This window comes from Anas platyrhynchos, chromosome 2 (genome assembly GCF_047663525.1).
Source record: "Anas platyrhynchos isolate ZD024472 breed Pekin duck chromosome 2, IASCAAS_PekinDuck_T2T, whole genome shotgun sequence".
Classification (NCBI taxonomy): Eukaryota; Metazoa; Chordata; class Aves; order Anseriformes; family Anatidae; genus Anas; species Anas platyrhynchos.
In genome coordinates, this window is record NC_092588.1 from 51,340,710 (window position 1) to 51,629,067 (window position 288,358).

The following is a 288,358-nucleotide window of genomic DNA, read 5'->3' on the forward strand; positions in this document are numbered from 1 at the left end:
AGCTCAGGCAGGGGTCGGGACAGGGGGTTGTGGAAGACGTGGAGGCCTTTGTCCATTGGGTTCCACGCAATGCGGGGCAGCCTGCGCAGCAGGTAGAGGTCATCTGGAAGAGTCTGTATGGAATTGTAATCTACATTTAGTAGCTCCAGAGCCATGATGAAGCAGAGAGACCGCGGCAGAGTGCGTATGTTATTATTCTCTACTATAAAGATTTGCAAATTGGCTAGATACTGAACACTCTCTGCAATGCTTTCAAGCCTGTTGGACCCCAGGTGCAAGAATTCTAGGCTCCTCAGTGCAAAAATGCAGAGGGGAATCTGCACGAAGTGATTGTTACTGAGATTCAGTTTCTTTAAATTTGTCAGGTCGGTGAAGCTTGAAGGTAGTTGTGAGATGCAGTTGTGCGAGAGGCTCAAAACTTCCAGCTTTCTGCACAAGCTGAGCTCTGCTGGCACTTCTGTCAGGCAGTTCATATTAACAAACAAGACCTTCAGGTTCCTCAGCAGCCCGATCTCCTTTGGCAGACACTTGAGGCAGTTGCCACCCAAGTTGAGCACTACGAGCCGGTCCAGTTTTCCCAGTGAAGGAGGAATTACCACCAGCTGGTTGCGTGAGAGGTTCAGTTTCTGCACCTCAGGCAGTCCCCACAAGAAGTCAGGAGCACTGGTCATCCCTTTCATTATAAGGCTCAAGCTGACATAACGCAATCCCCGTTTCAGCAATGACTTGGGGTCTTTCCCTGCGAGAAGAGCATCTTCCCATGCAGGCAACTTTGGACCTTTCCTCAGAAAAAACATTCTTCTTCGCCTCTCGCTTTTTGAGTGCTCGGTTCCCATAACACCTTGGATTGCTCCTGATAAATCAAGCGAGGTTTTCTTCCCGTGCAAGTACTACACCAACATGCAAATGCCACCAGAGGTTGACAGCTTGCAGGAAAGTCAAAGCAAGGAGATAAGGAGGAGCCTGTGAAGTGCATCTCAGTCCACCAGGGTAGTTTCCATAGCTGCTGAGGGAAAGTTTCACTTTTGGGTGCTTATGTTGTTCTTGGTGCACAGTCTGTAATGAAATACTTGCTCCAGACTTGTGAGCAAACCTGTTCAATTCAAACTGAATGCCACGAGGCAGCTGTCACTGTCATTTGGCCTGGGCTTTATTGGACAGATATGTATCTTCACTCCAAAAAGGTCACAAGGATGCTGTATATAACTTCCCCATGTCAGCTTTCTTGGCTATCTGGTACATACCATGGCTGCAGGACAGTTAACAAGAGTGACTTCAAAAAAATAAACAAGTAAGCTATAGGAGAAAACAAACAAACAAACAAGACATCAATTCAATTCAGATTAAAGGCCATTTTCAAATTAGTTTTAATTTTGATTCTCCTCATTTCACTGAAATAATTATCAATCCACCAGAAAACTTTGTATGATGCAAAAACGCTGGTAAAGAATCTTCCTGCAAGTCCCCTCCCACCCACCCCCCCTTTTTTTTCCTCTTTAGTTAAAAAAAAAAAAAAAAAGAAAAAGTTAATTATTGTAAAAAATGTTTAAGCTTTTATATTACCTTTGAAGTGGGGACAGGCCTCTTTCTTTGCAGAAAGGGCACCACCTTCACTACAACAGTGACATTTTCCAGTGGTATCTGCGCCCACTTGGATGATTGCTCACTACCCACGTTGCTGAGTGTGAGCAGTCACATTGCACAGTTCTGCCCAAATTACTCTGTCCTAAATGTCCTGTGCTACTTCGGATCTATCATTGAGGTTTTGGGTCTCTGTTTCTTCTGTGCTGCAGAAAATGCAGCCACTTGATGTCCCCATTTTTCACAATGAACTTTCCTGTCTTTCTGGGATATCCTGGGGTACAGGGGGCCTAGCAGTCAATAGCTCAAACTATATATGACATTTAACTCCAGAATAGGAAGACTGATGGGAGAGGAAGGAAGCAGCAAGGTATAATAATAATACCCGACAACAGCTGAAGCCAGTGATGCTGATGAGAGGAAATTCTATTGCTACAGAAATATGCAGTGAGTTTAAACTCGAAAGGATATCCAAAGACTTCAGGCACTATTTAAACAGAAATGTTTAAATGAAAAGTGCAGTAAATAGGACATGCCTTCCCATAGTTTTCTTCTCTGGTGGACCCAACATGGCTTCGGTAAGGGCAGATCATGCCTGACAAATCTGGTGGCATCTATAATGGTGTTACAGCATTGGTGGATAGGGGAAAAGAAGCCGACATCATCTACCTGGACTTGTGCATTTGACACTGTCCCCCATGATAGCCTTGTATCTAAATTGGAGAGACATGGATCTGATGGAAGGACAACAAAGTGGTTAAGAAATTGGCTGGATGGTCTCACTGAAAGAGTTGTGATCAATGGATCAATGTCCAAGTGGAGATGAGTGGTGTTCCTCAGGGGTCACTGTTGGGACCACCACTGTTTAACATCTTTGTCAGTGACATGGACAATGGGATTGAATGTACCTTCAGCAGTTTTGCTGATGACACCAAGTTGCATGGTGTGGTCAACACACTGGAGGGAAGGGATGCCATCCATGAGGAGCTGGACAGGCTTGAGAGGTGGGCCTGTGTGAGCCTCATGAGGTTCAACAAGGCCAAGTGCAAGGTCCTGCATGTGGGCCAAGGCAATTCGTTTCCCAGCACAAATACAAGTTGGGTGGAGAATGGATTGGAAGCAGCCCTGAGGAGGACCTGGAGGTGTTGGCAGATGAGAAGCTCAACATGAGCCAAACATTTCCTGGGCTGCATCAAAAGCAGCATGGCCAGCAGGGTGAGAGGGCTGATTCTCCCTCTCTACTCTGCTCTACTCTACCCCACCTGGAGCACTGCTTTCAGCTCTGGGGCCCCCAGCACAAGAAGGACATGGGCCTAGTAGAGCAAGTCAAGAGTTGGGTCATGAGGATGATCAAGGGACTGGAGCACCACTCCTACAAAGACAGACTGAACGAGTTGGGGTTGTTCAGCCTGGGGAAGAGAAGGTCTCTCTGGAGCCTTATACATGTAGTAGCCTTCTAGTACCTAAAGGGGGTCTACAGGAAAACAGGGAGGGACTCTGTCAGGGAATGTAGTGATAGGACAAGGGTTAATGGCTTTAAAGTAAAATACAGTAGTTTTAGATTAGATATAAGGAAGAAATTCTTTACTATGAAGGTGGTGAGGAACTGGAATAGGTTGCCCAGAGAAGCTGTGGATACCCCATCTCTGAAGGTGTTCAAGGCCAGGCTGGATGGAGCTATGGGCAACCTGTTCTGGTGGGAGGTGTCCCTGCCTGTGGCAGGGGGGCTGGAACTGGGTGATCTTTAAGGTGCCTTCCAACACAAACCACTCTGTGATTCTATGATTCTGTGCCTCATGATGAAGAAGACACTGCCTCTTCCTGTAAGATCTGGTAATGGATGCATTCCCCACCACCTCATCTCAGAGATCCTCACCTTAAAATCACATAACAGTTCCAACACTGTAGGACTCTGCAAAGCGCTGCCACTGGGAGTTACAGCCTTCTGGCAACTTCTTTGGAGTCAGTACCCAGAGGCCCTTCTTACTGCCAAGCACCTCTCAGTCCCTGCTCAGTTTTGGGCCCCCCTTAGCACTGCGCCTGACTGGGAGGAGAGGGGAGAGCAGGAGCATCCATCCATGTGTCTGGAGAACTGGGTCCTGCAACAGGAGAGCAGCCAGGGCCGTGGTGAGAAGCATGAGGTGGTGGTGAGACGAGCCAGACTCACACTTAAAGCATGCAAATTTAGAACAGCTTAAAAACTGCCGGTCCTTTCAGAGGTGGGAGGTGAAATATTACATTCCCTGGATGAGCCTGCAAAGGACAGAGGCCAGTTGTTGCTGTTTGGTCAGGGCAGGCTGGCAGCCTGACTGACAGCCACAGATCCCTCCCTCACAAGTTCCCTCTGCCAATTTGTCAGTTTACAAACAAACACTATATTACATCCCATCACAGCCACAACTCTGACTCAGTGCTCATGTTAATCATTGCCCAGTTCACGTTACTGCCTGAAGTGGCAGGGGTGGCCCTGCCATCAGGGACAGAGAGGAAGCCCAGCCGCAAGCCACACTCAGGCCTTGCACGATGCGGTGGGCAGCTAAGGCTAAAACATGGCCCTGCAGCCCAAGTGAGGGGACATGCAAAGACAAGAGTCCCTCACAAACCCTGGCTCAGGGCTTTCTGCCTGACTGCTGTTAGGAACGTGCTAATTTTCAGATCTGAACCAGCGGTTCCTTTCTGTTGTGGCAAAGGCAAAAGGAAGAAAAGAAGGCCCATAAAAGGGGGGATTGCACGAAGTTACACATTTCCCTGCTTGTGATCATAGGGCTGGAAGGAACAACCTGCTGCTCTCTTGCACAGCCGCCCAGTAGCCACAGTCCCCCTCATGTCTGGCCAGATATTTTTGGATGAGAGCATCGTCCTTGTCTCACTCTCCACTGTGCACTAGCATTCACTGCCTGGGGGCTTGGCAGGGGCTGACCCAGCCTCTCACCGCAGAAATCCAGATTTCCTGACAGCCTGACTCAGCCAAAGCACTCACTACCCTTTCCTGGTTTTGCACCACGGTCTATTGGAAACTCAGCCTCTGCTACAGCTCGGTACAGGCTGGGGCTGGCTGTTACTGGAAAGCTTCACCAGATCCTCTATAAAACAGAAATGCTTGCTGTGCTTGTCTAGCAGCAGTTTCTGCTCTTCCATTGCCCTATCTCTGCTGCCTGCGAGGCAGCAGCAGCTGAGGGGATTTGAAAAAATACCTCCACATCTGCAGCTTCCATTGTCCAGCTCTCTTCCTGCCTTTGCGGGTATTGTAACCAGTGTGTGTGTGTTTGGGGAAAATAGCCATTTCCTTTCCTTTGTTCTCCAACAGAAAAACAGGCTCGCTAGAGCACACTTTCAGTTGTGGAGATGGGGAAACTCTGAGGTAACCAAGTTAAATTCCTTTCTTGCAATCAGGAGAATAAAACCACAGTGGCCTCATCTGGACATTGCAGGAACTAAATCTGTGAATAAAATAGTCCCGGACTCTTTTTTGTTCACTTTTCATTTCCCTTTTCTTTGAGTTGCTGTGGATTTTTAGGCCAGCATTTGGGAGAAAAAAAAAAAAAAAAAAAGAAAAAGAAAAAAAAAAAGTTGTTATATCTTCTGAAAAGACATTTTGGGGAAATATCAAGATCCTGTTCTTGTCAAAAGAATGAAGAACTAAGTCAAATTTCATTCATATTTCGTTCATCTTGTCTTTTGGCAGCCATGCTCTGGTGAACATAGCTACCAGAAAAGCCACCCTGGACAAGAAAGAAACCCATCTAAGGCAAAATTCAGCTTGTAAGTGTTGGCTACATTCTCCAAATTCTCTGAATGTCTTTTCACCTGAACAAGACCTGGTGGTCATCTAGCACCCCTCCTCACTGGCAGTCCTGACAGCATCACTGCTGCCTGCTGCTCTGTGCTCTGAGTGCAGATTGAGCTGTTTGGTCCTTTCTTAGATATCCTGGCCAGCAAAACACATCAACAGGCTGTGTCAATGAAGCCTCTCAGAAAGTAGAAATGAATTTAATACGTGCAGGTTTGAAGGTATTGGGGGGGACACAAATTGGTGGGATTTGGGATTTGCATGGTGCAGTGTAATTGATAATTGTTTCATGGATTTAACAAAAACTTTAGTGTGAAGGGGAGAAAAAAATGTCCCAAATCTTGCTGAACAACTGTACAGCCTAACCAATACAATAAAAGAAGCTACATGACTAACAATGATAAAAAAAAATGGTAAATTGACAAAAATGACAAGCTATATTTTTGAAGTTCTTTGACAATGCAAATGATTAGAATTTTTATGAAGGAAGCAGGATTGTCAGCCCTGAAAAAACTGCAAGACAAGTTCACAAAGACATGGAATTTTAAAGTCTATTATCTACTGGCTTTTTTTATTTGCCTTCGGATTTGGAATCTCTACAATATGGTTGGGAAACATTTTCAAGCTTTTCTCTGCAGCCAGTGGTGGGTTGGACAAGTACATTGTTTTTAAATGAAATAAAAGTTGACATCATCACATAATTTCTTTCCATAGGACTTGAGCTTTTAACAAAACATCCAATAGCATCAGACTTTTAATGAAACAATAGGCATCTTGACACAATGAATTTGAAATTTTGATAATCCGTGCTTTCTTGCAAAAACAAATTCTGTCATTGTCTTTTGCATTGGTCAACATACAATTGATATCTATAATTTCATCAGCATATACCTATATCTTTGTAATTGATTTTGAAGCAAATTTCATGTTCTCTGTGGATTCAAAATCTTATACAGTTCCTCTGGCTCAGTTTACTGAAATGTATTAATTTACTAAAAATATATTAATATAACAAGGAATAGGTTAAATCTTTAAGCACAGCCTTTTCTAAAATTATGGGAAGTTCAACCCACGCTCTTTCTGAAGAAATTTTCATTTACATTCATTATCTCAGTGTTATAATAAACACTCCGTTAAATGAGACTGCAGAAACTACATAACCCTTTCTGTGACAAGAAGGATGCTTTGTCTAAAAAAAGTTCATTTGTTTCCAGTTCAGCAGAAAGCAACAGTCATGTGGGAGAAATATTCATTACCAATACAACTGCAGCTACTGAACCGTTTTCTTTGTGCTGTCCCTTTCCTCTAAAGGAAGATTTTTATAAGTTTCAGTGCCAAGCAAACTGTCAAAGATAACCTCTGGTCTTAGGAACAAGAAAGCAAATTTTGTAAGTTTTCACTATTTTGTAGTGCTTTGTTGATCTTGTAGCTATTCTGAAATAGGAAGCCAAATTTCAAAGGTAATTTGAGATTTATGAGATATTACACAAGGCAAGAACAATTCTTAAAGCAGTTTCAGATTTTCTGTTAATTTGTTTTTTATTATGGTGTTGTAAGCAGCCTTTAACACTTGTGTGTCCATGGAGCTTTCCGGGAATGCTTTATTAAAATCCCATGCGGAGATGCTGGATCATCTGACCCATGAAGAACTGGATCTAGAGGTGAATGACTCTTCACAGGGGCTCATTTAACAAGAGCTTTGGCAGACAGACTCTTTCTGAAGACCTTCTGACAGAAGACAAACTCAAACTATCCATGGTATGAAATAAAAAGAGAGAAAATTTGTTTGTTTGTGTGTGTAGACTAGAAATGACAGGCACAATTCCTCCTGCTAGTCAGTTGCCATCAGCAACTCTCACATTCCATGGAATTAGAGGAAGTTTTCTTTCTTTTCTGCAAACTTACTGAAATTACTTCTGCAGTAATATTTTGAAATTTCAGAAAATGCGTAAACGACTGGTTGGCCAGCTCCCACATCTGCCACAGTTTCCCCATGTGTACACAAGCCAAATAGCTAGTCTGTCTGGCTATGTCTGTACAAGCCAATTGCACAGAGGCAGCCCATGCTCCTGTGCGGTTCTGTCACCTGTGTGCTCTGACTTGTCCTGTGCCCACGAGTGCTGTCCCAGACAGCACCAGGAATCAATGGATACACTTGCCATAAGTGCGTGCCCACTCCACTGCAGGGAAAGGAAAGTTCAGAACATGGACATGAGCTAGGGCCCACCACCACCCTGCAGAAGGACACCAAAACCGTCCTGCCCTGAGTAAACTGTACACAGCTTCTGTGTCTCAACCTTCGACTCTTTTTATGGCCAATGTGATAAACTTGACCCTACTTATCAGCATATTTGAAGTCACATAAATCACTCACTGTTCTATTATTCATCACTACATTTATGAACATTCACATCTACATTCATAAACACCCATGTAATAACCTGTACGTGCCTGTTAGCAATATAGACAAGTGGTACTTCTTGTGGTCAGTGGCTTTCATAACTGATGAGTTAATGCCATCACACTGAAAGGAAAGTTGGAACTGATTTTTCAGACCGGATGAAGTAGCTTCTAATGTAACTATTGCCACATAACCTCTGCCACAGGTTTTTCATACAGCTTTTGATGGGCATTGTTTTACATTTTGAATACGTCACAAGAAATAAAACAGCAGCTCTTTAAAAGTAGGAGGGCCTGAATTCTCCTTGCCTATATCAAATCTGACCTAAGAAGGCGTCTATCTGGATTCTGATCATGTAAATGTCCATCACATATCTACTAGTTCAGCCTTCATGCAAAGTGCATCGATACATTCCGGTTTTTGTTGCTGCCTTTCTTTTGGACTGTGATTCCTCCCGGGCTTCTTTCAGTGCCTGGAGCAGATTCAGTTTGGCTGCCTTTGATGTACAGCTTCCAGCTCTATGAGGCATGTGGCAACCAGGGGATACACATCACTCCGGGGAGAGGTACTCTCGCCACCTCTCCTAAAGCTGTTACTCAAGTTTGCAGGGTTTTCTTGAACATCCGTGGGTGCAGAGAGAGTCCAAAAATAAGCATGACTCTGTGGTCTGCTGGCAGAACTCCCAGTCCCTCCAACAGAGACTGTTTAAGTATTTTACATTTGACAGGTCACTGTAGTTACCTACTTTTTGGCATTTGAAAATCTATGCTCTGCTCTTGAAATAAAAGGCAGAGACAAACCTGTGGGTCCCAAAGAAACATTTCCATGGGGTTCTAAGTATAATGCCTATAATTAGAGAGAGATGGGATTTAAGCTACACCATTAATTTAACATTATCTAGTAAGAGTCTTACAGACTTTCCATGCTCAATCTGCCGATATGCTGATTTTGATAGACTGTTTTTAAAATAAGTAATTATCTCCAGGCATTGTTAATGTCAATGTGTATGTGTTCTGGCTCCACAGGGTTCTGCATGCCACAGTAAAGGCCAGGAGTCTGAATGTTATGCATTGCAAAGTTCATTGCTGCCGTGCCAATATCCCCCCCACCCTTTTTTTTTTTTTTCCTCTAATCACTTAAGTGTATTTGAAAATGCTGTATCATAAAACCTTAAAGGGCAAATCCAGATGTAAGTTGTAAAGTTATTTGAGAAATAAAATCAGACACCAAAGAATCCAGTTTTTCATGACTGATTTTGTGTTTAAAATGAATGCATTCTTCTCCAGTTGAAAGCACAAGCCCTTTTTATCTTAGTCCTCATGAAATCTGGCAAATCAGTACTGTAAATCAATGTGACCCAGTGTGAAGGGGTTTTGGTAGTTCCATCTGAGTCCATTACAATAATGAATGCAAAAAAGAACTTAGGAAATAATTTAATCAAAGCCGCTGTGGAGCCTTAATCCCAGATCCATGACTCTTACACAAATTTTACTGATATAAGAAGAAACTCTGCATTTACCTTCATATGCCTGATAGATGATAAAACAGAATCTAATTAAAACTCCCTAAAACACATACCAGTGTCTCAGTTTGGGATTTATCAGAGACATTATCAAATGAAAGGGCAGGCATCCCTCTAGACATTTGAAGACTCAATACTGACAATTAATAGCTTGACTTTTAAATTTCTGAGCTCTAACTTAAGGAAACATATTGAATGCTTAGCTTCAAAGGGCTTGAATGAACAAATAAAACTTCTAAAGCAATCAGTAAAGCAATGCATCTTGGTATTATGAGTATGACAGTGATATTTGAAATCCTATGAAATAATATGGGTCACTGTATGGTCAGACAAAGACTGGTGAGATCTGAGTCAAGCTGCACTTAAGGGGAGCTAAGGGCACCATAGAGAGCACAGCCTGGAGACAGAAGATATAGCCCAGTAGGTGAAAAAAAGCACATGAAAAGCAACTTGCATAAAAAATGACCTTAAAAGTTATAAAACGGAGCAAATCAAAGGGCAAATAAGATCTTCAAGCTCAAGTACAGGCAAAAGAAAAAAGAAAAAAGAAGGAAGAAGAAAGGCCCACCCATAATGGTCATCTCTCTTATTTTACAGCCTCTAATGAGCAACTTCCCAATAAAGAGAATCAAACATGAGTCTGTTCTGTATCCGAACATCACAAAAGATTAATTGTGGTGTACAACCACAGGGTTTCAGCATTTATTGGACTGTAGGAAGATGGGATATTGTAGATAATGATTCCACCAGAGGTGGAAGAAGAACATGTTAAACAGCCATAGAGGTGAGGGCACAGTGAGCACCAATGCTCTGATGTGTGACCAGGTCAGCTAACAACAAGGTGAGATTTTTTTTTTTTGAGATTTTTTTTTTTTTTTGAGAAGGTGGAAAATAATGTGTGGCTTGAAAGGAATGCAAATGACAACACAGAAATTTAAGAATGAAATTAAAACAGAAGGTTAGGCTGGAGGGAGCTGGGGAAAGAATTGGAGTATTTTATTTTTAATTTTATTTTTCTGGACCAAAGATGATCACAAGCAATATTTGCACAGCAATTGAAACAGAAGTGCAAGACTGTGCTTTTTTCATGAAAATTTTGTACAAGCAGAGCTCCATAAACTGATGAAAGGCATTCTGTGGTATAGTTGCCTGTGATATGTGGAGACTGGACCTAGTGACCTGTATTGTCTCTTCCCACGCAATGGTTTTAAATCTGACCCTCTGTCTTCAACTCCCCTACATGTGCAAAATTCAGGAGCTTCAGTTCACAGGCCACTGCATTCACATTATCTTTGGTGCTGATCTACACGTTTTCTGCCTCACTGCATTTCACTTTTAGTTTATTGAATTTGAACAAATGTAGGCAATCAAAGGAAAATGCAATTATAACAGAGTTGTACTCGGTTGTTTTCCAAGTGATAAGAAATCTTATTTGCAGCCAGGGCTGGGTGCAGACAGCTTAGGCTGGGGGCTCAGAGCAACATACTGGCAGATGCTGGCAGAGGGTTACAGTCTGTTTCCCTCTCGCATCCACTCTGGAAGTTCTGCATTTTTCACAAGAGGATTCAGGTTTTCCAAGGTTAATGAACTTTGCAGAGCCATTTCATGAGCTCAGACTGAATGTACAATGCATTACAAATGTCTTAATTAAGTCAACTTGGCAATCCAAAAATGAGTATACATGCACAGTCTTTGTGACCTCAGTTAACTATCAGCTTGGAAACCACCAGTGCTCGATGGGCTTAGACAGGTCACATTTCAGGACAACAGATTTTAGCAGCTTTGCTTTAAAAGGTACTGGTGGAATGGGCCAGCAAGAAAAATATTTCTTAGCCTTCTGTTTTTCCTGCCCCTTCAGTGACAGTGTCATAATGCTGGAGTAATATTTGGTAATGTAAGGTGACAAAAGAAGGCAGAGCGAACATTCGTCTGCAGACACCTGCTCTTGAACTTCTCTAACTGCACTTTTTCAATGTCTTGCTGTGGAACGAACTATGTGTAATACCAGCAGAGAAGAGCTAACTGTTCTTCCTTGGATAGAAATCCTAATATACAAATACCAACCATTACCTGCTATCTGGCACAAATACTGATCTAAAAATACACCTTCCCCCCAAACCCACACTTTACATCATATATGAAGCATAAGCAGACAATAGGAAGAGTGGAGCAGAATGTCTACCAAATTTATGATTAATAAGCATGTCAAGATTTATAAGAGCATCCTTATGTGGACCCAGCTAATGGCCTTAACATTGCTTCCAGAATCAAAATTGAATGATTGAGCAGACTTAGCCTCAGGAAGGCCCACGGTGATAAGGGAACCATCAGAGTAAATAGGTGTATGCATTTTTCATCCTGTCAAGTGAAAAAATCTCCGATGATGATAAGTCAAGGATATGCCCTCTCATCTGAGTTGTACGAATGTTTGTGCTGAACAAGGCCACTTCCAAAATAAGAGGGAAGAGGTGAATGTGAGCAACAGAAAGCTGCATCATTATCCCATAAATTACATCATCCCAGGAGCAACAGTAATTCTGAATCAGCACTTATACAGGGAAAAGTTTTCGTTTGCATTTCAAAACTGTTGTACATGGTGAACACTGTAAGAAGCATGGGAAGAGAGAAACACAAAGGTAGAAGCTGCAAAAAAAAAGGGGGGGGGGGGGGGGGGGGAATTGGGTAGAGGCTCACACAGACTTACATAGAGTTTCTAGGAGGATTTCACTAGCCAGTGCCATAGGGACTGAGCCAGGCTATAGCTGCTGAGGATTAAGAATCTATCAGATGGAGGACAGCCTAAGGACCTGCCAATCTGAAGGTTTGCTGGCCTTTCTCCAGGGCATCTGTTGCAATCTTGCTGCTGAAGAAGGCACTTGAAAGGGCTATGTGCCAGCCAGGTCTCATACAGAAAGACTCAGGTGCAATTATTTTTTTCTTATTAGCAAAATGATGTGTACAAGTATGGACATGTATAAGCTGGAAAACACTGGATGTGGTGCTGTTGTCTTTTAATATTGATAATCACTGATGTTTTCCTGGATCAGTCATCTGGGAAGGACAATAATCTGCTTGTTAGACATGTTATTTCTGTCAGCCCAAACTCTCCCCAATAAATCTCATAAATGAATTTAAGCTATTACTATAATGCTTACATGCTTTATTAGTTTTCAAATAAATGCTTTGAATAATAATAATAATAAAAATGCTGGAAAGGTAGAAGTCATAAATTAAGAGGAAGTCTCCATTAGGAATGGCATACGACCATAACATGTCCTTGCAGAAGTGGTTATCTGGATAACTTATTGAACTATTCAGACAGTCATTGAAAAGCATTGGAAGATGGACTGTCATTTGAATCGTCTACATGCAGCATATAACATCTGCTGCAAAAATGGAAACTAATTTTGTAGGGGATTTTGTTGCTATGTAATAAGCAGAGCTCTGCACCACTGATTTGTGAGACTGTCAGCCAAGATAGTCTAACAGCCTCTTTCTGTTTCACACCCAGGCAAACATTTTTTTTCCCACTTTGCTCTTATTAGGGAAGCCTCACAGATTCTCTCTGTTTTTAACACAGGGCAGAGCCTGCAGCATCAGACAGTGGCTACAAAGAGCATGTAGTCTCTTCCTAACTAGCTTTTGAAAGGTTGCTGTGCTGTCCAATGCAAATAAACCTATGCAATACACCTATGCTTCTTCCATAACCATAGGCACACCTTGTAGGAAGTTTTAATCTTTAATATTACAGCTTAAATAAAATATAAAATAAAATAAAATAAAATAAAATAAAATAAAATAAAATAAAATAAAATAAAATAAAATAAAATAAAATAAAATAAAATAAAATAAAATAAAATAGTCAAGACACCACAGAAACAAATCCCAGCCCATTCCTCTTGTGCCCTGTGGCAAGTGCTTCTCCAATGCGTGTTGCCACAATTTCCGTCACACAGCTCAACAGAGATGTAAGTGTTGGCAGCACTGTGTTTGCAAAGGCAGAGTTCAAGTTCATGTTCTGGGATGGCTTGAAGGCAAGCATGTCCCCTGATGAAGCCTGGCTTCCTCAGGCATTGAGGCAATCTAGGGGCTTCCAACACAAATGCTCACAGGTGAGCTTTGTCTCAGACATAAGGGAAACAAGCGATACAGTAAATAAATAAATATATTTTTAAAAATATTTTTTTTCCTAAGCATCCATGTAACATCTGGTGATATCTCATTGTAGCTGGCCACTACAGAAGTCAGCTACACTGTACATTTCCAGCAGGATTATTAAAATGATCATTCTGTTCTAGATTTTTTTTTTGTATAATCCATTGCATTTAGATAATCCAAGAGCACCTGGGACTGTGGGAAGGTATTCTGTATTCTGTGGCATTAAACAAACAAAAATATTTTCTAAACAGGCCAAACTCAGAATTGATGTCAGCCAGCATTGTTTATTTTGAAAGTTGCACCTGTTAATTCTCAGTTAGAATGTAGCCCCCTGGCTTTACATCTTAAACGTCCCTATGTATCTCAGAAATGGGGGAGCTTCTGGACAGACCATTACCGTCACATCATTACATCCCTTCTGATGATAGAAAACTATGCCTGAATAGCTAATTCCCCTTTTATTTAAGCACTATGCTGACTTTTCAGTGGGAAGTAGCTGTACAGCTTCTATTTCATTCGTTCTGTTTTTGTGGCAGTAAAGACATAAATGTGTGCACATATTTCTGCTGAAGTTATTGCACTCACTGCTGATGTTATTGAACACATATGATCTAATTTATTAATGAAAAACCCATTATTTCCTGACAAAAGGTGGGAAGAGGAGTCTCAGGATAAATATTTAAGCTATTAATTCAAAGACTTTTAAGGAACATGCAGATGATGCTGGAGTGTAGGAGCCAGGCTTTGTGTAAGGCTTGCTACTGTGGATGTTTGTGAAATTTCTCTGCTCTAAACCACTGAGCATCCTAACAGACAATAAGGGGGGTATTGAAATACATCATCAATTATATAAGAACATGTACCTAAATATACAGACACATATGTACCATTCAGTACATGTGATTTTATTTACTGTCTTAAATGATTATATGTTTAAAATACTCCAGTGATGTGCATTTTCTGCAAATACTGAAATTCTGCTTGCATCCAGGTTAGAAAAAATGAGACTTCAATCCAATTACAATACTTCAATGTGTTGTCAGAATATGTTTCATTCAGAAACATATTGAAACTAGGATCTTCAACACTGCTTGGCAGCTTTGGGCATTGCCCGTCTGGTTCTGACCGTACTCCTCGCTCTTCCAGACAGACTGGGGCTGCCTCAGCAGCAGAGCTGCACACATATTTTATTTCTTTTTTTAATGTATTTTTTGAAAATTAAAAAAAAAAAAAAAAGCCATGGCATGTGGTGACTTCACTGTTTGCAAAGCAAGTGATGCCATTTGGAAATATACTCAGAAATAAAATGCTCAGCTCTCTGCAAATGAAAGATGTTGAGCAGGTGGGTGCACTCTGGCCAGAGGGCATTCAGCTCCACAGGTGATCTCGGGACTGCATTTAAATCATTTTCCTGTTACATCTGCCTCTTCCTTCTCTGCCTCTGGAGGTGAGGAAGGCACAGGTTGGGCAGAAAGAGAGCAGGCAGCATGGATGGCACTGCTTGTGGCATGGGCATGGTTGGAAACCTAGTAGGTGGAAGCATGGCTATTGGGGGACTTGATGTGACCTGGAGCCTTTATTTCAGAGGTGTTACTTTTCTTGTAGCTGTACAACTGGCTTGTGTGCCCTGCATCCATGACACACTGGTGGATATTGCTTAGGTTTCAAATGGGGTGCATTTATGCGAGGGGAGTTTATTTGCTGCATGACTCCCACCACCCTGTACACTAACCTTCGTCAAGTCACTGGCTATTTTCTGCTTCTGCTCTGTGAATTTTCATCCAAAAAGTGGAAATTTGGGGAGTTCTTCATTCGCAGAACAGGTTGAATCATGATAGCAGAAATATAAGTGCTCTAAAACCATTTATTCATAGTGCCTCAGTCCTGATCACTTTTAGAGATAAAAGGATAATTCAATCATCATTTAGTTTCTCTTCCTCTGAGACTCCCAGCCAGGGATGATTTATTGAAAATTGTCATGATAGCTGTTATGTTTCAGACATTCTTGGAAAGGCTCTTTCAGAAGGCGTAGCCAATTCACATGGGCAAGAAAATGAACTTTATTTTAAAGACAGGTGTTTTAAAATATGTATTAGAGGAAAAAAAAAAAAGACATTTAAATTGAACAGCTGTTAGCTTCCGTCCTTTTTTTTTATTTCTTTCTTTTTAGTAATGATTGACTATCAATTATTTATTTCTAGCAAAAAAATTTGCTCTCAAGCAAAATTCTTCTGATTTCATTGCCCTTACTCCAATCACTGCTGCAAATCTGTCATGCATTAATTCCAAATTCCAGGCTCAGTGATTTTTTTTTTTTTCTCCTGGGGTAAGGTTCAAACTGACCTTAATGAGAGTTTTGCTTCAGGAAGGGATGTGGAATTTATTTTTTTGCCAATATTACGCAAAAGTTATAACAGTAAAACCTGTTACTTTGACAAAGCAATTAAACCCATGAACTTAGAAGGCATCCGGCTTGTTAAATGCTAATAAGTGAGTTCAGCATGGGTACCGGAATGAACCAAGTATCACAGAATCACAGAACTGAAGAGGTTGGAAGGGTATCAGAAATTTTCAGGGAATAAGAGGTGCTATAAAAGTTGTTCTTTATTTTTCAAAGAGGTGAGGCAAACGTGGCATCTAAGAGAAGGAAAAGAAAAATATTATTTTCTTGAATGTGAAGAAATGCTATGAACAAGAAGTATTTATTGCACTCACATTGATTTTCAATCAGCTTGCTTATTAGCTGCTGTGCCTCCTGTACCCCTCTTCTACCCAGAGCTCTGCAGCCTTCTCTGGATGCTGTTTCAGATGAACAGCACGTGAAACAAGCCTGCAGCTGTGGCTCTTCAGGCATTGTATGCACAACGAGGACATTCATGCAGCCGGTAAGTTACATTAGGGAGGTGAAAAATAAACTCACAAAGCTCGAGCTTTATGAAATAAGCTAACGCTTAACTCTTCAGGAGCAGAAAAACTCCCCTACAGACAGCCGGTCTCATCATTTTTTCCATGAGAGTGACTGTTTTGTCTGCCTGAAGCATCCTGAGCTGGCCAGCCTCCTGCCAGGCACAGCCAGCGGGATGCTTCTCCGTGCAGCAGCCAGCAGCGGGGGATGAGCACAACCGATCCTGATTTTTCAGACTTGCATGGTGACAGATGTGAAAAATACAAAAAGGCCACAGCAAAAAGCAGCCGGTGGGCTCTGCTTTGCAAGTACAGGTTGAGCTGGTTCCATTAGCGCAGTTGAAGAGGGTGCTGGGAGGAAAGGAGTTAAAGGTTTCAACTTGCAGGTTTGCACTGCCATCCAGTGGGTGTTTTCAATCACTGCAGAACGAAATCTGGAAACGGCACGCTGAAGCAGGAAGATTTCAGGTTCGCTAGAGGTAGGTAGCTAAGATTTACAGATTTGAATTAGACAGAACAGAGGTCCACAAATACTTAATTGTAGTTCTTTATTTCTGTGTGATTTTTTATTTTTTTTATTTTATTTTTTTTTTAGCAATTAAGACCTTTTCATTACAAGTTTTTACTCTACTATTCTTTAAGTATCTATAAAACAAAAATGTATTACTTCTATTAGTATCGAGCAAGTAATTAAAAATCAAATTAAAAAATACTGTAATATAACAAAATACACCAAAACACAGCATCATCACAAATACCATAGCAATACTTGAAAACTGAAGTAGTGCTACTATTTTTCATCAGGAAACAACCTACATGCTAGTGCTCTGGTTTGGATTTGAAGGGCTTTTGTTTTATTTTCTATAGTCTTGTGCTTGTGGTTTCATTGTTGTGCCAATTAATTGAGCCATACCTATTGTTAGTGTCATCATCTTGTAGAGTTTATAGAATGCTTTGGAAATTATGTCATATAAAATATTCACCAAAAATCACTGCATAAACTCCATGCTGACTTGTTTATTTTGTAACTGGCTTATTTTCAATTTTCAATGGAGCAACTTCCAGTATTCTTTAGTTCCTGACATTTTACCAAAAATCCTATTGCAATAATAGTTATTTTTCCTGTCCTCTGTTAGCATTTATAAAAGAGTCTTCCAAGCAAAAGTAAAATATTTGCCTGGTTACATTGTGCGTGTGATACAAGCCAGGGCTTTTTTTTTTTTTTTTTTTTTTTTTTTTTCCCTGACTTTTACAAATTAGAAAAAATGGAAAAGAGAAAAAGCAATGGTTTCATTGGCACCTTCAGATGAGCTACAAATATTATCGTCAGGCTGGTTGGTGATGCCTCTCCCCAGAAAGATACAGGCAGGCTCCTGGGAGCACCTGTGGTGGGGTCACCTCAGGCTGCAGGGTGATGGAAGGAGAAGGGACTTTGTGTAGATGGGGAAGAATTTTAATTGCCACTTGCAGGATAGCACCTCTGTCTGCTCCCTGGAGACAACCAGAAACGTGCAGGAAGGAATTCAGGGATGGTAAATGCAGTGCTGAAATGTCTCTGCAGATAAGGACTGACTACAACTTGATAATGTTTTCATTTGTTCAAACGAAGGCATTTCTTGATTGAAGTCAAAGACGAGCTAGAGAGCTCACCTCCTAAGCTCTCCCCTCATCAAACTGATTGGCTTTGTGTCTCTTTCTTCAAAACAAACCTCTAATTAGCAACTGTGTTTACATAGAAACAGTACCTTAGTAAATACAGCCTGACAATCTATCCATCATGTGGATAATATTTATGTAGACACAGTTGTCTCTTCCTGCTAAGCAATTCAGATTCTAAACATTTCCAGTATCTCATGAATTTTTAATTATCATTCTTTTTCAAGTGGAGCTGATACCTTGCTAGATATTAAAAAGTGTTAAACTGCTTCTTCACTGATGAGAGTTTATTTTATACCGCATGAAAGAGACTGAAAATGCTAGCAGGACTCAGTGGCATTTAACACTGAGTTTGCACTACATTATTAAAAAAAAGAATCAGAAAATAAGTTCTAGTCGGTGCAATTTAACTTGTCAGTAATTAAGATATCCCCACAAACTTTGTCCTTTTGCCTGCTACTCTTTAGTTCTTTATGAGTTAAAGGGGTTTCTCTGTTCTCCGATTTTCCAGCTCAGGCAAAGAACTTAAAACACAACACAAACAGTGATTTCATCACTTCCTGTATTTAATTCAATGTATATGTATTTAATTCAAAATCAGGCACTTCAAAGAGTGCAGAGTTAAGTTTAAAGATAAAGTGTAAGCCTTAGCTCTGCTTCCATTCTGTATGTTAATGCCAATGTTTGGGTAGCAGAGGGTATCTCTAAGTACCATTAGAAAGGTGAAGCACAGAGATTTTCAGACCGCATCATCAATTTTTTCTCCACTTACAAAAATTTGGTTGAAATACAGATAAAGGTACCCATCAGGCAGTAGGAAGACAAGTTCACCTGCTGCATAGAGAGGAAGAGCTAGTGCTGGCTTTGAAATGATGCTCCTTGAAACTTCACAGTAGGACACTTCTATTGTACCTTATATTATTAGGAAGCCAACATAGTTTTCCGAATTACTATTTTTTCAGTGGTCTGACTCTTAAGCAGGTATAATTTCTTGAAAATTGGAAGTCATAAATTATTCAGTTTGATAATAATGACTTTCCAGATAGGTGTAAAGCACTTTCTTGCAATAGCAGGGATGGCACTTAAGATTAAATAATAGCATTATGTGCGTATTTCCTCCCACATTAATGAAGTTACATTGCCTCTTCATGTTGATTCTATGGCAAATTTCTGTAACAGAAGCTTAAAGCTGACATTAAATTCATGTTTAGGTGTATAAATACATGACTTCACTTTAAAAGCTATGAAAGACAACCACAGATATTTATTGTTCTAAAATTTGGAAAAAGAGGTCACATATTTAAACTCTTGTCTTTCATTTTCTGCTTTCTAGAAGTTGGGTTTCTTGCATGATCTCCAGATACTCTACAGAAAAGGTGATGTAAATCTTGCTAATCTCAAATCAAGATGATTTTTTTAACACAGATTTTGCATAGACAGGTATATGTCTCTGGGCAGCAAAATCTTGGCACTTGCTGTTAAAAGCTCAAGCACCGGAACAATACTGACATCCTACAGATCTTTTCCCAGCTGCATACCTAACTACACTTGAGAAGAAATCCAAACTCAACAAAGAAATGATCAGACTGTGTGATTAACTGATTAACTCCTATTTAATATATTTTGCAAAACAGTATGGAAGCAAAAAAAAAAAATCACAAACTTTAATCTTCTTTCATAAGTCAGTTGTGGTTGAGCTAAATAATTTATAAATTCTATATTCACTCAGAACTATCTTAGAGGTTAGGGGCACAAATTAAAAGCCATTCATCTTGCACATCTCTAAGAAGGCCACGCTATATTCTTTCCCCTTCCTAACACAAATTTGGAAGTGGTGGGTTTGTATCTTTCAAGTCCCACAAGCTCTTCCTACAGATCCAGGATCAGGTTGAAGATGATCAGTATGAGTTAAAAATTTTTCTGCTTTTAAGCTGAGTCCTTCATTATAGATGCCTGTCATGAACTTACCTGGGGCCATTCCTTTGCCTACATGGGTTACTGGAGCCTTCAAGCTCTTGCAAACAGTTTAATCAAAATGCAAGGAGGGGTTCCATGCCCAGACTGGAAAGAGCATTATTGCTGTTGCCGATCACCAGCGGTGATGGTATTGCCTTCTGTATAATCTGTAAGTCCCATTTTTCCAACAGAACAAAAATGTATCTGATTTTACTGTGATTTTCAGGGAGAATATATTTACCATAATACAATATAGCATCCAATCATTCCCCTTGGACGGTAAACACAACTTCCAGCCTGTAAGCTATTCACAGAAGACATGCTGAGTCTGCCTTTGACATCTTTCACAGCCAATGCTTCCGTCCCTTCTGGTGGGAAAAGAACAGAAATCAATCAACAGGAAAACATCAGCAGGTATTTTGCATCGCAGAACCAGTGCAGGTCTATTAACCCATTTCCAAATCATACCACGCGAGACAGGCACGGTTCCCTGGTACCAAGTATCTCTTGCTACCTGCAACTCCTTCTTTGGTCGTCATGAAGGGCCAGGAGTTACACAAAGTGTCCTCACGGTCAGGTAGGTGTCTTGGTGTGATCCAGGCATGCAATATATTTACCATAACATAATGAGATATTTTTCTCCTTCAGTTCAAAACAGGGAGTCTGGGGCAACTATATGGCTTGCATAAGGTCTACCTTGTGCTGCATGAAAGGACGAGTGAAGAGAATGAAGAAAAATAAGAATTGCTTGCTATCAATAGTCTTTGTCTTATTTGCATCCTATTATAAAATCACTTTTATTATGTTATTTGGTATTGTGCCTATCTTACTGAGATCAGGAAGAATCCAGCCCCTCCCTGGTGCAGAGCAGCCAGTAATGACACTTCTGTCTTGTGCTGGCTCCTGCCCACATCTCCTCCTCGGCACAGCTTTTGGCCTCTTTGCTGGAGCTCCTGGTGCCTTCTTCACAGCAGAAAGCACCAGGTGCTTTCTCCCCAGATGCCTATAGCACCTGGGCAAAAATCACAGCTGGTAATAGGAGGGGGGCACAGGGTGTCCACGGCCCCTTGAGAGCCTGGAGGGCAGGGTACCACTAAACCTACGTGTGGTCAGGGTGAGGCAGAGGCATGTACCTGGTATATCAGGTAGCCCAGGAATTAAAAATCCTCTGTGTTATATGAGTGTTCTGGGAGCAGAGTAGGAATTTACACCGAATTTCCCATTTTCTTTCCTCCATTCCCCCCTCTTGGCATCCAGACCATCCTAAAGCGCTTGCTTCTCTCTAAAGCTAGCCCTCCTCTCTGGCAGACACTTAAGTCCAGGCAGCCCCTGGGGTCAACAAAGCCCACAGCATGAAGTAGGCAAGCCTTTGGGTGACTGCATCTGCAGGGCAGCCCACGCTGTGCCTTTTCTGGCCAGGCTGGAGGCGCTCAATCCACTCGCACCTTGTCCTCTTGCCTGTGACAGCTCCGTGCAGTCTGCTGGAGCAGCTGTTTCCCAGCTTCCTCCAAAACAGCAGATTTTCTTTAATCCTCCTGGAAGCCTTTGTCATCTCGGAGCCAAATTATCATAACACAGATTTCGAGTTATGGCTTGAAATAATTTTCAGGAATAGGAAGGGCAAAATATTTTGCAGAGAGCCGGGCTACCAGCAGAGGAACATCGGCAGGGAATGGGGATCTGCCCCAGCCCACACCTTGTTCCTTGAATCATACTTCCCACATGCCAAGCTGTAAAGGTGGCTTTCTCTGATGAGAGGAAGTTGTGGGCAGGGTGTGCTGTGAAGGGCCTTTTGCTTTGAATTTACCCCTCTCTTTGGTCTGTCACAGCTCAGATTTATTAACCTCCGGACGGACTTTTCTGAGGGAGAAAAACACTTGAAGAGTTCTGGGGAAAATAACAAGTTATCTAACCCGGCTTTTAGTAGCGAGTGAATGTTTATTAGAGGCAGACAGGCAGTTTACTGAACTTTTTTTTCCTCTGATGATAAGTGATAATTATTTCCAGAGTACTTTTTCAGAACACTTGGGTGGTGCTTCTGAGCTAAGGAGACAAAGACAGAATGGATAACAAGTGTGTGCAAAAAAAGCCCAACCAAAAAAAAAAAAAAAGAAGCAGCTAAAAATTAGAAAGACCCTTTGTAGTACAGTACAGCTATTAATAAGAAGCTTACTTAGCTGTCAGATGTAGTTCTGGGTGGGATTATTGACTGGTTTGATTAGCATACTTCCTTTGAGAAGCTATTCCAAATTCCCCACCGCACTTCCAGCAAATACTGCATCAAAGGTGTTTGTAGCGTAGAAATGAATTGATTTGCAGTGGAGAAAAAAGGATCACTAGAAGTGGGGTAGGTAGCAAGGTGGGATGCTGGGATGTGCAAGTTATTATATGCTATGGATGAGGAGAATCACAGCACCGCTGACAGCTGTGAGTGCCCCCACTGCCCTCGGGGTCAGGAGGTGACTTCGTGCTCCTGAGGGGGCTGGAGGGAACCTGCCACCAACACAATAGTTCTGCTTTAAGCACAGCAGCCCAGACAAAAGCTGAAAAAACATATTTGGTGTTCATTGGGCATTTACTTAGGTGCAGGATAGCAGAGAGGTTCCATTCAGACTTTGTGTATTTGGTCTTTCTCCAGTTTAATTCTCCCAAACTTCTGTTTTTGCCGAAGGCAATGTTTTTATCAATAGGCTGTTACCCACAGATGGCTAGTTTAACGTATTCACTTTGTGCTACATAATCCCAAATATTAGTATTTTCCATTTCTTTGCAACTGAAACACTTAGTCGTTAAGGCAATTCTAATTCATGAAAGTTGTGGTGAGAGAAAATAAAATTTTAAGAAGTTCCCTGTAATCACACCTCTTAGTATTTTCTGGGTATTTACAGGTAACTTTTTTTTTTCTTTCTTTGCATAGCAAGCTTGTTTTGTTTATTTTGGAGCTAATTTTAATTAGTAAAACAAATAACTGTGAGGTATTCAGAATTCATCCTTCCTAAAGTTTGTGCTATCTCTGCCCTTATTTCATGGAAAGTTTTAGCAGTAGCAAGTTAATCATTTTGTAATATAAAAGTCTCATCTGCCATTTTATTTTGTAGTGTTACTATTTACATTAAGCATATATAGCATAATAGTGCTCATAGTTTCAGTTGATGGATATGGGCTATGAGGACTGTATAAATGTGCATGAAAGAGTACAGTGCTCTGAAATGTTTTCATTCTTGTACACTTCTTCACACCGTCAGGATCTTACCTGTACTATGACATTCCATTTTCTCATTGGATTGGTTTGGTAAAGACTAAGAAATTTCTAATCTTCCACAAATGGTACCTGATGCGCTCAGTGTAAACCTGCATTATAGTTACACTCGCTTAAGAAGCTGAGATTCTCATCTAAAGGCATAATCATTCAAAGCTCATTAGAAACTGAGGTCAGGAAAGAATTATATTAGCAGTGGTATGTCTTGAAGCAGGGATCAGTCTGATTGTCCGGTAGTTTGTACCAACAGCAGTGAACTGTGGAAGCAGGAGTGAGAGGAAACACAATAATCCTCCTAGACGAGGTATGTCCTCACATGAAGTTGGAGGAGAGTTGGCTTTTGCAGGGAATGGACACAACAACAGAGATGTGGTCCTGCAGACAAATGCAATGTATACTTTTCAGTTACAACTTGTATACAGATGTTTAGTTAAGGTATAATAATTGAGGCTGATGACATAGTCCAGGGCTGGATCTCGATACACATACTCTAGCCCTAGTAGAATATTTTGACGAGGATTAATGCATGTAATAAAGAACTGGCACTTGCTCATTGCATGGATGTAAAGAAAGTACTCTTCAACCTGTTGGAATTTGATGAAATGGTTAAACTAATTAAAAAGCTGCAAACTGGTGGGATTTTATGTTGCACAGATGCTCGTCTTTCCCATTCCTTTGTACTTGGCTTCCAACTGGTACTTGTGATCCTGCACAGAGGATTCCTTAACCTGACCTCTGTGATTTCAGAACAAACGACACTTGGGCTCTTGAAATTTGTTGACTTTTCTCTCCACAGATGTTTTGCTTTCCTCCTTCTTGCCTGTCCTGAAATTTAAGAAGTTCCTGGTGTGAGCAAAGGACAGATCTTTTGGAAGGGACAGATGTGGAGTGTTATTCATTTGTAGGCTTGAATGTCTTTGATACCATTTTGTGGCAGAACATTTTCATTTTTATCTCCTTGACCTGGGGATTCTTCCTTTTTGCGCGTGTTTGGAGAATAAACAATGTTATGCATTCTCGAGTACAACTGATAACTCTTCAGTTACAGGATAAAAAATAGCTTTATTATTTTACGAAATATACAAATTACTGTTCTTTTCCTGAATTTCTTTACCCTGATCAATAAAAACCACCAGACAAGCAAGCTGCAGCCTGAAAGCTATAAGCAGTTCCCCACGACTTGAAGAATGCACTTGCAGCCTAACTTTGCTCATGCAGCTCACAGATGGCAGTGCATTTTGGAATGTGGTTTCTGAAGCTGAGCAAACTTAGGTTTTCCTAGAAAGTAACCAGGATGTGTTCTCAGGTATGAGACAGTGTGTCTTGACTGAAATTCCCCTGCTCCAACCACACTGCTCTTTGTTTCGGAAAGTGTGGTACCTTGCTGCAACTCGCTTGGGATAGTTGTTAAGGAGTAGCTGTGCGTATGAGCTGTGTGACTGACGACCCTTAAAACAGGGAAGCCAAACGTGAATGAAATCTGAGTGAAACATGTAGAAACGATCCTGAGGAATCCCCACAGCCGGTTTTCTGGTCCAGGTCGGACCAGGGACGAGCCCCCCGGTGCACAAACATGGCTGCACGGCCACGCAGCGGAGGAGGCTCAGGAGGGCTCCACGCAGCCGGGGGGGGGGTGACACCTCACGACGCCCTTTTGGGGTTTCTCAGGCGCCCCCCTCGGGCCTCCCCAAACGGGACGCTCCGACGGGGGGGGGTCGTGGGTGGGCGTGGGTGCGGGTGCGGGGCGGGCCGGGGGCGGCGGTGGGGAGGGGGGCGGCTATAAGGCGGGCAGCTCGGCGGGGCGGGCGGCAGGCAGTCCCTCCCGGCGGCGGGGTGATGATGAGGATGATGGTGGGCAGCAGCGGGTGGCGGCTGCTGCTGGCTCTGGCCTCGCTCCTCTGGGCGCCGGGGCACGGCCAGCCCCGAGGTGAGGGTCGCGGAGGAGTGGGCGTGGGGTGCGCGGATCCAGCTTGTCCCCATCCCCATCCCCATCCCCATCGGGGGTTATGGGGTGCCCCCTGCCCGTGCTGGGCACAGCGGGTACGGGGGTGTGGGGGGCTCTTTTCCCCCTCGCTCCTCCATCTCTGTGGCTGCCGCAGCCCTTTCTTCTCCCGAAGCGGCGGCGGTGGGGGCCACTCCGCCCGGCCGCCTCCTCCGGGCCGCCCACTCCCTTTGTGGGGGACGGGGAACGCCGAAAAGGGGCCGGGGGAGGGAAGGGGGCACGGGAGCTGCCCGCTTCCCCGGGGCCGACGGGGGCAGCCCGGTCCCCGAGGGAGATGGGGGGCCCGCAGCCTCGGGTGCCCCCCTGCTGGGGAAGCGCCGTCGCTGATGCAAACCGGCTTCAGCCCCTCTTCTTTGGGGTGAAAGGGGATAAAAAGCCCTCTCCGGGCGTGAGGGAGAGGCGGCGTGAGGATGTAACGGAGCCGATTTACCAAAGTTTTCCCTCCTCGCACGTGGTACCGCCGCGGACGGCTCGGGGCGGCCGCTTTGTTCCAGGAGCAGCGCCCGGGGAGTTTGGCTGGCGAGCAGGAGCCGAGCCCGGCTCTGCAGGGGTCTGCTCGGATGTGCTGGGCTGCCAGGTACAGCGCTGGAGCCACCAGGTGCTCCTGCTCGGTGTGCTTCTCCTCCTGCTGGAGCCAGCAGCAAGACCTGTGCAGAGCGCTGCTGCCGGCACGGCACGACACGCCAGTCCCCAGCCGCCTCGGGTCTCAGTTAAAACCAAAAGCCGAGGGCGGAAAATGGTTGGAAGGCATATGTTGTGCAGATGCATGACTTGGTTTTGTTTAAGGTGAAGTGTGGCGTTCAAGATGGACGTGAGATTAGCATCTGGCTGTTTGCACGCTGCAGGAAAAGCAAGTGTGCTTATTAATGTTACGTGTACAAAACCTCCTCCTCAACAGCAAGGTGACAAAATCAAACCCAAGTTGCTGAGTCCGTATATTTCAGCCTGTAATTAAATACACCTTGCCTTGGCTGTGAGAACTTACTCTTAGAAACAAACGAAAAGCGGCACAAAACTTGTACTTCACTGTTGTTTTTCATAAGGTACCATTTGTCCATCAAACAACCCTAATTCACTAATTTAAATATTCATGCTAGCACACAGTTTAAAAAGGTAACAATTCTCCTAAAGCTAGTCAAGTATAGCTGAGAGAGCCCATGCCTTTTCTTCTCACACAGAAATTTGCAATGATCACGTTGCAGTAATCTGCTGCAACTTTAGTAACGAGTTTAGTGCTGGCATTCCAGCTCTTATGTAGCAGCTCACATGGTCAGTCGTCTTGATAAAATGCATATTTTTATCTCACTGATTGAAGATAGCAGTATATTTGAACGTACCTAAGCCCCCCTTCCTGGGGCTATTTAAATTAATTACCCTATATTTTTCTAGTTGAAAGATTAGGTCAGGAGACCATTCCTCCTATTAGATTAAGTTGATAGATTTTTCTTTTTTTTTTCTCAGCATGAGAGCACAGATCATCAGAGGAAGCAGTTGGTATTAAACCCCCCAGTGGATAACTGCCTTACAAAAAAACACAGAATTCAAGATAACTGAACCTAAAACAATGCGAAGAATGTGATGCAGATTAGAATAGCCATGCTGCTTTTGCAGAAAGTAAACAACTGAAGTTTAAACTTTAAGCATCGTAATGATGTAAAAAACATTGTTTTGTTAACAGAAAGATTTCTTGGACACTGCAGGAGCATTTGAAAGTTTTGGGGAAAAGGTATCTTGGCTTGTTTGTGGAGAGTACCTTGGTAGAACCCTTTCAGCATTTCCTGTTTTTCTGTTGGTGCCCGCTTTTGTCCTGTCAGCAGATGAGGAAACGTGCATACAATAGTTGCGGGGGTCTGTCAGAAAGTGCTGAAGTCCAATCTAAGAAAAAGCAACGTGGAATAGTGAAGTTAGTGCAGCAACCAGCTTTAAAGGTTAATGATTGGTTCTTTCAGCCTGAAGATTAATATCTACATACCTATAAAATTTACTTGGCATTTTAATTGCAGGTGTGTTGTTGAAGTATTACCATCATGTTGAAAAGCTGGGTCTGTATTTTCAACTGAGTCTTTTGTATTTAATAATGGGAGTTATTCTTTGTGAAGCACGTATCTCTAGTGTCCAGATCCAGACAAGAGCTGTTGTGCTACCTCAGAAGCAAATAACCGTTTCAGAGGCTTTTGTAGCAGCTTTGCTCCACTGGAATGCATTCTTCATTATTCTGAGAGTAAGAGTGATACAGGTCTCTAAAGTGGAAAGAAAAAGCAAGTTGTGCAGCATTGCCTGTATTTCATAAACTTGATTCTGCCACTGTCAGATGATTTTTCTACAATTAAAAAAAATCTTGCTACAGTAAATGTCTTTCAACGATAACTCAAATGTGTACTAGACAAAATCTCCTTGGCTGCATCTCATCTTAGTCTGTTCTGTGAGCTGGTGTGCTGTGGCAGCCTGTTCTGTTCCTGCCTGGGGTTTCAGAATCAAAAGGCTTTTAAGTGTTGGTGCTCAGGAGACTGAATGAGTCCAGGGAGGTGCCTTGGGTGCCTCCTCTGGGCAGAACTTAGCAAAGGTATTTCCCTTGCTTATCACCATTTGGGTTTCAAACCTACCTTGCTTTAAGAATCTGGTTTAGAAAGTATGTGTAAATTATGACTATAATACACAAATCATAACGTTATGTTCAGCAAACACATTTCTTTTATGAAACATAAGTGATGAGGTTTACTTATGAATCAGATTATTAGAGCACTTGCTCAGGAAGCGGGAGATTTAGGTTAATCTCCTTAGCTTGAGATGGTCTGAACCCATGTCTCCAATTTCTGAATAAAGTGCCTTATTACCAGTTTGCTATGGCAGGTAGTGGAGGGGGAGGCATGTACCAAATCCCTCCAAACTTCTGTTTGAAACCAAGCTACTGTGTATCCAAGTTTAAAGGGTGAAAAAGGATAATGGGCAAGAGAAAAAGCTGATGCTCTATTTTGGTCAGCACTCAAAGATGGAAGGAGAATCAAAATGCTGGCCTTCTCTTTTTTATCTATTTCTGTTGCAAGCAACAATCAGACATTTAAATACAGTATGGAAAGTTTTTTTTTTTGTGGTTTGTTTGTTTGTTTTTCAATATCCTTGTCCACCAGCTTTTACTGGGTCACTTGGTGGGATCCACTGTGCATTCCACTTAGTGCTGATAGATTTCCTGGTGCTCTTGTTCAGGATGGTGAGGTCCACCTTGGTGCTGGTGTGCTTGAACTCTAGGTGTGTCTTCAGTTGTTAGAAAAATACTTGGGTCTTTTTTTTTTTTTTTTAAGATCTGGCCTTCAGTCTACAAGCCTAGATACGTAAATCTAGGTGTAGTTTTAGTTGTCTCACCGCATCCTCATGTTTTATGGGATTATATACAGTTTCCTCACACCCTTCTGAAACTGAGAGCCAAACTCCTAGGATGTATTAGGATAACAATAAAACTTTGAAGAAAGTCTTCTTAAGCTGAGAAGATGAGCTGGTCACTTCCTGTATGAAATGAAACATTATTTCATAGGGAGTTTAGAACTGCCATGTGGTATCTTAGCAAGTAAAGCTTGTTTCTTATAAAAACCTATGTGTCCCTCATGTTCCTTCATGTGGGTTAAGTAGCAGGGCCATGAGGTACTTATCAACTGTCCAAGCTCTATTTACCTTGTCAAGCTATGTGATAAGTCTCCTCTTCACACACACAAAGGAATAAGGTGGGGCAACCCCAGTACAAAACTCAGTCCCTCTCAGGGCTGTCCCATGATAACCATCAGCCCGTGGGGCCAGGACTGTGACACCCATCACTGTGAGGGAGCTTTGGAGCTATGGGAGAAGTTCTCCAGGTAGTGACTGCTTATGGGGGGCTGTGGGACTCCTTATGCAATGCAGCGGAAGAACATTTTGCAACTGGACAAAACTTATTATGGGGAAGAGCCTCAAAGGGGAAAAGCCAAAGACAGGGAACGGGGAAAAGTGAAGGCAGTGAAGGCAGAGAAAGGAGCAGAGGATCCAGGAGTTCTGAGAAAGAACAAGTATGGAGTGAAAAAGAGGGATAAGAGGATAAACATGTTGGCTGTAAGCAGGTTGCCAGTCAGCAGGCTTGTCTTGCTGTACCCTGTACCTCATCAGTACAGTCTATCCTGTCTTTATTAAACTGTTTCTAACTGTTGTCCTGGGTGGAGGGGTCTCTATGCTCAGAGTGTGGAGGTGAAAGTGTCAGTCCCTGGAGAGGGGACCACAAGTCACAGGGACCTGTGTGTCTTGGGTGGCTATGGCTGGACAGACCAGAGAAGGTGTTTGTTGTTTGATCACACTGACATATAGAACCACACCAGGCCAGCCAGCAAGTAGGATGAGAGGCTTGGGAGCAGGTATCAAAGCAGCTATAGTTCTAGGATGGATTCTGAAGAGACCAGAGAGTCTACAGTTCAGCAGCTAGAGGGACCAGGAGGACCAGTGTTACTGGGGAGACCATCTAGGGGTTGACCTGGAGACCCATCTTCGTAAATGTGCTTCTGTGCATGAGTCAAAAAGAGATGAGAAGAGTCAGGGCCAGCTTCTAGGTAGGCTGAAAGTCCAGGCTAGTTACTGGAGGGATCCACAGTGTGCCTGCACATAGGCAACAGCCCGTAGGGCTGTTGGCTTCAGAGGCTCGCATGCCCAGGAACCAGTAAAGGGGGAGACCTGGGATCAGGGGCCAGTTACTAGATAGATTGAATGTCCAATTTTGTAGAAATCCACGTTGCATATATATGAATATATATTTTCCACTTTTACTTTGTTCTGTACAGTGCTCTAACCAAATTCAATTTTAGGTAACTTATCTGCCAAGTCACCTCAAACAGAGACCACATTGCATGTGCCCAGGAATGCTGCCTTTGCAGGTACTATTACATTAAAATGATAATGCTAAATTCCTAATAGGGAATACAAATATATTTTGAAAATTATTAACAAGAAATGGGGCTTGATAATACTCAAAGAATTTGCAATGTAAAAAGAATAATGTAAAAGATAATGGATCTCAGTGGCGTAAGAATTTTGATGATTGAGGTCTGACTGGAAGATGGGATAGAAGAAAATGATGAGAAATTTCATTTTTTCTGATGGTATGCAAGGAATATTTTGGACATTCTGTGAAGAAAACATGCTTGGCATTGATTGGAGACTCCTAGATCCCAACTTTGCTTTCCTTTTCTTTTCGCCCACGTCTTTTAAAACAAAGTTAGCACCAACAAGCCACAGACTATTTCTTCTTTTCTCAGAGTGCAAAGGTATGTGACAAAGAAAAATCCTATGAAAGCATGCTAAATAGACTGAAGATTAAGATAAAAAAACATTTGTCTGTCATAAATATTTCCCCTATTCCCTAAGGGCTTAGAAAAATGCATCTCTGGAAATTCAGGACTATCAGTGTGTTGATTAGTTGTTGGTATTTACAGCACTCTCACACAGGATCTTCAGATGGAGTATGCTTTCTTTTTTCTATGTCTTTATTTTTTTCTAAAGGGGTTAGACAGCTGCCATCCTCAAGGCATCCCTTTCTGACCAGAGAAATTGCATGTCGGAGAAGTTTTGCAAGGTGAGATTGGTTAGGTTGCAAGAATTGTAATTTCTTAGTTGGTATAAACCTTAGGTGCACATCAATCAAACCTCCCATTTACATATGTTTTTGGATAAGTGAGTGATATCCTAGAGGCTGATCCTAATGCACAGGGGCACTGTGTGGTGAGTATAGCACTCTGGCTTAGTGTTTTGATACGAACACTTCATCTGCTGGAGTTGCAAGCAAAAAAGGTTAGGAGGTATGTTTGTGTTCATTCCTTTGTAGTTAAAGTATCTCTGTAAGAATCACGATTGTTTTAACAGCCATGTGAGTTCATAGGGCAGCTGGAAGGGGGGGATGCATGGCAGTCACTCACCTGCTGCCTGGCCAGAGCTCTTGCCTTTCTGCAAGCAACCCAACCTTGCAGGCTCTGTGAAGCAGTGGCTAATTTGAGGTAATGGCCTCAGCAGTTTTGTCTTCTCTTTTCTGCAATTTTCCTACCAGTCAGCCCCATGAAGATCTGCCACCACTTTGTGTAAACCAAGTAGATTTGAGCAAAGCCGATAAAACAGGAGGAATTAACTTGTTAGCTTTTGACTTTTTTTTTAAACCATCATTTAATACAGTAATGGCTATATCAGAGGTATTCCCTGACCAGTTCATTGTAGATTAAAGTCTCAGATTTGAAATTGTTTTGCCAGCATACAGTAATTCCTTTTCCTGAACTTATTTATTGTGCTGCGAGTTCCAATCCCCCTCTTGATTCCCGCATGAGAATAAAGGTTAAAAAGCTGTTTAAGAAACGGTCTGCTTTAAGTGGAAACTTTATTTTCTCCTTGGCTTTGCTTGCATTTTTGCTGTTCTGTTTCGCTGTAAAATGACCTTGAAGATAGGCCCGTGTCCACTGCTTCCTTTATCATTTTTGTTAGTATAAGGTTTTATTTGCAGAAAGGCTGCAGGAACAGTGCAGAACCCATACAGGTAATTTGAAACAACTTCTATAGCCTTGATTTGATTATTGAATGTTTTTCTTTTGTAGATTTGATTAAGTGGATAAACTGTGCTGCTCCTCCACTGCCTCTTCTCCAGACAGAGCCACTGCCTGGGGTGTGGGAGGGTAGAATCTGTCTTTACCAACTTCTCTGTTATTCTGAACCCATCCCAGAGTATCCAGACAAAAAGCATTTGAGTGAATTGATGAGCATCCAGCTCCAGTAAAATGCCTGGGCTTGGAAAGCCAATTAATCAACTCTCCCCTTCCCTGGTTCTGCGATGCTGAAGGGAGGAAACCAGTTCCTGAAGGCACTGCTAACACGCTGCTGAAGAGCCCCCTATTATTTTTTTTCCTAATGTTTCCTTACAAACTTTTCTCATTCAAATGCATGAATTGTAATGCATGTTTTGTAATCCTCCATGCTACACCATTCATATATTTTACTTGCCTTTCTAGTAGTCTCTTGTTCATATCTTGCACTGTTGTAAGAGAGGAGGCAAAATAGGGTTGTAACTGTCTGCTAATGCCTCTAATGATTAGGTTGTTTCAACTTTATTGGCTCAGAGGGGCTAGATAGCAGAAATTTTCAGTGAAGGTTCTTTGAATTATAAGGGTCTGTGGAAACCCTGGTTTGAATTGGGGTTGTGAAATCCGTGCTGTTGAAATTTCTAGGATTCCATCCATTTGCTCTAGCCTGTGGAGCCTCTAAAACACATGCTAAGTGACTTCTACCAGAAAATACCCTTTAAAATATGCCAGAATTCAACTTTTTGATGGGAATAGGAGAGATCAAATTAACTCCACTGACTCTGGGAGAATAGCTGTGAATTCACATTTATCTACAGACAATTGTTCATTTATTCCTTCAGTAGTTGCTAACTAATGCAATGGTTCAGTAAGGCATTTAAATTATGTTCATTTTAAATTGTATGAGTTGTCCGATTTGCATTTACAGGATAATATATCTCATTTACAAGATGAAAAACATTGTAAATGTTTTAACTTGTAAATCTCAGTAAAAGTTGATCACATTTTAGAAAGCATATTTTTTGCTTTGCAAAATGGTCATTTAAAAGTAAACATGAATTTGAAGCTGAAACTGACAAGTATCAAGTCCTATGACAATTTATCTTCCTTTAAGTAGGTTTACAGCATGTCTGCCAACATCCACCAGAAGTTTATCATTGCTAAAGGCATGCAGAAATACTAGGGTCAACTAGATGACCTCTCTCCACTTCACAGTGGTCACACAAGGGACAGCTTAATTTCTTTTGTATTTCATAATACTGGGAAGGGGGCATTTCTAATGGGAGAAATGACTGCAAAGTGCAGTGTAGGCTTTCTGTGAAGTGGAGGAAGCTGTTCTTTGCAAGCAGTGAGAAAGATGTATGGGGCTGGGCAGGGAGCTTCAAGCTGAATTGCATGTTGACTAGAGGAGAGAAGACCTGTCTGTAATGATAACAGATAGCATATGACCTGAAGGCACCAATGAAGTAGTAGGTAGAAGCTGTGATTGCTGGTGGATAGCTGAATTCAGTGTGTCTTGGTGTAGATCAGAGGTTGCCACACTGATGTTTACTCCAGCAATCAGTAAGGTTGCTCAGAAACTTTATTGCAGGCACTTGGTGTAAGGATCTGCTGTTGCTGTGCTGCCACTGCCACAACTAATACCAGTAACTGAAAAACCTTGGCTTGGTTATGGCTGGTAGGCCAAAAATCCTGTGGAGGTAATGGGAAAAGAGGGTAAGAAGGGGCTTCTCAGTGGTGTCAGGATGTTGCCCCAAAAAAAGAAAAATCCTTGTATATACCATATAATACTAACTGATGATACAGGCTATTTCTTTAAAACTTGAGCAGCCCTCTTCATCTTGTCTATTCTTGAGGACAATGAGAAATACATGCATTCTGCTCTGCACCTCTTCCCAGATAATTGTCTCACTTCCCACAGTAAATCAACAGAAATGTTTGGGGGTGTTTCAGGGTAGGATCCAAAATGTGCTTTGCAACTTGTAATGTCACAGTAGCATTGCTGAATTTTAAATTAAAGGACTTCAGCTCTCAAGCCTGGTCTTCAGACTGTTTGAATTTTCTTTAAAAATCACCCTTTAGGCTGAGATGTATCATTCTTGTTTTCAGGCCAAAGGCAAAATACTTTTAGGACACTTGATTAAAATTCCATGTGGCTGAGTTATTGAGCATTGATGGTAATACAGAAGAGAACTTTTTTTCTTCTGCAATGTTGTTTTTCCCCCCTCTTTAATTTTGTGTCCTTAAAATTAAGCTTTCTAGAATTTATCCAGTGTGACACAAATGCCTTTGGTTTTATAAGGATGTTTACTGTAAAATAAGGAGGGTTTGAAAGTGGTGAGGGCTTGAAACACAGCAAACGTGGAATAGGTGATTTGCTACTAATATTTTTAAATTAGAGACACAAGATATGCCCTGTGTATTTGTTAACCTGTGAGTAAAGACAGGCAAGTGGAAGTAAATTAATGTAGTTTGCAATTTTACTTTGTTGCCTGGAGTAAAAAGCCTAGGGAAAAAAAGTAGCAGGGTATGTTTTACTTCTTGCAAAAAGCAGACCACCACCTCTATAGCATATTAAACAGTTGGTTTTAACAGAAAAAAGTCCTGCTGAGGATATTTCCCAATTAACCATTTAAATTGAAGATGAGAAGATGCCTCTTAGTAGAGGTGAGGGAATGATTGACTCTTGCATGTCCTAAGTGTTGCACCAGTTGCAAATCATACCAGCTCCATCTGAGTTAGAGGAAAGGTGCTCCCTTCCACCCAGGAGTATCTGGCAGTGATACAAGGCTGTATGTGCTCTGATAATGGCTTTGTGCCTGCTTGAGTGAAAACATTTTTTTTTTCTGTGTTTGGAGAAACACGTGGCTTTGTAAAAACAGGAGAGCTGGTAGTTCTGAGGTGCCAAAAACTCTTCAACTTGAAATAGCTTTTGTTAATTAATGGAAGAAGTCCATTTATTTTAAACAAGCATTTAATTTCATATAATGTAGCTATACACAGTAAAATTAAGATAGTGTGTTCATATTAGGAAAGCAAAGAAAGCCATATATATAATTTATTTTGACATATGGCTGGTGAATGACAAGCGTAAATGAACTAAGTGAAAAATAAATTTCAGAGTTAGCCTGTAGTGCTACTAGTTGCTATAAGACTTGGTTTATGATCATAAGGAGGTGCCAATAGCCTCAAAGGCTTCTTTATGTTTATATGGGAAAAGACATAGTAACATTTTATAATGTTGTGATACTGGGTCACCATATAGAAATGGCTGGGTCTACTATACCTTTAACTTTTTTTTTTTTCCACTCTCAGGCCTCTTAAAATTTGCAAGTAATAAATATAAATTTAGCATCATGAGAGAGCTAATAGATACTTGGGTCATAACTTCTAATTTATTATATTCAATATGAAGCCTAATGCTGCACATTTATGCATGCAAATTTAATTAGGGTCAAACCCAGGCATGATTTTCATTTACAAGGGAGACTGTTGCCTCAGGTTAAAAAATGATTATAGAAAAGAAGCACATGATGAGCTGTAATTTGTTGAGGTAGTTGTAGTAAAAGACAGGAAAAAAGGCTAGCTTACATCTAACATCAATAGGAACAAAAATGTTCTGCATCTTTGAAATTAAGACAAATCATAAATGGTGTATGACTGAGTTCCCTAATCTTTGGCATGCTGATCACAATCCCAGTACTACTGTCATATTCATCTCAGCTAATATCTTTTAGGCTGCATGTAAACTAATCTGGCAAGACACTAAAATATTTAATAGTTGTATTTTATTTAGCTTTGAGTGAAAATTGTTTCCAAGATTAAGGTGACTTCAGGAAAAAGAAATAATGTAGTGCTTAAAAAAATCAAAACAAAACCGGAACAGCCCCCAAACCAATAAACACAATGATGCAGACTCCTCAACATGTGGAAAAAGCTTTTGGTGAACAAGAAAGAACTAATTTCATGGTCTAGCAGGTTTGTTGTTCCTTGGCAGCCTGCCCATCTGTCAACTTTTGGCTCTTTTACTTTGGTATAAATACTGTGGCAAATACTAGGCAGATTCTTGAACAGGCCAGCATGATAGGAAAAAAATATATATATATACATACAAGACAGGACTGAAGAAATATAAGTTATAGTTTAAAAATGCATGATATATGTAGAAAGTACTCACAAATTTCTCAACTTTTTATATTCAGTCATACCGTTCAATGCACGAACTAGCATGAAAGCTAGTTTTCTTCTTCCTGTCTCTTAGTTTGTTCTGGATGAAAGAAAGCAGATAGTTAATGCTACGTTATTTAGAAATTTCTGTTTACAGTTTTTGATTATCTTTTTATTCCCAAGAATGGAAAAGTCAATTTTTTGCCTCTGATGTGTGAAATTTGTGGCAGACCAAGCCACGAAGCGATAAAACCTATTGAGGGCTGTGATTTAAGCTATTAAAGCTATTATATTTCCCAATATTTTTTATTCCCTCAAAATGTTGAGTATTTTCAGCCTTAGACCAACAACTGTTGTGACATACGCTCCTTTGGGCAGCAAGGTAGCCGGTTTGTAGGAATCTGAATGCTTGCTCAAACTCCTTCAGTGTTACACAGTTGCATGCTGACCCATGTCTTTGCATCCTATTAACTCTCTACATCCAATTTGAGCACATGCTCATTGTGACAGAGTTTCTATACGATTTAAGTATGTGTTTGCAAGCTCAGAGCATGAGGGATTTGTAAGACAAGATGAGCTGTTGTAAAGTTTGCATTAGCTATCTTGTTAGCACTTGACTTTGTAATGCAAAGGATATTATTCTAATGTTGGTGTTCAGTCTAAACTTGTGTCTAACCCATCTATGGTGTTTAAAACCATGCCTTGTGTATAATAGTGTTAGTTACTGTGTAACAGAGGTGACAAAATTCAATCTCTGTGGAGATGTGTGTTAATATTGTTTATCTGCGCTTTTTTTTTTTTTTTTTTTTTTTTAGCATTTAATTTGGAAGTCTGGGTTTTCTTTCATTGTAGGACTTTTCCAGGGAGTGTAGTAACTTCCTAATTTTAACTCACCATCCTCTGATGCTACATATAGGGAAACTTAACAACTTGCAATTAAGACTTAGTGTCAAATGCTTTCTTCTCTCTTCCTTTACCATTAGTTTTCCATTGTCTTTTATATTTACCATACTCCTTACGCTTTGAAATGTAGTATTTTATTAGAGTTAAGGCATTACTTTTTGGGGGCAAATTTTCTTCCTTATTCAAATTACCTACTATGTTTTGGCCATCAACCTGGCTATCTGCTGTGCTGAGTATTTGAAGGAAACCATACAAGTTGTGTAAGACTTGCTTTTAATCTTCACAAACTCTAGAGAGAAAACTAAGGTGTGTGAGGGAATAGTACAGCTGATGTTCATTCGTTATATAGCAAACTTTTGCCTCCTGTGTTTCCAGTCTGAATTTGCAAGCATGCATCTTTATTAATTTGCAGTGTTATACTTTTTTTCCCAATACTTTTCTGAGCCATTGGTTGTTAATTAGCACATCATCTAGCCCAGGGAGACCTCAGTAGTCAAATGCTTGTTGCTGCTAGTGCTCTCAAATTAAGGCTCTTGTTAATAATGCTGAATGCACATAAGCAACATCAGAAAGTGTTTGGCAGAGAAGCTCTGTTATTTGGGCAGAGAAAAGCACAGTTTGGTCTTCCTCAGCTTATTTGTGCCCTGGCAGCTTGCAGGGTTCAAACAGAATATTGTTTACTGGTCCCATTAACCATTGTAGTGTTCTTTTGTTGGTGTTTCTTCTAGTGTTTCTGTTGAATTGTTCAATTGTGATTTGCAGAAGCTTTATGGAATCAGAACTATAAAATAATCAACAGATTTTTCTGAAATCAGGGGCTTATGAGCATTCAGCAAATGGCTGTAAAGTAATCTGTTTCCTAGATAACCTGAACTCATCTCATGGGCTGGTGTAGAGTATTTGTCTCTATTGTGACTGAGTAGGAAGCAGTACAACAGAAAAAGATCTTTATCATAGCATACAACACAAACTGAATTGTAGTGCCTTGCAAAGAAACAAAAGTTATTCTGGGGTGTGTTGATGACACTGTGAAGAATTCTAGATTTTTTTTTTACTTCAGTTGGTGCTGATGAGATCTTAAGAGTCACACTGGAGAGATGCAAACTGCCAAGAATTCGGAAAGAGGTTTAGAAAATTGACTGTGGAAAGACTGAAAGGCTTGTTTCTTTAGTCTGGAAAAGAGAAAATTATGTGTGTGATAACAGCCTTTCAGGTAATCAAAAGCTGTAATCAAGATCATGACAGATCATGAATGGAGCAGTGATGACTAAAAATCAGTAACTTTGCAAGTGATAGAGCACACAAGTTGAGGAATACCTCTCACTTGCTCTTGAACAGAGTAGACAAATTTAGTACATTATTGTATTCAAAATGGAAGTAAATAAACTTAGTCTCACCGAGTAGTATTTCTGTGAATGACATATTAGTCAGCTTTGCTTTACAGCATGAGGAAACAAAGAAAACAGGTTCTAGGAGAATGTCTGTCATGGCACTGAGGATTAATTCTTAATCTGAAATAATCTTATCTAAATACTACAAATTAAAGTTTGTAGAGATGCTGCTAATGAAATTATACTCCTTGGTTGGCTCATGTATAATTTATGTTGTACTAGCAGAAATTCTGGTCTCTGTTGAGCTACAGAAAAATGAGTGGTCAGTTTTCCGAATGATTTCTTAGTGGCTTGCTATGTAAACCCTGTGTGAAACTTGTAGTGAAACTTTCAGCTTTTCCTATCGGTTGATGCTGCTGCTAATGCATATTTTCAGGTAGTGTCTCTGCAAAATGGTTATAAGGCAGGTTGGGTGTTGCACAACAAATTTCCTGCTTACCATAGGAACAGAGAATTAGTGCCTTAAATCCAGCAGTTAGAAATTAGGGATTTAAGCCCATTTATGTTAGGGAAATCAGCTCAGATTTTCATTGTGATTACAGGATAGGATTCTGATGAAAGTATGTAGAAAAGGTTAAGCTAGGGACATTTGCTGGTGAAATAAAATGAGAGTCCATCTATTAAGAAGGCAAAGAATCTGAACCCAAGCATGACAGTTCCAGGGTTTTTATTTAGTAAACTCACTTAGTCCAAAACTTTAATAGGACAGAATAACTAAAACAAAAATCTGTGCCATTGAAAACTGGCTGAGAATGTTATAAAGAATGTGACCTCAACTTCTGCAGTGTAATACTACCACATCTTATACATTCTAATCTTCTGTGACATTTTATTACATTTTGTCCCTAGTCCTTTGTGTTTTCCTGGAGTGCATCAAACTATTCAGAACAACTATCACTACATCCTCTGTAAATATTTTCCATAAATGAATCTATTGCTAGTGAGCAAATTTCAACATTGCCTGCTTTTTATGAACCATTCATTGCCTTACATTTTATTTTAAACACTAACTTGCAAATGAGATTAGACCCCTTCAAGTATCTTTGCTTCTGAGAAAAGACAAAATCAAAAGCTCATTGTTACTATATGCATCAGCCCTTATGTTCAAGTTGCATTTACTCTGTTCACTTGGAATTACTTCTTTATTACCCAGTTGGCACAAAAACAGCCAAAATTCTTGGAGAAAATCAAGCTGTTACTTTGCTGAATGTCTCAGAACTGTTCACTGAAGTCTGATTGGAAGTCTTCATTTTATACACTGATGAACAATGCAGAAAACGCTGTCATCTATTGGACTCAGTGCTTGGTTTGCTTCAGATTGTCTTGCATTCATTTCCCATCAGTTCTGTTTTCTGATTTCAAACAAACAAAAACACCGTCTGGGTTCATTCAGTTTATTGGGATAGCATACAGATTAGTTAATCCAGATTCAGTGGAAATCTGTTTTAAATGGGGCCTTCTTGTGAGAAGTTTTGCTGTCCTTGCTGTGTTTATCAGGTAACAAAAAGTAGTATAATCTTTATTGCGCTTACTGAACATATTTGCTGACATAGTGAAGCCTATGGAAAGCAGAACTGCCATATGTATCTTTCTGTTTGTACAACTGTGTTTGTAAAAGAAACATTTAATCAGCTATGCCTCTGCTAGGAAAACAGCTATTCTGAGGAATCCCACAGTTTCTCCACATGCCATCTGTAAAAAGGGAAGAGGTACAGCCTGTCAGTCACATTATGAAATCCATACACATCAAATATGTTCAAACCCACAGACAACGCAAGGATTTTGCCAGAACACCCAACCCCAGTCCCCCTGCACATGTTATAGAACAGTGATGAAAGACTTAATTTCCTGGGTAAAAAATGCAATAATCAGGGCTGGTGTTGGGATTTCATTCAGATCTAGCTATACAACATGCAGACAATGGCTCTAAAGTGAGAGTATTTTTTAAAGATAAGTGAGAGAACAAATATATCTAAAAAGCCCTTGTTCAGTGGCAGAGAAGGCTTACACTTGCATGTTTTTATGTGCTGTCACCTGCATGCAGACTAAGTCTAATGTCTTTAAAGTATAGTGATGTTTCTGTACATGGGCAGGCTATACGAGCCTGCTTATTTGAGAATGTTCAACAAATCCAGCATGTATCAGATCTGTCTAAATAATATGGAACTGATTTGCTCATGTGCAGTAAATCAGGTGTATCCAGAGTGTGTTGACAGATATGCATTGTTCATATACAGGGTTTTTCACTCCTAGTAGGAGTTACCAGAAACACAGAACTGTGGAAACATGTCCCAGATACTTGAGATTCAGGAAAAAAATCAGGGGTGCTTGTACCTTTAAAACAAACAAACAGGCAAACAAACAAAAAAACTCAGATGAGGAAAACTTATAAAACCACTCAGAATTAAGAATCCAGGAAAAATGATGGTAATCATTTCTGTAACAGAGCTTGCCAAGTCTTCTGTAGATACTGGTTTCAAGTAGGGTAATTCCCAAAGAAATCTAGGCCATATGTCCATCCATAACCTTTACAATGGAGACATGGATATGTGTCCTGTGTGCAAACATCCACTACTCACACAATGATATATCTCAATCCATAATGACTTTGTGTGAATTGTCATACCTTTGGATGTGCCCCAAAAAACTGCATGCTCCAAATGTCTCATTCATTTGAAGGATTAGCATAGATAGGCACATGGAAGCACATAAAATAGATGTTGACTGCCTCATCTACCTAAAAGCTCCTTGTCTGTCTTTCTTTTCCCTGCCACTCTGACCACCTGTTCATTACAACTGACTTCTTTATGAGCAAGCCTTTTCTCTGACATTTAGTAAAATATTAACGTTATGTCCTTCATCACAAGGTCTGCCTACTGAGCTATACCTACAGCAAATTTGTCTAACCTTTAGATTCTTCCTTGCCACTCTAAGAGTCAAACATTGTAGAGTGTTAATGTGACAAATTCTGCCACATCCACATTGCAGACCACATTAAGGATTTGATTCCCTCTGCTTTCTCTGAGCTTGGGGCTTTCTGCCTCTGTTCCTGTAGGAAAGCTCTGAATGGTGTATTTCCGGGAGCATGCACCCAGGTATGCAGATTTTCAGCTTTTCTGTAGTTTTAGTTATGTATCTGGGTAAAACCAAGTCCTTACAAATGAGAGCAACTTCCCTGAGTATTCAATGAAATCACACTCAATTTCTGTGCTGAATTAGTGAACCAATTGTTATTCTTTCTTAAGGTCAAACTAGCATGTACACACACAATTCATTTTCTGGTATCGGGTGGTGTGTCAATCTCTGGTTCAGGGCAAATGGGCTGCTTAGTAGATGGGAAGAATCAAGTTGAAGAGTTTACCTTACCATGAAAAGAGTTGGCCAGCACTCAGAATTAAATGCATTTACTTGAAAAATTCTTATTTTCTTGGGACTGCCAGTCTTTTTGCAAAATGATGGATGGTAACTCCCAAACAAAAATGGTCTCAATGGTAGAAAAGTGAAGTAGCAAGTGCTTACATGCAAAATTGTCTATAAGGTATTTTAATAATCAGAATATAGTCAACCAGACCAGATTAGCCAGCTGAGAAGTCGCTGCTGAACTCTACAGATTGTGGCCATCTGTATGGAGGTCTCTAAAGGCTCTTTCTAAGCCTATTTGGTACGATTGCATAATGAGAGAGGTGCAGGATATCTTAGCAGTGAAGTTGTGAAGATTTTTTAATGTAGCACTTACCTTCTTTTCTAGTGAGAAATAAGTATGATAAATCTAATTCAATCAATCATTTGTGCTGGACTTCAGATAGCAAACTGTAAAAGTTACATTAATGCCTTTAAGAATGCAAATGTCACTTGCTGTAAATTCAGTTTAATGATACGTGGTATCTTCCGGCAGAGCTTTATGTCAGTTACAACCACTTTAATTTTAAAGCAGGATATGATCACAGTCACTCATTTATCTGTAATTGGCTCATTTAAGTGACTGATTCTGTGGTTATTCATCTTTATCATACCTACCTTCTCCCTAAGAAAAGTGAAAATGTATTTCACCAGATGGTTATAGTCTTCTTTTTGTGGCAGAAGAGCATCTGGAGTTCATCTCGCCATTATGAGTACTCAGCTTTTCTTAAAATTTTCTTAAGAACATGCTGAATGACTGAAGAGGAGCAATGTAATGTAAAGATGTAATTAATTTATTTTAAATTTGCCCTTTTTTTCATGTTGTTTATTCCAGATACTTACTGTTTCTTTATAAATCAGATCATAGGCTATTCAGTCTCCACTGAAATCAGTGGCTACACCTCTGAAAATTGCCTTAAAACTTGATTGCATTAAAGAGAAACAGAAATTAATGTAATTACCTAGCATTTGAAGAGATGCATCATGTTCCAGGATAAAGCTAACAACCTCTTGTTTTTTGTTCAATTCTGGGACAAAAACACTACAAGTGGATTGAAATGCCCTATTTCTTATCTCTTTGAGACAAGAAAACTCATTATGAGACCTTCATGGCATCATACCAGCATTTCATTTTATTATCAGTCAGTGCATTTGATAAAGTTGGTGAGATGCTTGATGACAAGCAGTCAAAAGGGCTCAGTCCAGAGTGACAGCTACAATGTCTGAACCTGACCTGAACTTTGGATTTTGGAATGAAACATTTCCAAGACAGCACTAACCATCAGCACTTTTTCTTCAGAGCTTTTCTATTCCCATGGCACAAATTTGTTGACTCATGGTTATTGTAGGTAAATTATGTCACTCTAACAAATGACCCTGGAAACGAATGGCAGGGCTACTGTGTAACATGAGTGAAGGGTAATGAATGACCTGGAAAGTTAATTGGTAGATCTTGAAGGCTGGCCGATGGATGCCATTGTGAACAGTAGTGAATAGTGAATACAGAAGATTTTTTTTAATCATTAGGGAGTAATGTAAAACAAGGTACCCTCTTCCATCAGTGAGCTTTCTTGTCTGGTAAGAAAATGTAGGCTGCATTTTTGCTTTGCCTACAGCTGTGAGTCTGGAGCAGTACTGCACCAACACTACAGTAAACATGAGATAAGTGTGCCGAAGGCATGTTAATGGAAGAAGAGGCTCACCATATGGTCAATAGTACATCCTCTATGTCATCGCCTGCTTCAGATTTAGGTATGATGAGAACAAGGTGTATGCTCTGGTATAGATTTAACTTAAATGAGGTAAGGATTAAAACAAACAAACAAAAAAGAACCCACCTCCATCTTCCTCTTTGAGTATGGCACAATTCAGCACAATGAAAAACACAGTTTATTACTCATACTGTGGTGAAGAAGGTTAGGATTTAACCATGTAATCAAAGGAATATTGAATTCTGCCTTGCTGAGGTGGACAGCTAAGAAATACAAAGTATTAATATTGCAATGTATATTGTAGATTAATGAAGAAAAATAATTTTTGTAGTTGTACTCGAAGAAAGGCATGTTTTCACAAATACGCTTAAATATGTCTGGATTTTTTTTTAATTCCTTAGAAGAAAAATTACAACAAAAAAAAACTTTCAGAAATGTGATTTTAATACCTCACTATTGCAACAGTAGCAATTCTTGCAGCACTCTTAATATGCTATTCCAAGGCTCCAACTTTGATTTCAACCCATCATGTTTAATCTCTTCACACAGATCAGTTTTTTCCAAATTGGTTCTCTTTTTCAGAGTTGTTTCTGTATAGAAGTGGAATATTTGTGTTGTGAAATGGAGTATCTGTGTTGTTTTGATAGATGCAAACTTAACCATGCAAGAAGCAAGAGATTTTTAACCTGGGAGGGAAGGCTGGAAAATTGTAACAAAGCTCCTGAGAAGTTGTGCTTACTTAACTTCTTCCTGTCATGGGAAGTATTCCTTAAATGTTATGAGTAGACTTCAAGCTCAAGTAAAACATCCCTCCTTTTAGAAAATATTAAGAGTTCTGAAGCTGGTAACAGTGGTCTTTCATTACTCCTGTGCACAAGAGCATTACCGTTTGAAAGTACTGTAAAGTGTGTAAAGATTAATAAGCGGCAAGCCAAGTTTTCCTTAGACTTTACACAGGCTTCAGAAAATCCCAGAGTAAAGGTCTAAAATGCAGCTCTTAAAATGTGCAAGCAGGGAGTGTGTCACTGAGGGCAGTGGTGTTTTTGCCCTGGGGAGCTTGGGTTAAATGCTTTGTTCTGCATGGGCAGAGGGCTTGCTGTACGGCTCCTCATCCATTCTGGCAGAGGGCCAATTTTCCCCCTGGTTTTGATTATTTCACAATGTGGCAAGAAGGTTTAGTAACTGGAACAGAGTTAGTTTACTAGCTCTTATGTTCTTCAGGAGAGCTGGGGACTCCCCTGGGTCCATCAGAGCAGGGCATGACACCCAAGACCCATCCCTCCATCTCAGCCAGGAGCAGGGCAACCCGGGATTGCCTCCCTGGTGACAGGACCAGGATGTAGGGCCATGGTGTGCCTGGCTCAGTGAGGTCAATGGCTGGGCATGGTTTGTCTCTGGGGAATATCACTGGGTGGGGAGAGAAATGGGGATCCTTGGCTCTGGGCAGGGTCTTCTAGAGAGGGTGCCCCCTAGGAGCCCTTGGGGGTGGATTAGGGAATGTCAGGACCAGTGGTGCCTCAGGGACATAATGGGTGATGTGCTGTTGTCAGTTTGGTATGATGATGTTTTCACAAAATAATCTGTTTTCATTGCATTTTTCTGCATCTCTGTCTCCAGGCTAGAAGCTTGTCACAAAACAATGCATATTCAGAGATCTATCTCATAATGATGACTGAATTTTGCTTGCTTTTTACACTGTGACTGATAATTGTTTTTTATTTCAAGGCCTGTTCCCTGCCATTTTGAACCTAGCCAGCAATGCTCACATCTCCACCAATGCCACTTGTGGGGAAAAGGGACCAGAGATGTTCTGCAAACTTGTTGAGCATGTCCCAGGCCGACCGCTGCGCAACGCCCAGTGCCGGGTCTGTGACCGTCACAGTGCCAATCCCAAAGGCAAGTTTCTCTTTTTTGTTGTTGTCATCTTTTTTGTTTTTGTTTTCCATTGTTTTGTCTTGTTCTCTTTGACCCTTTACCATAAATACAGAGTGCATTGGGGTCAAATACTTTTTGCTTTTAGTGTCTCAACTACATGAGTGAAGCTGCCTTTAAGCAAAAGGACTGACAGAAAGCACAAACACCTTAAATCACCGTTAAGCACTGCAGAGTCCAATGACAGCCTTTTTGTCTGGAGGCAAATTTTAGCTTTTACTTTGTGGCAGAAGAAAATTATACTCTGCATGAAGTAAATGTACTGGGTCAGAGAAAATAGCTTTAGATGTATTTTCAATAGATGTTTAATTTTTTTCTCTTTAATACAGAGCAGCACCCAATTTCTAGTGCAATTGATGGTACCAATAATTGGTGGCAAAGTCCCAGCATTCAGAATGGGAGGCAGTACCACTGGGTCACCATCACCTTGGATTTAAGGCAGGTGAGTAACATTTACCTGAGTGTCTGTCACTTATTGAATGTACAGTATAAGTCTATGCAATTTATTGTAGTTCTTCAGTGTTTAGATGGTTGGATATTTATCAGTTAGAAATTTAACAGCACATAATTAAAGCTGGACAGTTAAACGTTATACAAACTGTTTTTAAACAGATGTGTTTTTCAATTATAATTAAGGAACTTCTTAGAGATTTTATTCCTATCAGCCTGGAATGGAAGTGACTTTGTTTTCAAGCAATATAGGTCATGAAGTGTTACTATAATTCAAGACACAGCAACAGTTGTATATGTGTGAACAAGAGAGTTTACACCAGTGTTCGCTTTGTCTTGATAACCTTCCTTTGTCTGTCCTTGGTATCTTTCCCCTGACAGTCCTCTGCTATTGTTTTTCTCTGCTTTTGATTTCATGCAAGTTGCTTGAATTCTGGGTTACTGAAGATATTTTAAAGCAGAAAACAGTGTTTTCAAGGTGTAACTCTCATAGGCACAAATTTTATATATGAGGATGCATCTTTTTTTTTTTTTTTTTTTTAAGCTGTATCTATCGGCTTTTCACCTGATCACTGTACAGTTTTGTAGTAAAAGAGTAATGATTTGGAGTAGAACATAGCAGAAACATCTAACATTTAATACAAGAAAAAACACACAATACACCAATACACTTACAAATATGAACTCTTCCAATCCATAAGCATTGTAACCCTGATACTGAGTTTAGGAGAAAGAAAGAAAAGTTAGTGACAGGAATAAATGTACTCACATCACTTACCTGATTGTAGATCTCAAGTTATATGGAAACCTGTTAGTGGAATGCAATGATCAAACTGAAGTGTAAAATGTCAGAACATTCAGCTGCAGGATCTCCAGAACCCTGGAAATGCAGGCTTTCCTTTATCATATCATATTGATATGATAAGGACTTGACCACATAAAATAGAGCAAAGCGTTGCTGAAAGAGAAGTTGATTTGCCACTTTCTGTGCTTCCCTTCTGACTGGTTCTGATCTCTTTTTTTTTTTTTTTTTTTTTTTTTTTGTTAGAAGGAACATCAGAAAGAAATGTTCTATATTCCTTCTGTGGACATTTAATGCTAGTTGTTCTGCAGAGTTAGAGGTCTGAATCAGAGATTTTTGCCCCTGGGAAGGATGGAACTGCCTGTACAGAGATTGATTCTTTTGCTTTGGCATTTAATGACAAAAAAATACCCCCAGAAGCTTAGAGGTATTTGTCCCTTCTTGTAGCTGGTAAAATTCTTACATGGGAAGCTGCCAGACTGCACAGATGATTCCCTAATTTGTTGGTGTGTCTGTTAGGCATGGAAGAATCAAGTCTCCTACCCTGCCCCGAATAAAGACAAAGTCATTTCTGAAGAAAATGTTTTTTTCCTTTGATTCTTCTTTTTCTTTGAACAGATCTAAGCTATTTGAAAATCATAGGTCAGCAATTCACAGATTATTGATATTAATTTGCAGCTTCATTTAATATGAATTCCAATATGAATTGAAATTAATACTTCTGAACTCTTAGATTTGTTACTAGCTAAGAAATGCATACTTTGTGCACAGATGATAACAAGCTTTTGCAAGATTGTTAAACTCTGACTGAAGGTTATTTTTAATGTTTAAACAGAAGATTTAACTTTGTTTTAAAAGAAGTATGCTTTAAAATGAAGCATAGGTTAAACAAATGTGTAGTTTCTTCTTTAATTAGAAAGCTGAGCTATTAGGAAAATAAGCACACAGTATCTTTTGTCGTAAGATTGAATAGGACTTCCTTGTTTGGATAGTTGATTTTGTGTTTGGTTTATAAATGGACAAACAGGAAGGAAAAATGAAGGAGGGAGTGAGGCTTTCATTTTTTTCCTCCTAGAACATTTTTACTTTGGAAACAGACCAACTGAACTGCCCTCTAAATCTTAGCCCTGTTGATGTTTCTTCAAATAAGTATCTTTCCTCTCTTGTCCCACACTGTTTCACTGATTTGATTTGAAAAGTTTCCCCTGAGGGGTCTTTTTTCTGTGTTTTCCTCAGACAGTTTGAGAGAGAGAAGGCATCTAGGGCTATGCAACATGAATGTAAATTGCTGCTCTGCAAGGAAGGATTTGGTTAATAAAGAATGCTTGAAGTCAATAAGTTATTAGAGCTGACTTGTTGTCCCTACTTTAACCGAGCCAGCACAAGTAAAAAATAACAAAGAAAAAACATATGAAGGGGCCCTAGTGATTTTAGTAACTTTTTACTTCACAAGTTTTCTTTTGAATGAGTTTAAATACTCTTCTAGAACCTTTAAAGGTATTCCTGAAATTCAGTATCTCTAACTATATGCATTACTTTGCCTCTTTAGCATTGATACTTTCTTTTAAATTTCAAGCTTTGCGCATTAAATATGTTGAATAGCACATTGAAGTTTTTAACTTTTCTTGGCGGAATATAGAATATACTAATACCCCTTTGTGATGTGAATATTTCTTATTATTTTTGAAAAAATACTAGAAGTTATAACAATATGGTTTTTTTTTTTTTTTTTTTTTTGCTAATGTACGGCATTGAGATACAACCCAGGAATGGGGTTGGTGAGTGCTGGAATGCAGGCTTAGCTGGTAAATATGGGGAAGATTCTGGTGGAATTTATGGTTCCACTCAGCTTATCCTAGGTATATATATTCTGGCCACAGTCTCTGTCTGTTGGCTGTATTCATCTCTGCTCAAATTTGAAGGGAGCAGAGAATATTCCTTCGGCTAATATTCTAGCTTGCAGTTAGTTTATTTAGTTTAAAAATGTTTGGACTGAAAAGTAGCTTGGTGGAATCTCAGTAAGAAAAGAGAGTTGACTAATCCATTCAAGATCAAAATTGCTGTTTAGATCTTTCTCCTTCAAAATTTCTGTGCTATTATAACTAATGCTAAGCATTTTGTAAGGATAGCTGATGGCTACATCACAGTTCTGTAGCTCATATGGATCATGAGAACCAGGTACATATATTCTGTCATGCATTTTCGTGTTCCCAGGACCAAATACATGTATATGATAGTTGGGAAGACTTTCTTTTTTTTTTTCCCCATTAAAATGTATGCCAAAGTTCCAGAGCTGGAGAAAGAGTAGTTTAGTACTATGATGTAGATGTAGTATTGGTGTACAAGATACCAACGTTTAATTTATGATCTTATGCTTTCTACACTGGCAGTTCTACAGAAATAAATACACAGCTGTTCTCTGGACAGCTATTTTGCAAAATGATAATGAATTAAAATAAATGCCGACTATTACAAATTCCAGTTGTGTGCTTGTGCCAACTGTAAAATATTTCTCCATCACAACATTAAACGAATATTTTCCTTAGTATTATTAATATGTTTCAGACTTTCAAAGGTATTTAAGGGTGCTTAGTGCTAGGCAGTAACAGAATGGCACAAATTTGTATCCCACAAAGTTCTTGAATTGTAAAGCAAGATCAGTTGTTCTTGTAAGAACTCAAGTATGAAGTTGTGAAAACATCTCCACTTTGATAAAGTCATAGCTCATGAATATTTCATGAATACTGGATTACAACTCAGAGACTGTGAAAGAATAATTTTCAGTTTCTGCTATTAGAAAGTCAAATATAATGTAAATAATGTTATGATATGATATGTGCTGAACTTTCATCTTGAAATCACTTGGCAAGAAGAAGTTACTGTCAGGACAAACGCTTTGCTGATATAAAAAGTACAGTTCTCTTGACTAGATCAATGCTAATTTACTTTATGTGGCAAGTTAAAGCCTTGTTGCTATAAAACTGATGATGAAAAATTCAGGGTGCTCGTTCATCTGTACTTTCTTATAATACACTGATTGAATAATATTAACTTCTATTTCAAAACAATGGTTGCATCAGAGCAAAATGTAGCAAACAATTGCTAGCTTGGTCTCAGAATTTTACTATTTATATGAACAATACAGACTGATACTCAGAATATCCCTTCATATAGTCTTGTACTCTGAGAGTTTGCAAAAATATCATTCATTTTAGGCTTTTTGGATTCAGAAAGGAAAATGAAATCAGAGAAAAAGTACCAGCTCTATATGTATTGACACCATTAAGCAGAAAGGTTTTTTCAGGTTTACTTAAAATACAGAGTAATGTTAGTTGTTGCAAGCATTTTAACCACAGCATGTCATGCCATTTTGAAAGCAGGTTTGGCTGTTTTTTACATTTCCTTCCTGCACTCATCCTGAAGGAAAGATTTAGTTGAATTTATAAAATTAGAAGGAACTGATCTGTTAAACTAATCTGAGATTTAGAAAAAAAAAAAAACATTTTGGGACTTATCCTTCCCTTTAACTTTTCACTTTTGGAGACTGGGGCTCAAATAGTTATGGATAGACAGCACATCTTCCCTTACTATTCTGTCAACCTAAGTAAATTGAAAAATGTAACTGGCAGTCTTTATCCAAAAAGACTACTGGAAAAATTGTACTTGCGAGGACCTGTGTAGGTTTTAGAGTGCTGACCATGCCTGTGGAAATACGAACATTTGGCTAGCATCTACTGCGTGGTCACTGCTAGCAGTGTCTTGAGCAAAAGAGTTTGTAAAATTGCCTGATGAATGGGGAAAAGGATTTATCTGCCAACCTTTTACAAGAACAGAGTACCTGATGTTGCTTGATCTGCATTCAGGGAAACAAGGTCATTAGAAAAGCTAAAGAAAGTAAAAGTGATGTGTTATGTTGGTATTGCTGCTACAAAGAAGGGGTTCTTCAGTACAGGTTTATTTGGCTGATCTTTACAGTCAGGATTGAAATGCCTGTAAAATGACACTTCTAATCTATGGCTGCTTGGGAATTGCTAACTTGCTTTGGCTTGCCCTTTTTACCCTTGCAGCTCAATAAGGAAATGAGTCCTGGGAAAGCTATACAGTCAGATTAAAGCATACAAATCATTAGCTCTTGCCACACAGCTCAAGTTTATCACATGGCCAGTTTGTGGACAATGAATGAACATGTAGAGTGGGAAGAAACTGCCCTCAGTGATGTTCGAATGTGGAGACCTCATTAAAGTAAAAATCTTTAAGGAAATACTCTGAGGATGTTGGAGTCAGTTTGCCTTATATGGAATCCTGGTTCAGATCCATTCTAGGTTGCATAGGCTATGGGATATGAGGTCTCCCAAGCCAAAATTGACATTCCTTAACATGTCTTCATATGAACGCACCGGGGACACCTGAATCCCTCTGTTAGCTTTGTTCTCTTGTTTGGGAACATAATTCCTGAGAATATAACTTCTACTGGTAGGTTGGCTTGTGATTTCTTGATAGCAGGAGCATTTATGCAATATCCTTTCATTTATATATTTAACCTATATAATTTCAGGGACTGACATATTCTAGAGTTTGCTGACATTCAGTATCATGTGAATTTACCTATGAAGTATTTTCAGGTACTTATGGGCTATATGTGGAAGAGACCTGAGAAAATCCACAGGGAAAAGAGGCTGGCAGTGTTTTTTTACACATGCTGACTATGCATACTTCAACAGTTACAGACCATTCATTATTTTTTGAATGCCTCTTTTGGGTTCTTAGTTTCAAATATATTCAATTCAGCTTTTGGAGAACTGGGTACATGGAGGAAAAATCAGTCACTAGAAGACTTGAGAACCAGACTGGGCTACTTTTCTGAAAAAAAAAAAAAAACAACACATTGGCTTTAAAGGATACAACATTAAAATGAACTGCTCTGGAAGTTGCTCTGAGAAATTTTATCTTTATATAGCTTTTCCCCTCACCAAGAAACTTGATATTTAAAATAAATTTCATCTACATGCTCTTGTATGAAAGTATCTTCCGGTTTTATTTCTGCCTGCAGTTAGTTTGTGATGAAGGATAACTCATTGTTACTGGTTGGAACTGGATTTAAAACTAGCCACATCAGCTGCAGAACATAATCGGTCTTGAAAAATCTCAGTGTAATCAGAAGTAGATCATTTGTTGTTCAGCCAACTGTGTAATAAGTAGGGAAGTAGTTTAGTTGATGAGAGCAAGCACAGAGAAAAATAAATAAATAAAAATAAAATCAGACCAGCTGACTATCACATTTTATGTCTGATTTTTAATCGAAACCAAGATTGTTTGACTTTTTTAGATATTAAATCCAAAAAGTCAGAATTTAAAGATGAGATGGAGAAAAATATATCACACGTGTCTGCGGAGTTCCTAAGCAAAGCTTTGTTCACTTGTGCATACAATGTAATTACTCTGTTTCTGTATGTTTATTTCTCCATTTGATGGAACTGAAATTTGCTTTTTCATGGCAAGTGTTATTCTTACTCTGTCTTTCATCAGTATAGTGAAACAAATACAACAACAAGTTACAAAACAAACAAACAAACAACCCCAAAACATGTTTAAAAATGTCTGAAAGAAATTATAGGAGTTACAATAATTATACCAGCTAACCAAGTGGTCCACATTAGTGAGAATATAGACCTCTGTGATGGTAAAATAGCACGGTGTTTTTCTTTTTCCAAACGTGGCTTGATAATATGCTGCACGTAAAACATTAAACTCTTATAAGGAGTCTTATCTATTTGCAAAGAGCCTTTTGTAAGGCAATGGGGGCATTAGTTAAGGAAAAAGGTAGTAGTTTTGGAGTAAGATCATTTCAGTGTTCGTGGCTGATGCTGTAGCTAGTTGCAGGCCAGCACAGGTTACCTAGCTGCCACAACAAGGTCACTGGAAAGGTGATATAAACTTAATTACTGTCCTGCCTACTCAGAGAAGAGAGCAGAACAATGCTGTTGTGGGAATAGAGTTTTCACTTTGGACACAGAAGAGTTTAAAAACAAAAACAACAAAAACAAAAAAACACCTCAAGGTTATGCACATAGCTGAGAGATTCCATATCTTAAAAGAACTATTTAATTAACATTATCATATTTATATTTGTCATATTCACTTTATCTATGTACATTTTCAGCAGTGTCTGTAAGTAGCCTTATGCTTAAATAACTTCAACGCAGAATGAAAATGGAATGCATGGAGATTTTTAATATAGGATGTAAAAAGCTTATCATAAATGCTATTAGCACGAGGATTAAACTCCAAGCTAAAATGAATGTGTGTGAAACAAAGAATTGTTTTGGCTGCAGCTGTTTTTGGAAGAAAAAAAAAAAAGAACCCACTTTGCTGAAGCCTTCAGTGGTCCAAAAAAGCTAAATAGCACACGTCCCTTAGAAAGACTGTTATTCCCAAGTAATCCGGAAATCAACTTTGTGTGTAAATATACAAGTATATATATTTCAGTTTGTTTTGTTGTAATGTTCAGAGTTTTGACAAAAAATGATACATATTTCCATTAGTATCATAAAAGATTAATCTAGCCTTTGGTCAAAAGATTATGCAAAAATTTTATCTAGGGCCAGTCTACCAAATTTTACCCTCTCTCCAGGCAAATTGCATACTGCCTTTAACATTTTAGTTAATTTTAGCAGCTGGCCTCTTGTGGTCTTTTACAGCAGAATGAAGTGTTAAAATTTTATTCTTGCATTTTTTTTTAGGTCTTTCAAGTTGCATATGTCATCATCAAATCTGCTAATGCTCCACGACCTGGAAACTGGATTTTGGAACGCTCCATAGATGGCACAGAGTTCAGACCATGGCAATACTATGCAATTAGCGACACAGAATGTTTAACTCGTTATAATATCACACCAAGAATTGGGCCACCAACGTACAAGAGAGATGATGAAGTGATCTGCACCTCCTATTATTCCAGACTCGTTCCCCTGGAACATGGAGAGGTACGTTTGTTTTTGCACTTGTGGTTTGCGAGTGTGAACATGGACTGATTGCAACTTGAAAACACTTGAATTCCAATTACAGAGTTCATCGCCCTCAGCACTACCAGATGATCTGTTATTCTTCTTTAATGATACTATCTTTACATCATGTACAAGTATAGAAAACTTTTAAAAGTTGGGATAAAACCTGTCTTTAGCTCTACACATTCCTATTACAAAACTCTTTGTTCTCTCTCTATACACATAATTTGATGGTGGCTATTAACTGTGAATTATTAGTTGCTTTATCCTATGAAAGACTACAACAGAGGCTCTATGTTCTGCCAGGTTTTTCATTTAATAAAGAAAATCCCTGTGTTAGGAACACCTGGTCGTGAGATAAAGCTGCAAACACTGTTGAAGTGCTCGGCACAGCTGGAACTCCTAAACTAGCCTTGGCATTGTTTCAGGGATGAAGCATAATTAAAAGAGCTATGAGTTGTGCAGCCTCACTGTTGATTGTTCGTTCTTTTAGCAAACTCTATTCATGGTATTTGTGTAATTTATTTCATAGAGGCAGCCACATAATGAAACGATACATTAAAACCAGTGGTTATTCTATTGTGAATGCTATCATGCAAGAGTATGATAATAAATGCAGTGTTATCCTATGGAGAATGCTACTAACTCTTAGCTTCATAGGAGCCAACATGTATTTATTGCTTAAAAAAAGAGTGGAGTGTGTTGCAGTAAAGGGCTGAAGTTTGTCAAGCTTTTTCACATAAAATTATGTTTCAGCAAGACAAAAACGATGAAATTCAGGTGACATCAAGTCCCATTTGTTTTAATCAAATTTTTGTTTCAGTGATGTAAACATATCCCCTACAGATCAAATGGAACAGACAAAGAAACTTAACCTGGCTTTCACCACAATTAATCAGAAAGCCCTTAGGCTGACTGTGTACAAACAGTGCCTCTTGTAATGAATGTCTGATAGGCTGTCCAGCTCCAACCCAGAAATGATAGAGATTCAGATTAGTGACTTTTCTCCTTTTAATCAACAGCCCTATCCAGAACATTGTTGTTGTTTGTTTGTTTGTTTTTTCTACATGTAATAGCATAAAAACAGTAGAAGAATATAAAAAAATGACAGAATTAAGTTTCTGTGTGCTACATAAATAAATGTTGTTGCTAACAAAGAACAGACTGCTCCATTGTAGCTGGAACAGCAGACAAGAATATTCCTGGACAGAGAATGTCATAATGAACTTTGGCACTCTTTAAAAATGTATATGTATTTAATGCTTTGTAATTGGTTCCGGACAATATATTGAACCTAAGTATGGGGCTCTACAAAGTTCCACGCATCAGTTGATGTCTGCAGATACCTGCTTTGTATCTTTATCCAGCATTTGTTAGCAAGCCACTGCTGTGCACTTTACTTGTAGTGCCTTGATCTGAAAGAACAAGGTTAAATGACCATGTGTCTCAACGTGTCTTAACAACATTTAGCTAAATCAGACATTTTGCCAGTTTGGCTGCTAGATTTTTTGCAGGTTTAAAGAGGTATAACTGCACTGTTGTATAATCTGTTGTTAACTTGATTAATACTGCTTGAAGATGTGCTCATAGATCTTCATAACACTCTGCTTCCAGAAATTTACGTAATGGAGTCAGGGCTTATGATGAATTCCAAGGCTCAGACTACAACTGCTGAGAAATGATCTTCAATTAGGGAAGACAAATAAGACAAAAATATACAATTCAAATATATCAGCATACGTAAGGCGTATATAAACAAAATGCAAGCAGTATATTAGCCAAATACAGCAGTGTACATGGAGAATCTTTATTTTCATAGAATCATAGAATCATAGAATATCCTGAGTTGGAAGGGACCCTTAAGGATCATCAAGTCCAACTCTTGACACCGCACAGGTCTACCCAAAAGTTCAGACCATGTGACTAAGTGCACAGTCCAATCTCTTCTTAAATTCAGACAGGCTCGGTGCAGTGACCACTTCCCTGGGGAGCCTGTTCCAGTGTGCAACCACTCTCTCTGTGAAGAACCCCTTCCTGATGTCCAGCCTAAACTTCCCCTGCCTCAGCTTAACCCCGTTCCCGCGGGTCCTGTCGCTGGTGTTAATGGAGAAAAGGTCTCCTGCCTCTCGACACCCCCTTACGAGGAAGTTGTAGACTGCGATGAGGTCTCCCCTCAGCCTCCTCTTCTCCAGGCTGAACAGGCCCAGTGCCCTCAGCCGTTCCTCGTACGTCTTCCCCTCCAGGCCTTTCACCATCTTCGTAGCCCTCCTCTGGACACTCTCCAACAGTTTCATGTCCTTTTTATACTGTGGTGCCCAGAAATGCACACAGTACTCGAGGTGAGGCCGCACCAGCGCAGAGTAGAGCGGGACAATCACCTCCCTCGACCTGCTAGCGATGCCGTGCTTGATGCACCCCAGGACACGGTTGGCCCTCCTGGCTGCCAGGGCACACTGCTGGCTCATTTTCAACTTGCTGTCTACCACGACCCCCAGATCCCTCTCTTCTAGGCTGCTCTCCAGCGTCTCATCGCCCAGTCTGTACGTGCAGCCAGGGTTTCCCCGTCCCAGGTGCAGGACCCGGCACTTGCTCTTATTGAACTTCATGCGGTTGGCGATCGCCCAGCTCTCCAACCTATCCAGATCCCTCTGCAAGGCCTTTCCACCCTCAACAGAGTCCACAACTCCTCCAAGTTTGGTGTCATCGGCAAACTTGCTCAAAATGCCTTCTATTCCTACATCCAGATCGTTTATAAAAATATTGAAAAGTACCGGCCCTAAAATGGAGCCTTGAGGGACCCCACTGGTGACCGCCCGCCAGCCTGACGCAGCCCCATTTACCATAACCCTTTGGGCCCTGCCCGTTAGCCAATTGCTCACCCATCGTATGATGTTTTTATTTAGCTGTATGGTGGACATTTTGTCCAGTAGGATCCTATGGGAAACCGTGTCAAAAGCCTTGCTGAAGTCCAAAAAAATCACATCAGCTGGTTTCCCTTGGTCCACCATACGGGTGATCTTATCATAAAAGGAAATCAGGTTAGTTAGGCAGGACCTACCCTTCACAAACCCATGCTGGCTGGGACCAATGACTGCTTTGTCCCCCCGGTGCGCCTCAATACGTTCGAGAACCATCTTCTCCATGATTTTACCAGGCACTGACGTGAGACTGACAGGCCTGTAATTGCTAGGGTCTTCTTTCTGACCCTTCTTGAAAATCGGCACAACATTTGCCAGCTTCCAGTCTACCGGGACCTCTCCAGACTCCCAGGATCGTTGAAAAATAATTGAGAGAGGTTCCGCAATGACGTCCGCCAGCTCCTTCAGCACCCGGGGATGAATCCCATCCGGACCCATGGACTTGTAGGGATCCAGGTGGAGTAGCAGATCCCGCACACGTTCAGGGTCGGTTGGGAGTTTGTCATCCCCACCGTCCCGGTCCTCCAGCTCGGGGCACCCTGGGTCCCGAAGCCCATCATCGGCATTGAAGACAGAGGCAAAGAAGGTGTTAAGCGTCTCTGCTTTGCCTATGTCATCGTCTGTGAGAAGACCTTCCCTGTCAAGGAGCGGCCCTATGTATTCTTTAGTTCTCCTTTTTCCATTCACATATCTAAAAAAACCCTTTTTATTTTCTCTCACAGACACAGCCAGCTTCAACTCTAGGTGTGCTTTAGCCACACGAATTTTCTTCCTACAGACACGAACAGCATCCCTGTATTCTTTCCATGTCACCTGGCCCTCCTTCCAGTAGCGAAACACTCTCTGTTTCCACCTAATCTCCATCAGAATGTTCCTGGTCAGCCACGCCGGCCTCCTGCCACGCCTGCCTGACTTGCGATATTTAGGAATTGCCTGATCTTGTGCTTCTAGGAGGCATCGCTTAAAGAGTGACCAGCACTGGTGGACATCAAGGCCTTCAAGAGCAGCTTCCCAGGGGACCTTGCTGATTAGTTCCCCGAGCAGCCTGAAGTCCGCCTTCCCCATATCTAGGGATGAGGTTTTGGTGGCACTTTTCCTTCTGTCACCGTAAATTTTGAACTCAACCACTTCATGGTCACTATGACCGAGGCGGCCACCAATCACCACATCTCCCACCAGGCCCTCTCTGTTTTCTAGCAACAGGTCTAGGAGGGCACCTTTCCTAGTTGGCTCCGTTAGCACCTGCACCAAGAAGTTATCATCTAGGTGCTTCATGAACCTCCTGGACTTGCTCGTGTCAGCCGTGTGGCACTCCCAGTTAACGTCTGGCAAGTTGAAGTCCCCCATAAGGACAAGGGGAGTTAATCTCGAGGCCTCTCTTAGTTCTGTAAAGAATAAGTTATCGGCGCTATCGTCCTGGCCAGGCGGTCTGTAATAGACTCCCACAACGACATCCCCTTTTCTTCCTTCATGTATCTGTCCCTACTATTTCTTCCTTTTCCTAGTAGGAAAGATTCCCCTATTGTCTCTGTGTAAATTACAATGTATTATTACAGATTTTCTACTGGTCTAGCCAGTAGATAAGTTTAGAATTAAAATGTGAATAAGGTTAAACTTTTCATCATTTGAAAACGCTATTCATGAACAGAGATAATATGTATTCCCAGAGAACTGGAGCTTGAGGCAGGAGAAATTATCTAAAATGAAATGGCTTGTGTTGTGCAGGAGGTAAGGCCAGTTGGCTGTAAAAGACCTTTTTAGGTCTTCAGACCTTTAGAGCCTAAATGGTAAGAAGAAAACACAGCATGCTAGAACTAACACCATGGTTGGATCCTTCTCTCATTATGAAAATCAAAGGATTGCAATGAGCTCAGCAAATTCTACATCTGTAATTAATGCCAAATGAGTAGGATATGATCCACAATGCTACAGTTGGGCTTATGTATAGTGAGTTTACCTGTATATATTTTTTTTTCAGTGGAAGCAATGCAATGTTATTTGAATATTTGGCCAACAGTTCTGTCTTGTAAATGCCATCAAAAAATATGACTTCTGAATGAATATATTGCAACAGTTTACCTAGAGAAAACAGACTGAGATGGGTGGGCATGTTCTGTTTTCATTTGCATACAACATGGATAATCGGAGGAGCAGTCTGTTCTTTATGTCTGTGAGAGATGATGAAAGAAGTAATCTGAAACTGCAAGAAGTAAAATATGCTTCAGAGATAAGGAGAATTTCTAACAATAGAGCAAGGAAAGGACAGTAGTACGTTGTCTTGGAAGACTGCAGAGTTACCATCAACAATGGTCTTCAAGAACAGATTGGTCAAACATCTGACACAAGTTCAGTTAATCCTGTTTTGGGATTGTCTAGATGTTCTAGAGGAATTCTCTGCTTCCATGAGAGCTGAATATTATATAAGGTGATTCTAATTTGCAGGATCTGACCTGGAAAAAGGTCAGATAACTGTTGTTCTGCAGTTGGAAAATCATGATTAGTTTCTAAATAGGCTATTTGAAAAGTGAAATTATTCAAACATGTTATATTAGACTATTTAGAAATAAGGGTGATAGACCATAAATGGCAAAAGCATATAGTAGAGAGTATGAACTCCATTACCAGACTCCGTATATTTTTGAAATAACACAATTGCTGTCTGTGAAGTCCCTAGTTGTACAGAACTAAACTACTTCTTTATTATTATTTTAAATTTTTAGTAATATTTTCAGGAGAAATATTTGACAATACTGGCAAAGGTCATACTATAAATCCAAGAGTAGTATATGAGACAAAATTGCTCTGCATAAATGAGGATGTGCCTTGCACTCTAAAATGTATCTGATGAGCCTAGTGCATAACCCTTTACTAGTTGAGGCGGACATCAGGTTTACTGTTTCTACCTCAAAATGTAGCACAAACTGTCATCTATGAATCCATGATCACATGAAACTATATCTTTGTGTGCTTTTAAGTTGCTTTGGAAAGGAGCAGGAAGCTGTTTCTGGAATAAGTTGCACTGCTTGATAACAAAAGCCATATTACTGGGGCTAACTTGGGATTGTGTGAGATGGAGAGATGGAGACCAGATGGGTTGTTTCGTGGTGGCAGCCTCCTGCTTTCAATTATCTGCATTGTGACTTCCCACTGTGCTGTCATATCACTGAGTATTCTTTGCTGACTGGGCAGCCCTGTCCCAACAGGATATGGAATTAATGACTTCACATTGAGCACATGCACAATATTATATTTTGCAATAAGATCTCTACAAATTGTTTAGGAAAAATCTGTAAGGACAAAACCATGCTTATGGCCAGAGTTGCATGTTCCATGTCAATAAGGGAGAAGAAGGAAGACCAGGTAACTAAGGACTAGCTTGTGGTACTGCACTTCTCCATATGTTAACTCCACAAATATCCAGGAGCCATGAGACTTTATGATAAACCAAGACTGGTGGTTTCAGAACTGTGTTATTCAGGAAGTGGGAGTTATACCTGCAGGTGGAAAGTGGGAAATAAAAAATAATTCCAGGTGAGTCAACATCTCACCATCCTCAGTTGCTAGAAAACAAGCTTAATTTCTATGTTTTTAATTCTCACACTAAGATGTTTGTTGTTGCAAATAGATCATAATTATGTTTATGATTAAGTCATTCCCTCTTCCTAGATTCACACGTCACTGATCAACGGTAGGCCTAGTGCTGATGATCCTTCGGAAAAGCTTTTGGAATTTACTTCTGCACGATACATTCGCTTACGACTGCAGCGTATTAGAACCCTTAATGCTGACCTCATGACTCTCAGCCATCATGATCCTAAAGAACTAGACCCCATTGTTACCAGAAGGGTAAGATGATTGTTCAGAAACACTTCTCAGTGTGGCAGAATGGGAAAGCCTTTTCTGATCTCTTTGATGAAGTACTTGATCATTGCCATTCACAGAGTTGTTTTATCAAGTTGTTAACTAATTTCTGCCTTCCCTATGAGTTTATTAGCAATAATACCTTGCCAGATACAACTTCAAGAAATAATTTTAAAGATTATTTTTTGTTTCCTTTTATTTATTTGTTTGCTCAAATGATTTAAGCTAGGAATGTCATTTCTAATTCTCTATCAAAAAAGAAAAAATAGGGTCTGGCTAAATGAAAGTGTCACTTGAGGTTGCTCTTGATGCAATTTCAGTACATTTTCCCGTGTGTTAAGTTTTCAGTGCTCTGATCCATAAAAAGAATTATTTGTAAACCTTGCTACGGTGAATTTTGTTGTCTGATAAGAGTTTTCTTCTTTTCTTTACACCATTTTAATTTACTGTGTTCAAGCACAGAAATAATAATGCAAAACATCTAGAATTTTAACAATTTTCTTAAAGTAATCTTTACACACTTGGTATTGAAACTGGATTGGGTAGCTGTGTATAGAAGAGAAAAAGGAGCCTGGTTCTTAGCGGGCCTTGGTGGGCACTTTCAAGGCAGCCCCACCCTCATCTCCATTGGAGGTGCCTGTTCAGCTGCAGCATTTCAGAAGCACAAGATCTGGATGTTCCATTCATTCCACCTACCCCATGGGGGAGTTGCTAGCACAGGGACTGCATGCATGAGGATTAGGCGTCTGTTCCAGCTGTGCTTTGCTGGACGTAGGATAGTAGTTAACACAAAAACTGAACAGGTGAGATATATTCATATGGAACAGGCTGGTAGATATTTAAGCCTTTCCATAATACTGTAATATCAAGAAATACACCCCAAAAAGGAAGGCTTGAGATACAAACATGCAGTTTACTTGGGAAACAAGGGTTCTGAGGATAAGCATACCCATTGCCTTCATAATGTACACTGCTGTATAATCCAGGACTTAGTATTGGTTTACCCAGCAAGATTTAGTGCAGCTCTGCATGAACAGCTACACATCTTCATCTCCATAAGACATGGGTTTTACTGGGCCAGGGTTCTCGTGTCCTGATGTCTCACTTTGTGTCTCATCCATTGTGTGACCAATGACAACCAAGATAGTCATTTCCAGCTTTCTGTATTCCATTTTTGTTTTTGAAGACTTTACATCCAGCTGTTGATACCAATTTTATTGGTGTCTTGTATACAATCTTGCAAAAGGGCTGATGCAGAACTTTTCCAAGTGTTCAACAGCAGGTTTGTTTCTGTGTTTTGCTTCTTTTATTTATTTCTCTCTGTAGCATTTGGTTAGCATTAATCTGTTGTTCAACTTCAAGCTGCACACAGCTGCTGTGAGCCATATAGAGTTTAAGCTTTAAGAAAACAAGACAAAGGGGATGAAGAAGTGAATGCAACGAGCTTTTTCTGTACTAACAAATACAGCTCTGCTTTCTGGTCATCCTCCTACTTTTCCCAGCCTGGACCTCTACTCTGTAATTAAGGGCTTATTGTTCTCTCTCTTTTCTGTAATGTTATAATAAAAAAAATAAACACTTAAAAATTAAGTATTCAATCAAAGAGGCTAGTTTGCTCTGGCTCCAATATCCTTCCATGAAATAACAGTCCATGGAGTCAGCAGGTCTGACCACCCAAGGCCGCCACCTCATCCTGAAGCAGATGACCCTAGGGCTGTTAGATCTGGGAGTCTTGAACTTTTACCTAGAAGTGTGGTCAAAAAATATTTTTTTTCATTCCCCTCTAGTACTAGTACATACTTCCCAAGATACAAACAAGCCAACCATGTTGATACTGCAGCTGTAACTGAACCCAGATGGTCATTTCCTGCCTCTTCCTTGCCTTGAAAATTAAATCTTTTCCTTATGTATGCGCTTTTGCTCACCACATCTCAACATTAATGGATTCTATTGTGCTGCATCACCAATTTTAAGCTAAAAGTTTGGATAGCCTAGTACACTGCGTCACACTAGTAGCAGACTTAGTCTAGAAGGAGGTGCACAAAGTGATTTTAAGGGAGGGCATAGTTCCCATTTTAAGAAAGCACACGTTTACTTCACAAACTGGAATTCAAATATAGCATTTTGTTATGCTACATGGCTTTTATGGTGGAAAAAAGTTTCTTTTACAAGCAAATTTTGGTTACAGTTGCTGGTCTTTCCTGAAACTTAGGAATGGTGCATTATTTAAAGTTAAAACTTAGTTGCTGTTTTGTACCACTGAGTTAAAACATAGGAAAAAAAAAATAAATCCCAAATGGAAGGCTTCCCCTCGCTCAATGATCTGGACGAGGGGATCGAGTGCACCCTCAGTAAGTTTGCAGATGACACCAAATTGGGCTCAAGTGTTGATCTGCTTGAGGGTAGGAAGGCTCTGCAGAGGGATCTGGATGGGCTGGAACAGTGGCCCAAGGCCAACTGTATGAGGCTCAAAAAGGCCAAGTGACAGGTCCTGCACTTCGGTCACAACAACCCCATGCAACACTACAGGCTGGGAGATGAGTGGCTGGAAAGCCGCCTGGCAGAAAGGGACCTAGGGGTATTGGTTGACAGCCAGCTGAATGAGCCAGCAGTGTGCCCAGGTGGCCAAGAAAGCCCACAGCATCCTGGCTTGTACGAGAAATACTGTAGCCAGCGGGACTAAGGAAGTAATTGTCCCACTGGACTCAGCTCTAGTGAGGCCATACCTCAAATATTGTTTCTAGTTTTGGACCTCTCACTGCAAAGAGGACATTGAGGTGATGGATCATGTCCAAAGAAGAGGAACAAAGCTGGTGAATGGCCTAGAGAACAAGTCTTATGAGAAGAGGCTGAGGGAGCAAGGGTTATTTAGGCTGGAGAACAGGAAGTTCAGGGGAGACCTTATTGTGCTCTATTGTTACCTTAAAGGAGGCTATAGCAAGGTGGGGATTGGGCTCTTTTCCCAAGCACCAAGCAATAAGATAAGGAAATGGTCTTAAGTTGTGCCAGGGGAGGTTTAGGAATATTAGGATTTTTTTTTTTTTTTTTTTTTTCCCACTAAAAGGGTTGTGAAGCATTGGAACAGGCTGCCCAGGGAAGCAGTTGAGTCACCGTCCCTGGAGGTCTTCAAAAAAACACGTAGATGTAGAGCTTAGTGACATGGTTTAATGGTGGACCTGGCAGGGCTAGGTGAAGGGTTGGACCAGATGATCTTAGAGGACTTTTCTAACATGAATGACTGTGATGCTATTCTACTTTTCTAAGTGACAGAAATTCATACTATTTTCCTGACATGTTTTAAGTCACAAAATAATAGAATGCTGGCATTTTATTATGTAGGAGGGAATATATATGTGTGTATATATATATATGTAATGTCTTTTAATCATTCTTTTTTCAACTTTAATTTTTGTAGTACTACTACTCAATAAAGGACATCTCTGTTGGTGGCATGTGTATTTGTTATGGCCACGCTCGAAGCTGTCCTCTGGATGAAATCACAAAGGTATTTTTTGATCTCATTGATCTATTTTTACAAAACAACTTGTCCGATTTAAAAAGGTCTTTGCCTAAGAATGGGAAAGAGAAGGCTAAAATACTACATAATGCATACAAATTATTTGCTATAATTTTCTTCCTTTTCTTTGTAAGCATATCTGGGTCTCTGGTAATTTAACTTTTTTGAAGGGAATTTTTACGTTGGCATTAAAATTAAACAACTTGAAAGGCATTACAAGAAATAGTCTGAGTTGCAAAAGGAGGAGTTTCCCTGTTGTAGAAATGCTACTCCCCAGTAGTTGATACAATGTGGTTGAATAGTTTAATGCTAATTGATTAGTATTTGTGAGCATTGACATTTTTGGGGGAATAAATCAGATATTAGGCAAACTTATGAGAACATTGAATAAGTTTTCTGTTTAAAAATATTTAAAGAAAATGATGTGTTTTCTTCTTTTTCCTAGAAATTGCAGTGCCAGTGTGAGCACAACACATGTGGAGAGAGCTGTAACAAATGCTGTCCTGGGTATCATCAGAAACCATGGAGACCAGGAACCATTTCTGCTGGGAACAAATGTGAGAGTAAGTATTCACAAAGGTTTAGATAATTTCATAAAGGCTTACTATGCTCTTGTTTGAGGTTGCTTTTCATACAGATCTACACTGATTCCCCCAAATATCCTAAAAACTGTCTTCATGGAGTAGAGAGCCTACTTCTAATCTTAACTGTTTAGATGATTTTGAATACTCTATCTAATGTGACTGCCTGGCTAATGGAAGTGGCATGCAGTAAAACTTTCAGAAAGGATGAGACAAAAAAGGCTCAGGGATTTATTATACTGTAAAAACTAGCAGATTTGCATCAATCCCTTTGTTAGCTACTTGAAATGCAAACTTCTTACTTGATCATAAATTTTGTCAGGTAAAAAACAAAAATCACCTTTGTTCTGATAACAAATCTTTTGAAAGAAAGTCCTTACTGGCCAATTACATTTCAGATTAGTTGATAGATTGACTTAGGCTGTGACAGTAGTTCAGTACAGATGAGTGTCTCTAGGGCTAGCTAGTGTATTTTTCCTCCTCACATCACAAATGCCTGGCACAAGCTGCAGACAATTAAAAACATACTAGATAAAATTTACAGTTGCTAATGGAAAAGTATTTTTTAGTAGAAGTTTTTACATAAATTTCAATGTCACTGTTTGGAAAATAAGTGCTTGTTTAGACTGAAAAGTATGTTCTAACCTAAATCAAATATATACTTATCTACTGGCACTGTTGAGTTCTTAGACTTTTGTCTACAATACAAATAAGAGATGAATCAGGCAGATTTTCTTCTATAATACAGAAGACAGAAGATGTAACAGCAGCTAAAAGTAATAGCACACATCGCTATTGACATCACTCCTGAAAGGAGTGTGATCTGTGGAATACTGTTAAGAAGGGTGCTATTAAAGTGGTGACAGTGTTTTTGAAATGTGCTTACTTACTAAGAAATTGAGTGTATTTGAGACTACTGATGCATACAGCATGGTTAATGGGAAAAAAAAAAAATCACACATTTGAGATGAATTGATATGTTCTTTGACTTACAATTTTCTCTTTGAAAAACGTGTGGTAGAAACTGTAATGTAATGTACATTTTTTAAAAAAGTGGATTTCTTTTCTATTTCTTCTTAGAGTGCAACTGTCATAACAAAGCAGAAGATTGTTATTACAATCAGAGTATTGCAGATCAGAAAAGGAGCATGGATATTCACGGCCAGTATATAGGAGGTGGTGTCTGTTTAAACTGTACTCAACATACTGCTGGGATCAACTGTGAAACGTGTGCTGATGGATACTTTAGACCACACAAAGTAAGATCTGGAATATACCATTTTAATGTTCTTTTACATTCATACATGTGCTGTTATCCATTGTAGAATAAATAAAAACTATACAGGATTTTATTTTATTTTTTAATAAATCATGTACCACCATAACTTTCAGAGAAAAGCATAAAGTGCTTGTCCAGTTGTGTGGAATGGCAGGTCTAATTGCTCTAAAAGAAACTGTTAGAGAAGAAATGAGTAAATAAATATGTTTTCCTAGTGCAGAAATGTAGATGTTGTGAAAGGAAACCCATTTCTCCTGTGGATAAAGCTCAAAAAGTGCCAGCACTGAAGATCTGATGTCTTCAGAAGTGCCAAAATTATGTACTGTCCTATATCAGCCCATGTCAATCAGTGTTTAAAAAGACCATCACATGGTTCTAAAGTTTCTACCCCACAAGTTCTTGCTTCAGCAGGTTTATGCATATTTTCAAAAGCCCATGCTTTAGAAATCCAGCATAAATAGGTGCAGAGAGCAAGAGTGAGTCGTAGGAGTCCTAGATTCTCTAATTCACTTGTTTTAAAAAGCACTGAAGTATTCAGTGGATTTGTGGCCACTATATATGTATACAGAGGTCATTACTGATTTGCTTTACATCCAAAGTACTCAAAGGAAAACTTCAGGTTTCCCTATAAAAAAAAAAAAATCCTTTCCATGAGAGTTACATTGCCTTGTATTACAAAGCTGTATAGAACTTGAAGTTAGAATGAATTTTCATGAATAATCTGTCCACCCATTGAATACAGAGCCAAGGATTTTTTTCATTTCCTTCTTCATTGAACTAGAGTACCTTTGCAAAAAACATCTATTCTTGTCTTAAACATTTCCATAATCTTTGGCAAACCACCGCAGTGGCTAACAGCTGTCATTCAAAAAAAAAAAAAAAAAAAAAAAAAGTGTATTTAGAGGCTGGATGTGTCAAGATGTGTCAAGTTTCAACTTCCAGCCATTAGAGTTACTGTACCTTTGCCTGTGCTACTGAAGACCAAATTTTGTTCCCGCATTTAAGGTTGTTTTTTTTTTTTTGTTCTAGACTGCAATCCCCCCATTTTCTGCTTGCTAAAATTAAAAAGATTGAGTCCCTTGATCTATTGTTGTATACCAGTTATTCTAGCCCTCATTTGTGCTAGTTCCAGTGATCCCAGACAAGAAACAGAAGTAACTTTTTAATTTTCCAGTTAATTATTTGAGAATTTGACAGTGAACATTTGTCTCGTAGGTTTCTCCCTATGATGATCACCCCTGCTATCCCTGTGGCTGTGACCCATTTGGATCCTTGAGTTCTGACTGTGTTAAAGACGAGCACCATTCTGACTCACAGCGCGGTAAGGGAACAGGAAATAGCTTCTCTCTAAACTTAAAATCTGGGTAATGTGTCTGGGATGTAAACTATGAGGGAACAGTTTCTTTTTGTGAATGGCTGCCAGTTAGGTACCATTTCAAAACAATGGTGAATATTTAGAAAAGTGAGGTGAAAGATGTCTCAGGTTCCTGAATATGGTCTTGTTGTGTGGGAGATGGAAGGCTCTGACTTTGTGAAACAATATGAAGGATTGAGATCTAACACTGTTGTTCATGAATGCTGTTATAGCTGTCATAAAATCCATTCTGCTGCAGTCTCTGCATCTGGTACTCTGAACACGAAAAATAGATGGTGAGACTGACATTATGTCAAGTGTCCATGGACTAATTAAGATGGAATAAATAAATGAAATAAATAAATGGAATTAACATAGAATAAATAAAAAAAAGGGATGTTAAGTTACTTGCGTTCTCTGAGACATCTTGAATCCAGTTTACTGCCTGTTCTTATTTATTTATTTATCAATTTTTGCTTTTCAAGGGATGTGGCCAGGTCAATGTCAATGCAGAGAAGGTTACACAGGAGAAAAATGCGACCGTTGTGCATTTGGGTATCGAGGCTATCCAAACTGCCTTCGTTGTAACTGCAGCCTAATTGGCAGCATTAACGAAGATCCATGCACAGAACCTTGTATTTGCAAAGTAAGTATTAAACTGATTATTTTTGTTTAAAAGGGAATCCGTGGATTGAATTTGTAAATTTTTATTATTATTATTATTATTTTTTTTTATTTTTATTTTTTTATTTTTTTACTAAGGGGAAGTTATTCATTAACTTGAGATCACTTCTTTTATAACAAGTGACTTGGGGTCACAACTAGAACTAAAAATGACTAACTATTCTCTGAACTGAAAATATTGCAAATTAAGTTGCATGGTTCTGTATGATATTTAGTATTCTGTATGTTGCTCTATAAGAAAGGGCGAGACTGACATTAAAATCAAACGTGAGTGTGAGAGAATCACAGGGAGAATGACAGTGTGCCAAGCTGGGTTTGGTTTTAGGGATGAGCTGATGTTTCTCTTAAAAGCCACTGGTGACACATAAAGAAAGGATGTGTTTATAAAATCTGCTTTGTGTAAAGTAACAACATGAATTTGGAAGGAATAATTATTGGAACAGTTAAATTAGATTTATGTATGAAATATGAGTTAATTATTTTATTCTGAAATATGAACCATCAACAATTTTAACAAAAAAACAGATTTCTACCACCTCTTTCATTTTTGGTAAATACCCAATCCTCTTGAAATATCTTGCAGCTGTAGATTCTGCTGAACTTCATTACCAAGCTGTGCGTCAATATTTAAAGAAGTTACACATAATTTTCTGAACCGAATGTTAGCTAGTAGCTTATGTATTTGTTGCCAAATATGACAGTTAACAGGAGCCAAAAAACACATGGTTTGTTTGACAGTTTTTCTGAAACTGCTTAGTTCTCTTGCATGAGTTATCTGATCCAAAATATCAAGTGCATAAATAACCAGAGTCTGGAAGAAAGAAATAATTCCAATGGCCAATTTAAATAAGAAAAAAGATATACAACCATTTTGCCTGATTCCGAGCTACAGTAACACTGTTTTAGCTGATGCAGCTAACTGGTTAAAATTTTGTTATAAACTGGATGAGAAACTGTCCCCTTTCAGTGCTGTCATGGGCACGAATCTGGCATACTTAATTTTTATGCCAGATCACTGAGAGTGTCACTAGCTATCAGCCCACTTATATTGGGGAAGGTAGTTGTATGCTCCAAATTTTAAATGAAGGAGACAGAATTTCTAATTTCTAAGCCTGTGTCATTTCTGTGAACACAGTAATGCAAGCTTGCCCTTTATACTTTGAATTTCATGTTTGATCATTTGTGAAATACAGCTGTAGGTTTCTAATACTCCGATCAAATTCGTTTAGATATTCCACATGTGGAGGGGGAAATGTTTCATATCCAAATCAAATTTAAAAGATCTGATGTTGCATTTGCTCTTGATTTACAGGAGCAATGTACTAAATTTACTATACAAGGGCAATACAGCAATTGTAGTATACAGTTGGATCATAGTAGAAATGTGATTCCCATTACTGGTCTTTATATACTCACCATCACAGCATTGGGTGTCCCCACTTGCCAGGTTTGAAGCCAGCTCAGGCCTGTTGCTCTCTTCAAAATTCTTTTGCTGTTTTTTTTTTTTTTTTTTTTTTTTTTTTTTTTTAATACTTTGAGCAACATATTCACACCTAAATCCACACACCATGCTCATCTGGAGAACTCAGGGAGACATTAACACTTTTAAAATGAACACAGAAATAAACATTTTCATCAGTAGTTGATCCATTTAACTGCTGATAGCTGTTTATCTAAAACAAAGGCCACTCTCCAATCCCTTTGCGTTGAGATAGTCAGCTTCTTTGCAACAGCTGTAGTCAGTAACACCCTTCATTATTCTCTGAGTTTCATGGGCACATTGCCCTTGACCATGCTCACTCGAGTCTTCCATTATAGGGTTTTAATCATAGTCACATCCCATCCCTACGGTTTTCTCTTTAGTCACAACAGCTCTTGAGGTCCAGTCGTTGGGTATGACAATATGTTTTCACGAAGAAATAATGGTAATTTCTTCCAGTGTTACAGAGATAAAATGAAAAGTGTGATCCAAGTATATTCTGAAGAAATGAAGAAGCATACAATAATTATTTCTGTAAAAACAAAATTTTAAAATCTCATTATCTCAGTAGGCCCTTTAGGTGGGATTATCTGTAAATTTAAATATTAACAAATAACATCCTCAGCCTTTGAATAAAAGAGGGGAGGATCAGCTAGATTTTTCGTAAGATTTGCAGAAATGGTCTGTATTTTATGTACAGAAATGCATGATCTACCTGTTTCGAAAGGTCTTCAATAAACTTGATATGCCAAACTCAGGTTGACAAGAGGAGACTGTTGATAGTGTTTACTGGTAAGCCTGAAATTAGCTCCATTGAACCAAATCTAAGGCTGGAATTGGGAGTGGTTCTCCAGGTGAAGTGGAAGGATGTTAGCCAGGTAACAGCTTCCCAAAGCAGAACTTGGTCCGCAAGCTTTGTATTTCAAATTACACTGCAGAGCTCATACAGGCCTTCTCAAAACAGCAAGACAGAAATGCTTCACTGTATGCCCTACATTCCTGGTGTCCTAATCGTGGGTATTGGGGAACTTGGTGGGGTGCTCTGTAAAGTCCTCTTTCTCTTTGCAGTGAGGTTTTCTCTCAGTGGAAACCAAAGGCTGAGGTGGAGGAGTGATGTGTATCCAGGTCTTGTCCTGATACATCAGGACATGGTCAGAGACTTGTGCCTGGCAGCGGGAAGTGTTCTGAATCTTACTGTGTAGAAATACCCACTGAGATCTACTTATACAACTTTGTGGGTATTTACTGAATATTTTCTTTACTTATTTGCATCTCAGCAACATTTGTTTAAACTTTTGGAATAACTGAATAAATAGTGCCTGTACAGATTTTGGAAGAAAATAGTTGGATGCCCCCCTACACTGAAAGAGGTATGTAGCAGTGTGCTGTGAACTACCTAGCTTGCTTAGTAAGGAGGCAGCAGGCCAGTAGGAGCTAAAGGAGCAGCACAAATGTATGTAGAATTCCTCCAGGAAGAGGTGGCAGTGGTGGTTGAGGAACTGGCTGTGGTAGGGACAAGCTGTGCTGTAGGCCATCTTGATTTGGTAAAGACGGGAGCTTTTCTCCAGAGAAAGTTAGAAATTCAAACTACCAGAGTAGCAGACTGGCAAACTGGCAGAAGTTTTTCAAACCCTTCCCATGTGCTGAAGTTTCACTGCAATAGAACCTTTACCAGGGTATATTTTGATTTTGATGAACTGGCAAATTCTAATGATTTTTTCCAATCAGTTTTCATTTTAAGCTCTGAGTCTTATTCAATAAGCCCGCTGGGCTGAAATCTGTTTTCTTTTAGAACTGTCTGAATGCTGTTATGCTTAAATCCCATCTAATCCACTGTATTTGTTGCCATAATAATACTGATGTGAAACAAATGTTATATGCCACTGACAGGAAAATGTAGAAGGTGAGAACTGTGACCTCTGTAAACCTGGATTCTACAACCTGCAAGAAAGAAATCCTCAGGGCTGCACAGAGTGCTTCTGCTTTGGAGTTTCTGATGTCTGTGACAGCCTAACATGGCCCATCAGTCAGGTATTATATGCTACCTCCATGACCTAATATTCTTTCATCAGGCAGCTGCAAAACATACTGTATTTCTCTTTGACATGCACCCAAGTTAATTCTAAATTCTGGCATGTGTTTTCTTACAGAGGAATAGACTTTCAATATCATTTGGCAGCTCTAAGGTGGTCAACATACCTTTTCAGTCAGGCTTTGACCCCACCAGTTTGCAGTAATACCAGAAGCTGGCTAGCAGAGTCTGTGATTAAAAATATATATATATATTTGCTTTCTGACCTCGTGCTGTTAAAATTTCTTTGTATATTGAAGAGCTGATGCTAATTTTGCTGGGAGGATGAAAATCAAATTTGCTGTATTAGTGTTCCTGTCTCTTACAGGGACAGAGACAGTCCTAGTCTTATCAAGTACCCCATTTGTGTGTATTGGACTGTGTTAATAAAAGTGTTATAGAAACACCAGTTCAAATGAATATCTAGGGATCAGTTAAGTTTAATGACTGCTTTTTCAGTGACGCTAAGCCTGACTGTTAATTTCTTGCAGATATCACACATGACTGGATGGCTTGTTACTGATCTGTATAACACAAGGGGTGTGCAACCTCAGCAAAGCCAATTGGATGGACCCCACCAAATAAGCATCAACAACTCTGAGGCTGTGAAAGTGCTGAAACATACTTACTACTGGTCAGCGCCTGAGCCATATTTAGGCAATAAAGTGAGTTCTTAGAAAGAGCCAGAACAATCCATTTCCCTATTTTAATCATACTGTATTGGTCTAACAACATTCTTGTATGTGAACAGTACATATATTTCTGCTTACCAAAATGTTTTATTTACTGGGATGTTAATAATTTAAATTCACCTTTGTTAAATTCATCTCTGTGCCCCTAGAACTTTATTTGTACATCTTTCCTGTATGACATAAAGTTTTGTCTTTCAGTTTAATGCTTTCTTACTTACTCAGCACTGAAACCTTTGGAGTTGCCTTGTTTGTTCTTCGTTTAGCTTATGAAAAGTAATTAGAATTTGAGTACATTTGGAATATATGCACAACATAATATATCCATAATTACGAAGTACGTATAAAACCTAGTATTACCAGACTTCTCAACCTGTCTCTGTTCTTCTAATTGTAGTGTTCCTGGCTAGATGACCCCAGTTTTTGCCACTCTTTCTCTCTCTTAGAGCTCACTCATCTCCCCACATTCTTCTTGGCCTGTCTTTGATGAAACTAATCTCCCTCCTTCTCTTGACTGTTACTAGCTTTCTTGCTCACATTCCCTGTACTAATGGTTCCCAACCCAAAGCTGATGTCCTTCATACCTCATTCAATACAGTTGACAGGACGTTGCTCATCTTTCATTTCAGATTTATTAGTTTCCAAATGACGGGTCTTAATTTTTGCCCTGGTCTTAATTTTTGAGAGCTCTGGGTACCCTTCCTCTCTCTCCACCCCCCTCCCCCAAGAATCATGGAATAATTAAGAAGAGATCTCTAGAGGTCATCTTGTCCAATCTCCCATCTCAAGCAGGGTCACACAGAGCAGTTTGCCAAGGAACCATGTCTAGATGGCTTTTGAGTACTTCCAAGGAGGGATACTCCACCAACTCTAGGCAACCTGTGCCAGTGGTTAGTCAACTGCACCATAAAGGGCACAGGAACCTCCTGTGTTCCAGCGTGTATCCACTGCCTCTTGTCCTGTCACAGCACTTACTGAAAAGAGCCTGGCTCAGATTTTCTTTGTACCCTCCCTTTAGATATTTATACGTATTGAGATCCCATGACAAGGCTAAACACTCAGTATCTTTCCTCATATGAAAGGTGCTCTAGTCCCTTCATTATCTTCAGGGCCCTTTACTGGACTCTCTCTGGTATGTCCATGTCTCTCTTGTACTGGCAAGCCCCAAACTGGACACAGTACTCCAGGTGTTGCCTCACCAGTTCTGAGCAGAGGTGACCTTGCAACCTCACTTTATTTTTTTTCAGTCCAGCCTCTTTGCTCATGCAGCCCCTGTTCTTAGTACAGTGGCAGGCTAAATGAACACAAGATTTGGAAGTGTAACTTTAGGGAGTAGTTTTTGCACAGGGGAACATTCACTCAAATTCTGATTTCTCTTCCATTTAAAGTAGGTCTAGCTGTTGATGCAATTCTTTCATTTGCTTTGAAGTAGTCAGCAGCAGATGTGGGGCTAAGGAGCCTGGAAGGTGGGAGATGGAACGTGAATAACTCCCACGTGCTCTGCCTCTTGGCTAGGATGGTAGCGTAAACCCTGCTGTTGTTGAAAGTCCTGTGGGTGTTCCACTGAATGAGGGCACTTATCTGAATCATCTGTAGAGCCTTCAGCTAGCTTTCCCCACCTGCACAGTAACAAGTCAGCACTTGTGCCTGTGCTGATAGGCACAGCATGTTAAATTTTCCCTGGAAAGTGGTGTTTGTAAGCCCATGTATTCCTTTAATTTGGGACAAGTACATAATATTTTCTCATGCCTCTTCTTTGTGTTGATTGGAGGTTATTTTGTTGTTAAGGCTTTCTTTTTTACTATTTCAGCTCACGGCTTTTGGTGGAGACTTGAAGTATACAGTGTCTTATGATATTCCAATGGAGAGTGTGGACAGTGATATAGTATCTAGCGTGGATGTCATCATTCAGGTAGATTGTTTTCAGCTGGCTACTACTCAGACATTATTAGGAATCTATGGATAGGTTAAAAAAGATGGAAAGTGAAATAGTATTTCTATCTTAATTGTTTTAAATCCCTAGTTAAATCTCAGTTTTAAATCCCTTCTTAAAAGTCAGCACCGATATTTTCTTGCTAATCAATTATCTAATTTTCTGTTCTGTTTCTCTGAAATTGTAGGTATACTATACTATTTTTAATTAATAAAGAACTAAATACTATCCTTTGTGAAAACATGTGAGGTGATAATTACTAAATGAATGAACCAAGCTGTGTTTACAAAAGTAACTACAATAAGCAGGAATAATTTATATTTATGAAATGGATGAATATTCTTGCTGATTACTTTTATTTTTTTAAGAGTTATATTGCAGTTAAAAAGTAAGACTATATGAAATCTAGACATCTCCAAAAAGCATGATTTTGTAATACATACTTAGCAATAGAACCAAAGCAGAAAAGAGATTGTTTTGCACAGTTGATTTCAATTTTAATGTAGTTCTTTTTCCAAAAGAAAATCAAGTGTTTCTGAAGTCTCTAAATCAAAAGAGAATGGGATTGCAATCTTCCTGAATACATGGAAAATTCAGACCTTTAATTTTTTTATTTTTTCATAGAGCAAGAAATCTGTTTTGTTTCTTTTCTACGTTATCTGGATGAGTATCTAACGCTAAATGTAATAGATAAGTAAAATTTCCATGCAAAATTGAAAAATATTTTCTCTGTCTTTCACATTCAGGGCAATGGGCAGATTTTGAGCACAAGAGCAGCAGGCTTGTCATTGCAGCCGTATGAGGAGTACTCTAATTCAGTGAGATTCGTGTCGGAGAATTTTATAGACTTCAATACAAAAAAAGCTATAGACCGAGAAAGACTGATGACTGTTCTAGTAAATGTGACTCATCTTCTCATTAGGGCCAGCTACAACATTGCCAAAAGAGCTGTGTACAGGTGAGGGAGAGAAAATACTCAAATTAATCTATATACTTTTACTACTTTTTGTGCATGTGAAGCACTGTTTGTACTGCCAGTATTCCTAAAGTGTTGCATTAATAATTTCTAGAAGAAAATGATTGATTTTTTTTTTCTTTTTTCAAGAGTGTTGTTGTCTCCAAAATACATCCGTGTGGAATGTGCAGAAAAGGGCATTTGGTTGTGAAGCAGGATTGTTGTTTTCTGCTTTAAAAGAATACTGCCTAAAAGCCTTATTACAATGACAGCTTTGTTAGAAGGAAATATCTCTTAAACTCTCAGCGGTATGCTTATTTTGGTGTGTGGCAAGTTAATCCATCATTGATTATTGATATTTACCTGCCAGTAAAGATGCTAGCTTTAATTTCTTTAATTGTTACCAAAGATGTTATTGATGCTCCTCCAAAAGGAGTGTTGAATAGGAAATTTGGGCTGGGATGGAGTAACTGGTCATTCATAGTCTCAGGTCAGCAGTAGCAGCGTCTTCATCAGTCATTACAGATCTGTTTATTCTGTTCTCCAAGTTATACAGGAACAAAGTCTTACTGATCTCAAGGGAATCTGTTCAGTGATTCATCATTTATTTAATTACTTCCCTTAGCCTTTCTTCCTCATTCCCTACTTTGGTAGCATTTTATATCAACAACATTGGACTTCATAGTTAGAACAAATTTGCTTTGTGCTCTTGAAGAGTGATGATATTTATGTCCATTTAGGACACAATATTCATCTTCCTGGAATGATTATAAAGATTCATTTAAATAACTTTATCTGTGGCTGAGAAGATTGCTCCTGCTGCAAAATGCCATTTCACTGTGTTGTTTTGCTTTGTTATGTTGTGTGCACCAGCATTGAACTGGTGCTGTTTCTCATCGTTTACCCTCCTGCAATATATGTCTAGTTTAGACATGATGCAGTAAAGCTGTCTTATCACAGGACTTCAAGAGAAGACTGCACCACCAATATGCCTCTAGTATAATGACAGGGGGGAAGTTTTTAATTAAACCTCACCACAGGAGAAGTCGCCAAGACAATGGGAGTAACAATAATGATAACAGAATGAGGGTATATCTACTTCCAGCTGAGAATTGCAAATGCAGTGATAAAACCACCATCACAATATTTTATAACTGAGATTTTTTTTTGCCTTTTCCTCAGCTGTTGCTTCCAGGGAGCATTACTCTGTGGCATGACTCCCATAGAACCAGTTAAAAATCAAATTTTAGGAAATAAATGATAAGATGTTTTCATGCTTAATTCTAGGCTGGACTCTGTAACCCTGGATACTGCAAGTGCGAATGTTATAGATCTTTCTTCAGCACCAGATGTGGAATTCTGTGAATGTCCTCAAGGTTACACAGGAATATCCTGTGAGGTAACCTCTTGAAATGTTTTGTGTATGTAAAATGATCTTTCTGAAAGGGTCTAGGTTTTAAAGAAGCTGTCTTTAATTACACTGCCATAAGACTATACATTCTGCGATTAGATTCTGTGTACTGTACTGTATACAATGCTGTTGATGTTTTCTTTCAGATATATTAGATGAAGTTTTAAACTTATTTCTTGAGTTCTGTTTGATGGCACTAAAAGATGATGATAGACTTTACAGCATTATTGTTAGGGAAGGAGTAGCTGTAAAAGCTTTGTGAATCTGTTTTAAGTGTACTTTACTCATGAATAGCACTGTTCCTAGATCTGACTTGTGCAGTTTATTTCTCTTTTATGTCATTAGCTTTACGGAGGCAATAAGGAATCTTTGCAGGGAAAAATGCTAGTCTTTGGAAGATCCTACAAGGATCAGATATGTAAGGCAAGGTGGTATCTGAATAGAAGATTATGGAGGCAGAGCACCACCTGCAGAATAGTAGGAATTATTTTGACAAATAATTTCAATATGAAGCCATGTGCCATAGCATCATTCATGATTCTGCAGAGAAGGTACACCATCTGTTTTTTATTGTCCCATAATAAATAACTTCACATATTCAAGTTCAGAAAACTTATGTGCCTCTGGGGTACAAAGGGCTGAATCAAAGTTTCATGGAGTTAATACTTATCCCCTTCATCCAGTGCAAGCAAAAAACAACCACCAGAAAAGAGTTGCAGTGACATCAATAGACTTCAAAGAGTATTCAGTTTACCACAATGTGAACAAGTTGGTGGGTGGTCAGAAGTGGGCTCTTTGAAAATGATTTGGAGTGTAATTTTAACACATGTAATGCTGTTGCTTTTTCCCCCTGTTTCTTTTCAGTCCTGTCTCCCTGGGTACTACCGTGTGGATGGAATATTATTCGGGGGTATTTGTCAACCCTGCAAATGCAATGGGCATGCAACTGAATGTGATATTCAAGGTGTTTGCTTTGTAAGTCATCCTTCTAAGTGTCAGTAGAAATTAGGATAGCATTTTAGCTGTGGGAGACAAGTTTATGATGTACGTAAATTTAAAGCTATGGGTACAAATTGTTTATTTTTCTTGCTTTTCATTGTTTACTTCAATATGTGTTTGGAGGCTCCATTAAAGCATTCTCCAATAGTTTGTTTCAGTTTACCATTTCAAGTGTGGAATAATCAGAACTAAAGAAAAAATGTTGATATATACTGGATGATAAAAATCTTAACTTTGCTTGCTCAAATTGACAGTAATACTTTCCCTGAAAGGAACAAAATTAAACAGTGTTTTGTGTGAATATATATGTATATGTGTGAATCTTCCATGACCGACATCAGTGGAAGTTACACACTCCTTTCTGAGAAGATGATTTAGCTATCAGATCTCTTCTGAAATTCAAAAATCACAGGAATACAATAGCTAAATACCAGTTAGAAATATATAAGATTTTTTTTTCTGTGTTTGCAATTCACAAAATATGTTCAAGATTGTGTTTAAGTGAGGTTCTATCATGTAAAATACATTCTAAAATGAAGGAAAGAAACAGTTATGAATTGTTATTATAACTTGGGGGAAAAAAAGCATAAATCCAATAATTCATTTTAAAAGCTCTTCATGGTTGTTTCCTTGAATTTTAATATTGTACTGCATGCAGATTCCTGCAGAGATCCCACAAGGGATTAAAACCCATCAAAAGTAAATATAAGAATTTTTTTGCCATGTCTCACAGGATTGCCAACACAACACGACAGGACCTTTTTGTGATCAGTGCTTGCCTGGCTTCTATGGAAATGCATCCCAAGGAACTCCTGAGGACTGCCAGCCCTGTGCCTGTCCTCTGAGCTCTGCTGCAAATAAGTAAGCTTCTTGAGATTTTTTTTTTTTTTTTTTTGCATTTTCAGCCAAATCAGAATGTGATATAAAGAAAAATGTTATGAAATCTGAAGGAGAAAGACAAGAACTTTTCTTTCCCTGTTCATCTGAGCCTGTATCATAGAAACATTTTTATTTTTATTTTTTTCCAGGTAGATAAATAAGTAAGCTAAGACAGGACAAGTGAACTGGTGTAATTTGTATACAAAGTACACAGAGAAATATTTAGACCTATCCTTGAACTTGGCAGCAACATCACAGTTATCTTTCATGTTGTTGCAGAAAACAACAGAAGGACAGAAGTGTTACATCTGAAAAAGAGGCACTTAGTACAGAGATTTGACAAATTTGCTAGAAGGAGAGACAGCTTTTTAGGAAGCATTATAAAATCTTTCTTTTGAATGAAATAAAAATCAAGAAGAATTTCTGAAAGTGATAATTCTGTTTTGACGTACTGCGATGTGTAAAATTGATGTTAATCTGGAAAAACTAGAAATTATGTGGTTATATGGACAGGTGCATGGATTTTAAGAACTGGGTATTAAATGTTTATATAAGTCTTGTGTTTTCATGCAGTAATACTAACTGTCACAAATACTGTTGATAGTTTCAGTCCTACTTGCCAGCTGAGGGAAGGAGGTGGAATTGTCTGTGATAAATGTCTCCCAGGCCACACTGGTTTCCAGTGTGAAAGGTATGTGTAGTAGCTTTGGTATAGTATGATTGTTGTTACTAACTATTCATCATGCTACCTACTTTGAATTGTTTATACCACATGTACAAAATATTCCTAATAACATTTTCCTCATTTTGTCTTTGCTTGTGAGAGACTCATTAGATAAAAATCTAATAGGAAGTACCCTCTTGGGGTGGGAGAGTATTTGACATGATTGCATTCAAGACACAATTGGTCAGGGTGCTAGATAATCACATCTAGGTGCCCTTTCCATGAAAAGTTGGACTAGATAATCTTTGAAGGTCCCTCCCAACCTGGATTGTTCTATGATTCTGTGATTTTTTTGATAGTTTTTAATTTCTGGTACAGGTGTGCTAACGGGTACTATGGAAATCCACTTGTGCCTGGGCAATCGTGTGCTCCTTGTGAATGCAATGGCAATGTAGACCCTCAAGAAGATGGTCACTGTGATACTGTCACAGGACAGTGCTTGAAATGTGTGGGGAACACAGCAGGTGACCACTGTGAGAAGTGCGCTGATGGGTATTACGGGGATGCAGTGGCTGAGAAAAGTTGTCGTGGTAAGCTGTTTTTATTATTCTCAGAACATCTGGAATGGAAAAAAACATGGTGTGTATGTAGCAGAATGGGTGGGGAGATGCACACTTTTTCCAAAAGTGCTAACCTTTAAGTTGTGAGTTGACAAGTGCAACGTGAAACCTATGGGGTTGGTTTAGCCTAGGGAAGGAATGTATTATGCTAGGGTCTGACACCTCATATTCCTGAAACTTGCTGACTTGCTTAATACTACCCCTCCAATGACTTGCTGTAGACATTTCTTACTTCTGAATGATACAAATAAGGCTGTAAGAAACAAACTTCTTAACCTGTATCTCTTCACAGAAATGTTTGTTTTTTTTTCTTCTTCTTTTTTCTTTTAGCTCAAATGTGTAGTATGGGTCTTGCTGTAGTATATTAACATTTATAGGATATAAACAGGTGAAACATACACAATGTAACAAATCTGGAATCCTGTCATAATGAAAGCATATATTAATGAATATTTTGTTGCTTTCATTTTTTTTCCTAAACATAAGCCTGTGAGTGCCACGTGAATGGTTCTCTTTCCAGTACTTGTCATCATGAGACAGGCATCTGTCACTGCAAGTCAAACGTGATTGGACAAAGATGTGATAAGTGCCTGGTAAGCAAATATTTTTATCTGCTCCTAATATCTGTGTTTTCTTGTATTGTGGTCTGCCTGTTTCTCTGCAGATAACAGCATCAATGTGACATGACACGAAAGGAAAGTTTTGGCTGTTTGAAAGCATGGAATATCTCTCATTCTCCAAAATTTTCTGGGAATTCAAACTTGTGTTTGCTGCATAGGAAACCAAATGCTTTTGATCAGTCGTTTTGACTAAGACCTGGAGGGATCTTAACACTGTGCTTCTGCAAAATGAATTCTGGGAATATCTGAAGAATGTGCTTGGTGATAATAAATACATCATGGTTGAACACCAGAAAGGGATTCAGCTAAAAGACAGGCCTTTTGCAAGAACAAATAGGTATTCACTGGTGAGACAAAACAGCAGTTTTCAGCCTTTGATAAGTATGGAACTGACTCAGAGACCAGAGCAGGAAGTCTGTGCCCAGTTACTGCCCCTGTGCCAACCAAGATGAATGCTTTTCAATCCACATGTACCATAGGTCACTGACATGCTCTGTTTTGCTCTTCAATACGCATTCACAGGAGTCTGTGCCTGGCCAGCACAGCCCTCTTTTGTCCTCATAGAAGTCTTCAAATTAAAATAAACTCAGAGTTTAAAACATAAAGTCTCACTAATGAGATTAGAGGACTTAGATGAGATTAGAGCATTTCAGTGTTGAGTTTTTCATCCAAATGCACACTTGCAAATGGCTGGGAACAGGGAATAGACAAGGCCAGGGAGTCCTCCCACTTCAGTCAAACAGAGCTGATCAATATTCATGCAGGTCAGGCAGCTGGGAAAGTAACTAACAGAAAATAAGCGCAGACTTGATGTTCTCAAACATATCTACTTCTTGTTCAACAGAATGGCTATTATGGATTGCTTACTGGACTTGGCTGTATTCCCTGCAACTGCAGTCAATTTGGCTCAGTCTCCGAGGTCTGCAACCATCAGGGGCAGTGTCACTGTTTACCAGGCGTGGCTGGAGAAAAGTGTGATCACTGTGCTCACGGCTTTCATTCGTTCCAGAATGGGGGCTGTACACGTAAGTTATAATCCATGAGTTTTCTAGGGTTGGCGTGGAATTTCTTTCAACGGTGTGTTTTATCTTATACTGCAGCAAAGTTCTGTTGTTCTGATAAAAATTCAAAAAAAAAAAAAAAAAAAGAGAGAATGGTTTCCCAGTATTTTGGTTAACGTAGGGAAGATAAGTTAAAAACTACTGCTATTACAGACTTTTATCTTTTTTTTTTCTTGTTTTATTCTTAAAAACGTGATTTCTGAATTGATAAGACATGCCATTGACTGTATTTTCCCATTATCTCTAAAATCTGTACATACCCAACTGCAAAATGTTAATCCAAACTGAGAACATACCAACAAAAAACCCACAAATTTATCAGGTCAATAAGATAACCTTTCAACACAATATAGCCAAAGGAATGCCTACCTTTTCTCCAATCTGACTATTTTTTTTTTTTCTTCATAGTATAGTAATGTGAATTCTGCAGTGAGATTATGTGGTAGGATTGTGTTTCTGAAAATACATACTGTGTCTTTACTAAGAATAAAATATCTCCTAGGTACCTTTTACCATTTCAGTTTTGAAAACTTTGTAAATTTTATTAAAATAATTAAAAACCCACTTAACTGAATTTCTTCTTTTTAGCAAGAACAGTGTTGCACTTCTTAAATAGACAAGTGCTTCCTACAGTAATGTCAGTTGATATAAATAAAATCACTATTTTCTCATTAATTAATAAGAGATTCTTGAAAAGTATGAATCCCTGAGATTAATTGTTTCACCTCTTTAAGAATATTATTGAATCTCTGATGAGAGATTCATCCTCTATAATAACGTTTTTCCCTACAAATTTACTTTTCTCCACAATAATTTTAATAGGCTTTGTTGACTCCCCTGTGGAAAAGCAGCACTGCTTCTTAAACCACCAATCAGGCTATATCAAGCAGAAATAACAGACTTTTAATAAAAAAGTGAAATGCCAGCCTGGTCATAATTTGTTTCACAATGGTTGGGGACAGCAAGGGGTTCCTAGTGGAATGGATAAACCATACTGAATAGTTATGAGAAGTAAGATTATCAGTAGTCATGCAGTTTCTTCTACATAGCCAAAGCAAATAAAGTTAATCATTTGGTCCTATTTCTCTTGCAGCCTGTGACTGTGCTCATACTCAGAACAACTGTAACGCAGATTCTGGTCAGTGCATTTGTCCCCCTCACACTCGGGGACCAAAATGTGAATTCTGTGAAGAAAATCACTGGGGACTCTCTCCTAAACTCGGCTGCAAGGTATAGTAGGCTGACTGAAAAGTCGTGGCTGTTCAAAGCAGTTTGCCATATGCTAATGCAAGGATTGGGCTCTTGTTACAAGGACCTCAAACTTTATTCTATGTCTCAAGGTGTTAGTGCTAGATACTCACATTAAAAATGGGAACACACACAAAAAAAAAAACAAACAAACCACAAAAGCAGACTAAAAAGTATTTCTTGAGGAACATTCTAAGAAGTATGTCTTTGAAAACATTTGTCTAGAGTGTCTGTTCCAAGTAGGTTCATAGATCATATAAAAATTGTGAAGTGTGTATTCTAGCTCTTAGTTGCATGAACAGTGATACTAGAGCAGATTTATAGCAACAATTGGTAGCAAGAAACATGCTTCTCTGTTAATTACAGCTTTAAGAACAATGAACTCTAGCTTGTTTTGAAAGTCACTATAGACTTTTTTCTGAGTATTTAAAATTAAAACAGTGTAAGTTTCCTGAGTGGAGAAATAGTAACTCCTGTTATCTCAGTTTAATGTTTGTTTAATCATTAAAACACAAACAGTGCAGGTCTAAGGAGTAGCAATCATTTACGCAACTAGGTTCACACAGTAAATTCCTATCAGATATGGCATTGGGCCAATCTTTATTTTATAAGTGCTGAGATTTTAAAAAGCCTCAGAATTACATGAATATAATGAGTAATTTTAATGCAGAAACCACAAATGTAATCAATTTGACAAGGTCTGTCATTATATGTGATAAGTACCTGACAAGCATAATCATCAGCCAATTATTTTTTTTCCTCTTTCCTTCTTTAGAGTAAGGATGATAAAATTGTCCTATAAACTTGGAAGAAGGTTTGCCATCTTAGCGATTTATAGAAACTTGGCAGCCAATCTTTAAACCATTAATTTGTCAGCTACCAGCTACTGCTATTCTTTACGTAAATGTTTTGCAAATACAACATGCTAGTTCCTGTGCATTTCATGTAAGGATGTGGTGGTGATAAGCTAACACCCCTTTAAGTGTTCCTTTCATAGGGTGATTCCACAGCACTTGCCACTGATCAAGTTAAATTAAAGGTGTGACTGCTCACCTTTGGTAATTTGCTAGCATTCCTTTATCTTCACAGTAAATAATATGGAATTACTTCAAGGTATTTTAGTTACTTTCATGATGCAACAATACTGAGATCTGCAAATAAGAGTCTCATCTCAACAGAGGCTCCAATGAGTTGGAATAGACAACATTGGCAATGGTTTAGGTGTGGTACAAAGTCTACTGGCAAACACGGTAGAGTCTCCTTCATGTTCTTGAGATGTATGAAATGGAGAAAGAAATCCCAACAGTCTGCTTTTAAAATGTAGACTGCATGAGTGGGGTACTTCATGTTTCTTGCAGTTTTCTCAGTATTCAGCATCCATTCCTGGGTGCAGTGATTGAGCAGAACTTCAGTCATGTTCTGCTTACGACCCGTTTCAAGTCAGGTGCTGCACACATTTAATTGTACCTCAGAATCCTTATTTATCCTTACCACATATAGATAGTAAATATTTTTATTATGATGATGCTTAAAATAGGGTGTAGCATTCAGAATTGTTGACCTTTACAACTTTGGCTCCTAAGTACCATTAAACCTGTTTGGTTGTAAAGTGTATTAGACTATGTACCTAGTGCTGATAGAGTAAAAACTCTGCTTAATATAAATAGAGTGATCAAGAAATGTGAAGAACTCTAGAGAATACACAGAGATGCTAATAGATCTTGTGGGCCTTTGTGCAGAGTGCTTTTACAAGGTAAGGCTTTTCATCTCAAAGAAATTATGAGAAAAAGAGTTGAGGAAAATGCTTATAGTCTGGTGAGGATAGATGGAAAGAAATTTTTGTTTGCACTGTTAGAAACAACCACAGAGGAAAATTGGACTTCAGTAACCACAGATGGGAAATTAAGACTAAAGATAACAGCCAGTCTGCCTCAAAAAAAAAGGACAACAAATTTTAAGTACAACCACTTTGCAAATTTGTTAAAACAAGTTCAAATTGCTGATTGAAATGTGGACTCTGCCAGGGATAAGTGTTCCTCTGGCACTGAACTGCATCTTTGGATTTTGAAAGATTCTCGGTTCCTGATTAATTAACAAATGAAGCTTGAGCAAGATGGAAACTCTATTAATGCTCCCTGAAATCTTCTAAGAACGTTAGTATTAAGATTTGTCTATTCTATTTTAAAATGATTCTACTCATATGTATTTCCTTCATCTAATATTTATATCACATTGTTGTAATTTATTTGCTAAACACAGTACTTTAAATAAGGTCTTTTGTAATTTTATCTTCTGGAACTGTTTCCTTCAACTCTTGGTTCCCACGTCTGGGAATCAACAAATTTTCTTACTTTTTACAATTCACTGTTTACTAGCAATACAATTCTTTGTTCAAATACAAATTAAGCAATCCTATGTTTATATGGAAGTTCTTCCCTTTTATATTATGTAGTAGTAATTGTTGACAAACATTGAGTTTTAATGGCCACTCTAAATTTATAGTCCTGTTTCTGCTGTAACAAAATTGTTTTTAAAGACTATTTATTATTTTTTCCCTCTAAGGCTTGCAACTGTAGTGACACTGGTTCAATCAATCTCCAGTGTGATGTATTGACTGGTCAATGCCAGTGCAAAGCTGAATTTGGAGGACAAGACTGTTCCAGATGTGCATTAGGCTACAGGGACTACCCAGACTGTGTTGCCTGTGACTGCGACTTAAGTGGAACCACAGCAGAGATGTGTGATGATACTGAAGGACTTTGTGGGTGTGAAGAAGAAACTGGCATCTGTACCTGCAAGGTACTGAAATATTCAGACTTTTTAATATATTTTTATATTTTTTAATATTTTTTATATTTTATATAATATATATAATATATCTTAGGAAATCATTTATTTCCTAAAGCTCATGGAAGCTCTAGGGCTGAAAGGGACTTAGTCTGCGTCCTTCCTTTGAGATATTTCTGAGTACACCGAAATCACTCCTAATGGATTTTCTGTGCCAGTGCTAAACAGGTCTTATGATTAGTCAGCTGGGTTAAAAACTGTTGGATGAGGTTCTCAGTTAGGGCAGACACTGCTGCAGGGAGCAGCACCAGCATTACCAACATGCGATTGTTACTTCTCTTCTCAGAAATTCCTGTGATAATAATAGACAGTTTGCCTCTCCTACCTCCCTCTGTTCGGTTTTAAGTATCCAGGTAATTTTATTTCCCATTTGTGGTCATAAAATTATTGCAGAACATTACTGTAGTTCTCTTTTAGACAAAACTCAGGGAATTGAGGTGGATGTGTGTTAAGAAGTCAGGATCAAATCTGTTGTATCCTTAATCATGAGAAATCATTTCTAACTTACTAATGCTGAATCCTTCCTAACTTTACAAAACAACTGTACATTTGATAGAACACTGCTGTCTTTCAAGTTTTTTACAGGAGTTGGCATATTTCACAACAGTCTCACTGAACTCCTAAATTCAAATTGATTGCATTTGCTAAATGTAAAATCCATGTGTTTTTTCTGTGTTAAGTGAATGTCTATAACCACATCACTCTTACAGTACATTCAGAATCCTATTTTTCATGAATCATTTCTGTAAGATGGAAATGAATGAGGGCTGTGGATGCATTCGTTCTACTTTTGCTGTAAGATTTCTTTCTGCCGCACAAAAGGCAAGTACACCTTTTCTGAACAGGACAAAGCATTAGCTATGAGTTCTGGGATAAAATTTTTGCAAACCTTATTCAATATATGAGATTAGTGCTAGAGACTTCAGTGTCACTATATTTCTTTGTATGATGTTAATGCCTTCTGATACAAAAACTATGCCATCTGAACTGTTTTTAATGACACAGTTTTTATGTTTTATTTATGGAACCTCCTTTTTGCCTTGCAAATAGTGCCAATAACAGCTCATAACTCATGGATTATTTTGGGGTTGCTATTTGAAAGGGTATTTTTCCAATACACATAGAGGATTGAAGACGGATATTCTGATTCAACGAGCAAAGAAAATGTTTCTACCTCAAGCCAGGGAAATTCTATTCCTTCATACCATAGAGTCTAAGAATACTCTGTAGTCAGTTACATTTTGAGTGTAGGTCACATTGACTGGTATCATCTTGAGTTTTCTAAGACAAACTCTGAGTTTAAGACAGTATCTTATTAAAAAGTTTGTTTCTTTCTTAATTTAAATGTGTAAATTCCTTACTGTTTTAACAGAGAATCATTTCACTCTCTGTGTATAGTTAGCATGTCTACAGCTTCTTTCATTCTGGATTTGAAAGCATTTTAAAAAGCTAATTAAATGTTAGAAAGCTCCAGTGGAAAAGCCATTTTATTGTTATCCTCATTATGTAAATAGAAAAAAAAAGGGGTACAGAGAAGTTTTTTCTGCTCATACAGACGTGGTTTTATTACACGTAGGAACAGCGTATTAATTCAGATGTTAAGAGTCTGCATTTGAAAATCCAAATTATATGATAGCAAGAAGCCAATACATGCAAAATGGAGAATTTCAACATTTTGCTTAATTTGATTATGTTGCAAGTTCAAATGTATGTTTCCTATGCTATAAACAAAAGCAGTGGTTAAGAATAACTGTGGTATTATTGCTAATAATGTAGCCTGAATGGACATTGTTGTATTAAAACAGAGGAAACATTAACTACAGAAATATAATAGAATGTTTTTTGTTTGATTGTTTGTTTGTTTTTTGCATCTGTTCTTGAAAGACACGGTGATAGAAAACTTACTTCAATGCAACAAATGTATGCTGACATAGGCCTCTCTCCAATCTTCTTATTAAGGATGGGATCAACACAGACACTAGTTTTTCTAGTGTTTGTTCAAGTTGGATTTACTAGTGGAGAACTGAGCATACAAACACACGGAACTAGGTCCCCTGATTTTTATTCATCCTGAACAGCTTCTTTGGCTTTGAGCCTGTTTTTCAGATGGGGATGGGGGGTAGGGAGACACTTTTCTGTCTTTAATGGAAAATACATAATTGGTAATTTTAGTTAGAAATTTGAATGCGTGAGTTTTGTTTGAATGTTCCATATTTTTGGTAAAACAGCATTACGTAGTAACAATAATAAAATCTCTTGCATAGTAAACCAGAAGAGATACAATAAATGACCAGCTGTTATATAGTTTATATACCCACTATTTTTTCTTCTAATAAGAGCCATCTTTCATTAAGCTAGCAAAGTAACATGAGTGTGTTGCTGTGCTTTTTTTTATTTCCTCCAGGAAAATGTATTTGGGCTGCAGTGCAGTGAGTGTAAACCTGGAACTTTTGCTCTGTCTGCTAACAATTCCCTGGGTTGTACTCCATGTTTCTGCTTCGGTCTGTCCTCATTTTGTTGGGAAGTAGAAGATCACGTGAGAATTCCTGTAAGTAAAGTGACATAAATGTATGGATGCTGTTTGTTATCCTCATGGTACCACTCTAGCATGCTGAAGGCTGTATACGTTTCATGAATCAGACTGAATACAATAGGTTAGCTCACAGAGTCAGAATAAAAAAGAAAGCAGTCTTCTTTCTGAAAACGAATCTTTCACTCTTCACTTTTTGTTTTTAATAGATATTAAAAATGTTTCCCAATTTTTTGGCTTGGGATGTTATTACTATAAAATAGACTGCTGACTATCTCAAAGAAGATGTGAACAGTATATTACACTAGGATAGAATATTTTCATTAAATTAATCTATTGCTCTTCATGTTGTAGATAACCCTAACTTCTGACCAGTCCATTCTGCATGTAGTAGCTCCAAGTAACCTGACTGGAACAGTGGAAGGAGTATTTTCACAATTTTCTGACATTTTACTGGATGCTACCATTGTCAGAAAATACTTAAATACAGAAACATTTTACTGGAGGTTACCAGAGCAGTTTCAGGGAGACCAGGTAAGACAATTAATTAATTGGAATGCTTTGTTGATCATTCTTTGTTGTATAAATGTCACTCCTTTATTGTATAATAGTCACTTTTTGAATGAACTTATTTACGGCAAGCACAAATAATATGTTTACATTTTCTAATGAGATTTTTCTTGACCCTGTAACTGGTAGCACCCATATTTAATTACTGTGTTACTCTTCGGAGATTGTATGTGATATATTCAATTTTAGTTTAGAAACTGAAAAGAGCTTTCAGCCTTGACAGTAGATTCAGAATATAGATCATGGAATGGTCTGCTTAGGAATTAAGTGAAAGTTACACACCTTGAAAGAATAAAAGAAGAAACTGTGCCTGCTATTTAGAAATACACATTTGACCTTGGTACAAAAACTGCTGAGTTTAAGTCATTTTTCATGTTTTATTGCTAATTCATCAAGGAACTGTCAGTTTTCAAATCTTCTGATGACTTTAAAATATTTTCAACTAGCAGCTATAACCTTGGAATAAATAAAATAATAACTTTATATCCAAACAGCTCATGGCATATGGAGGCAAGCTGAGATATACTGTTGCTTTTTATGCTTTGGATGGCTTTGGAACCTCAAATTTTGAGCCCCAGATTCTAATGAAAGGGGGTCGTACCAGCAAATTGGTCATCTATGTAGACATCCCTTCCCCAGAAAATGGAGTAAGAAGTGACAAGGAAGTGGAAATGAAGGAGGTAAGCTGAAACATTGGTGTGGAAATGGGGATGTTTATATTCTCTGAGCTTTTATAGAGAAGCCCCATGTATATAAGTAAATAAAAAATGCATACTTGGTTTCAACTAGGCTGAGTAAAAATAGAGTACTTGGATTAAAATGCATCTATTTTATAACAAAAATGTCTGGAAAAATCTTGTTATAGAAGCAGATAACATTTTGACATTGTTTCCTCTTTTGGAAGTGCTGAAGGCGTGTTTGTGCTTTTCAAAGACAGACACAGATTTCAATGGTAAATGACATACTGCCAGGTATTGTCACCATCAGTCAGTCTCACAGTTTTGTAGCCTGTCTGTTATACTCTCAGCCCAGGATTATCACATGGGACTTGAATGTTAGTCTAGCGGGAGCATTAAGTTTCACTAGTGCTCACAGGACAGTTTCAGAAGAGAGAAAAATGACATTATTTGGTCCTAAGACTCTCTGCTGCATGGGGCTGAGGTTAGGTCTAATCTCTCTTCTTGACAGGAGGCACGACACAGTTAAAGCAGATGTCTTTCTAACTACATGTAGGAAGAGTGGTGTGAAGTCCCCTTTCTTTGTCTATCCAGGTTCTCTAGATCGAGGAGGAAAAAACAAACAAACAAACAAAAATAAAAACAAACATGCAGATCTGGATTGCTGTCCTGTAGAAACTGGGTGTGGAGGCTGGAGGCAGAGAAAGAAAGGAGAGGCAAATGTTATAAAATTAGTCTTGTTCTAACATGCAGCTAGAAGTTGGATTTTCTGGGACCAAGGGTATAGACATAGTCACTGACTGTATTTCTGAAAGAGAGTGTGAAGAAGAGACCATTACCTTTAAGTGAGCTTGAACACTCATGGTTTTAATAATGTGTCATGTTCCCCTAGGATTCTTGGAAGTATTTTAATTCTGTATCTGAAAAGCCTGTCTCACGTTCTGACTTCATGTCTGTGCTAAGCAATATTGAATACATCCTTATCAAGGCAGCCTATGGCCAAGGATTACAGCAAAGCAGGTAAAGTAATCTCTGACTGCATTTACTATAATGTAACTTAGAAATAGTCCCAGATGAACCATACAGTAAAGATTTAACTCAAATTAGACATATTTCCAATTTCCTATTTATGACTTTTATTGTTCTTCATCTGATAAGAAAACATTTATTACCTTTAATGTGAAGCAGAATCTCTCTTTAATTCTTTCTGTAAAACACTAAATGTCTCTGCTGTTTATTTTGATAGAAAAGCCCATAAAGAAGCATAAAGCCTTACAGGCTGATGCAGTGGTCTGCAGGTTGGGCAATATAGTTAGAAGATTTCTAAATTATTTCTTCCCCATCTTATTTTTATAGGTATTGAAATTTTTGTTTGTTTTTCATTTTCTGGTGGAAGAAATGAAACACCTGATCCTCTGAGTTCATTTGTTTGTACAAATCTAGGTCAATCCTGTAGCTTCATGTACTATGGACAGTGGTAGCAAAGTATTCCCACCTCAGAATTGTAACATTTGACTGCAGTTTTGAACAGAACTAAGTTACTAATGAAAGGAAGGAGATGGTATATGATCATCCCATCTGTTTGTTTAGAAACAAGACAAGCAGAGATGCTTCCAGTGAAAATTCTTACATCTTTACAGCTGTGAAGTAGAGCAGATCCACCTCCAGATTTGGGATTATATTTGATTCACAGGCTGTCAACTATATTTTTGCTAGCTCTGTCAAAACATCTGTGGAACAGAGCTGTTGTATTTCTTTTTAGTATATCTGAGGCCATACTTCATTGTCTTGCATGGAGGATTTGTCAGCTTTAGTGGACCCATGGAAATCAACCCATATTACTTGAAAGTACTTCTGATTTGTTTGCTGTAGGTCCTGAAATCCCATACCTAGGTAAAAACAAACAAATAGATTTTATTGAGATGTTTCCACAGACTCATAGAATAGTTTGGGTTGGAAAAGACATTAAAGATCAACTAGTTCCAAACACCCTGACATGGGCAGGGGATATCTTTGATGTGGAAAATGGGATCACAGAAAAGCGTGTATGTGTGTATGTATATTTATATATGTGTGTATATGTGTGTATATATATATATATATATATATATATATATATATATATATATATACACATACACATCTTGAAATATTAAAAAAGTTTGTATAGTTCTGCTGCTAGGACTTTTCTAAATGTTCATGCTGTCTTCTGCATGTATCTTGTAGAATTGCAAATATCTCAATGGAAATTGCAGTGAAGTTTGAAGAGATGCATCGAGGCAGATCTAGAGCTCACCTTATAGAGCAATGTAGATGTCCTGCTGGTTATACTGGATTCTCCTGTCAGGTACTAAATCCTCAAATCCTTTCTTAGTTAGATAACAAAAAGGTCACATAAATGTTTTTTGTTCAAAACTGTTGGCAGACATGTTTTTTTGTTTGTTTTAATTGTGCTCCCCTTACACACAGAGCTGTGCTCCAGGATACTACAGGGAGAAGCCTACAGAACTTGGTGCAAGAGAGTCTCATACTATGATAGCACGTTGTTTGCCATGTCAGTGCAACAATCACAGTGAAACCTGTGATCCTGAAACTGGAAAGTGCTTGGTATGTACACTTTATGCATTTTTGCATTGGTTTCACCTGGGCATATAATGGCTGTAACCTGTGAAAGGAGTTTTTGGGAGAAGTATGTGTATGTACTGTTTGGAAAAAGTATAACTTCCCCTCCATCTCTACAAAAAAATAGAAAATCTGAGTGCTAATTTCCTTAGGGGTCCATTCAGTAAAATTCTCAAGCTTTTTGAGCATTGATGTCTTCAAAATCATGAATTATTTTAGGTTTAATTTCATTTTAAAAACAAGTTCTGTGTATCAGTTCAATATATCTGTTTGTTTTATTATTTTTTTCTATTTTATTTTTTATTTTATTATTTATTTATTTATTTATTTTTATTTTTACCTGTGTAAAATGTTTACCTGTGTGTTTTATTTTTACCTTGGCCTGGCCAAGGTCTGCTTAATCACACAAAAAGGTATGAAGTAAAAGGAGTAAGGCACACCATACCACAGACTAGGTCAAAGTCAAATTCTGTGTCTCTACTGAAGAGAATATATTTCAATTTTCTTTAAATAAGTTTTTTAGTCTTTTTTTTTTTTTTTTTTTTTTTTTTTGAGACTTCCAGAGAATAAAGTAGGGTAGGGATATGTTTCAGCTAAGTTAATTTTTTCACTTCCCTCAGTTTGTTCCAAAGGTTGCAAAGAGGGTCCACTTATGACTAACACATTGCCTCTTGTCTTGTCAGCTAACCAAATACAACATGCTGTCAGTTCTCTGCTACAGTTTAATGAGCAGATATTATTTCCTAAATTTTTTTTCCTAACTTTTTTTTTTTCAGTTGCTTTGCTTTTTTCCAGTAGTGAGTTGGTTAGTTCAAAGTCTTCTGCTGATTTTATTTTTGAAGCCATTTTTTAAATTAAGTTTCCTCAGTCCCTCAGGCTTTTTGTAAACTATTATTTCGCCTAAAATATGAATCTCATGAGTAAGAATGATGGTTCTCATTGCTATGAGGCCAAAACACATGGGCCTTTCACACTAAAGAATAATAGTCATTCATCCTCTCAGACTCTCATTGGAGGGTAGCAAGTCACCCACATGTTACAATTGCTCAGAGATTTCCATCTGAGTAGTGTAGGCAAAAGAAATGGTTTTCACCTCTGACTTCTGCTCCCATACAGTAATAGACTGCATTGTTACTGCTTACTGTACTCAGCTAACCTCTGAAATCTATACACTCACAAGTAGAAGAATCATAGAAAAAAAAGGAGAAAAGAAAGAAAGAAATTGAATTTTATTCACTTAGGAGACGAGTCAATTAAATTATGTTTATATCACTGATTTAGTGTTTTAACATTAATAGCACTGGCTACTGATCAGTACTCAAATTAAGTATAGTGTCTGTGAGTCCTAACGGTGATTGTTGTTTGGCTTATAGCAGTGAAATGCTTTTGCTGAAACACTGATTTTTTTTTTTTCCTTTTTGGTCCAGGTATCCTATTTAATTTTTCCATCATTTGCTTTTTTTTTTTTTTTTTTTTTTTTTTTGCTTTGTACTGTGATTCCCTAGCCGGAATTGGATTAATAGAAGCAGAAATATATGAACCTTAATGGAAGTTGAGAACAGATATTAGGTCAGCCTGTCTGCTAGGGCATTCACATAATGGAAAATATGCTGGCATTCTGCTTATTTTTGCATAAAAAGTCCCTCTACCCAGAGAATGCTGACCAATGGGTGGTGGCATTTAGAGGCGATTGTCAAAGACCTTAGGCATTTATGGATTGGGGAGAAGATAAAATTCCTCTTGTTTGTTGTTGTTTTAAACCGTCTGAATTCCTTTTCTTTTGTGTATCAGAACTGCAGAGATAATACAGTTGGTGATTACTGCAATGCTTGTGCCCCAGGATACTATGGTAAAGTAATTGGATCTGTCAACGACTGCTCTCTTTGTGCCTGTCCCAGAGCCAACCCTGTTAGGTAACCAGAACTTATTAAATCCAATATATATTTTAGCATTTCATTTGCCTTGTGGTGTATGTCCCATCTCCTACTCCCCCTACTCTATGGCAACAGGAGATTTTTATTGTTACATGTTCTTAATCTTTAGTCATCTGAAAGCTATCTATTTTAGTAAGTAGAACTTGCATTCTGAGTTTTTCACATCTAGTGATAACTTTGTGAAGTTTTAAAATAAAAAGATTAACTAATAGATACATCGCTCTATTCTCTAAGAATAGATCAGTCACACAGAAGATTTTATGGATAATGGAGTAAGATGCTCTGACATATTTTAGTTTCAAATGTGGTTCCCTTTCACTCAGCTCTCTTGCCTTTTCTCATCTGTAAAATGGTGATGAAACAATAGCTATAAATCAAGATGCTGATTTCTTTGGAGTATTTTTGGCAGCGGGCTCTACTAGTACAGAAAATCTGAGACCTCCTCTGTGCTCAGGGTGCTGATCATTGGCCATGCAGAGGGCTATACAGAGGTAGGAAACAGTTCACACAGACAAGGTTTACTTGAAATTGGCTGCATCCTTAAGGTGGTCACCAGAACTTTCCTACTGCAACAGGACATAGCTGACAGCCTCCATTCTGGCACACAAGAGGCATAACTTCTCTGCTGCTCTGGGGAGGGTGAAGTGGGAGAGGTCACTAGTATTAAATGACTCATGAAAAGTCTCTTTCAATTTGTTTATGCAACATCTGTTTTTCATTGTCTTATCTTTCAAACTGAAGGTCATAAGATGCTTTAGCATAGTATACAGTAATGGATTTGCATCAGGAATGCAAACTTTTAAATTCAAAGCACTCATTTTAGCCCATTGCATCATATTGAGCAAATGATGCTGTTGCTTACAAAATTTGACCTGTGGCTGAAAGAGTTCTCTGTCATTGTATGTTTTCTTATTTATGTGCTAGCAGGTATTTGTTTTTCCTTCCTCCAGTTTTAGTCCCACTTGTGTTCTAAAAGGTGTCCAAGATTACCACTGTGATGCTTGTCTCCCAGGATATGAAGGACAATATTGTGAAAAGTGAGTTGTACACATTGTTCCCACTTATCCCCAAACTTCAAGGACAGTTTTGATTAATAAAAGCTGTATATAGTTGTTTATAGCTGTATATAGCTGTTTATAGTTGGAATTGATCATTCAGTGTTTATAAATAGGCATATGAAAATGTGCTCAAGGATTTAGAGTGACTTGTTAGTTACTGTTTGGAAACTATTAATTAAAAGTCTATCAGTGACTCAAATATAACGTCTGATTTTATGATGATCCCCTCTGATGTTGATGTCCCATTCTTCCCATTGTAGGTGTTCCCTCGGGTATTACGGTGATCCTCAGCTGCCTGGAGGCAGCTGCCATCCATGTCAATGCAATCCAAGTGGCTCTGTTCATGTTAATTGTGATCATGCCACTGGCAAGTGCCTCTGTAAGCAGGGAGTGACAGGACAGCTCTGTGAGGAGTGTGAAGCAAGACATCTTCTTGTGGAAGGAGAGTGTGTTTGTAGGTGAACGTGTTTACTTTTTCAGTGGGCTTTAGTTTGTTCCAGTGATACTTATATGCACATTATTATTACTTGAGTGTTTTTATGTCGAGTCCTATTCTTTCTATGAAAGAAAGGAATATTAAGAGCTTAATATCTCTGTAAAGCAGGGGGGTTAAGCTACATAGACAACATGTAGAGGCCCCTTCAAACCTCAGCCATTCTGTGATTCTGTGAACACAGAGGATACTGCAGTACAAACCATAATATCAGACAAGCAGTTAATCCTTAAATTGGCTGAGGTAGTACTACAAACAAATTTAAGTTCTGTATGAGACAGTGGATAGCAGGATTATCCAGCAAGTGTGGTAATCTGATTTTATAATGAACTGGGAATAATGAACTGGAAGAACTCAGGTTTTGCTTTATACAAGTGAACAAGAAACAGGGTATAAATGTAATTTTACCACATGGGCTTGGATTCCCTGTCTTTAGAACCTGTTTGGTGAATGTTAATGGCATCACCCTGTATTTACAGCAATACTGTTAATAGATGCAATATCCATATTATATATATAACAAGCAGCTTGGTAGCCAGCAGGATCAATGTGGCTTGAATGTGTGCTAACATAAGGAGAGTGTGTTTGGAATAGATCCACTTCTGGGGCAAGTGTGGAAGAGCAATAGTACAAACCTGCGTATTCAAAATTATTGAATTCTATCGGTTTTAACACAAAAAGTACACATACATATTTTTTTGTTGTTTACACATAATGTGTAAACAACAAAAATAATCACACCAGTTTGTTTTTTTAACACTAATATTGCTTCCCTTTTCTGAAATTGTTTCTCTAGCTTGTGATGACAACTGCACAGGAGTTTTGCTAAGTAATTTAGATAATATCAACCAAGCCATACTTTCAGTGAACCTCACTGGTATTGCCCATGTGCCCTATGGGATATTGTCAGAGCTGGAGAATGCAACAAAACATCTGAAGGTAATACAATCACACAAATAATAGAAATATTTAGTCACACCTTTAAAGCGAAACTTGTAAGTGACGTACCAGATTAAGATCTTTACATTTGTTATAGAAATACATCTTAAGCCGCTTAGATCCCTGTATTTCTTTCTTTGTATTTGTTGTACAAGCATTTAAATAAATGCCTGAATATAATTTTCAATCATCTCTGATTGTTGAATGTGCTACATGTGCATGTTACACCTGGATTATTTGGATCCTTAGTATTGGCCCAGATTTACTGAAAGTCAGCAGCATAATTTTCAGCAATGAAATAAACACCTGGCCAGGTCCCTTTTTGGTCCCTTGGCTAAAGAGCTGTCAAGGCTGTTCCCTCAGATTCCCAGGGAAGAAAGATTCTGGCAGGCTGCTTCCCCGTTATGCAAGGCTCCTTGGATGCAGCCATTTGCTTTCCTTATAGTTATGTGGCAGTCCAAGTGTCTTCCTCTGTACTGTCACGAGACAAAAGTCAGGCAGAATATTTATGTTGGACCCTTTCAGACTGCTCGTTGCACATTTTACCTCCCAGTTTCCTGCTGCCTTAAAGCATGAAATACCACGTTCTGTGGTCTTAGAGGTTCAGTTATTGTAGGTGAATGTGGACTCTGCACAAAGTCAGAGGTAAACAGAACTATTCCCTTCTTCATGACTACTAAAATAAGCATATTTATCAATAAGAATCTGCTGAGCAGTAACTTTAGCAAGGGAAGCGCTAAAACAGAAGAAAAAATAGCCTCTTTCTATTCCACTCTATCACAACAAAATCAGAATAATATAAGCCTTCTTGTACTGATAGATTTTGCAAATTAAGAGTTTTAATTAAAATTTCATTATTTAAAATGTGAGGTAGGCTGAATTCTGATCATTGTGCTTTGAACTATTAATAATTACAATATCTGAAGGCAAGCTGGGTTAAATAACATGTATCTGTGTCAGCAGAGGCAGTCTTATCCTTTAGTTTTAGATGCTAACATTTTAGTTATAAAAATTCAGTTATGCTTCCCTTCCTGTATGCCATGAAGGCACAAACATACCAAATTATTGTAATACTTTAAGGATACAGTTGACTTGCTTCCTCTAACTGTTTTGCATTTGTGTAGGAGCATCATCTTCTGGGAGCATAAATATTAATCAATATGTAACATCTGTTTAGCACTTCAGTTATAAAACACTCAAATCATATGTAAAACCAAAAAAAAGTTCAAATTTCTGGTTTAATACATACCTTTTTTGTATTAAAATCAAATCAGCTGTCACTCTCTTGTAAGTGCACTATTTAAGGGATCTAAAACTGATAATAAACCTCTTGTGACTTAGTTTATTCTGTTTGTGTAAGGCCACAATGTTCTTTGAGCAATTTAGTCTTGAGGATAAGTTGGTAGTCTCATAATTCTTCTGTTTTGGAAGCAAGTATTCCCATCCTTCGGGTTAGTGAAATATTTCCTTTACTGTTTGACTTGTACAAAAGTAACTGTACCTGGAAGCTGGAAAATCCCTAGTTTTATTTATGTGAATTACAGGTACTCTCTGAAGGGCTCTCCCCTCCGTTGTATTGAATCTTTACCTCAAGCTGGTTGCTCAGGGACTCATATTCCTTCTTTTCTGGGTGTGGATTTTCAGTAAAGAGAAAGTTATCAGACTGTCTACTCCTTATTGTGTCTGCACCTCTAATCCATCTGAGTACATCAGTAATTCTGTTTTTCTCATTAAAGCCCCCTGCTTTACTCCTCATGACATGCCTGGGCATATTTGCTATCCAATTCTGGGTTTCTGAACTCAGCTTTAAAAAAAAATATTACTGTGCCTTGTCCCGGGAGCCTCAAGAACTTCAGCTTCTACTGCAATTTATCTCACTTATTTTTTCCTCAACCTGAGAAGACTCTGAAATTTTCATTTGACACAAGGCTGTGTGGTAATCCTGCATATTCCTTTAAAAAGCTGGGCAAAATGATACTTGTTGTGATGTTTATAATGGTTCGTTCTGAAAGATCTGAAATCTAAACCCAACTTTTTCCCAGACATGCCCTTCTTGTAAGAGATTCCTTATATTGCTTTGCATCTGTAGAGAAGCGGTATTCTGTTGCAGGCCTTGACTGTATCAAATATGATAAAATTGGGTACAATGGCCTATTTATTGCTATATAGAGCAGTTTTGAGGTGGCCTTGAAGTCATATACAGACTATTATTGATGAGAGGATCCACAGGGCAGGGTTGCTTGTGTTATTGGAGTGCCAAAAATCTTGAACTTCTGAGTGCTGTGCACTGGATTTGACCTTGAAACAGCTCCAAGGCCATCCTCACAGATGTACACTAAATACAGCTGTTTTGACAAGCTGCTGAAACTGTAGCAGCTGTGGGACTGGATGGAAACATTTAATTTGATGGGCCTTTGAACTTCTCAAAGTAGCTTATTTGGAGAGCTCAGACTGGTGAAATGGAGAATCAGGAAAGCAGAACATTATGCTTCCCTCTTATTACTTGATTAAAAGTGAGACAGCTGGATCTAGAAATTTGTTTCCTTATCTAAAGAAATGACACACTTTGTTGCATCAACTCCTATGTATGTCTCAAGTGTCTTGCAAATCAGTCATTTAAAGAATATAAAAATGGTGTAAATAGTGTGCATAGTTATTTTCGTCCCATACATTTTCTGGACACACAATGAAGTCTTTAAATTAGTGTGTTGTTTCTTATAGGGGTCTGTTATTTCTAGAGAAGATCCAGCTTACTCATTAGCTACAGCAGAAGAAAGTCTTCTGAGTTTATCAGGAGGTTTTGCTCAGTTGCCTGAAGAGGTAGGTACTGACGACTTTATCCTTAGCCTTTGTGGAGAGATCTTTTGAGTCTTCATAGCATTGTATATAAATGCCAGAGTGTTGTTTAGACATATATATATATATATATATATAAGTTGAAGAACTGAGTGACAGAATTCTGTCGATTCTGTAGTCTTTATGGGGAAAGAAATTAATTGACCTTTGGAAATCTTCAGCAGACTACAGTGTTTTATGATATTGTACAGGAGATTTACATTGTTTCTGTTGAAGCTCAGTAGCTTTTTAATTATTTTAAACACAATGCTATAAATATTCAGCAGTGACATAATTTTAAATTAGCTCCACATGCTAGAACCAGCGAAAAGAAAAGTTCTTCGGTTTTAGGGCCTTAAATAATTTCTGAGAAAAAAAAAAATCTGCTGAAAACCCTACATTTATGTTTTTTGATGTTTTTTTGTTTGTTTGTTTGTTTTTTGTTTTTGTTTTAACACCAGAAAAGCTTTACGTAGGAAATTGTCACTAGTTCTTTGTCCATTAGTTCTCATTTGATCACCACGTGTACCTATAGTTTGCCGACCATGTGTGACTAATACAACTAGGCGCTTGCACTAGCAATATTGTTGTTGCTAAGAGTGATTGTCTTTAAAAGTACGTGGTGTCTATTATATTAAAAGAAACAGCTTTGGTAATTACCTAAATTATATGTAAAAAGTAATTGATAAAAAAAAAATCACTGATATCAGGGGCTGGAACTTTCAAAATAATGAAGTTGCAGGCATCTGAAAGCATGGAACTGTAATTTTTTTGACTCAGCGAGATGTGCCTTATTAAAAAAATACTGTTTCCTCTCAGAAAGCATTCTCAATGTTGGGAATAAATGTAAAAATTGTAAAAAATTGTCATTAAAATTGATAGTATTTTAACAGAACTGTCAAAGATTGTCTCTGATTTTATTCCAGTCATCTAGAATTTTGAAAAAAGCTTGGCAGCTTAACACAATGACTCATGAAACCAGGAATAAAAGTAAAGAACTGATTGGGTTTATTGACACGGTACATACAGCCATCAAAGGTATTCTGCTTTTAAGATATCACCATTTCTTTGCACAATTTACAAAGGTATCTCCTTTGTAACTTTTTAAAGAACTATTTATTTGCACAGAAATGCTGCAATTTTTTACAGGAGTTTCACATACTCTTTTATTAGTGCTATGACTAAGTCGTTTATTCTCTTATTTAGTACTTGCTGAAGTTGCAGTGTCACTAAATGAAACACTGGATCTCCCACTGCCAAATGCTACATCTCAGAGCCTTCAGGATGATATTTCTGCCCAGCTAGATGCATTGCGCAAGAAAGATTTTGGTCAACAGCACTACAATGCTACCAGTCTCCTGAAGTAAGCCTAGTCTACTGGAAACTTTGTTTCACGTATGTTTGTACTATGCAATACTGCTTCTTTGGGAGAGATATGGAGAAATTTTGTGCCTTAATAATAGGCTGTGCTGTTATAACTAGCCCTGCTGAAGCCATATGAACTCTGAATTTGTGGTTACCTTATTTGAAGATACTTCTGCATCTGATATGATACTAATATAGCCAAAGGCCGTTCATTCGGGTGTGATACAAAGATGTATCACAGTAAGTGAAAAGAATCACTGATTTCAGTTGTAATCAGATGTGAATTTGATTCAGATCTGGCCCTAATACATATGGCTAGGAGATATGGTAGAACAGTTTGTCAGCTGCAAGCCCAAGAGTTGTCAGATCTACTTAAGGACATGATAATAGATAGTCGATGGAATATGTATTGACTAGATTTGCAAATGAAATGAAGCCAAACCAAACGTCAGCATTATGAGACACTGTTTAAAATTTGTATTTATTATCTTGATTTGCCTGCAATTAAAGGCTATTTTAAAATGGCTTTTGAATTCATTATTTATTGGTGCTTGTTGCCAGACTTGGCAATATAAAACATTAGCTATTCCCACAGTCAGCATAACTTTGGAAGTGGAAGGCTAGCTTCCACTGACACTGTGAGAGTAGTAGTGCTGGCTTCAAGGGACAGAGGTTTAGATCAGGAATATTTCTGAAAAATTGCTTTTTCTTTATTAAATCCTTTAGATTAGGCAGAACAGTTTTTTTTTTTTTTTTTTTTTCAGGTAGGATATCTGATTTTTTTTGACAGACTCCTGTGCTTTTCTTTGTACTGAATATTAAGCTGTACAGCAGCTAAACGGACGTGAAAATGGCATGGGAACGTACTGTTTATTCTTATAATTATTAGGAACTTGAAATAGCTTTTTTTCACTTGGTAAAATGTCTAATGTCCTGTCCCATATTAAGAGAATGTTCTGACTTTCAGCATCAGCTTGAGCTGTTATACAAGGCATTCATAAATTAAGTTTTTCAATTACATACTCTATTGAAATTCCTGAAAGTTCTCTGGTAAGTCCTTTGACAGAATGAAGGAGAGAGTTAATAAGATTTATTAGATAGTCAGCTCTGCAGAATTTATCATGCAGTGCAGCTGTAAATTCAAAACTGACTTAAATAAGCAGCATTTTTCGGAATGCAGAAGTTACCACATGGCTTATAGTGGATTGAACTTGTGGCGACATACTGTTAAGCATCACTCATAACTTAAGTCTCCTCACGTTTGCCATGTACGGTAGAATTTCCAAGCCATTTGGAATATATAATCTTTTTACTGTATACTGAAATAGAAGTCACCACTGTCTTGTAAAATATGTTAATTCTTGTAACTTTTTAAGTTCATAGTTTCTGAGTTTGAGGACTCTGAATTATTAGTTTGAAGCAATAAATGCAAAAGCACATCTGCTATTCAATATGAAAGATAGAATGTATCGTGATATAAACTATGCTGCTTCTACTTTGGCTAAAGATCAATATGATTTGAAATCAGATTAATAGGGACAAAGTACATAAATAAAATGTCACTTACAGGAGTTAATGTGTGCAGCATATGTGCATAAACAAAGAGAAACAGAGGAATAGACTTTCAGGATCATTTTCAGTTCAACTTCTTCAGTATTAGAAAGTGTTCAAATGGATATGCAAATATTCCCAAATAAACTAGTTGAAGAGATTAACAACTGTCTAGATCTGGGAAGATTACCCAGGTAATATCTCTAACTGATTTCAAAGTATAAGTACAGAGATGGTTTCTTTCAAGAGTCATTCTAATTATGCCGTTTATTTTTATTTGATATTTAAAACTTTCAGGATTCTTGCACATGTATCTTACAGTTCTGGTTACTTGCTTCTTTCCAGTGTCATTGCTCTTAATTGATGATTTGATTCCCACTTTGCCAGAGCTGCAGAAAATTTGTTGCTCCGGGTTCAAAAGGAGTATCTTAGACCCCAGCAGGACCTTGCTGAGCTGAAAAAGAATGCAAGTCAGCTCTTATCGAAGCACAGCAGCAGACTGCAAGATGCCCAGGATCTGGTGAAGGAGGCACTGGCTAACATCAATGAGACCAATCGCTTGTTTCCTCTTATCTCTAGCAACCTGGGAGAATTAAATGTAAGACTGGACAATCTGCATTGTTATGCAAGAAATATCAAATGTGAAATTGTGTTTATAAGTTTCTTTTTTGACTTTCGTAAAAATGTACACATTTAAACATGTTGATCTGTGTAATATCTTAAAAACTCAAAACAAACCAGGTCCTTGTTTGAAAGCAAACAAAAAGATTATATAATGTATGAACTTATCTACACTAATTAACTTACAAACTACTATAAAACAATTGTTCTATGCTATAGGAAAAAAAGCTGAATATAAAGGAAGGTAAAGAAGCTTCAACCATGCTTATTAAAGAAGGAAGGATCCTAGTGAATGTTGCTGCTTCTGTTGTCCAAGACGTAAAGAACTCTACATCTGTAAGTTCTTAACATCCTTTTTGACATTATCAAGTGGATTTTGTTATTGGAAAACAAAAAAGAGGAAAACATTTTGTTCGACAGAACCTGGAGGTCCACCAGGATGGGCTAGTTCTATGGAGTACCAACTTGCGACACCATGTGGATGAGCTGGTGATGCAGATGTCCGTGAGAGGAGTGCTCGACCTGGTATACAGAGCTGAAGATCATGCTGCCCAGTTTCAAAGACTTGTAGATGCACTGGAGAGGTAACAAACTCAGAGAAGATGAAATTGTGAGAGGCTTTATTTACATTATAGTCAGATTTAATTTAAATAGGTAGTAGTAGCTTAATCCTAGTAGCTTAAAGGGAACAAAATCAGTTTTTATCCCCCATTTCATTTCAGTTGCTTTTCACCTCTAAGGTAGTGAGTGCACAGTGTCTTTATGAAATGATACAGAGGGGGTTGACAAGACTTGAATTTCATGTGGCTGACTTACACAGTAACGAGTGAGTTATTAAGTGCCCAGTGAATATATCAAGGCATGACTTGAAAAGCTTGTGGTCTGTGTATGAATACTTCTTTGACAATATATCACTGAATCTCATCAAGAAGCTATTCTTGCTATGCCTGCATTATTGTTGCTATCAAAGCATCTTGCAGAAATGAGTGGGTTGCAATCCCAAATGGACTCAAATGCACTCTTAGAATTTTCAAGTTGGGAAGTTATTTGAGTTATTTCAATGGAAATACTTTGTCCCAGGAATACTTCTAGGACTCTTGCTGCTTTGTCTTATAAAATCAGCAGACATGTGTTTAAAACTTAACTCTTAGAAGAATGGAAAATTGACACGTATTTTAAGTTCAGGAACAGAAGACTGTACTTTGATTAACACTGAGCAAGTCTGCTGATTTTGCTGTGGCCAGACAAATCCAATAAAGCAAAATTTGATATGGAATAGCTTTCAGATGTTCATATTTCTTCCTTGATTCTGTATTTTGCTTTGCTTTTGAGTTCCAGCTAGGAATGTGTTTCTGTTATGTTATGTTTAGGCAATGTGATTTGTTTGTTCTTCATGTAAAATGTCTATGTCTAAGTGGCTTTATAAATTGAAAAACTCACCATAAACAACAAGGAATAAAATATAAAAATGAATTGCTTTAGGTTTTCAGGTGATTTGGAACTGATTTTTTGGTTCAAAATAATTAACTGTAATGAAAGCCCTTGTGTCACTTTTGGGTACATTAAATTTTTAGAGTACATCTTTACTTTAGAGTATTCTAGAAAGATGTGCATGTTGTAAATGAAGACATAGAACTTGTTGTTTATGTTTCTTGATTCATAAAAAGAGAATTATTTGTTAATCTCCTGTTTAGTGGCCTCTCTAAAATAAGGAATGTGACTCTAAATGCAACTGCTGCTGTCTACACCCACTCCAATGTTAAAAGTGTGATTGAAAGAACAGAGAGTCTGGCAGATGATGCATCTAGAGTTGTGAATGGCCCCGTGGATCTGGTAAGTACTGATACTAGTATCTTAATTAACTTCCCTACCATTTTGGAGAATTGGTTCTTGTTTCTTGCACTTGCTGGAATCTGGGTCTTTTTGATGATGGCAGCCTTTTCTGCTGGCTAGAGTATACTCCATCCTGAATCTATTCTCCAAGGTGGTAATGGTACCAGATTTCAGTTCTTTTTACTTTGCTTTCCTCTTTGCCAAAGTACTATTTTTACTGTGATTTTTACATCTAATGCATATTTAGCTGGACTAGATTTTGTTCTATGTGTTTATCATCAGTCATCTAACATGCATACCTGTAGGATTTAAGTTGCCAGTCCTCTGGTGCTCCCTTTCTCTTTCAGAATTATTTAGCCATCTTCTTGCTTGACCTATCCCTATTCCACTTGGATCTGGATATTCCCAACCACAGTTGTTTTGCCTAGTTGAGGACATTTCATATTTTTGTCTTATCTGTCATTCCTCTGCCTTGCAAAAATATCAGGTTGTTATTAAAACAGTAGTTTAGTAAATCCTGACCAGTTATTATTATTGTTATATTGTTCTGTTTTTCCCCTTTTATCTCTTTGCATGTTTCACGATTGTAAACCCAAGGAAAGAATGAGCTACATTTTACATGTGTCATGCATATTATTCCTGCAAACATAACAAATGTATATAATGCATATAATGTGATAGTGATCAAAACGTAATTGCTTTGTGAGCTTGTTTGTTATTTTATATTAGTCTGTCTTATTAAAACTTCACACAACATGAGTATTTTTCCAGATTTTCTAGATGGAGAAATGGGTTAAAAGAACACTTTAAAGACTGGAATTTTCAAATATTTCACTTAAAGGGCTCAGTGCTGAAAATTTTGACTTAGAACTGGTACTAAAATTACTGTTGTTCCAAAAGGCAACAATGAATCAGTAGCACTGTTCAAACTAGAATTTAATAGCTTTTTTTTCAATCTTTTTTTTTTTTTTTTTAAGTGACCCACAAAGAGATTATTGCATCACACTCACGGACAAAAGGTTACAGCTTGGATTGTTTTTATTTATACTTTATAAAATAATAAATAGAATGTCACCTAAATAGTGAGAATAATCAGTAACTTTCAGTAGACATCCAAAGATACTTAAATGTTTTCAATTGGACTGATTTCTATTATTTTTCTTTCTTCCTTAGCCAGAGGAGTCTCTCAGTCTTCTTGGAAAAGAAGCTCTACTGCTTAGCTCCAAATTTCAAAATGAAGCAAAAAATCTGAAGAAAAAAAGTAATGGTCAGTTCTTTAGATTTCACATTTCTGCTTCTATTTCTTTTTTTGTATCCTGCTTATGATGGATTTATTTTACCTTATTTTATGTTTTTAAATGAGCATAAGGTAAGTTACAACATTGCATATGAATATACATGCATTTTTATACTACTGAGATTATTTTTGTGTTCAGGATTCAAGTATTGTTTTACTTTTTTGGTAAGAATGTACTTAAATAAACACTTTAAAATTAACCTTTACTATATCTCATTTCATAAAGCATTCAAAGTAATATTTTCTTTAAATCACTGTTTTTCCGAATGCTATGAATCATTAGGGTCTGTAAATAATATTAAATAATAAATAAATTATAATAATTTATAATTAAATAAATAATATTGTAAATAATATCGTTTTTCTTGATCCTTTTACACAGTTGAAATACAATAATAAGATGAATACAATAACAAGATGAATTTTTTTTTTGACTGTAAAAAGTGCCTTTTGGCTTAGCGTCCTGTTATAAATTCCAAAATCCTTTTAGCTTGTTGTTACTCCAGAAAGATCAGCAAAACTTTTTAGTTTGCACCACAGAAGTTCAAAACCATTTTGAACACGACTGTTTAGGAGCATCACCTGGCCCTGTGGAAGCTGTGGACAAAACTGGGCAGAAGATGCATGTTTCACAAAGAAAAACAGTAACTGTAAAACGGTCTTTGCTTTGAGTATCAATGGCTTTTAGAAATGTATAATTTTTTTGTAATTTGGATGGACAGAATGCACACCTTGTTGTTCATTCTGTTCTACATATTTTCGTTATTAGTGAAAGTATTCTGCAAACAACTCACAAACAAGAAAAAAGAAAGACGCTCCTCCTTTCAGTCTCTACTGTCATATATCCAAAAAAAAAAAAGTCAAGAACATCATAAAAATTATAAGGGTTTGCCATCTTGGAAACATTATAATTGATAGCTTTCTCCCTGACTATGTTTCTACGATTTCAATCTGACGGAATTGTCCAAAAAGGATAGCTTTGCATGGAACAGCACCCACAGGAGTTTATCTGGACATACTGCATTAATTTTAGGTTAATGTTTTTAAAACACTCTTTCTGTTGAGGAAAACAAAGTTTTATTTGATTAAATAACCAAATGCTTATTATCCTTGTATGTAGGTTTTGTGTGGACTATATGGTATTTGTTTATGCACAGAAAAATCACAATTATTTTTTCCAACAGGCCTTGTATTTGAATTGAATGGATTGAACAAAAAGGTAGAAAAGATTCGTGAAAGTGCTATTAAAATTGTCAACCAGCTTAATGATTCCCTGTTGACACTAAAAGCGTTGCCTAATGGTAAGTGAAATCGGTATTGACGTTCTTCTTATTACAGAACAGTCTAGTACAATCATAATAAAATCCTGCCTATCATCTGACGGGAGAAACCTAGCAACAAACTAGACTGGAGACTCATTTAGCTTCCTGCCTTACAAGGAATATTTTCCATTTTTAGTAACCATAAAACATAATTTGATTATTATATGGGGTCTGTAGTCTGATTCCCATTTCACACTGTGGTAAATCAGGAGGGGATCTGAAAGCAATGGAATTACACTAGTATGAGAAGAGAATGAAGTCCTAGAATATTTGATCCCACATGGAGAGAAATTTTATATGACGTGATGTTTTGCTTTCTTTTGATATCTTGTTTCAAAATCATTTCTTCTCTGCTACCTGTCTTATCATGTGCATCTAAATATTTTCTAGTTGTAAATGCTGAATTCATTTAGCTGATTAAATGTTCTTTTCGTGTTTTTCCAAAGCAAAACCAAAAAATCCCTTTTTAAAAAAAAAAGTCATTATTTTGGATAAAGAGGAGTCCTAGAGCTTCACTGAAGCTAGTAAAGAAAATGTCTTTCATGTTGTGAAGAGTAGGGTCTGAAATACTTTACCAACTTTTATTTTTTTATTTTTTTTTAAGGTAAATGAACACTCCTAAAGGAGTGCATGGGTTGTTGGGTTTTACTGTATCTCCAGATTAGAACACTAAGTCCAGAGCTTTAAAATACCCTTTTTATTGCTCAGGCTCTTAACTCACACTAAAGGGTGATATTAGTGACAACGTTACAGTGGACATTAATTGCAGGATGCTATCTGACATTAAGGTACACGTTAAAAATGAAGGCATCATTAAAATCATGGAACAGCCCTCCTTAACTCATAGCTTAATGATGTCTGATTTTAATTTGTTGTTTTATTTCTTGAAGTTTTCTGTTTTTTATCTGGACAGAGATTAATGATGGTATTGCCCTCTGCCTAGGTTAGTGGCAATGAGGAAGGATCCCTGCAGACCTAAATTGGGCATTTTGTGCCAGACGCAGCATCTTCCCTCTATTCCTGGCACAGGGACTGTAAAGGGGCAGGTTGAGAATTGGAGCAGTATGCTCACTTTACAAGTGCTCATATCCAAAAACAAAGGGTGTAATAGGCCTTCTGCCTTGCCAGCTTTCTGCAGGATGCAAAAAGTGAGTTTCAGACTAGTGACTTGGGGTGCCAGCATTTGTTCAAGGAACTTAAAAGCTGTGACCTTGATGTATTCAGATAACCTCCCTGTCGGAACAGACAGAATGAAGTTCTCCATCACATCATTCTCTGTCTACATTGTTTTCAGAGCTGGTCACAAAAAATGAAACTTCTTTTTTACCCCAGAATTCAAACTTGGTTTAATCAATCTTTTTATCAAAAGACTTGAAAATCTAAAGTGACTAGACTTAATTGAAATTGCAGTATAGTCTATTATGTATATATATTTGAGGAATATAGTATTATATATGTGCGTATATGTGTATGAGTAGACATTTACATCTATAGCTATATCCATATCTATATCACCAGCATGGGAGCATTTACCATGTTTTTAGTTCAGGGCCATAGCCATGGCCATTTTCCACCTTACTAGCTGGGCAAGAGGAGTTTGCACCAGCCTACTCTGGCCCTCCAGTTTCACAGGAGGTAAAGTTCTCACTCTGTAAGCCACGGGGCATTCAATGGCTACGCAAAATTAAGTATCAATATCAATAGGTCTTGGTTTGGAGCTCCTCTTATAACCTGAAGTAAACAAAGAGATAAAAATATAACTCTTACTATAAAAAGCCTATAACTGACAGCATTTCTAATGTTTTGATTATGGCTATAACTGTGTTGTTATGAAACAGGCCAGGTATTTATTGCTCTCAAAAGTATTCATGAAAGCTGTGATTTTATTTTTTAATCTGTGAACTGCCACTGTCTTTCAGGTACAAGGAAATATGTGCTTGAGGTGAAAGAGCTGGCCGTGTCTGCAAACACCAGCACCGTGGTGGGTTTAAGCCACTTTGGGGACTTCAGTCAAAAGCTCCTGAATACTTCATCTACATTGTCCCGAGTTAATGACACATTGAGGAAAACTAGTGAACTTATAACTGATTCATCGAAAGCTGGTAAGTTTGCTGCTTCATTACTCTGTAGAAATGTCACTGCTTGCAGAAACAGTACTAATATTAAAGTTTAATAGGCATTAAATATGTCTGATGGACTGAAAGTTTCATCCCAGTTCAATAAAACTGGGCTAACTTTTTAAAAGACCTCTAGAGGAGTCTCATAGGATGCCTTTAAGTATGCACATTCCTTACTGATATTTAACATTGCTGAAAACAAAATGGTCAGAAATAAGTTAACTATTTTAGCAATTAAATATTTCATCATTTCTCTTAACCTGCTTCAACGTTTCATTTACATTTTGCCAGCAATCACAGCTGAAAAACAAGTTAAAGAGGTCAAAGCACAAGCAAGTCTTTTACTTAATAAGCTGAAACCTCTGAAAATGCTAGAAGAGAACCTCAGCAGAAATTTGTCTGAAATTAAAGAGCTCATCAGCCAAGCCCGCAAGCAGGCAGCATCTGTAAGTACCATCACTGCAGACTTAACTGGCTTCACTTTCATGTTTAACACAGAATTTTTTTGAGAATTTCTTTGAGGATTTCTGTATCTTTATTTTCTGAAATCATTAAATTGGCTTTTTTTTTGATATATGAACTTTTGACCAAAGATTTATTGTTATTTTCTGAGGTATTTGAATAGTTTGATCTATTGGCTTCAAATCTCATAACTGGATGAGTGAATTATGACACTTTTCTTTCTTCTCTATCTGGGAATCTCTTTTTTTAGCGATACCTAGGAGACTGATAAGATCTAACCCCAGTAGCAATACTAAAGTCACATGAAAATATCTCAACAAATTGCTTTTATTGGTTGGTCAGAAGCTAAGTACATATTTCAGAAATATATGCTGTGTACACTGAAGCTTGTTTGGATTCCATTTCCTCTTTTCCCCACAGATTAAAGTTGCGGTGTCAGCAGACAGAGATTGCATTCGTGCCTACCAACCCCAGATTTCATCTACAAATTACAATACTCTGACCCTTAATGTGAAAACTGCTGAACCAGATAACCTCCTTTTCTACCTGGGTAGCAATGGAAAGGTAAGTTTCTGATGTACGTTCATTGGAGGTGATATTAATCAAATACTTTAAATGGCCATATATATAGTTTTTTCCTACTTGAATTCAAACTAAGAACCTAAATGTGGCTTCTTGCAGACAAAAGTGGTCTCTAGGGGTGGAAATATTTTTATGCCTTTGACTGATTCCATGGAGATCCTCAAAGGCAGAGAATAAAAGCACTTGATTTGTTAGCATTGCTTCTTGTCCGTGTCATGAATCTCCATCTTTTCCCGTTCTGTGTATTAACCTCACAGAGTGTGACACTCTGTGTGATGTTTTCATATAGTATGCTGAAGTACATCAAGCATTTTGTTATCACAGAGAGGACTGAATTTGGCCCTCATAAGCACAGCACATCTACCCAGTTGAAAAGGAGCATGACAGCTTAGTGTCACATTGCCTTTCTCTTCCTTCCCTCTCTAATTCTAATAAATGCACAGCTGTTACTCCACTGTGGCACACTATCATGTGATAATACTTTTTCATAGACTGGTTCGTCACTTTACATATACTCAGAAAGAAGTTCGTATTTGTATGTGTGTATGTAAACAGTATCACGTCTTTATTTAAAAAAAGACTCAACTGCTTGTCTGTAAGCTGAATTTCTTTGTTTCATTAAAGGTTTTGCTTTCACTGGGCTTGATTTCACTAAAAGTAAACTCTAAGGATGTAGGGACATGAATCTGGAAAGATTTTCTCAATGTTACATGTTAAAATTAAATATATAGAATAGAAACAGCATGCTCAATATGAAGTATTTAAAATAAGCACTGCTGTTTTTCAGACAGACTTCCTTGCAGTAGAGATGCGACGTGGTAAGGTAGCTCTTCTTTGGGATTTGGGCTCTGGATCAACAAGAGTGGAATACCCTGATCTTCAAATTGACAACAACAAATGGCACAGAATACACGCAACCAGGTAGTTAAAGTGTGAATGACATTATTATTGGACGTCTAAAAAGACAATCAGAAATAAGTTCGGTGGAAACTGAGATAAGGATTTTTTGTTTTGTTTATTAAATGTGATTGCTGTATTATAAAAATGTCCATCTACTTAGTGAACTCACCAGAAAACACACAAACCATCTGCTGAGTTTTCTAGTGACAAGATGCTTCTTATCCTTAAAGAGAGAAGTTGATAGCATGTGCTGATTAAGCTTGGTGTTTTCTAAAACTGTTTATTATTATTTTTGAATTGGCAGGTTTGGAAAAACAGGTACACTCAGCATAGAGGAAATGAACTCCAATCAGAAGTCTTCATCTAAATCTGCAACCTCTCCTGGGACAGCCAGCATACTAGATGTTAACAAATCAACACTGATGTTTATCGGAGGACTTGGGGGGCAAATCAAGGTTCAGTTCTGAAATCAATATTCTGTTATATGTTATTTTTGTGATGTTTGAGATACACCTTTGACTTAGCAATAATTGCATGAGTTAGTTATTTCATCAAGAAATGCCAGGTACTTTGAACCTAAAGTAAAGATGCTGTAAGGAAGTTCTTCAGTATTCTGAATTTAGTTTTGCCTGGAAAATTCAGCATAAATTGTTCACCAGGATAGGCTCTGTGTGCGTGTATAAAGCATAGATATTACATGTTGAACTCCTTTTTTTTTTTTTTTGGTTTGTTCTTCCGTGGCTTCTTTTGGCTTGCCATTGTTCATGCAATTAGAAATGTGAGTAGGTCAAGGACATAGTTATCTCACTTTTTTACTTGCTGCAAATCTAATCTATTATGATTTAAATGGTAATTGTTAATAGTTATGCTAAGCCATGTTCTTTTATTATGACCTAAATATAACTAAAATTTTAGAGTTCAAGAAAAATAAGCAAGCAGAAATTTGTCTGTATAAATTTCAGAATACTTAACATTAATTGTATTCACAAAGTATTTTTCTTACAGAAATCACCTGCTGTTAAGGTGACACATTTTAAAGGGTGCATGGGAGAAGCATCCCTGAATGGCAAATCTATTGGTCTTTGGAACTACATGGAAAGAGAGGGCATATGCAATGGGTGTTTTGGAAGGTATTTTGTCTTACTCTTTTGAAATAAATTTAGAGTCATGTAGAAAACATATTTCTGTTGCAGCCAAAAATAACAAATTCAGGCAAATTGCAGTGCTTCATTGATCATTAACTTACAGTTCTGAATATGTTAATCTGAATGTGCTAGTGGTGTCAAATAACTTAATTGTGCATAATTTTATCACTTATTAATACTTTTTTAATAGAGTTCTGTGGCTGTGATCTGTTTTGTGCTCTGAGTGGGGACTGTCAGTAAATCAATATATTTTGGAATGTTTGCCTTTCAGTAATTTGTAGCAAGATACATTTATTCTTTCCAAGCATCAGAAACACTGTAAAGCACTCTTACTAAGAAGTCCAAAACTGTAGCCACTGAGCTTGCTACCCATTCCTGTGTGTGACAGAGTGAAAGATGATTGCAGACTGTGCTATTTTTGTTTAAGGAATGGAAAAGAAAGTTGATTGTTTTCCCTTTTGCAGAACATTTCGTGTAGAAACAGCAGAGGGTGCTGCTTGATTGGATGAGATATTTTTACAAAATCTTATATTACAGAAAAAGAGGCTAGTAGAAAATGTATTGTAAATGCTCTTAGGCAAATCATTTTGATAAATGTATCACAAGTTTAAAGTAAGAGGGTGTATGTTGTAGCAATTATTTTATCTTCTATATATCCTTCCCTGAGGCTAAAATATGCATTGTGAGATTCTATAATGAAAGTGGCCTTTGGCTGGAATCCTTTAGTTATTTGTAACATCAAGATTCAAGCTTCTTTCTGCACTTTCTAATCATACTGCCTAGGGCCTGCACCAACTGATCTAACTTTTCTTATATTTTATATAAAAATGACTGGAAAAACACAAATCTTCAGTTAACATTTTAGTTCTCTTTTCAACTTCCATAGCCCACAGGATGAAGACACTTCATTCCATTTTGATGGCAGTGGATACTCAGTTGTGGAGAAGGCTCTTCGCTCAACAGTGACTCAGATAATAATATTTTTCAGCACCTTTTCACCTAATGGGCTTCTTCTATATCTTACTTCAAATGGCACTGTAAGATTTGGATTCCTAAACTATCAAAATTTGTGTTTAGATCACTTGATAATTCCTCGCTTCAATTTATCTGTGTTAAAACAAGTTATTATCTTTGTATATATTATCATCTGTGATTGATATAATGAGACAAAGGAACAAGAGAACATGAACATGAGACAAGAACTCTAGAGATAACTCTTTAGAGCAAATGTTCATATATACTAAGGCCAGAATTAAGCAATGAAAAGAATTATCCATCCATTATCCATTTTAATTCTGAGAGAAAAATTAATGGTTAATTAACTAAAGACAAGAACAAGAAGTAGGGATGATGAACTAGTGGTGTTTTTTGTTGTTGTTTGTTTGTTTTATTTTTTTTTCCTCTATTGGAGGAATCTTGCCAGGATGTAAAATCTTTTGGAATTGAGCTTGCAGGAGGAGAGGAAAATATATTATTGAATAGAAATATTAAATACAAGCCATGAGATTTGGATTCAGTAAACTGAAATAAATTAAATAAAACCTAGCCTTCGAGAGCAGCATAACCTAGACCCATCTCTAGACCTTCATTGTTATGTCATACAGTTTACCACGTACTTTGGTGATTTTCCTTTTCCTGAAGGAGAACAAAGCTTTGTTTAGATGCAAATTGTTCTAGAGGCACTACATGATTCATTTGATTTATGTACTCACTGCTTGAATGTGTTACACAATGATATGTGACTTAAATTTTACAATGTACAGGGAGGCAGTTTCAATATGATACAGAAAGACTCTTGCTTCTGTTGGTCTAAATAGATGAGTAGAAGCTTTTTCCATCTTGCAGAAAGAACACTATTGTTTGATCTTTATGATAACAGTCAAATCAAATTACTCTCAATCAAAATATAAGAAAGCAAATGTGACATTTGTTGTTTAAACTTCTGTCTGCTGAATAATCAAGCTTGCTGATTAATTTAAGTAAGAACAACAACAAAACAAAGGAAAGACATCCTGATGAAGTACAAAGAATTTAATTTTCCTAAATATAGCAAAGATAAATGTCTTCTGCCCAACAAATAGCCTAGGTACAAGAGATATTAACCCTTCTTCACACAGTAGGTCAAACCTGCCAAGTATGCATCCTTTTGGAAGATTTTATTTCCACTAATTTATTTATTTTTTCTTTTCTTTTTCTCCCAGAGAGATTTCTTGTCCCTTGAGCTTATTGATGGCAAAGTGAGACTGACTGTTGATCTAGGTTCAGGACCTCTTGCTCTTACAACAGAAAATCGTTACAATAATGGAACCTGGTATAAAATTTCATTCAGTCGGAACAAGAAACAAGGTAGGCTTCAGGCTGAAAAAACAGGAGTCTGCACACATACAAATGTTCCCCGCAGGGGAACATCACTGCAACCAAATCTGGACACTTCCAATGCAGAGATTCTTTAGCAGCCATTCCTATATTACTTTGCTAAAATAAGACAGCAGAAATACAATGCAAATCTGATTCTTAATTTGGCACATCTTATAAAGAGCAGGCAGTGCAGAAGCTGCCAGAAAACATATCAATAGTCCTTAAATGAGAGGTCTTTGTCCAAGCCTGTATTTTAGGGAACATATTTTCTGATGGGCATTTTCTTAGTAAATCGTACAACAGAGTTTTGGGGCCTGTGCTTGGGACGTAATACATTATGATGGAAGTAATGCATTACAAATGATATGTGTTAATAGTTTGTATTCTCATATATGTATTTTCCTGTAGACTTCCCCAGATTTGATTTTGACAGAGAAGAATGAATGAGATTAAAAGAACAGCTGGAAGTACAATAAATGACTCACTCAAGAAATAAGAAGATTGTCCATACAAGTTTGACTAAAAGCATATGTTTTCCTTTACTAGAAGCGAGATTGCCAAAATAGAAGAATCAGTATTGGTGTCCTCCTCTAGATCTTTACTCTCTTTGCTTTTCAGGAATGCTGGCAGTTATGGATGCATATAACTTTAATTATAAAGAAACCAAGCAAGGAGAATCTCCCGGGGTTGCCTCAGACCTGAACCGCTCTGATAAGGACCCAATCTTCATTGGTGGGCTGCCGAGATCAAGGGCTATGAGGTAAAGTGTGGTCCAACTTCTTCCCCTTTGCTAAGAATAAGCAGAGAGGAAGACATTAAACTCTGATATTCCACTGACGTTAGTGGAAATCAGTGAAGTCTGACATCTTGCTGAAGAATTATCTGTCTTCCACCTTTAGCTCTTAATACGGTGCTTCTCACTACTACGTCTGATCAGTTCAGATCAGGGACAACCTATTTTTCTCCTCTGTGGGTGATTTCCACAGCAGCCACCTGCTCTTTGTGTCGTGCTGCAGCAGGCGTTGCCTGCAGTGATGCTACTCTGATCTGTGAGACTCATGCTTTCCAGCTGGCATTTATGGTCAAAACTGCACTTTAGGATAAAAGTTCTACTTCACAAAGGAATTGCTGTAATTCAGTTTTGAACTTTTGAAAATTCACTTTTGAACAAATACAAGAGAACTAAATGTAAACAGACCAACAAAAATCACTACAAATATACATGTATATTTTATGCAGGACTCTAGTTTTTACTTTTTGTATTGTACATCCCTGCTGAACTTGTAAAGCCACAGTTGTTCCAGTGGATTCACTTTGAAAAGATAAATATGACTAAAAGAAAACTTATTTGAACTGTCTCCTTCCTCTCAACAATAAGGTAAACTCTAGGGCAGTATTTATCTCTGTATAGTTATTGCTCTCAGCTGCAGTCTTGCTAATTTTAAATGGCATAGGAGCCTGGAAGGGATTATGGCAGGACAGTCTTAGATTTCTCTGACTTAAGTGTCCTCCAGTCTTATGAAATGAAATGAAATGAAATTGAATTACTTGGTAGTATAGAGCTACAATTACCCTCCCATACAAGAGCCATCACATTTCAGCTGAAGGTTCAGCTGAAAGTTTTGGAAAATGAGCTCACCTGTGAACACAGCACTACGCACTTACGTGTTTCTATTTGGGTACAGTCCTATCTGGCTCTTTTTCAGAAGTAATATCTGTATAAGGGTAAAATACAAATTACCCCTCTTTTTGCCTACACTGACCTGACTGAATTCTTTAAAACAGATTCTCTCTTTTTCATATTGAAAAGAGCTTAATATTTTATCCCAGAATGTTCCAAGTACTACTTCTTGGAAAAAAAAAGACTCTTTTTGTCTTTCAGGAAAGGTCTGAATAGTAGAACATATGTGGGATGCATCAAGAATCTGGAAATATCCCGTTCAACCTTTGACTTGCTTAGAAATTCATATGGAGTAAGAAAGGGCTGTGTATTGGAGGTAGGAGACCCTTGGGTTTTGTGATCTGAATTAATGTTATTGAACAACGAATAGTAATGCTTGTGAAAGAATATACTGAGTTGAAATGGTGTGATCTTGAAAAATTCTAAGCTAATTAATCTATGTGTGAAATTATTTTTTCTCACTGGGGTCTACAACAGGACAAAGCCAGTAATTATTTCTCTTGCTCATAAAATAGCCTATTCGTACTGTGAACATCTTGAACAATGGATATATTGAGTTGGAACCTAAGTCTTTAAGTCCAGAATCAGAACTGATGGCAACTTTTGCTACAAAGAACAGCAATGGCATCATCCTTGCTGGACTCAGTAGAAGAATGGAGAAGCGACAACGCAGACAAGCACATTTGGCAAGTACTGAAAACAAATATGGTTTTTGGTTCTGTTTTTGCCATTTGTATTTTAAAATATCAAATTTATATGAAAGTAATTTGCAAAAGATGAGAAATAAATATCTGATCAGATAATTCTGATGGCTGTATGGCTGCATACAGAGAGTTGCAGTCAACAGCTCTGTGCCAATGTTGAGTGGTGTCTCTCAGGAGTCTGTCTTGCGACTGAAAGTGTTAAATATCTTTATCTTTAATGACATAGACAGTGGGATCAAGTGCGCCCTCAGCAAGTTTGCAGATGACACCAAGCTGAGTGGTGCAGTTGATACATCAGAAGGAAGGGATGCCATCCAAAGATACCTAGACAAGCTAGAGAAGTGGGCCCACATGAACTGAACTGAAGCTCAACAAGTCCAAGTGCAAGGTACTGCACCTGGGTCAGGGCAATCCCAGGCATGAGCACAGACTGGGAGAAGAACTCACTGAGAACAGCCCCGAGGAGAAGTACTTGGGGCTTCTAGTGGAAGAAAGGCTTGACATGAGCCAGCAGTGCATACTTGAAGGCCAACTGCATCCTGGGCTGCATCACCAGAGGAGTGGCCAGCGGGGTGAGGGGAGGTGATTGTCCTCCTCTGCTCCACCCTTGTGAGACCCCACTTGGAGCCCTGCATCCAGGTGTGGGGCCCCCAGCACAAGAAGGATGTGGGGCTGTTAGAGCGGGTCCAGAGGAGGGCCACAGGGATGATCAGAGGGCTGGAGCACCTCCTATGAAGAATGGCGGAGAGAGCTGGGGATGTTCAGCCTGAAGAAGAGATGGCTCTGGGAAGACCACATTGCAGCCTTTCAATACTTTAATGGGGCTTGTAAAAAAGATGGAGAGTTACCTGGGCAGATAATGAATGATAGGACAAGGGGGAATGTTTTTAAAGTAAAAGAAGGGAGATTTAGATTAGGGGTCAGAATGAAATTCTTCACTCACAGGGTGATGAGATACTGGCACAGGTTGCCCAGAGAAGCTGTGGATGCCCCATGCCTGCAGGTGTTCAAGGTCAGGTTGGATGAGGTCCTGGGCAACCTGATCTAGTGGGTGGCAACCCTGCCCAGGACAGGGGGGTTGGAACTAGGTGATCAGTTAGCAGAGACCTGTTGTAAAGATCCAGAATACCTCTGGAACAAAAAAGCTGCACATGAACTACACACTGTGTATTACTTTCCACTTCTGATAGTCAGAAGTCAGTTAGTGAAGCATTTGAGATGAACAATGAGCTCATACCTGGTGGACTGTTTTGGAGCTCCTAGAATCCAAGGATGAAGTGTTAGTAGGAATACCTGTCCCATTCTATTTCCTTCTTCTAAGCTGGGATGTGTGTATATACAAACAAAAACCTTTTTTTTTTTACCTGATTTTTTTATTGTGACCAGAGACATTTTCAGCTTTCTTGTCTACTGTTAGAAGGCTTTGCATTCTGTGAGGTACCAATATATACCTTTGGTACAATATATATATTTGAGTTTCGTTAATGTTTGTTTACAGCAAAGTTGGAGGTAAATTTGTCCAAACTATGTTCTATTAAAACATTGAATGAGTGACAGGAAATGGAGTTGCATTTTAAAAAAATAATCTTCTGGTTAAATCCACAGCCCTTCTTTTCCATCATGCTGGTTGATGGTCATCTTGCAGTGCATATTAATGCTGGAGATAGAACAAGTACTAGAAAAGTAATTCTTCAGTCTGCTAATGGAACGTACAGTGATGGACAAGAACACTCTCTTATCCTAATTCGGAATAAGAGGTACATGTGACTGTGAACAGCTCTACCTGTTTAATTATTGTATGCCATTGTCAGTTCACTGCACTCTCTGAGGAACTGCCTTTGCTGAACATTAGGTGAAATAATCAAAGTTGTGTTTTTTCTGCTGTTAATGGAGGTGTTCTGATTGATATGGTAATTATATACAGCACACAGCCACGGATTAAATTGTATTTAAAAGCACTCAAAATCTCCAGACAGATTGGGCCACTTGAGTGAAGATGCTAAATAATATTAGAAAAAATACAGCTATCGAAATAATTTAGAAACATATCTATCAAAATAGCTTGGAAAGATACTCAACAAATCTCTACATGTTAAAAATTATCTACAGAAGGTCGTCTATTTTTTTGTTATAGACATTGAAAGGATTACCAAAGTTATGAAATCTTAATTCCTTAGAACAGGATATTTCTGAGGATAAAAGGAATATTGTTGATTTGAATAAGAATGTCTGAGGCCCTTGTTGAATGTTTTTCTACTTTATCTTTTTAGGATCATAACTGTACAAGTGGATGAAAGTTCCCCTTCAGAACTGAGGCTTGGTTCATCAGCAGAAATGAGTCCCATGAATATTTCCAACTTCTATGCTGGTGGCATTCCAGCAGGAGAGAGCTTCTTAGGGCTAAAAATGACTGGCTCCTTTCGTGGCTGTATCAGCAATCTTATTTTTAACAAGGAGTAAGTCAGAGTGGTAATTTCCATGTTTTGGAAAACTGTACAGTAATTAGTAATTGTAGTTTGTAATTGTTTTCATAAAATTACCCACTTGGTTTTTAACATGATACAAGCCTTATGCTAATGATCTGTTATCAAAACATGCAGAAAATTAATACTGAGTATTACTAGTTACATTTCTAAATAACATTAATAATGTCTTTAACGTGTATATAGATGCTGCACAAAATGCAACCCTCTGCTGTAGTCTCATCTGCATACATAAATAAAATAGTCTTCAACAAATATTTTGTATTAACATTGTTCTATGGACAGATTATTTAACTCTTTTCAATCTTCTTGTGCCAGTATGCTGCTGATTTTTTTTCTCCTGTTACCAGTGAAAAACCTTGTAAAATACTCTCCCTGCCTGTGCTTGTAAAATGTAGGGATTTGGGATTTCACCTTTTAATGTATTACTTTTTAAAACACAGACTTTTGGATTTCACCACTTCCATGAAGTATGAATATGTGGATATGGACAGCTGCTTTTTGTCAGAGAAGCCTAAACCAGCCATACAGCTAGAAGACTTTGAGATTCAACCTGAACTTCAGGCTTTACCGGCTCCCATGAGGCCTCTTACAGATTCAAAAAAAGTATGTATTACAACAAGTCTCTATTGCCTCTTCTAGGAAAGAACTCAGGAGAAAGCTGCATTTCAGCTTTGTGGAGAATCTTCAGAATATGGGCTGTATATATTTGTTTCTTCTATGATATGTAGGTGGTCAACAAATGTGGATTTTAATTGATTATTTCCTATGAAAAATTGAGATAGAAATCTGTGTAGCAGGTCTTTTGAAAGGGAAATGTAGTTAGGTTTATCATTGTTCAGGCAGCAACACTAAAAAGAAAAGTGGAGTGATAATCCCTCAGCAGAAGGACTTGACAGTAACTATTATCTTTAGTGTGTTCCTGCCAAAGTGACACCATGCTGAGGTTTGCATTAGCTGTGCAATTTAGCATTCACATTTTCTTGGTCACACACATATAGTCTCTGGTCTGTGTCAAGGACAAGGCACAAACCATTATAGAGACACAGTGCCTGAATACAGCTTGCTTGGCACCTGTTTCCTCTCACACAGTCCCTGCTCCCAAGAGAGAAGGCAGCATTTCATCTCTCCTTCTGCAGCTGCACATCTTTATGATGAAGTGTTTCCAAAGCATCTTGAAATCATTTTTCTGTGGCAAAAGAAAGTAGAATTTTATGCATTTCATACAACTGTGGCTATAAAAAGAAACAAGCTGTCCTTAGAGCTAAAGTATAGCTTTGACTCATGCTCTGTTACTCAGCTTTTTATTCCCTAAATCATAACAAAAATGTGCATCCTCACTAAGTGGTAAAATATTTTTACTAAGTCCATAAGATTTTCACTGAAATTCTACTCCATCTTCCAGCATTCATTATCAAAAGGACTATCAATTAAGAGAAATGTGAATGAATACATCTCAAACTATAAACATTTCTCGATAGAGAAGGCCAGTGTTATTCGTGAGACATAGCTTAATCATTACAATTAATTCTCTCTGAGACTAATGCTAGCTTGAAAGTATTAGGAGTTTAGCTTACTGATGTTACTCTCTGCTTTGTGGCTATCATGTGGCTCTGGTTTTTTTCTTACAAAGTTCAGCATGGGTGCATTGTCATTCAGCATTGCTGACAAGCAGCCGATACTGTTCTTAATGAAGTCCTTTCATTAACAGGTAGTATGTGCAAAAGATGAGCTGCCTGATCATGTTCAAGGTGCCCATCAGTTTGGACTTGCCAAAGGCAGCCACTTGACACTGCTCTTCAATCAGTCTACTGTCAGGAAGAAGTGAGTATCTCCTGAATCACGCATGCACACCTATGTTATCTTGTATTGAGCTACTAGAAGTGGGATGATGGTTTTCATGCAGAATTATGAGTTTTGAACATGGACCTTGCCTCAATTTCTGTGAGTTCCTCATGGAAGAAGGTATCATAACCACTGGATCATGATTAGCATGTCCCTAACACGTTTGTGGTTGTGAATTTATCAGAGTTCTGCATTATTTTTTTTCCTTCATAATTAAGAGCCCTATTGAACCTCCTGTAAGCATTTTGGATTTCTGTTTTCCATATTCAGACCTCAGCTGTTTCCTGCTTCTTTGGGTAATGCAGATAACACCTTGCCCTCTCCTCTGGATTTTCTGCAATTGTACCTTCTATGTCTGCTTTACTCCCCAGGTCACCAAAGGAGATAAGACTACTGGGAAGAGTCGCTCTTTTCTTCTTAGTTACCAAATATAAGAACATTACAGGGGTTGATGCTCTACAGGTCTAACCTAGTGTCTCCATAATAAATTACTGCTCCATAAATAGCTTTTGGGGACCAAAAGACTAGAAGCAGCTCCTCTACCTTTAAGCTTCTCTCTGTTCTCACTCTACCCATTTATATTCCAGCAAGTCTGGCCAGCAGTAATGGAATTTGTTCCTTCCTTGGGGCAATGGGCAAGCCTGCAGTTGCAAACAGCCAAGCCCATCCCTCTTAAAACCTAGTTCAGTGTGTGACAAGTTCTTTTTGCATTTCTAAGAGGTACAGCACTGATTTGTATTATGAAATACATTATAGGTCATGCTTTCATAGAATACAATGCAAATTCTACTTTTATGTCCTTTGTAATAAAAAATGTCCTTTCTTAAAATTAAATTGGTTGAGGCTGTTCTCTGCCTCCAGAGAAGCTTTTTACCAATGCAGAAAAAAGTATCCATCAGTAACACTGAATTTTTGTTGTCTAGACTTTCTGTCCAGCTGAATCTCAGAACCTTTGCCTCCAGTGGTCTGATTTACTACATGGCTCACCAGAACCAGGTTGATTATGCAGCCCTACAGCTTCATGGGGGACAGCTCTATTTCTCATTTGATCTAGGCCGAGGAAAAGCAGTAGCATTTCACCCTGCTGTTGTCAATGATGGAAAATGGCATACGGTAGGTAGTCACTGATCTTGTACTCCATTTTCTCTTCCCTGGTGTTACTTGGATGGCTTTTCACTTCCTTTCCTGTGCAATTTCTGTGTTGAAGGGCAAACAGGGTTTAACCCACTCATTAAACCATACAGATAACTGTATTCAACTATAATTACTTCCTTTTAAAATTCTCATTATGCATCGATTCCAGTAGCCAATTACTGTCAAGTATCTCAGATTATTTAGGAATAAAATAGTTCACCCATTATGGAATTAGCACAGTCGTTATCTTCACTGGAGAAGAAACCAACAGAAAGGTCTAGAAACTCTGATCTCTTCCAGAGAGCTTTCCATGCACTGTGCTACCAAAAACCTACAATTCACTGTGGGACAGAATGAAAAGGATTTGTGGGTGCACAGTTTCTCCTTTCTCCCACTTATCACTTTAGTATTCGAGCACATCGTAGGAGCTCATTTCATGAGCAGTTGAGCACATGGATAGTGCAAACAGGGAAGCACTCTCCTTCTTTACCTTGGTTGATGCAACAAGAGAAAGCTAGATATTTGGAATGAACGGAAGTTGGAGGGAGAGAACTTGGCCATAAGAAGAGTTTGGGGAGAAAATTATAGCTGTAGATTTCAGGTAATATGTAACATGCATGACCTTCTGTACAGAGGCTCTGCATCAGCCAGTTCCTCTGCACAACCCCACTGACTGTTGGTTCTGGCTTTCTTTGCAAGAAATGTCTGTGATATCTGCATCAGCTTTAAAAGCAGCTCTCACCACATGAGTTTTCCTTAGGGCAGATGAGGATGACGATATTCATCCTTCTAAGCTTCCCTTTGCTTTTCCATATGTGGTGCCTTAACCCCAGGAAGTGGCTTCTCTGGGACAAGGTGATTGATGACACAGGATTGCCACCTTTCCCAAATGCCTAGGGAATCAGCAGAATTACTTTTTTTTTTTTTTTTTTTTTTTTTTTTTAATATAAGCAGTCGAATAACAAACAGCAAAAACTACCATAAAGAAAGCAAACATGAACTTCTGTCAGAGATATCACAGATAAGCTCTGCTGCCTACCCTGAAGGGAAAAACATTCCAGGATTTACAGTTGCTTGTTTAAAATTAAATATACCTACATAAAACCTCATACTCATATCATCTCCTTTATAAGAGATGAACAGGTTCTGTATGAGAGGTCTGCTGACCTACCTTTACTACAAATAGCATAAAAAAATGTGCTTGAACCTTTTTCTGAGATTAAGGCTGTCACACCATTTCAAAGCTGAGGATGATTATTGAAGTAGTTGTACAATCAATTTAAGCTAGCATGCATTGCTGCCAAAAGAAGTACTTCTTGTTCTGTCATGTGCTCATATTACCCTGCTACCACTTTATCCCCTTACCAACACAAATGTTCATGAAACCTCACGTTGAACCTGATTAGGATTCTGAGTTTGGCTACAAGCAACTAGGGAAGAATAAATGGTTATCTGACTACAAATCAATTACCTCATCTGCATGTGAGTAACTGTTTTAGTGCAAGGAAGGCATAGGTGCATGAATGAACAAGATGGACAGGACTGGACATCTTTTTGGTTGTAGCAAATTCATCACTGCCCATCATAAAACTGCAGCATAGGCCTGTGCACTTCAGAGAGCTAAGATGGTACAGACTAGCACAGAACTCCACTTTTCAAACTCTGTTATGTACTCATATCCTAAAGCAATAAACCAGTCATTTTAAATATTAATTGTTAAGACATTGAAAAACTTGTGCAGACCAACACACAATCAGTGTAGGCCCTTGGGGAGGCAAGAAAGCAGTTTAGCCTGCTTAGTTGCATTTTGAAGTGCAACTCTACCTCTGCGAATTTCAGGAGGACACCTCAGTATAGTGCATCAAAGCAAACTAACCTTTAAAAATTGTCTTTCTTGCTTTTTTGGCAAACGATGATTAGGTGACTGATTCAGCTTACTGTTTTCATGCTCTTTTTTTTTTTTTCAGATAAAGACAGAATACGCTAAAAGAAAAGGTATCATCATTGTGGATGGACATGAATTGGTAGCAGTCAGTGCCCTGGGAGATGGCAGCACTTTGGATGTGGAGGGGAAACTCTATGTGGGAGGACTCCCCTTGGACTATGTGGCGAAGAATCTTGGGAATGTAAGAAGGTTTGAGGAGGGGCAAGGGCTGTTGTTGTCTGACAATGTGTGATATTAGAATGGGTGTACTGCATCAAACTCATCTGATTCAGTATCCTGTCTCTGAGGGGAAAAAAAAAAAAAAAGAAACAAACAACAAAGTTATGACCATTTACCAAATATAAATCTTTCCAGCTTTCTATGGCTTAGTGATTCTAGGATTCTAGCTAGAGGTTCTTGTCTTGTGTTTTATTAATAGTTCTTAATGGATTTCTTCTTCTATCAATCTCTTTGTTGAAAACAGATGAAGAAAGTAAGTTATGTTTAACAGTAGAAGAGAAAAATATAACCTAGAACCTCAAAAACTTTAGTACCTAAATCCTTTGGATTTAGAACTAGGACTTACATATTTGAAAGGCTGGTGTCTGAGAGTAAAACATACGTGCTTTTAAAATGTATTTTTTTTGGTCATCTTCTTCCTTGTGCAAGCCGTTATCTTAGGGAGGAGTCTGGCATCAGTAGCGGTGTTTCTCAATTCCTGCATGTAATTTCTTCACCCTTGCTTTCTAATTGCATTGTAGGAATAACAAATATTTTAATACTTTGAGTCTGCAATTGCTAAAAACAGTGATAGAGAGAAATGTGAATAAATCTTACTGCTGGATAGAACTCTGGTGATATGTACTTGCACAGTGTCTTAGAAAATCTTGATTTACATGTTAATTTGTTGAGGCATGTGTGAAATGTCTTTAACCATAGGGTTTATCCCTGCTCAAATTCAAGCAAATGCAGTTCTTTCTTACATTATAAAGAGTATATACTGTGTTCCTATACAATGCTTTTTTTTGCTTCCATAAGGCATCGTGTACATTTGCAACCTTATATAAATAAATATAATAACTAGAAATGCAATTATGTAAATATTTTAGATCTTGATGTGTTTTGAGAGAATTTTTAATTTACGGTAACATCATGTAAATCACTGAAAGACCATAGCAGGAATTTTTATTATGCATTAACTCTTGTGTTTCAATATGCCTAGGTGACTCACAGTATTCCTGCCTGCATTGGCAGTATGACCATTAACAGCAAGCAACTGGATAAGGAGAGCCCCGTCTCCATCTTTGCTGTGAATAAATGCTATGTAACAGTGCAGGAAGGGACTTTCTTTGATGGAAGTGGTTTTGCTGCTCTTTGTAAGTATCATTAAATGGAACTAGTACCTCGCTGAATTAATGGTAATGAAAACAAACTGCTTTTAGGCCTTGCTGAAACTATGTGTAATTAATATGCCCTGCATATGTATTTCTAACTGAATTGCTTCAATCCCTATGTCCACAAGTGGCCTTTTTTTCAAAGGAGGATCTTCCACAAGTGAAGGACCTAATCATAGAGTCCTAAAATGGCTCAGGTTGGATGAGGAGATGCCGCAGCCCTCTGACCATCTTTGTGTTCCTCCTCTGGGGCCCACCCTAACAGATCCACATCTTTCTGGTTCTGAGTGCCCCAGACCTGGATGCAGCACTCCAATGCTAATGATTTGGGGAAAAGAAACAAACTATCTCTTTCTTCAGCAGCTAAGAATACCTATGATCATGATATTACATGTATGTTGAGGTCTATAAAGTGAATTGAGACAAAAATGATGCAGGGCAATTGTCAAATAATATGAAGCATTATATTAATTTACACTCTTTACTGTTTCTGCAGCAAATGAGATAGGATATATTAAATCTATATGAATCAAATAAAAATATTTGGAAATTTTTCTTTTCCAATATAAAATGTGAATTTTGACTTTGGACAAATTACTTGGAAAAACTTGACAGAGTTTCTACAAAGTCATATCCCAACAAACTAATTTACATACTTTGTAGGCATTTTAGTGAACATGTATGAATGCTACGTTGTACTGTGGTTTACAAATCTTTTATTAGAAGCTTAAAACTCTTTTTCAGATAGAGAAGGTTACAAAGTCCGGTCTGATGTGAACATCACACTTGAGTTTCGTACAACAGGCTTGAATGGTGTTCTCCTTGGGGTCAGCAGTGCTAAGGTTGATGCCATTGGACTGGAGATTGTAAATGGCAAGGTAGGCTACCCTGTGCTGGCATACTCATTTCATGAGGCTTTCTTAAATGTGAGAGGCTTGAACTGCTGGGCTGTTGGGTAGCACTAAATAGACACCAGTGAAATGTGATGGAGGCAAAATGTCAGAACCAAATCCCCAGAGGTCAATCTCCACATTTCTTATCGTCATCATACGATAAAATGTGAGATTAACAGAATTCTCTGGAACTTTTTCCTTTTTAATTTTAATTTATGTTAACCTGCAGCCACTGTGACCTCCTGTACTAGATAATTTGTATGGTAGACTGAATATATTCCTGTCTTGCAGTTTAATACATTTTCTGCCACAGAGCTAAACTTGTCCTTATTAAGCATATTCTTGCATGTACAAAACACCCTGTTTTGTAATCTCTTCTTCAATATTCGTGAGCAATACTCAGAGCAATTAACTGTAAATCCACTGGCCGTTATGTTCCATAAACCTTTTAACAATCAATATGTAGTACACCACTCATCTCCTGCAGTAAAAAATACATATTTGATTGCTCTTAAGTATTGTCGTTTCTCAGAAATAGCTCATTTTTTATTCAATGCTTCCTAGCTAGAGACAGCATTATATATAACTGTTTTTGTGGGATATACTTTCTCTGTTAATATTTACATATTAATCCTTACCACAGAGTTGAGGAAACATCTACTGCTTTGAAAAATAAAAGACATGAAAATAAATCAAATATTGGCAATGATAAGTGCTTTTAGTTCATTCTCTTTCCCTTTAACTAGATACAGTGGATCTTCTTTCAGATCTTAAGTGTCAGCTTTTCTGAGAAAAGGATTTGGTTGTATTTGTAAGAAACATTGAAATCTCAAGTATACAAAGCTAAGCAACAGATCGCTGCATGGATGGATCTAAGTCTATTAGGTTTTAAAAATACTTCAGTAAGGACTCACACTCTATCTATCAAAGTAAACATTAGCTTTGCATAATTACTGAGCGTTTATTAAAATGAAAATCTCTGCACCAGCATGATTTTACTTTTATCTAGAGAAATTAGTTCTTCTATTACTTTATATCTTTCTTGGAATCTGGCTGTTTATACAGGTTTTATTCCATGTCAACAATGGAGCTGGCAGAATAACAGCTGCGTATGAACCAGGAGTCACAAATGGTTTATGTGATGGAAAATGGCACAAGCTTCAAGCAAACAAAAGCAAACATCGTATTTCACTGATAATTGATGGGAATTTGGTACAAACTGATAATCCCTACATTCAGTCAACATCTGCAGACACAAACAATCCCATTTATGTTGGAGGTTATCCTGGTAGGTACAATAATATTTCTTTTTCCTACTCTCCCTCCTGTGTGCTCACTCTGTCATAAGAACTGGCTCCCCCAACCCTTCTCACTCAGTCATGAAGTTCATGATTGAGTTATAAAACATACTTACCATTTTTCGCATTGTCACCGAGGTCACAGCATATTAATATTTGTGTGTTCTGTCTTTGTGGAGGAATGCATTTTAGCCGTTGTGTGAGTTGGCAAGATCAACTGAATCATTTTATTTCCTACATAAACCTACTCCTTAGTTCATGAGAAGGATTTCCTACATGTGGCTTGTCTTTCACAGTCTGTCTCAGGATTCACAGCATCCTGCCTGTGTACGTTCGTGTTTGGTTCTCTTACAGCCAAATTCATATTAAGGCTTCCTTTTACATTCATCTAAGTAAAGCTTTTACAGTGCTTTTATCTGCTTTATTTTTTGCTAGTGTTCAATGTCAGGGACTGTGCAGGCAGAAGCCAAATTGAAGCAGATGCATATATGTCTCCCTCGCTCTGTGTGTGTTTCCTTCTGAATTAACTGCTTGTCAGTCATAGTATAATGGTAACATAAATAGATAGTAACACAAAAAATATATAATTGAATTGTTTGAATAGTGTAACTCATTAGCTGATAATTTGAACCAGGAGAAGTTGTTCATTAAGAGGGTTGAATTTGGATGATCATGAGCTTAGCCTTCTTGTAGGCATATAGAAATATGTTTATTTATTATGGTTTAAGAATCACATCATTACTGTGTAGGCTTTGTATCATTTTTAATATTCTGTACCTTTAAACATAGCATCAAATGCCCATCAAAACAGCTGTTTCACTTTGTCAGTTCAGATATTTCCATTTGTGTGAAAACAGAGTGATGAAATCTCAAGGGCAAATTCAGCTTTTAAATATTTGGAAAGCTTTAGGGATAATAGCTTAAAATGTTACAGAGCATTCAGTTGGACAAGGTTTTGGTTCTTTATGAAAAATGAATTAATGGTAATTAACTGGATCTTAATTAGTATAGGTCTTATAGAATGAACAGAGCATAGAGTGAAATTTTTCACAGGTTATATAGAAAAAAGAGTTGAATTCTGTACCACCTTTTTTTTGTAAATGCAATCTATGACTGTGTATAGCTCAGCTGTTGCTTCATATTCTGTCAGATACAATTTTTATTTGGAAGACACATGTAAAATGGCTTTCTCCTCTCTTTTCCCAACTCTAATCTCCCATTGTCCCCTGGGGCAATTTATTCCTGCATACATGTAAGTTGTCCCAGTGCATGGCTAATGCTTGAAGGCAACAATGCCCATCCATGGTGGAATGTCCAAGATCATGAATGGAACTTGGTGCTGCTCTGTTTTTTCTTTTTTCTGTCTCTTTTGTGACGGATGGGAAGCTATGAAATAGTAACCTGGATCTTCGTGTTGTTTCATTTCATTGGAGATATATTCTACATATTTCATATTTGGTTTCAGGTGACGTGAAGCAAAACTGTCTCACGAGTAAGAGCTCATTCCATGGCTGTTTGAGGAACCTTGTGCTGAACAAGGGCCAACAGGCAGAATTGTTTGACTTCAGCAAAGCTTTTGACCTGCGTGGAGTCTTTCCTCATTCCTGCCCGGGGGCTGAGCACTGAACAGCAGTAAAGCCTGTCTGGATTAGAGAGTGTTAATTTTTTGTTTGTTTGTTGATCTGTTATTTTTCATTCTCATTTTGTAATGAAAAGAAGGTTTTGGTGAGAACCTGCATCTCTTTGATTTTATTTTTTTTCTGGTTGTTTCCAACTCAGGTCATCTTTTTTAGTAAGAAGCTCTATGTCTGAATTTTAACTAGAATTTTTCTAAACAACAAATACCTCTACTACAATGTTAATGGCATTAATTGGGTATTTTTCTTTTGGGAATTTTTATTAATCAGTGTTTACAATATGTGTTCTCTTGATTACTTGACAGTATTTCATTTTATTGTGTCTTGGTCATTTTATAAACCGGCAATAATGTTGGATCATGTAATAAAACTACAATAAACTGCATTATTTCATGTAGCTCAGCAATCCATATATTTCAATTGGAAGAAAAATAGCTGTAAGGTTATGAAGTGAAAAGTACAAAGTGAAAAGTACAAGTGCCAGCAGGGGGAGCAGCAGACTAATAGCATAACTTTGAAGGTATCGAATTCAGAGTCTAAAGAATAGAATTTTCTTGTTTACAGTTTATATGGTAACTCTGATCCCCATTCCTTCTGCTTAATATCCAGTCCTGGCCCCTGTGAGCCACATTATCTTAGGCAGGACAAGAAGCAACTCCCCAGCACAAAGAAGCATGTGAAATACAGTGTTGGTGAAGAAACCATTGGGGTTTGCTTTGGCAACAACTGTGTATTTTTGCAAAGAGAACTAATGCATCTTTCTTGGGAAAACGGTATTTCTTACAGGATGAAAGGGAACACCTTCCATGTCCTCATTAGCAGGCCAGACAGCAGTTCTCTCTCTCTTTTCTTATTATGCCTGCCTCTCTTTCTAAAATGACGCTTCAATTCCATACACTTCCCGAAGTGTAGCTTGGGGGCTACACGCTGAATCTGACTCGAGTAAGAATGTGTACTCATCAATTGACTGGATCACTGACCAGTGGTGAAACGTGTCTGGTACTTACAGATGAGTCTATACTAAATGTAGTTCTTTATAAGTCACTTCCCTCTCCTTTTTGTCTTTGAACCAGCAGAGTTTTTGTCTGTGCCTCATAATTTTGTTTTTCTTTTTCCATGCATGTTTACAATTCCTTCCAATGTCAATATCGTTCTACTTATTTTACGATAGTTTTAGAAAATACCATCTCCAATGAAACCTAAAGTACTTTGTTGTTGATTTAAGTGAGGCAGGATTATAAGTACTGTCATTTTGTTTTGTGCATTGGAGTAGTCCAAGAGAAAAGCTCCTGAAGCAAAAGTGCTCCACTTAAGCAAATGTGGCAGAATGTGATCTTTTATCTTTCTGTGTACTTGTTCAGGTGGTGTACCAACAGAATTGCCTTTGAAACAGATTCACCACACCTTTTTGCAATTTTTGTCACCTACTTCCATCAGAAAACCACGTGTTTCACTTTGAAGATATTTTTGTTGTTATTGCTTTTATTTTTGACATGAATACAATACAATGGACACATTCTGCTGTACAAATACACTAATACATGGGTTTATTTCAACAAAACACTTAACATTATAATGAGGAGTTTAAGGGAAACGTACATGCAAACATTTTGCTTTGATTAGTGGCATTGTATTATTTTCCAGAGAAGATACACATTACTGGAAAGCAATTGAAAATAAAAACTGAAACAATGTTTGTTGTGTGTTAACCCAACATATGTGATCAAATAAGGTTCACATTACAAACAGTAATTGAGGCAACATGGTTTGGATGAAGTTTTATCCATATCCTCAAATATGTCTTTTAATGTATATTTTAGATAATTTCCAAATACTGCCCCTTATAAGGAGAAGCATTTTATCTCTGTAAAAGAGTAATGGAGAGGTGAAATTAATATTAGAAAGTTTTGGAATATTGAACTTCTAAACCATTTTTTTTACTGGAAAATGGAGAGTGAGGTAGTTTTTATTATACACAGACACAGACACATTTGCACACACGCACACATTATAATGACATTAGCTGAATAAACAGGTTAGAACATTCTACTCTGTTTCTGATGCCTACTTCTTCTGTATGTGTTGATATGCAAAATGTTGTCTTTGTAGAACCACAGAATATATAAATTGGAGTATATAAATGCTTCAGGCATCTTTGGAGATTTTTGAACAAGTCTCTTCCTCCTTGCTACCACTTTCTTATTAATGGCTTTCAACATAACTTTGTTTTTACTTCAACTGCTGTCAAGAGGAGCAAAATTCCAGATACCTCTGCTAGCATTTTGAAATCTAATGCCTTAGGTTGAAATCTCACATTTATAAATTTTGGCGAGATTGTTCACTTTGTCTGCTGCGTATTAATTCAAGTTAGTGTACCACAACAACACAAAACAACTTAATGTGTAACAGTATTAACCACAGTACACATGGGTCATTAGGTCCATTTGTATTAAAAAAAATAATAATAATAATTACCATTCTGTTTCAGAGACAGCAGGTATTTGGCCACATTGTAGTAGTCTGGGCACTGTTCATCTGCTAACATGCATGTCTGACAAAGTTATAGGCAACTTTAGTGTGAAACAACTGTTCATGGAATGGATTTCACTACATCATATTTGGCTTTTCTAAGTTGCAAAGTGGTAAAAGGTGAAAGTCTTTTGATAACCCCTTCTATCCCATGCAGAGTACAATAAGATTGAAGAAAGCATTTTGATGGAGTCCTCAATTCAGGGTCCAGAACATGCTAAGTAAGTTACAGCCTGAACACAGGTGCTCTGTACCTTTCTTTCCCTTGCATAGCTATTGAGAACAGATTGAAGGGAGTGGGCAAGACGGTGAAAGTGAAAGTCAGTGTGTTTGAAAGTACTGTAGAAGGAGTTATCTTGTTCGCTATGACATTTCAGATTCTCTAGTTAATGTTCAGGCTTTCTGTATAGTCATAAAAGCTCTTTCGTTGGATATAAATAAAATGATGCTTAGCATTTCTATTATGCATTTCGTATTCAAAGCACTTTCCACTTAAAGTCCCTTTGCTGAGTTTGTCCTTCCTAAATGGATGTTTATAACTCCTGCTCTGCTCATGGAGTTTGGCTGGGTACAGCATTTAACTCCAACTAATTCTCACATTACCTTTACAAGGAAAGTACTAGTCCTGTTTTACAGCTAAAAAAGGAGGGCAGCATAGCAGAAGGAATTCTCCATGGCCACAGAGGGAGCTAAAGGGAATCAAGAATGAAGCACATGACAAAACGTTAATGCTGAGTTCTATAAGCAAACCACAGATCTCTTCTCTCTCATATATTTAAAATAAATAGTTGTCAAAATAAGCAGTGCATGTTATAATACAATGGTCCTGGTCTTAGCCTGGCTGCAACTATGCACCCATTAGTGTTATGAAAAACAAATTAGAAATATAAAAATTACACTGTTCTAAAGTAAACAAAAAAATAATGTTGCTAAATTTTATCATTTTTAATCTCAAGAAAGAAAAACAGGCACGATCTGCACTCTGTAGACGTTATTGTTGCTGGTAAAATTACAGATTAGATGTTGACTTCTTTCACTGAACACTGACAAAGAAAGTTAACTATGGGAGAATACAATTAAATTTGAACCAGGAGTAGGGTTTCTTAAGTGTGAAAATCATCATCACAGAGCTTCAGCAGACCATCACAAGGTGCAGGCTTTCTCTGTAGGACAATGTACTTTATGTTCTCATGGAAAACCTGGTTCAGAAGGCTTTTGCATTGGTACCTGGTAACTGGAGCACCAGCTGTTGTTTCATCTGTCTATCCAGATGATGAACAAGACCCACTGATCACACTGTGGGTGAACTCATTGTGCAATACATTAATTAATGTAATGACAAGGACATTGTGGTGTCCCTGAAGGTGTTGAAAGCGTTAGTTCCCACTTTTTTTCTAAGACAAAGATGAAAAATACTTTCTGTTTGATGGAGACTTGTGATTTTCCTACTTAACAAACATGCTTTGATTATATAAAGTGTAGCCCAGAGCAAGATGATTAGGTGAGGAAGGATGCTCACCCTTGTGACTGGCTGCCAACTAGACATCCTGTCTTATTTTGCTGTGCTGAACTTCTAAGGCAGTTGCAGCCCCCTGTTCTCTTGTCATCCTATGTACTTTCATAGACTGCATGCAACCTGTAAAAGTAGCTGCAGTTTGCTACGTATTTGTAAAAACCCTAGCACGACTGGGCCTAGTCTGGCTGTGGTCTTAAGGGCCTAGTATGCCAATGTTAAACAAGTATTAAATCCCTCTGCTCATCGGAAGCTCTTTTTCTTCTCCATGCTGTGTTATACAAGGTCTGGACAAAGATCTTTCTTCTCAATGTAGCTGAATAGTACAAAAATTGCTTACACATCGAAGCTAAAATAAACAAAAGAAAATAATTAGATTACAAATTAAGACACTATAATATTTAACAAAAAATGGTGTCTGTAAGTGGCAGCATTAACACATAACACATAGTGTGGCATTACACTCATTTACTTGAGTGTATCAAGTAAAAGATGGAGCCAGGAGATGTGCCCCTTCTCACTTAGTATTCGTCTCCTGAAGCTTGTGTGTCTGACAGAGGAAGGACGGAGAAAATGTTTTGTGGCACTACAAATGCATGCAGTAATGAGGTCCAGACAGATGATTTCAGAAGACTGATAGTTATATATACAGTGGTACAAACACAAAGCAGTATAGCTGTCTACACAGTAGTTCCCCCCCTTGCCTCCTTCCCTCCCTCCCCCAGCACCAAGTACTCATGAGGAGTGATTGAGAGATGTAAATATTGCAGTAATGCACACTGCACAGGTTTACTTTCAGCAGAAAGGTTTGATTTTATCACACAGCTATGTCTTGGCACTGCTGCAGGTCAGGCACCTCTGTTCCATGCTTGACAGATACCTTCTTGAATGTCTCTGTGATGCTTCTGTGTTATGCTGTGGTCGGTAGTGTTTCATGCATCCTCAGATGCCACTGGATTATTTCCTTTCCAAAGATCAATTTCTGATGCCAGGTCAGGAAACGAACAACTCCCTACGCAACAGGTTGTTGTCAGTGCCTCCGTACCTTGGTCTGTCTACCTCAACTTCTGGGCCAACTGTCACAAGCACAATCCATACGAAAGCTTAACTGATGTGTTATTGTCAAATTGGCCAGAAACTGGAGTGACGATTCTTATACCGAAAGTAGTATATGATCAACATCAGTTGGACAGTATGGTAGGAAGGAATAACATCCTGTAGATAGCTACCATTTTGTTTTCATCTCTGGCAAAAGGCAAGAGCTTCTGAAAATGACAGACATCACAGTTGTCCATTTGGCCTTTGTCCAGTATGCTGCAGCTTTGTGCTTCAGCTTGCTTTTGGTTTTATCACCCATTCTGCCTGAGGATTTGCACGGTAAACATCTAACATGTATGCGTCTGGATCCAAACAGTGCTGACCTGAAACAAAAATTGACAGCTGTGAATCGTATCATGCTTTGAGCGCATTTAGTGAATGGGAGAGGGCTATGTTAAAATGTCTTTGAATGCATTTCTGATGTGCACATAGTGAGTTTTGTGTGTCAAGCTAATGTCTTCTGGCTACAGATAGGGGCCTTGGTAAATGTGCCAGTGATTTTCTCAGTGAGATTCATAATTCAATTCCTCTTCCAGGCAGGATGCCTTTCATTACGCAGACTTATGGATGAGGCATTTAGTCAAATGTTAAACAAATATTATGGTTTCTCTATAACTATTAACAACACTATTACAGCAAGTGACACAGTATATATATATTTTTTATTTCTTTCAATTTACTGGACTGGAATTATACCTCTGTAACTTTTTTTCTGTGCTATTTTTAAATGCTGAAACAGCAACTCTGTAAATCATGTTCCCATCCATGTAGGAACTCACAAAGACGAATACAGACTATATAAAGGTTTCTGGCAGTTGCTGTTTTTCCAGTTTAAAAAAAAAAAAAAAAAAGGTCTCAAGTCTGGCAGTTTGAGGGTTTCATTGGCTGGTGGTGACTGGAAATGAGCATTGGCTGGCTGGGAAGTCCCTGCTGCCTTTGCCACAATTTGCCTTTCGCACTAAAAGAGGCATTTGGTGTTTGCTAATTGAATAATAAGGCAATAAATGCTTGAGTTAAGTTGATTTGTTGGATTACATTGGGTTTATGTTGGGTTATGAAGCAATTAAACTGGTGAGGTTATGCTGCTGTGACACAAACGATGATAGTAAAATTTTTGTCCAGTTACTTATGTCACTAGGGTCCTGATGATTTTATTCAAGTGAAAGCAATATAAATGAATTGATGGAACAAGGCACCCTGGAACATCTAGGATTATATTAAAAACAAAACACACCACCAGCAACAAAAATGTATACAAAGTAAATGTCTGGATTTTTTTTTTCGAGAACATGTTGGAACACTTGGGATTGTTTCAAAAAGTCTTTAGGATCATCTCCTGTGTTAGCATCTCTTGGCCATCCTGTTTAGCCAGGCAAAACAAACCAGTAGTCAAATTAAGCTTTGTATGAGCACAGCAATAAAAAAGACTTTGGTTCTTGACTACTATTCAAATAAGTCTGTGGTGTTCTGTAATAATTTTACAGAAACTGTTTAGAGCTGAACCTAGAAGTAATGAGTCTCATCAGACAACTGATAAGACTCCGATCAATCAGAATTTCAGGATGAATAGAGAAAGGAGAGGGTAAGGATTTGCAGTATCAAATTAAAATCTGGTTTTTGACCTTTTTTTTTTTTTTTTGGTGGCAAACCACTGTTTTTATTACAAAAATGTCACTGCATGGAACATAGAAGAAAAAGAAATCATTACTGCAAGGAATTCATAATATAAATAAAGTACACGTATTAATACAAATATATTACACCCATATAGGCAGGGGCTGAATTCTCCATTCTGTGTTTATATTTTGGGAGGTTAACACTTACACACAGTGAGGAAGAAACAGAAATGTGTTTTAGGAAAAGATGTAATAGTGAGGTAGAATGTGTTCACAAGAGGAAGACCAAGGATCTCTTAACCATGGAAAAATGCCCAATTGTAAGTGCAAGAGAGGTAAGTGAAAGGTCAGATGAATTTGGCAGGACGACAGCGATCATAAGGAGTCCTGCTGAGATCTTGCAGTCAGGTCACTCTATCCTGCAGGGTGCTCCTCCAGTCATGCTGGAGTCAGCAGGCATCTTTGGATTGATTTTAACAACTGTAGATCAGACACCTTTCCTGCAGATGGACTGGAGTGCAGGAAAGACCCAGCTGTGTGAAAACAGTACTGACCTGTGATGTTTTAGGAGGCTAAGGACATTCGGAGTTCAATTTTCAAATAGGAGACCTACCTATGTTTCCTCCAACTTCATGTAAACTTTGGATCTGGCCTCTCATGTTCTGTGAAGATCCATGGCTAGGAGAGAAGAAAAGGTTCAGTTTGCTTTTTGTGTTATAACTTCTGCCCTATCAACCGTCATCTATATTAAGCAGAAAATTGGTATTCTTTTCCCTTCTCTGATGAATTTACTAATCAAAAGGACTTCTACCAAACAGAGCAGAATATATCTGCTGCAGAGGCAGTTTACTATGTCACAGTTAACTAAGCTTTCTATTATACTGTTTATTATTTATTTAAAGAATAGAATTATGTGTTAACATTGGAAGATTCTGCAGGAAAGGCTTTCAAATGCAATTTGCCATTTCCCATAGCTGTTAACAATTATTACTTTACAGAAATAAAATCATCAACGTTTTACGGACAGATGTAAGACAATCTCTGTATTCTTTATGTGGCAAGCCTATATAATATATGTTTCTGGTAGTGGCAAAACAGAGGGCAGATTGATTCTGTGTGGGAGCCAATTATTAAGTAAACTTTAAAGAATAAAATCAGTGGTTAAATTTTCTTTGACGGATGTAACCATGAATTAGCAATTTTAGAATATAAAAAGAATTCTTGTAACACAATGAGTCTCTGAAAAGGGGACAATCTATTCGTTAATGGTTCTGGCATTACTGTTCAGGAAAAACAAAATGTTCTGTTTTACCCACCTGTTTTCACAGTGGAATCGAGCCAGGATGTCTTTGGCTTTTGTTTGGCTGTTGAGTTGAATTGCCATAGAGACTTTTGAATGCAGTGGAGCATAAACTCTTATCACCCCCTCGGGTATGTCAGACTGTAGGTATGGGGGAAAAGTGACAGCTCCCTAAAGTGAATATTCAGTAGAGTAAGTCTAAGGCACATGTTACTGTAACTCTGATTAGAAGCAGTTCTGCAACTCTTTTGAGGTTGCTTGCAAAAATCACAGGCATAGATTCATTTAATTATCCAAAAAACAATTTTATAATCATATAATTGCACATTTATAGATACTGTATGGTAAGATACAACACAAAGACAAAAGTTCCTTGGCAAACATCACAGAAATACGTGCAGAATAAATTACAGCCCTTGAATTTTAATTGCTTGCAATAATAGTTTGAGTCAAGTTGTTATCTGAGATTTTTAAAGTTATTCTCTTAACATTGTTCAGTGGACCAACAGCTTATTTAAAAACACATAAAAATGAATTTAGGAATGCCTGCTCTTCCCTTAAAAGATGAAACTCTCTCAATGCATGAAGATCCAGTTCTGTTTCCACATTCTAGAGCTTCAGCTATATCGAAGCTTACGTACAGTAAAATATTGACGTACCATATGGTTTCCATTAATTTGCAATTTGACCTTGTGTAGGGTTCAAACAATCATCTATGAAGTTTATGCACTCTTCCATGATTAATGGAAGATAAATCAATTAGCAAGGTTTGCATTCCAGTGCTAATCCAGTTAATACCATGCTGAGCAGAGCACAATAGTCTCTCCAGTCTCTGCCGCTGTGTAATTTAGGACATCTGAGACCTGGGGTTTGTGTTAAGTGCTCTCAAAATTCAACTCAGTTATCCAAACAGAGTTTGCTTCCAATTTACCCTTCATATTTCAGCTACCTGCCAAGGTTAGTTTCCTTTTTACTAGATGCAAAACCAATTACTACGATCAATGAACTTGTCTTTCCAAAGGTGCGGGGCTACAGTAATGCACTCTCCTTAGAAGCTTTCACTGTGCTCCCTCCAGAGTGAGGACAGTTTTGGCACAGAGTAACCTAGACCTCTTTTTTAAACAAATACTTATGTCTGTGTCTGCATTATAAACGTATATCCTCCCCAAAGCATATTTCAGGCAGTGCAAGCAAATGAATTCTCCAAAAAGCTGAATTAGCATGTATTCACCATTCATACATATCTTCTATTTCTATTTTTTTTCCAAATGCTCCCTTTGCAATTTCTCTGTTGTCTGTGTTGGGTGGTTTATTCTCTATTTCTCACAATCTCTTAATACCACTCCTTCCTACTTTGTCTTCTCCTTTTTCCTTCCAGCCTATTCTCTGATATCTGTAGGGGCCTCAACCAGTTCCCTGATTACTCTTGTAATTCACCAATCTCCATTCTTTTAGATCACCATGAAAGAATGTAAAGGCCCTCTAGTTTGGTTGCCAAAGGTAGTTACTACATGGTGGTACCACATGAAATCTGCTATAGGGACTGCATATGTTGCACAGATGTGCACAACTTGCCGTGTTGCCTGGTTTATATGTTACACTTAACACGTATGTTCATCTGAGGTGTCTGCTGAAGTAGTGTTCCTCAAGTAAGTTCTTAAATGCTACATCCAGTTGGTGGAGAAAAGCTGGTGGCTTTAGGACAACCAGAGGGAGATCATTGTATCAGACTTTCCTAAGCCTGAACTGGACCTGGAGCTCTCGAAGTCGTCCAAGGTATCCACCTCTCTCCTCTGACTATTTGGTGAACAGAGACCTGAGAACTACTTCATCAGATGCTTAAAATTTAGACCAAGTTTTGGTGTCTATGCAGGGCCAACTGGAATTTCTTTCTGCTTAGGAAGTTAGTGCAAAGCTGTAAAACCAAAACTTGCAAGGAGAATATCGAGTGTTCTGGGCCAGAGCATGGGTAAGTGCAACTACTAATATGGACCATCATATTACCCAACTACAGATCCATGCATTTATAGAATATCTATAGGTCTGTAAAGGACCATCTACATATGATCATTTTCTTACAAAATGTATAAAAGCATCACGTGTGTAACAGTTTATAACTTGGAAATTTCAAAAATCATTCTGCATGTATCGCCTTTTCTCAATCAATCCCCAGTGCTTTGTCTTATCAGAATATTGGGACGGGAAGCACATCTTTCAAGATAACTCCCAAATCATAGAATCACAGAATGTTATGAATTGGAATCAGCTTATTTGTATGGCAAAATATACAAGCTGTTGTCTGACTGGAAAGTTAAGGGACTTTTATTTTAAATGTTTGTATAAAATCCACTATTCTAATACCTTCACTCATACTGTTTTTCTCTATTAAAATATACTTGATTTACATACAGTTAAAGAATTCATCTACTATATTGATCATAATTTGTTAAGAGAAAGTTCCTTGATGTATGGGGAACTGCATAGGCAAACAATTATGTTGACAATCACTACTGTGGTGAAGAGGGCATATATGGCAAATGAGATAAGCAAACTTAAGTCAGCCACTTAGAAAGGACAAAGGGGTGGATTACGTAGCAGATTCAGTAGAGTTAAGGAGAAAAGCAGAATGAAGGTCTGATATTGGTCTAACTCACCCCAGATGGGAGCACTTAGAATAGAAATAAAATTTGAAGACATATTTAAAGAAGCAGTAGCTTTATAACACTTCTATAGGAATTTCCTCCCCACACTCCAGAAGCTTTTATGAGATAACAGAGGAGGGATGTTAGTTAAAGCTGACATTTTAATATGGTATATTTTTATCACACCTCTGGTCTTTCAGGTCTCTCCCGCTCCATGGTCTTTCTCCTCAGGAGTTTTCTCACTCCTTTGTCAAACATCAGCTGCCTCTTGCTGTTGTTTATTGCTGCCTCATTCATTTTTCTCACTTGGGAAATCAGGAAGGATGGCACCTAAAGGGAGGAAAACAGAGCTTAGAATAAACATTTGATTTTTCCCCCTCATAAAATTGGTGTTTGGTCTTCAAAAAATTACCAAATTTCATGCATCAGAAGCTCTATTTATTACTGCAAGATACATGGGTTTAGCATTTCCCTCCAACAACACACCATTGGTAATTCATCTTTCATTCCATTTCAATCTTTTTAGTGGTTTGCCATGGTAGGAATTTTATTAGGAAACTGCCTTTGCAATCCACATCATAGCTTCCCTTTTTCACGAGGAAAAGAGTTAAGACTGTCTTCATCTTCACACCAACTTTCAGAAGTCTAGCAAGTAGTATATACTCTAGGCCCATATTTTGATGGACTAGACTTCAAACAGTCATTTCATTTGATTCAAGTGTAGATATCTCACCTAGGCATCTAGATTAAATCGTTCTCCTATAAATTCTCCAATATAATAATTGCTGTGGGATAGGTACCTCTACAGGGCAATTCATGCAAAGGGAATGTCTTAGATAGGCAAGGTAAATCTCCTCCCAGGGGTACCTGACACTTTATTTCATTCTAGATATGTAAAATAGTTAAATCTTCCTCAGAAAGAAGCTCAGTTTAGTCTGTTTTCTACAGTTCTGCTGTATATAGCAAAATCCTTCCCTGTACCGGAACCATAAAGAGGGAACCAGCATCACTCACTGTCCACAGGATGTCCTGGTACCGAATTAAAAGCCGCACAATATGTGCTGTGGTGGCAGCTGCTTGCATTTCTTGTTGGTTTGCACGTTTCCCTTTGTAGATGAAGAGGTTTGGTGCAACAATCATAGAAACATTCCACAAATTCATTTTATTCTTCCCTTCATTAGCAACCACCTTCTTCAGGAACTGTAAAAAGGCCTGGAAAAACAACACTTAATTATGCTCAGACAAATTATTTTACTCAAATGAGCATTTTCAGATGCACGACCTATATGGCTAGAAAGCTGCGATGTTTGCACTTGGAAGTGAAATTTAGGGGCTTTTGTATTCTGTTTTGGATTTCTTGCTGTCACAGTTACAACATCAACCACAGAGAAGTAGTTCAGCAAAATATACTTTAATAAATTATGTACCACTTAGAGCATAATCCCAAATCCCAAAGTCAAGTACAGTATCTGTGGTAAGGCTCTGAACCCTGTAGTAGAGGAAAGATAGAAAGGTGTTGCAATGGAATAATTAATTTCTTAATAGGTTTCCAAGTGTCCATTTTGATCTATCTGGTCAAGACTTTATATGTTACCATAATCAGGGTGATCAGCCTCTCTTCAAATGTGATATAATCTGAGGCACTTCTGCAAGCAACCCCCAGACTTTTGTTCTGGGATAATGAATGCAAGAAGCATTCAGTGGTTATTCTCTGACGTCCCTTCTGCACATGCATGGCAGACTCAAAAGAAACTCGTTTCCCTTTTGGGCAGTTTATTCGAATTTTACTTGTGTGACTGAGTAGGATGGATTGTAGCTGTGGTTAGAGTTGGGGTCTCCCAGTGAGTCCTTTTGCAACACAACAACATTAAAACCACTATCTTTGTACCCTGACATTGTTATTGAAACATCTTTACAAACCAAGGGATTACAAAACAGAAAATGTGTTGGAGACATTTCTAAAATCTCATTACAGATTGCAAGTAGAAACACACACAGTTTTGTCATCATTTCTATTTTAGTATAAAAGCCTAGTAATAATTAAAGCCACTCTTCTAGCATGTTTTACATATAGTGTTCCATGTCTGTATGGACTTTTTAACAAGAAATAATTCTCGTTGTTCACAGATGACTGGCAAGACCTTCAAACATTTAGAAGGTGGTTCTTATTCACGTTCTACACCTATGAATAAATACAAGAAAGTACCTCGTTTCATAGAATCATAGAATCATAGAATCATAGAGTTGTTTGGGGTGGAAGGGCACTTCCAACTCCCGTACTTTGGTCATCAAGGGACATCTCTCACTAGACCAGGTTGCTTAAGGCCCAGCTAACATGGTCTTGAACATTTCCATGGATGGGGCATCCACAGTTTCTCTAGGCAACCTGCTTCAATGCCTCACCATCCTCAAAGTAAAGATTTTTTTCCTAATATCTAATCTAAATCTACCTTTATTTAGTTTAAAGCCATTACCCCTTGTCCTGTCACTACACTCCCTGACAAATAATCCTTCTCCAGGTTTCCTGGAGGTCCCCTTTAGGTCCTATATTTAAAACTAACCAACAACTAACTATACTATACAACCAACAACTATACTATATAACCAACTATTATATAACCAACAACTAGATTTAAACTAACCAACAACTAGATTTAAACTAACCAACAGGAGTTCTTCCTGAGTTGTGAACCTGCGGGGTCTTGATGAGCAGGGAACCTGATGAAACATCTGTGGCTCCCTGGCAACTCATTCACCCAGGTTTTCTTTAAGTGGAAACAAGTCCAAAGACCCAGACCGTGTCTCTTAGAGTCAGGGCACAGCTCCAACCAGATCTGGCAGCTCCCCCCATGCCACATGTTTGTAGTCACAGTGTTTGTATCAAGGAATGGTACAGGGATGTGGGCATGGGTTTGTGAAGCAAAACAGCTAAGGCTGAGGCCCTGACATCCATGCTGTAGATATATACATGTATTTCAAGAGTTTTTACTTTGGATTACCTCCTTCAGTCTGGTCCTGTGAACTGGAACACCTTCAGCCCTCAGGGTGCATTAAGCAAACTCCTTAGGGACAGCTTCTCTTTTAATTTCAACCTAGAGAATTCCAATCATACAGAACCCCCAGGAACTGAACCTTCTTTTCCCAAACTATCAAAGGAACATGCCTCTTTTAAAAGGACGTTTCAAAATAAATGATGTCTGGGAGCCATTTACTAACATATGGAGTTGGATACCTTCTGTAACTATTTCTAATTGCTTGTAAAAGAAATGACAGCTAGGGAGTTTGATCACCATTTCAAGGAAATTATAAGAAACATAGATGAATACTTTCATGGTGCAATATCTGATCATTGACTGTTAAGAGAAAAAAAACAACAACACACACACACACACAAAAACAACAAACAAAACTGTCTCTCATTTAGAAGTCAAAGGCACCACAGATGGCAGGTGATAGCAAACAAAGAACTTACCTTGGCCGTGTCCCTATTGGCTTCAGGCAGTAGCATGATCAACAGATGCAAAGCTTGGAGCTGTAACTTGATCTTGGAGATTTCTAAGAACATGAATAATTACATTTTTCAAATCCCAGTTACAGATTTTGTTCTAAAAAACTGGTTGGTCAGCAGTTCTAGAAACACAGCAATGACTGGACAGTTCAGATTAGCATGTTTAGCTATTGATTGACAACAACTTTTTTCCCAAATATAAATTTGGTTTAATGAGTGGGTTTTTCCTTAACATCTGGGATCTTTGTCACAGACAGAGATAAGGCTATATAAAATTCTGTCTGAATAACAAGGACTCAATATTTTTCAGTGTTAATCAGATTCCCTCTGATATCTGGGTCAGAATGTGTTGTACAGGGATCAAATACTTTCCACCTTTTCAAACTGAAATAGATATTTGTTTTCAGAAAATTTTCATACTAATATTGTTGAGTATTTTGCTGAATGCTCGTGTCATTAGAGTGGAGATTGATTATTTATAACTTAAAAAGTATTTGTTCCAAATCTAGCACTCTAGCTAAATGTCAGTTACAAAATACCATAATGATTTGGTGTGAAGAAAAGAGGAAGGGAATACTAACTTACATCCACTTCCATTCTGGGAAGATGAGTTGGGGGAAAAACAAAGGTGTGATGTGGATAGTTTGTCTATTATTGAGAAAAATAGTCACTTTATTTTGCACAGTTCTCCTGTTCAGTCTTCACTACACTGGAAAGTGATTGTCACTGCATGAAGTCTGGGACTTATAAGGAGCATACTCAATTATGTGAAGGATGCAACAAGGGGTCACCTCTCTGTGCCCTTTAAACTACCTCATGGAGACATAGAAATTTGGCTGCAGCCTTGTATAAAGGTTCTAACTTTTCTGTACCAGTCTGCCTAATAAATTCACCATCCTGATAGTCTCACTCTGTCCTAGCTCAAGTGAAATTACAATAAAGTCAATAGGTATTGCAAGGTACTATAGCATTCTTCCTGGAATAGAAAAGAACGAAATGTACTCCAAATGAGACAGCGTGTGTACACTGAAAACAAAAACAGATGGCCTGAAGCCATCTGTGATCACATATATCTTGTATGAATATTCTGACCTCAGCATAAACTTTAATAAAAATTATAGATCTAACAGAATATTAACGAAAAGGAAGTGACTTGAACACACCTTGCAGAAATGTTAATTTATAAAATCAATGATTTGTGTGAATTAGCCTACATATGAAAGGTATTGCTCAACTATTGTTTGTTCAAAGGGTTCAAATCTCACAATAATCAGTTGTGTCACTCACACGAATCTATACTGTAAGCTAAATACACATATATATTTTTTTTCAATTTTAAAAGGAACAGTTGCAGAAAAATGAAATGCTTATGCCACTCAGTAGATCTCTTTTTTTTTTCTTTCTTTCTACTTCTGTACTGCTGCAATTTATCAACATCAGTTCATGCAAACTCCTTTTCTACCTACTTTCCACTAAAGTGATGAAAGCAGGCAGATATTCCACTGTGAAGAGCGGACTTGGGAGTTCTCTAATAAACATTTTCAGCAGTCCTGCTGCATCATTGTTTCGCACTTGGTCCCAGTCAAAAGTGTCTTCATAAAATTTTGCCTCCAGTTCTTGATGAAGATTCTGAAAGATAAGAGGAACATCTGACCTTCAGTCCTTGCTTCTGACCTGGCAATCTGAGATAGTTCAGAAATCTTTTTACAAACAACAGGCATGTTTACACCACTGCTGAATTAAAGTAGCCCTAAACCAGTAGTGGTTCTGGTACAGCCGTGTGTTCAGAGCACGTTAACACAACCAATTCCTGGGATATTTTTCAACGCAGGCTAAATTTTTTTACTATAGCTAGATATCTGCCAGTGACATATTTGACATATTAAAATACTCATACAGAAGTTTTGACCCTTAAATCACAAAGAAATTGCATGTTCTTCCTCACTGCCAGTGAAATTGCTAGACAATCTAGTCCAGGGGCCTTGAGCAAGTAGTTTGAACTTCTTGACTTCCTGTTTTTAGAAGGATATTTTCTGTTAGGTTAGTGATAATTAAATTTGATCACTTTGTAGGAAAATGAAGGCACCAAATCATCATCAAATTATCAGAAAAACTACACTTGATGCATGCTAAAAAAAACAAACACACAACAACTCAACAACAACAACAACAACAACAAACACTCAAAAGCCCAAGAGAGAGTTCAGACAGAATTGATTATACTGTTTGGGGTGCTTATTTAATCCTGTTCTCCATTTGAGCATCTTGCTCTATAACAAAGATATATTTGGCTCTGGAGGGTAACAAATCAATATTTCATAAGTGTGTGAATGGGAAATATTCAGTAAAGCTCCTATTAGGAGCAGAATTTGGCTTCAAACCCAGATCACTGTTTGGAAAATGCAAGCTCTGTCAAAAAATTTTTGGCTAAATAAGATTGAAGGAGATTATTGTAATATAAGGATATCCATAAATAATGCAGCTTTCACAATTATTACTGGCCAAACACTGCCTTATCCATAAGAAGCCGTTTTTTTTTTTTTTTTTTTTTTTTTGTGAGACTGTTTTTGACAAAATACATCTGTAGTTGATATTCAGGTTTCAGATCATGCTTTTGTCAAATGTACATTACTACTACAAAAAACAAACAAATAAACAAACAAACAAAAAAAAACACACCAACAACAACAAAATAAAACAAAAAAAAACAAAACAAACAAACAAAAAAAGTCCATTTGGACAGAAAAGCTTTCAAAAATGAATTTTGTTTACCATGCCTTACTTGAATGGAAGGAAATTACATATCAAATATGGTCACACATAATGAAGTGAAATGGCTGGCACAAAAGGAAATAGAGACTCATTCAGGATTTTGTATATAATGTTACAATCTCATTTTTACTAGCACATTTTACTTCTTGTAATCTAGGCTATCACAGCTTCCTCTGTTCACATCCTTTGCTCATAAACCATATAAACACCTGGATTAAATTTTCTCTTGGTAACTGACTGGGAAATGTGGAACAGAACTCCTCTCCTCACCTTATCAAAATCACAAGAGAAGAGAAGAACTACTCTCCATTTTTCTGCTGAGAAAGCAGTAGAAATACAAAGCAAAATTTTTGAAACGTACACATATGTGTACATATATCTACACAAGCAAGAATATATAGAGATATTTATACATAGAAACATACACACACACACAGACACATGCATCTAAGTGCTTTCAAAAACTTTTTGGCCACTTTTTTAGCATGGCTGATCCCACAGTAGATTATTGTGCATTTTTGGTTCACTGGAGCTTTCGTTACAAACTAGATTAGAGACTAGATTAGAGAGGAAAAGTTGTATTTATTTCTTCTATTCTTTGTTTTACAGAAGAGTAACCTTTAATTGCTTCCATATGCCTTTTCTTTCTCCAAACAAGACTGAAATAAAATTGGAATGCCCTCAAATCATAATGTCATAATAACATATGAAGGCTTTGAAGGATGAAATCTGGATCTACTTTGAAAAAAAAAACAACAACCTCTCTCTTTCTGGTTGGGTTGTTGGACAGACTTAAATGAAGCCAAGACTCAAATAATTTAAAACATTTATGTGGGCAGTTTGACTTACCACCCAGTACAAGAAAGTTACAGATAAACTCATATCTCATAGAATCTCCCTGGGTAAAGGCTGTGAATAAGGAGTGAACAAGACACAGCACTGTATATGCAAAGAATAAGAAAGTCATTTAATTAGGCAGAGCACAGCCCTGCTGTGTAATCTCCCCAGAGACATCAGAGAAATTTGAGATTGTGTGAAATAATACTCTAAGTATTTGTATGAAAAAATGAGGAATCTGACAAGTACAGGACAAATTAGGAGTTCTCTTCTTCAAGATGTGGCACTTTGCAAGGTACTGAATACTTTTATCAATCCAGAAAGACAAAGGGAGTTGGGATGCCACTGCCTATCTTTGGTGTATTTCACATGATGTTGCTTTTTCTTGTACAGTCATTTTTGATGATACCCAGCCCATCGGTGTTTAGTAATCCCCAACATTAGTCTTCGTGCATGTGCCACCACACTGAGCCTTCCTGCTTCAGAAAGCAAGAATGGTCACACTGCCACACTCAATAAGAATTGAGTTAGTCTGCAGAAACATTTCCAAGTGTTACTGCACTGTAGTGGTAGAGCCAAGGTTATTGGCTACCAGCTAGCCTGTGTTCATGGCCTGCAAATAGCCTGTGAAAATACAGCATTCTAGGCTGCCAAACAATGAATACAGGCCAAAACTCTCTCACTTGGAACATGAAATTGTAAGATCACAGAAGACAAATGAGAAACAAAATGACAAAAAGGTTAAAATGACATAGAATAAGATCTTTATCTTAAGTCAGCGCAACTTGACAACGCTGGATTTCTGAAATAAATTAAAAAAGAGATAAGATCACAGCAATTTTGGATGACAGAGATAAACTGAAAGTATCGCTCAATGTTTAGTTCAATTCAACATCAAGTCTATGCTTTATATAGAACATTAACAAATGCAAAGCAATAGACCACGTGCTCTGTGATTTATTGGTTCCCAGGAACTAATCTGCCCTTTCACTGGTAGGACTGGAAATGCTGATCTACATACATCAGTATTTATGCGCAGTGAGTATTTCTGTGTACTGTGTTATTTGACACAGAAGCTGTGGTCCGGGAGACAGAAAACTGGCACAAACGTCTACCTTAACCCTGGAGGCAGATCCGGGCACTCGAAGAATTCCTTCAGTTTCTAAACCAGTTTCCTCAAGCTTGAGCAGCAACTGAAAATAAAGAAAAATCCAGGAAAATTCTCAGAAGTATTTAAAAATACTTTTTTTTTTTTTTTTTTCAACCTAGGTCTCATTGAAACTAACTTGAAAAAGATACATTTCTAAATAATTTGCTAATGAAAACAAGCCAGATCATGTAAGTATGCCTTCCTAATTTGATTTCTATATTCCTGACCCTGAAATCCGCCATATGGAGAGTACGGAAAGCTGATAACACAATAGGCCCCTCTGTCCTTGATTTGGGACTTGGCACTGCTATAGAACAAGCAACACATAAATGTATTAATAAAAGGGCAGATACACTGGGTTAAACACAATGGTGTTTTGAAGGAAAATTAACCTCAGAGAAATGTTTAAGTCTCTCCATGAAGAGCACAATGGAATGGATTATAGATAACATATGTTTCTGGGACCTGAGAACTCAGATTAGAAAATGATCACAGGATATTTTATTTTGAAATTTCTGTGAATAGAGCAATAGGCTTTATACTCTAATTTTTTATTAAAAAAAAAAAAAAGTTTTGATTTAACAGAAATTAGAATGAACAAGAACAAAAAATCCTTTCTTAGTATTTATTCATATAGCTCTGAAGTTTTGCTACCAGCTCTACTTTCTGTTCTCACTGTTGGATCCTTCTAATTTTCAATAGTAACTTGACAGAGGACACAGAATCACAGAATCACAGAATTGACCCATGAAGCTGTTTGCAAAGTCATGCAAATATTCAAGATCTGTCAGTCTTTCCCCTGACATTCCTTGCCACTTCCCCTTTCCTAAGTATTTACATTGAAATTTGTTGTAATGTCAACTTCTTGTAAATCTGTGTAAATGTATGTGTGCTTGTGTCTGTGTACCTGTCTCCAAGCCATCTGCTGGATGTCAATGTATTGTCCAAAGACTTACATGAATGATATGTATCTTGTCATAAAAACCTCAAGGAGAAGATAACACATCCACTCTGGAAATAATAGCTAAGTAATTCCTGCAGTTTGAATTCACATGAAATTAAAACTTCTGAGAGAAGTCACTTGTGCTACTTCTGCACACACACACACAATTTTGCCTGCCTCTCTAATTTAAAGAGAAAGGGAAACAGAAAGCCTGACATTTGTTTTGCAAGGTTTACTGTATGGTGCCACACAACTGAAAAATGGAAAGAGGTCCCCACCATAGCAAAAATGCAAAAGAAGCAATTATTGTCTCTTTGTCATGAGGTGTTCAAAACACAACATACATACAGAAACCTGTAGAAGACACCTTGAAAACTGCAAAGCTCGCATCTCTTCTTATCTGATGTGTGTTCTGTGTGTCAGTGCAAATGATGGAAATGCCCATCTTAGTGGCTTAGACGGTCACATTATACTCACTTTTTGGAAGATGAGGGGAACTTTTATTCCAGGAACCTTCTTTTGATCATTCTCCAGCAGCACTGTGAGAGGGACTCCAAAAAGACCATTTTCTTGAAAATAACAAGAATAAATATGAAAGAGAGCAAACACAGACTTGTACATATCTTTTTAGTAATGCTGAGCAGTGCCCAAGTGCCTGCCACACAGATGCCATGGAACAGTACCTCGTCCCCGCACCCTCTCTGCACGGTTCCTCTTCAGCTCCACTCCCAGGGCATCATAGAAGGCTGTTAGCTCAATCAAGGAGAGGTAGCGGATCTTCTTCATGTCTTCAGGAGAGAGATCTCCAACCTCTGTCAGTCCAAACCGGCTTTTCCGAACAATGAATTTCTACAGTAGAGATGGGTTACATCTTTATTTGTACTAGAATTAGCATGTGAATTTTTATTTTGAAAGAAATGCTCATATTTAAAAGGAAGTCAGGGTAGATGGATAACACCAAAGAGCTGAACTGCAACCCTATATATTAGCCTGGTATGTTGATATAACTTCCATCCACCTGAAACAGAACTTAGCTTCTTGCTTACCATGTTCACTTGCAGTTCAACTGGTGTCACTGGAGCAGAGATGTTAACCTCAGTGCTCTGCCAGTACTCTAGGCTGGAAGAACGAGCTACATGTTAACTAAACTTCGCCAGTTTTAGCAGTATATTACACTTCGCTTTGCTTCTTCCTCCCCCAGAGTGTCTTTGATTGTTGTTAAAGTAACTGACACATTTCATCATGGATATAGTTGTGTATCTATTGGTGGTGGGAGGGATGAGTACCTGTCTGCTTTGCATAATACTACTCGTTTATGAGGTCTTACAGGAGAATTCAGAGTAAAGATCTGAAAAAAGTCCAGCAGTAAAATCAGCTAGTCCTGATGCCAACCTGACTCTTTACTGGTACTTTTTATTGCTCAAGAAGCATTTAGGCATAGAAATGACTCCCAGCAGCTAAGAAATGATTTATTCAAGTAGGCTTGAACTAAATGATACTTAGTAATATTGGGCATGTGAAGATGTCTATATATTTTAGAAGCTGCAGTGTCATGGACGTGAGCCAGGAGTATTGCATCATACCATAACAATTTCTACAAATGTCAGAAAGAACAAATACCCAACAGCTTTTGACACAATTTCCAGAAATAATAACAAAGTATGGTATAAATCATGCTTTCCAAAGCTTTGTGTAACTTTGGTGTTATATATATATATATTTAATTTAGTTGTAATTCAGACTGTAATTCAGATTGTTAGTCAGAGGTACAAATAAACACCGTTGCAAACAATCTCTTCCCTTCAGGGAATTGTGTGGAAACCCATCTTTTTAGAGTGTTTTGCTTCTGGAGATTTCTTCCCAGTCCTCCCATTTTAAACAAATTTGAACTCAATATATTTAACCCAACCCAGCCAAACATGCTAAGAAAAAGACAGGGAAAAAATAAATAAAAATTTACACCAGATTTCAAAAGTAGGAGAAGAGAAAGGACATGTAGATCATGTAGGCTGAGTCTTCCTGAACTGCACTGCAAATAGCTTTTCAATAGGGGTTAACCATAACTGGGGAGCGCAGGGAATAGAATAAGTAATGTATTTGCATGATGTTTAGGGCATTTTAGTCCACAATCTTTACTCCCCAAAATGCAGCAACCCTACTGTTACTCTTATGCTGAGACTTAATAATACAACAAGATCTATATGGATCATGGCCTTCTGAAGATAAACAAAAATAATTTCTATTTCTTTTCAGCCCCATTGATGTACAATGTCCAAAAGCACTGTAAGTCATCTTCGGGAAAAAAATTACATGGTATATATATGTTTCCTGAGGGGATGGAGAATAAAACAGAGAATGAAATAGTCTGTTTGCAAGTACTAAGCGCACCAAGACAAAATGACAAACTCTCCAAAACTGATTACAAAGGGTAGCTACAATGATTTTTCATATTGGCTGGTTGACTTCTAGGGTCACAATAATGTGATACAATGTTAACATGAGGTTTGGGGCTATGCTTCTTTGTCATGTCTTCTGTCATTATTTTCCAGTGATTTTTCTTACAAACAGTGGAGTCACGCTATGTAGCATCAAAGATGGCTGTAGTATTCTGAAAACTAAAGAACTAGTACTTTGATTAAGAATCATGTCTGATATTGTTTGACACGTTTTCTCTGTATATATGGTTTACTATATGATTTACTATATGGTTTACTTAGATAGGCCTGAAATGCTTACAGACTTTAATTTTGAGAAATCTTTGGCTAAGTCACATTAATTATGTTTCCATGTTGGGGAAATTCCATGTAACCCTATGGGGCAAGTGATGTTGAGTTGGCTCCTCTGGAAGCTGCAGAGGACATGGTATTTTATGACATAATTTCTCTACATTTAGCTCAGTATATGCCATCCATGATGCTGATTATACTAGCATGCAAGAAAGCTACCAGAAAAAGTATGATGTGTGGACTTTTTTCCTTTTTTTTTGTCCTTTTTGGCCCACCTTGAGGATGTTGGGACAGTCCTTAAGAGCATGGGTGACTGATCTGCATAACAGACCAAGAGGTGATTTTTTGCTGGGTCCCATTACAGTCTGAGCCATTATGGGAAAAAACAAATACCATGAGTGGCAACACATGAACTAAGAAAAATGCCAACACCAACAGCTACAATTATGATTACAATTACAGTTAGAGTATCTCTGTCTCCGATGACCTGAAATATTTCTTGTGTAAACTTCCAAGCACACAGAAAGCTGTCCTGCATGCAGGATAGTTCACCTCAAGTACAAAACTAGCCTTTTCTAAAACTAATCAATTATGCATCCATGGGTCCAAAATAATCAAAGTGGTACATTCTCTTCCCTGTTTGTCACCAGTTTCCCTGATCTGTCAACTGGAAAGTTAGTGTCAGAGTGCTTGCAGAGAACAATTTGTGTGTGTGTGTGTAGTAGCAAAGGCTGGGGTCTGAGGTTTGCTATTACAAGGAGCAAGGAGGAACTCTTGGTTTGTGAGAGTCATGACGAATGCAGAGATAACCTTATTCTCCACAGGATGCCAAGTTAACCATACCACAGAAAAACAAAAACAAAACAAACCAACCAAACAAAAAAACAAAACACAGGGATTTCATAACAGTTGCAATCAATTTGGTATCTTATCCCTCTTTTCAACAAGGAAGCTTAATTCTGCATCTAAAGTTCTGCTTCCTTGTTGGTGCCTGAGATAGACAAATGGATAATTCTCAGACAATTCTATGTCTGTGTGGATAGCAACAATTTCGGATTAGTTCAGGACCTCAGGATGCCATAACATTCAGGAAATGCTTCCAAATAATTTACAGCTATTTCAGACATCTCAGTAAAGAGGTGATATCTGAAGCATGAGCCTAATGTTCCAGCTGTTAGTAATGGAAGCTGTGAAGGCTGATGGAAATAGAAAGCTATCTACTGAATACAAGGAATAATTCCAGAAAATGGCATGACTGCTCACTGTAGGTCTTGTTGGATGATACGATATGGTTAACTTTCCTTTAGCCATTCATGCAGTGTCTCCCATAGTGTAATTGCATAGAATATTGATTGGAGGCAATCAGCACTGCTGCAGGACTAAGGCTTGCTTTCCCCTCCTTCATCTGTGGAGCAATTTTAAATCTATGCATTAACAAAGGCAGATAATCTGTGCGGGAATAAAGTAGGAAAGCAGACCAATAATGAAAATGATTGCTGGTATTAGTGCCAGTAACAACTTCATTTCAATGTGAAAAATGTGCAGGTAATACAATATTTGTGGATTGAGTTACATATATTCATTTGTGATGGGTACATCTGAAAATCAGGCTTGAATATCCAGTTTATCTTTGGTACCTCTCTGGGAATCGGTCATAAACTGTAGGCAAGCATGGCAGGATGCATAAAGAACTCATGCGGATTCGCCATGAAGAACACATAGCAAAGAACAGCTTAACAGCCTCCAATGTGTTGGGCATATAAAGCAGGAAATTAATGGGTAAAAAAGATAATACACAAAACTAAACCAAAACAAAAAGAAAACAACAGCCACAAACATTGAGGAAATATATAGAGAACAAACTTACAGGCAAAGCAGAGTCTTCCTTTCTGAACCTCTGGTTTTTCGTCCACTCTTGGGTTTTTGGAAGGACTGTAATGGATTCTGAGAAAGAGACCTCATAGGAGAGCTCTTCTGTTATGGATGGGCTGCCTTTATCTAGTCCACAGTCTAGACAGCTATTAGCTGAAAATAAGGGATACAGCATATGAACACCAAATGTATGCTTGCATTCAGGACATTAAAAAATTGAACCAAGATGACAAAAATCTTGAGAAAGTAATAAAGGAAGTGCTTCAAAGAGGAATTTCAGTGTAAAACACAGCATGTTCCTGTTTTGACTGGAGGAAATAACCCCTTAGAAATAAAATCCTTATTTTCATTTTAGATTATTTAACTTGTTGCTTTTCGTGAGAAAGATAGTCAAGTTGGAACTTCCTGTTTATCACAAATTATGAAGTTTTTGTACTCTGTCCTTGTCTATCCAGGCTAGCAAACAGTGTTGGCACTTGTGTGATGAGCAATTGAGAAAAAAAAAAAAGTATCAGATAGAAAAATGTTGACACATTTTCACGTCACTCTTGACTTATTTACAATCAAAAGACATTGTGCATAAATTTTATATGCATTGCGCATACATTTTGTATGCTCACACACATATGCACTCATATTTCTCATGGTTGCTAGTCTAGGTGCGTAGCACCAAAACAGGACTCAATGTACAATCTTAGTTTGCAAAAACACTACTTTTACTGTAATTTCTGACAGATACAGAAATGACTTACTGTACAACTCTGAAATTTGGTTGCCTCCTGAAATTAGTGGATATCAAAGGAAAATTTTTGAGATCAGTACAGTCAAGTACAGAAATACCCTATTGTCATGGAGTCCAAAGTGTGAGAATATACATGAGTTCCAGTGTTGCCAACTTTCATGACTGATCTCTCACATTTCCGGACAATTTTACATTTTCCATTAAAGTCCAGCTCCTAGACTCATGCAATTGGAACAAGATCACAGTTTCCATTGAAAGTGATATAAAATTTCAGCCCCCAGGACTGCAGAGATGAGTTTACTAATGTGACCCAAATACATTCAAAACCCACGGAAATCAGAAGGTGAATTAAAAAGTATTATATATTTTATAAGCATTTGCACGCCCCATGATTTTTGAATCATTTAATTTACAGATATTACTTTTTTTTTCCAACACATGTTGTAGCAACATTTGTTTTGAAATTCTGGTATTAAAAAGGTAAGCTTGGCTTCTGAACTTTGGCCTCAGATGTTATCCAATGGCCAAAGAATTTTAAGATGCTTTCCATCTCTCTTTCCATCCTTAGATCTGGTATCACAGACTCACTGTGGTGGCCCTGGCCATTTGCTACTAAATCTGTTCTAATACAACTGCTTGAGGGGCAGAGGTATCAGTAGAACAGTGAAATGAACAGCTTTTGCAACCAAGGAAAATGTCTGTGGCACTATATCCAAAGTTAAGCATCTAAGTGACTAGTTTAGACACTCCATATATGTGAAAGTTAATAAATTAATAATAAAAAAATACTTCTTAATAACCCTTTAGGTAAGCCCTGAACAGTAGTGATGGAAAGAGCTTTCAAAATAAAAGATGGACATTCCCTGGAAGGCTACTGACAGCTATCTGGACACCGAGTAGAGCAGAGCTATCTTTTTCATTAGCACTGCCAATAACTGCCAGGACAAAATGTTTAATGGGTGTCCAAACTGACACCATTAGTATAGCAGAATAATAGGGGAGAACCAGAAAGACAATAAATTTATAACAGTACAATTTCTGCAGTACTGGAAAAGAAATATGGAGGACATATGCATCTTTCTTTTTATGATTTGCCACGAGAAAATATACAGCTGAGAGACATATTTTTGGCAACTTCTGCTCCATACTGTTTGGAGGTTACTTTCACATTCCAAGCCTTGTAATATTCAGTACATTTTAGACATCGATGCCTCAGAGACATCAGTCTGTGTCCTTAAAAAAACAATCTTGAATGGGAAACTTTGGGTCCTACATGACAATAAGCTGACAATGATATTAAGAAAATATATGTAGCACAGCCCCAACACAAAAGAGGGGACTAACCTCAGAACCACAAAAGGATCTTTCTGTCTACCATTTTTCTAGGAGGAAGTGAACACTGGTTACACGTTGGCATACTCACAGCTAACTGATTTCCAAACTGGCTTCTGCCCAGGAAGCTGGATACCATTAGAAGGAACTGGTGACACTGGAACTGTCTCAAATGTGGGCTGATAGGCAAGGAAAAATGATCAGACTGCAGTGAAAGTCAACTTCTATGGACAGAAACTGCTACAGTTAAGCAACAGCAAATCATTCTCAGCTTACACCCTTTGCCAAGTTTAAACAACCTGTTGTGATTTGCCAGAGTACATTTTTCATAGCTGAGCTTGAGAATTAATCTTCCCCAGGCTGCACAGATTTGGATCATGTTGAGGTCAGTGATATTGCAGCTCACTGTAGCTAATGAGTCCTGCCCTGTATAATGACTGAAATTAGCTAAATAAATTGCTGTACGTAATTGTACTAAGCGAAAGGTCCTTGTCAAATTGTAATCCATCCTGCTTTTAATCACTTTGGTCACAAATCTTTCTGGGGACTCTCTGACACACGCTGAACATCCCAAGCACCTGGCAGACACCAGGCTATTCACTACCTTTCAGGATATTTGGGCACTTGCGAATTGTTAATTGATGGATGTCCTCCAATAGGCTATATACTAACACTTTAGCAGAGAACTGAAAATGCAGTTTTTGGGAAAAAAAAAAAAAAAAGATCTATTTTTTTATAATCAACTTCATTTCTTTCTGCTCCATAAATCATTCCGTGCTGTGTGAAAGTGGGGGAAAGGGCTCTGAGCATAGTGGATGACTTCCAGGCAGAATCACCTCTCTCTGGCTGCTGGGTTTTGCCCTTATGCTCAGCAATTTGGGGACTGATAAAAACTAATCTGAGTGTGCATGTGTGTGTGTGTGGATGGTATTGCAGCTCACCTGCACATTTGGGGATGAAAAAAGGCTGTAATTTAAAAATGCTCTGAATTGTACTCAGTGAAAATGACTACAATGCCCTCAACCAGCCTTGTATTCTTTTTGGCTGTCCTTTATTATCCTGCTTGGAGCCCACCAATCTGCTGCCTCACCCCCCTGAGCCTTAAGGAGCAGCCCCCAGCTTGCTGAACATGCAGCTGAGAGCCCCGATGAGCCTCCAGCAACAGCTCTTCAAATTGCTCTCTGAATTGTTAAATTGGCAGTTTATCAACAAGCAGTGATGCCTCAGGGCAGTATTTGTTGTCTTCCCCTGATAAAAATGTGTCAGATGTTTAAGAGGCAGGCAGCTCTTCCAATTGAAAACCTGAAATAACACTGCAGTTGTTTTATTCAGTTTTATCCTCTGAGCTATTTGGGTAATGAAGTCAAATGTAACATGAATAAGATCTCTCCTGAGAGAGTCCATTTAATGGGCTACAAACTTGACAGCAAACAGGATTTGAGTCACATGGACTTCCTTTGCCAGCAGACTGTACAAACCACTGACTTTTATTTTATTTATTTATTTATTTATTTTAATGGAGAACTGTAGGACGCTGTTAGCACAAAATCCCATAACATCTTTACAAACATTTTTAAGACATAAAAAAGTAAGAGCATTTCAGGTGGGAGTATGGAAGTGGAAGGGTTGGTTAAACTTGCATCTGCAATTTTGGAAAATCAAACATTGCTTAAAATCTGCTTGAGATCCAGATAGAGGTATTAATGGTAAATGTTCTATGATTAGCAACTGGCTCACTTTCACTGTGCAGAATGTCTGACCCTACAAACGGTATTCAGAATAGATTTACAGTGAGTCAAGTTTATTAAGGAAAAAATCCTTGCAGCCTTGATATCCAGGTGAAATCAATAATGAAGATGCTGAAGCAAGCAGCTTCTGCTAAGCACAGGGGAGCTGGAAGAGGGGAACTGAGAGCACAGCTCTGTTTCCCACCCAGCAGTGCTTGCAAGAGCCTGCAGGCTGCTTGAGATTGTGGCAGATGGATGTCATGATCCATGTACAATATCAGGGTAACTAAAAGCATCACATTCTTGCTTTCATTTTTCAGCCTTCACGGGGGAACTACATGTATAAGAAAAACCTTTGTGCCTTTTGTGGAACTCTCTTCTAGATGAAATCAACAGGAGGTTTTTTTTTTTTTTTTTTTTTTTTTGCAAAGAGAGGGTAGGCTGGGAGTATGGGAGTAAAACCTTTATATTGCATTAATTTTGAAGTTCCACGTTGTTTCTTTAGTAAAAATGAAGATTAAAATGCTTTGAAACTCATATCTTAATGAATGCGAAAGGCCAACAGTCAAATTGTGTTCTTAATTAAATTGGGACAGATTTATTCATTTGACTGGGGTTCCTGTCAAGGCAAGACTTCATATATCCTGATTTCTAACTGAAAGTGATTCATTAGGCAATTCTTATGATTGGATACTAAAAATGAGCCCAGTGTTTACTAGCATAATGTACACAGGAATTTCCAATGGGAAGAGGAAACTAGAACAGCAAGAAGAAGATGGAGATGAGATAGATAGTTCTTTAGTGGTTACCTTCGTTGTAGAAGATGTAAAAACAATTAATTGGAGCACCAAAGCAACCAAATTCTGTTGTCAGCCCTCTAGCTAAGGAAAAGGAACGCAAAAGAGGTAGTCTTATAGCTCTAGTCAGGATACAACTTGCCAGTCTTTTGGTTTAATTCATATTTCCAAGTGCTGTCATCATGATTGTCTTCTCATGCAAATAGCTCTGGGTTAGTTAGTGATTCTTCTTTAATTAAGATAAGATTTTCTTGTGCATTGCTGAAGTATAATGCTCTGAGAACTCTTGAGGAGTTTTAGTTGATCACAACATACAGGGATGGGCTGTTAATGAGCATGTTGCTTCACTTCCTCCCTCTAATAATAAAATCAATTTATTTTTTTTTTTCCCCATTTGTATTCCGCTGCTGATTTTTCTAGGCTTTGAGCACTAGCAGAGCTGATAGTTTCTGATGGAATCAGCAGGGTACCAGCAATAAGAAAAATCAGGCCACTGTGATTAATAAACCATCCAATTTAAATCCTTGTACTGTGGCTGTCAGTCGAGCCTGTTGAGTGCAAGACTGCCTGAAATAGAGCAGAAGCACTTCAGCTGGGGCAAGGTGCTCCACTGAGGTACTCTTGTAGGGGGCAAGGTACCACAGATGATGGATTTTACCCTCAGCAATCACTGCACCTTTCCAGCAGAATAAAAAGTAAGGAATTGTGGCTTTCATTTCAGTCCACTTGGACTGCTGAGGGAACACTCTTGCCTGGGCCCCCTTTGCTCTGTGTTTGTGTTGACCTACCTATATAGAGGCTGGCCACCAGGCAAAAAGCCCACCAGACAGACTTTTTCAGAACAGAGAAAAGAAATGAGGGCAAAACTCTTCAACTCCACTCCCCTTCTCCCTTTTCCCCCTGTTTTTTTTCCTCTCTCTCTCACCCTCCGGATGACAACTATTTATGCAGCTTCAGTCATCCTGTAAATCTCATCTCAGGTTACCCCAGTGAGCTAATCACCTCTTCTCTCATCATTAGCCACAGAAGAGAGTAATCCATCCTGTGACCCCATCCCTCTGGGCTCCTGTAATGCTTAGGTTGTTGGGAAGAAAAGTGTAAATCCATCCTACTAATGGGAAGGATTATAGAGTTATGTGAAGCAATTAGAGCTGTTTTGCTATTTGCAACACATTTTCTTCTACCCCCGTTGCTATCTCCCACCACCAAAACAAACAAACAAACAAAAAAGCAGGACCGGAGAGTAAAGAACCTCCTGCATGTCACTTTAAGCCATCTTTTTACCAGTCTCTCTGTAGCAGCTGTGCTGAAAAGATTTGCCCTCCCTGTCCCCTACTGCTCTTCCTCTTTGGGCTGGGCTCTTTTAAATCCAGATCACTTTCCCAAACCGATTCATTATAAGGGTTCACCAGTGGTTATAACGGCATGCCCAAAGACTCGGCAAAGCATGACGGACTTGTTCAGCTGGGAATGCCTCATGCAGGGCTGCTCAGAATCAACCTCAGCTTGGGACACAAGTATCCCCTAAAATGCAGGTCTGCTGCATTCTGAAAATGCACCTGTCCATCCCCGAGGAGCTGATAATTAGGATGAGCTTTCTAAATCCCATAGTAAGCAGCAGAGATAGGAGCAATGGTTAATTGAAGTGTCCAAGGCTGTTGGGAACCTTACAGGCTGTTAGAAATACAATCTGCTTTGTAGTCTGTTGGAGAGAGGTGTTGGTGGGTTCTGCAGCTGTGTTTGTGCATCTGTGTTTAACATTTAGGCAAGTACCTTGCAGAACTGCATATTTCTGTGGGAAGAAGAATTACAAGTCTTAATTACTTCTTCTGCCTTATCTTTCACGTTCTCAAAGTGCGAAACAAGTAAGTGAGCTGAATTTCTGAGGAGGTAAAACAATGATTTGAAGGACAATGGATTAGAAGTTTCTGATTCCTTTAGCAAGTGAAAAACAGTGGAGAAAAATAAGCAGGTCAAAAAAACATCAATAGCGTGTCTCTCTGAGAGAATGGACACAACGTTTATTTGCCTGATTTAAATTTATTAGAAAGTGTAAGCTTTGCTAGCATTATTAAAAATTATAAATGCATTTAGGTTTCCAGACATTTGAAACAGGAGAAATGTGCCAATCTAATAAGAAGTGTCATCAGCTTTTTAAAGTTCATGCAAACATGCCTAAGGATTTCTCATGCAAGAAAGTCTGCCCACAGGAAACTACTGGGTGCTTCTGGAAATATTTATGGGATATATGCAAGAGGTTCTAAAGAACCCAGGTACTTAAATTGGATACAAAAAAAGAATTTCCCCAACCATTATATATTTGTAATCTTAAAATAATTATGCAGCTGCTATTTATTTTATTTAATTTTTGAATTAATTTAGGGTGCCAAGCCTTGAGTAGAAAGTAGGACAAATAGAAAAACATAAAACAGTTTCTCACAGAAGGTGTTTCCTAGAGTTTTATAATGATAAAAACTTTAATTCTTAAAGGTGAGCATGTGAGCTTATTGGTCATTCCTGTTTAAGATATCAAGAGTCACACATCTAAAATCATGCATTTTGCTTTGGACTAAATTCAGACAGTTGACTGCATTCACCAAAATCAAAATGTGAAGTGAGGAGAACTGGTGCTTTTAGAGCCATCCTCAGGGAAAAGTGGATGAAGCCACTAGGGGAAGCACTCGTTTCTGAAGCCATGAAACAAATGGACTGTTAATAGATTTTTGTTTGCTATGTAAGTGAAATGTAACTGCTAGTGTACCAGTTGCAATCGTGCTGGCAGGTGTTTAATTGCTTATGCATATTTGAACCCCAGTTGTTTCATTAGAGAAGCTTTACTTCACCGCTGAGACTGCTGAGTAAATAGCAAGTGTCCCCAGAAGCCAGCAAAAATTTGAATATCTGCCAAGAGTAACTCACCAATTTCCAAAAAATAAGGGAATAAATGTTAGTCTTGATAGGAGATTGCAGGAGAAAGACTGGCAACAGATACAACATTATGTTACAGGTTATTTACAAAACTGCACCGTCTATTGTATCTTCCCTTCCTCTCAAAATTTAGCAAATACAGCATTAAAAGCCTGGACTTAGTGTGAGGAACTGCTACTGGCTGACTGTACATCGTTAGCAGAAAAGGATTCCTGTCTGGTAGAAGCCTTCGTGAGCTACTTACAAAATACGTAAATATTAAGCTCATAAGCATTCCCATGGATGCATCAGCTACTTACAGAAGAGTCATTGGTGCCAAAGATGTCTCGCACATCACGGACTGTGTGCTTGTTCTTCTTCCTCAGGGTCTGTGTGTAGGTGTTGTACCTCTTCTGTACAGCAGCAGCTTGTGTTCGGGTCAGAGTAGACAGCAGGGCTTGGCCATCTTCCTCTTCAGCTCCTGAGATCAGTGTAGATAAACCTACATCCTGCAGCCACTCGGCCTCCAGCTCCCCTTCTGTGGAGGAAGAAAGCAAGTTATGGGCTAGGCTTGATGTGGAGGGAGAGGAGGGCAGGAAGGAATGGAGGTGGCACAGAGGATCACTGAATTAGCCTATACATTGGGGATATTCCATGTCCAAGTGTTCTTAGGCCACAAGTGCAATCTAATTTGATTTTTGTCAACATACTGCCAGCTTTCATTTTGTCAGTCTCTGCATAGGAGACACTTAGGAGAAGAGTGGAGGAGGTATTTGTAAACTGTGAATTAATGCTTTCGTGTGAAGAAGGCAGCAGAGTACCTAGCCTGACATAGAAAGATTGCTAAAAGCTAACCCTTCATTCAAGAGCATAAAACCCCTCAGTTATCACTTAAACCACATTGTAATAGATGAAACCATTTGGCAGGTGGAAATTAAGTTGTCATTCCATTTCAAACAAGCAAAAATACTGAAGTAGTGATACAATATAATGATGTTTTTCCAAATGAAGGATGAGAAGATTTAAGATGCATAAAAACCCTCAGCCAGCTAGCTAGTAACCACACTTTATGAAAGGACACATTGAGAAAAGCTCAATGTCCACATAGTCTATTAGCTTGTTTTGGACAAGATGATTAAGAGCCAGAGCCACCCGCTAATGAGGAAGTAGGGGTAGATATCAAAGAGGGCAGGCAGGGGTGGAAGGTGCAGTAATAGCTAACTTTGCATGCTAGATATCATCCAATTTCTAATAGTTAAATGCTGGCTAGCACTCTACACCCCAGGGTTTCTTGATACCCAGTCAGTGACTAATAGCTTATTGAGTCCTGTTCAATTCCTGCTTCCCAACTGGTTCCACAGTGAGATTATGCACTCTGTGAAACACTGCTTGCTTTCCTTGGGTTTTGGTTTGCTGTAATGTTGAATGAATATTTCCTGTCACTGTAGGACAGGGAGAAACTTCCAATCTACCTTTTCTGACTCATTTTGTAATTTCAAATTTTGCTGTCATTGACATTTTATTTATCTGCTTTCTAAAGTAAACAATCATTGTCTTTTTAAATCTCTTTTCACACAGGAGATTTTAAGCGCCTTCATTTTTATTCTGCTTGTGAACAATTCTAGTTCAGCAATATGCTGTTTGAGACAAGGCAATCAAAACAGTAATTGTATTCCAGCTTTGACTGAAGGAAAGGTATTACAAATAAACACATCAAAGAGCAAATGGACTAATTTGCAGACTGTTCTGTAAAACAACTAGTCAATACGCTCATTGTTCCTCTCACAGAACTGGTCTTAACGGCAGGCTGGTATTCCCACTCTTTCTCTATTACTTCTTGACATCATCAGATTGCAGACAGATTGATGGACACCAGTTTACAGAACTTTGGCAGTTAGATATACAAAGGAAAATTACAGGTCTGGTCAGCAGGGGCAAGGGAAAGCAACTTACACATGTGCCATCACTGACTTCATTGTTAATTGCCTTGTCTCTTTGCAAAGCTCTAAAAAAATTTCTGCTTCTAAAAACCCAGCTCTGTGTTACACTGAGGTGTGACTGCTTGTCTCCATTCAGATCCTTTCCATATTTACAGACAGGATGACTGGCTGTTCCTTTTCCTCCTCTGTCAGTTTTCAAACCATAGTACTTCTGCCATCCTCAGTCTTTCTAACAAGCCTTCTTTTCATTTCTGTATGCTGCTGTTCTAGCCACATTCATTCATGTTCCATTTTCTTAATTATATTCATTTTGGCTTTTATTCTGACATATTCTTTCCAAGAATTTAGTTTTTAATCAAACTTGGCTTTCATGATGCTATGAAAAATAGTAAACCAGACATGTAATTCTGCCTGCTTACCAGCCACCCCTATGACTTGTTTTCTCTGGCTTTTTCCCATTTCCTTTTCCAACTGCTCACAAACAATAGGCTAAGAAATAACAAAAACAACCAAAGGAGTAAAACTATTACAGGGAAGGAATTCCTGCATTAGAAATCCTCAAAATAATATGCAAATAGATTTAAATAAGGACTAATAAAATCACATCATTTTACAAAACGTTATTTTTACAGTGGTAGCTACTTATACGGCATGGTCTTGACACTGGTTGGGTCTGTTCCATCAGAAGATAAACAGATAATAGAGAGGATTCCCTCTGCCTGGTAGTTCCCTCTCTCTGTCTTTTTTTTTTTTTTTTCTTCACTTAGAGACTGCTAGGAAAGAGGTGTGACTTTGTTTGAATTTCAGATGTAAGCCCAAATGACTCACACCATCTCAGCTTTGCAACACTAAGTGTTAAAATCAGTTCTGCACATCACTGCCATCTTAAGCACTCCATGACTTCCTTTTCCCCTGCATTCTCATCCCTTGTGTCATTTATTATGTTATTCTACTTTTCTTGCCCTTAGTTACACATGTCTATAGAATAAGTGCTCTGATATTTTCCCATTGTACATGTTGTCTGGCAAAAAGCAGCACTATGGCTTTGACATTATCATTCATACCTGGTTGCTGCCACACTGTTGGTTCCTTCCTAAGGATTCTGCACCTCTTCCTCTCAAAGAAATCTCAACAGGGTAACGAGTATTTGTTTTAATTTTATCTTGGGGACTTCCAAATTGATTTCCAGTGTTTTGAACCTTGGGAAGGAGTATTATTCTACTAGTAGTTTAATAGAACTCATGATTATTTCCAAGATTTATAATCTCAGACTGAATATTTTACTGAAGTTAATAAGTAGTACAAGCACTCCCTTGTTGTGTGTGGGTGTATGTAATATATATGTGTTTAAAACAACAGAATGAAGGTAAATGAAGTGTGGAGATGCATTGTAGTTTACTATGTGGTCTCATTTTTAATTTATGACAGAGAGAAAAAATCAATATAATTTAATGAGGCATAATCAGACAAAGCATAACACGGGACTGTAGCACAATTTGCACGGTTGTGAAGAGTTAGTTCAGCAGTGATGAGACCAATAGAGAAGCTTGTGAGAACTGGGAAAATGGGTGCCTGTATTGCCTTGTCCTGCTAATTTAACTGGACTGGTAGTTCACAGATATGTGACCTTCCCCTAACACTGGGGACAAGTCACAGTCAGTTCACGCTGACAGTTGCATAAAGGAGTCACCATGAGGTTCACAATCTCAGCTTTCTGGGGTTTCTAAGCTATAGAGCATGATTAAACAGGAGTTTTCACAGACTGGTTAAAGTGGGAAGGGAACCTCTGGAGATCACCTGCTTCAACCACCTCCTCATCGAGGTGTCCAGGACCATGCCCAGGCAGCTTGTGAAGATCTCCAAGGAGGAGACGTCATAACCTCTCTGGGCAGTCTGTGCCAGTGCTTGTCCACATGCACGGCACAGCAGTGCTGCCTGGTGCTCAGAGGGAAACTCCCGTGCTCCAGTCTGTGGCCACTGCCTTCTGTACTGGGCACTGCTGAAAAGAGCTTGGCTCCATCTTCTTTGCACCTTCCCTTCAGGTATTTAGGCATGTTGGCAAGAACCCCTCCTGAGCCTCCTCTTCTCCAGGCTGAACAGTCCCAGCTCTATCAGCCTCTCCTCATAGGAGAGGTGCTCCAGTCCCTACATCATCTTTGTAACCCTCCATTTGACTCTTCCCAGTATGTCTAGGTCTCTCTTGTGCTGGCCAGCCCAGCACTCCAGGTGTGGCCTCACCAGCACTGAGTAGAGCAGAAGGATCACCTCTCTTGATCTGCTGGCAATACTTTTGCCGTGTGTACCCAAGAGGACTGTTAGCCTTCCTAGCCTCAAGGGCACATTTCCCCAACAAGGTCAAACTGATTGAGGCAGATTGCTTTTCTGAGTTACCATAACAATAACCATAAAGTTTCAATGTTACACCTTGATCTATCTTTTTGTGAGACCACAGACCAACACGAAGAAGTGCAGTTTAGATTTAAGCTGAGAGATCATAGCCCTCATAGCAGACTGCAACTTCTGGTAAACAGAGGTCTTCTACTTTCGCTCCCAAGAGAGCTCTACCTGGAACTAGTGAGTTGGAGGTATTCCCCATGGGAACAATATATAGTTGCAGCTAGATACCTCTGTGTAGGGTGTTTATCATGAATGATTACACATTTAGTTGCTGAGTAAAGTAGCACCCTTTCCCTCTTTTCAACCTTTTTCCTGGTAGCAGAATGAATGACATCCTATTGCATGTAAAGGTAAGAAAATACACCGTCACTCATGTTACTAATTGCATGGAAAGAATACACTATTCTTTCAAAATCTATCCTTAGATCAGTTATTCCCAGGCTCGTGGCCATGACCACAAAAGGGCTGTAGCAATCTGTGGGTCGTGACCCCAGAAGAAATCCAGTTTCACCGTATAGTAGGAGCTGGTATTTTGTGTTGCACAATATAATGCATTTGTAAGTGGGGTTGTAACTGGAAAAAAAATGAGGACTGCTGTTCCAGATGTTATCAAATCATCTAACACATAGCTGCATAACAAAAGTTAATGTAAAATATTATGTGTTATTCCAAATACATTATGAAAAAGGAGAGGTGAAAATGTTAAGGGAACAGAATGAAGTAATAATACCTTCAGCATAATTTGTATAAGTGATCAATGAATTTTAATGAGTGAAGAGGCTGAACAATGTAGGCATCTGTGTATTCAAACTCATCTCTAATCTCTCCTTGAATTACATCTAAATTGGGCAATCTCAGAGAAACAGGCAGTTATCAAATTTCTGATAGCACCAAATGATATCTAACTAAAAATTGCTTCAAGACTTTCATAACTTCTGCTTTATATCCTACCAAAAGCCAGAAACTGGAAAATTCCAATATACTAAATGAACTTTTTGCTCCCTTTTTAGCCTTGCGTTTAGATTATTTAATGATGGAGATAAAGTTTTCATTTATTGCCTCTTTTTTCTGGCTCAAACTAGTCTTTATTTTAACCTTGCTCATACTGGGTGGGAAGGAAATCAGGGCATCACTAATCAGACAAGGCAAAGCCAAGGTGTGAGGAAGAAGTGGTGTTCATGTGCTTACCGTCAGCAGGTTTGAACTCCAAGAGCGTTGCTTCTTCAGGTCCATCTTCACTGCTCTCCTTGATGCTCTCCACTTCACACCAGAAGTCCTCCATGGAGGTGCTGTCCATGGAGGCCTGAGAATTGGAGCGACTGAACGCGGGAGGAGGTGTGGACTCGTTGGAAAGCATCCTGTTAATTCTTCGGCAGCGAGGAAGAGATTTTCTGAAAAGAGAGATTGATGAAAAATAAATATACTCCTTTTTTTTTTCTAGCATGTAGACAAGACGTGCAACTAGGGCTTCAAATATGGTTGTACCAAGAAAGCAGGGAACAAGATGTTGGAGGCAATATGTACAGTTCTGGTGGTCTTCATGATATCTGTTGCTCATCACAGTTATGACTTGAAATTTGTTTTGCATCTAACAATTTATCTCTTTAATGACATTTAGTGGGTTACACCCTAGAGGGAAACTCAGGATATTCAATTTCTTTTCCTAACACTGCTACACATCTAACGAAGCAATGAGAAAATATTTTAACTTTGTGTTTCAGTTTTTCTTTCTTTCCCTTCCTTTTTTGCTGTAATTCTTCAGTGAACACTTCTTTGGGGAAAAGTAGTTAGACTTCGGAACACTGAAATACTGTACAAACTTATCTTGACTCCAGTAACTGTGCATATTATGAAGAAAAAAAACAGCCAGAGCATGAAATACTTTAATTCAGAAGAATAATTCCAATTTTTGTTTGAAAGTCCTAATTAAAATAACCCATTATTTTCTTATGTGAAATTAAAATAAATTAATTCTTAACAAAATTTGTTTTTGAAATAAAACAGTATGTTTCAGGCCAATTGTAAGGTTTCGATCACAGCTTTAAAGAAAATTGATTCACTAAAAATCAAATTTCAAGTTATGATTCAAAACAAGGATTTCTTTCTTTAAATTATTTTAGGATTTTTAGTAAACCAAGAAGTTAGATCCTTGTTCCTTTGTTTTTGTCTTTTCCTCTTGTAAATTCTTACAGCTGAAGATAGTTACACAATTTCATAGAAAATTTTATGAAATACCCACCACAAGAGTCTTGTCTAACTTAGTTCTTTCACACTATTAAAACGGCAATACTATAAGCAGCTTTTGTAAGCGTGATTACAGTAATTACAGTAAACAGTAATAGCAACCAATATTTGTACAAAGGAGCCAGAAGGTAACATAATTAGACTACAGAAATTAATGGAAAATTATGTCATAAGCTCTTCTGGCCTTCCCTTATCTGAATTAATTCAAATACTGTTTCCCTTTCTCTTCCTTTCCTTTATGGCATCATCCTGCCAACAGCCTTTTGTTTAAAACCACAGACATCACTTTTACTCCATTAAAAAAAAAAAAGACACTTCCTTTTCAGTGTTTCCCCTCTTGTCCAAAGTTTCATAATGGATGTACAAACATTGTGTTATTTAATGAAGCCAACTGGACAGGCTTTTCCATGTTTGCAATGTTGCTGCTGCATCCCCCCACTCAGTGAAGGGCTGCCTGCTTCTCTGAGGCTCCTGGAGCCTCCTCCCATCATCTGGGTGGTCCCAGGCAATTCTCTATGCCTTAGGTCCGAGCCCAAGGTTGGGAAGCTGTGGTGGATACAATGGAGCACAACAAATCTGTCTTCTCTGATGTTATCAGTACTTGATGAAAGCAAAGCTCAGGCCCTTGCCTCTTTCCAAACACAGGGGGGTGCGATGCAGACAATTCGGTTGCCAAACCTGCCCACGTGCTGCTAGCTGGCTGCAGACAGGCAAAGCTTTCAGACGAGTGGCAATACTTCAGCAGAAGAAAATGTGGTGTTGTGATACGGAGACGAATATCCCCCAGAAGAAGAGGTGCTGTCTTCAGTGCTTCTTTTCTTTCTTTTTTTTTTTTTTTTTTCTTTCTCCTCACAAACAGCAAATGACTGCCTGTTTTTAAACACATTACTGAAACTCTTGTTGTTTTAATTAGGACAAGCCCCAGTCACCAAATGCAAGAAGAATTTGCGACACAAATGTGGTTAAAGCTATTGGCGTGCTTTACGAGGAGCTCTCCCGCTGGGGAGACGTGAGATTTTCAGCTGTTTGTTTGCGAAGCCTCATGTGACCACGGTACCTGATAAACCCTAACTGCTGGAGTTAGCTGATGGAGGCTGTGGGACCTCTGTTTTCTGGGTTTGCTTTTCTGCCTTCCTTGCATCACCACCAGCAAGGAAACAAAACTGCAAGCTTTGCAGCCCTCAGATATTATGAGTTAATACTGTGCCGAGTGTCCCTAAGCAGAGGTCTTAGCTAGGAGAAGCCGAACCCCTGAGAAGCAGCCAGGAAAACTCCGTGCCTTCAGTCGGGAGGTGGCCGGGACAGGGAAACAGCCAATCACTTACTGCTACGAAAAGCTGTGCTCCTTTGTTTAAGAGGTGATAGCGAACACAAATAAGGAAAAAGGCAAAGCTTCCTGGCACTCCAGAGACATTTGGGGCCCCTTTCCACCCTGCGCTGTACAAGCAGAGAGCCTACAGCAAGGGCTGGTGTCGGGCGGGTGGTGGGTGCTAACCTCCCACTACAGCCTGTCCCTCCTCGGCTTCCTCTTTAGCCCAGGGCTCTGCCTGAAAACCCCAGGCTGCTGCCCACTGGGTAACCAATATCAGTGTTGGTCTAAACCCTTGTTAAAACAAGTCCACCCATCTGCTGTATAGTACAGCCCAGAGCTCCTGCAGCAGCACTCAGAGGAAGAAACGCTCTCACCATGCAGGAGTCAAAGAGAAGAGGGCTTTTTCCCTTGCAGCATTGCTGCCTCCCATCATTTAGTCATGGTCAGGGAATTTAAACATTTCCTGCCCTCCCAGTGTGAGTCTTGACCATGACCCTTGTGCTCCTCGGGCACCACACCAGACTGATCCCTGGGCTTTGACTCCATCAGCACTTCAGCTAACTCAACCAATGCTTTTTATTTCTCCATATTAGGATGAAAGAGGCTTTGCGGGTTGTTTCTTTTCTCCCCACAGTGAGTATGTTATTTTGTAATATTACCATACCAAAAAGCTAAATGAAAAACAGACCACGTAGCGTGGCAACAACTGCTGTGACAACCAGCATTACCAAATACGTCTAAGGTTACTGGGTAATCAACATGCATTTACAACAATATTAAAAGTATGGAGCTTATTTGGAAAATCAGCTGAACAAAGTCTCCTGAGAACCTCATATCTGAGACTTGTTATCTCGGTACAGATAAAATCACACTGTGTAAAATTCTTGTAACAAGAAAGATCAGGCAGAGATGCTTTATCCTTATTGGTAAACAACTGAACCTTGCTTCCAGCTTGTCTGGTACAAACCTCCAATTATTCTGAATCTTCCTATTAAAAACTGACTTGTTTGAAAAGATCTCCAGCTGCCATTTTGACCCATATACCTGGAGTTTCTGTCCTGGAGGAAGTGGTCTTTCTTTAATGTGATAATAGCAGTTGTCTGCACTTCCTCCAACCAGAGCTGCTAAAAACAGTTTCAGGAAAAAAAAAATCCTACTAAGGAAGCAAAGCATATTCTTCATGGCTTTTAATTCATTCTTGAAGGACACAATGAGCACTGACTCAGCAAGCCTGTCTCAGAAACAGCTCAAAAAGCCCAGGTTGCCTGTCACCTGGGAACTCTGGCAGCAGAAAACCTATGTTCCCAATAGCTTTCTCACCTTCAAGGCTTTCTGGCTTATTTGTCCTTTTCCTCAGTGTCTGTATAGAAGTTTACAAGTATAATATATATATATACATATATATATATATATATATATATATATATATATATATATATTACTAAGCCAAGCGTTGTTCTTACAGAAAGTTTGAACACTGGTCTTGTTAGATAAGTAGCAATCATGAAGTTCATGCTCCATTTCATTTGCTCCCTCACACACAGATGCAGTGGTGAGCTAATCTGGAAGGCTCACTAAAATTCAATACAAGTGGGATCTCAGATCCTGCCTTCCTAGATGGAAAATGCTAGGAGAAAAGGATGAATCTTAAAACATGAAACAAAACTATAGTGACTCCACTGAATGAGCTGACACGGTGTTCAGGATGCAAATAGAAGAAAAAACAAAAACAAAAACAACACACAAACACAAATACTTGAAAAAGAAAGGAGGCAAAAGTATACCACAATGGCCAATGTTATCAAAAAAACTCTATTGCTGGGCATTGGTCACAGAAAAAAAAGAGTTAAAGAGTGCAAGTAAGGAGAAACATGATGCTATCGTGTAGAGGGCTTTTCATGGAAAGTTTTTTGCAAACCTGGGTATTTCCATTGGGCACAAGGAAGCTGATTCAACAGCATGTGACTCCAGGTTTGCAGTGGTGGTGTGTTTGCAGTGCTGATGAAATGCAATAGCAAAGCAGGTCCTGTATGTTGTGTATATCACATAGAAGTGAGCTGCTCAGGGTCTCACAGCACACATTGATTTTGGGATAGTCATGTCAAATTCAATGAGCAATTCTTATCCTATCCCCAAAGCGAAGGTTAGTCAAACCTCATGAAGAGCTGGTTCAGTGACACCTAATGATTGCTCCCAGGCTGACTAATGATAAAGCTAGGCTTGTGTTTTCAGTTTAATTAAGTAATGTGTGGTAAAGAATCCATAAAATAGATGAAAAGCAATAGAGACACCTTGTAGTTAAAACCAGTATTTAATCCTTGTTTACACAAAGACAGGACATCTAACTCTTGTGGGTCATTGTGTTTCACTCCATCCAGCAGGTTCTGAACCCACTTCACCATAATTAGATGAATTTACAGGAGTAGGGAAGGTGAAGAAAGCAAATTGTCCTGGTCATTTTAGCACCAAGATCTACCTGTTCATATTGCAATCATTCTATCAGTGTAGCTAGTCAGCCCAGTGAAGTCAGTAGCACTTTCATAACACAACAGTGCCAGAGTACTGTGCAGTTGTCTGTCCCCAGTCTTTCTGTTTTTCAGTTTATCATGACAATTCACCAACTTCTGACAAAAATAATTACTCTATTTCTGCTCAGCTTTTCCCAAATGTAAAAAAGGGATGTTACCTTGCATTGAGAAAGAAAAAAAACATTTCTTCCTTTTTGTTATGAACATTTTTGTCTGTTCTGATTTTTTATGAAGCAATCATACTAATATTTCCTTTATTATTTATTTATGTATTTTTTTAACATGTACAAGCTGTAGGCAAAGGAGGAAATGGTATTTTTGTTCACAGTTCTTGACTTGTTTTTAGGCAGCACTCTTCCCCCAAATCTCTCATCTTCTGGTTCCTTCCTGCGACCCAGATCCAGTGCTGTTTACTCTCTGCTTGCTTCCTTCTCTTTGTGCTCAGTGGCATTTAATTACAGAGAGGAGTATATCTCAGACAATATCCCCCCAACTCCATCTGCATACTTCTTTTTCTGATTATCTTGCAGATATTAGGAAAGTTGGACCCTTAAGTTTCACCTTTCTTTCTCTAACAGCTAGCATAGCAAATACATGTACGTAACCTATTATGCTCATTGATTTTACTGAAGTGTCACTGAGCCTCTCTTGCAACAGAGTGAGTGAGAAGTAAAATACAACTTAATTTCAGTAATAATCTTTTCATCCTGTTGCCTAACAAAACTCCAAAATCATATTAACTAATTGCTTTGTTACAAAGCTGGGTTTGAAAATATACAATTATTACAAAGAGTTACCACATTACTATATCAGCTAGACTTGGAAACACATGAATTCAGTACTTCACCATGTCTTTGTATTCTACAAAACATTCTGCAAAATATACTTCTGTTAACTATTCAGTTTATTTTTAAAGATCCTCTTCTTTTTTTTTGACCAAAGGACTACTTTAACTAGCATTAAGACTTAAAGGCATAATAGAAAAAAAACTTATAAGATTTAAAGGACTTGCAATGCTTAAATGAATTTAATTTATTTATTCATTACTCACCTTCAAGGCAGTGGCAGGAGTCAGGACATTCATCTATAAAGTCCGAACACCAGTGTTACCTGCCAGCATTTAAAAATGCATTTCACCTTGGCTTCTTCAGCTCTCTTTCGCAACTCTTTCATAAGTGGCACGGAAGTCCCCCATCTACAAGGGTCACATTGTGACTGCTCTGTGGCTGAGCATGGAGATTGCAGAAGAATCTCTCTCTGTTTGTGCGTGTCAGTGTGGGGGCTCTCACAATCAGACCCTTTGAGCTAGGGGAGTGCGGGAGTATACTTTCTAGGTATTGCCTGCTGGCAATGATGACCTTTGGGGACATGACCCAGACCTCCCCTCCACACTGGCAATCACATCATTTAAGTGCTGGCCTGATGCAACTGAGAGCTATGTGCACTACATAGTTTCAATGTGTCTGTCAAAATCTGAAAGCGACTGTATTTTGTCTTCATTGTCCTAACAAGGCTGTTTCTAAAGGGCAGAAGGGATTCCCAAATGATTAATGCTAACAAGAGTATGTTCTGTTACGCTTTTTTTTTTCCCCCAAGTGAATTGGAAAAGAATTCTTTTCTTATAGATTAAGAGTCAGCATAATAGTTTTGAATTTGTAAGACTTAGCAGATCGTGGCAGAATATGGTAGATAAGAGTTTCAATGGGTATGGACAAGATAAAAAACATCTAGACATGGCCTACAGCAGGCAAAAGTTGTGGTTGTGTGCAGCCAGTTTAAACATCGTAAAAATTTCCATCACATTTCTGTTGTTAAAGGTGACAAATTATTCTGTTCGTTTGGTGTTTGCTTAAATCCAATTAATTTTATATGAAACAAATCCACATATCTAGGGCAGACCAAGGTTTTCCAGGAAGAAACATATGCACATGGGCCACGTACTGTAGTTTTAGGAAATTTCATGCTACCAGAAAATATTTGATCTATTATGCATGTATAGTACAAATGTTTTCTGTCTGAACAGTGAACCCAGTGAATCTGACAGTTCACTGTACATACACCTTAATGCTGATCAGGACCTCCAGGAGTGTTGGGTTCAATGCTCATGCACTATATATATATCTGGTTTATCTACTCATGTTGAGTAGATGGCTGCAGAAATTCCATCTGTCTGGCAGTCGTCCATAGTGATTGCTAGATAGATGACCACTCCAAAATCCAAGGCAAATCCTTCAGATTCGACATAGACAGCATTTGAATTCAAGAACTATGATCACCCTGAATATACTACTATAAAATACCAGTCCTTGGCATGAAGTGCTTTGTTAAGCTGTATGGTAAGGATAAGGCAGACACATTTCATTATGCAGCTGGGTGCTAGTATCTACCTAGTGTATTACCCCAAGTAGTAAGGAAAGATGAAGAAGAATTGCATGAATGAAAATGAAAGGGGGGAGCACAATTTCATTAGATCTTATCAAAACTGGGATACTGCACCAACGCCAATATTCTTTGTTACATTCTCATTGTTCCTCTTCAGACAGCTGTCTATGGCAGTGAGGAAACTCTCACAAAAGGCTGTGGGAAAGCTGTATTTCTCTTTTGCTTCCTACTGTCCTGGCAGTGTCACTTCTAAGGTAAGCAACAGCTGTGTAAGTACTCCACGGGGGATCGCATCATCTCAGGCCCACTGGAGTATGTCAGGCCACTATGCATGCATGCATATGCAACTACAAATAAGGAGGTTAGGAGGTGCAGGGCAGTGTGTAGACTAGTCCAGGATCTTCTGTCACAATAAAATTGATAAGCCTTTGTCAACAACTCACACTTAGACAGACTTATTATTTACAAAACAACTGGATACAGTTAAAAGTACAGGAAATGTATAGGTCTGAGTACTCAGATGAGGCCTAAGTCATTCAACAAACAAAGAAGTAAACCAAGTGAAACACACAGGGGATGTAAAATGTAAAATTACAAGACATTTGGCTCTAGAAGCACAAACTAGATTTTCTAAAGAAAAAGAAATATGAAAATACTTATAAGTCATGAAGAAAGCACTGAAATATAAGGGGTCAAACTTGCTACAGCTCTCAGTACACCTCCTAATGTTGCCTACATTGATGTGGTAACTGTGGAAGAATATCTACTTATTTTTACTTAAGGCATTATTAAAGGAGCTATCCTTTCAACCAACATGATTATTATCGTTAATGGGCTCAGAGTATTTATAGGACTTTGTCTCTCTGAAGCACTTCAAGAGACAAATGCAGTCATTTTAGCTGAATTAAGGAAACAGCATAAAGAACTGGACCATACTATCTATTGGAAGGTTTCTAATGTGATTACATACATTGCAAGTGTAAGCTTTTTAAGCCCCTAATATACCCAAAGAAGGGAGGCAGATACTTCCAGAGAGTGAACATGTAAACTAAATGGGAGCTTGAAGTCATGCAAAATGTCTTTGAAGTTTTCCTTGTGCTTAGCTTTAAGTGAACTCCAGCTGTTGCTCTGTCCCTTCCTATAATTAATGCACACTTTCAAGTAAATGCTTTTTTTGAAGGCTTCAGGAACTAAGCAAAAAAGTTGTACCTATTTTCATAAGACAGTGTACATGTATTTTCTTTAAATGTTTTAATTTATATGGGAGGAGATGGTTGAGCTACAAAATATGAATGTTTCTAATGTATTAATTTACATTTTAGTCATGACTTTTATCAGTTACCCTGAAATCCACAGAAAAATTTTGAACACCATACTAAATAGTATTCACAGGACTAGACTGAAGTAATGTTGAAATGCTGAAATGCTTGATTTTTTTAAGCTAAACGTTTAAAGTTATTTTTTGAAAAACAATGCTTATGTTGGGAAAATACTGCTAAATCTTTAACCTGAGTGTGGAGCAACTTCACATTGACACTGTTAACATGCTGGATTAGATTTTCAGATAGTTATAAAATGTTACAACCTCACTGGTTTAATTTATCCCTTATGTTAAACTCAGAACATCCTACTTTGTGGTACTGCTAATGCTTAAGTTATTACAAATTACAAAAATTGCATGAACAAATTTATTTCTCACCATTTGAATTTTTCTCTGCGGCTCTGGGTTGGCTGTCAGGCAAATCTGAACCCTCAGACTGTATTTTCCATAGTGTATTGTACTTTGTGGCACACTGAATCAGTGAGAAAGAATGAAAAATTTGTTGGAAAATATTGTAGCCAGATACAAATCAAGATGTGTGCATAATTCTATTTTTCACTGCTCAAGCACATTTGTAATGATTATATGAGTTGTTTTGGAAAGAGTCCCAAATTTGCTGAAGAGACTGTTCTTTTGTTAAAGAGTGCTTAATAAAAAAGTGTTGATGAGGTATCTGGAAGACTTATTTCAAAGCACTATGTCCCTATTTTTACCTGAAGAAAAAAGGTTATATATCAGCTAACGTAGAAAACACAGAGAAGTAGATTTTCAGCAAATTGCCTGTTGATTTCTCTTGTTAATGTCCAAAACAGTCTGTGACTTTATTCTAGATGACCTGAGGCAACATGAAGCCTTATCTCTACTGCTATCTCCCTTTCACTCCATCTGCAGCCATCCCCAAACCCTTGTGCAGTTGGGCTGGGTGAGAACTTGAAGTAGAGGTGGAGCAAAGAGGACATATGAGAAGGGCTGTCTGCACACAGCCACATGGAGGAGATACCAGTGCAGCACAGGGGGGGACCTGGCACACCAGGCAAAGGATGGAGACTGCAGCTGGCGGTTGTGTTCCCCCATCTTTCTCCAATGGTATTTGACAGTCATATTTCCTTATCAGAAGAAGTCATGCACCAACCTCTCTCTCCAAACAGTTCTAAAGATTTGTAAGAAGTTCAGAGAAAAGCATACTTTGCATTCTAAAAAAAATAAATTGCCAAAAAATCCTAAATAGCTAGGCCATGTTAACAGAGGTAAATCCTTATAGCCCTGTTGAAGCCAATGGAAGGTTCATCTTTAAGCCATAAAAAGCAAGCTATATCACAACAGGTTTTTGACCAGCATTTGTGAGGGAAACTATGAACAACTAATTTCTCACTAATTCACTTGTTTTCTTTGTCTTCAGAAACTGAGGGTGTTTCATTCACATTATAATTAGATGATATATCACTTGGTAACCTCAGTTACCATCAGGGCATCAATGACTGTTTAAGCATAACTGTGCAAACATAAAGACAAAGCTGAATTTAACGCAAAGGATGTAGTTCAATCCTGCTGGAGATTTGTTTAGAGAAATTTCATTTATAATGTAGGCACAGAAATGTGTTGGCAAGAAGCTCTTGAGTTGTCAGATGAATCTGATAGCATTATCCATACCATGAAGGGTCACGGTGAGATGATGGGAAATGTAACCAGAAGTGAGGACAGAGCAAAGATGAAGAATGTAAGGTTAAATTTGAAGGAGATAAAGCCAACAGCCAGGAAACACCAAGTACAAGATTACAGGCCTCCAAAGAACAGACATTCCCATTTTCAGGGGAAACAATGGACCACAAAATCAAGTTTACTTTATTGTATTTTCCAGAATGAAAGAATGAAAGTGGTTTCTAGGTTCATGATAAAGAGATAGAAGGAACATCTTCATGGGAATAGTCAAGGTAACACCTTGCCTTTAAAAGGGTATTTTTCTAATTTGTTTTAATGTTTGTACTATGTGCCTGTGGAGGAAGGAAAAAAAAAAAAAAAAAAAAAAAGACCTTTCTAGGTAAGGAGCCAAAAGAATCAGTGATGCTTCCAAACAACTTGGACTCCAGTAAGAGCTGGAAATGTTCTACTAAGTTACACTTCTCTACAATGTCTATAAAAAAGGCAAATAACAGAATAAGAAAAATCACCTCTTAAATGGAATACCAGGTCACGGTGCATAGCATCTTTCCCATTTCCCTCAACTACTTTTCTTTTTATTTTTTTTCTCCTGCTTATTTTATTTTAGAGGTTTACCTCATATATTTCATCCATAAACAGTCTGAGGGAAGCTGCAACATGCCAGGTATTTCAAAGCTAGCTATTCAAATACATTGCAATTCCTGAAGCTGTTGGAGCTAGAGACTACTAATATTTACAAAATATGGTGCCTTCATTTGCAGTTCTTCGGCGATTTGAGTAATTCTGAATCCTACAAGCAGCCCTGCTGAAACCAGGCAAATGATTTTTGTGTGTGAGGTTTGGAAGTTCAAGTCTCTTAATATTGACTTTGGGGTAGTAAGATGTAGATCTTGGAAATTTCTGAGGAAAATGGGCCCTCATTGAAAGGAAGTCTTCAAGACAGAAGATATAGATGGAGACTATTATCTTAGTTTCAATCATCTTAACACAGGTACAAAATGTCTATTCATGTTTTCCTGGGACATACAAATGCAAGGCAGTCCAGAACTTTAAAAAACCTTTAATAAACAGAATGTATTGCAGGAAGGCATTACTCTTGGCTATTTTGACAGTTAATGGTTCGTTCTCACTTCTTCTAAGCCGTACTGGGCTTGCATCAGCTCTTCTTGGGAGAATGGAAAAAGGACTTTGGAGAATTGCCTCTTTAGCTGTGTTGAGAGCTCTGCAGTCACAGCTGAGAATCTGGACCCACATGTCAAAGAACATCATGTGGTGGATGCAGGATCAAGAATTTGGTAACTACTAAAACATACCAGTGGCATTTAATTAATGATACAGGCAAGTGCTAATTCATCATAACAGGAGCACCAAGAAGTTGTTAGATAACAATTACCGAGGAAGGTGAAGTGGTATCTCTAAAATCACACAGACGTTTTGCCACTGACAAGGATTAGAAATACAAAAGATAGTTCATGATTTAAAAGTCTGGTACACTGTGACTAATAGAACTGCAAATCTTCAGTAAGTCCTACAGAGCTTGGCTGAAGTTTCTAGATGAGCTTTGTCAACCCTATACATATTCTTGGAGGGATAGCCTTTAAAAAGTAATTAATATTGCTGTGTAAACATAGTAAATCATTTTTGAAAGCTCATATGCTCACGTCAAATGGGTACAACTAAGCTGTTGTTGTGTCTTCTGTCATCATGAATACATACTCCTCTTCTCACTCCTGCCTAGATAAGAGCCATGATCCATGATGGGAAGTGAAGATTCACAGGGCATTCATCCATCTTTTAATGATCGCATTAGATCTTTCACAACACAAGCACTTTATGAATGTTGTGAAGCTGTAATACTATCCTTCCCACGAGGACACTGAATTACTTATGTTTTTGATATAATGCATCTTGGCTGAACTGTTGCAGCTCTCTCTCTTTGGAATATTTCCAGTCAAGCGCTATATTTATATCAGTTACAATTGATTCAAAATGCTTCCACAGGATTTTGAACAGGCTAACACATCTTCACATGGTTAATCCAAAACAGAGACACTTGACAGCTTTTCAGTAAAATAAGGGAATAATTGTGCTTATAACTAGTTCTTTGGTTTCAGTTGGTATCCTTGGTTGGTGTTCAGCCACTGCTTGATATCTTTTTTTGGCCTTCCAGGTGACTACAGGTTATGCGTTTAAAAGAAACTAAGGGGGGCAGTCACCTAACTCTCATTTTCAGAAACAACTGTAGAGTTTAGAGCACACACCCTACAGACTTACACTTAGAGTAAATACTTCTGCATTCAAACCTGGTTTTGAAGGTGACAGGCTTTTAAGTCACAGAGATGGTTTCCTTCAACTTCATTGCATACTATTACACTAATTATCTCTTTCTGTGGGCATTAAGTTCACCCAATTTTCTGGGATTTTGGCCACCTAAATTCAAGCTTTATCTTTTAAATTTGGCTTTGATTAAAACAGCTGTTATTTATTCTTTTGCTTGGCAGGAGTTTCTGCAAGACCACCATAAAGTCAGTCTGTATTGTAATGCGCTTTCCTTTATGAAATACACACACAATACCCTAAAGGGAAGATTATTATATGTATATATGGATTCATACTCACATATATGTGAGTATGAATCCATATATATGTATAATAATATATATGTATATATATGAATACACATCGGAAGATCGAAAGAAAGGGAAGGAATATTTTAGTAATCTCCTAAAAGCTTTTGTGAAAAAGCCATATAACACAGAGAATGGAATGTTTCATAAGGTGTGAACCAGGGGATAAACATTGACTGGTTGCTAAATGGAAGCTTAATTCAAGATGAAATGGAACAGACTTTGATATTCAAAGTCATTGGGCTCTTGGGTAGAAGAAACACATAACAAATTAAGAGGCTGATGTGTCACTATGATCACTTATGCATAGCTCACTACCAAGTGTTTTCAAATATAATACATTTTAAGAGACATTTTACTAAAGAGTGATTAAAACTTGAAATTATTGCTTAATGCCTAGTGTTGCTAGGTTCATTTTCATCAGAATTTGGTCTTTATCTTGAAACAACATCAACAGCAGAGAATTTGTAGCTGTTTAGAACCATCTACATTCCCGTGTCTCAGAAATGTTCTGAATTAGGAATCACTTTTAATTGCACTGTAAAGCCCTGCCTGAAAATGTCCTAGCACCTAGGAGTTTTATGCCTTTTCATTGCACGGACAGGATCACTTTCATTGAGAACAATCAGGAGCAAAACCAGTGATGGGAGACCCCTCAGAATTGTTCCATACGTGTGAAAAAGAAATCAAAAAAACACAGAAGGCAGTTTGGACACTGCCCTGATGGCAGTAAACCCTCTCTTCCAACCTGGCAGAACACTTCTGTGGCTCGTAATGACACCTTACTTGCTGAAGAAAATCTCTTAATGCTAGAATTTTAATCATACAGTAGAAATTTCACAATAAACCTTCTGATTTTTTTTTTCTCTTTTTCTAAAAAAAATCAGTCAAGAACCTAGCTAGCAAAAGTCAAATCTCATGGGATGTTAGTTGCCTAGATTTCCTTTCAGTGAGACTTTGTGCCTGACATGGTTAAAAAAAGTACTTGCTCTTTCATTGTGATCAAAGTCAACAAAAATCTATTATGTACTCATCATATTGGATCATGATCATCCTATTGTGTTGCTCTGCAGCATCTTGTGCCATTTGTGACTTCCCTTTGATCTTCAGTATAGGCCTTGTTCTGCCTATACAAAGGGAACAACAGGGTAAGAAATCCTTGAAAAGTTTTCCCCAAGGCAAGGAGTATTATTTCTGTCAAATGGTCATGACCCTGACTCATGATATTTTACTACAGGGGGACTTTGGAACTGGAAATGTCGTGTTGGCCGTTTCAGTATGTTCAAGCTATCAGGGAACAGGAGCTCCCTAAATGCAACTCCTCAAACACTCCTGATGTTTGCTCTGGAGGCGCAGTGATGTGTGTGTCGCACCAGCCAGACAGCGGGAGAGAAACTCCCTAGAATTCCTACTTGTCCTGTCTATGAGTTCTGGATTGATTGTCTATTGTTTCATTTATTTTGACTACATACATAAGCTTCCAGTTTCATCCAAACAATGTGGACTAGCCCTGGTTTCCAGTTCCCTTGAATTTTTCCAGTTTTCATGACCAGGCAAACAGTTTTACCTGCTGCTCACCATGAGTCCCCTGCTGCACTGGATTTTTTTTTTTTTTTGTGTGTGTGATTACCAGACATAAGTACCTTCAAACTGAAAGCGTCCATTAGAATCTGGTGCTACCTGCAAATCCCTGCCTACCAAGTTTACAGAACCAAGCCAGATTTGAGCACAGTTTTAAAAATATGGAGTTGGATAAAGTATTCATGAATATAGAAACACTTTAGCTCATTTAGCCATGTAATCTGCATGAATGCATCACTTAAAATGTCAGACCTGGCTTTCCTCCCATTCAATGATATATCTTAAGTTTCTTCTTTCTTTAAAGCTATGTTTCTATAAACTTCTAGTTGTGCAAGTTAAATTATGGCCACAACACTGAGCTGAAATATGCACTGATATCACAAACGCCTACACAACATCAAAAGATAAAGGTTGAAAAAGGCAAGTTTCTGACCTCGAATCAAACAAAAGTAAGAAAAGGGAAAAACTTGATTAATTCAATTTGAAGTAGAGGTTCTGCTCCCTCTGGAACATTATTCCATTGACATACACTTTTAAAAAGCATAAACAGTGAGGAAAAAGTTGTACAACGGAGTATAACACTCCAGAAACACACTTTGTCATTAAAACTTTAAAGAGATCCATATTAATAGTTTTTGAGGTGCATTTTCATGTCACTTCAACTTGAGACAATTCAAAACATTCATATACCTATCCTGCAGTCTCTTGCACAGTGTCTAGTTGTTTTTCTGCAGTGGATCATTATTTCTGCTTCCCCCCCCCCCCCTTTCCTGCCTGGTAAAGCTGGAAAATTCCACTAGTGATAACTCTGACAGCTTGCTCCCCCTCCTGTCACTCCTTATTTAAGAAAACAAGAGGGAGGGAGCAGGGTCTGGGAGGCTGAGAAGTTATTGATTTAGAAAATTCTGCAAATCTTACCTCACAGCGGAATAAAGCCTTGGTGCTATCCTTAAAGCAGCAGGGCAGAGTCCTTCTGAAACTCAACTTCTTCATGCTCCTAGTGGCAGTGAGCTCTTTCTCAGCCTATGATCACAAAGTTGCTTATTCTGGGAGCTATCTGACAGCCTGTGATAGGATATTCTGCCTCTAGTCATACAAGGGCTGCGGGAACAAAGAGCAGTGGAGCTTCTGGTCCTTGTGGGAAACAGACTGACACTGCTCCATCACTATTTAAAGAGTAGATGCCTTCAGGATAAATCCTCTTAGTGTGTTTTCCTGTTTGTGTCAGAACTTAAACCTTTTATCCATTTCCTAAGAGGAGAAATAAAAAAAGTAATCAGTGCTAGCTGTGCTGTAATTCAGAAGAGTCCCTGTGGGGTGGCTCAGAAAAAGACAGTGCCAATTTATGTGTTTTCTGCTAAAGGGATATAAGACACTACCATTAACATAACTCAAAAAATCGTAAATGGCCAGATGTAAATTAATGAGAAGCTCTCTCCAGTGCACAATGCCAGCTAGGAAAGAGAAGCAAGCCAGAGTACAGCTATTAAGAAATCAAACATTTATGGGGAAGTCTTTCCTGCCTTTTTTTTTTTTTTTTTTTTTTTTTTTTTACATTGGGATGGTCACTGGGAAGCACAGATGAATGCTGACAAAAGCATGCATCAGGTTTTGCATGGACTGTGGCCCACAATTGTTTTTTGACACAAGCTAGAAAAAATCTCAAAGTTCAGGAATGCCTGGAGCTGCAGCTGGGGGAGAGCCCATGTGCAACCAGTTCCTTACCACAGAAAGCACTTGCGGTGGTCAAACTAAACTCCCTTCACCAAACTTTTACTTATCCATTGAAATACTTAAGCGGAGCTGTCAAACTGGCAGCATTCCTGTCATCATTCCTGCAGCTCAATATACAGGAGGAAAAGCGGGCTTTCTGGTTATGAGCTTTCTGATATTCTTCACTTCCTCCAAACGCATAGCTAAAGCCCTTCGGTAGAGTAAAGGGGAAAGAAAGCCTGTTATTTAATCGGAACAAGCAGAGAAAAAAAAAAGGCAGAAAAAAAGAAAAGAGAAGGGAAAGGACTTCCTGAATCAGACACAGCTTTCCTGAAGGGACAAAAAACTAGCAAGACCAGAAGTGGTTTGGTTTTACAGTTCATCTTGAAGTTAAGTTTGTCTCATGTTTTACACTGGACTTAATCTTGCCTTTCTGTTTCTTCTGGTCAGCTTCTAGAATGATGTAAATCCTTGAAAATTTTGAAAGCTTCAGGTCATTTACCATTGCCTGTAGGTCTGCTTAGGGACTGTTAGGTCATACTTTAAAGTATAAACTGCAGGGAAAACGGTGGCTCACAAAGTTTGGTAGCGGACTACAGAGCTGTTCATGCTGTAAGTCCAACTGGCATTGCTGGTTACTAGAAGCTGCTCGGCAGCTACTGTTTTGCATGAAATGACATGGTGATACTAGTCTGTATCCTCCCAGCTAAAATACCTATATTGTCACCTCCTACAGGCATTCAGTATATGCTGAATAGTCCCAAGATTGCCCCCCTGCTTCAAGGATGTCTTCTCCCTCTTTTCAGAAAAGTGATTCACTGTTGCTTCTCCTTAAACTGTTGCTGTATGAACAAATTAATTTTATATTTAATTCTAGGCTTTGTATAAACACTCAGATAAATATAGTTTAAATATAGCTTAGTATAGTATAGTATAGTACAGTACAGTACAGTATAGTTAGTATAGTATTGTGTAGCATAGCATAGTATAGTTCAGTTAAAATATATATAAAAATCAATACTGGATTGCCTTTTCCCAAAGTTGCTCTCTGATGAGATTTAGGCAAGCCTTGGTAACAGTGCCCTACCTAGGCTTTCCTAGGAATTAAGGTGAGATTCGGCTGCATGTGGTAAATATGAAGGCAGGTTCAATTCCCATTTACAAACTTAGTCCCTTGCAGCTTGCTGCCTGTGAGGTACAGAAAAACATGGCTGGGGAAGGCGGGAAGGAAGCAGAGGCCAGCTCACTTGCAGCAACTCACAATGAGAATATCTTCCCTTGGGCTCCTGTCAGCATTTAAAACACTCTCTGTGTTTCATGTAAGTGCTGGGTCCTCTTGTCTAACACTAGACATTGAAGTGGGACGTGTGAGTTAGGTCTGTGCTGTTTTGGGCTCCTGATGACAGCTGGTGGAAGGAAAGTCACCTCCAAAGAGCAATTCAGCACAGCGATGGATGAAATGTCTCCCTTGCTGTCCATAACAGGAGAGGACAGTGAGGGACTCACTGAAGAGCCGTTAAAGGCTGCAAGTGGATAACTGCTCACTGGGCATTAGGTACACTCGAAACACTTGAAAGCAAGAGAACTGTGAGCTTCTGCCTGCAGTGCCCTTGCACTTAACATTTTTTACCTCCAAAGAATTTAACTATGCTTCAACATCTTTTTTTTTTTTTTTTTTTCCTTGACTGTTTCTGGATCAGCACAATGGTGAGCTGTAATCACAGCTGGCCTATGAAAAATAAACAGTGGTGAACTCATATACACAGGTGTCCCGCTGAAGCTGTTCGGGATTCGCATGACACAGAGATCTGCCTGCACCAGTGTCTTTTTGCATGTTTGAGTACTCTGTTTCATGGTCAGTACAAAGACAGCTCTCCACTAATTCCATATACAGTTTACATAAGGGACAAAAGGATGAAATAGTTCAGCAGGTATACCGAATGTCATACAACAGTTAAATTCTGACACATGTAGCTTCATGCTATTCTTTTTCTAAAATTAAATGCTGAGACATACAACGGGCCTGCTGTTGACTCCATTTTATGACTACAGAAAAACACAGATTATCCTTACAATGAGACAAATGCTTAAGCTCATTGCTACATCTGGATATAAGTTCCAGTCCTAAACAATTAGCTATTAAAATAACTGACGTTTCAGGGCTTTGGCCAAACACGTAATTGAACAAAATCTTCATTTAAACATCATCTGAAGCAAAGCCATTTTCTTTTCCTGTAGAAATTCAGAAGAACAATAAACAGTTTGATCTCAGAGATTTTGACTTTGTTTTACTTTTCTGTTGAAAGTTAAATCTGCATAACTTGGAAACAAAACAGTTCATTTAGAAGATGTTGCAATGAAACGTTTAATCTTTTTCTGATTTTTGCATCCTTTTTTTCTTGGCTCAAAATATGCTGTGTAGGTTAGTCTGATCAACCCAAGCCATTTTAATTTTTTTTTTCCTGAAAAAAAAAATCCTGAAAAAAAAATCCTTTTATTTTGGTCCCACATCTAAATAAAGTCTTCTGTTTTAGCAGGTCACTGCTGCTGGGGAATTGCTTTAAGGACTTGTCTAACTGATGTCATATGGCAAGCATGAAAATAAAACTACAAGGAAGGAACTGGAAGAAATATTGTTGGATTAATTATTCCACAGAAATTAAACTGGCATGATCATAATCATGTGGTGGTTTCTTCTGAAACATGACTGCTATTTCCAGGGTCTCTATATATTGATCTATTCCAGCTGTTAGCGAGCAAAAATCAGGGGCTCTTCTCCAGGGTGGATTTTATGTTAACACTGGGATACATTAAGCACACATGGTCCAAATCTGGCTTGTTTTTCATGGTAGAAAAATGGTAATGGCCAAAACTTAATAAGTGTTGTATTTTAAAGCAACTATTTAGATAGCAAGAAGATAGTCGTTCATGGCCAGGCATTCCAGACTTGACTTCAGCTTCTCGAATGCTATGAAAGATTAAACCTTCTCATAGGAGATCTCTGGAAATCGACTTCTTTTGCCTGGACTTTGGCAGGGGATCTGTGAAATCTCCAATCTGCAATCGTGATCAATTAAGATTTAATTTTGGTCTTAGATCTGCCAAGGAGGGCATTAATTTACAGAATAGGGATTTTTTGAAAGAAACTATTTAACCCCAAGACCATTTAGATAGAAAACCAGCCAGGCAAGAGAAGAGGGTTTACAGAGCATGACAAAAGACGGATTGCAAAATGTGCAGTACTGACGTACGAAAGCTGTGGAACAGAAAAATCCTCCCAGTGCCTGTAGGAAAAGTTTTGTTTTGCAATGTGCCTGTGCCTCTCAGGAGTCCTGCTGCCAGCCACTTCGCTGAATTTCACAAATAAGCTGACACGGCATTCTTTATCTGCAGATGCTCAGTGTCAGCTACGAAGGTCACCTTGACAGATGAACTTGCCTGGTGGAAAAAACCTCCTCCACAAGTAAATTAACAGGAAGGGCTTAAGCTTGTTTTCCAGTGCCATTGCGAAGGCCACGAGCCAGGGCCGTATGTACACTGGAAACAGCATGTGGAGCCATGTGACTGGGAGTAATTTTTTATGATGAATTTACGAACACGAGATTTTTTCAGGTATCTCTCTGATTTTTGGTAAAACAGTATTTTGCACCTTAATTTTCAGTCAGCTGGTAATGTTCAACAATATACTCCTGTTAGGACCTTACAACAAAACCTATTTTGCATTAAACTAAATCATAGAGAAGATGTTAGTAATTCTAGCCTCAAGGATTTATAGATAGTTCAGTTGGAAGGGACCTTCAAATATCATTTAAACCAACTGCCTGACCACATCAGAGCTAACCAAAAGTAAAGCATATAAATTAAGGCATTGTGCAAGTGCCTCCTGAACGTTGACAGGCATGGGGCATCAACCACCTTCCCAGGAAGCCTGTTCCCATTTTTGACCACTCTCACAATAAAGAATGTTTTCCTAATGTCCAGTCTGAACTTCCCTGGGAGCAGCTTTGTGCATTCCTGTATTTCAAAAACAGACCAAGAAGGCCAGGAAGGCCAAGAAGATTACAGTCTGGTGGTGGAAGAGTCACAGAGTAAGGGACAAATGCATAAGAAGCCCTATCAGTCACCTGGCAAGAAGATTAGGAAAACCATTACCCGTTAGTATTTCTGAACTGTATTTTCTATATTGTCATTAGGAAAAAAGGACCTGAGCTGATAGCCTGCTACCATTGCTCACATTCATCAGGACCAATTTCTGGCTTTTGCTCTTCTTTAGAAACGGCTTGAACATGTTCCTGCACCAAACCAGGTGTAGCCTTGAAGAGGCTTTTCAGGTACAGTTTGAAGCATCCCTCAACAGCAGTGACACTCTGACCCTTGAAAGACATCCTTTTCACTGATCCTTTCACATTTTGGTTTTCCTCATCCCAAACCATCTTTCCAAACTGGTCTTTCTGCTGTTGCTTCTCCTTTGTGTTGCTCCTTGTGGCACACAGACAAGTGTTAGGGGTAGGGCTCCTGCAGTCTACAATGATTGCCTGCTTCTCTTGTCCAAAAAAAGAATATTCATAACATATGATGTGGTCTAAGGGTTCAAAGAGTATTATAAAAAGTATGGAAAACCAGAATGCATGACATCAAGGAATGAAGGATTACTGCAACTTGAACAGAAACAGAGAAACTTTGTCTAAACCCAAACAAAGCCAAGCAATGGGTAAAAGTCTTGGCTTACTGATTGGCAAATGTAAAACATTTGTTCCCCCTCTTCTCTTAGATGTTAACCAAGCACTGCTAAACTAACTACAGTTAAACCACCGTAATGCATCAGGGATATTTTTATGTTAACACATGTTCTTCACTAATATGAATTTAAAAGTAACCATAACTGCAAAATTCGTATTTGGCCAGTAGTCATTATTGTAAGAACTTAGGTGAGTTTCTGGTGAGCACCTAATGGCCTATCAACCAATTAACATCTTCTTAAAGGTGAGGATATAATTTGAACAAAATATCTTACTACTTTCACCCATTAGGTAATGCTAATTTAATCAGCACTGTTATTGCATATTACTTGAGAGGGACTGTAAATCATAAAATGTGTTCCAGTAAAAAGACTTAAAAAAAAAATCCTTAGCTAAACAGTCTGAAAACCCTGCTGGACACAAACAGACAAAGGAAAAAAGTTTTTATTTTGTATACATAATTATGGCTCTGAAAAAGCTCAATCAGTTGCAAATGTTCAATCTCTAAAGTTCATTTCTTCAAACAGAAACATACATAAGTCAAAGACACATCTAATTACCATGTATAACATAAATATTGGGTTAATCTAAAAATTTTATTAATTATTTGACATAGAAGCAGAATTGGGCTTGGCAGAACTTGAGAAGTCTGTCTTGTACAATGCAGCAAAAAAAAAAAAAAAGAGGACATAAGAAAATTTAATTAGCAAGTGCAATAGAAGGAATCAGTGTTAGCCACACCAGTGTGAACCACCAGACATTTCAACAAATCAAAAAGATAAATTAAAAAATATTAGCCTGCTATAAAAACCAACCAACTAACCAACCAACCAACCAACCAACCAACCAACCAACCAAAAACTATAAAAGATAACGAAAAAGACCCTTCAAAAGTCAGTGTAATGCTATTGTTTACCATTGACACAATTCAATGGTATTAAGAGTGACAGTAGACAGATCTCCCTTGCCTGACTACAATCCAGAGACCTACATGACCCACCAGGGTCAGGGCTTGGCACATGTATTGTGGTCATGAGATCATGAGATTTTTGACCACAACTGCCATGGTGCTAGCACTACTGACAGTGGTGTTTTACCCTTACCTGTGCAGGTCTGAGTGGAAAGCAGTGGAGAGTCAGGCTCCCAAATGCATTTTTATCTGTTTGGGAAATGGACAGATAACCCTTCTCAACAATGCCTTCACAGGCTGCAATGAGATTCCTACTTGCTTTCAGGATCAAGGCTTTTATCAAGATTTACAAGTCCTTGGCTTCAATAGCAGTGCCCAGACCATCTATACACAGAGCCACCATTTCCATCAACTGCAGTAGAAAACAAAGCACACGTTCAGGGCCAGCAGTCACCATTCTCTCTCAGTCCCTCTCACACTTGCTCAAATGCTTCTGGAAAGCCCGAGGAAACCAGCCATATGGCAACATCACAGATTTCATGCAGTCCTGCCAGGTGACTAGCCAAAAACTTATTTCCTCCTGCAGCATTGTCCCTTGCATCGAGCCACTTTGTCTCCCTGTTGTCCATGTCACCACACTCACCCACCCAAGTTGCACTGGCCAGGCTTTCTCGACAAGACGGAAAAATAATGCTGATTGTGATTTCTACGAAGCGCTGGATCTTAAAGGGGCTGATTTGATAGGTGGTGTTTCAGAAAGGCTTTCCTGGCAGCACTTTTCAGGACTGCAGTAGTCCTTTGCCAGCTGCCACAACTGCAAGCAGCACAATTTGGATGCAGTGGTGGGTAAGGGATTCACAAGGTCCAGGATCTTATTCTTCTGCAAATTCACAGGAGTAAAGAGGACAACTTATGTTTTACAGGACATGCATTATTAAATTACTTGGTGGTGGGTTATGGTAGATGAGAAAAATCATGCATTTTGAAGGTGGCAGTGAAATCTAACAAAGTCACCCACAAAGGACACATGCAAACTTTGTCTGACAAAGATGTCCCTTACCCCCTGTCCTCCTTGCATCCATTTTGGGGGTGTATATGTGAGAGAGCCACCAGGGAATCCCATGGGATCATAACCAACAGGTGGGCTGAACCAGCATATACCCTGAGGGGCATATGTATGAGTAAGACAGTACATGAAAGCAGAGACATAGACCCTCCTTCCTTCCCCCCATCTTTCTGCAATTTGGGGCCCTGTGGTGGTAGGGCTACAGTGCTGTTTCTAGTATTCTGGCCCAATTCCAGGGTACACTGAGGCCTTTTTACAGCACTCATGAAATTTCAGTCTGCTGCTCACGCCACTTCTGCTCACTGTGTTTGTTTCTGTGTGCAGTGAAAAGATTATTATTATTACTATTATTATTATTACTATTATTATTACTATTATTATTATTATTATTATTATTATTATTATGCATTGGAGGTCTGAATCAGAAGGAAAAGCCTCCTGTGTGCTGCGCATTGTACCAGTTACACTGAAAAATGCTGTTTACCATCAGGAGCTTACTTGTGCCAACGTGGAACGCTGCACTCCCTGGCCATATCCTCACCGCAGTTTAGGCATAAAATGTCATTTTGTACCCCTATGACAGCTGTATTTCAGAGATGGAATTGCTTTTTTTCTCACTACATAAACTCATAATTTAGGGATATAAGAAAATATATACAAATAACAACAAAAAGTCAGCGTCTTTCCCATACTCAATTATATGGCAATTTTAAAGCTGCTGTCTTGGGTCCTGCTAGGCATACAGCTAGTGCTCTGATCCAGTGAAGAATTATTTCTAGCCCCAGAGGGTATGGACATATATGGGGACATCCAAGCTCTTAATCTAATCAGTGATCCAGGACTATACTTTGTCTTTCCCAGGCCCTAGGCCAATTTTATAACTGAGGAGAAGAGGTAAATATTTCCTTTATTTTTGTTTTTCTTCCTGGCAGGCTGCTTAGAAAATGTAGCAGCTGTTTGAAGATGGCCAGAGGTTTGTAATGCTTGTAAAATTTTGTTGTGGGGGACGTGGAGAGCAAGCAGGGATGACTAACACACACACACACACGCACATATGGAGACACAAATTGGTACAGAGCACACGAGAGATCATACCATGGTGAATGCTATTTTTAAAACATTATGTACTGATTTTTAAAGCACTAAATAATGATCAGCTCACAGGGGAATTAGGAATCCTAACCCTGAAATGAAAACCTTGAATAGGCTTGCCACTTCCTAAGAACTGTCTTTGCTTACTTTGCCATTCCTTTCTAATTCTAGTCTTCAGACTGGTTACAGATCTGGCTCTACAATTTGAAAATTTGCTTTGGATTTGCAATTTACAGCTGCTCTTTGCAAAGATTCAGTGTTACAGGAAAGAAACGGGGGCCAAGAGCACAAAAGGTGCATGCCATGGTGACAAAAGAGGTTGGGGTTCTGGGGTTTCATACAGCACATGTTGTCAAGCACACCACGGGGACTGCTTCCCTAGTTTTTATTTATTTATTTATTATTATTTGATTTAAAAGCCAATTTCTCCTCTGGAATGTATGCTGACAATGCCTGAGGATTTATTACATACACTTTCTTCTCATCTATAGCTGAAGTTTTCATTTTGTTCATGCGTTGAGTGAAAGGAGTTTTGAATAACTCCAGGTAGGACCTCAGTTCAGGGTAAAATATCATCTTCCCTGGGGCCTATACTGCAGTTTCCTCCATGGGCAACCCATGGCTTAACCCTGCTTGGCAATGACTATTCAGCATAAAAAATTTTTAAAAATGGGGGTTGGGATGGGCTGGAAGGAAAATCGCAGCCAGAAGTGCTAGGGCTCAGATCTAAGAAGGATTTTTCTACAAACCAGGAAAATTAAGCAAGGGCTGGTTCCTGGGGTGCTCAGCATTCTGGCCATGATCCCATAAAGCACTTAACATTAAGCATGCACCGGAGGGTGCCATAGGAAATAGCCTGAGCACTAAGAACCCTGCAGGATCAAGCTCCAAATAGGGACCAGACATAGAGCAGATGGTATTACGTTAGCTTTGCTGTGCTAGTAAGCTCTTTGGTTTGCATTTTAATCTCTCTCTTTCTTATTTTCCCCTTCTTTGCTTTTCCCTTTTCTGTAAAGCAATCCATACATGCACTAGAAGAGAAGGGCAATGTTCTGAAATTTCCACGTTGCCTTTTCACAAGCATGGAGTTAAAGCAGGAGCTTCATCAGCAGTGCTCAAACAAGGACCATCAGGGGTTTGGACACGCTGATTAAGAGAGGGAAATGCTGACTCTGCCTTCTAGTGAGTTCCCCAAGCACATGCAGTGGGTGCGTGGTGAGTGTGCCATTGTGTTTGCGAGCACCAATGCCTGAATCAGAGGTTATTCCAATGCCTTGTTTTTTTGGGGGGGGGGCAGGGATGGCTGAGCAGGGGCAACAAGAGGCAGCTGTCTGCATTCATAAACTGGGTTCAAAGTGAAGCACGACTCCTGCCATGTACTGCTCAGTTCTCACGCATCCATTGAGGTTGCCTGCCAGAAGGCAGTAAGAAGAAATTAAAACCCTAGACTTTTTTTTTTTTTTTTTTTTTTTTTTTTTTTTTTTTCAGACAAGCTCCTGGCTTTCCACTTCTTCCTTTCCAGCACAATGACAGCTATCTGCAGAACTTCCTCAGCTCTGTAATTTGTGCAGCGGCCAGATTTTACGTGATGTTTTTCAAACTGAGTGCTACCCAACTGGGAGCCGTCCCCATTGAAGTTGGACCCACCTTCTTGCAGGGAGGGCACTGCAAGCAGCCAAGACATGCTTTATGTCTGTGCTGCTGACACTGCTGGCGCTCAAGACACAGCCATCCAGGCTCATGTCTGAGTTGGCCAGCTGCCAGGCAGGTTTGGGGTATTTCTTCTGTGCAGGCTTGCAGCCATCACTTGTGCTGGAGCTGTGCACACGTGGGCTGTACAGTGAGACTCCTGAGGAAATCTCTGTGATCATTTTAGCACTCAGGCAACTGGAAAAGGAGCTGGCAGAGGCTCCAGGGCCTTTGCTTTCATGACTGCATTAATCTTCTCCTAGCCTTGGAGAGAAATCCTAAATGAACTTCGCACATGTTCTCAAGCAGCTTTCTTTTTCCAAGATGTTTGTACAGTGGAACCTATGCTGATAAATGATTATGCCGGTGAAACAGCTAATGTAAATCAAACATCACTTGAGGATGACATAACATAATCATTTGAGCAAGGATGTCTGATGCTGTGCTGTTATTTAAGAAGTTGACAGTAACTACTATGGCCCGGAACTTTTGAGATACATGGATTATTATTATTATTATTTCCTATCTAAGAAGGTTGTGGTGGGGACAGACTGAAAGCATTAATGCCCCATTTTTTTCCATACTCCAAAACATCACTTTCTTAGGAGTAGCTCAAGCATTCTTTTGGACCAGGGGGAAGATTTTCAGGTGCACCTCATTGTAAGAACTTAGAGAAACGAAGTTATTGTTAAAAAATGGAAAAGTTCCTGTGTGGCACCTGAACCATATGAACTGTCATGTGAAAGTTTAGAGCATAACAAATATGATATAATTCAAAGTTATTCTGCCATGAGAGACATAAAAGCTTAGTTAAGTTACTTTTTATTTGCTCCATGTTAAGAGCAGGTCCCTGAACAGTTATTAAATCCCACAGTGGAAGTGGTAGCTTGTTAAATGATCGCGAATGGCTTGCTTGTGTTTCTGAGTCTTAACACAGTAGGAGGGAATTAAAGTCATTTGGAGGTATCTGGCCACCCGATAGCACCTGTGGCATTGGTGGGAATTTGACTTTATATATATATAATCAAATAAATAATCAAATAAAGAATAAACTGAAACAAAGCCACTTTCTATTTGTGATCTGCCTATTCCTCTGAAGTTTCCCCCAGAAAACACTAACATAATAGTGTTGTTGCCGTGATTGCAAGAGCTACGTGAGCCTGTCAGCAGCTATTTTTTTTAAATTTTATTTTTCCTACAATTTCTGTCTGACTTAGACAGAGCTACATTTCTGAAGACAGATGGGGAAAGTTTTCTGGTCTCATTTTAATGCTTTGAGGCAATGATCTGGGCTGGGAGGTGGATCAGGAGGACCTCAGAGCACTGCCTGGCACATTCCACATTCAAGCTTAGACGTCACCTGAGTCTGTCCCACATGAGCTGCCAGACAACACAATTTATTCCCCCAGATGTTTCTCCACAACCAACTCAATATGCTAAAGAATATGAATAACATGTGAATCAGTCCCCGATAATGCTACAGGAAATGCAGAGTGTCACTAAGAATAAGTTTATGATAAAAGTCGTGTCCAATGAAAATTAAACAACTATAGCAACTCAAAGGTGCCACAGAACTGCTCTTGTTATTTATCTTGCTATTAGGGTTAAGAAGATCCCGTCCATCAAAAGGTGTTCAAAATTCTCAGAATTAAAGCAAGTCAGAAAACATTCTACGGTATAGTTGTTAGCAGTGTATACATAAGGAATTTCCACCCAAGATATTATCAGATCATTTTCTTCATGCAAAATAAACTAATTTCATTTTTGTTAGGCAAACATTGGATTGTAGCATGAGGTCACAGCTAACCAAGAAGCTGCTCTCTTATCATAATTTGCAGGGAAACAGGACTTTCCTCTTTACATATTGTATAGGATAATAGTCAGAACTCAAATACAGTCTAATAAGTCACTTGAACTTAGTCATTTAAAGGTTTACATAAAAGAAGTATACAGACTTGATCTTTCAAAAAAAAAAATCCCCATCAAATCTGGTATATGGATTTTTTTTTTTTTAAATGCTTGGTTACATCTGTGTGTTTCAGTTACTTGTTTAGACTTCTGAGTAGCTGCTTTGATTTCAACCATCAGTGTTTAATATTCTAGTCACAAACTTTCTTTTCCATATAATCCAATTACAAAACTTTTCATCAGCTTTACTTTCAACAATTGCATGATCAAATCAGTAATTTAAATAAAGCACCACAACAAAACAACATGTTAAAGTCAAGATTCATTTAAAATAAGCTTCATCTAAAGAAATTTACATGATCTTCCATCTACTTTCATCATGTTTTTAGTCTATCCATCACTTCACTGCTTGGTAATGGAAGAAGGTACTCACCAAAATCTCTTCCAATGCTGTCAAGCATGTCTTCTTTTCAAAGACTGATTAGCTAAATTTTTATTGATGATAAGACAAATGCAAGACATAAAATTTATCCTCATAGCAAAAGCATTAAATGCTTAGTTGTCATAAAAGTAGATTTTGATTTTTTTGTCTTAATCATATATTTCCTATTTAATTAACCACTACAGCCACTTTACATCCTTCAAGTTTAAGTTTTCTCTTGAGTACTTTTTGATTCTTTTAGTGATTGGAGGATTTCTTAGTTAGGTGTCTGATTGGTTGTTGTATTATTTTATTATTTTATTTTATGTTATGTTATTTTAGTTTAGTTTAGTTTAGTTTATCTTTACATAAGCTAAACATTCCAAAAATACAGATAGGAGGATATAAATCTCCACTGATCTTCTTAGCCACCTAAAAATCATATTTCTATCCATTTAAATTGATGACTATGATCAGAATCAATTCAATGATTCATCCCTAGGAGATACAACATCAACTACAAAGACCAAAATGCCTTCCTCGCTCTAAAAATCTACAAGACTTAGCGCCAGGCCACAAAGGAGCAACTCATCCAAAGTTAGTAGCAATACAAAAAGCATAGACAATATAATGGGCAGAGGAAAAATCCCACACCTTGATACTTACAGAATTTGTAAAATCTATCCACTTCTTTACATCTAGCAGACAGAAGGCAGTTGTGTATGAGGCAGAGGCACAAACAATACATCCTCTGTAACCTGTCCGCACAGCTATATGAAGCGTACTAAAGAGCAAACTTCTGAGCAGTTACATAATGACAAAATAACAAGAAGGAAAAACACATACATGATTTTGTGTCAGCTCTTCTGCTTTCTGCTGAACAATTCCCATGAAGACGGTAGTGCAGAATATTTTTTATTTTGCTGTTAGCTTTGCCTAGTTTGAGCTTTTATAGCTGCTTGGAGATCCACATGATTGTATTTGATTTCAGCTAATCAAGCATACAAATGAACACGAATGCAGACACACAGCACTGTAAAAAACACAGAAGGAAGTGTTTTCAAACACAATCCCTTTATTAGGCAGTGGTTCCAGTGATGCAATCAGAATAGGAAGGAAAGTCTGTGTTGTTTCATTGTTTAGTTTGGATTTGGGGGTCCAATGCTAACTTCTGATAATATTTCCATTCGTGAGTATATTCTCTGAGGGCAATCCAAAAAAGTGTCTATGATGAATCTAAGAGGAAAAAAAACTATTGAACTTGCTAACATTTTCCGTCACGAATGACCATTACAGAATTGTCCCACTTTATTATCCTTTTTTTCTGTGTAGTTCAGCAGCTTTTGGCTGAAGTTTATTGTTTTTTATCAAAGTCCTATATATGCACAAAGTGGATTCAATAGAAATGTAATTATAGAGAACTTCAATAACTGATTCATCCCTGTGAGGAATTTAAGAGTTTTTAAATTAGGGGAGAGTGGAATGAATAGCATCAATGACCAAAAAGAAGCACTGCAGGATGTATCAATGATATAGAGTTGGTTGCAGAGTATCGACACAAGACATTTATATCTTTTGAGACAAGCTCAAAGCCTACTGCAGCCAAGAAGAGTTTTGAATCTGACCTTTAATGTTGTGAGATGTCAACTACATTAGTAATACACAGATTCAACTCTCTGTAACCTCCACAGTTCAACAGTTAAAACAAACATGTCCTCTCTACAGGCAAGACTTATCTGATCGGCTGATCACACCGTGTAATTCTAAACAGGATTTTCCAGGTGGCATGTACAGAGTACTGTATCATCTCTCTGGCTTTAGGTAGCATGGTTTAAAAGTTGGAAAGGCCAATGGTGGCAGAAATGTTAGCTTAAGTGAACAGGATTTTTCTTTATGTCTCCGAAACATAAAATGCACAGCAGCAATTTTGCAAAGTGAGCAAATTCTTTTCCTCACATGTAAAATTGATATTGAGGATTAGGAAGTTTCCTCCCCTCCTGTAGGAATATGTCACTCCTCTCAGCATATGTAAGTTGTGTTGTTCATTGTTTATCCTTGAGACCTACTCATTGCTTTCCAATTATCTTCAGAGAATGCTAATTTTGGTATGTCGTAACTACGGTATAGGGCATTACGCATCTTATGGATCATCAACAATGATGGAAAAGTGATATAAAGTTACAATTTAAACTAAATGTAGATCACAGAAAAGCACAGAAAAATACCCACTGAGCCTATTATCTTTAGCTATTCCAGTTTCTTAAGTATATTGACGTCAGAGAATGTTGTAAGACTCTGTGAAGGTGGCCAAAGCCATAAATATATATTTTGTGTAAAGATATCAAAACTCTTTCCACCATCTATTATCCTCCTGGCTGTTTCTGGTACCTGATACAAACCGCTTAATTAACTTCAAAGATGAATCCAAAAATAAGTTTAAATGTATTAAAAGTCTTCAAAGACTGCCTGTCAAATTTTTCTGCAACATCCAGTGTAGTTGTAGGATGTGTCTCTCTGCGGACTTTTGGGTAGCCCCATAAACATGTATCATTTCTGTGTTTGGTTTATTTCTACTAAAACAGTTGCAGAGCCTGAGGTCCCCTTTGGGTTGGATAAAATGTAAAATCTATCCTAGCGATGGAAACTCATCACCAATACTCTCAAAGGAGGTAACTTAATCTAGCTGTCCACTCCACTGATATAATTAGGAATGCACTTTGTCAGCCTTTGAGGGTTTAACTACAGCTGGCTGGGTTCGATGCAGTCTCTGAAACCAATCTGTTCTTAGTAACACCATCGCCTTCACAGAATTACAGACATAGTTTCAGCATTTATACCCACCTAACTGCTGAATGATGTTTTTCCACCCACTTAGGCAGTGGTCAATGCCTGTTTTAGCAAAGCTACAGCCTTGGGTCAGTGCCATGAATTGAATCAGGAACCAAAGGCTAAACTGGTATTTAAAGAATAAAGGTTATGAACCTTATTTACAGTGTTTGAATATGGCTCAATTCAGCCTGTGAATATCATCATATTCCCGATCCAGCAGATGAGATTTAATTAGAAAAGAGATTCGAATGGATAGTCAGATGCTGACTGGCCTATCTTTTGTTTAAGAAATAAAAGATAATTCATGCCTTGTTCTCTAGGAGAATCAAAGCTCTACTTTTTATACAGGTTAGCTAAACTTGGGGAAAGAAATTTAACCTGATAAAATTTTTAAATCTTTGAATTTATTCACCAGGACTATTTCTGGCTTCCTGCTATACCCTTGACTCTTCTGCTGGAGTCTGCACAGATTCAGATGATGAATTTTGGGTACCTTTACAGTATTGTCAATAAACTTTGCTAGCTGGATATCACAAGCACCACTCCTTTTTCTTGTGTTTTGCTCTGCTAGGAATCCAACTTGCATAAATGAATGAGATATTCTGTTATGGTTCAAGCAAGTTAGATAAAGTTTCTCCTCCAGCCTGAAAAATATTTGAGAAAAATGCAGCACAGCTTTTCACCTATTTACTTTAAGCATCTAGCCCTGAAAATAGCCAGCCTAACCTATTAATCAGCAGACTAGCCTGTTCAGAAAAACATACCCTTTTTTTCTTATCAGTCCTGAAGCATTAGTCTAAACACTTTGAATTCCAGCCTCCAATGCTGTGCCAGCAGGCTGGACACAGAAGGGTCAGAAACTGTATAGCCGTGGCAGTGCAGAGCTGCAACTGTGCACTGCTTGGGCAAAATGCTGTGGTAACACAGCTATACAGCCCCTGGACACTGGCAAAGAGGGGTTGGATTTGTTTTCAGACACCTCGCCAAAAAATAATCTGAATTCCTATGGTGTAATCTTTCTGTGGTAAATCATTAAGTCTATGGATTTATTACCTCACTGCTAAACCTTGTGTTGTCAGACAAATTTATTTATTTATTTTTTTTTCAGTACTTGATTTTTTCCTTTCTGCCTGTAATAAAGATTTTCACCAAGTATCAAAATATAGGCCTCACGTCTGTGCCTGACATATTTTGCATACACAAATTTCAGTGTCCCGTGTCTGACAGTATCCAAAAAAGGACAATGAATTAAACAAAACACAATATGCCTCCTTCTTGCTTCAGTAAGTCTCCATGTAAGTAGTTTAACCCTGAAAAGTAAAATCTACTGTATCTTCTAGAATTCTTGATAGCACTAACACTTTTAATTATAGGGATTCTCATTACCTATATGAATATTATACCCCATGTTTGAATCTGGAAAGAGAAAATGGACCTCCAAGGATATCCTATGACAATAAGCTCCCTGTATGAATGGGTGATTAGTTGCAACTACAGTGACTTGTTGCTGCATGGCACATACCATAACTAACTCCAGATTTACTTGTTCTCAGTATAGACTGAGGCAAGCTGGTTTGGTTTCCATGGTCTTGTTGCATTTCTGAGAGTGGCACAGTTAACATCATTCCTGGCTTAGCTAAGTTTTTTTTTTTTTTTAAATCTAACTAAAAAAAGCCATCAAGGCTGGTGCTCATTAAGGTTGCAATGTATCTTGACCACAAAAAACAGCTGCAGAGTCAATGTCCTTCCCAAAAATCTGTGGTGTGCTTCCTAAATACAGAACATGGAGGTTCTGGATGATGAAGAAGGCTTTTCAGAAAGAGACATAGTAGTTTCATTTGTTTTGTTTATTTTTAATTGCAACTCTTTGTCAGAGGCAACAGATGGCTTGAAGAAATATGCTTCAAGAAGACTCAAGTTAATTTTTGACTTGTGGGCATGTAGTTCTAATGCGTGCCATATGTTTTGTGAATTGCCAGTGACACATGGGTAGTATTAAGCTTCACGCTTCTTCTATAGACTAGTGCATACTGTACACACACACATAGAGAAATAAATTAATATTTCCAGAAACCTAACGTTTTCTGTAATGTTCTCCTTAAAATCTCATAGTTTATTGCTTTCGCTAATTGAAAGAGAGGATGGAAGCAAGCAAGCAAGAAAAGCAGCAGTCAAGGATCACTTCAGGTTATTGAGGATTATGGGGAAATGAATTTTCTTAGTAGAAGACATGAGAAGGACCTTACAGAAGGTGGGCACAGTAATTCGAGCAGGACACTAAAGACCTTCACATATTTAAAAGACCCCCCTCCTGCACTTGGCCAGCTGTGCTTCCTTCCTTCTGCCCACTCTCTCTCCAAAAGGGAACACTTTCAATGTGAAATCCTGCTGCTGTCTGAGGACAAAGACTTCCCTTGTCTCTGTTCATCAGGATAAGCTTGCTCTTTCCTTTCGCTTCCTTGCACATGCATGATCTGGGCACCATCTGGCCTAGAAATGGCCAAGGACAGCCAAGCCTGCAAAACATCTTCAGAGAATGCCCTAGGCTTCCCCGCTTCATGTTTCACCTGTAACCACTGCACAGATTTTACATTTATCTTCATTACATCCAGACTTATGTTTAGAAGTTTAGTTTTCACTGTGTTTCAATAGCAGAGGGAATCACCGCAAAAGGAAGACAGGCCTAGATACCATTATGTTTTACTAACTTAACACTTCATACTGATGTCTTATTCAGCAAGAATCCTATTAAACAGGAGGTCAGCCTGAGCTGAGAGAAGAGATGGCATAATCAGATCACTCATTGCCTGTAAGCAAAATTATTGACAATAAATGTGAGTTCTGATGGCTTGATCCAATTTCCACTGAATTCAAAGGTAAAACTTCCATTGTCTGCACATCTCCTAAGTACACATTAACTCAGTCTATGTGTATGAGCAAGGCTTATATCCCAAATTATGTTTCACTGACGGATTTATTGTTGACATTTTATTAGAGGAGAATATATTAAAAAAAAATAAAAAATATTTAATGTTAGATTGAATGTTACAACTATTCAGATATTGTTCTCAAACCTTAAAATGATCTGACTTTCACACTTTTAAATTCCCGCTTGACTATGAGGTATGATCATCACTGGGCCAGAAAATAAGCCTAGATGATATTTTGTTCTAAGCTTTTATTAGCCAGAGGAAGAGAAACTGAAGGGGAGGAGGCCATCCATTGCCTCCCCTGCAATTTGTATAGACTAACCCAGAGCCTGGCTGACTGCAGACTCATTGATGTGGAGCAGTTAGCAAGAAACATAGCACTTACTGAGACAAATTCAGGCCTTGTATAAAGTTAGTTCCTCCCCAGATCTGTCCATTGTGAAGCCAGTATCTTTCTGATCAGCTGTAGCAAAATGTGAGACCTTACAGGTGTTAGAGATTCTTCCATCTCCAGCAGCAACCTGTGAGAGTTGTCCTGAGGTTTGGCCTACAGATGTTTAAAACACAGTTCCCCAACGAGCTTGCCTCTTGCTTTACTCATCTTTCAGCTGATAAATGATGTCAACCCAGCTGGACTTCTACATCTGATACAATTAATCAATACATATTTCCTTCTGTATTTCTTTACTGCTAGGATTCTCCTCTACCCTTCATGAAAAGACTTATGGTCATTATTTTGCTCACGACATGCTCAGAGCAACTCCTACAGTAGTCCTCAGGTGGAAATGCAATAACGACAACACTTGGTAGCAGTCTTTTTTCCCTCCTTTGTTCAGCTTTTTTTCTGTTTAAACCTCCAGCATATGTCCATCCTACACTTCACACATCTGAAAATCCTCCAGGCTCACAGTAGCTGAATATTACACATAGCATCCTAAATAAGAAAACATAGCCACCTTCAAACGAACAACCTGATAATAAGCTCTCTGCTCCAGTGTTTGTTCCGCTCTCTTTCCTCAGAGACCAGAGGCTCCAGCAGTGTCTGGAAAGTTAACAGATACAGACAGGGGAGGAAAAAAATGAATTACAGAACTGAGGGATCCCTCACAGAGCATCAGTCTTTCCCTTGCATTAATTACAAGGGATGCCAACTCAAGCACTTCTGCTGACCTCATCTAAAACAGTCCTTAACGAGCAGGGGCTCGTTTTCAAACAGCCTTTTAAACCATTTCAGCTTTTGACTTCCAAAGCAACACCTCAAATGTCATTTGGAACCCCCTTGCCACATGTCTCTGGTAGGACGTGGGGGTTGACTCTAAATGGCTCTACCACACAATGTCTTTTTGGTAGAGGTTTATTTTCTCATTCCTTTTATTTACACAAAAGAGGAGAATCAGGTCCTTCTTCTTTCCTTTGTTACCCTTTTCCCTTCAGTCCCTTGTTTTCTTTTTTTGCCTCTCCCTTCAGAGTCCCTGTTACACACAGCAGGACTCAGAGGACCATGATGGGGACTATTGCTACAGAGAGAGAAAGAAGGCTGGCAAATGGGCCAACAACCTGGGGAGGATGCTTTAGTTGTCAGCTGGGTCACTGGCTCTTCTGGTTCCCCTCTTGTTCTTTTAAAACACCCAAAATGATGGTATCTGAAGGCTGCACATGGTCGCACCCTGATGGCAGATGTGCTGCCTGCCAGCCAGAGCAAAGCACTGCTTAGGGCCAAGTGGCTGCTAGTACTGTGGTTAGCCAAAATCCAGGACATTAACTTGATCCTTTGCTATGGATACTCAGCACTATGTCCGGATGTGATTCTATATTTGTATGGTGCTAACCAGATGCTTTTCAGATACTGTCCGACCTAGGACTTTTACCAGTATTCCATAATTGTGTCTTGCAGTCCCCACTGCTGCACATTTTCCACTCATTTACACTGAATTATTTTGATCTTCTGTGCAAAAATAACACTTCACAGTTCTTGACTCCTGGCTGTTTGCTATGCCAGTGCTGTCAGTGTGCCAGATGCAATCTGAAGGTGTCTGTGTAGGGCATGCAGGGCTTTCAGGTCTTATGTTTTTTGCAGGCAGTTCCAGTCCTCATGTAATCAGAGATAAGTGACTTAGTTAAAAATGAATGGGGCAGCTGGCTAAATGCTCAACCAAACAAAATGATCAAAGGGACAGTGCCAGATGTTTTCCATCAACTCTGCATATGGAGGTACCAGGGAGAGCAGCAGGAGCACCAAACTAAAAAGAAACCAGAGAAGCCAACTCTAGTTTCAACCATAACATGAGGAACTGGCTATAAATATTACATTCCGCAGTGAGGCTCCCAGAGGACATTCTGTAGGTATTTCTAAAACCTACAGGAAAAGCGTGTCTACTATTGTCTGACTTATTTATATGCATCCTCTCACTAAATGCTTTATTAAGAATCATAATTCCTAGCATCTATAAAAAACATACTTTTAAAACCATATTTTGGGAAGCTGGTGGAAATTATAAAAAGTATTAATTTTTCCACAAAACATACTTCTTGCCCAGTCTGTGCCAGTACAGTATTTTCCTAGACTACTGTTTCATGGAGTTTTCTTTTACCACTTTTAAAATTTTAATTTCGTCGTTTTGAGTCCAAGTTACTGCAAGAGGCTCAAGCCATTGCAAGATTTACTGTGGAAAAGGAGCCAGCCCTTTATTTTTGTCTTCTGGGGAAGTTTATGGTAGAGCGAGATAAACATCCAACATAGTTAAGGTTGTTTATCCTGCATCACTTAGAAGACATTCTTGACATCACTTGTATACAGCTGAGCAGGGGAGCTGTTCAATCAGCCTGACAGAAATTAAACCCAGATCACCCAGCCTCAGGGCATACAGACCTTACTTCACTGTGACAAAATCTGCTTCTGTTAGGATAAAACCTGAACTGCCCATGCAGTTCCTCTTGTCACAAGCTAAGTTTTGGTGCATAAGGGCTTCTCCTCTAGTTTTACTCCTTCCAGATACAACTGTCATTATTTCAGGACATTTTACCTCACCCTAACATGTCTCTGTAGTATCTTGGGGCTAGCAAGAGGGGTGAATATTGCACAAATATCTTCTGTTGTGCTTGTCTGGTGCAATGATTTTACTACTGGCCCCCAAGTCCAAGATTTGCAGAGCAGGGACCCTTGAAGTTGTCAACAGGTAATTCAAGGTGACATAAAAATTTCAGAACTTTTTCCGGTTCTTATTTGAGTCTACAGTTTAGAGATGCCTGCCTGAAAGTCCCCCCCTGATGTCAGGAGTAGGCAGACATGCTGAACATGTAGAGATTGGACAGCCTGAAACAACTGGAAATGACTGACTTTCTCTTGACTAGGAGAGAAGCTGTGAAAGGAGTCCTGGCTGCATTGCTCAGTGGTGCTGAAATCCATTCTATCCTTTGTAGCATGTGCATAAGTTTGGTAGGATGCATGATTATTCATCATGAGGATGTGTGCTTTATATCTGCTCTAACCCATTCTGCAGAAACAAAGCCTGTTAATGTGCCTTTTCTGTCCCCCGATGTCATGCCCATGTTCTGATGTCATGCCCATACAAGCTTAAGCCACACATTGCAATGGAAATATTTGTGAATTTCAGTGCAGGATGAGTTCTTTGCTGGTAGATATGCCAGTAACAAACGGGCTGAGGAACTCACTAACTCTCATACTTGAGTCAAGGAAAGCTTGAGCATGACTCACCCAGGAATGCTTTGTACTCTCCTAATTGCATAATTACCTTAGAGAGCTCACTGGCCATTTGGTAGAGAGGTCATTCCTGTTTCCTCTGAGCACAGGAATAACTCCTCCTCACTTCTCACTTCTACCAAGCAAGATAAAAAAGAGATGTGATGAATGGCTGTGGCACCACTTTTCCTGTATATAATCTAGGAACAGTATTTGTGCACAGCTGTAAAGTCTTTCACTCTCTGAAGCTGGGATGGAAAAGGTGACCAGTGCTAAACTCAAATAAACACTTTCACCTTTGCATTGGGCTGGTGTCTGTAATGAAAGGGGTAGTGTGATATTCTGAGGTGTTTGGTACTGGTACTTGTGTTATCTGAATTCTAATATTCATTATGGATATTCATAATTCATGGCATTAAAAACAAGTGAGTGTCACAAATGCAGAAGCCTTCCCCACTGTCCTTATATGCTGCAGAATTAGACTAACTGCTAATAGTGAAAGAAAACAGAGACCCTGCCAATATCTAGTTCTCAATGGCAATAAATTACAAAAAGATATGAATAATATGAATGCTGTAAACAATTGCAATCATGTAACATGGATGACAAGGATAGTGAAGAGCCCTAAATGTCACATGAGAAAAATGAACTTGATAGCTGCATTAACAGAATTAAAGGAAGATGAGGATGGAGAATTCTCCTGCACCTCTAACAATGTCAGCAGTACAGTTTTCAGAGCTCACCCCATTTGTGAAACTGGTGAAGTTAAGTCTGGGGGTGGAAAAATAGGATAATGATAGAAATGAATGAATGATACAGACCCCTGAAGAGGAGATATTTAAATACAGCTATCTTTAGTCCCCCTGACACTCTCTTGTTCTGGAGAATGGATGGAATTAGTGGCCTCTCTTCTTAACACTTTTATTAATAGTACAAAACAGTAAATTTAGAAGATAGAATTCTCCCTTTGCAGATCAGTGATGGTATCACTGTGTAGTCAAATTTTCATTCCGTTCTCCCATTTGTTACACATATGAATTTACTATCCTTCTTTGCACAATGGTGTATCTTCCACTCAAAGTAACTAAAACACATCTTGTCCTGATCTCCGTACCGTCCACCACCAGTATCACCTAAGCTATAACTTGGCAGACATCCATTCATTGGGTTTACAAATGAAAATACTTATGGCTGCTATATTTTGTGTTGATGCTAATGCTGCACAGGTATGCTTCAGACATGCACACAGGATATCCACTTGATTGACCCTTCAAGAATTGTAGATGAATTTGAAGCTAAGTGGTCTGATGCATCTAAGTTACTTTATTAGTGTAAACTTTTGTGTCCGTGAACTTCTCAGCTGCATACCTGGGTTGGCAAGAATAATTATGTTTGCTGATTTATTCTGAGGTTCACGGTACCTAAGTGTTTCCTCCTCTTTTTATTTATTTATTTATTTTTTAATCAGGGCCTCCTTAAATAGTGGGAAGCAGAGCAGTTTAATGCCAACAGAGGCTGCATTAGCTTCCCCTTTCTGTGAGAAACCTCCGCTTAGAAGGTTCCCAAAGTGAAAGTGTAAGAGAAAACATAGCTAGGAGAGACTCACATCCAAGTCTGGCAAGTGGAGTTGTTCTTCTGATATGAATGGAGCATCACTCCAAAGCTAGAGACATATTTTGGGGAGATGAAAGAAAATAAAAGATCTTGATTGCTAAGCTGAGAGAGAACTGACCAGTAGTCTATCAGATCAAAGGCTAAAATCCAAGACTGATTCATACAGATACATATCTGAAATATGGACTTTGTTAGAGCTACATTTAAATAAAGCCAACAGAATTTAGGGGAAAGTCACGCTCTGGGTTCTAGTTGTTATTTGTTATTAAATGAAAAATAGATAACTTTTCTGTTTGTTGCATGCTTTTTCAAATCATTCTGCTAGAGTTAAGGAACTGACATGCTGTAGTGCGGGCGGCTGCTCTGGGATCAAGGAACACCAGACAGAGGTTATAGTAAAGCCGCTTGCATTAGGATGGCGGCAGAGGAAACTATATAGAAAATGCAGTCCAGGAAACAGTTCTTAGAAGATGGAGTAGGGATTAAGTAAGAGCCTATTTTACTATTTGCTAAAAAGCTCAGTACATTTGCCTTCATGGACTCTGCATTCCAGAGGACTGCATGCTGGGTTAATAAAATCCCTCTCCTGAACAGCCTTTGGAAACTCAGATGGTCACTGACTGCCTATATGGCAGAATTTGGCTATTGCTATTAGACAGCTGCAGGAAGTTGAAGACAAGAAAGGGAAGACAGCACCAAAACCTTCTAGACACACAGATATACTGAGAGACTATACAGAGAGACACATGACTTTGCCTCGTGGCAGGAGCTTCCAAAATATGTTTCTCATCAAAATGCCAGGATCCTCTTTTTTTTTTTTTTTTTTTTTTTTTTTTTTTTTTTTAACTACAATTTGCACTTCTCCTTTTCTTAGGTGATGTGTATGTGATTTAAACCCTCAGACATTCTGGCCTTAAGTTTCAAGAGCATTTTAAAACAATGAGCACACCTACCAGTAACACAGAAAAACACCACATTTCCGTTGCTCAGGCTGAAAGGGAGGCTCAGTTTAGCATTCTTCCTTGGGGAAGAAATGACATGTTCCCCACTAACTCAATGCCAAACCACTGCTCTCTGATTTGAGTAACAAATGCCATTCCAACTGCGTCTAAAAGCCCAGGCTCTGTTTCTTTTCTTAACATGAAATTGTGTATTTTGGTGCTGCTCTCAAACAACAGTTTAACAGAACAAAGAAGTTATCTTTATGAGACAGCCAGGGAAATACACAAAGAACAGGAAGATGCAGCTAACCTAAATAATGACAATGAAAATAAAATAACCATCAGGCTATAAATAAACAATATGAAGTAAATATCATTATTTGTATTAACAGGAGACACAGACTTAATTCCTGTGGACAATTTTATCTACTGTTTCCTCAGACTTCAGTTTTGGTTTCTTTTGGTCAAGCCACAGAAAAATGTTTTCTACTTTGTTCAACTTTTTACAGTATGAACTTCCACACTACTTTTGCTGGAGAAAACTACACAGAACAGACACTTATGTTTAGGAGAAAGGTCAGATTTTTCTAAAACAATGAAATTGCCCAACCGTGCAAAATTTTGAACTGCGCAAATGCATGCATTCATACAGAGCAGGGAAGTAAACATACACACCACTGCATTAATTAAGACAATACTTAGTTTCCTGCAACACAAAGGAATTTTCTTATTTAGACTAGTTCTCTGACGATGCGGGCTCCCATTGTGTGTATGGGGGTGTGCAAAGCAGCAACTGCAGGTCCACAAAAAGGCAAGGGCTGGACCTGACCCAGGGGGTGAGTGGGGAAGGAATCAAATAATTGCCTAATCCAAAGCCAGGATCAGTTTTCTGGGAGCCAGCCTCAGTCACTCCAGCTCTCTGGCTTCCCTAAAGGACCTGAGCAGAAGCCTGGCACACGTGTCGTGTGCCTGGGGATTGTGTTGTTGGGATTCCCGGGCGGGAAACGGGCTCAATCTGTCATTTACACAGTTTAAAACAAGCACTTGAATGTTCCACTCCCAGTAGCGCCAGGCTGAATCACTTTCCTGGCTGGAGGCAAGAAACGTGTGAGAGCACAGTGCTTACCAAGTGGCCGAGCCACCGGTCGGCCTCGAAGCGCACAACCCAACCCGCACACAACAGCCCCGACCCTCCGTCTTTACCTGCTGCTGGGCGAGCGGCTGGAGGGGACATCCTGCACGAAGCTCTGCTCCATGCCAGGGATCCTGGCGGGGCTGTGGGGATGGTAGGCTGTCAGGACCACGCTGCCCGAGTCCTTCATCTCCATGGTCATAGGCACATGTCGGTGACAAAGGCAGCCGGTGAGGGCTCCTGTCACGCAAGCGAGCACGCGGCCTGACCCGCAGCCGCCTCTCGGCACCGTTTGCTGTCAGGAGAGCAGCGTAGCTCCGGCACAGCGCGTCTCCCTGTCAGGAAAGCTGAATTAGCATATATTCAAAAACACCGCCCACAAAACAACCCATGGGGAAGTTACTACGTTCCTAGGAAACTAGAAACCTGAGATAATCCTACAGGGCACTGCGCGGCCGCAGGGGAAACTTCTCGCTTTGTTTCTTTTTGTTTCTGTTTAAGAACCCATTTCTTGATACGCCTCGTGCTCCCAAAATAGGCACGGCAAAGTGAAGCTATTTGCCAGAGAAGCAGCAGAGTGAGTGGTGAGAGCTACTCAAACATAAAACGTGGTTTGGCAGTGCAGGGACTGACATTTAAACTGCTTACACGAGAGACTTGAGAGCAAAGTAGGCTGTGCTCTGTTTAAATAATCAAGGAACAGTAACCTTGATTTCCTATACGCCAGATCATTCCTGTGGCAGGGGACTTTACTGGCTTTCTGTTGAACTCCAGTGAAGCTTTCATTTTGCCTGATACTTCTGTGCAAGTAATTAGAAGGGCACCAGGAAATGAGAGAATCCGTTTTACAAGTTTGTGTTCAGCTGGAGCAAGTCCATAAATAAATATACTCCGAGATGCTCAGTACTTTTTCAGGCTTACTTGTGATCTTTTGAAATGATAATGAAATGTTTTTCCTCAAGAGGAAATAAACAAACAAAAAGATCAGGGTGCAATTTAGGAATTAACACCCAGCGAAAACCGTGTAGATAAAACAACAAAACTTACACAGCCCTTTCTTTTCCCCTCCCACTTCTTTAGTTTTTGTTGTTGTTAATAAGTGTTTCTGTCTGTTCCTGAAAACTATTGTCCCAGTTACAAAGCCATGGGAAGGATGCCCCTAATTTTAATCTACAACTGTAAAGTGCTGCTTTAATGCCACAGGTCTCCAAGTGCCTTGTGGGCATGGGGGTAAGACAGCAGCCCCTGTGCATCTTCCCCACAGCTGCTAATGGCATTCCCAGCACAGGTACAGTGCAAAATGCTGGCTAGGGTCCACTTTCACATCCCCCTTTTTTAAGGTGCTCTCACCAGCATTGCTGCAGGGCTGCCTAAATTGCACTGGCAGTCTCTCCAGCTGACAAGGCAAGGTAGCTCAGGTTTTGAAGGGCACAAAAATGATTCATCTCTTCTCCACCTTCCCCATGAGCTCCTTATCCTGCCTGGAGGGGCAAAACCATTTCAATCAAATATGCTGCTGTAACTCATGTAGGCAGTGCCCAAGTTAATTTTCAATTAGCCAGCACAGGACACTGATAGCAGTACATTTGGCAGCACTTCTTGCCAGACTCACCCAGGAAGCATAAATATTTGAACACACAGAGCCTCTAGGCCTGCTCTTGCTGCACTGTTAATGTGTCCTGGATTAAAGGTTATACACGATAAAATCATGGTTGCTTCCTCGGAGGCATGGAGGCCCTCTCAGAGCCATCATGCAGCCATATAAATAATTCTGATTTCAAGGAGAAGGCTGTGAGCTAACTCACTGCCCATGGCATCAGGACCATATCCTGAAGTGTCACCTGTGAGGAGCTGTGGTGAATACAATAACCACTGAAGACCTGAGGGTGCTTTGTGACTAGCGAGAGAGAGAGCAGGTCTGACAAAATTAGGATAGATGTCTTTATGGGTTTCATGTCTGAACTCTGGGGAGCCCTGACTGAATGTCAGGATGCTGCCTTGCTGCTGAATGACAAAGGAGGCTGCTGTCAGTGTCATTTTCCCTCTATCTACCTTGAATTTGTATTCTCTTCCTGAAAAAGGAGGTGGGAATGCCACTTCTTGGGTAGGAGGGAAGTATATTTTGTCTGTGTACATCCTTTAGAAACATTCTCCATTCATTCCAAGAAACTAAGCACCTGAAGAAAGACATACAGTGGAAGTTGCCAAATGCCATCAGAAAAGAGGTAAGCATCTTTTAGGAGATCAGATTGAGAACAAAATATTGGCTGCAACTCCACAGAAGTGCCTTTTTTTCTGCCCTTCCTATCATCATAACTGTAGGCTTTCTCCAGTACCATCAGACAATGAAATGATGCCTATATAGTTTAAGCTATGTAGATAAAGCCCACACCAAAAATGGCACATATTTTAGTATTATTTTAACTACTTCTCTTCCCATAATAATAATAAGTAAATAAATAAGTCAATATGATTTAGAAAAGAGCACAGTTACCCTCTCAGTAGTAAAATGTGTATAAAAATAAAGTTCCACATTTATCAAATGGGATTTTCTCTCTAAGAAAAATAAACATGGAAGATGTTATTTAAAGGTTTATAAAGTGCTGGTGTACAAACTGGATGATTGTATGGAAATAGCAGGCTGTTTGGCTTAAGTACCAATAGGTATTTTGAAAATTAATCAGGCAAAATACATATATCAAGCTGAGAGCTAAAAATGTTTATTTGCGTAATTGCTCTTGGGGTTAGATGAATACATATGGAAAACTGAAAATGATGAAACTGAAATCCAGTAGAGATACACATCAGCCATTAAACAAAGCTTTAACTGGACTAGTAATAAGTAATAAGAATTGTGCACAAGGCAAAGTGGGCCAGATTTCTCCTTCACTTCTATGTGTTTAGTTCTGTTAGTTAAAGGAAAATTTATTCTCCTAGTTGCTGAAGAAGCAATTAAGAAAACATTTTACATCTTAGCCCAACATACCTGTATTTCTACAGGATACCCTTCAGTACTTGGAGTACCCAGGACTAAAATACTTTTTATTTATTTATTTATTTATTTTCAGGTAGATAATAGCTCCATAGAACTTTTCAAATACTCTGGAAAGACCAGTTTGATCAGAAATAATATCCTGATTTTCTTTCTTTCTTTATTGTTTTATTTTTTAAATGTGTTGCAACCAGTAAAGTGAAATTACAACAAGAGAAACCGTGGGGAGTCTGCAGACAGTGAACCCATGAGCAGCTAGCCCACTTGGGTTTGGTGGGGCTATGCTAGTCTACATAAGGTAGCTAAGAACATTGTTATTATGCCAAGAGGCATGCTTTGAACTCACAAATCTGGCAAAAGAGTGTTTATATATAGGTCAGTGGGCCCAGATTTTGAGATTGGGAGTGAAAACCTTTATTAGCCTATTGTTTCAGAAGCACAAGTCAGTAGATATATTGATTGAGCTGAAAGCTCGACAAGAGTATCTGTGACTGTCATATATAAGGAGAATAAACCCACAAAGAACCACTAGTAACTCTTACTGAGATGAAAAGGAAAAGTTGTTGCTAATATTAAAGTAAATTTGCATAATTTTAATTAGTAATCACTGTGGCAGTAGCATGGTGAACAATCTTTGTGTGACAAATTCAGTGGCTATTGCTTCAAAATGAACCAATAAAGATTTCACAAAAATTTAGAACAGCCTTTTCTGGCTAAGTCCAAGGGGACTGTAACTGAGAGGAATGGGATTTGTAAACTAGGGGTTCTTGTCCCGGGATGATGAGGGCATACACCATTATAGCATAAGGGAGTAGAACCACAGAGCCCTGGAAAGTACAAAATTTCCCTTTGAAGTACAAATCACACAAAACTCTTCTGGTATAGGATTTCATTGCTAGCTTCCAGCTTAAATTAGCCAGGACAAAGTTGGACAGAATTTGAAAAACTTTGAAGTTAATTTTGGACCAGTTTAATGTGAACTTGGGTTATGTTAAGTTTTAAAAGGAAGCTGTGTTAAGCACAGAATTTTCCCCTGATTATATCAAAGGACATAGAGTGGAGAAGTACACAGAAAAATGTCATCCTAGCTTTGCACCTAGATTTCCTCATCCCTTCATTCCTTTTTTTTAGGTAGTGGCGTGCAATATATTTTCTGTAAGTGTGAAAAAAAAAAAAAAGTGAAAGCAGAACTACTGTATTTCTCCTTTTTTTTTTTTTTTTTTTTTTTTTTTTTTTTTTTTTTGTGGAGGGGGAGAGAGAGGAGAAGGCATCTCTTACTCACCTTTAATTTGTTATTTCGATGAAAAGATGCTTGGGTGGTGGAGGGCAGAGAGGCTCATCACAACAAAGAGCTGGTGCATGCAAGAAGCATCTGGATGGTCTGAAAACAGAGTGCTACAAAGTCACAAGAAAGTCAAGGACAAGGGCATGTGAACTTTGTACTGCTCAGTACTAAAGCCTCCCATATAAAAAGACTGAGAAGAGGCTGCCTTTTGTGTCAGGAAAATTTTCACTGGGACTTGAGGTCTGTTTGCTTAAAAATAATATTATGCATCATGAAAAACAATCTTCAGCAGGATAATGCTTGATTTAGTCTCTGTGTTTTCTATTCCCAGAAGGATTATGGTCTTTTTTTTTTTTTTCCACTATAAAGGTGAGGTTTTTGTGTGCTTCTGTGTGTGCATCTGGTAATACGAGTAAATGAGTGGGATTTAGCAGTAACATCATAACATAGCCACTGCTTTTATAATATAAAAATATTCATAAGACAGAAAATAAACAGAATTAGAGGAAAATCTGTGTTGTTATGCTTTCTTTGACTTTTCAAATGGAGATGAAAAACAACATTGAAACACACGTGCTTGTCCTTTACAAACCTGTTAAGTAGCAAGGCTACTTATGTGAAGAGATTAGAAATCAGGTGTCATGGCAATTGGTGGTGTTTCAAAGTTCTTTAATTAGCATATGAATCAAAACATCCATATTTGTTAAATATAACCTCACATATTTCAGTCCCAGGTCTAACTTAACTATACATCATATCTGATGAACTTTAACATGGCTCTTTTTTTTTTTTTCTTTTTTCTTTTAATTTAGTGATTTACTGTGGATTCTTTTATCTTAAACAAGACACAAAGTGTAGAAAAAATCTTTAGACAGCTTTGCATAGCTGCTTGCTTCATAATGACCATCACTGATTTTCTGGGAGTTCAAAAGTTGGTTCTCGTTATTCCAGATTGGACTTCCAATATACTATTCCCATGTTAGTTATGTGTACAAAAGGAATCTTCCTTAATCTGTCTACCACAACAGGGTTTTCTGGAGTTTTACTTTAAGAAAAAGCTCATATATTTTTATTCATATTTTAAGTTAATGCTCCTTCATGCCATGTTGATCTAAATGCTTCAGCTGGGACAGCTGACACTGAAGCTGAATGCTATTTTTATTTATTTATTTATTGGTGGTTTTTGTTATTTTTATGAGGCAGTAAGTTAAAATTACATATGAAGGGGTGGTAATGTGGTCAATTAAGGAAAAGTAACATTAGGAGGAACCGACTGTTTCTCTGAAATGTTTCTCAAAGCACAAACTGAAAATGGGAATTGGTCTCTGCAGCATGGAAAGGGAGGAATAGTAAGTGATGGACAGCAACAAATATTTTCTGTATGTATGTGTCTATCCTGATGCTTCTGAAAAAACAGAACTGGGATATTTGCATTTTGTATAGGAAAGATGAGGCTTAAAATTATAATTAAAATAATTATTAAAATTATAATACTTATTTGTATACCCCATATTATGCAATTAGGGTTATAATGAAAAAAATATAAAGAAGAAATTTTGTTATGTAAAAAGCAAACCAGACAGAGTTTTACAACATTATCCTTTTAAAAATTAGTTTTCTAGGGCCAGTCAAATACTTTAGCATCTGTATGCATAAGGACTTATACATAGTGTTTTAGAAAACGCACATAGCCCCGCCTCTTTCATCACTGTTCAATTAATGTTTTTTTACATGCTATGAACAGCAAAATTCATTTTGCTGAAGGTGGTGATGCATCTATCTTCGTCATTACAGTTCTACTTTAGTAAAATATTTGAAGACAAATTCATTAACAAGACAGATTTATTGGATTTTTGTAACATTTTTTTTGCCTGCAAATTGTTCAATTTCTTGGGAAGGCTTTACGTAAGGTATAGTTGGTATTTCCCTGTAACCATGCCAATGATTTCTTCCATTGTGCCATTTCATAACAGTCTGTTTCCCAGAAAGCAGCAGTAAAGCAAAACTCTGCTGTAGTATCGGGAAGTTGTACTGAGTGAACTAGTCACCAGAGTGCTGCTCTCTTAATCGATCCTGACTTTGAGTTCTGTTCTTAGAGTTATGTATAAAAATTGATGAAGCAAGGTAGGGGTATGTTAGCACGAGCCTTTGATGTTTCTCAGGCACATATCTAGAGACAAGTCAATGTCAGCTGTCTAGCATTGATTGCGTTCTACAACTTCTAAAATCAAGAGCTGTGGTTTTTAAAATTAAGCAGCCAACAGCACTAACAAGGAACTGGATTTCCCATATCTATACTGAAAAGGGAAACCTCAGTTTCTCCTGCCCAGCTAGAGGAGAGGAGTGCATTTCTGAAATATTCATGTATTATATCTCCATCCTACTTTGGCTTTCTGCGGTTTGATTACTTAAATTCCTGAAGATACTAAACTTTCTGCCTTTCCCATGCAGAAATGAAGAAACTGTTCTTATCTGCTCATTCCTGCACAGTGATAATATCATCACTAAAATAGTAATAGAGGTCACTGGAGGAGTCTTATTCACGTATTTGTCATGCAAACATGATAGCTCAGAACTTCTCTGAAATTTCAGTGTGTATACTGAAGAGAGGTGAGGATAAAAAAAAATATTGTGACCTCTGTATGATTAGATGCATGATGATGTAGGCGTTCAAGTAGTGGGTCTGCGCTGTGTTTGGTGGATCCATCCAATCACCCTGTGTGTTACTTTTGCAAATGCTGTGAGCATATTGCCATCACTGTATAGCCAAGTATGCTTAAGCTGACCACGGAACTTCACTCATTTCTCATTTTTGAATAAACTGAAAAATTGTCATGGTCATGAATAAGAAATGTGAAATGCTGCATTCTTAGTTTTGGTCAATCCTTCTAGATCTTTAAGTTATCACAGAATGAAGTGACTTCTGCTCAAGAGATTTTCCTATTTTAATAGAGACAGTTTTATAAATTAGTAACATCAAAATTAGATCAGCTGCATGAGTAAACAGTTGTCTATTGACTTACACCAGCTCTAAAGATCTCCAGTAAGAACAAGAGCTAGTTTCACCTAATTAAATCTCTGTAAGTGAATATAGTCATATAACCTATATGACAAGTAAGTTATAATTTTAAATACTAATTCTGATACCTCTATGGTTAAGAATGTTAAGACAAGAATAATCACACATAAAAAAAAAAAAAAAAAAAAAAGCTCGAATATATTTAAACAAAAATATATGGAGCAGGAAAGCACTAGAATGCACAATGATTAATGGTCATTTGCATTTTGACGTCATAGTATAAAGGCATGCATTTACATTATAGTGTAGCTAAGTTAAACCTAACTATGGGAAAGGCATATTTCATTAATCCTTGCACTAACACTGTGTTTTAAGAACAGAGACACTGAACATTTTCCCAGGAAAATGCAGGGTAACTATGGCATAGCCATAAAGGGAACCTAAGCTGCCTGACTCACTGTCCTGTGCTGTAATCACATGTGAGGATGCAGCTTAATTAATTAGCAGTTTGGAAAGTACTTTTGTAAAAAAAAAAAAAAAAAAGAAAAAAAAAAAAAGAAAAAGATAATGCATTTAATCATCTACAGAAAGAGAACCACAAGAGGAGTTGTGGGGAACACACTGTGTGAGCCACAGAAATTCCACATCTTCCCTGCAAGTGGCTGTTTAGCAATTTATTCTCTACAGAGGGTATGTGCTAATTCTGGTAGGGTGTCTAGGGAGGCTAGAGGGTGTTCCACCTAATAATTATTAAATCATACAGATTAGTCCTAAGTGGAAACACAAAAAGGAACATTACTTTGCTGAGCACATGAACAAATATTTCCAGGCTGCTTTTAAGGCACTATATTGAACACTGTGAGCTTAAAGATCTTTCAAAAGCACTAGAAATAGCTCTTGCCATTGCCCCAAGAGGTTGGTTGCATCACCATGATGATCTGAGGGAGCAGTGGTAATCAGAGGGTGGCAGAAGGGAATTTTGCAACACAGAGCTTTCGGGAATTACTGACATGGGAGATTGAAGAACATTTTAATTTTTTTGCTTAACAAGGTCAAACATAAGCCTTTTTGCTCTGTGATATTGGCAACAGTAATTTTGCTTCACAGATGAAATATATGTTGGTGTTTGAAGACATGGAAATTTAGCATTAAACTTTGTCATTGTGTATTGCTCATAGAAAAATAAGGATTCCCAGGGTTATTGTGCCAATTTTGTTAGTGTAAATTGCTAGCCTTCTCAACACCACAGAAAAAAATTACAGTTATCCCGAAGGCATTTCTGTTAGAGGAACAAAAAATAACATGCAGTTATTATTTATCTGTTTCATTTGGTTTTTGTTTTTATTCACATGTAATTTATCAGTGGCCTCAGTGGGCTACAATCCATGGTATGTAACCCTATTAAAACAAAACAAAGTCCCACCAGGGACAAAATGGATCCATTTTCTCCAGATTAATTTAATAGATGAATATTTCACACAATGAGAGAGCCAAGTCTGCAGATGACTTGTTTTTTGGTTTGGAACTTCAGGGAACAGATGGAAAAGCGGCAGCATTAATATACCTTAATGGATCCATGGGACCGTATTTATTATCTGGCTTCAGTTCAGATTTTTTTTTCCAGTGAGAGTACCTTGCTGAATCACCACTGCAGAGTCTTGTCAGAAACTTTTTCTTTCGTTTCTCTTCTGTGCTTTTTTCCCCACTTTTCATCCTACCTTTCCTGTCATGATCAATTATAAATTTCAATCTCAAAATAGCAGGACAGTCTTGAGCTGTTTTGCAAAGAGATGGTTGTACATGGAGATGCTCAGAGGACTGCAGGGAACAGGCAGGGTTGAGCCCTCTCAGCCTCTCTCCAGGGACTGTGGGTGCTGGGGAGCAGGAGGAGACAAGCCCACAGAGAGCAGCTCAGCTTACCTGTTCTTCCTAATCAGCATCTCCTGTTGCCACTGTTGGAGAGAGAGGACTGGGCTAGACAGACCTCTGCACTGATGATATAGGGCATTTTTCATGGTCTTCTGTTCTGAGAATGAATATTTGTTAATTAGTACAGAATGCAATGGACACAAAGCTGGAGAGAATACAGGTTATCTATATAGGATAAGATATTGTTTCCAGCACAATTTTGGTCTCCCAAGGAGATACAGCTATTAAACATAGCTGTACTAATTATTTAATTATCATCATTTAATAATTTTTATTTGGGACATTGTTTTGCAAGAAACCAGGAGAAATAAGTTGTATACTTTTTAGTAAGGATCTGTTTATATCCTGTTCACTGCAATGGTTATGTGCAGTTACAACAAAACTAAGGTCTGCATCTCATTCAGAGACATCAAATTCCAAAGATTTGTGCCTTTGAAGCTGGAAGATAAACTCAAGAGAGCCTGTAGGTCAGATGTAGCTTAGAAATTAAAAAAAAAAAATAAGAAAAAAAGAAAACTTTGATATAAGTGGTTCCACTTATATTTGCTTTTACCATATTTATCTGATCTAAGTAAGTTGCTGTTATAAAGTAGGAAGGTGTTGTGAGTTTGTTCATAATGGTGGCAAAACATACTCACCAATTTTCTACTTTTGAACTTTAGTCCACCAATGGTAAGTGATGACACCCCACAGGGAACCTCAAATTCACTTTCTGCGTCTGCTTGCCATTCTGTTCAGGAGTGTATTGGATAAATGTGTGTCTTGTCTATGAACACAGCTTGCCTTCTAAATTTATGAAATCTTAGATTTTCTTCTAGCTTTACCAAAAGACAGCATGAATGCGGTTCCCCACAGATATCTACCTTGGGCCATCAAATATGCTTTTGTAGCATTTCTGAATTGCATGCTCCTATGTGGAGGACTGCTGTCTTCTGTCAGTCCACATGGTGCACAGTAAGGTTTGGCTTACAGTTACACACAGCGTCAAAATCTCTGGACTGCTACTAATGGTGCAGTCTCTTTGCAGATGTCTTCTACATGTTATGTGCAGCATAGTTTTATTTCTTTCAAACAGCAATTTCATTATCTCTACAGTCATTCTACTCACTGACATTTCAATCTATCTCATATTCTACTGAACTGGAAAACTACACTGTGAAAAGAAACTTGAAAATAAAGAGAGAAACCAGAAAACATAATTTATTAAGTATAATTCAGCATGACTCAAATAAGGATAATGAAGCACATGGGAAAAAAAAAAAAAGATTAGATACTAGTAAACTGGAAGTCTTTTATCCTCAAAGTCTCATCCCTTGATGAATGAGATAGTATGGGTCTCTTACTACACTGGAAACACTTTGCTTGTGCAATCATGCTCAATATCTATGTCTCAGCAAAGGTATAATGACAGTGATATATGAATAAATCTGAATTACAGCAATCATAGCATTTTATTTAGTCATCTAAGTTTTAGTCACTGACCAAACTGGCAAGTAAACCCTGGCATTTACGTGCATGAAATACATAACTGAACCTCTGAGTAAGCCCCATTTTTGTGAGCAATTACTGATATTGCAACAAACAAACAAAAAGGCATTCACACACTAAATGCAAGACCATTCATTTTCCTGGGTGATCCATTGTACCTAGTGCCCAAAGTGTGCTTCACTGTTTCTCAAAACGAGAGCTATAAATAGACATGCACTTCTGTGCTGTTTTAATGCTGAGTACTGCACATTCCAGTAGCTTCAGTTTTTGAGCTTGTTATTTTTATTATCCTTTGTTGTGACTGGGCAAATGAGCCCAGTCTTCTGAAATGCCACCCACTCTTTGAGAGAAAAAGCTAGGAATAGACTCAAAGATCAGCAAAAAGCTCTGGCTAGAAATACTCCTGGAATAAGGAGAAATGAATGTAGAGGACTAAATGAGAAGGCTGATCTGAATGCAGAGAAATTTTGTCTGAGGAAACAAAAAGTAAAAACAAAAAAAGACTTGTCTGTTGTAATTTTAAATCTCAGTACTCCATGAGGAACATCACTAAACTCAGGAAGGATGGGGGATTATTTGTTTATTTATTTATCTATCCTTTTATTTATTTATTTATTTAGTTTTAATGGCAAGTCAGAAAGCTGCCTGAAAAAATGTTTGCTTATTTATTTATTTATTTATTTGTTTGTTTGTTTATTTATTTATTTATTTATGGCACCCTATTGTTTCTCCACCCTGGGATCTGGCACTCAGAGAGCCAGTAATTTCATCTGAACACTATTAGAAAACACCAGGAATGATATGGAACATTAAAGTCCCTTGCAAGTAAAGTTTCTGTTTATGGGTGAACTGCTATGGCATGAAGAGACCTTTACAGTTATCACAGGGAGTTCCTCACCCTATTGTCTTTAGGAATACAAAACTTCAAACTTCCAAACACAATATTGCTAGGGATTTCTCTGCGCTGACAGTTAACTCTTGATGCTGCATATCCTTTGATGATTTGCCCTTTACTAAGTGATCTGACTTCTACAGTTATGTGCTTGAGAACAATGTCCTCATTTAGAATGTAACATTATTGCAGCTTATTTGATGAAAATCAATTAAAACAAATTTAAAAAGATCATAAAACATTTTTTTCCCCCCTCTCCAGCCAGGAGAGATTGTTTCCAGCAAATCATTCACAAAATGCTTTTCTGTCAATCAGAGGTGCTCACTCACCAGACTTTGCTTTGTATGCAGCAAGGATAGAAGACATTTCTTACTGCAATTAGTAGTGTGCTGAGTCTATTGGAAGACAGCGTAATTATGATATGCATATATGGTTTTAAGTTGCAATGTCTTAAGAAGCATAAAAAAATTCTGCTTCACAATACACCAGAAGTGCAGCAAGGGATGCATGATCCCCAAAATTGGTACGTGACTTCGGGCTTTGGCTCTCTAAGCTGCTTTGAATGATGAATTGTGTGTTATTGCTTTTGGGTCAGATGCTACTAACTTACGTTTTAGGAAAGGCCTAGAACAGTATTGGTTGTCATACTTAAGGAAATAAAAATGCAAGAGCAGAGTATGCCCTCTCACCTGGAGTATATGATGAGGAAACAGAGAAGGCAACATAAGAAGTGTTTAGCACAAGGACAGGAAGAGCCTGTCCTACTGAATATGCCCAGTCTTTTCTTCCTTTCTCTCATTTATCTGCAAGTAACTTCCTTTCCTTTTCTTCACTCTGCTCCTCTAGCTTATTCTGAGGTAGTCTTTAATTTCCCCCACTTTTTCCATTAACATTACATGTATGTAAAATCTTGGCATAAAGTAGTTCTGGTGGAAATGTTTCAGTTTCTTCTAGGTTTTGAATCTGGTAGAAGCTCTAATCTGTTTGCCCATAATTTTGAATTGCAGTGTTGACAGTGAGCACATAGCTCTAGTCTGCTAGCCGTCTGTGCATTACAGCTTCGCTGACTTTTAGAATTCTTGTGCCAAATTAGATTAGACTGAAAGATGCTCTAATAAACATTTTAAATAGCCACAGTTACTAGTGGCCATACTTTTCTACCAGCATGGCACTGAGCTGTTCCATTGGTCTTCTGTTTCCTATTTAAGCATTGTCAGAACAAGGGAGTATTGTAAGAAATCTGTAGCTTTCCCTGTGACATCAGATTTTAATCAACTGGGAAAATTTCACATTTCATAAAGCAGGGAAATTTGTGATAGCCGTGATGGACTAAGTAGTTATACTCCATCATGCCCCTTGATTTTTAAAAGTCCTATTCATACCTCAATATTTTTAGGATGTTTAAATCAACTAACCCTGCCATAAGCAGTAACCTCTTTTCCTTTTCAAAAATATCTGTGCATCATTCTCTTTTGTTCTTCAGGAGGCAATTTTTATCCTACACTATCTCTAATCCTTTGTTCTATACCTTTTATCCAGTAATCTTTGATGTGGAGCAATGCTGACTACCTTCTGAAAACCTAATTAAATTAGAATTGTCCTTATCTATCATGGCAGTAATATCTTCAAAGAATTCCAACAAGTTACTTAAGGTTGAATTCCTTTGCTTCAATATAGTCTGAGTGTCTTGAGATGTTATCCTTCTAACAGAGAGCTCTTTAAAATAACTTTCAATAAAGTCTTTAAAACAGTCTTCAAAATCATTGGATCACCATCTAATCTTGCCTGCCCCATGTACCCTTTTTACTAATTGACCTTAAATTGTCTGTCTTTGTTGTTTTATTGAGGGATCTAGTGTGAGTTAGTGAACTTCATATCCAAATTAAAATGAAATAAAATATATGTTCAAAGGTTCCCTTTTCTTCTCGTCTCAGCCACTAATACTCATGGACATCATTCTGCTTAAATGAAATTCTACTAACCAATTATATTACCTACCTTACCGAATATATTCCTTCCTCTTTGACTTTGAAGACTGATTCCTAGCTGAGAACAGTTCACTTTGTATTACCTCTACAAAGGATAGCAACAAAATAAAGAATTAATAATTCTATTATTTTAAACCTATAGTAGCCTCCTAATTTTCTCTTTTCAAAATTCCAGTCAATATGCAAATTTAATATACAGATGGGACAAGACCAGTTGGAATTAAATGATTTAGCTGATTACTTTCTGCTTTAATACCATTTAAAAAATGTATTTGTCTTTCCCTTCCCTTCCCTTCCCTTCCCTTCCCTTCCCTTCCCTTCCCTTCCCTTCCCTTCCCTTCCCTTCCCTTCCCTTCCCTTCCCTTCCCTTCCCTTCCCTTCCCTTCCCTTCCCTTCCCTTCCCTTCCCTTCCCTTCCCTTCCCTTCCCTTCCCTTCCCTTCCCTTCCCTTCCCTTCCCTTCCCTTCCCTTCCCTTCCCTTCCCTTCCCTTCCCTTCCCTTCCCTTCCCTCACTCTGGATATCCCTTTTTTACTTGCATAACCATAAGCATACTGCAACACATCCTGGAACAGTTTTATTTTTTCTTACTAACCTTGTCTGTGCATGTGCAGAACTTGTCCGACACTTTAACTCTGCTGAGCTGAAGGGCCCTGTGGGCTCTCTCCATTTCTACTGCTGCCTGGCGCCTCCCAGCTTGTGATAACCTTTCAGTTCCTTTTCTATACCTTCTGTGTTTACAGTAAGGCTCTGTACCTCCACAAGCAATGAGTTAACCAGACACCAAAGCTGATTCCAACTCCATGGAGTCTGCAGGAGTGATTTTGTCCAGACCTCTCTGCAAAATTGTCACTGCTGCTCACTTGCGCAGAGCACAGACAGAGACGAGATTGCAAAATACCTGCTGGAAAAGAGCATTCAACCTTGGTTCCACCAAGCTGGACTTACAGCCAATAAGCATGGCCAACAGGCACAATTTATGCAGCGGTGTCCAGGGAGGAGGCACTCCTTTCTAACTGAGGTACCCGTCGTTTGAAGGCTTGCAACTGCCCTGTTCTCTCTGCCACTGTGCCAAGGCACAGGTTGGCTGGGCTTGTGGATTCTACAACATGGATGGCATGATTGCTTCTTCTTGAGAATCACACAGCAATTTTAATTATGCTCTTGTTTAATTTAATGATGCTCTCTAATCACTTACATTAGCTGAACAAAAGTTAGGAAAAAGATCAGTAGTATCTTGAACTGAAAACCCACTTTTGAAGCTAATGTCTGTTTTGTTTAAGTAGGATATCCTTTTTGGCAGGTTTACAAGCATGTGTCAGACAAATGTTTTACAACAAAAACATTTTGCTACAATCACAGACTGATAGAATGACTGATTATCATTTAAGAGACCCTTTGTTCTGACTCCTCAGAGGTCTCCTCATGTGCGTACAGTCTGAGATTCATTTCTCTATGAAATTGAATTCATATGTGTGGAGAAAAAAATAAATCTATCCCCTCATTCTTCTACTATGAGGTCTTTTTTCTTCCCCTACCATGACCATAGAGTAACTGATTTTCATAGTACCAAATTAAAATTTCATAACTTCAGTGAGTGTAGCTTATAGAGTGTAAAAGAAGTGAAGTTCAGTGCCAGCATGCAGGGAACTGCCTAGACAGCCCTTGGTGTGCTGTGCAAAGACTGATGGGTTACCTTTGAGATAGGTGCCTTGGGTGCATAGAGCAACTCAGCTGCAGTTTTGCAGAAGGGACTCCCTGTTCTCATCCCTCCTCACACAGGCCTCAGGCCCCCAGATGAGTTAGGAGCAGCCCTCTGAGGTACAGAAATGTTATCCCTGTAAGAGTTGCCTGCAGTCACAAGCTGCAGCAGAGCCAGGAACTGAACCTGGCTTTGGAGTTCCAGTCTGGTGCCTTTTACCACTTCCTTCTCTCACATGAACATTTACATTTCTGACCTTTGGGGAGGGGGGGGGGGGGGGAGAAAAAGAAAAAAGAGATTTATAAATGTTCATATTTGCACATTGGGCTTTTGGTTTTGAAACATCTTTAAAGTCTCTGTCATCCTGCTATCTCTGTAAACTCCAGCGTGTCCGAGGGAAAGCACATCCTGAAAATCAAAATTTGAATTCTCCTAACATTTGGATGGAGTCATAACCAACCTGGTAAACTGTGTTTTGTCACATTAGTTCCTTTATGGAATGGAATAAAGGAACATAGGGATAGCTGCTTGGTGATGTCTAGGAAAAGTAAGCGCAGCAGCACTTTTAGGAGGTGACAGTGGCTTAGCTCTTGTGGGGATTTGAGGAACAGTCTTGATTGCTCTTTACTGCTAACCAGCCCTGAGAACCTGAGAAGAGAACACTTCCTTAGCAATAGATTTATTCCAGTGGCAGGAGAAACATTTTCCACAGCTATAAAATAAATCCTGGGATAAAAACTTGTTTGCATGTTACTTTTCTTGGCATTGCTGTATGGGCAGTGTATTCTCACTAACTCAATTTATTGTTTGTACAATGTCTGCCATAATTGGTGATTCAAATTTGATGGCACCTCTACATTTTGAAATATGACATATTGCTGTATATATTTAATTTTATCCAGACCAAAATTTTTATTTATTTTATTTTATTTTATTTTATTTTATTTTATTTTATTTTATTTATTTTATTTTATTTTATTTTTATTTTTCAGCCAAAAACTGACTTCCCTGGATTGGTTGAGAGAGACAGACTCCTGGATTGGTTGAAAGAGACAGACTTGAAGAGGTTTTAAAAAATAAAACTTTTATTTATTTATTTATTTATTTATTTATTTTTAAGATCTATCGAAAATTTATTTGCCCAAGAGTCAGAACATGTCATTTAAAGAGGCCTAAAATAATGATCTCATAGACTTCACAGTCCAGAGAACAAAGAAATCAGAATGTATATACTTTGTATATTTGCAGTTTTTTTTTACTTTCTTGAAATATTGCAGACTGAATGGTAAATTCTTCCTGTGCATTGGTCTCAGCTAACAAGTTCATTATCTATTAACACCAAATCCTAACTGTGGTCTCGGCTGCCTCAAGCAATTTCAGATAACCATATGGTGAACAAGCTGTCTAATTACTTTCTGGAAGTCAAAACAGTATTCCTTGGTTGTTCTTTTAATGCAAGTTGGTAAAACGTTGAATTTATTGACTTTATTGGCCTAAAATAGAAAATTTTAGTTTACTACTGATCTTAATGCCTCTACTCAGATATCAGAGTGTAGAGAGGTTCAGTTCAACTCTGCCACCAGAGTATATGTGTAACCCTCTGCAGAGGGCATACTGTTCCATTTTGGCAAGCAAATAGTGACTATTTTAGCCTAGGCTTGCTGAGCTCTATCCTAGATTACCATCCTCTACCACCAAATACAAGGATTTTAGCTTGAAGAGGGCACCATTGGGACAATGAACAAATGCAGCGTAGCAGTTCCTCAGTTTCCAGAAAACCTGGGGGTCATTAGAAATCACTGTAATCTACAGGAATCCTCATGGGCTCCTGGAAAGTGAAAGCACCATAAAAGCAGAAGAGTGACATAAATATTTTTAAATTAAAAATGCAGATAAACAACTTTTCTCTTTTTGTTTTGGAGTTAATTCATCTAGAAGTATTGTCTCATAACAGCAATAGGATGTGTTGCCCTTTTACAGTGTCATTTAGCATAAACTAAACTGGAAAAACAAAACAAAACAAAACAAAAAAAACCCACTGAAATTAAGTCAAAATTTCAGGTACCTATTCCAAGAAGCTTTCTCACAGAATTCTGTACATGGCTTTATTATCATTTTCATATGCAACATGAACTGATAGAGACATATATACAAAATATAAATGCTATACCTTAAGCCTCCTACCTTCTAATGAAGCATATGGCAATTTGCCAAAAAGAAAAGAAAATTAAAAATCTTTCTTGCATTGTACAAAAGCCCAAATGCACAGATGATCTCTGTTTTCATACAAACACACACCCAGAAATGAAAACACAGCTGTATGGTCTAATTTTAGGAGCCAGTAACCTTGACCTTAATAATCTTCCTATTTGGAAATTCAAAGACTGAAAGAGGACATAAGCTCAAGAGTTTTAACCAGTTCTTGAAACTAATATTTATGGTGTGTCATCTGATCACAGAAAAATTATTATCAAACTGCACTGGTAAATAGTGGCTTGACCATGAGGTCTTCCTTTGGTGTAGGTACAAAATTAGAATATCGTGAAACATCATCTCAAATATAAGCAATACGGAGGACTACATAAGGATGTTTCATCTGAAAGAATTGTGCTAGGAGTGTACATAGTGTCAATAGTAACCTAAATAAAAAGCAGAACTAAAAATTCTCCATCCTCCAGATTCCACCTCCTCCCCACCAAGCTACATCTCTTAACAGTTCATTCCTCTGAAGACTTTTTTTTTTTTTTTTTTTTTTTTTTCCCCAATTCTGGTAAATAAATGAGGAATTACTGAAAAAGTCCTGAAATTGACCTTATGCTTTCTTTTCCTTCAACATTTCCAGTTGAATCTCACTAAATCAAAGCTTTTATATTTTTTAGACCAGCTGCTGGTTTTACAAAACTGCAGAATTTGATACTTTCAAACTATTTATTTGAAACTTTATGTGACAAGTGCATTATTTCAACGTAATCTTAGTCAGAGAAACCTGTGATACATGAAATCATGTGTTTCTATTAAAATATAAAGCATATTGGAGATCTCTGTCCTGTCTTGCAGTGACACAATGGCTCCATGGCAGCATTTGAGCAATGACCTGCACAACCAATCTGACAATGCTAGAAAGACAATCCCAATGTGCAGCAGGGTATATAGGATAACTGCATCTTGCATGACTTAATCCTTAACCTATCATATGCAGTATTTTCAGCTACTGCTAAGTTCCTGGGCATCATCTGCAGATTTTATGTTTGCTTATTAGGGAATAGATGAATAATATTGAAGGATGGTGTTACAGGAAAGTTCCACAGCAAAATCCCCTTCCTGTTATATTTCTACCTTATGACCACAACTCTGTACAGTCCCTCCCACATAGCTGCTTAGTTGTATTTCAAAATCAGAATGATTCCCAACATTCCTGGTTAGCACATTCAGAGGTTAAACATAAACCAGAAACCAACACTGACTATCATTAAGCATTCCTGTGTCAAATACCTTGCTGAAGCAAAATGATAAAAGTTCAGCACGTCATTCTTGGCAGGTATGACTTTTTTTTTTTTTTTTTTTTATGCCTCTATTAGTATTCTTGCTTTACTATGGTTTCAAAATTGCTTTTATTCATCTGTGTAATTCCATTTTGTTTAGTCTTGTGAGCCATTATTTCTGGTTTAGTCCTGTATCATGTCCCAAGGAAAGGCTGCAGGAATTCATAGCTTGTTATAACGTACGTAAAGAACAAATACAGAGCTAGTGTAGTATTACACATGTTGGCAAAATACTATGTGAACTCTAAGTCAACCACAGAAAAAGCCACCTATTTACTCATATATTTTTACCACTTAACCAGAATGTGCACAGGCTTTATGTAATAGATGATAGTTTGGTTTTTCTTTCTGCCCAGATATATGTCCATTAACAAGGATAGTTCCCATCCAGCTGTCAAATACTTTTCCAATGACTGCTTTCTTCAAAATGAAGGATTTTTTTTTTTTTCTTTTGCCTTTCTACCCTCTCCCTGGAGCTCCAGGCACTCCAGAAAAAGCTGGAAATGAATGAGGAGTTCACAGGCTATGGCCGATGTAGCTGAACAGGCTTTCAATCAGAGCATCACCAATGCAGTATTTTTAAAACTATTATTTTCAAAAAACATTAATTGTTGATGGTGCTGATCCATACAGTTTTCTGAGTTAAAAATAGCATCTGAGATAAAACTACAAAACTATAAAATATGAACTGAAGCCTATGGGAATGACATGCTGCTATTTGTAAACATTATACCCTGATGTTTCTGGTCTTCTCCATGTTCTGGCATATTCTGGTAGATTACATGAGTGACAAGAAGGAGTATCTGTCTCTGGAACATTAACAGACTTCACTAGGCCCATCCACTACTCAAAAGTGACATACATTACTTAAAACTTTCCCAACCCCATTCCTTCTCTTCCAAAGTTTGATAAAAATGAAAATGATGTCAGTACATAGAGTACCTAACTGTGCAATCTGTTCATTTTCTGTTCTCTTCTCTGATAAGTACAGTATTACCACAGATTCATAACACAATGGGTTCTACATACATGATAAAATTCACCATTTTATCAGCCCATTTTGAGTCCAGCAAGGACTGGCAGATATAACTTCCAAGAAATGTTGTCAGACGCAGAACAAGTAATGGAAAAGATGGAATTCCTCTGGCTTTCTCTTCAAGCGGAAGAATTGAGAGAGCTGGGATTGCTGTTGTGTTTCCTGACATTTAAACAATTTTTCCTTATCTTCTTTATAAGGGCTGCTTAATACAGCAAAAGAAGACAGATAAAAAAGTCACAAAACAGTGTAATAAATGAAGTTGTGGAATCCTCCCTAATATTTGAAATAGCTTAAAATACTTTGACTAAAATCCCTCAAATCTGATTGTCTGCAATGGGGATCATTGATATCCTGTTTAAAAACAACACTATGGTGATAAAAATGTGACTTGCTTCGCTCTTTCTGAATTAGATCAAAGAAGTTGCAGATGTATGAAACACTGGAACAGTAAAGAGGTTACACATACAGTTTCTTTAAAACATGGATTTCATCTCTGATATTCAAGCTCCTTATAAAAATAACCAGCCAGACAAAAATTAAACCCTGCTTACATATTTTCTTTGAAAGCAAGAACAAATGCATTTTTTGTTGACAGGAATTTTTACCTGTTTGTTTTTTTTTTTTTTTTCTGATAAAACTAATTCTGGCTCAATAACTTTGTTTAAGCATTGAAAAGCAAAGTGAATTTCTCCTCTGCTCCCCACGAGCTCTTTCACTTTTTTTGTGCCCTCCCAATCACACTCTCTGTATCTCCCTAGACGATCAGATAATATTATCAAAATTATAGGAACTTCCTTACCAAGGGTTTTGTGTGGTTCTTAATGACATTTTCAAACACCCAAAACAAAAACAGAGTTTACTTGCCAAACATAAATCCCCAAAAACACCACTGGAAAAACTAAACCTAAGATAAAAACTCCCCTTTGAGGGTTTTTATTCTTGGTAAACTCCTCGACTGTAAGTCAAGCAAAATAGTTCAGTTCTGATTCTCAAGTATTTCAGCATTAGTTTTCTGCTTTTGACTATTTTTTTTCCATAGGAGAAGGAAAACTAAAAACTTTGTTTTTTCCTCACATGCAGTTTGCTGTGATTGTCAAAAGTTCCTACCATTTTATTTCTTGGAAAAACAAAGCAAAACAAAACTTTTGTAATCCGGAGTTCTCTTATGCACCTCTATTACAGACCTTAAGAACTTTTGATACTGATTTTATAATGTTTTCTAACTGCCTTTGAAGAGCAAAAGGGAAAAATGTTTTGGATTTTTTAAAACTGTAGCTTTAAAAATAGTTAACTTTTGAAATAAGGTCAATATTCTGTGTCTGTATTATTTACATCAGCTTTTTGCTTTGGGAATGTTTTCTGTCCTCATCTTGTTGCAGTGTGAAAAATGCTTTTGAACAATACAAATGGCTGTTTATGGATTGTCTTACATAGAGATAATTTTTTCTTGTTTATTTATGCTTCCTATTGAAAACAGTATTCTAAGCAAAAAATATTTAAATCCTGTTCTCTTTTAATTGACATTAATGAAAATAACTCAGTTGATGTGTCATGCAGTGTGAAACCAGACAGTGGTGTTTTGGTGTATGTGTGATTGTACTGGATTTGGAAATTTGTTAAAGAGTTGGAAAACTGGCCACCAGACTGTTAAAGCATCAAATGTTAGAACATTTGTTAAAGCCTCCTGACACAGAGATAATGGTTTTGAAAATTTGGTTCAGCAGAAAAGAATAATGAACAGCCATCTTTCTTACCACTGGTTGCTGACAGCTGACTACCTTTCCACTCCAAAACTCACATAGGAATAAAAATACAATAACAAATATTTTTTGGAATCTTTTCTGTTGCATAGTTCAGTGAATATTCATGAAGAGGCCACCTCCATGGCATAGTTCTGCTTCACAGAAGCACTGGGATGTGACCCCAGCCATGTGAAAAGGCTGGACGTACTTTAGAGGGTTCCTTGTCCAGTCAATCCTCGTTGTCACTCCAACTCAATTTATTTATTTATTTATTTATTTTTAGAAAAAAAGTGCCAAAGTGAATGGATAACCAGAGGAAGTAAACTTTAGGGAAGTGAACAGTATGGGAGATACCAGGGTATCAGAACATGAAGCACACAGGCTAAGAATATTTTCACATTTCTGAAAACATGAGGATGTTCGGGAACAGTGAAAAATATCTACAACTGAGTAATGCCTATGTCAAGTTTCCCTGCTCCTGATGTTCAGTTATTGTTCAACTGTCAAGGCTTTTCAACTGTGCATGAAAAAATGCTGAAGAAGTTGATCAAGAAAATGCATATTAACTTAGAAAGTCGTTGAGTTTCATATGCAACTAGTGGGACATGACGGGTAGCAGAAGTAACACTAAAACTGATTTATCTATTTATGAGAGGAGCAGCTATTAGGCAGTAAGTAGACACAACCCTTTTCCTGTGAAGCACATGTGGGTTTTCTGAAAAACATCTGTCTGGCTATTGCTGGCTGCAGGCTAAAATACCTGTGACAAACATAAGCATCTGCTTATGAACACCAGCTAGTCATCTGCCCCATGGGATGTAAGCTGCGATTGGACAAAATTCCACACATAAAGTTGGACCTCTTATAGCAGAAAATGATGACAGTACAAGATAGCTTGTTGAGAGCAGAATAAGTTCTTAAATATTTTCAATCCTATTTATAAAAATAAATAAATAAATAAATAAATAAAATAGACATTTACTAAAAAGCTCTAATTACTATTCTTCAAACAAAATTAAACAAAATTTCATGCTGATTACATTTTCTGGGATAGTGACCTCTTTATTTGATTTTTTTTTTTTTCCTATTGCTAAATGACCTTATTAGGACCATGTAATTTAATCTAGTTAAATCTAGTTCTAATTTAATGTAGTTCTGCTCACAGGAGCAGAAATCCATCTGTTCACCTACTTTACATGTGAAATGATTACATGACCTAGTTTTGCGTGAAATATTAAGTTTAATACACTTTTCAACATCCCTGGGCTGAAATGAAACTTTAGTTTATAATAAAATATGGTAATAATTGATCTGAACATAATGACTACTGAATAGTGGTCTGATGTGTTGCATTTTGTGGAGGACAGTGCGATACATATAGGTTATAAAGACATCATGGAAGTATAACATTTTCAATTTGTAACGTTAAAAAATGGTGAATTTTATGTTCTATATGTTCTATGAGTGTAGATGGATCTCCACCTAAGAACAATCAATCAAACACTCTTGTCAAACTGAACAAAAGCTATGATATGAATAACCTGTAAAATGAAATCAATTAAATCCACTGCATATGACAAAAATAAAAATGAATATAATAATATTACCTTTCAATAATAAATGAGTTGGTAGTTTATAAGATCCATATTTTTGGCTTACCCATCCAACAAAAGAATTAGTAATGACAAGCCTTTGCATAATCCTTCCTACTGTAATTAACATTCTCTTTTTATAATCTTCTGAACGTTCTTAAAGAATTGAGTGAGATTTCTCTGAGACCAGAAGTGATTTCCTACATTCGTAAGTTGTACGAAATCATATTTTTTAGTCTTAAGATTTTTTTTTTTTCTGAACAGATTTTCAAAGAAAAAAAATAAAAAAAAAAAAAACAAAACAAACAAATAAAAAACTTTTCCAAACCCTTTGCCAAACTTTTGCAAAAGTGGTGAAAGAACAAGAAAGCCATAGCAAAAATATTTTGGCTAGATGAGAAAAGCCCTTGTCACTGAGGGTGAACAATTCAAATGCAAACCATTTAAATCCTTTAACCACTATTGCTATTTTGAGTATTGGCATCTCGGGAGTGGAGAAGGTCATTTCAAAAAGGGAGTAGCAGCTGCTAATTTCAGAGCTAGAAAGCTGACCAAAGGTATTTATGGTAGTTGTAATAGTATGAAGTATGACCTCTACCAAGTCTTAAGAATCTACAGGGAACCACTACAGAGTTGACTTTTCTAATTATTAACAAAGCTTCAAATACAGCCAACACCACATGCCAACAGTTGTCTGTGGCTACCATAGTAAAGATATTTAGTATGCCTACTAGATATTTACTATAGATATTTACTATAAGCCTACAAGGACCTACGTCTGATTCTCTGTACCTCAGTTGTCAGGACTTATTTATTGTTAATATTCTTATGATACCACTATAAATATTTCAAATATATAAGAAAGAGATCTTTTGCCAAACACAAACTATGAAGGATCTACTTGATCATTTCAGAAATGTGGTGAACTGTCCAGGAAGAGGGAGAAAAACATAATATTTTAGTGAATCTAATTATTATGAATTGTGAACTCTAGATTAAATTCATGATTTTAACCTGGACTTGGTTCTCTGACATTCACTGTCTCCTAAATGTCTCTACATTCTTACATAGAAATCATTTCTTAAAAAAAAAAAATATATTTCCTTGTTCTCAGATTTGACATAATAATCATATATCACATTTTAATTTATGGATACCAAAATAACAATATCTTGAGAATTGGATGTCTCTGTCCCACACAAATCAGAGTGGCCATTGGTCTGTAGGGACAACTGAAGTTTCCAAACATTAAGCAAACAAGCCAAGAGGTTCAGCTGTACTCATTTGTATTCAGTTTTCAGATAAAAGAAAAATGCTACAGTTAGAAATTTGTGAATAGCACATATGTAAATGAGAAAACATCAAAGCTGCACAAGGATCCTGGAAAGGATGGATAAGGAATCTCTCAGTGACAGGTGGTTGTACCTCAAAGGCCTAATTATCAGACAAGATGGTGGGTAAGGGTCCTTACTCAAAGAAGAGGGTGGCCTACAAAAATGAAATGCCTCCTATTCATTGGCTTAAGCTGACAAGGAGATTTTTCAATGGATGAATTTTAATGAGAAAACCCAGTCCCAATTTACTGTTAATTCATTGCATTAAATGGTCAATGTAATATCTGCCTACATTCAGTTCTGTGTTCCACTCACATATCCTTTGCATTAGTTTTTTTCTACTGCTGCAAAGCCATCTTCTAACAAGAATGAATGACCTCACTATAACCTTTAAAATAAGAATTTTATCCCTATTTTACAGGAACCTGATGCACTGGATGATTAGATGACTGACCTGGTATTACACCCATTAGAGCTGTGCCAGAACTGCAAGCAGAACATTGATTTTTCCTGCGGCTTATTACCCTATGATTTTTGATGGAAGAAAGTCAAACTTTTCAGACTGCTTTCCCATCAGTTCATGTCCTTTGTACGTGTATCTAAGTGTCAGAAATTTGCCTACAGATCTCCTCCACACCTTCAGATACATCCTCCCTCATCTTTTCTGAGGATTCTCAGAATTTTTCACAATTTCTGACTGACTCTGCTTGTCCCCATCAGTGGTCTGTGAGGTACGTGCTAAAGCTTGGCCAGCAGCTCATGTACATGTACTGATTGGCTTATCAGCAGGCAAAACATAGAAGATGACTTTTGTGCTTACACTTTTGTTTAGAAAGAGCATTAACTGGATTTATCCTGTCTAGCAGGTGACAGTTTTCATGAAAAGTGTATGACTTTAACTGTCTTTAAGATTTTCATTAGTCCATCATGTCTTAAATTTGTTAATCAGTTAAAATTATTTGGATTGAAATGTAACCCCCATACACTGAAGAATAAATTAATCTACACTCAAAAAGTAGAACTAAACTTTTCTGGGATTATTCCTGAAGCAGCCTAATACTGATGATTGTGTATATCTAAGGCAAGAAGTGAGTTTTCAGAAGTCAAGGCACAAATCCTAGGCTCTCTCTCTCTCTCTCTCTCTCTTTTTTTTTTTTCCTCCTCCCAGTCATAGGAGAAACCTTCATAAACAATAGATTCCCTATGACAATTGACTTATGAAGCTGTGCTAGATCATTCAATCTGTTAGTCCTAAATGTTGTATAGATCCATTACACATCAGGATTTTTCATAGCCAATTTTTGACTAACAAAGAGGCCATTTCTTGACAAATGGTCCTTCTGTTTCTTTGCTGTCTGAGCCTCCTGATCCCCCCTTTTTTTTTCACAGTCCTACATTTGTCTTCTGTTTGGCACAGGTGCAGGTGGATAGCACTATTACACTGGGAGTGCTTGGCTTGTGTAGCTACTTTTCTGTCAGTATTTATCATAACTAACACTTTTTCCCTTTCAGTGGGTACCTAATTAGAATCTGAAATCTGGCTTAAGGCTGTCTTAATATCAAGGGCCCAATTCTTCTTTCAATTACATAACAGTATGTCCAGGACTGTTAACAGAATCAATACATATTTATGCCAGTAAAATCAAAATTTAATCCAAGTTTCTGCTAAGGAATACATTTTCAACTATTTGGGGGAAGATAAATAGCTTAAGATAATTGTTGTCTTGGTAGCTTGATGAGAAAATGACAGTTTACTTGATAAAGATGATTTTCCCTCTGTTTTATTCCCACAGAAGATGCCTGGTTGTGATGAACACCTGCTGGTCAAAAGGCTGCAGGCAGTGTTATTGGATGTAGGCTCCAAGTGGGCTATCTCTTCATCACCTTTGAAGAGCTATAGCAAGAACAAACTGTGAGGACAGGATCCCTCTACAGCTGATGACAGGATTGTCCAGAGGCACGTGTTTTAGAGACCTCTGATTGACCCTTATGCAAATGTCAAGTTCATAAGATTGATAAGGGCATTTCTTGCAGAACTATAATATTTCCTATTTCAGAAACAGAGAGATAAACTGAAGATCTGTTCACACTTGAGCAAGCATGCTGGACTGGCTCTCAGAAGCTTGGTTTAGAAGAACATAACACCACAAGAATATCAACAGGACTTTGAGCAGCCTTCCCTAAGGGGAATCTGGCATGTAGATAATATAGGCAGGGAGACACTTGTTTCAGTAGGAGACTCTCTGTATTTACAGCTGAAGTGTAAATGAATCCACTGGAGTTCAGAGATATTCATATAATCTAATATAAACGTACAGTGCAAATGAAGAGCCTGGTCTTTTTCATCTTAGCAGGAAATGCAGGTTTCTCTAGCATCACCAGGCTCATGGATAAAGCAATCTTAATGTTTTTTTTCTTTAACTGAATTGGTCCAAAGCAATCATTGATTATTTTGATTACTCCAAGAAAATAAATAAACAAATAAATAAAAATTCATAGTCTCCCTAGTTTCCCTATCAAGCAACCAATCGTAGGAAATTTGTCTGGTAAAGTCTCATATGGAAAAATAAATAAATAAATAAATAAACATATGTATTAAATGTGAGATTTCTTCTTCCTTAGATCAGTGTAGATGGAGCTATTCATTCCCAAGGTCTTGCTATAATTCTGTTGCTTAACTTGCTATTTCAGGTTTAATTCCCAATTTAGTTTGCATATACCACCTCAGTTACTGGGCATCTGGAGTTAATTGTAGTTTTGCCATTAAATTCAACATATGTGGAATTAGGGCAGTAGAGCAGAGAGCAGATGTCCAAAAGTTTGTTGCAAAACCAAGGCTTAACTATGTTAAGCCCAGTATAAATGCTCAGCTTTTATAGTCTTTGAAGAAGAGTCTGCCAACCTGATTTGATTCAAAGGGATCAGATTAGAACACCATGTTTATTCTGACTTTTGATAGATAGAAAGGTTGTTACAGAGGAATCAGGTGTTGATAAAGTGGTATAAAGACAGACAATGTGTTTATAGACTTTGTCGATGATTTCTTTGAAAGACCTATGAAACAGCTGGTGCTTCAAATGGAATAGGTACCAGGAACATCAGGACTGATTTATGGGTGTGTAATAACCATAATTATTAATTATATAATTGTAATTGTAATAATTACATAAATGTAATCTGGTTCATACCACACTTTTGCACTGCAGGGCAATTCTTTATATCTACAGTAAAGAGCATGTTTTTCATGTGGAATCCTACAGCTGTATCTGTATCAACTATATTTGAAGATGGCATTGACAATGCCAGGCACAGGAAAAACACAATGTGTCAAGATTTGAAAACTGCTAGAGTGATTTCAGAAGTCCCGCACTCTGATTAAATGATTCATACCCTAGTTTACAAGAACAAATTGATCCTGGAGTATAATATGCTGAACAACACGTTCCTGAAAGGAATTTGCTGATGTGTTAACAAATGGCGACTCCAAACTGTCCTGCTTTAAACTTGATCAAGGTTTCTTTTCCACTGAACACTTGATATCCTAGCCACATTTAAAAGGGAAGTTGAGTCCGGAGAAGAAAATGAGTAATCATTCATGTATCCACAAAGAGATCTTTACAAAAGAAGCCAGATGATGTGGCAGGGTGTTTTCAAAACTTTTCTTGATGACAGATGTTCAGATGAAAAAGCTCTGATTTTTCTGCAACTTGCAGAAGGAGACATGGGCACTTTGTGAAGTAGATTTGTTCACAAAATCAATTCTGTTTGATGTTATCTCTTCACACATGGGTAACAAACAAGATAATCAAGAAGTACTCATGGCTGTTAAAGAACAACTGTGTCAGGAAGAAAAGTATGTGCTAGGAATTTCCCACATGTTTTGAATAATACAGTTACACTGCTGTCTATCATATGGATGTCTTTTCTCTTTTGCCAAAATTCTATACACAAGATAGATATTTCATATAAAAATTACTTGTAATGTATACTGTACTTTTTCATATTCTTTATAGATATTTATGTAGAATTCAGTGTCTTTTCATCACAGAAGTGGTTACAGATAGTTTTAATAAGATTTTAAAGAAAGCAACAAGTTGAGGTAGTTAACAGACAAAGCGTCAGTCATACATGTATTTGAGATTAAAATATATAGCTGTCCATTATTTTTAAAGTCTTAAGGTGGCGAATCAAAAAAAATCACAATTCTAGGATGGATTTCCAAAAGTCATGTGCCCGTTTGACTCTACTGAACGCTTAGCCTCTTTGAGGAAATGGTGTTGATTGCAGATTTTTTCATCTAAGATTCATCCTTCATTAAGTGACATTGCAGAATCACTGAACTGAGACCTTCCATCTTTTTTTCCTTTATTTATTTTTTATTTTTTATTTTTTATTTTGTTTTGTTTCTTCTCATTTATTTTGGAAATGAGGTATTAATTTACTTTTCCCCCAAATTAGAAAAGGGACTTTGAGACATAGCTTTTCAAGAGAACGGAAAAACTTGTGAAGTATCAACTAATTTTCTCAACACATAAATGAAAGTATAAAGTTTCTCAAGTTTCAGAAAGGGATAGCCATATGAAAAGCACTGATATTTTCATAGTAATAAAGTTTTGCAAGAAATGTCTGATGTCTGGCAATAAATTGTGATCCATAATATATTCCAAGTAAACTGGTGTCTCAGTTTCTAATAGGTTTGTACCCTGGAGTTAGGTTTTCTTATTGTCAAGAAATTGTTGAACTTTAAGGCATGCTGAACTTTAAGTCCTATTTGAACTTTAAGACCATTTCCTTTGTTAGGACTTTACCCAAGGGTGTGGGGGAAAAGATCTTCCTGATTTTCATAGGTCAAGTCTTTATCTTTGATTAATTAGTTTAATCAAAGTTTTGGTACTTTAAAAATCATTACCTTCATTTATGTAATTATGATGCACATATGAGCATAATTTAATCAGGTATATTTCATGTTTTGAGTGAAGAAATGGCTGACTCTTTAGTAAAACAATGTTGGATAGATTTCAAAATGTTTTTTTCATGATATATAAAGGAGCTTGATCCAGCTGAATGATGCTAAACAGACCTAAAGGAAGAAAGAAAGTCCTACAGTTGATAGAGTTTCATTTTCTGCAGCTGATCCAAAGGGAGTATATTTCTTAAGACCAAGTTGGCTGTGGATTGCAAGTATTTCTGGCTGTACAATGCATTTAGTTAGTGTTTCCTGAGAGCTATATTGTACATGGAATTTGGTTTAAATTATATCTAAAAAGTAAGTACAATTGAGGAGACAATTCCAGAAGTACAGAGGCACACTGGTGAGATCCCGTCTGAATGTTTGAATGGCAGCATTTGGGTGATATGTGAACTTACTCCTTTCCATGCCAAGTTTAACAGGAGCCTGGGCACATACGCACGGTCCATGTGATCAATAAAGCAGGACTGCATGCTCACTGTTCTCACCTATCCTTGAAGTAAAAACACAGCTTGTGGGACTCCATCCCCTAAAACAAGTACACCTTCAACTGTAGGACCACTTACATTTAGACTTAGGCTCTTTTAAGGCTGAATGGATTCAAAATACAAATAACAAATGCACAGAAGCCTGAAAAGTGCTCTGCATAATATTTGTAGTATTAAATAGTAAATCAGTTGGGATAGCTACCTTTGAAGCAAAAGAATATAACACAGAAGAAACCGTATAAACAAAAGTGCAGACACTTTAGTAAGTCTTGCAGCTGAAATTGCACAGACATTCAGACCAGTGTGGAACACGGTCATATATTAAAAACACAGTTTGACTCAGAGGTAGAGGCAATGATAGCCTGAGACAATTTTTTATATGTCTGTAATGAATCATAAAGTTATTAATGGCATAATTGGCAATTATGTTGCTCTTTTATTAGAGGACATTTATAACTGTTTGAGAAAAGACAACCTGTATGTGTAATAAATCTTCAAATTTTTCTCCCTTTTGAAAGGAGAAAATCTTAAGCCAGTTTTGTTTACAGAGTGTGATTGCACTCAGCTGAGTACTGTTAAAAGGAAGCTTGTTTAACTTTAACTCACGCCAGTAGAATCAGCAGAAACAAGAAAGCATCCCTCAAAAACACAAAGTCTATGAAATGCTGAATTCTTGAGGTAGGATATATTAGTATTATGCTATCTTATTTTAGCTCTCTAAAACAAAGCAGCTGCTTTAAGTTAGTTGTCTGTTTTGTCTATTGCTCTAAGCCAATTATGAGAGTGAAGTACATCTGTTTGGGCATCTTTTTTTTTTTTTTTTCCCCACCTCAAAAAGGATTTCTGACTTGACAAAATTTCCATTAAATAGATGAGGAAATGAGCCACAGGATCACTCAGCATTTGTTCAGATGATCAAAACAAAATTTCCTGGAGAATAAGTCTTACAATCAATGCTGAAGGAACAACATAGTAACAATTCAGATCTGTTGAGTGTAATGAAAAATAAAGCACTTCAGCAGAGAGGAACACTAATTACAGAACCATGTGATTTAAAATAAATAGAAAAGCACAATGTAATATTATCCTAAGGAAATTATGTTTTATTTTAAGTATGGAAATGGCAGAGAAGTTTAAAGCAAAATTCATTTAATGTTCCAGACAGAAAAGCAGTACAAATATGTGCAACTATTCAAATATATTTTAATAAATCATGTCACTTTCTAAACAGGAGATGCAGTTGCATTCCTGCTCTTAAGCCATTAACCTTCTGTTCTAGTAAGACAGTTAAAACTGAGTTTGCTGTAAATGCCAAAGAACCATGCGTAGTATGCAGAGACCATGTTCTACATATGCTGATGTTTTCTAAATACTAAAACGTAATTTATTCCATCAATCCTTCTTCAACAAAAAATTAATTTCCTCCAATCAGCAGAGTAAAGGTTAATTGTGACAAGAGGGGAAAGCGAAGACCTTTATGAATGGGAAGATAGAAGAGCCTGCATCTTGAGTTAGTGGCCGATTGTATTTGCAAAGACAAAACAAGGCTATGAGTGATGCACGCAGACTTTAATAAAACTTTATAGTTTAAGCATTATCTCAGAAGATTCCTGAGAAAGTACTGAACAGACAAAAACAAAATTCTCTTCAGTATGTCCAAATAAGATGCTGGATTTACGTTTAGAAAGACGGGCTTCATTTTCTAGTTTGTTTCAGGTAGTATTCAAGTATTCTGCATTTCATTTGTATTATTTTTAGCAATTGTGCAGATCTTGGAGTACTAGCAGACAAAGATGTTCCAATAAAAAGGTACAATATGGGTTAGGAACCATAAAGGCAGGCTGAAGGATTTAGGCAGGTTTTCAGTGAGCAAGAGAAAATCAGTCTAAGAAATCAGCCTACCATACTCTTATCTATTATAGACATATTTTGAGCAACTAGAGCTTAAATGAAGATAAAAGTACAAGCAATAGGTGATATATCTGAGAAATCTCTTGCTACTGATGATGGAAGCAGAAAAGGCAAAACTGCAGCTCTGCACGGCACAGATAAGGCAATAAGGGAACACAGTCCCTGCCAGGAAAATCACTGCAGGCATCAGCACTGCCATGGTCCTTAGGCACACAATTATTCAAGAGACCAAAATCATCGTTGTTGCCAAGTCTGTGTAAGCGTGGTGGAAACTGAATTCTTGTCAGTTCACTTAGTGTAATAGCAAATGTGTTTGTGCGTCTTTAATCAGACAAATGAGTGTAGAAAAACAGTTAACTTTTATTGATACAAACTCTGTGTTTCCAAAATCTGGAATTGTATTTAACTGATGGATCCAACTTTAGTGCTTGAACAGTTCATAAAAGTGACATAGCACCACTGCTGACAAATCTGATTACCAAGTGCTCACCTCCTGATTCTCAAGGGCCTGTTGAACATGACATATTCTACATGTTAAAATATTTTGCCACATCTGGTATAGGACAGAGAGGCCTCAGAAAGCATGGTATGACTTGATAGCTGCCTATGACTATATTACATGGCCCAAGACAGATTTTGCTGTAGCACACAATATAGTTCCTATGTTCCAATGATAATAATTGCAATAATAATAATAGCAGTAGTAATAGATCTAAAAGGAACTTTGATAATCTAGTTCAATCCTTTGCTGAAATATTCCAGCTAAGACTTTTTTTTTTTATATAGAAGAGAATGAAAGGATAGCTTCCTATGTCTTGTAGAGAACAACCTCTTTTTTATTATTATTTTATTTTATTTTATTTGAGAAAATTTTATTTTAATTTGAGAAAATGACATCTGTTTAGATACAATTGCTGTCTGGTTCTGGAAGGAAGCAGTGTCAACACTCAGTTGCAACTGAGACCTTCAAATTCTTACTTGTGATTTGTGTATAGCAAATCCTACATATATATAAAAACTCCAGACATATTTCTCCACAGAAAGTAGATTTCCCCTTATGGGAGTGGATTCCTCTGAGTGATCTATTGATGCCAATAGGCACAAGCCAAGGTATGATTCACAGAATACAAAAGGATGTAAAAATTCAGAACATAGCCCAAAAGGTAGTGTTTGTACAAGATGTATAACCATATATACATAATAAGCCTCATATTTCCAAGTCCCTCTAAAACACAGATACAACAGGTCAGAAGATGCTCTGGATCTGGAACACTGAAGAGCAAATCGCTTTTGTGGGTTCTCCCACTAAACCCAAGGGACAGTAAATATGATCCTGACAATATTTTTCACTCTGCAGCTTTGCAAGGTTGCTTGAGATGTGATGTGGTGTTGTCCTGTGGATGCCACATTGACAAGATATGCAGAAACAAGAGGAACTGTGGGCTGAAAATTTGAGGCATTTTGAAGTTCTGTTTTTTAGGTGCTATCATGTGCCTCACAAGGAGGAGTTAAGGACATGATTATGGCTGTATGAAGTTACACTTGCTGTTGACCGACTGAATTATCCCCTGGTCTTCTATATGAGCGTGGAGGAATACTGGGGTATTCCTCATTGGGGAAACAACTATACAGTTGTATTTTATTAGGTAGGGTTTTACAGTTCACAAAACCTTAAGACAAGTACAAAATGAACCATAAAATGCAGTAATGACCAAATAATTATTTATATAACCAGTTTTTTTCTCACCAAGTTGACCCCACTCAGTACATTTTGCAGCTCTTCCAGTGTTATTCCATCTTTAGAGTAGAGCAAGACCCATTCAAGAAAAATAAGAATGACATAAAAATATAGTAAGTAGCTGTAACACAAGAATATACACGTTCTTTTCAATGAAAAATGATAGTTCTTCTGTAAGATTCTTCCTTAAGGAAAAAATGATAATGATCCTGAAGTGAATAATTACCAAAAGAGCTAAGAAGCATTATCAACTTAGATAATTCAGCATTAGTTTTCTATATAGGAAGAAAAAAACTTCTCAGAAAGAAGAAAAGTTTTTGAAATGCTCCACTGTCTACACCTAAGGAGACAGAAAAAAATATTATTGGGGTCTACATCAAGTGTAAGTACTTTCGTATGAACAGTATTAAAAATACATAACTCTGTCTAGCTATCTTCAACATACTTATCTGGAATCATATCATTGTAGCTTGTTTAACAGAACATCCCCCTTTATGCCTGCTCATGTCATTTTCTGGAGTCTTGTTACAAGACAGGAAAGATTCACCTCTTCCCATGTTAGTTTTCTGTAAATAGTGATGCAGACATGATGATGTTCTAAAACTTGATGCTGCAAGTTTGTGCTATGACTGCTCTTTGAAAATTTATATGTAATGGGTCATATCAGACAACTTTTCTGCTTCTGTTTTCCTTAGATAAAATGATTGATGTTGCTTTTAGCAGATGTTCCTTGCTGAAATGCACTGATAGCTGTTTAGGAGCAGAATATTAATGGAATAAAACTAAGTATGCATATGTCTTAATGCAAACACAGTAATGAATCACAGAAATCATAACTTTGGACAGACACCTTTAACTTTAAAGGTGTCATAAACACCTTTTAATTGCTTTCATCAGAGCTATTATTGAATCTCATTATTGTAATTTGTCTTCCAATGATAAGAAATGATGATATGGTTCATCTTACCCTCTAACCAAATTAGTCACTTTTATTAAAAAGAAGAAAAGAGGGTTCATATCCACCATTCTAATTTAGTTGGTAGATTCGTGCATGCAACTTCCTGTTAGTTCCTCACACTTACTGATTTTGGCTTGTGATTAATTGCATAACTTTCATTAGGCATTCAGTGAAGAAGTTTTTAACTTTTTTTATATTGAAATGGTTTGTAAGTTATAAGATTGTGGACAAGGAATTTCAACAAATGTTACTTATGTTGATTCATAATTTGTGAAAATCCCTTTAAAATTGCGTTACTTTGTATGTGAATGATCTGATGCTAATACATTAGCATACCATGTTGCTAATCACATATATTATAATTCCTTCTTCCTTTGCATACCTTTTCCTACTTATTTGTATTTCACAGAGCTTTACTTAACAGCTATCAAAGAGTTTTGTAGGATTTAATTAAAATTCACAGCCCTTATAGAAACGATATTTGTATTCTTGTTCTGCAATGCCCACTCAGAAGTCCAGGCTTGCCCAAGGTCAGTGTGGTTCAGAGGAGAAGAGCAGCACAGAGCTGACTCTAGCCCCAGGCAGAATCCCTTCCTTGGAGCACGAAACAAAGCCCAAGGGAACCTTCCCTCTCCTCTTTGGAATCCACATGATTATTTTATAAAGTTTCTTCAAGCTTGATGACCACTACAGGAAATTTCAGTTCAATGAAGTTGGGCAGGTGAAGGATAACAAAGGACAAAACAAAGCTGTTTCAGCAGCTTGTGTTTTATGAGAAACAACGGTGAAACGGAGAAACTATCCATGATTTCCAGAGTGCCAGGGGAAGCAAGGGAGAATGCTCCCTTGGAGTTTTTGACTGTTATAATTATCACCAGAGCTGAATAAAAGGCAGAATTCACTGGGCTTTTGACAACATAAGCCTTGAGAAAAACATAAAATTATTACCATAAATAAGTAAAAATCCTACGGTCTTAGTTTTCAAAATCCCAATTGCATTTTCTAGCAGCAACAAATACTCCCTGAATTTGGCTGTCTGATTTGCCTGATCTCCCATTTTCAGGATTAAATATGAGAAACAATATTACTGTATCATCGTTCCAAACAATTGTATTAATGGTCTCTTTTTTTTTTTTTTTTGGATGAGGCCAAACAGTCTCTGAATTTGATATACTAAATTTGGGAAAAAGCTTGCAGTGTTCATGAAGCCCAGGGCCAACAGGCTGGATGCAAATGTGTGAAACACAGTTAGCAGTACCAAGTTGTCTACTGTAAATAGCAGATGGGAATATTCAGCACGACCTGGTCAGCTTAGTTAGCCCAGCCAAAATCTTTGCTAGGATCCTCTCTGACTCTGAATGTGCACTGAGAAAAAGTCTCTCTCCTTCTCATACTACTGCTCAAAACACTGAGCTTATGAGCTCCCCTCATGCAAACCCTTCACTCCTTCTAGCTCTCCTCCCCACCATAGAGGTTCTCCATTCATTACCATTACTCAGTCATTGTGGACTGAACAGGCAACTAACTTGTCTGTCAAAATAAATGTTTGCCAAGTCCAGCACAGGGTTTCTCTAATCTGTGGTATTCAGACATGCACAGTTTACTTGAGTAAAAATATTTTGGGGTGTGGACAGATACTTTTTTAAAGTGAACATTCCTCTGTACTTACAATCCTTTAAAGAGAATGTTAGTGATTACCAACACCAGTTGGGAGAAAAAGAGAAACTTAATATTGTTATTGTACTGTTAAACTTTTGGGCCTGAGGACAATGAAGATTCAGTGGATTCTGTCCACCTCAATGTCCTACTATTTCTTAGAGGAGAAATCTTGTAGAAAGTCTCTGGAGACCTGCTATATTGTTTTCCCCCTTCTCTGTTCCCCAGGACATGGGGATGCTGCTCCTCGGCCTGGTTTCTCCACCTCATGTACTTGTCAGGTCCTGGGGTGCTGTTCTGCTGCAGACCCTGGCTGCTTCTTATTTCCATTGCTGGAACTTACTCCAGATAACACTTGTGAAGAGGGTTTGGGTTTGGGGCAGCACTGTAGAGCCCTGGCCAAGGCACAGGGAGATATAGGATTGTTTGGGAATAAAGCAACAAGATCAAGGCATGAAATGTTTTTCAGAATCAGGGCTTGATAATTGTAGAACGGGTTTTTCTTAAATTAGTGCTTTAAAGGAGCAAGAGAAAAAACATTTTATTAATTGGTCAAACAAATCTTATTTGTGAATTCTTTCAAGCTATTTCCACTTGGCCAGCCCAGTTCGGCTTAAGGTCTGCTGCAAACTGCAACTAGAGCAGCTCACTGCAGCTGAACACCTCTGAAGGGCAGAAATGTGCAATACTTTTTCTGTATATTTAAAGCAGAGGTAATAAATATGTGAGGTGGAATTGCAACAGCTCAATTGCAATTTCCTGATTAAAAAGCTAAAACCTTCCAAAATATGACACCTAGAATTGCCCTTTCTCTGTAAATTAGTTTTAAAAGTGTCAGGTGAACATAAAGACTGGCTGTTTAAATGAAAGAACAATGAATGTAAGTAAGTAATGTGTATAATGGCTTATTGGTCAAAGAGAGGGAGAAGACTGGTAAAACTGTAAGGAGACAACATGACCCTTCTGTGTTTCCAAATTATACACAGCCAGTTTTCCCTTGTAAATTCCATCACACAGCAAAACACTGAATATAGAGAGACAGGGAAAAATATGTTTGACTTCTGCAGCCTATATACAGTCAGGAGGCTTCAATAGAATAAGAATCCTAACTTTCAACTGAGAAAAAGTACAGTGAGGAATTTGTGAGGAATTGCCTATCTCAGAGAATTAGGAAGGCTCCAGCCAGGATGATTCTGTTCTTGCTGGCCGGGACATGGAGAGAAAGATCAGGGGAGAACGGAAAGGGAAAAAGAAAGCAATGCCAGTTCAGAGCTGGTCTGGAGATCTTCAAAGAGTGAAGGTGTCTCTTGTAATGGCTCTGGAGTAGACTGCCCCTTAAGCTAAATCAATTTAGTCAGGGCTGGGCCAGGAAAGTAATAGACTCTGCATCTTTTCCGTTCTCCTTTTCTTCTTGCATTATGAATATCCTTGGGAACAAAAGAAACTGACCTCTAATTACTCAAAAAGCTGGAAACCTTACTTTCCTAAGAGCTTTGAAAAAAGACCTACCATTAATAGACAAATATGTTAAAAAATAAAAGTATAATCCATTTTATGAGGGGAAATATATACATTTTAAAATTCTTAGATGCCAAAAAGATATTTTAATTTATTTTTCTTAATGTCTAGTTTATTCTGCATTTTTGTAGAATAAAACAAATGAGAATTGAAGTTTTTCACATGTATGAGAACTGAACAACTAAGTCCTCACCTTAGTGAAGCCATGCTAGCTTTTCCCAGACAGACCATATTTCTCAAGTTGTGCACTTGGTGTGCACTAGTGCTAATTTTCCCAGTAAAGAACTCAGACTTGGGGGTTTCTTGGTCCCCGTGGAGCTTTTTCAAAAAATCTGCTACCGCACTTGCTAGTCCTCAGGTGCTATGGGATTCTTAAACCAGAGGTTAGGTAGCGCTGTTATTAATTCAGCTATTTCTCTTGGAACCCTTGGGAGGATACGATCCAGGCCTGGCAATTTGTTTTAGTGTTCATTTTGTCAGTTTCTTCCACAGCTTTTCCTACAATCGCTTCAATTCTGGACAGGCCCTCTGCTGAGCGCACTCCAAGAACAAGGAGTTCAGTTATTTCCACAGGGAATGTTAAGACAAAGAGTTTGTTTAGCATCAAATCCTGATCGTTGTCTGTCCCTACTTACCATGCATTGCGTTTCTTCTGTTGTGTTTAAAGGATTTAATATGAGTTTTTATTTCAGATTTCGTTTTGGTCTGTCTTGTTTTTATTTTACATTTTACATTTGATACATTGGAATTTCATCCCCCTTTTTATATTAATTAGAATATGCATGATTTCATCTTTTTGAAAGCTGTTTTCATGTTTCTAGCAAGCTTTCTTTCTTACCATTCTTTCACTCATCCTTATTCAAAACTTTCTTAGTACTTTCTTATGCCTATGTATATTTAATATACTTCAATCCTTCTTTCAGTCTCCCTTTTTCACATGCGCCCTCATTTTTGTATATTTCTGTTCCTTCACGACTTTATAAAATGGTGCATGAACTAGAAGAATTGTTTTGAATGTGTAATCCGTTTCTTGTAAGTGAAAAAAAGAAAGATATATGAGGCCACAAATTGGTGCTGCTCCCACAGCACCAATTCCTGTATGGTCAAAACCACAGTATTCAACAGAAACGGACTGGATAATTTCTCGAGTTGTAGCTGCATCAATGCTGGTAGAGAGTGATGGTCCAGATGAGATCTCCAGCTTAGGAAGTTGTTACCTAATTGCTGGAAACTGAGATGGCATACCAGGGGAAATATTACACTTTATGAGTTCTCCATCTTATACATAATTCCATAAGCATACCAACCACTTTCCAAGACAGGATATTGAGGCAAATGGTTCTTATGTATAACTCCATATACTTGTTCTTGTAAAAAGTAAATCCATTAAACAGGAAATGCTTCATGAAGTTATATTTCTCCAGAAATTTATTTCGTAGGAAAACAGAAAAAACACCTGACATTATTCAGTTGTTCATTTTAAAGCTTCTTTAGCAGAATGTCTGCTAAATTATGGAAAAAGGTAAAACTGAAGTGAAGCAATTTTGTTGCAACATAAAGTTTTTACTGATCCAAAAACATTTTTATTCCAATATTTTCCTTTCAGAAATGTGTCACAATGGTCAATGCTTGATGCTTTTAGAGCATTAGATACTTTGCAATCTTAAAAAACTTTCATAAATCAGAACATTCAAAGCCTTGAAAATACAAAAAGCTTCAAGAATACACAAAATATAAAGTTTTTTCCTGGCATACAAGGAAAAGATATTTATCTATATTGAAATGAAAAGATACTGCTTTGAGTGTTTTCTTGCAGTTTCTATTATGAAAAACAGAGGGGGAAACCAACAAACAAACAAAAAAACCCTGCAAATTTGAAAGCAAGCTACAACCAGGATGAAACTGAAAATGCTTTTGTCTTCTACATGTATTATGCAGTTCCTTTCCCAACCAACTCTGCTAAGCTTCATTACAACTTGATTTCACCTTTTTGTCTGAATAGTGACTCTTTCCTTGAAGGAGCCTGGTTACCTCACTTGGCTTTCATTCTGTTAGCAATGGACATAGCTTTTTCTTTTTTTTCTTTTCTTATTTTTTTTTTCTTTTTTTTTTTTTTTGGAATTCACATGATTATCAATGATGTGAACTGACCTTGAAGCTATTTGGTGGTCACCAGTGTGGAGGAACACACACAGTGTTTGTTGTGATTGTAGGCTGTTTCTGATGGTCTGCCCGTGCCACCTGCTTCACTGGTCACTCCTGTGAATTTGGGAGGGTCTGTTTGTTTGACCTGTTGTAGAATGTGAAAATTCTGAATTCAATTTTAAGTCTTAACTATGAATGTGCCAGTGAGCTCCTTGTTGCTGCAGAAGACGTGCCTTGTACTCATTACTATATTGCTAACCACAGAGATATTCTGACTTTAATAAATAGAAGGAAATAATATAACAATTGATTTTTATATTTTCTAACAATTGTAGGCATGTTTTAATTACAAACAATACTAAATGAAGAGAAGCAGAAATTTGGTCATTCTTATAAAGCATTATATGACTTTGATCAGAGCAACACAACTGAGATAGAAAACTACCTTTAAAATCAAATATGTTGCTGTGAAATGAAAGTATGAAGCTGAGTCAATTATGTTCAATGAACACTTAAGTTACAGGAGAGGCTCAGTACTTTTAGTGAAAGAGCTCTCATTTAAATTACTGGGAAACAAAAATTAATGTTAATACTTAACCTATATGAGGGACTTGAGCCTGGTAAGAAACTTACAGTGTGGTTTTATTTGTATGGGTCTTTCTCTGCCAGAGAATGGATGACATTGATAATTTTATAGCCAGTCCTAAAGTAATACCATAGGTGCTGATGCCACGGAGACATATATATTTCAGAATCCATGTTGCTCATGGGGTTCAGCCCCAGGAAAACTTCTTTGAAAAAAAAAATAACAAGTTTGGCAAAAATTATCAGCAGAAGTCCTGGACTTTTTTTCTCAGTTTTTGTCAGGATATCTGCCTTTATATCTTTCTACATTTTACAGAATTACAGAATCATCTAGGTTGGAAAAGACCTCCAAGATCACCGAGTCCAACCTCTGACCTAACTCTAACAAGTCCTCCACTAAACCATATCACTAAGCTCTATATCTAAACTTCTTTTAAAGACCTCCAGGGATGGTGACTCCACCACTTCCCTGGGGGCAGCCTATTCCAATGCCTAACAACCCTTTCAGTAAAAAAGTTCTTCCTAATATCCAACCTAAACCTCCCCTGGCTCAACTTTAGCCTGTTCCCCCTTGTCCTGTCACCAGGTACGTGGGAGATTTTCTATGAAGTCCTGAGTCTTCTGGTTTGTCTGTAAAGCTGTTATTCAGCTGTCAGCTTGTACAGGGATATTTTTAATAGCTGAGATATCTCATGTTAAGTCTGCTTAGGCTTCCAGGAAATACCTGTTTTGTCTTGGATGTGATCAAGTATACAGCACAGTTGTTAGTGTAGTGACTGCATACTAGCCATCATTACATTTGTCAAACTGATGGTTTCCTCTCCAGTCAGGAGAGAAAAAACTCCAGCGTTTAAAGCACCACCTTGGTTTATTGACAACTAGGTCTTGCACTCTGCCTAGTTTTTAATCCTTTCTTTATCCTTTTCTTTCACTGTTATTTTCAGGCTCATCTCCCTCCAATGCCCTTGCTCCAGCTTGGCAGCAAAGGCCAGGGGCGGCAATTGCAACACATTGTTGCAGAGGAGGCCACCATAGTAACAGCAGGAACTATGATTTTAAGAAAGGGATAAAAAAAAGAAATAGTGAGATACTTATATTAAACTGAAATTACAGTTATGCTTTGAAAACTGCATTTTTCCTTGCTGAAATGAAAAAAAAAATCTTTTGGGAAGCAAATAAAATAAAAAAAAATACATTAAAATTTGACCTCTCATATAAAGAAAAATCTATTATGTTATAATGGTCATTTTGAGTAAGAAAGAATCTTGGTTTATTATCTCTAGTTTCTTACTTGTTCTTTTAGAAAAGGGATTACATTTTTTACCTATGTCACAAAAATACTAAAATCTCTAAATATAATAATATTGACATGGTCATAATGTCTCAAAAGGCTGACAAAAAATGCTCCTTATCCAGGTATATACAGGTTCTGTTTCTTACCAGTTTTCATATGCTGAATCTGATTTTCTCTAAACCGGGGTAACCAGGGGTAACTTCACTGATTTAACTATCACTGATTTAACAATCAAGGTTTACCTTGATTTTAAGCCCACAAACGTCTCATTAGATTTTTTTTTTTTTTTTTTTTTTTTTTTTTTTTTTAACAAAAATGCCTGTTTAGGCATTCAAATCACAGTCCAGGTCAAGACCACAGTATTCGCTCTCTAACAACTTTATCACTTAGAAGTGATAAGGTATACAATTAAGTATATATTGGTTTACATCTGGGTCAATACAAAGAAAAAATCCTTCTTTGGAGAAGAAAAGTTTTGGAACGATCTATTTAGCTTGTTCAAAGAATACACTTTGTTTTCTCATTCTGCACACAATTAAAATCTTCCCTTCATCAAATTTTGACATAAATTGTCCCCCTTTCCTACTTCATTTCATGCAGACTAAAGGATTCTTTACAATTTCAACAGCTAACAACTTAAAAGACAGAAAAAATCAATAATGATTTTAGAAACAGGGTAGAGTTGCTTTTCAGAGCTTCACAAACACGTATTTCACACAGTTGTGTGTGTATTCACAGCTTTGAAATTTACAGCCTTTTAATGACTACTGCAACCCACTTATTGCAGACATAAATTTTGTAATGTCAGATAAAACATTTGAGATGGGTTCTCAAAGAGGAACTCAATAGTTTAATGTGCTGCTTATGTAAAGCACTGTGCTAACAAATGGACAGAATTTCCTAATTAAGTGTGATGCAAGTTGTATAATGGAGTGGTCAGTAAATTTGTGTTACTGACTTGAGTGCAAGACATGCTAAATTTAATATGATGATTACTGGAACTTAAAACAGAAGATGTACATATTTAACAAGCAAACAATAGATAATAAAGCCCATAGATTTGTTTAAAGCTCCTTTAAAAAATATAAAAATGCAGGAAAAACTTTACTGTTTTGTTGTTGTTTTTAGCAGAAAATATGCTTTTTTTTTTTTTTTTCCTAACACTTCAACACACAAACAGAAAGCTCCAACATGAACCATGAATGAAATGTAGTCCACCACTCATGGGGTTGCAGTCAAAGGGAATCATCGTCTCTATAGGGCAGACACATGCCACTGATTGTTATCCAGCTATTTACCCTTTTATTTAGGTGTTCCTCTAACAAAGAAAAAAGTATTAGTGTTACAAAAGAGGTTGTTATGTGGCCTAGAACCATATAAAGAATTTAGAATAGAACTAAGAATACTTAATAGTTATTGGTAATATCTGGATCATTTTCATTAATATCTGATAAAAATTCAATGGATGAATGTATACTTCTACCTATAGTGTTACTATCTATAAGTATCCTACATGACATTCAAAGAAAAAAAAAAATCATCTTAAGAAAGTATTCATAACAAAGCAAAGGGTTATTAATTTTTAACCATGTAACATACAATTCAACCAGATATAACCAAAAGCTAGTCAGGTTTTCTGCTGGATAGGAGAAATGTGCTCTACAGAAAGTCATACTACTGGAAATTTTATCATTTTAAAAGTTTTAAACAATGTTCATTAAAATCATGAAATGGAATATGAACATTAAAATGAATGTATCTTGAGCAATGGTATGCATAGATCAAATCTTGCTCTAATAAGCAAGTCTGTTTCAAGGACCTTTATTTCTGCAGAAACTGGAATTACAGTGACAGAGAAAGAACCCAAGCAGAGGATTGTTCTTTTGACGGGTAATAATATAACTATTATATACTATAGTTATATACTAATATAACTATAAAACAAAGTGATTAACTTGATTCAAAAGAGCCATCTTTGCTTATTCTGTGTTTGTAGTTCATTCATATTTCATAAAACAGTCCTGTGGTATACCAAAACAATAAACACACAGTAATGGTTTCTGCATGTACATGGTTTTATACATGTTAATCTTTATGCTCAGGTCTGTATACTGATGTTTAATTTTCTTGCACTGTATTAAAAGTAAGATATGGAAAGTAAGGATTTACTGAATAAGCTTAAATGCAGAATAACTTTTATTCAAAGATGGATAAACAATAGATCTACATAACATTGGTGGAATCTAATTGCAAGTATTAACTGACTTTTTTTTTTTTTTTAACTTGACCTATTATCCAAAATAATTGTTTATGTAACTAAATATTTGGAACATTCCCTAACACCCAGTAAATGATATAGAAAGACTCCCAAGGATTCTGCTGAGCTTTGGATCAGCCTTCCAAAAATCCAGCATATTGAAAGACATTGACTGTTTACTCATGGCATTTTTTTTTGCTGTTCTATTGAACAAGCATGTTTAGAAAAAAAAAAAAAAGTCTATGGACCATTTACAGTGCAAGGTTCTTTCAGTAAACTTCAAAATATTTATATATCTAAAATATATATAAATATGGTATATATATAAAAATAAAAATATATTTTATTTTAATATATATATTACATAATGTATATTTAATAATAATATATACAAATATTTACATATATTATTAATAAACAAATATATATAAATAAATAAACATATATATATAATTATATACATTAATGTATATTATTTATACATATCATTAATATTAGTAATATATATAAATATTTAATAATAAGTACATAAATATACATATACCTATATATTTAAAATTCTGAGATGCTTATAATTAAATATTAAAGATTAAGGTGCAATTTTTTAGACTACAACGGTAAAGGTACATTAGTAGCTGATATCATCAGCTAAGTGTCATTGAATGTCTAGTCTTATCTATCTGTATGTGCTGTTGACAGTACATTTTCCTCCTGCAGAACCACTTTAATGTCTTAAGGAATGCCGCTGAACTATTGTACCATTATTTTTAAATGTCTAAATAAGGCTAAATATACTTCATAGAAACTTTGAGTAGAAGCTATTTTTTTAGAGAGCATAAGCTTTAAAACAAAACAAAACAAAACAAAAAAACAAAACAACAGCTACAGTTATTAATATACCAACAGTGATTTTGTTTATATATATATATATTTGTATAGGTTAATCCACAATTTTTAAACATCAGCATAGGAAAGATGAGAATACAGTACAGCTCTCCTTCACAAAGGGACAGATTTATTTTCCACGGATAAAATGTATCATTATAATTAATGAAAGAATGAATAATTAAGAATTAATATTATGAAATAAAAGTACTTATCTCATGGGCTATTAAATATATTCGTAATTAAATATTTCAATTTTATATGATGTGTTGTAGGAAAGAACATTAGTTATAACACTGTCATTGGCCATATATTACAAAAAAAAACTAATTGGAGAGAATGCAAAAATGATTGAAGTTACTATATTTGCAAAAGTGAAATGTCCCCAAATTTCTTTTCACACAATTATACTCTGTATTCTTTTGAGATAAATAACCATGAGGTTAAATGTTTTGTAAGACTCTTTTGCCAGTGCTATGACAGTAGTAGATGATAACTTCTTCTTGTATTAAGTGAAGGTATAAAGAAAGATAAATGAATGTGCTGGTTTTTACTATATCAGTCAGGATGTCACAAATCGACATGTTAATGTGTTAATCTCACTGTTTTGCTTGGTCAAATAATTTTAAGTAAGATTATTTAAATGCTCATCTCTTTCTGAATGACATGACATCATCAGTCTTGAGGAGTTTATTCCACATAGAGCTGATGAATGAACAAGCAGAGAGACTCATTGAGGCGGGAGGTCTGCTGGACCCCAGGAGTTTCAAAGAAGGATCTGTGCATCTTCTTGATTAAGCCTCTGCCTTGAAATCTCAAGAGTGCAGCTGACTGGAAGGTGAAAGGAGGCAGACCTTGTTGTACATGCCTTGCCCTTCTCTTTACCCCAGCTGTAACCTCTAGACTGCTCTTTACTATGATTCAGCCCAATTTTTATGTATTTCCTTTGTCTTGTGAATATAGGTAAGACTTCTTCATACACATTTCAAGGAAGTAAGTTTTCTGGAACCAAGAGGATGGCTACATAACATGAATTGACCTCATCAAGTTTTCATCTGGCAGTTGTACGAGTGTCAACAAGCAGGTACATTTCTATTCATGTAGCAGAATATAGATTCCCTTCATCTGAAGAAGCGTTAAAAAGAAAATATCAGATACTACCAAGTGAAAGAAATTTCTTGATAATTTTCCCCCAGAAAGCCTTGGTGAGTCTTGACTTTTTTGTTCTATGAAAGATCTACGATGCAAACAACTGACTTGAGAGTCTCTCATGCAAGGAAATCCTGGATAAGGTGGAGTTGGAACAACACAAATGATCCAGCTGGTTTTGAAGTCTAGTGTTTCAAAGGAGGTGACAACTGGTGAAGGTGTCACATTGACATCACTTGGCTATGTAACAACACAGCTTAAAATAGTCTCCACAATCACAGCAAATTCCAGAATTCCATTGGCACAATCCCCTAAGTGAGAATTGTTGGCAAATGGTATTGAGCAATGGTAAGATAATGAAGGGGTGATACTGAGTGAGTCTTGATAAACTGTGCAACTTGATTACCTCAGTTTCTCATTCACCAAAGTAAAAGAATAGCTTTCTATATTAACAAATAGCTGGTTCCTTTCTGAAGGTGAAAAATAATTACAGAGCACTCCCATAAAGAATTTAATAGCTTCTGATAGAAATGCAAATTTTACATGGTGTTCTTATATACAACACTTTTATGCTTCAGAGACCTCTGCAATAATAGAATGTGAAATATAAGCTGAAACTAGCATTTATAAGGTCTAAAATTTACACATGGGTGGATTATATGAATTGTCTTCTAATATCATGAAAATAGTGTATATTAATTTGCTCAGAAATCCTGGACAATCTTCCACATATCCTTTTACATGATAATGTTTCATCTAAATCTATTTATGTATGTTGTAGACCATAATATGGTCTGTGTAATTAATCATTTAAGCTATCTGCAGGTACATGGTCATTTCAGATGAAGTAGATTTAACAGTGAGCAGTTGTTTTGCTCAGAAGTGTTTCAGTTTGCATTTAACTGCAAGCTTTTTTATAAATCTGCATAAAGATTCTGTCTTTGGGTGAATGGTCTGTATGTTTAATATCTTTTTAGCAGAGTCCTGACTCTCATTTCCAAGGCCCAGACACAACATGAGACTGTCTTGCTCTCAGGGTGAAACTGCAGATTTCCTTCCTGGATTAATTTCGGAAGTTACAGACAGCAACCTTGACCTCCTGAGTGCTGCTGAACCCAATTTGCCTAATTTGTAATTTAAGAATGTTTGACAACTTTTAATTTTATATTGAAAAGCTCAAATCACTGCTTTGAAAAAAACAAACAAACAAACAAAAAACAACAACAAAAAAACCAGCAATAACAAACATAAAACATAACAGCACACACTTCAAGTGAAAGGACATTTAAAATGCAGCAGAGGCTTGTATTGTGGCATCTTCATTAAAGCGAGTAAAAGTTCTTTAGTGAAATCATCTCTTTGTTTGTTTCAGATGCAGTGAAGATTTTGCAGGGAGCCTTACTCACATCGCAGACTGAGAGTTAATAAAACAGAAGAGTTTGGGGGCAGCTTCAACAGTAGACCTAACCAGAGCTGCATCCTGACCCCTGAAACAAATAACTTGCCTTTTATTTTTATAACTTCTACGAGCTTCAGAATTTAAGGAGTAGAGGCACTTTCTTCTGCTTTGCATTGGTCTCTTAAAATCAGGATGTCTGATACCGTGTGCTTCACAGGCTGCAGAAATAATTCTGAATGCCTCATTACCTGTCAGGAGAATATACTAATAGGAGCTCTGTCTTCTATTATCAGAGCTCAAACAAAATCTGTTCTCTGCCAAAAATTATCGCTTGCCTGTAGCAAATCTTTTGTGCTCTTCATTCTCCCACCACCTGTAAATTGTAGGTTCACAGGCCCCGTAAATATGATCTATGCTAAATAATAATGTTGCAGGGGTACTTTGGGTCCCAGAGAGGCAGTAGCTCAGGTTTATTCTCATCTGTAAGCAGCAGGCTGACTCGGCACTCACCAGTTCAAGCATTGGCCAAACAAGGCCTGACTTCTTGCTCTTCCTCTCTCTTCTGCCTTGGCTGATGTGGTGGGTACTTGCTTGTGGCCATAGGGCCAAGAAGGATAGCTCTGCCTCTGCTCTTGCAACAAGCTTTTGTAATATTGACACAGCCTGCACTGGCAACAGTGCAACGGATTTTGCTGGGAGGGTGTGTAGGGACTTCCCTGAATGAAGTATGCTGAAAGAATTTAAAATTTTGCTGGTCTAAATTTAATTTTTTTTTTTTTTTGGTCTAACTGTTGCATGCAATCCAGTAGGCTGAAGTAATATACCAGTAATTTTATTTATTTATTTATTTAGTGCATAGACATGAGAGATGTGAACCTTGCAATACTAAGAAGAAAAGTACCAAGGAAGAGGCTCTGGGTAGTCAAAATGGTTTTTCATTAACACTTTAAGATAAAATCCAGGCCAGGTATAGACAAGGTATTCTTCCTCATTCTTTTGACAATCGAGTCTTTTCTTGCTGCCCACTCAGTTAATGGCCTTGGACATAGAACTAATGATTTTCCCACCTGCTTTCCTGCTAGCCTGCCTTGCCCACACTTGTATCCACAGCTCCTGCATAGCACAGCTGCTATGATCGTTGTCTGTGTCCAAAGCCTCCAGCCTCAAAGTAAAGGAGGGAGACAGAAAAGGTTGAGAAACTCTGACTCGTGTTACAGATGAGCTAGAATTTTATTTTTGTTGAGCAATGTTGTTACAGAAGAGCTTTCTGATTAGCTGTTTTATCCTAATTGAATAGGATTTTGTGTTGAAGATGTTCTGCAGGGATATTTCAGTTCTCTTTGCATGTGTGCATGGATGTATGTTACCAGAGAAGCATGTCAATAGACCCTTACACTTTTATATGTGCACTTACATTGGAAGAACATATGACTTTTAATTTAGTGCTACTTTTACCTCTTGCATTTACTGGTGGTCTTTCATGGTGTTACAGTTCACTGAACACAGGATTAATTCAATCACCACTTTATTAACAAAAGAAATCATGAAAAAGCGATCTAGCATTCTTAATAAGTAACACTGAATTTCCTGATATGACTTGTCATGCACTATTTTATTACAAAGTTGATTGACATTATTCTGGTTACTATTTACTGAAAGACCAGCTTTCTACTGGAGACTAAACAATGTATAATCCCTGCAGAAACCTGAGCTGCTTAAATTAAAGTCAGATGTGATGTAAAAGAGAGAGTTTCTGTTATTCTTGGCTCAGTAATATGCGATTATGGTAATTTCTACCAGCATACTCAGTGCCTGTGTTTTTGTGACAGGACTGAAGGGGCCTGTGCTTGGCTGTTTCTCTTCCATTAGTGACAGGATAATTTAACCACTTTAATGTAGGCTATAGACTTGCTGGCTCAGAGATGTTGTTGCTGTCACTTGAGAGATAGAGGAAAGGCATGGAGGGTTTTTGAAAGCAAAGTGCTTTATTATGCACTGAGGCACATAGGTACGTGAACACATAGTTTGTTACTCTTCCCAAGTGACTGGAGTCTTCCTCATGTTAATGGCTAGCTCAAAGAATGAGGCTGCTAAAATCATGCTGATAGCTGCAGGTCCAGCTAAGTTTAGCAAATTCCAAATAGTGTCTCAGAAATCACTGGCAGGAGACATACACAGAACAGTAGGGAGCTGACATACATTGTGGCCCCTTAGCTGTTCAGAAATTCCTGTGAATACCAGTTGTGGGTAAAGGTTTCAAGTATATGACTAGATCTGTTGAAATAATGCTATAGAATGAAAACAGAGGGATTATTATTTATTTATTTTTTAATATTGCAATCATTTACTATCAACCTTACAAGTAGGAAGAGGGAGAAATAAAACCAAACCAAACCAAACAAAACAAAAACAAGCAAACAAACAAAAACCCACCTGGCTTTGTATGCTGGTGGAGAGGATATTATATTCCCTCCAGCCATACTGCAAACGTGAAATTGTAGTGAAAATACCTTTTTCACAGGACAGAAAAATGCAGGTCTTGTAATTTTCCTCAGCATAGGAAATAAGAGCAAATGAAATTAAACTAGAATTAAGCTTTTCTCTTTACCTAAAAAGAAATAATATAAACAACAGGAAATGTGTAATCTCTTTGCCAGACATGAGATTTTCTTACATTTGCCAAAGCTAGCAGAGTAATAATATTGTTTCTATTGTCACAGGCATCATTAAACAGAGAACCTACAATTTGCCTGGAATACACATTTCCTGAGTCATAATCACCATTAACTTGAATTATAACTATTTATATCTCAGAATCTTCATTCATTATAACTCTTCATATTTTTCTAATTCCTACTAATAATTTGCAAGATGATGTTGCAGAAAGATGTTCTTTTCTCCAGACAATTGACAACAAAAATTGAACACTGAGATACATGTAAAGCTATAATTCAAATGTACAGAGAAACTTCCTTCAGCAGATTCAGAGGTGTAATGTGTTCTGCGTTCCCAGAAACGGTTGGTCACCCATATCGAGGCAGAAAATAAAAGGTTCAGGGTGGTTCATTTGCTACATCCTAAGCACCCACCTCTCTTGGGGTCATACAATATCTTCAGAATTCAGAAAAATGGCCCATGGGTTGATTTGCAAGTGTTAACTTTGTTTGAAAATGACAAAATCTTGAATTACAAAAATCTCGAGTAGGGTAATTATTTAGACAGCAGTGACGCATTAACCATATACCAATGCACAATTGGTTGATAATACGTTTATATATAATTGCTTAGTGAATTTTAAAGAGTACTGTCGTTGTTGCATACTGTGTGAAGTTGAGTGTAACCACATTGCAACTTTATGTCAAAAATAGCTAAGTTATTTATATTTCCTATCTCTTAACACTGCCCTCTCAGAAAGCCTCCTTTTTCACTGTGGCTGTTTCCAATCATGACTCTTCAGTTAACTGAATAAAATGATGTCAGTTTAAATGGATAAAAGAAAAAAAATACTTTAATACAATTTAATGTCTGAGAACTCACTGTTCTGCATATTTCTGCAAAGTTTGTGTAAAGCTTCTGTTATTAGGTTAATTCATCTCTGAGGGGTGTAATATTTTGTGACTCTGTATAATCCTTCGTCCTGCAGTTCAAGATGCACCGTCCCCTGACTCAAAACAACTGATGGATTACAAGGTATTGTTGCCAATTTTCCAGTACACACAGGATGATATAAACAATGCACACAGAGATATAAACAATCATTTCCTTGTAACAGCAACATGAATTTAGCTGGGCTCAAAACTGAAGTAAAACCTGTACTATAACAGACATTTTTTTTTCAGACTATGATTCAGTATTTCCTTTCAGTCCTATATTTGAAATATTTGATATAAAAAATGCAGAATTCATTTTTATAAGCATCCAAGCAACCAAAGCCAGATCTGGATAGCATTAATCTGTACATATGCACAGGCATGTACCTACAGGCATGAGAATAAGTCCAAGCATAAGTTTTCAGAATTATCTGTACTCTACATAGGATGATAACAGAGAGACATAATTTCTTTAACTCTCATGTGCTTTCTCATGTGAAGTTATTTTCATCACAATTTTAAAATTCAACAGCTCTGTACCTTAAATCAAGATTTTTCTGACAGTCTTCTTTCACCCTGAGTTTCTAAGAAACCTTATAAATATTTTCATTTTCCTCAGATCTTCATTGATTTATTTTATTTCAAACATTTCTGTAATAAAATTATCACTGAATCATAATTTTCTTTGTGTTCATTTTAGGGCCTGGCTTAAATAATGGGCTAGTCAGAGGTTTCAGGTCTGCTTTACAAATCTTCTGTCTTCAGCAATGTTCTCCTTGACACCTGCAGAACCCTGTAGTTGGTGGAAATAAAAACTCGAATTACCCTTCAGAATGAGACATGCAGGAGAAAGAAGAGAGATGAAAAAAAGAAAAGAAATGAAAAGAAACCTTATAAATCAGTAGAGGAAGAACTGAAGATGTATACAAATACAGCTATATACAAAAATGCTGATGTCTGCACATGCAAATTTTGGAAAAATTCCATTACATTCATGAGGTTTCCTCTCTCTGCCTCTACTGAATGTTTTTCTGAGGAACAAATGTCATCCTCTTAGAATCACAGAATCATTGAGGTTGGAAAAGACCTAGATCATCTAGTCCAACTGTCCTCCTACTATCAGTATTACCCACTATGTTTCTTTCTAGTTTTTTTCACTATGCTTGACCCTGAAACTTTTATGTATCTATGACCCTGAAACTTTTATGTATTTCCTTTATTATTACTCATAGGCGCCAGAATATTACCTGTGAAGGTTTCTTATCCCAGTTTAGAAGGGAAGAAGTCTCCATAAAGAAGAATGTTTCTAATGAGGAGGAGAAGAGAAAATGGAGTCACAATTCAGAGCAAAGGAAAGCATTGAAAGTGACCTAGGAAGGGGGGAGGGAAGGGGGATTTGGAGGAGAGAACAAACCATACCATTGCAAAGTAGTATTTTTTGTAGTATTTTTCATTGATTTTTGTCTATGATGCTTTGGTTGGTCTGAACAGAAGACTGCAGAATTAGGGCTTGTAAGGAAACCAACCAAGAGATTAAAAGATTACTGCTAGGAGTTTTGTGTTTCAGAAAACTTTCACTTCAAGCAAAGCTGTTTCACCTAAGCCTTTTCTGAAGGTTGTCTGCAGTCTCAAACTGAGATCTAGAAGCTGTTTTTTATGCTAGAGGTGAAGTACCAGAACCTTCATGAAGTTCTGAATGTGCAAGGTACCTAGTGATACCAACACATTCAGTTGATCCTGTCACTGTACCCTGTATTATCCAATAAAGCTGGCTGCATGTGTACTGATAAGCAGGAGCAATGTATATGCAAGCATTGTCCCACAGTACATACAGCCTGTCAATGTCAAGTTGCCCTCTCTTAGATTCAGCCTGGGCAAGGTTTAGTAGTAACCTGGGCCAGACAGCCTGGATGAGGTTACACGATCTGCTATCTGGATAGATACATAAGTATTTATATTATTTTTACAGGCAAGATAAAATTACCACGAGAATCAATATATTTCCATATTTTAAATGTTGATGGTAAATATGCTTCCAAGTCAATAAAAACATGCTAATAATGACATTAGTCAATCTGAAGTAGGAGGCAGTATTGTGCCTACATTAAGAAAGATGAACATTAATGCAATTACCATTAGGTATTTGGTAAGACCCAAGGAAGCTGCATCAGCAGAGAGTCAGGCTGGGTGTTAGGAAAAAGTTCTTCACCGAGAGAGTGGTTGGACATTGCGACAGGCTTCCCAGAGCAGTGGTCATGACACCAATCCTACCAGATTTCAAGAAGTGTTTGGACAATGTTCCACATGGTCTGATTTTTTGGGTGTCTCTGTGTGGAGCCAGGGGTTGGACAAAACCCTTGTGGGTTTCTGCCAACTTGGGATATTCTGTGATTCTGTGAGTATATGATTCTATGAATAACAGCAAATTTTCTACAGGTACTCAATTTTTACCTAGAAAAAATTATTAGGTTTGGTATTTAACTCAAATGCTCTTAATATGTGTGTGTATATATATATATACTGATATATATATCAGTAAGTAATTCTTCCAAGTAAAAAGGCTCAAAGTAACAATAGTCTTTAAGTTTCACATATATTCACTTTTTTCATACTAAGTATATAGAGAAATAAAACTTTGTTTACAATCAGCAAGGGCACATGCACTATATAGATACATTTATTCACTTTTTTTTTTTTTTTCCTCCATGACTTCCTTGGGACCAAGGGAATTTTGTCTAAGAAAAATAAGATGTACTTCAGAATCTAAGCTCTGTAGCTAGTTCTACCCATGACCCTAACACAGCACTACCATGCCATAATCAGCCAGGATCCTCCCCGAAATCTGCAAAAACACTATCATGTTTGTTTACATGTTCAAGTGTCTTTGGTGCATCTCTTCTTTTATTGGCAGTTCTGAAAAAGGCACATTCTTTAGCAGTGACAAAGTCTTGGATTCTTCCCCAAAAATACAACAGACTGCACAGGATGTGTTATTATCTGCTCTGTAACACATAAACAGCAAATTAACTGCTATCAGCCTGAAGACAGACAGCTAAATGGAAGGTTTTCATATAGTTTTCCTTAATTGGATATATTTCTTGATAGATATCTTTTCTGATATTGCTCCCGTATCAGATGTGAGAAGATTAAGCCTGTCAGAACAGAGGAAATTATTACAGACAACAAAAATACAACATTCCATCAGTAGCAGGCCCTTTCCAAATGAATATTCTATATATTACTTATATTTACAAGTCCTCATTTCGTGGTTTTACTGGTGTATTTTATCCTATTAAAAAAAAAATAATGTAAAAATATATTCAGAGCTTTCTCAAAGATGCCAGGAATTGTTCTGAGTTCTTAAAGAGCTTAAAACAATTGTATTTTTTATCATAATATTTTAGAAAAAATACAGAAAATTTGATAGTATATTTGGTGGGGCTGTGGATTCAATTTTAAAAAGGATTTTATGACTTTCCAACTCAGTAAAATAAAAAAAAAATAAATAAACACGTACCTGAAGCTGAAAATCTGCACAGAGTATAATTTGAGAAAATTATCCTTTTAATCAAAATTAGTAAATAAGGATATGCAATAGTCAGAAAAATGCCAAATTCACTCATTCACTGAAGATGAAATGATATTTTCAGTACGTCTCCTAGCTAAAAATGGGATGTGCTCCAGTGATAAACACTAGGCTTTTGTCTGTCTCAGAATTTATAAATTTCAGCAAAGTTTCATATTACTGTGATAATTCATGATGTAGTTGTACCACCTGTCATGAAAAGTACAACTGTGGAGCAGAATCCTATGACATGAATACATGATACTATATAAAAGTCTCTGTCCCACCCTTTCATAACATATCCGTGTTATGTTTGCTAGCAATAATAATACATGCTGTTTTACACAGCTGGAAGATTTAATAAAAAATAATAATAAAAAATAATTTAAAAAAGCAACTTGTTACCACTCCAGAAACATGATCTGCTGCAAAATCTAAGTAAGCAGAGATGTGACAGAAATTGCATAGACTAGGAACATTTGTTATTGTTACTAGCAATTATTTCTGTGTGAAAAAGGTTTTCTTGGATTGCTGTATATGATAGTTCATCACTTGGTTTGGAGGCATTCTGTGCAGAGGACAGACTACAGTAGCTTATGGCAGAAAATAACAGTATTGTTAACAAGTTTGTACCTTGTGCAATTTGTTTTTAGGCTGTCTCAGACATGCCTAGGAATCATAGCTTTGGAAGGGGCAGCCCTTTTACCAATGGGAGTGGGTTAAAAAAGCATCACAGAAAATTGCATTTTTACAGAATGTTTAAGATAGCTTTATTTAACATGGTATGTTTTAGATTGAATGTGTACAGACAACATGAATATCTCTACTTTGTAAGCTGCAGCTCTTACATGTACTTGCTTTTCTATTTCTTCACCCTCTTGTCTTACTTTATGTTCATGACAACAAAAAACAGTAACTTTCGTCAAATTCTCTTTGCCCTTAGATTCTGGTGTTTGTGTACTACATTGCTAAGTACACACACTCCTACTTAATAGGTGAGTCTTGCCAAATCCTTCTTGACTTTTAATTATTTTTTTTAATGCTTTCTTATTGGCTGCACCTTGCATCATAATTTTTGTGAAATGTTCCCTTGTCCTCTCTGTCCCCTTAATTCTGAATTATCAACCGCCATACTTAAAAAATATTATCTGCAGTTTTCATTTACAGTACATTAAATGCTGTCATGACATCAGCCAGATGACTTTATTGTATTGTCCTCAGAACTGTAAATGAACTCGCTTTCAGCTGCAGGCAGACCTGCAACCTTAAGTGTGCTACTTCTCTATGGCAGCAAAAAAGAACATGATAAAGTAAATCTCGGTAGAAAATCAGGTAGAGTAACACTTTTGTTATGCATATATGTGTATATATACATATATCAAACAACACTTCTCTTTAATATATTTATATATTGAGATCTGTAGTTTGATATGTATATGTATATATATATACACATATGTATATGTATATGTATATGTATATGTATATGTATATGTATATGTATATGTATATGAAAGATTTGTAGTTTGATGTAAAAATATCCTAACCTTATGCATTGTCATTAGCCTTGACAAGTACTTTGGGATACATTAGATAATCCCATTAGCCAAGCACAGTTTACCTCAAGCCACAGATATATGTTGGAAGGTTAAAGATAATCACTGTTCCATTGTAAGATTAATGTTGAGAATAAAGAAATGTAACCTCCCTAAGGTCAAAAGCTTTTAATTGTTACTTTTTATTTCCTATTTATTTATTTTTATATTGCCTTGTTCTTTGGAAGTAAAAAGCTAACTGTTGGCAAAGAATGTGGGAATTTAAAATTAATAATGCCTCTTCTTCTCAAAATATTTCAGTTGATTTTGTAGCCATGCATTTGATAGCTCATAAAAACAATAATAATTCCAGTGCCAAAATACAAAGAAGAAAAAACAGCCTGAGGTAAAAGTTTTCCAAAGCTACAGATACTGTAGATGCTGAAATAAATGGAAAAAAAAAGATTTTTGTTGGCAGAACATAGAGGTCAGTGATTAGTCTCAGGAAGAAAGGGGCAGATGTCAAACATTCAGCAGCATTCAACACAAGTGAGCAGCACTTTGAAAAACAAGATGCTCATGTTGCCCCAGGAGAGCTCATCTTTCAAGCAAATATGGTAAGTATGACCAAACCAGCATTTATCTTCAAATGTATTCAGAGATGGAAGGCATGATTTTTCTTTCCTTCAGTCCTTTTCACACTTCTTAGGACATGCTGATTTTCTGAAATGAAAGAAAGATCATTCAAATACAATCTCTCATGTAAGGATAGCAAAAGGGAAAGCAAAAGTGTCTTATTCTTGTAGATATCTTTGTGATTTCTTTTTGTAGTCCTTGGTAGATATTCATTAGGTAGACTTAATTGGCTTTACTTCCTCTGCTGAATTATGAAAGCATCCTCAGAGATCCACTGAAAGTGTCTCCATGTAATATTGCTTCCTGCATTTGTGCATTAAATCTAATTATCATATGGCAGGAGCTGGAGTCACATCTGTGTCATGATAAATGCTCACAAGTTTATGGGTTCTTCTTACACCACTCTGGAAGTTCATTTTCATACCAAGATGAAGAGTTGTTTGTGCAGTGAGGTTGGTCCCAGAGCTCTGGCAGCTATTAAGGAACATTTATGCACAAGAGATACAGGAGTGGCTGCTCTTTTTTTACTACCCTGGAAATGAACATTTCATTCCTGTATACTTCAGAAAGAGGTAAAATGTTTACAGCTGCTTGGTGTTGGTAAGATAAGCAGTTTTTAAATTATGGGAGGTATAAAACCAAGGTTTAATTCTAATGCTATACATCTTTAGCTGGAGAATATGCTGTCCTAGAAATTGGGTGTAATTCTCCTTGTCTATGGCTAAGTGTAGTCAGGAAACACTGGTAATCTGCTTTGGTAAGTGGTTATACTGGTCCTTGGCATGGGGACTGGTGCCAGTTGTTCACAGCACTGTGAGTGGCTTCGTGTGGGCCAGGCACCATCTCTGAAAAGCAGTTCAGGTGCTTCCAGCTGGTTTTGATGTATAAAAGAGTTTAAAATAAGTATGAGCATCTCTGTGCCGGGTAAGCATACTGTGCACATTAAATTTCTAAGCATAAACTGTATTTTCCTGATTGCCCCTTACATGCTCTGCCTTACCACAGATTATGTTGCTTTCGGGAGAAAAATCCAAGGGACTGCAGAAACAAAGTCCCCTGAGCCTAGGCCAGCTGTTGCCAAGTGGCACCAACATTTGCAGCTCCATTGCCTGCCAAGGCAGAGGTGGGGGTGTCAGCCTGTTGGAAATGGCCTTGATGCCCTGGGACACGACAGCACATGGAGTATGAAGACATCCTTAAAGTAGTTATTGTCACCACAGCAGGAGCATACGCAACTGAACTACACCTCACACAACCCAGCAACATATATGCCTGGAGATGACCCAGACACAATTCCTTTTGCTTTTCTCCCCTTTGGCTATAAAATGAACCACTGACTTTTACAGGGGTATGTAGGTTCATGCTGCTAGACACTGAGGCAAGTTTCATATGAGCATGTCTGAGCTTCATCAGTGTATGTCAGTATTTTTTTTCAGAGAAGGAGCGCAAGAGGATATCCTCAACCTACACCTTGCATTAGCGTGCACTTCCTCCTCCATCTTAAAGATGCCTCTCAGATGATTTGCACTTTCACAGTCACTAAGCCTTCCTATACTTTACATTGACTTGTGATTAGGTTTCACATTATTATGCCAGAGGCTTATGAGTTAGCCTCATGAGCTCACCTACAGTTCCAGATCCAGATTCTCTTGTAGCAATGATGTTTGCTTCCAGTTTCCATATAAAATAGTCAACAATATGGAAAGTGTCTTGAGGATGTATTAAAGGACTAGCCTTATAAATGGCTGTTCCTATAAAAGCAAATCTCAAGAGCAAGATGTATAAAATACTGACAGGGATTAATTACAATACAGAACCTAAAAAGCTCTCGTAATTGTTGGAAATAAGAACAGCAGGGCTGTTTGTAATATGAACAGCACACTTGACAAACTCCTTTAATAAAAGTTGAAGACTACTTGGAAAAGATGCTAAAAAATTCTGCTGATCTGATTGAACTTTATTATTATTTTTGTTTTTATTATTATTTTGTAGATAGATTAAGCAATACAGGCTGCAGAACACCAGAGGAATAACTTCACTGAAATATTCCTATATGCCTTCTGAAAGGCATATAGCTGAGACAATCTCTCTGACAGGGAACAAACTGGATTATGGAAGTTCTGTCAACTAGAGAGTTTATATTATGTTCATAAAAATTCATCCAGTGACATCAAGTCAATGTCTATTCAGGCAGAAACCAAGCACTGTATTAAAAATAAGCACACATCATGACACTGTCCAGGGAGCAATGAGCATGAGTTGAAAAAAAATCTTTAATCATCTTTCTCTAATTCACAGTAAATAAAATCATTTTCTAAACAGTTGTGATTCATTGCTAGCTGGCAAACTATGAAAACTGCACTGAGAAATCTTTTTTTTTTTCTTCTTTTTTTTTTTTTTTTTTTCCACACTGGTTTTAACACTGCTTTAGTTAAAGAACACGGCACATTGGGTAGTGTTTTCTTTGCCACATATTCAGTGCTTCTTACATCAGGCAGGAGTCAAGCTTCACATATGATTCCACAAAGAACACACATATGGAAACCCAGAAATAAATGCTTGTCATGTAACACTTCCTGATTACCAAAAAGCTTCACTGTGGAACTCTAAGGAGTCACATGGAGACCTCACAAAAATCCAACTGATTTTCCTTCCATGTCTTTCCCACCTCATTTGCACACTTAAGCAAGTTTTGGCACCTGTAATCATCCGGCCCCAGTGTTATATCCGTCCAACCTATCCACTCATCCCATGTGCTTGTCATCTGTCATAAATTCAGCCTTCATTATGGGCAGAATTTATGAGCTGGGATTATGCTGTTTTTGTAGAAGAGACTAGGTGAATACGTCTGCAATATTAGGAACAGTTTTCTGAGGAAATAAAACACTAAAAACCACCCTAGACATTTTGGGAGATGAGATAAAAATTCCTTGGAAACTATCCCACAAAACTACTGGAACTAATACTACTTTTAGGATGCAGTTTTGCAAAGACCTTTGTACAGTACAATGCCAAGCTTTGCAAAGTCTGTGTCCACTTTCAAACTTGATTTAAGAACTAATGAGAAAAGACACAAAAGAAATCTGATAGTAATGGTAACTTGGGGCCCTCAGCAAGGACATGAGGGATGAGGTCCTTAGAAGGAGAAAAGTGACCTGAACCCAAATCTTTCCTATAACAGGAAGTCACTCTGACTTCATTAACAGTTCACAGGATACAGGTGTTTATCTGCTCTGCCTTCAGCCTTCTATACAATGAGTTGAAAGAACAAGTTTGTTAGGACAAAATTGGGTAAGTGTGGTCTGAGAAAGACAAAGCAGTTTGGACCCTTTAGGCCTTTTGATCAAAAAGGTCTTTAGGACCTTCAGGTCATCAGGATGCTTTCAGCTTGCTAAGAAACAGACAGAAAAGTGTGCAGGGAAGGATACTGATAGGAATTTGGGAGTGTAGGTAAGTCTGGGATGGCTCAGTTTGGTCATCCCCTGGGGACTTTGTTGGGTGTAGATTTGGAGATGCTGATTAGGCATGTTTGTTCTCCTGTAGACCTTTTTCCTAGTTTCATCGAATGACAGTGGGATTTACATGACCAAGTCACAAATAAAACTGATTCTTGGTCATCTAAATCTCTTTGGCCATGTAACAGTAGGTGAACTCAGTGTCTTCACACTTGCTCAGCTGAATCATTTCTTCTGATATCTGAAAAGGAACTTTGAGGAGAGGAACAGTCCAGAAGCTTTCAACTCAGGGTGGGAAAAGGAAGAAGTTCCCTCAGCAGTAGGTAATGACAGTCTCTGCCTCACAGCTCTTATCCAGTCTCATTCTCCCAGGCTGCAGCAGCTGACACAGACTTTATCATGTTTCCTTTCCTCACAACCTCCCGCTCCCCTGCCACCTCCGCGCGAAGCAAAAAAGCAAACAAATTCCTCTGGCCAGCCCCCAGCTCACCATCCTTCTCCTGCACTGTGCAACATTGCAGCTAATCAGCAACATTTTTCCTGGATGACAGTTCAGATCTAGCCCTCTGTGGTATCCTGACGACTGCTGATACAGCACATCCCAGCACACAGGACAAAAGAAGGCACGGAGGCCTGAGAGGGCAGAGTCAGAGTAACCATGGGTTGTAGATTGAGTTATGTGCACATCTTGGTGGATGTTTGGTGTTCTCGTACCTTCAGCGTTAAAGGTCGAAAGAGCATCCAGAATGAGTGTCATCCTGATACTTTGGGTGCTTAGTCCTTGTTGTTCCAGTCCCAAATGGAAGTAATAAAACTTAGAGGTGATTATGGAGGGTTCAGCAGGGATCAGAAACACAGAGAGTGAGGAATATTTACTTCCAGTCTGTCACATAGGCACCATCACCTTTCAGGTAGGACTTTCACCCCAAGGGTATCCTTCCAGTGTAGCTGCCACTCACAGAACAAAAAAGGTCACTGTTCTCTTTTCCATTGCCTCCCACCAAGGTGTGTTTGGTTGAATACTGACCAGACATGAAGCCAGGAAATATGCAGTAAGTAAGCATTATCTTTTCACTCATTAAAGAGAAGACATAGAATGAGCAAGAACAGGTGTTAGTTCTTGCTTTATGTCAGACCTCACAGAGGAGGCAGTGATAGTGAGGCAGCCTCTGGTTGTGAAAATCTGAGGTTCAGTAAGACAGTCAGAGCAGCTTGGAACTGAAGACACATTCCTCTAACCTCCTGCAGTTGCTGACAATGTTCGCCATAGTCTGTGAAGTATTTGGGTATAAACCCTGATAATCTCAGAGGTTCCTAAGTCTCTGCAGAGAATTGTCTGTGATTGAACAGAATTAGAATTAAAATTTTCACTGACATCATCTTTAAAAATGTATCCACCTCAGCAATGAAGCTGTTTGAGAGTGCATACCAATGATACACTAGCTACACATGTAAAGATAACGCTGCAGAATGGATAGACTACACTTAACAATGATTATGCTTGCACTTAATATGGTGTGTTCACTGAAATGTGGGTCTACCTCTAGGTTTGGATGCTGAATTAATGCCATCTAGTGGTGGTATTTTTTTTTCCTTTCCCGTTTGGTGTTATGATTATAAATTTCACAGCCATTTTTATGTAATTGAAGTTCCACCTAAGAAGTAGAACAATCTCCTAGTGTCTTTCCTACCCTTTTGAAAATAATCTACATATTCTTCACGGCTAAGTAACTAAAAGCTGTTGATATATACTGATCAAGATATGAACCAACTTGGAAATGTTTAAGTTTTCATTAGTTCAAATAACTATCCATTACAGATGAAAACTCTTTTCTACTGAAGGCAATATCACATGGCAACTTATCAAACACTTCTATTTTTAAAAGAACATCTTTGCTTTACTGTGTGCTAAGGCGATATGAACACCACACTGATCAGCACTACCAACACATACAAGTTTGTCTAACAAAAGGTATTTCCTCTGATGGTAGACCTTACTGTGAGCTGCATCTTATTAGATTTTAATTACAAGCATCAAGTTTCCAGATGTTTTTCATCACACCTGGCCCCTCAGCAATAAATTCTTCTATGTCAACAAGAATTGACAAGAACAGGCGTTAACAAGCAGGATTCATTTCAAAGCTTCACAGCAAAACAAGGAAGTTCTGAGCCCCCTGCAGTCATATATATGAAAAATGAGCTACTTTGGTGGTCTGTTGTTTGCTTGCAGAATATTGGCAGAAGTGAAATGTCAGAAACAAATGTAGTCTTATTTAATTACCCCTACATGTTGAAGGTGGTAGTGGGTGTAAATTATACACAGTTGTGAGCACTTTATGTGCTGTGTGATATTAAGGCTGGAGTGTAGAAAATGTGTCTTATGGATTCCTATGGAATGACTGATCATTTCCTTAATCTATAGCTCACTCAAGTATTTATAGTACAGTAGATACGTTCGCAAATGTTTGGTATTACATTGAGTGCTACATATCAAAATTAATCTCTCAGATAAGCTATTGCTTTGACTTTTTCCTGGTATCAGTGTTGAGCCACAGCTTGCCTGTAGGTGACAGAAGGACAGACAAGATGGAGGTTATACTAAAATGTGAAATGGTGGCATCCTAAGTACCAAAATTTGGTAAAGACTGAGTGCCTGAGCCTTAACTAAAGTTGATAAAAGCAAAGGTTCTGTGGGCAGGAGCTCAAAGCAGCCCTGGAAAAATTTCAGTGAGAGGATCCTTTGCTTTGATTGTGATGTATTCTTTTGTTGTTTTGTTTTCATATGTTTACCCACTGTTCTTTTTCTTTTTCCCTCATGTGTTCCATGAGGCTCTTCAAATCCATCCTTTTATAAAGATGTAAATAACAGTATTCGTATGGGAGATTGGACTTTGAAAATTTGGTTGCTTCTAGGAGCCACTGAAGCAACCTTGTGAAAAAAGTCCCTTGTGAAAAAGTCCTTTGGGACACTGATTAAAAAAAAAGTCCTTTGGGACACTGATTAAAAAAGCCAACAACACTGGAGCTACAGGTTTTAACATGACCTAAGCTCTATTAGGTATTCTATAAACATAAAAAGGTAATGAATACAAAATCTAAGACATTTTTTGAAAGTGAAAAATCTTTATCTATTTAGTACATGAAAAAGGAGGATCTGCAACTGTATTTATATTATATTAATTATATTAGTTTATGCTATATTATATTATTATATTTATTACATAAAGCAATGTGCTATCTATAATAGATGGGAATCATACAATTCTTGTTTCCTTTCCAAATTGTTGTAGTTTTTGCTGTTTCTGATAGTACTCAAAAGAATTATGAACTGCTGTGGTCTGTCCTTGCAAAGAGGAGAAAATCAGCAATAAATGAAGGAAAACAATGTCAGTAGCACATACATTGCTTTAATGTATTTCCATCAAAGGCAACACATAATCAACTAGAATTACTGTTACCTTTCATAGAAGTCCATTTTTCAGTGTGATTTAATACCTGCATGAACTGTATGAGCCCTCAGTACCTACAACACTGGGCTTGTCATGTTTTCTCTGCATATATTCTCAATTGTGTCAGGTGGGGTTTCAAAAGGTAGAAGCTAGTTTTACTATCAAACATCCTTTTCCTGGGCATAAACTCGTGGATTTCTCAGCTGAACTGAGTGCCTGAGAATTACATCAGAGAAGGTTTTGAGCTTTGGGTGTGAATTCCTTGAGATTGGGTTGTATGAACGTGATACAAACACTGTAGCTGGTGGCCGTGTGTCATTCTTGGAGCTCATACGTTCCTATATACTCTTTCCAGTATTTATTTGAATAATTTAATATAACAGCCTCTGGTTTTAAAATCTGGAGGGCCTGTAGAATGAAAAATACTTTTTTCCACATCTCTAAATCTACAAAGGGATTATGTTTGATGTTTTGCCTGGGTTTAGTGTCAAATATTTCAGATATATAGTTTAACCCCTAGGAGCCTACCTGGTGAAATGTCTCAGGTAAACCAGCTAGCATGAGCTTCTCCATCCTTTGCCATCCCCTCTGCCATACAGGGACCTCTGGTGCCCAGTGTTGGGCAGGCAAAGATGGGCCCTTACTCTGGCTGCAGCACAGGCCACTTGGCTCTCAGGATCTTCTGTCAGGACCTAAATATCATGGAGGAGGCCTTATGGTCAAAAGAATAAGAAAAACTCACTGGTGAAGATTTTTGTCTTGTTACTGGAAGCTGCAAGTGTTGTCACCATTATTTGTGTGGAGTGACCAGTTGTCACTCCAAAGCAGATAAGCCACGGAATTTGAAATTCTGCCTTAACCCATGCTCTCCTTTCACCACAGTAAATCTTGACATTAGACTGAAATGGCAGAGACTGCCTATCCAGCTTTGAATTCAATGAGGCTGTTCCATTTGGACAGCACCATTTGGTAGCACCCGTTACCACACAAACAAACCTGGTCAGGTCTGGAATGTAGCTCTGAAGTTATCAGTCATACAACGGGCCAGGGCTGTGTGGGGTTATTATGTGCCTGTTCATTTTTATTAACAAGGGCTGTATAAGAACTTGGCAGCTCAAAAGTGGGGAAAAGAAAATAAACCTAGTCCTCACTAAGGTTTCATAGAATGACATACAGCTTAAAGTTTCAGGGCTTTGAAAAATGTTCCCCTCTCTCTTCCCAAAACATTACACATTGTTCATAACTTTAGCAGAGAAGTGAGGGGTGCTGCAAGAGCCACCCTTGCAGTTGGTGACGGCTATTATGATCTAATTGGTTAAATAGCACTGGCCTATTTTGAATATGTTTGAAGATACTTTTAATTATAAAATCCAAAGAAACATCCTTCATGCTTTATTAAGAAGCAAGAACTAGTAGTTGTTATGATTTTATTTTTTATTTTTTTACTGATGAAAGAAAATGAATGTCAAATAAACGGATAATGAAATGACACTCAAGTTTTTTCCTTGTGTGAAGGAATATGGTAGTAGAGTTTTACTTCCATAAAATTTCAAAGTACTCTGGGTGTGTCTCTGCACTACCCAGAGCTCATGGCTACTCCTTAAAGAATTACATAATAAGGGCTAAATACTTGCCCTACTTGTACAGAGGGTACTCAGAGGTGATTTTTTGTTCCTCCTCTAATTTTCTTCTGCTTAATATTTGATGGTTTATGGAAAATCCTAAGAAAAATACAGATTTCCTGTGCCTTCAAGTGATTAAAAGCTTTTGAAAATTTAAACCTAAAACAATTTTGGTCAAGTGTATTTTTGTTGTATCAATAGCAATTGTGATTGTGCTATGGTGCCATCTCTTTATTGAATAACATACTTTTGCTCTCAGAACAAAACTCAGTCATCTGAACACAACATTCACATTCTGTTTTCATTCACTGCCCCAGCACTTGCCATTTCTCACCAGATGTTTGTTAGACATAACTGTTTTCCTCCAAAATACTATATAACTCCAAGCAATTGATGGCTGCTCAGGTATTACCAACACAAAACCTTTCTAAATCACACATGCAACTGGAAATTTCATGAGTAGTGTTTTGCAGTGAAGTATAAGCTTTATATATGTGCAGTGGCATTCCATTCTTCCACAACTTACAAAGTGACATGTAGTCAAATGCACTAAGAAAAGATGGCACTAAAAATGCATTTACAGAACACCCCATGTTTCAAGGAATCCCTCAGCAATGGAATCCCCTTTCATTTAAAATCTGTTGAGCATTGTTACATTGAGCATCCATATGAGTCTGCAATACAAAAGGTGGTTAGAAATGTTCTGTCAGCTCTAGAAAAGAAGCACTGAATAGATATCATCTGTTTTTAACACTAACAGAGGTAAAGTTCTCTTTTACTGATAGAGAAGTGATTTTTCTTTTAGCAGAGTTGCAGCAGATATCACATTGCTGATTAGACTACACAAAGAGATGGCAGTACATGTTCCTCAAAATAATAGCTGTGCATGAATATATCCATATATATATAGGACACCAATAATATAAACAGGCCTTCTTTCTCTCTTCCTTTTTCTTTTATCTGTAACAAAGTCTTAGATATTTTTACAGCAACTTGTCTTCAAATAAATATTCTCCTGTACTATGTATTTGCCCTAGTCTCTTAGATAAAGCATCTTTTGACCTATGCTTCATATGAAATACAAATATGTTTGTATTTCTGACTTTTCAGAAACTTCTCATCAGCCACCTCTCAGTTTTCTTGAAAAGAAGTCTGCATCCTTTGCTAAGGAATAACAGCCATATCCTCTCAATTATATTTAAAGGGAATTCAGAGCTGCATTATGAATATAGTCACATACTGGGGACAGGACTTGTTTAGTATACGTGGATATCTTACAGAAATGAAAGTGCATTTCATAAATTGCATCACTGCAGCAATACTCCTCCCCCAACATCTGACAGTCTCTCTTCTTTGTTGAGGAGGTAGGAATAAAAATTACTGAGAGACACAGACACCCATTGCTAGGCCTATTTCCCTGCCATCATGTCACTAAGTAAAACCTGGATTGCAGTAACTCTGGGATTATTAAAGTATTATTAAAGTCAGTTCTCAAATGGAGATTTGTGAGCTCTTCTCTCTAACCAGACTTTCCAGATGACCTAGGTTTTGAAAGACTTCAAATAAGGAAGAGGTTCCTACAACATCTACCCCTAGTGACTTCCTAGTTTCTTCCTCTATGAAGAAAACTGCAAAAAATTGTCTTGTGGGCTATAAATACACTTCTGTCCCTGTAACAAAACAAAATCTCGCTTCTCTTTCAGTCAATACAGCATTATATAAACAGAGAGGATGGTGGCTTTTTTATTATTTTATTTTATTTTATTTTTATTTTTATTTTTATTTTTATTTTTATTTTTATTTTTATTTTTATTTTTTTTTGAGCTCTGAATATTTAAACATTATTGAATAACAAAATTCCAACTACATTAAAATGATAGAAACACTTAGATACTGTCTTGTAGGAAGGCTTGTCTAGACAGTAAAGTTGAGCAAAAAAATCTTAGAAAATACTGTGAATAAATATATCCGGCAACTTAGCTACATGGTTCAATTCTACTCAAGACAAAAAACAATCACTCAACTATCAGAAAAAATGTATATACATGCATTTCCTATACACAGGTTCAAAGTGACAATATATAATATATTCTTCATTGAAGATAAATAAAATCATAAAAGCACACTAGTTGACATGCCATAACCAAAGAAATTGTAATTTTTCTACAAAATTACCTTTACGAATATAATCTAAATAGCACCACATTCGCAGGGAAAGAATATGAGTTAGAGCATAGACCCTGGTTGGTGAGATCACTGCAACAAATCAGAGCAAGAAATGAAGAAAAAGGAAAATGTTACCTGATAGGAATAGAGATTTTAACATTAGCTTTTTCTACATTGGGCAAATAAAAAGCAGAAGGAAAAAGAAATAGCAGCCCAAAACAGAGTATTGAGTAAGATGTTTTGAACTATTACAACAAAAATGCTTATTGTCTCCTAACAGTGTTTACTTACATATTCACATATTTAGTGTTCAATAAAGTAATAACATCAAAGCAGGGAGAAGGTTGTGCAGGAAGTATTAAATGGTGTTATATGAATTCTTTGTGCTTTCTCAGACCACTGGCCACCCAGCTTTTTAATGTGTCTTCAGAGGTGGTCAGCTTCTGATGCTTCAAAGGAAGGCAAAATGCAAAACAGAAGCAAAACAGAAAGGATGCTGTGGAATAAAGCATCCCCTTTAGCTTTGTCAAGGCACTGAATCAAACTCCAGAACTTCAGGATTAGTTATAACTCTTGTTTTAACATAGACTTACTAGTGTTAGGAATACGTCATGAATGCCAGAGGAAAAGAGTGAACAAGGGAACTCAGAAACATATATTTTAAGCCCAAATAGACCATGATTGTTATTTGTCTAGTGCTCTTCTGACCCATTTTTTCCATGCACAAGTTAGAGAACTCCACCCTCCCATCTCCCCCCCAAAACAGACAAACAAACACCATTCTGAAGATATTTCTAAAAGCTGTGCTGTTTCAAGATAGGGATTCTCAGTGAGGACCTATTTTACCATGATTAAACTGGTTGAATGAGTTTGACTGCTTTAGCTTTTAGTTGCAGCATCTGGACCTTCTCAACAGCTCATCAGAATATCACGATTTTACATTTGTTCATATAATTAAAGAAAGTGCTTAATCTTTTTGTGGTCTTCTCCTTGGGCAGCTGAATCAACCAAAGTCCTTATGCAACTATTGGAAATGATCCATCTTTCAGTGGATTTTGAAATTTTACAGTTTCCATAGCCACACGGAATCATGGTCAACTGCTACAACCTAAAGCTAAGCCTCTTTCTTACTTTTATATCATCATCCCCTTTTAGAGAGCTAGAGATATCTTCAGCCTTTCATTACAAAGAAAAAATCAAGTAATTGTACTACTTGTGAGAAACTCTGAGGTAAATGCCTAGTTCATGGAGTCATTGCTTTCTATGACTTCATCTTCCGTTTTATCAACATTTAATGTTCCAGTTTTAAAATATTCCTCTTAGTGGCTGAAACTGTACTGAATTAATAATAACTTTTTTTTTTTTTTCTGTTTGTTTGCTTGTTTTAGTTCTAGTGATAAGTGGAGGCATTTTTTGACACTGAAGTTCATGTATGTGGAAAAAAAATAATTAATTCTTATTAAAATGGGTTGAGTTTATTTGCAGTTCATATTAAAATAGATTTTCTATCTTTTTTTTTCTTTTTCTTTTTCTTTTTCCTTTTCTTTTTCTTTTTTAATCAGAAAAAAGGTTGTATGAAAAGGAAACCTATATGCAACCAAATGACTTGATTTTATACTGTCATCACTGTATAGTTGCTTTTTTCAAGTTATATCCTGTTCATTTTGGGGGTTACATGACTTGAGAAGAAATTCATCTTCCTATTCATCTCATTCTAGTCTGCTCTGTTTCAGACTGGGAGTCACAAATACCTTTACGAAATAAATGCCTTCATTTCTAAAGCTGTGTTAATAAAATCTGTCAATTTAAAAAAATATATTTCATTTACTTTCACTTCTAAACAGTGATAATTACTCCGTAGCTTAACAAGGGGACATAGGCACGTATTAAACATTCAATTCAAGAGCTATTTTTTTTTTTGTTTTGTTCCCAGAAATGGAGATTGCATCCCTACTGCTCTAGATCTTTATATGTAGATACTGATGCCAGTTTACTATGTCCTACTTAAGGCAGCAGTTAATAGAGCTAGAATTTTATTAGTACACATAATAAAAACAGTAGCAAATAATATGACGACTTGGACAGACAATGTTTTGTTTGTTTGTTTGTTTGTTTTTCTCACAGTATGATATAAAATTTCTCAGCTTCTTTATCTTTTCCACATTTGACAGAATATTTGAAGGATTTCAAATTTATATAACACATGCACAGTTATTTATTAAATATCAATGGTCATTTTTTGTAAAAAGACTCCAAAATTGAGGTCAGGTTTGAGGTAATTTATTCTAAAATACTTGGCCTGAAGATATAGACAAGAAAGTGTTGGCTGAATGTTTCTAAGTAGTTGTGATACAATTTACTGAGGAACCTACATAGTAGGCTTATTAGTATGTGATTCTTCACGTTATTTACATAAGATAAACATTATGGAGACTGTAAACGTTTAATCATCTTAATTTCATTTAGTTTAATAGATCACTTCCTCTTTGTCGTTCCAGCTAAACTTTGAATGGTAAACAGCCAATCAGATTAGCAGCAACTACAACCACGGGCAAAGCTATGTTTTGATTATTTGGGGTGTTAAAAAAATACTGTCAAATCTACAGTACAAAGATGTGAACCTACTGAGTTGATGTGAACCTACTCTGATGATTATTTACTGAGGCAAATAATCATCAGAGTTTATTCAGTAGACCGTGAGTACATTTTAAGTATAGTCAAATCAAGATTATATCCTGTTGTCTGGCCATCACTTGGGAAATGGGAAACTTTAGCTTCCATGTATGTGGAATGTGTAAGAGGTGACAGCGACACAAGCATAATGAAAAAGTGTTAAAAAAATGAATGAAAAATATTCAGGAGAAGCAGTGATAATCATAAAAGGATGCATAGATTAACTAATTAATTTATTATGCATTTGAATAATATACTATTTTTCATATTGCTATTCCAGGAAACTATGCAGTTTTGGAAATAGCATGAAAAGGTTTTCTGTTCTTACAGCTTTCTGATGAAATTGCTGAGGGTCAAAAACATATTCAGCTACTAAACACCATCTGAATATACACGGCATGGCACATTAGCATCATGAGATGTTGAGGTCAGAAATGTAAGGCAATACAATACATATGAAAACTCTTACTGTTAGTAGTTTTCACATGCATTACATTGTTTCATTACTATTATTGTTAATAAATATCACAACAAAATGCATTTAAATCAATCCATTTGCATAGATCATTTTGCATAAGTTATTAATGTTCTATAATACCTTTCAATAGTATTCATATCAGTGGTGTACAGAATTAAGAATATATTTCACCTTCATCAATTATTTCTGAAGAATAAAATTAATAAATAAAATAATCAAACCTTTAATATTTTGAAATAAGGAAATAAGGGGTTGATATTCAAACCAGGAAAGAGCTACTGCAGAAAGATATGGTTCACCCAATTTTAATTTTATATTAATTCTTCTTCTAACAGAATCTATATGAATTATAATTTCTTACTATAGACAATTCATATTTTCAAAGTTTTTGTTTAAAGAAAAATATTTAAAAGCTCTGCACACAGTATGAACTACATATACATATTCCATAGCAAAAAAAGTTGAATAAAATTTTCTAACATTTTCATAAATGTTTAGTTTTTGTGAAGGCTGGCAGAAGCACTAATTATGAATGAGGTCTATGCAGGAGCATTCTCTGAAATGATTTAAAAAATATAGACTTATCAAAACAAAAGCCAAAAAGCAAACAAACAAAAAACAGAAAATATCTTCCCTGCTATTAACCACAGATAAATTTTCTACCTTCAGCTCTAACATGAAAATGAAATTTAAACTGCTCAGCGAAATAATGTAACTTGCCCAAAGAATGTTTCTCATGAGTTCATCGTATTTGTATGCTATTTTCCTATTTGCCTTTGATTTGTAAACAAACTTTGATTCATAAATGAGAAGCCTCACTCACTTTGATCTATGGGAAAATCATGGAGCGTGTCTCCTTGTAGAATGCTTCTGGGCACGTGAAGAAGTTGAACTGGAGTTGCCATCATGGCTCTGCCAAGGGTAGGTGTTGCCTGAGCAGCCAAACTGCCCTCAGTGATACAGTGACAAGGGGTGAGCAGCAGATGTCACTTACTGCGACTTTAGCAGGGCTTTTGAAATTTTCTCCCACAGTGTTCTGGTATCCATGTTAGGCTGTTACAGTCTAGGTGGAGGACCACCAGGTCAATTGGGGCTGGAGCACTTGTCCTGTGGGGAGAGATTGAGGGACCAGGGCTGGTTCAGCCTGGAGATGACAAGGCTTTGGGTGCACCTAACAGCAACCCTTGACATCCAGAGAACAGAAACAGGTTCTTCACAGTGGAACATGATGGGAAGATGTAAGACGACAGGCAAAAATGAAAATAAGAGGGGTTCAGTCTTCAGTTTCACATGATTCGCTTGATTTTCAGGAAGGTTTTTACCCTCAGAACAATTATGCAGGGGCACAGGCTCACAGGCTGCCCAGGGAGTCTGTACAGTCTCAGTCCTTAAAGGTTTTCAAGATCCAACTGGTCAAATCCCTGAGCAAACCAGATGAATCACATAGCTGACCCTGTATGGACCAAGAACTTGCGCTGGAGACCTTCTAAGGTACCTTCCCACCAGTATTGTGAGATATAAAATTGATATAAAGCTAAAAGCTGAAGAAAAAAAAAATCAGCTGCTTTGAAATCCCATTCCTGTTCTCTCAGGGCTTTGAAAAAAAAAAAAAAAAAAAAAAAAAAAAAAAAAAAGAAGAGAGAGAAAAAAAAAAAGAAGAAGAAAAAGAAGATACTTGCAAGAGGTCCTGTTGCTTAATAAGGCTGGTATAATATCTGCAACTTGGTCTCTGGAGAAGAGATTGAAGTCTGCTTTGATATAAATACAGTAATAAGAATTCATTCATCTAACAGTGTAACATGGCATTTCATTTTACAGAACAAAAAGGAAAGGAATTCCAAAGAGAGCATAAACCTTTTACTTCTCCAGAAAATGAGCACAGGCAGATGCTTGCAGTCACAGCTTTAAATTAAGTGGAACAGTTTTACAGATAAAGGGGTTTTAGTGTCACAGTCAAATATCCAAAGTGGTGGTTGTTGTCATTATTTATTTATTTATTTATTTACTTATGGAACTCAGGAAAAAGGTAAAATATACTTGGAGTAATTCAGGCTGATTTTTAAACATATACTGGTGTTTGCCTGACTCCTGACTCTCAAACATGGGTGCGCAATTGATACTATGTGTGCCACAGGGTTTTGCACTTAAGGGACAGACATACATTTAGCTGTTGAATTTGCTGAAGTACTGTCACTCTTGTTGGCATCTATGAAAACAAAAAAGTGGCAAAAACTGTGTATGTGGATTCAATGTGTGAGCCTTGGAAAAATGGTCTGAATGCTTGCCTTAAATCATTATGATTCAGACAGATTTCTGTCATTTTGTGAACTTTGAACTGTTACAACAAACTTTTTCAATTTTTTTTTTTTTTTTTCTCCAGCTTTGGGTCTAGATTGGCATTACATTTTAATAATTATTAAATAATATATATAATATTATATATAATAAACATTATATATTATTTATATATTTATATATTATATATGTTATAAATAAAATATTTTAATAATAGTTATTATTGGGATACATTGGCATTACAATGTATGGGCCAATGCTGATTCTAAGTATTCCTCCACTATGTAGCAGCCTTCAGAAAAAGCATAGGCAACACAGTTCTCTTTTGCTGCTGTATTAATAGCATACACTTTCTTTTTATGCCTTCTATAGTATCTAAAGGTAATGGAACAACTCGAATATTTTTTTTCTGAAGTTAAGAAAAGTCATTCAATCTCCTTACAGAGTCAACACCAAAAGAAATGAGGACTAACATATCACTGAATGTCCCAGCAGTCTGTTTTCTTGCTTTATATAAACCTCTTGAAAGTTATATGGGTCTCCCACTGTTTTTGGATTACAGACAAAATACGAAAACATAAAGTGATCACTGACAGATCCAAGCAGAGCAAAAGCAAAATGTTCGAAGATATAAGTCAAGAAAGAGAGAAATACTTGGTTGAAAAAAAAGCAGAATCTGACCAATGTTATACAGAGGTATTAGATGATGCAGAAGTTCTGAGGTGTTTTCTTTTGTTAATATAAGAACAAATCTCAGGAAAAAGGACAAACAAATTAGCAATTTTGATTTCACATGCCTGGATATGACAGAGTGAGTTGTTCTTTTTCTTTTCAAACCTTTAAATGGTACTAATTGGTTTTGGCCAAGAAAGCACAGCTAGGAGCTTTTAGCTTAATGAACTGATCTTGGTGGGGAACTGAATTTTAGAAAAACATTAAGTCTGTAGTTTTTTCACCAGTGGCTGACCTGCTAACTAGGCAAATGGGTGAATAATTTGAATGCTGAAGGTGTCACAGAGTGATAATCACAAGCCTCTCAAGCCTGTCATGCTGCACTACTGGTATTTTGCTGCCAAAAGCCCAGTAATTCCAAGCATCCATGTTTTGTGCCAGATATATTAACAAGCTGTAACTATGTTAATTTTGTTTTTGTATAGCATACAGCAAAAGTGTAATGAATAAAAGCTAAGCCATCTTCCAAGAGTAACATTAATACTTTAAGCTTCTGTTAACATAGATACACTGAACAAAATGGGATGTTAAATACTCCATGAAAGATGTCTGCTTCACAAAAATCTGTTCTGCATTTGAAGTATCCTCTGATAATATAAAACCAAAAAATGAGTGCATATGTAGAACTACAGATATTTGAGCATTGTTTATCATTGTTGCAGGAAAAAGGACTTTAGGGAAATCATGAAGGAGATGGCTGAAAAGCTGTACAGTGGGACTAATTTTGTTTTGAATGAGGTTCTGAAATAAGAACTCATGTAGTCAAAAGCAGTTCTACACACACTATATTTTAATAAAATTAACCCTGGTATATAATTTTTTGCATATATCCATGTAAATACATATGATTTTTTTAATAAACAGAAAAATACGTTATTCAGCAACTGACAGATTCTATCTGTATAAAGAACTAATGAAAGCTTTATTAATAAACAAAGACAAAGATATATATTAGTGGCTTTAACTTTTTTTTTCTTTTTCTTTTTCTTCCCCCCCCACTTAATCTCCCTGAGGAAGTTACTTTCCATTTTTAAACAGCAAACATGTAAGAATTGAATCCTGAAAGTCCATAACAAAACTGTGATTTACTTCAAAGGGATCAGGATTTCATTATATATATATTGTGTGTTTGCTGGAAAAGACTGCAAAAGATACTGAGAAAAAGGCCTAAGGGTCATGAAATGTGACTACAGACATCTTTCTGCAACAAAGGCTGAAGGATTAAATAGCATATCCAGCATAAATATCTGGTTCCAAGAACCTCACATTTGTTTGTGACTGTAAACTCAATAAGCCACTAAGAGTGATTATTAAAAATGATTGTTGTTTTCGTATCTAGAAGAAGCTGAATTTTGTTCAGAAATACACTTTGATGGTTAATGGCATTTTAGAACACATTCATCATATTTACATGTTGATTTACGTGTTGAATATTACAACAAAAGCATTTAGTCTTTCCCTCTTCTTTTCTCAATCATGTTATTCTTTGCAATGAATGGCAAGAATGTATAACAAATAGCAAAACCTAGATGGCCTCTTAGGAATGCATCCCAAATTATTCAGGGCTTGAGCATCTTAGTTGTCAAGCTATGACCTCAAACTTCACACTCCCACTGTAGAAATAAGAATAATAATTAACCACTAAGGAGAGAAGCACTCTCTATCAGCTTGTTCTACCAAATTAATAAATGAACCTTTACTAATGGCCAGTGAAACTCAGTTTGAACACATGTAATTAAATGGATGTTGAGGAGTGATTTTACATTTGATTAATCTGAATTAAAAAGATATTTTTTTTTCCCCAAAATTGCTGAAAATGTCCAACAGCATCTCTTCATCTTCAGAGATCTACTGCAGAGTATATTCAGATGTATTATCGAGCTCTTAGTGAGCTGCATAAAGAGAAGCAGAGAAAACTGTAAGGGTAATGCCATTACAGAAATCACTAGCATATTTTCAAAAAGAATAAGCTATACAGAAATTTGGTCACTGAAACAACCTGAAATGAATAGAAGTCCAGCAGCCCTGGCAGAAAAAATACATCTCTAGAGATTCTGCACATAATAAATAAGAAACACCAGCACCATCTCATTTTGCAATAACATGCATATGAGGTGCTGTGACAAATACCTGCAGAAATGTATGTCGTTAAGATGTTCTGGAAATATAAGAATGTGAAAGCCCATGATGGAATTGAAACAAAGGAAGGAAGGAAAACAGGAAGGCAGGCTCTCATTAACAAAATGTACAAATGAAATGTACGAATACAAGGAACAAGTAGATGCAAAGGTTTGGAAGCAGAATCATTCTGTAACTTTCCTAATGATTTCAACCAGAGAGAAGGGAAGGTGGATCTCTTCTCCTGGATGTTTCTATTTTATTTATTTATTTATTTATTTATTTATTTATTTATTTTTAATAATGTGGCCTCTCCACAAGCCCTGACATAATGCTGGGGTAGCTCTGAGCCTGTTATTCACCCTTATACCTATTGTTCTGTTCTGTGTCCCAGATTTAGTCTCTTGTCTCAGGGGTGTCTTGTTTAACAAAGGCTACAGTGTTAGCCCATGGCTCCTCTTGGCCAGAATGTTTCACTACTGGGTCCTATTTCAGTTACCACCTGTAGGAATAGCCAAGCTGAAATCAGATCAGGTGCTTGCAGGGTGAGAAGAGATAACGCAGCTGAACACCCAGCTTCACAGTTCTCCAGTTCTAGATAATAAGTGAGAATAGTTTCAGACTGCTATGACTCACATCCAGCTGCCTATCACCCACCAGGACAACTTTGGCAGCCAAGAACCAATGTGGCATAAGGGCCTTTGGCTCTACTTTTTCCACCTCTGATTTGCTATCTATCTTTCACCCACTGATTCCATTTACCCAAGGGAATTGCTCTAATATCAAGTTCAGCTGCCTCTCTGATTGCTTCCCCGGACAAGCAGCAGGCACCAATCCTATATACTGACATAGATGCCTCCATACTTATTGTATTACCTCTAGGGGAACTTTTTGTTTGACTTTCCATCTTCCTTTTTGCCAACATTAGTCAGCATTTCTTGTTGTATCTTGTCTTCAATTTCATCCACAGCCTGAGTGATAATACATTTTCATTGTACCTGCATCCCACTGACTCTCATTAAAGTATAGTGAGTTGTACAATTCCTTTGGGATATGACCAGTAATCTGTTCCTCTTTTTCAGCAGCAACATATGTAATGAATTGGGAGCTCTTATAGAGCTATCAGCAGAAAATATACAGTGTAAACAACAGTCACTGTGTGCAACCTCAACACATAGGCTTTAGTTTAACAGACGTGTGCTAAAACTGTGCGCATGGGGAATTCTGAGCATATGTAGCATTACTTTAAATAAAAGTAGTTCTAGGAAAGTTTTCTGTTTTAAAGAATGACAAAAATATGAATTAAAAATGAGCACCATCTCATTTTGAGATGTCACATCACATGAGGTGATGTGACGGATATTTAGGAAAATGTATGCTACCTCGTCTGTTATTCAAATATCCTTGAAATATTGTATCATGGAATAATGTATCCCAGAATAATTTTCTCAGGAGACAAACAAACAAACAAACAACCAAAAAAACCAAACCAAACCAAAACAAAACAAAAAAAAACAAACAACAAAAAACTATCAATGTAATCACATTGAAATAAGTTATACCAAAGATGATTTTCTTAATTTCAAACTGTCAGTACCTATAATATTGAAGAACACACCTGTTCTCCATTGCATCCTAGCAATTCTCTGTTCTGTTAATCAATGTAAATATGTTGTACATACAGGGTCAATTATTCTGAACTTGGTTTTGGATAGGTTTTGAATAGACCCAGGACTTTAATAGCACAGACAACACTTTTTGCTTAGTGGACAATAAGATCAAATGGTTGCAAAGAAGAAAGGCACTCTGTGTCTCATGTTGAGATTTTTGTTTTCCCTCTCTCATTTATTTTGCTTATTCTTTTAAACACAAATCTACTTCAGGGTGAAATTAAGTGGATACATTTGTAAGTAGAGGAACTTAAAATAATCCTTCATTAACCAAATGCCTTTGACTAGTGAAGTTCAAATTTTTCATCACACAAATAAGGTAATGTATTTATTTATTTATGGTGTGAATTTGAGCATAAATACATTTTCAAGAAATGGGTATAATAACCTTATTATATTTTATTTTAAAACTTCGTAACAGGAAACAGGTGTCTATATATATGTGTATGCATTTATGTATACATACACATACTTAAGTATATAGCAGTAAGTTTGTGTGCTTAAATGTACATATACATTATATATTGCTGCAGAAATGTCCATGAATATGTCTATTTCTATTTCAGTTGAGATAAAATGGGAGGTGACTCTGGTTTGCACCCTGATACAATGTTAGATGGGTAGGACCTGCTTTGATTTCTGAAAGACAAAAGAGACTAATCTAAAAATATCAGGAGGTTTTGTAGCCATCTGTCTTGCTCTCTCCCATGGTATTTATACAGGTGGTTTATTTTAATCAGTTCTTAATGAAACCTCATGTAAGAGGCAAAAGGGTCCCTGCATTAAGAGTGAGCATGTCTTGTGGGTTGGGGAATTACAGAGAAGAAAATAAACCAGAAAGTAGCAACAGAGACTGTCAGTTATATAGGTTTTGCTCTTTTGGAAGGCTTTTAAAAGTAAAAAATCTGCTGGTATGCTGGTAATGGCACTCCAGCTAAGTAGTGCTCGAAACTTCCCAGATGAAAGGTGCTCTATCTTGACCCATGGTCTAGCTCCGGTGAAAAAGCACACGCAGTGTGTTGCCTCCTGGGTGCTTCTTGGTCAAATGTAGGTTGCTGCAAAGGGGTTGGATTACTTCTGTACAAGGTAAGAAAGGCATTTGCCTACATCAGGTCACTGTCATTCAGACATTTAGTGCTGGTGTGGAAAGAAGATGCAGAAGGAGAGGGAGCTCCACATGCTGCCATTTCTTCCCAGATGTCCTTTTTCTGTAAAACACACAAAATACATTATGACTTCCAGATCATGATGCTACAGCCTAGCTTATCTATTTGCTGATGTGGATAGTACTCACCTGTTATTTCCTGTAGCAAAAGGAAATATACTGACATATATTCCAATATTTGTTTGTGTATGTATATGTGTGTGTGTACATACACAGAAGACATACACATGCAGATGTCAAATACTCTTTTAAAATTGTTTTTAAGGAATGTGGCATTCAATTATCTCTCTTGTAATTGTTCATGAACCATGTGGCTAACTCTGTGTGTTTGTGATTGTATTTGTGTGTGTGAGTATGTTTGTATGGAGGCAGGGAGGAGGGTAAATTCAGCAGAATGTGAGAGACTGAAAGTGTGACAGCAAGAGCGAAGAGCAGAGTGACATTTAAATGCCCCTGTTAGATGTGTGCTATATTTTAGCACTAGTATCAGATTTTTTGAACAATCACCTTCTTCTCTAGTTGTTGTGCAGACTTCAGCAGACTTCAGCATAAACTCTCCGTGGCATTTTTCCAATTTGTTGACTGAAGTCAAAAAGCAATATAACAAATTACAGCCCTAGGGAAATCTTTTCTGTGTGCACATTAACACTGTAGCTGTTAATATCAACACCTAATAAAGAAACTGAATAAAATAGTAAAAATTTGCTGTCCTTTCCATCTTAATGATAAAACTATCATTAGCATTAAAATAATTAAATTGATCTTTTTATTTTTATTTTTTTTAAACTTTTGAAGTAGTGTGGGATCTCAAAAAAGAAAAAAAAAAAAACAACATACAAAACAACAACTGATTAAGCAAACAAACAGACAAAAAAACACAGTTCAGTTTTACTGGAAGAGAATAAACTTTCTCAAGCAGTTACATAGATTATAAGTTCTGTTTCTGCAGCCACAAATTGCTCTTTTCTTATATTTGATTAATTAGTCAAAGTACCCTTAAAAAAAAGAAGGCCTCTATTCATGGCATTCACACTGCAGAAATGAATATGAGGTTGCCTATATGTTCAGATACACATAATCTTTCAAGGATTAAGCCTGAGATATTTATTGTATTTTATTTATTTATTTATTTTCCCCAGAACATTTCTGAAGTAAAATGTGAGGGAAATCTTCAGAAAGGATCATATAGAAATATTACAGCTGATAGAAATGTTTTACCGGTGTTTTTTGTCAAGCTAAAGAATTCAAAGGGAAATAATTGTAAGTTTATGTACTGGTTGAAGAACATCTATCAAATGCCAAATCTAGGAATGATACCTTATCTCATGCTTAGCATCAGACTCAAGTGTAATTCTTCTTACTGTGATAGAATAAGCAACACTTTGTCTCTCTGAATACTTTAATAATATTTGAAAATGTCAGATGTAAGCTGTCCTTTGAAGTAAAGAGATTCTCATCTACAATACCGTTAGTCAGCAAAGCTCATTGTTAGGCAAAATCATGCAAAATGATACAGATGCTGACATTAAATTTTGTTTACAGTGAAAACATCAAAGCAAGTAGGTAAAAGTCCCATAACCAAGAGCATACTATTAGC

General features: G+C 37.7%; 3 protein-coding genes and 2 long non-coding RNA genes across 9 annotated transcripts in view; 3 read left to right on the forward strand and 2 right to left on the reverse strand.

Annotated features, from left to right (window-relative positions):
- Positions 1-1,256, reverse strand: part of LRRC30 (leucine rich repeat containing 30) — a 1,581-nt gene extending 325 nt beyond the window's left edge. Inside the window, exon 1 of the mRNA XM_072034129.1 lies at positions 1-1,256. This exon is cut by the window's left edge and continues 325 nt beyond it. Within this exon, the coding sequence (XP_071890230.1) occupies positions 1-836 (836 nt within the window). The 5' untranslated portion in view covers positions 837-1,256.
- A 14,931-nt stretch (positions 1,257-16,187) lies between these two features.
- On the forward strand, positions 16,188-24,810 carry LOC110351246 (uncharacterized). The gene is made up of 5 exons (XR_003495098.3): positions 16,188-16,337; positions 16,783-16,835; positions 19,346-19,388; positions 20,319-20,545; positions 24,024-24,810. It is a non-coding gene; the product is annotated as an uncharacterized lncRNA (long non-coding RNA).
- Positions 24,811-25,001: 191 nt separating this feature from the next.
- LAMA1 (laminin subunit alpha 1) lies at positions 25,002-129,830 on the forward strand. The gene is made up of 63 exons (XM_038173915.2): positions 25,002-25,154; positions 45,096-45,266; positions 45,632-45,744; positions 53,295-53,537; positions 60,143-60,322; positions 63,753-63,842; positions 64,300-64,417; positions 65,516-65,694; positions 66,930-67,035; positions 67,554-67,714; positions 71,123-71,263; positions 71,795-71,968; positions 73,803-73,904; positions 74,672-74,883; positions 76,168-76,279; positions 77,156-77,266; positions 78,024-78,151; positions 78,774-78,860; positions 79,212-79,423; positions 79,940-80,046; positions 80,918-81,098; positions 82,228-82,364; positions 84,945-85,181; positions 87,634-87,777; positions 88,114-88,293; positions 88,824-89,009; positions 89,899-90,026; positions 91,233-91,353; positions 91,476-91,613; positions 93,420-93,541; positions 94,513-94,599; positions 94,881-95,074; positions 95,910-96,052; positions 98,774-98,872; positions 99,814-99,925; positions 100,094-100,250; positions 102,191-102,401; positions 102,644-102,760; positions 102,845-103,008; positions 104,119-104,257; positions 105,431-105,524; positions 106,739-106,855; positions 108,796-108,978; positions 109,285-109,439; positions 109,876-110,019; positions 110,825-110,958; positions 111,242-111,392; positions 111,943-112,067; positions 112,969-113,119; positions 114,284-114,428; positions 115,059-115,200; positions 116,323-116,437; positions 116,637-116,807; positions 118,431-118,582; positions 119,096-119,281; positions 119,752-119,914; positions 121,020-121,132; positions 122,077-122,266; positions 124,255-124,413; positions 125,434-125,587; positions 126,350-126,483; positions 127,564-127,786; positions 129,262-129,830. Exons 1-63 carry the CDS (start codon positions 25,064-25,066, stop codon positions 129,420-129,422), a joined length of 9,297 nt encoding a protein of 3,098 aa, XP_038029843.2. The 5' UTR covers positions 25,002-25,063; the 3' UTR covers positions 129,423-129,830.
- Positions 129,831-130,895: 1,065 nt separating this feature from the next.
- Positions 130,896-208,685, reverse strand: ARHGAP28 (Rho GTPase activating protein 28). 4 transcript variants are annotated; one of them, XM_038173916.2, is made up of 16 exons: positions 208,546-208,685; positions 208,191-208,454; positions 166,970-167,172; positions 161,765-161,982; positions 156,105-156,192; positions 153,935-154,092; positions 150,025-150,190; positions 149,819-149,910; positions 148,364-148,441; positions 145,106-145,268; positions 143,604-143,686; positions 141,146-141,343; positions 140,318-140,461; positions 137,506-137,660; positions 136,803-136,867; positions 130,896-134,896 (listed from the first exon to the last, which is right to left on the reverse strand). In XM_038173916.2, exons 2-16 carry the CDS (start codon positions 208,319-208,321, stop codon positions 134,805-134,807), a joined length of 2,034 nt encoding a protein of 677 aa, XP_038029844.1. In that variant the 5' UTR covers positions 208,322-208,454; positions 208,546-208,685; the 3' UTR covers positions 130,896-134,804. The 4 variants fall into 4 exon arrangements, with proteins under 4 accessions (XP_038029844.1, XP_038029846.1, XP_038029845.1 ...); XM_038173918.2 differs by lacking the exon at positions 208,546-208,685 and adding an exon at positions 195,820-196,006 and having other exon boundaries at positions 208,191-208,328; XM_038173917.2 differs by lacking the exons at positions 208,191-208,454; positions 208,546-208,685 and adding an exon at positions 182,354-182,507.
- Positions 208,686-238,702: 30,017 nt separating this feature from the next.
- On the forward strand, positions 238,703-257,563 carry LOC110351243 (uncharacterized). 2 transcript variants are annotated; one of them, XR_003495645.3, is made up of 6 exons: positions 238,703-238,795; positions 242,050-242,148; positions 251,756-251,812; positions 253,744-253,902; positions 254,028-254,148; positions 255,586-257,563. It is a non-coding gene; the product is annotated as an uncharacterized lncRNA (long non-coding RNA). The 2 variants fall into 2 exon arrangements; XR_011807555.1 differs by lacking the exons at positions 242,050-242,148; positions 251,756-251,812; positions 253,744-253,902 and having other exon boundaries at positions 238,733-238,795; positions 255,586-257,560.
- Positions 257,564-288,358: the final 30,795 nt, after the last annotated feature.

Coding starts and splice junctions, on each gene's coding strand:
- LAMA1 (XM_038173915.2), top strand. CDS start 25,064: ATGATGAGGATGATGGTGGGCAGCAGCGGGTGGCGGCTGCTGCTGGCT. Junction 100,251..102,190: donor AATGCTACCAGTCTCCTGAA/GTAAGCCTAGTC, acceptor CCACTTTGCCAG/AGCTGCAGAAAATTTGTTGC. Junction 113,120..114,283: donor ATCTTACTTCAAATGGCACT/GTAAGATTTGGA, acceptor TTTTTCTCCCAG/AGAGATTTCTTGTCCCTTGA.
- ARHGAP28 (XM_038173916.2), bottom strand. CDS start 208,321: ATGACCATGGAGATGAAGGACTCGGGCAGCGTGGTCCTGACAGCCTAC. Junction 167,173..208,190: donor AGCCGCTCGCCCAGCAGCAG/GTAAAGACGGAG, acceptor CTCTCTTTTCAG/AAAATCTCTTCCTCGCTGCC. Junction 140,462..141,145: donor ACCAGGACATCCTGTGGACA/GTGAGTGATGCT, acceptor TCCTCCCTTTAG/GTGCCATCCTTCCTGATTTC.